Source organism: Ptychodera flava, chromosome 13 (genome assembly GCF_041260155.1).
Source record: "Ptychodera flava strain L36383 chromosome 13, AS_Pfla_20210202, whole genome shotgun sequence".
NCBI classification, from domain to species: domain Eukaryota; kingdom Metazoa; phylum Hemichordata; class Enteropneusta; family Ptychoderidae; genus Ptychodera; species Ptychodera flava.
In genome coordinates, this window is record NC_091940.1 from 13692561 (window position 1) to 13915942 (window position 223382).

The 223382-nt window shown below is 37.5% G+C and overlaps 5 protein-coding genes across 8 annotated transcripts in view; 3 read left to right on the top strand and 2 right to left on the bottom strand.

Annotated features, from left to right (window-relative positions):
- LOC139147521 (homocysteine-responsive endoplasmic reticulum-resident ubiquitin-like domain member 2 protein) overlaps positions 1-9611 on the bottom strand; it is an 11475-nt gene extending 1864 nt beyond the window's left edge. The window contains exons 1-5 of the mRNA XM_070718639.1: positions 8970-9611; positions 7077-7154; positions 4331-4596; positions 1736-1882; positions 343-663 (exon numbers count right to left, since the gene is read on the bottom strand). Of these exons, the coding sequence (XP_070574740.1) occupies positions 343-663; positions 1736-1882; positions 4331-4596; positions 7077-7154; positions 8970-9107 (950 nt within the window). The 5' untranslated portion in view covers positions 9108-9611. The remainder of the gene's footprint in view (positions 1-342; positions 664-1735; positions 1883-4330; positions 4597-7076; positions 7155-8969) is intronic.
- A 4124-nt stretch (positions 9612-13735) lies between these two features.
- Positions 13736-72148, top strand: LOC139147508 (lysophosphatidylcholine acyltransferase 2-like). 3 transcript variants are annotated; one of them, XM_070718623.1, is made up of 11 exons: positions 13736-14071; positions 20953-21092; positions 26026-26249; positions 37227-37400; positions 38720-38813; positions 41280-41417; positions 42130-42255; positions 60068-60221; positions 61145-61243; positions 63343-63484; positions 66471-72148. In XM_070718623.1, exons 1-11 carry the CDS (start codon positions 13967-13969, stop codon positions 66599-66601), a joined length of 1527 nt encoding a protein of 508 aa, XP_070574724.1. In that variant the 5' UTR covers positions 13736-13966; the 3' UTR covers positions 66602-72148. The 3 variants fall into 3 exon arrangements, with proteins under 3 accessions (XP_070574724.1, XP_070574726.1, XP_070574725.1); XM_070718625.1 differs by lacking the exon at positions 26026-26249 and adding an exon at positions 25392-25609 and having other exon boundaries at positions 13787-14071; XM_070718624.1 differs by lacking the exon at positions 26026-26249 and adding an exon at positions 31807-32024 and having other exon boundaries at positions 13787-14071.
- A 17669-nt stretch (positions 72149-89817) lies between these two features.
- Positions 89818-175553, top strand: LOC139147509 (cubilin-like). The gene is made up of 17 exons (XM_070718626.1): positions 89818-90805; positions 136366-136606; positions 139395-139474; positions 141558-141691; positions 142158-142395; positions 142820-143741; positions 144125-144222; positions 147067-147267; positions 149502-149882; positions 153206-153499; positions 156753-156941; positions 157280-157999; positions 158794-159177; positions 159926-160021; positions 160607-160798; positions 161566-161845; positions 170246-175553. Exons 1-17 carry the CDS (start codon positions 90544-90546, stop codon positions 171816-171818), a joined length of 6285 nt encoding a protein of 2094 aa, XP_070574727.1. The 5' UTR covers positions 89818-90543; the 3' UTR covers positions 171819-175553.
- Positions 175554-176629: 1076 nt separating this feature from the next.
- Positions 176630-202838, bottom strand: LOC139147510 (uncharacterized). Of its 2 annotated transcripts, XM_070718627.1 has the most exons (10): positions 202699-202838; positions 196580-196754; positions 193700-193749; positions 190654-190724; positions 189155-189232; positions 187138-187362; positions 185689-185883; positions 185036-185086; positions 184732-184846; positions 176630-181335 (listed from the first exon to the last, which is right to left on the bottom strand). In XM_070718627.1, exons 2-10 carry the CDS (start codon positions 196726-196728, stop codon positions 181028-181030), a joined length of 1242 nt encoding a protein of 413 aa, XP_070574728.1. In that variant the 5' UTR covers positions 196729-196754; positions 202699-202838; the 3' UTR covers positions 176630-181027. The 2 variants fall into 2 exon arrangements, with proteins under 2 accessions (XP_070574728.1, XP_070574729.1); XM_070718628.1 differs by lacking the exon at positions 189155-189232 and having other exon boundaries at positions 202699-202837.
- A 17-nt stretch (positions 202839-202855) lies between these two features.
- On the top strand, positions 202856-220830 carry LOC139147511 (programmed cell death protein 6-like). The gene is made up of 5 exons (XM_070718629.1): positions 202856-203207; positions 213366-213427; positions 214577-214780; positions 216911-217020; positions 218648-220830. Exons 1-5 carry the CDS (start codon positions 203104-203106, stop codon positions 218747-218749), a joined length of 582 nt encoding a protein of 193 aa, XP_070574730.1. The 5' UTR covers positions 202856-203103; the 3' UTR covers positions 218750-220830.
- Positions 220831-223382: the final 2552 nt, after the last annotated feature.

Below are 223382 nucleotides of genomic sequence, written 5' to 3' on the forward strand. Positions count from 1 at the left end.
CTGAAAGTGGAAAAGGCAGAGTAAATAGTATATATGATGGATTGTGTCGTACTCATTTACTATTGTAGTATTATCCAGGTATTCATGGAAGTCCATGGCACTGGTATGTCTGATAGAAAATCGGGGGAAATCGATGAGTAACAGCCTCTGGTCATAATATGCCCTGGAAAACCTGGATTGTCTCTAATCTTTTTCTATAGTGGATTATTATCTTTCACAACTGTAGTTTGGCCTTTGGTTTTCACGGAGAAAAGGCGGCTTTGCTCAAAACTGAGTAAAAGAAAATGTCTGTGTCAAAAACACATTGAATTTTGGAGTACGTGTACAAAGGTCGGTACTTACAGATACATCAACGCAACAAACCCCATGACCAATAGGAAGCGATCGATGGATGAGTAGAAATAGACAATGCTCAACAGTAAGCCAAATCTGCAAAACAAATAGACATAGTCCAACCAGTCCCTATTCATCTCCTCCTCATCATCATCCATTGGTGGACCCCCAACACCTGCGTTCATTCTCACGTTCTGATTGGCCGGCTGGTTGTTGGCTCTGTTTTCGTTGGCGGCTTGTGGTTGTGGTTGTGGCGCGGCAACATTCTGGTTTGTCGGAGATTCGCCGGCCGTATTTTCTTGAGTCTGCCCGGTTCCACTTTGAGACATGCTGAGGGCGACAAACAAAACAGCATATCAGTGTTCTGGTACATGGATCTGTACATGAAACCTGACAGCAGTACATGTAATACAATGACTTTTAATATCTTTGCCGTACTGAAATGGTTTATGACATTCAAAGTGCCTAGTTAAAAGAACAAGACTCACATGATGACAGTCGATGATCTACTCCACAAGGGGGTGAGTGATTGAGCTGAGACAGCACAATTTTCTGTTGAAAAACATTTTCAGCCTTGTCCAGAAGTCAAATGTTTAGTATCATGCAGAGGTAAAATAAAACTTGACTGTCATCTTATCAAATGAACTTTCCACATACACCCATGCCTTGCCTTAAATTTAGACGTTTAGACATTAACTAAGGGAAGCTTACTGTTGGGAAAAAGGTTCAACAGGACATGTACATCATGCCATGTACAAAGGTACATGTAACTGGGAGAAAGAGAGAAATTATTTTACTTGCAATCAAGCTAGACACACATCACAGTAGTTTGGTAAAACCTATGTGCGGATTTGCTGTGCAATGTGAAATGGCATGTTCAGCCATCCACGACCCTCAGTGATGGAAATGTACTGTACCTTTCATGGCAAAACGTGCAATTTCCATTGTTAACCCTTTGGGCGCCAAAGTCAATTTTTGTTGCCTCTATAAAATATATCTCAGTCAATTTTTGTCAAATTTTTGCCAAAATTTCAATAAAAAAACTGTGGCCAATGATATGTTGTGTCCATTTGGTCCAAAGATCAAAAAAGTTACAAAAAAGTTCATAAAAATTGGTAAAATGTTGCACTTAAGTTTTGGTGGGAAAAAATACAGCACTCAAAGGGTTATTACTATAACAGATTTTACAGATGCTTTCCTAACAATCCTGACAGGCAATATCAGTACAAACTGACCTTGCAAAATTTATATCGAATACACATTTAAAAATACCGGTATACTTTCCATAAAAATAGCTGTCACTAGAAAAATTATTCATATAAGTATCAGCCTAACAACGCCAGCACATGTTGTGTTTCGTTGAGAGTTCTGTTTTTATAAAAATATCTAGATGCATACTCACTATTGCATATACTGGGCCATATGTTGCGCGTACATTTGCTGCATCAGCATGGCCTGCTGTTGCTGGTATTGCATCATGTAGTTTGGCATCCCAGTTGGCTGCTGCTGCTGTTGCTGTAGCAGTCGATACTGCATCATCATATTATAACTAGACAGGAGAAAAAAAATTTCAATGTTCAAAACAAATTTAAACTCACCAATATTTTATAAATACATCAAGCTATTTGTACTGAGTATTTCAATGACTGTGAGTTCCAAAGAGCATACAGGTTTTTGTACTTCGTCATGCTGAATGTGACAATTTTGCCAGGTTTTATCATGGTTATTAATGACCTCTTTCCATAATTTCATGGAAAGTTCCCAAATCACAAAGGAATATACTCACTACATGTAAAAATATCTGTCATAACACATGGGCATGAAGAGTGACATTGTCAACGAAACATTGAATTTTGAAATGCGACAATAAAACACCAGGCTGTCTAATTCACAAGTTACTTTCCTGAAAATATTGTACAGGGAAAAAAGGCATTCAGAGTTTAGGATGATGTGTAAGTTGATGATTGGTCAGCCAATATCACTTGACGGACGACAATCGTGTGTATCAGCTTATCAGTCTTTTTACCTGAAACACATCTGCCATATTGAATTCATATTTATTTCACATTAACACCGGATAATAGCGTAGCACGAGTTTAGAATCATGACATTTTTGTAGTTTATAAACCAATATTCAGCCTTCATTCACTTTGCCATGTTCCACATAAGGGAACTGGCTGAAAATATTTGGACTTTTGTTTGTTTGGAAAGTATTAAGGTTCGCCACAGGCGAGATTAGAAACCTGAGTGTCTGTCAAAGACCACACAAAAACACAATTGTAAAGCCTGAAGCACCTCAAATAATTCTGAACAGAGTCAGAGAATCCTTTTTTTTTAACCGCAGGCAAGTCGCCTCTTATGGTTCAAGGTGGTGGCCTCAGTTAATTCTGTACAGTACAGTAAATGGCGGTCATTTCTAAATGATACTAAGACGGCAGCTGGATTACACTGACAGAATTTCCCCCCAAAATGTCAAAAATATATAATTGGTATATTATAGCTTTTTTTTGTCAAAATGATACATGTACATAAATAGTAGGCAACTGTAGTAATTTTCACAACATTTATATGAAAAATTTATCGCCGATTATTCAGCAATTATTTAATACCTACAAGTACGTTTTAAGGGGTATGTTGCTACCATAACATTGAGCACACAGCAGATTGTGCCAGTGCAAATTTTGAATCAGATACACATGGGTCTATAGCAGAACAAAGGGCATACCAAGTCAAAATCATATCCTATTAATATTCCGTATCTATTGACAAACAAAATCTACAAGGACACAATCTATTGTATCCGACATACATGTACCTTTATACCTAGCAGTCATTTAGGTTGCATTAAAGACACACTTTATGGAACACTCTACCAGTAAATTTCTGTTACATCTCATAAATATGCATGCTGAAGGCGTAAATGAATCGTAATGGCTTAGATACGCATGCTATAATTTATGCTACTACATCAGCATCATCAGAACAAATATAGGTTTATTAAACTTCCATGCTGAAGACCTTGTATTTCAGTAAAACAGTCCAAAAGACTGTACTTAAAAGACTTTGAGTGCAAAAACCTAGGGAAGTGGATCTAATAATGTAAATGTATTTATTCAAGTTAACAGGGGTGTATTTATAGAAACAGGACAACAAAGCTACATCCATAAATCAACATCCGCAGGTAAATCTACTGAATACTAACACTGTGACAGTATCTTGGCACCTGATCTGACGCTGTGACAGTAAATAAATAGTAACAAGAATGATGAACACACAAGCTTTTAATCCAGAAATGGCCAAAGACAGGTCTTGGCATGGTTATTCTATGAGATTGGTTGCTCATCACAGCCTGATAATTTCAGTGTCGGATTACCTTCCGTATTCCGCATCTTTTGAAGTTTTCAATAATCTCTGATAACTTTTGAAGGGATTTGCACCGAGTGAGCGAGTCGGATAATACAGAAAATGGAATGTACATGTAATTTGCCATTCTCATTGTAAGGAGTGCAGCCCGGAACTATTGAAATGGGGGGTTTCCAATAATGATTATTCTGAAAGCACGCTGGGCCACATAATTACAACTTTCATGGGAAAGTACATATACTACGATAAACCCTGAACACAGGATAGCATGCTAGGGGCAAAGATGTTACAGAAATTTAGCACTGCTCACGTAACATTGTCTGGCTGTTGGTCATAACGTGACCCCTGACACAATACCTGTATTATGCTGATGTCTCTCTTAAAATACATGCATATTTTTTTATTGATTTTATTTGATTAATATCATATGATTTATTGTTTTTTCAATTTAGATGATTCAACAATAAATTGTGCACCACACATGTATTTGTTATGGTCTCACAGTAATATTTGGTGTAAATTAATGTGAGTGTCAAAAACAAACAAACATAAAAAATAGAGACATTTCTAAACCATCAATTATTAAACACATTCTACTTCTGACAAATAAAAATAAAACACACTGGTTACTCACAGGTATGGATTAAATGGCTGTTGTGGGAAGGACTGCTGTGGTTGTTGTTGCGTTGTATTACTCTGTGCGTTTCCGACATTCCTGTGCCTAAGCTGGGTGTCGCTTTCACTGGTCGGCACGTTTGACATGCTGTGACTCGAAAAACTACTACTGCTGCTGCTGCTGCTACCACTGCCGCTGCTACTGCTATCTGTGACCAAGGTGTTGCTGCCGTTCACGCTTGGGGAACACACCAGGTGGACCGTGTGGGCCATGTTTTCTTCATACTGTTATAGAGAAATGAAAGGGAAAAATGTACAGTTATTGCATGATAGACATTGTGTGAACATACATGTAAATAATAAAGCAGAATTGCATGAAATACAATCTCTAGTCTTAACCTTTCCCTGAACATCAAGAAAAGGCATTTTCTATGAAAGAAGAAACTTTGATAAAATTTTACCAACATCACATTTAGAGAAACTGTCCTATTGACAATACATATATGTCTCCCGAAAAGCTGTCAACCTTACTGGTTTCACTGCAACACCATTGCACTGCAAATGTTTGGTTTCGTCGGTAGCCAGGATGTCTTAGGCTACATCTGGGCAAGGGACCGTCTCAGATTGTCGCAGAAGTTCAAGAAACGAAATTTCTTCGTTTAGATCAAAACCCCCTCCCCCCTCCCCCTAAACGAAACTTCAAAAGTGCGAAATGTTCATGTCTGCCTGAGAGTACAATGTTGCATTTTGCTATAGCTACTATAGACGTATTCCCCTTGCCACATTACAATTAAAGTAATCGATCAGATTTGAGTGCTATCAGGGCATACCGCATAACAGTTCATTTTATTTTACTTTCCCTTTTTGCATCTCTTGTGCTGTTCTTTGTCTTTGCGAAAACACGCAATTTGTACTTGGTAAGGGCGGTAAATAAGCAAGAAACTTTGACAAGGGGGCCCAGGCATGTTCAATCATATTGAAACGACTATGACCAGGTGCATAACAAGTGAGAATAAAGACATCTAGTGGTTAGAGCAGACGCTTATAAATAGCACATTTTTAAAAAGATTATACTTTTTGTCTATGTATATAATTTGATGAATGAAATGTTTAGAGTACAATGTTCCTATCGGTAGATGGGTTTGGGCACAAACGAGATGGAAACAGTTACAAATTTGTTGGCACGAGTGTGCAGTTTTTCTTTAATTTAAAATAAACACACGAAAACTTGTGATCACAAAATAAAAGTGCGAAAGTGAAGTTCACTAATTGAATGGAGGTCAAACCCCCTCCCCCCCTAAACGAATAAATTTCGCTTTTTGAACTTCTGCGACAATCTGAGACGGTCCCTAAGCATTGCAACTTGTGGCGTTGCATATGTCATGATAGTAAACAATACTACTAGTAACTACTACACCATAAGCATATATCTAAAACTAGCACGCCATGAATGTGGTAAAGTACCTTCAGCTCTGGTACCTGGTTGGGAAGTATACGCATGGAGCAAAGAAGCATAAGAAACCCAATATGGTAACTCTGTGACAGTATACAGTACACACTGCATGATGACTCTAAACTAAATGATAGCCTAAGATGGCCCTTTACATGATACAGCACACCAACCAGTCCATAGTACCATACATATCTCAAGGAACTGTACATATGCATGCAGATATACTTTGATATTTGTACCCTAGTTAGTTTTGAAGATGTACTGACGGTGACGTCAGGTGCTCACACCTTTTCAAAGGTAAACTGCGCTGTGCAACTCTTGAATATTTTTGCCTGAGCTTCCACCATATTATTACCATAGAATACCACTACAAGATTCAACATTCTACCACTGTATTTAGTTATCAAAAATATACTTGTTCCTGAAAGCCCTTGAAAAAATGTTGGCAACATCTGCGTCGTAGTCAGAGAATGGCGGCCATTTTGTTTGTTTATTTTGTTTACGTTCAAGTTGCAGTGCATTTTGGGAACACTCCAAAACTGATGATGATTACATGTATAGCGCGTATCTCGAAATTTACGTCAATGTACCCAGTTTCAGCACCTGGATAGTCAAAACTGTGAACAAGTCTACCTTACAGGAGTAAGTGTTTAATTTCAAATTTGACAAACATTAAAGTCCATGTTCAAAATTAACTGGAAACAATGAGGATGATGTGACATTACACATAAAATACAAATGTTGGGCTCTGATAGTATACCCTCACATCAGACCTGAGACTATAATGAACAAGATTTTGCAGCCCTGGACTGTGATGTGGCAGGGGATGTTAGAGAAAGGGATTCCATGTTTTATATTGTGGTGCATTATCTGTGATGTTTGTATTTATCAGTGTTTCATCAAGGATGGCATCAACAGGGCGGCTCCCTGTAGCAGAAAATTTAGGGGGATTTCGCCAGTTCATGTCTTCTACTTGTATTTCTAAGGTGTGACTGGCACCATTTCATGGGGGGATGGTCCCCCTTGACAAATTACGTGGGGTTGGGGGTGCCAACATGTCAACAGAGGGGGAATCCCCCGTCCCCCTCTCTTGATGAAACACTGATTTATTAGTCATGGAAGTACCCATGACTACGTATCAACCATGCTAGCTGACAGTGACACCAGTGAAGATCTATGGACATGAACATTTGGACACTAAGTAAAAGGGTTTCTGAATAATGTGCCCATACATAGTGGTTATCATTGATAGTGAAATGCTGCATGCTGTGTGTGTCCACTGATGTTCATTCCTGCAGGGTAGTTGTCTTACCTGACGCAAAATATCCTTCAAAGTCAGGTGATCGTGCAAAAGTTTACCAGAATAAATAATCTTCTGATCTTTCTCTGCCTGCAATGAAACAAGACACACAAGTATTGTTACTTCTGTAAGAATATGAAATGTGGTACATGCGAGGGAAATATTTGACCTTGAACCATCAAGTGCTGTGGGCCCTTCATGTCTTTGCTGGACTTTGAACAGTATCTGCTTTTTGTTGGCCCTTTGAAAGTTACACTAATTTCGTAGTCAGAAGGTATTTTCTTTGAACATGATCTCATTGGGCTGCTCAACGATCATATACGGACATGCATCACGGCATGGCAAACGTTCAGCTTGAAGCCCCCAGGTTGTTGTTTTTTGTTAATAGAGCATGCGTATTACAGGAAACCCCAAGTTCTACAGAAAAGACTGCCCAGCTCATTTCAGATACTGATTCCTACCGTGCGCATTTTTACGCAAATAAAAACTCAGTTGCGTAAAATCGTACGCAAGTTTTGAAATTGTAACGGAAACGCTGCCCAGGCCCATTCGTGTTCAGGCAGTGTTCAAATCGGGTTCTGTTACTGGTTGCTATTGGTTTTCATGAGTGGAAGTATTTTGACTCTCTTTAGTAGATAATAAAGTTCAGAAAAAATAATATTGTGAATTTCAAGTTCAATGGAGCAAATAGTGGGATTTTTGTCATCATAATTGTTAACAGCCGATACCTGGCGGAATAATGTTGAACATAAGAGTATGTGAACTGACAACTCAAAATCATCTTTATAAGATAGCGTGATAGGTTAGTGTGAGTATTTTCCTTCAAAATTCCGAAAAACTATCCTTTCCATGCCATTTCTTCCTAAGGACATGGCCTTTGAAGGTGGTCAGTTTTCAGTATAGTATCATCAGATATGCCGAAAAAATTATTCGCTCTTGAAAATTATGCCAACAAAGGAATGCAAACAAACTTCTTGTGTTTTTCCATTTTCTTTTCTTTCCATTTTAGCACGATACTCTTGGTCTAAATAGTGTAAGTCGACAAGGGACGACAAGTAGTCTACCAAATTTTCACAGGTGAAAGTCGTACAGATGGTCTCCAAACTGTGTCTCAGATTTTTCCAAATACATTTAAAGATTTTAATTTTCGTAGTTTAAATAAACTAAGTAATGAACAAAACATGATTCAAAACCATGACTGGTGATTGTCAAAAAACCTTAAGTCGTCTTCAAAAATTTTAAGACACAGTTATGCTGACAGTATATTAAACTTTTAGATTGCTTTGTTCAAATAACAATCGGCTATGTGAGGTGATGGTTATAATTTTCATGGTGAAATATCCCAAATTCGGCCTTTTCAGATCCCAAAAAAAACCAAAATGTAATGGTACAGCATTTAAATTCATAGAAAGAGCTCTCTGGTGATATGCAAGTTTTACGTATATAACATAGTTTGGGCGAGAAGTTGTCGTTTGAATGTATGTCGTCACAAACCTATCACGCCATCTTAAACAATTGTTATATTACGGACCACTACATTTTTAATTTGGACCACCAAAATATTTGTTAGGTGGTCCACATGGACCACCACATTTGAAATTTAATTTCGAGCCCTGGGTGTCCAGATCTCCAAGCATATCCAAAAGGATATCTGTGGTCAGGGAAGCCCTACAGCTACAGTATCTCGTGGAGACAGGGAGGTTGTGATCTATATGCATCAGTAACGTGATGAAGAAGGAGTAGCAGATGGGCACTGGCACACGTCCACTGGTTACTTATTTCGGATTTGATGCATAAAACCGAAAATAAAGATTTAGAAGTTTTACACACCCCACTTCCCTGTTTCGACGTGTTACTAATGAGCTGGTCGGTCTCAGAACTACAACCATTTCGGATTTTACTTACCGGTTTATTTGGATACACTTCAGATAAATGATTTTTGAGTTTTCTAACGGTCCAGCCGGCCACACATTCTATCGTCTGGTCATCAATTTTCTGGTTGGGGGCTTTAACCACTAATGTTATGGTTTGGAAAGGGTCCATATTGCATGAAGTTCGCGGAAGCCGGAAATACTCCTAGACTCTAGCGGCGAACAAAAACAATCGTGTAGATTCCCGCGACGGACAGAATATCACCCGATTCCGATTGTAACTGGAGTGCTTATTGTATAAATAGCGTTAATCTGGGATTTAACTCAGAAAATTTGCTAAATAGGATGTCCTTTGTCGATCTTCTTTAGTATACGTAAGCGTACTCCAAATCTCGGAAATAGCCTCCCGCAGCCGCATACGTAACGAACGCGAGAACTGCTTCCGGTTCTAGAAGACGTTACAGTGTGATGGAACTTGTGCCTGTACAGCAAGTTAAAAGAGTGCTGGGGAAACAAAAACTCCGGAGTTTGAGAATTCTGGAGTTACACCACTTTCCCTCGCCAGAAGGAACGAGTTTTAAGCCGAAAGATACACGTTGCAGTCGCTGTTGTGGACCGCCGTCACCGGTTGTGATGTCAGGGCAGCTGCAGCGCTGATGATCGTGCAGCATCACGTGATATACATTGTCCGTATTATCATTACGGTGATATGGCGATCCCTTATTGGTGGAATGTGATCGGTTATTGTCGGAAAATTCCGAATGAAATCCGAATGTGTGATGTTATAATGGGCGTGTCAGGCATCCAGATACTGTTTATTTTTGTACATTGAAGACCTAAAAGTACATATGTCTCTTACTATAAATTATAAAACATTTATATAATTCTGAAGGACTAAAGCAATCTGTGACAAATTGTATCATTTCAATTTTGATATCAGTTCTCGTAGTGTGTGATATGGTCAGATAGATCCAAAATTCCTCCTCTCTTCAGCTGCCAATCCACATCACATTACCTCATTAATATTTTTTCTGTTTTCCTCGTCATGGATGTCCAAATCATGATCAACTTACAAACGCCTTACATGTTGGCATTCTAGTATGACGAACAACACATCCAAGACAATTTTAAAAATTTTAAGTCGCAGAATATGCAGTGTCAGTCCTGTGGAATTACATGTATTAAAGGGACCGTATGTGGCAAGTCTTTCAGTATTCTGCTTCTGTATATCAACTACCGTGTCTGACCTTAATCCGTTTGTCATGCTCAAATTTCGAGTATTCTTTTTGTCAACACAGCATGTATGTGGGTAGTGATCATTGTTCTTGTTACAAATGAATTGCCCCAATTCTAGTCCGTACTTGAATACAATTTTCAACAATAACAATGTAGATTATATCATATAGATTGTGTTGATATGCTAAATACTTGGTATTGAATTACAGTTTAGGGATTCAATGCTTTCCCTCGGAATGAAGACCTAGTACCTGACGCCGTCCCTGTGTAGTCGTTTTGATGCTCAGACGATAATACACTGTACTGAGATTTTCGCAAGGGTATAAGGATCTCAAGGACGCTTTCTGTAGTGATGACTGAACGTCGGATGCAAATGCTTATTGTGCAGTTGTAAAGTTTAGCGAACCCCTACTCCACGGACCTGTGGGTATATTCAAAACCTATTAACTCTGCAGATCCTACGTTAAATTCAATTTTGCAACGACAACTTTGGTCAAAACCAATATATGCTCTCACTTTGCGTGTTGAATATAGCTGCATCAGCAGAAAAGCTTTCGTCAAAGACCCTGCTAAGTCTCGGTCCAACCATCTATGTACAAGTGATCTATATCTCAGAAAGCTATAAAAGGTTCTTTATCGTGATTATGTATCACCATCTTCATCTTCATCAGGAGCATAACCAACTCTCTGAAGCTGAAATTACGTCACCAGATCTTACGGTTCAAAGCAGATCACCACGAAAGAAATTTAACGTTTGCCCGGGCTTGTCCACGAAACAACGAAACAAATTGCAGACGAACTAAAACCGCGTTATGTTATGTCCCATTTAGAAATCACAGCGGAGGAATATACATTCATGTTAGAAGCTGGCGTTTTTTACACTTTTTTTGCGATCGAAAAAGGCCAGCAAAAGTAGTATTTTAGACATCTTGTATCTACACCTTAAACCCTGTGACGTATATACATGATATGGGTATGAATGCTACTCGCAAACTATTGCAAATTTTGGAATTTCATAGGAAAACTTACAAGCCATATTATCCTTGTTTCTGACAGCCCCGCCCGAAAAGAAAAAAGACAATTCCCTTGGCTTAAGGTATCACGGGATATGGTCTAACGCTATCAAAATACACTGAAGACACCGAAAGACATGATACAGTACTGTTCCTTTTATTGAGATGGTGATACGGATATTTTGAAAAAAAACGACACATGATATGCTTGTATATGGAGAGTGTGTCAAACCAAATTAACCAGACTTTGCGACATGTTTTTAAGAACTATCTGAAGACCGGAACAAAAATTAAACAAAAATTTAAAAATTCTCAATTACCACATCCACTTTCTACGACTATAGGTCTATTGTGCGTGCTTACTTTAAATCGGAAACATGACATTCATGATGTTCTTTCGAATTCTCAACTTGGCCCATCAGGGAGCACTGGATATGATATTGCCAAAAGTTTGCGACAAGGAATGAAAATACGACAAAATTTAATGATATATAAATACTAGTACTGACTCTATCAAAAAACAGCTGCTCTCCAATGCGCGAATTTCACATTCTGGTTCAAAATTTCCACAACCTATCTCCTTAGATCGTTCAAAACTCTCTTCCTCTTTTTCTTTCACTCCATACAATCGAACGTTATTTCTCTTCGAAAATGATTCCAGTCTATCAGTATCATCTTCCAGATCATCTAGGCGACTGTCAATTTCATCCAGTTTTTGAGATATGGCTGCCATATCATAATTTGCCACACGATTTTCTTCTTTCAGCTTGTTTACTTCTTCCTGCGCACTGAGTCAACTGATCTCTTTATATCTCCAAATTCATTTTTCAAATCAGTGCATGAGGATTTCAGTTTTGCTTGGATAGTTTTAAGATTTAAAATTTCTTCTCTCTTCTCATTTCTAGTAGCTTTCATCTCCTTATAATAGAAAAGCATTTCTCGTTATCCAAAAACAAGACGCCACCATCTACCAAAATCTTCTAGCCATTTTCACCAAAAAGCTGTTGCAGACATGAACAAGTTCCAACCAGCAAAAGTATACAAACATACCATTAGACAGGCCATAAGTCGATACACTAGCTCATTACAATATCCCACCTTGTTGTTGGGTTGTAGAACTCAACGGGGATATTTTTCCAGTTTTTGGGAAGCACAAAACAACAATGCGACATCTCCAGCAGGATATATCTATACCCATTTTTTTGGTGCAAAATGAATTTGAACACCTCTCAGATTGCACCATTTTACACCAATTTCTCAAAAATTTCGATTCGAGAAGGGGACACCCCCTCTCGCGCTCTCAACCCTTGGGTTTTCTAACAGTTTTACTTAGTAAAAATACAAATTGAAAACACCTCTCCTATTCCACCAGGCTGCACCATTGCACACATCAGTTTCTCAAATCACACAAGAAGAGGGTACAACCTCCTCTGACACTTTCTCCCCAGCCTCCCGCGTGTACTCCCCCGTTCTTTCAAATTCTGCCCTGTCAGATCGAAACCCTTACTGTCATGATACCCATCCAAAGCAAATAATGCTATGTGGTTGGATACTGGTTATATAGCGTGAGCTTTTATGTCTACATTTTATTGCATTGTGACTTTGAATTTCATTTTGTTTGTTTTACCTCATTGAACCGATCGACATTAGATGATAATCTAGCAGGGTAAACCAGGATATGAAAGGTCTTTCCTATTGCTACATTTTTTGTAAATTTTACGGAATATATGTGTTGATATTAAGTTTTCTAAGGGGGGGCCTTCAGTCAAAAATGTGTTCGAGAGGGGGGTACTCAAATTCATCAGGGTTGGCAGGGGGTTACTCAAAATTTCAGAGTTTCCGATGAAATTTCTTCATCCCTCCCGGTCCTCTCGAAGTGTTTTTTTTTAATTCACAGTTACCAGTTGTCTCAGTATATAAACTTTAAATATCAGAAGCATATATAGTATACTGCTGCTTACAGTTTCTTGCAAAGAATGCCACAAGTTATTCATAGTTACAGATTTGCACCAGTGATATGAGCCACATGATAAAAACTTTATAGGCGCTCGGCCAAATAAGCAATAGGCCTATATGTGTGTTTCCAGTTAAATGCGTCCGAAAATTAGGGTACTACTGGGTATGTTAGAGGAATTTTTTACAATTTTTTTTGTTGGCTGAGACCGATTAAATATAATGAAATTTAGAGAATTTACGTCGACGTCATACTCTAATTTTTTGAATATGCGAAAAATTATCTCGGGTCGGAAACATATGTTCCTATAGGCCTATTCGGCATTTAGAACTAAGCTTAGTTGCATTGCTTCTGCACACAGAAAAAAAAGAAAGAACAGACCACGAAAAAAATGTTGTCAAAGTGATGGGGGAAAGATGCTGACATCCCCATTTCCTCCACTCTCCCGCCCACAAGAAGTCAAATGGCTCTCCTCTGAACAGAGAGTAGGCTCAGTAGAGACGAGGTCGATCGAGGAGACCACAGGCGGCGCCTGTGCTTGTAGGATGCATGCGAAATTTTTGTACCCGGAAGTATTATTTTTACAGGGTACTTAGGGAGTCTTCTTCGTGACCGAAACAGATAATGATGATGGTGTGATTCTGGTGTATTGTTGATGTCGCTATCGAGTGTCGCTGTGCTGTGTTCGGTTGCTGCTACAGTCTGTATTACCCCTTCATCGATCCAAAGTGCATTGCAGGGTACAACGTTAATATTGCAGGTCGATAGTTCACAAAATAGCGCGCGCGATTGCTCTCCGAGATAAGAGAGGGTTTATCCTCGGCCAAGATGAGTGACCGGCCCAAGATTCCCAGGCAGGAGTCGTTGATGATGCCGCTTGTCCGAAACCCCTTCGTGCATAAATTGGACCTGACTGTTGGCGACAAAATACGGGTGAGTATGAGTTACACTAACAAAGCAAACTGAAGTTTCAGCGCATTTGTTTAACGTTTGTTAAGTTATCACACCCTGATATGTTGCCAGTTCAAGGGTTAGCGCTGTCGATTTCCAAAAATAAACATACCACACGTATGCGGTACTGTCATGACACACAATAATGGTGACAATGTCGCAACCTCTAATACTCCTTTGTAGTCCCTAGAGTGCCACCGCCTTCAGGCACCTCGTACCGGTAGTACCAGCAGTGTTCACACAAAGAGGTTTTTATCTGTTTCTAGCTCCATGTACAGCATAAACATAGTCCGAAGACTTATCATTATGTGCCCCCCACTCTCTGAGAACGTAGAATACAGTTCATCTGTTACATCATGGAGTCTTGGAGATAATTGGTTGTTGAGTAAGCAGTGAGGGACTGGGCAGTGTAAAGGATGGGGACATCGCAATGCCTTGTTTAATCAGTATATCGCATCTGTCTGGACCAATATTTGCGCGGGACAGTTAGCATGTATCACATCATGCCAGTCAAACTAGCAGTCTAAAGTCACCTAAGGTCACACAGTGGATATTGTCATTGGTTGTTCCCCCACAGAATTCAGGTTGAATGTATTTTTGTACCACGTTTCAGTCACGAAGAATGTTTGCGTTGAGGTGCAGACAAAATTGCCCTCACAAATTCCATTCAATTTTGTAGTGTTGTGAGTATAACTGTTCGCCGTTACTAAATCATAGTATGAAAATCACACTGAACGTGGTTCACTACTTTGAACTTGAATTCTTGTTGACAGCATGGCAGCAGATGAACAGTTAACAGAATTCGAACTGTTGAAACGGAATCAAAATTTCAGAAGCTGCTATCATTGTCGTATGTCTGTTACAACCATTGGAGCATCAAATACATTTTGACAAAACTTTTTATTTTTATTACATTTTATTTTATTCTTGTCACCAGCACCTGTAAACAGATGCCATTGACAAACCAGTTGATTGATAAAAATACAAACCTATAGAAATTTCAAAAAGATGACAAACGTAAAACAGAAACTTAAAATTAACAGGGAAAGAGCAAGCGATGCTTACAAACATGATTCATGAGTTGTTTTAAAGTATTGTGCCAGTCACTTACAGGTGTCATCATGACTATGATCTGACCCATAAACTGACATTTCTCTCATGCCTAAAGGACACATCTCATCCCAAAAAGGACCATGCCTGGATCACCTAAAGATAGCCCATATTCTCACAATTGGGTGTAGTTGTGTATTCATACAAGTGTATATGTACTTGTCCTACAGCAGTTATTACACATATGATGTTTGTTTAAATAAAAGATTTTGTTTTGCAAACTAGTGAACTATTTAAAAAATGCCATTCATTGTGTCAGAGACTTACATGTGTTAACCCTTTGCACCCTGACCCCCTGGTACTCTATGACGTCATCGGACATTTCTGTCCGAGCCGGGTTCAAAGGGTTAATGATATTAGGGGCATTTTTTGCTGTTCCTAAGGATGTCCTTAGTATAAATTTGTTGGGAGTCTCAAAGAAGTATTAAAAATAAACCAAACATAAAAGGGCGTTGCAACAACTGACCACAACTACATATGTCATATTAATTCAATAATTCCTGCTGTTTTTTTACATTTCAAAAACTTATCGACTGAGCCTTTGAGTAGTTTAGATAAGTGTTGAGGCAATGGAGCTATCTAACTTATATTTTTGCAGACTTCAGTATTTCATGAGTTCACGTAGGAGAAGGGAGTGCCTTTAAAATGTACTGCGTGCAGTACAGGTCTAGTACGTTGGTACCGGTCTGTGTTGGTACCAGCTGCACCTTGGTTGTGGTGGAGGGACTGTTGTTGGAGTCGTAGCATGGAACTGTACTCAGACCTGCACGTAGAGCTACCACTTAATCTGTGTGTGTAAGGGCCTGACCAGTGGGTGGCAAGCCTGTGAAATCTTCAGGACTTCCTTAATCGATGTTACCATGGTTCTCCTCTGCATGTCAGAGCAGCCATATTTGGGTGCAGCAGAATTCTTACACATAGCTCCCAAACCAATTATTTTTCCCAACCTTGGCAAAAGAAATCTCTGTGACAGCTTTGTAGCACCTCAACCAATTTAATCTATACACTGAACTATTTTTATTCTTCAGTCCTACCGTATAAAATTTCTCTAATTTTTCTTTAAAAGACACTTATTCAATCATTCAACTAAGCTGAAAGAAAATGGAGAATTTTACTGTAAAATGCTATAATTTCATGTGTTTACAGCGGGGGCAGAGTTATCGGAACACCAAATTAGGTAATTACCCAGCAACTTAGCTGAGCACTTTGCAATTTGACCTGGCATTTACCTAAACAAGAATCTGTTTTATTGTCTGAAGACTGATAAGATATCCACCAAACTCAGCAGGCAGCTCCCACTTAGTAAACTGATATGCCTACACTGGAACAACCCATTTTCAACTGGGATCTAGTTCATGGGAAAATTGTGAAAAGGGGGAAAAAATATTATGATGTAACACAATCTATAGTACTCATTTTGTGTCCTGGGCCTGAACCTGACATATTTTGCCTCTGTATGTTATGTGGAATTGAAACATCGCAGCATCCCTTGTAAATCTAGAGTTACAAAACTCCTCAAATTTACCACCTTCCATGAGCCACCACCGACGTTGATGGAACAGTCTTTTTTAGCTATTATAGACTATAGTCTATAGAAGCTATTGGGATGGGTATCCGTCCGGCGTCCGTCGTCAGTCTGTATGTATGTATGTATGTATGTATGTCCGTTTGTGAGGCGTCCGTCCACTCAAATATCTTGAGAACCGCAGTACTTACTGATTTGATATTTGTTGTGTAGATGAAAAATATGATTTTGAGAAACGATTTTTTTTAATTTTTTGATATTGTTGAAAATAGGAAAATAATGCCAAAAAGGTGTTTTTGGTAAAAAATCTTCTTCTTCATAACCGCTGGTCAGACAGCTTTATTATTCGGTATACAGGTCCCTAGGGATAACCCAACTTAGATTTGTTCAAATTGTGATGAAATATGCAAATGTGTATTTTAAGGAATTTTTTTGTCATTTTTGGTCAAAATTTGACTTACATTGTATGTAATTGTTGTACTGTATAAACCCTATCAATTCACCCAGAAAAAAATAATTAATATGATTTTAAATAATTGAATTAATTAGGAAATCATCAAAGCCAAAATAATTTTAGTGTGGAATTATCAGAAAGTTCAACTTTTTTTGACAGTTCATAGTGAAATGCTTACCATCTTGGAGGATTAAAACATGTAAAGGCAACTTTCCTGAATCCCAACTTTGATATATTCTGAACCACCATTTATGTTATCTAAAAGAAATTGCTCATAATAGTTTGTCATGATAGGGTGGTCAAATAAATAGAGATAGAGAAAGTTCTAATTTCCATTTATGGTTGACTTGGTAAGGATAAAATAAGATTACTTTTTTGGGGAAAAAAATAGAGTGGTCAATTAAAAGAGTGGTCAAAGTGATAGGGTTTTTATGGTAGAGCTGGGCTGTAAGATTCCTCATGTGCTATTTATAGCAATTATGCAATCTGTGTAAACAGTGGAATGAAAGTGTAACATGATTCCTTATAATGCTTTTGATGACCTTGAACTTCTTAAGTTTCAAACATTTGTCTCTTCAGTGTGCTTTCTCTGAGTACGTACAGTCTCAACTTATTCAACAGAACTTACTTACAATGTTAATTTGAAAGTTAAAATGTGCTTGGTTAATAGGATGAAAATACTGATATTAAAAGATAACCAGCTCAAAATTCTTTATAACCTGACAGATATGCTGTTTTTTTATGACGTAAATCTTGATTTAAGCAAGTCTTGTTTACTTTAATTAGAATGTAATTAACTCTCGTTTATTTGCTATTATTGACTAATATAGTCTGATGAAATAAGCAAATCTGTATTTTTACGGAATTTTTTCCATTTTTGGTCAGGCCATCCTGAAATGAGCAAAGCAAAGATATCCACCTTCTTCATCAATACATGTGTCACAAAAGGTTATTCTCTACATAACACAGCAGAGCTCTGTCAACTGTTGAGTCGCTTGTTTTTTCAAAACCGCTGGTCAGACAGCTTTAATATTTGGTTTACATGTCCCTAGGATGACCTTAGTGAGATAATTTCATACAGACAGGAAATACTTAATTTTGTATTCATGTCTATTGTAGCTTCAGGGACTTTAGCCCTATGTTTTAATCATATGATTGGATGGTTGCTCTGACAGTCAGTGTTTCTTCAATGTATGTAATTGTGATTAAAAAACTGGTAATAACATGCATATATACAAAAACAGGACACAAAGTGACAGCGGCAATCATGTTTTACACTTTACAACATTTTATTCCGGCCCTTCAAAACTCTCCCATCAACTACATGCAGCTGCCAGTCAAAAATGTTTTTTGCAGTGTAGGCATATCAGTTTACTCAGTGGAGGAGCTGCCTGCTGAGTGTGGTGGATATCTTATCAGTCTTCAGACCATAAAACAGACTCTTGTTTAGGTAAACGCCAGGTCAAATAGCAAAGTACTCAGCCAAGTTGCTGGGTAATTACCTAATTTAGTGTTCCAATAACTCGTGCGCCAAGTGTAATTGTCTTAAATTAGGCATCTATTATTGATGGAAAGATGTTTGATGATGAATTTTGTATTTTAAAAAGCTTGGAGTTTATTTTACATGCCTATGTACTCATGTTTCTTTATTTAAAAAGAGACATTTATGCTATCAAATCCATGTGGCAGATTGTAAAACAGTTGTGAAACTGGAAATGATCTCCATAGCTATAGATAAGGGCAGGAATAGATTCACAGGAAGTCAGTTAATTAATGAGCATCGAGATAAGCAACATAAATATGTGTTATGGCCAAAAAATGTTCCCATGTGTACTAAAGCCTCCTTTCCTAAACCATGTAGATATGAAAATATCACAGACCAATGACCTCGTCACGTTAATGATTATTTTTCATAATGTTACCATAGTGATGTGCTAAGAATCATAGTTGATCATTGATTTTATCCTAAAAGAATATAAAACTGATGTTCGTACCAGAGGGGAAACAAAATCTTTTACTAGAAATATTAAATTGGTAATCTCCTCCTCAAGTGTCTTTGTGAATTTCTGAAATTCTTGCACATGTCAGTGATTGGTGATGTCTTGAACACACTGACTGGCACACACGACTGCAGGCTTCGATGAACATTAAATATTCAACATTCATTCGCTGTAATGTGCAGATGTAACTGGATTAAACTGACATGAGAGAAAATTATTTTTGAGGTGGATGATAAAACTAATTTCATCAGGGAAGAGGAAGTCCTTTAATTGAATGGAAAAGGTCTGTTCACAGCAGAAGGAGTTTAGAATGATTGTAGTGTACATTGTTGTATTATCAAAAACTGTCTCCTACATTCATCCATCATCACAATATATTCATATTTCATTTCTTCCATTTTTTGTGTGACGTCGGTGAAGATATAAACAGGATCTGACGAGTCAACGTAAATTTAAAAACAGTTGATAATGGATGATAATAATAAAGAAACAACTTTGGCAGGAAAAGTTTTGCAAAAATGTTGATATCAAGCCTTGAAATGGTACAGGAAAAGATGACATCATTCAGTCGTGTGGTAGCAACTTCCCTAGTAAAAGTTTTGTAATGATTTCTTCACAAGCTATGTCTAAGATGTAATCAATCAATGATTTTTTTTTTGTGAGTTATGGCTTTACAGTATCACATACAGTCATAATACTTCATAATTGCAAGTGCATGTCTGATGTCTGAGGTCACGCATGCTTGAGAAATCTTTTTCTTAAAAATAATGTAATAGCTTTATCTGGAAATGAAACTTGTTTGACGGATGGTTATTTTTCCCTACTCATTCCTATGGCCACAGGATTATTTTTTCACACTTTGGCCAAAAACCAAGATTATATTTGACTGCAAAGTGTAGGGATGTGAGCAGGTTCTGAGTCCATATATATACATAACTGGATCGACACCTGAAGCAGCCTTCAACTGCTTTATTAATAAGAACTCAACTAAAAACTAAAGTAGTGAACAGTAACACCCAGAAAACATGAGAAAAGAATCCATTTTTGTTGGGAAACCAAAACATCACAAACTGGATGTGATCAGCTATGCATACTGAAAGCTGATTGGCTGTTCAGTCCAAAGTCTGAATCCGCACAACAAGTCCACAACAATAAATTTCCATCTCTAGTATCAACATCGCTTAATACCTTAGCCTTGCAATTGCCTGTCTGTGCCCACCTGCTGTGACTCTTTGTATTATTTCAATGGTAGCACTTGCAAACCAAACGGCATTCCTGGCGATGAAGGATGAGTACACAAGTATTGTTTGCATGACTACCAATGTGAAAGTGCATTATGCAATTTTGAATAAAATAAATAATGAACAGGTGCTCCGCTCACATATGGCCGCGATCAAGCAAATTCACAAAAGGCAGTGGACTTGGGGCATATATAGGTTATTGGAATATTAATCAAAAAATGTATTGTCATTCATTACAACTCAGGGCACTAAATATTTTCCACTTTGATGTGGGATAGAACTCTGTTGGCATAGTTAAATGGCAAGGTTTAGAAATGGAAAGATATTAAAAGCACAGTATTTAACTTCTGTAAAGCCAACTTGCTCATTCTGCCATAAATGAATATTCATGTTGTATTGAATGGCTGGTATTCAAATAGGATCTTAGAAAGCCGGAAGATATTTTTATTTAAAATGAAAAAAGGGATGCATCTCATAGCCCTTTCACTACCCCACATACCTAGTAATTTGGAAATTTTTTTTATATCTTTCAGATTGCAATCTGCACTGTAACACTTTTCCCAATACGGCTCATCTTAATCTTAATGTTCCTGCTTATAGCCTGGCTTCTAGCTCTGGTAGCTCTGCTTGGAATCAAAGATGAACTTAAGGAACCCCTCTCAGGATGGAGAAGGTAGGAGTTCAATTATTCCAGCCCCCCACCCACATACAATTTCAAATTTTTTTTTAGATTGTATGGTGGAGTTTCTTTCAGTTCCAGTGCCAAACAATCATGTCTGGTGCTACAGTAAAGCCCTATGGGCTGTAACTTCTTGATGTGTTTCCCAGTCATTTTCAGGTTGTTGGTGTACTCCCCCATAAACATTGTGATGACCTCCGGTCAGCTCGTAAACACAGCCTGCATTTGTGCAGTGTCCACCTTCATTGTTCTGTGCTGAATTTAAGTGTGTCACCAATAACTTCAGCGTATAAACAAAACGTAGTCATGCCATTCCTCTGTTTGCACCCCCCCCTGTAGTGAACTTTGAACACTGACTCTTTATTTTAATGGCAACTGATATTAAAAAAAACAACAACAAAAAAATCATAGCAAGTTGAGTTTTATTCCGGACTTTCAACAAAATATTATGATTACAGATGCAGAATATAGCACCTGGAGTACCAGTGGGTAGCTGCATAAAAATAGCACCTCTGTTTGACCACATGACTAAAATATGTCTATAAAGATATCATTTATACTGTGGCAGGACTCTGGCATAAATATTTAAAGCGCTCATAGAAAATAGCAAATATGCCACACCCACGCCAAAGGGGAAAACAGACATGTCAGCTGTAGAGGATATCTGTCCTGACCATGACCTGTGACCTTGAACAATGACAATATGGAACAGTTTAGTTTTTCGCTCTCCTTTTGTAGCAGTCATGGTCAGCAAATGTATTTTGGTTTTAAGTGCAAATTTCATAATGAAGTAAAAAACAACATCTGCCAAGCATAACCTGTGATGAGCGCCACCCTATTTACAAATTACTGTGATGTCACTAGAATTCCACCATCGCCTTTCAAAACAGGACACGCCCCCAGTGTTTCTTTGTTTGATGTTTTGTTTGCATTCTTTTTTTCCAGCGTTGGTGAATCTTCGTTTTGATTTTTGATTTGCAATGAGGGGCAGTTTTCCTCCACTGTGATATTTGCCGTTGGATTTTTTGCTATTCTAAATTTACATTCCTGCGGAGGGGAGGGGGGGGGAGTTTGAGGACAATATGCAATTGAATTTTTTATTAATTTGTAAATGAATTTGCTTTGTGCATGTATTTACTTTCCAAGGTCCCTCCAGAGGATTAGTAAGTGAAAAACTAATGTTGTGCGGTCAACAATCTCAGTCTTGAAACAATCTCAGTCTTACGAAATTCATATACCGACAAAATCAGAGGTAGCATTTTAATATATCCTTTTGATGCACTTCTAATGCGTATTTCTTCTGCGCCTTCTTCTTGATGTAAAAATTGTGTTTGAATGATTAGTTTTCTCTCTTCAAAAACCCTGTCCAAGAACTGAATGACAAGAATGCAACAAAAACTGTCACTCCTTGCAAATCAAAATAGCAAACTATCCTCTGCTTATTCCCATAAATGTGCTTCGACTTTCCTTCAGGTTTTCAGGTGAAACTGAAAGGCCTGACATATGTTTTTTCCCAACTTTTTTTCCGGAGAAGAATTGGAAATCAGACGGATTTTCTGTTATTTTTATGTGAGGGCAATCTCTTACAGAAAAAGCGTGACGTTATTTTGTACGACATGGACAGTTTCAACCAGCGGTTGGATGGCCCAGCATCACATTACACTCGCATACAATCCACACCATATCTTTCCATGCCCTGTATTGCCATCATTCACTCAATCCAAAAACCCTTGTTCATGACCTTTTCTCCCATATTGACATTCCACATATATCATATCAAGACAGAAATGCAAATAAATTGCGTGGCAAACATTTATTGAGAGGATAAATGCAAATTGCCAAAATATTGAACAGATGGTTGTTTGTTTATCTTGATTTATGAATTGCATTACAATTCACTACGGCCCAAAGGCGCCCCATTTTGTACGGTATTAGCGTCCCGAATTTTCGCCACACATACAAGGAGTGCGCGTTCACAGAGTAAATTTCACCTCCCGCGTCATGTTAAAATTTCGCCGTATTTCCTTGCTGCACAGCTAAATATTAATGAAAGAGTTACAGGTCCTATTTCCCGTATATGCTGCCCTTACAATTATAATATTTTGGGAAGAATTTCACATGGGAATTCCAAAATACGTAAGCGATAACAGCATATGCAAAATTACGTAAAAACACAGTCAACAGCAAAGCGATCTTCAACTCGTCATTTCATAAAAATAAGAGAGAAACACAAAAAAATAAAACCATAGAGTTTTAGTTACCCTTCATGATATCTGTCATACCAAATATTATAAAAAATAACAGCGAAATGAAAAAGTTAAACCAACGGTTTTTTTCAGATGTATTTTTCATTTTACGATGTGTCTAATCAGCTCGATTTCCCATAGAAAACAATGGCGTTTAATGTACTGAACAGACCGTACAACTCTCGCTCGTTCAAATTTCTCAATTCTGAACCAATGATAGTGAAAAATGGCACAGTGTTTCTTTGATTTATATACAAAATTCCTGTCGTTTTAGTTTTTTGAATTTCTCGACGAAACATGTTTTAGTTGCATTTTATTTTTTCGATCACTGAATTTTTGCTCTTGCCCTCAATAAAATGGCGATCTTACGGCGTTTGCATATGCAGAATCAGGGTCTTATATTGACGCATTTTAATCGGTTAGCGTCTCTTAAATTGTACAGACCAAATACCTGTCAGGTTGTTGTAATTTACACCAAATTTTGGCGAATATCAACTATGAAAATTCCAGTAAACTGCAAAAATAACACAGAACAGAGGCGAACGGGCGTAGAGTCTCCACTGTAATCGTGCAGTGAACGTTATCGATCGATATTCTTTTGTTCGAAATTGTTACATTGTTGTCTCACTCACTCGCGTGTAGTTCCCCGTTCACAATGGCGCCAAACTACGCCGAAGTGCGCCAAAATGTGCTGAAACGTACCTAAAACTATCACCAAAACTGAAAAAAGTGTCGTCGATATACTTCTAGTACAGGAAACCAACGGATACCTTGATGTTAAAGTGTATAAGTCAATATACGGGTAATTGTGGAACTGTTTATGACGTGACCTCAACACCCGAGCGCCCGGCACGAGCGGCACCCGAACAGATTTTCGATCGATAATCTATTGAAAATAAATTGATACAATGTTCGCCGTTGTCAATAGCGACCGGCTGAAAGCGCTGTTCCATAGAAATAATGCTTCGCGGAATACCGTACACTGAGGCATACTTCTGGGCCGTAGTGATTATTTTGCAAAAAAAAAAAAAAAATTTGAAGTTTGTTATCAAATCCTGTTGTGCAATTTTGCCTGGAAGATGCAGAGCACTTTGTAATTAGTTTCACCCATACACAAATTGTCAACCTTTGTTTGTTTATTATTTTACTGTGTCACTTGTCTCACTATTGAGGTATTCCCTGTTTGGTGGTCACCAAGGCACAAAAATAAGAACTCTGATGTGATATGTTCAACAGCGCCCTCTCTGTTGGAAAGTCTGCTTTCTCTACATTGAGGGCAACACACATTATCCTATGCTTCGTCATGAAAGGCCAATTTCAGTAACATTGACTATTCCATCCAGCATAGCATAAGAATATATACCACAACTTTTTGTGTGAAATCACCTTTCTTATCATGACAGTCGTTGGAATGACATTACCATCGTAGATGTATATATTACGCTTCTGTGAATGATTTCTCTTATGTTGGCATTTTTGTTTGCAATGTTATTATAATACATCTTTTGTGTTTTTTATCATTTTCAGCCTCTGTCTCTTCTTCCTCTCACCCTCCCAATCTCACCCACCTTTCACCCTGAACAGCACCTGCACACACGAATGTTTCACTCATTTAATCTTTTTATTCACCACACGATAAGTTTATTCCCAATGTTGAAAAGCTTGTGTATACACATGTATAGTTCTTGAGAACAAAAAATAATTGGTTTCTCTTTACAGATATAGTTCATGATGCATTCACATAGCCCGTATGGTTAACCATAAATTGGTCCATTTTTTAGTACCACAAGCCACAGAGAAGTGTTCCTCATGGTTTGTAGTAAGCTCAGCGTGGCACTGTTAATGTATGTCAGTCTAACTCTAGATGGCGCCCTTCACTACTATTATTATTGCTAAATTTTTATGTATCTTGCCCATAACATTTCTTAATCCAAGCAATTCATTAAGCTGCTTTCTTTAATTTTAAGAAACTTTTATTCAGATACTAACACCCATCTGCGTCTTTATGTTTCTCCATTCTTTGTATGTTTTTTTTGCTGTTTTGTAGGAAACTGCTTATCCCAATAACTCACTTAACAGCGTTAGGATTCAAAAGCTGTGGCTATGCGGTAGTGGTCAAAGGCCAAAGGTCAACCGTGGCTAGAGCACCATTGCTGGCAATTGCACCCCATTCCAGTTTTTTTGACGCGATCCCTTTCCCCATTACCCTGGGGATGCCTTCTCCCGTGGCTAAAACTGAAATTGGAGATATTCCTCTTTTCAGAAGTACGTCATACTGGAGAGAAATTTTCATTTCTTTTTTTTTTTGTTTATCATGAAAGGCCAGATAAGCACTCATGGCATTGATAAATTTTCTTTGTAAAAGTCCATGATTGGTGTAAAAATTCTTTGCCCTTGTAAACTCCTATATTCTTTCATTTCTGTCTGTTTTAGAGGATGTTCACTGTGCCATTTTGGATCATATGAAAAATAAATTCTCGCTAGTTATCGGTATCACCAGTTCTGTGGTTTCATTGAAGGTATTTTGGGAAATTTTGTCTCGGACTTTGTACCAATTTTAACGTATCTTAATTGCCCGAAATATCTGACTATATCACAACTGTTGTCATGTAACTGTGCACGACCTCTGTATTTCACCCAATTTGTGTCTTTTTTTTTCTCTCCCCAACTTTTATCGACAGATTCTTGAGGGACTACCCTTATTACTTCGCTCTAAGGGCAATGTTCTTTGCATCTGGATTTCATTGGCTGAGATACAAGGGCCAAAAGGCGCCCTCTCATGAGGCTCCTATTGCAGCCGTGGCACCTCATTCTACTTACACTGATCCACTCGCTGTGTTCTTTGCTCTCTCCATCCCAACTGGTGTCGGACGCATTGAAACTGATTCCACCCCATTCGTTGGAAGTACGTTCTCACTACAAATCCAAATAACGCACGAACTCACTTGCAAATGCTGTGTGTATAACCTTGCCATTCGATTTTTTTTAACCCTTTCACCACTATGGTTTGGCCCAAAGCCATTGTTATGGTTTGCCAAGCGTGGATCTATTTACAGGGAATGGGGGTGAACAGGTTAAGCTGTTCACCCCCATTCTGTTTTAACAGGTCCACAATCACCATTTAAACTAATGGGTTTGGGCCAAACCATTTCGGTGAAAGGGTTAACCCTTTAGGACATTCCCATCATTTTCAGTTAGGATGGTTGGACCTATATTCAAGAAAATTGGGTTGCAATGTCTATGCAGATTTGCCTGTTAGGAAGATATTATACAAAGATACATGCCAAAATTTCAACATACATGTTGGCAGTGTTTTAAGTCTCTGTAGAAATTCAGTCAATTTTTCAAGGGATAGCCATGAGCCACCGGATGACGACTTGTGATTTTATAATGTTGCTAAATACATTGTTTTGAGGTGGAGTGGGGTAGCCAAATTGGTAAAATTACAGGTATTTGCAAGTGTGTTCATATTGCCCATCTCAATCTCTAACAGACCATGTGTCCAGCGAAAAAGTGTCAGCCAAAAAAACCATCTGAAATTGAATAGCTGCATCTAAATCATCCAAAAGCAATTGCTGATTTGTAATAAAGGCACCAAAAACATTTTTGTGCACATCATGTGATATGAGCAAAGCAGTAACATTGTCACAAGACAAAACACAAGAAAAAATTAATTTGTACTATTCATTGTCAACACACTGGGTAAAGGTACTAAATGTGTTTCAGGTGCATTGTACACATGGTCGAGTGCAAGATGAGAGATTCAGCCATGTGGGGGCGCTCTGCGACCTCCGACCCCACACCTGAGCACTCTCACACGGCCGAATCTTTCAGTCTAATGGTCGGTGTTAAAGATGAAGTATTTTAAGTCTTAATGGTGTGCGTTTGTGTGCGTTTGTTTACATGGTGTGGTTTTATTTGCAAACCATCAGAATAAGGATTAGATATAATATTGTGTTAGTTTTGATAATATCATCATAATCAGTTACGGAAGGGCAGCAGTCACTCCATGAGGTGAAGGACATAGCATCAGATTAATCACTTTGAGACATTAACTGCAAGTGATTCTTTAGCTTACACTTAATCCAGAATAGATTTCTTAAACTCCGTTCAACGGGGTCTATCTTATTCAGAGACAGAATTTCATCTCATTGACACTTGAGGGCGCCATCTACTGCGTGATGCACGTGTGTGTAACACATCACAGCAACAACTCAATACCACGTGTTATAACAATTGCATTGGTGCCATTTGATCCTATGATTTCTCAGTCTCTTCATGTGCATCATATTTTTCCCCCAAAGATTGACGTCTTATAAGTTATAGCCGTTTTTTATTCACTATACCTGCAAAGTGAAAGTTGTCATAAATTGCAAAAAGAAAAGGTATAAAATTGCAGCCTACATGTAGCTTATTTGCATCCCTGCTGGTTTCATAGTTTTGTTTCGTTTAGTGGGTATCAGCGCAACATGACAAGACGACACCAGACTTAATTCCATATATGCCTGATTTAGGCTATGAAAGCAAAAACGCTTTGCCCAGAAAATGCAGCATTTTAATCTTATAAGTTTTCTGCAAATTTCGACTTTTCTTTTTATCCTCCTGATGATTGCAAAGAAGTGAAAAAAACCCAGGAAACAAGGGAGAAAAACACTTTCGTCCGCCCTGCAGGCACACTGCAGGATTTTATGAAATCCAGAATCTTAGCCGGAGGCGTACATTTAGCTCAAACAAATGAGTGAATGAAACAGATGTGACAGATAGATTGATAAAGTAATGACTTGGCAGATTTACAAACTATGATAAAATGATGGGCTGCAAATCAGGCATGTGGCAGCTAATTGAAAAAAGGGAAATTATGCAACAGACTTCACACAGAGGTCATTGACTTCTCTTCATGTTCATCTCTGTAGGTAATCGCCCCTTGGTTTCAACATTTTGAAAATCGAAAATCCTTCCATTGTATGGATGTTTTTTTTCAAATTATAATGAGATACTCCTGATAAGAACCACGAACAAGAGCTTTGAAAATGTTGAAACACAGACATCTTGGCATCAATTTTTTTTTTATTTTTGAAGAAAACAGAAGAATCCAAATTAAAAACAAGGTTGTAATGATTCTCTTTGTGAGTCTGATATCAAAAAAAGCAAATCAAAAATGGCAAAAAACTACAAATTATTGCAGTGGTAGAGATGTGTTTAAGTTTGTTTGGAAATTGCAAGGAGACAAAATAATCGTCTTCAGCAATCAGATGTAAGAAAATTTAGATAAGAAGCATGCAAACAGACGCCAAAGTTGATTATATCAAAATGGTTCACAAGGGAAAATATGTAAGACACCCACCAGGTTCCACAATAGACTCAGTCTTTTCACAAGATTCAGTAATATTGCCCGTGATTTATCCCGCAGGAAACAAGACAGCTTCATTTCCGTGCGTGAGCTAGTTACATGATATTGCACAATCTTGGAAAATCGCATTTTCTGTACTCGCAATAAATTCTGAACAGCTGAGATTTGTCGCAAGGACAAAATGTAAATTGAAAATAGCTTCATTTCCTCTTGATTGAGTCACGTGATGTCACACGTTTTTGGAAAAAAAAATGTTTTGTACAACTGATATATTGTGCCGGAATAATTTAACAGCCCTTCAGATTGCCCAGTTCTTTGTGGTTTGGTCCAATTAGCCTATTGTATATGCCAAGCTACAAGTAGTTCTTTCCAATGTGACTGTGGATTCTCAATGAAGCGCCTATGTTGTCAGCCATCCACACGGTATATCATGAAGGGCAGATGTCCCTCAGAGAACGATATTTTTGCACACTGAAGGTTTTTTGCACACTGACCCCATAAAAGTTTTCCCCTGTTGACAATGAGCAAGGGTAGCAACTCATGTCACTGTGGGCAGTTCTCTTACAAATTTGGAATTCTTTTTTGCAATTGGCTGAGAGGTATTTTCCTACAAATGTTTCAAAACAAATTGCAGTGTCACATTTACAGAATGTGTGTCCCTTTGAAACTACAGCTACGAGTTTTAATTGCGCAGGTACCCTTGTCCCCCCAAAAAATAGGAGGCAGTTTTTCTTCTTTTCAAAAGCCTTTTCATCTGTCCATTTTATTTTATCATTTTGATAAAATAAAATGGACAGATGAAAAGGCTTTTCTGAACAGGTTTTCATTTTATTCAGCTATAGATTGCTCGCAATTGCAGCAAAGCATTCGGCAAAGCTCAGCAGCATCCCTAATGTAATAGCTAGCATTGCTTTCGCGGTGACTTGGTGCCAAGACCATAGCCCACACTTTGGTCCAGTAGAAGGGATGCAGCAAGGATAACTGTGTGGTGTTATTGTGCGCTATTTCATAGCTACAGCCAAATCTTCTCCCTTTATGCTTTACCCTTCACAGGCAACGCATTGTACTCATCAAGCCTATCTCATTCATTGTCTCTAAAGCTTCTCTCCACAGCCTGATGAAGTTTTGAGCGGCACTTAACCCCTGGATCCCACTACTGTAACATAAAGCATGTGCATGTGTCAGGGATCCAACTCATCATCTGAATCCAATGCCGATCTCAGCAGTAGAGTTCATGACCTTCATGCATGCTAACAGCCATTCCCATTCACTTCATTTATTTCTTCAGCTTCCAGGGTTTCTGCTGCAGTATGCAAAAAAAAATTTGTATGCTTCATGCCTATCTTTGTTAGCTCCGCTGTCAGCGACGCGGAGCTTATCAAATAGGTTGATTTCCGTCGTCGTCCGTCGTCGTCCGTCGTCGTCGTCGTCCGTCGTCCGTCGTCCGTCGTCGTCCGTCAACAATTGCCTTCTCCTCTGAAACCGCAAGTCCAATTGCTGTGAAATTTTATATGCAGTTCACTTGAGGTGACCTCACTTCAGTTTGTTCAAATTGTGGTGAAATTTGCATATTTGTATTTTTGGGGCATTTTTTGGTGTTTTTGGTAAAAAAATCTTCTTCTCTGAAATCGCTTGTCCGATTGCTTTGAAATTTGATATGCAGTTTGCTTAGGGTGACTTCAGTCAGATTTGTTCAAATTGTGGTGAAATTTGCATATTTGTATTTTTAAGGCAATTTTGGTCATTTTTGGTAAAAAAATCTTTAAAAATCTTCTTCTTCAAAACTACCGGTCAGATAGCTTTGATATTTGGTACATAGGTCCCTAGGGATGATCTATTTCAGATTTGTTCAAATTGTGCAGAAATATGCAAATTTGCATTTTTAAGGCAATTTTTGCCATTTTTGGTCAAAAAATGTATTTCTCAAAAAGTACTGGTCTGATAGTTTTGAAATGTGGTATACAGGTTTCTATCGATGAACTAAGTAATATGTATTGAATTTCTGATGAAATCTGTAATTTTGTATGTTTGGGGCAATTTTTGCCATTTTTGGTCCAAAAATGTGTATTTCCAAAACTACTCATCTGATAGCTTTGAAATTTGGTATACAGGTTCCTACAGATTAACTAAATGATATTTATTGAAATTGTGCAGAAATATGCAAATTTGCATTTTTATGGCAATTTTTGCCATTTTTGGTCAAAAAATGTATTTCTCAAAAAGTACTGGTCTGATGGTTTTAAAATTTGGTATACAGGTTTCTATCAATGAACTAAGTAATATATTGAATTTCTGATGAAATCTGTAATTTTGTATTTTTGGGGCAATTTTTGCCATTTTTGGTCAAAAAATGTGTATTTCCAAAACTACTCATCTGATAGCTTTGAAATTTGGTGTACAGGTTTCTACAGATGAACTAAATGATAGTTATTGAAATTATGATGAAATCTGCAATTTTGTAATTTTTGGGCAATTTTTGCCATTTTTGGTCAAAACATGTGTTTCTCAAAAAGTACTGGTCTGATAGCTTTGAAATTTGGTATACAGGTTTCTACAGATGAGCTTAGTAATATATATTGAATTTCTGATGAACTAAATGATATTTATTGAAATAATGATGAAATCTGCAATTTTGAATTTTTGGGCAATTTTTCCCATTTTTGGTCAAAAAATGCGTTTCTCAAAAAGTACTTGTCTAACAGCTTTGAAATTGTGTATACAGGTTTCTATAGATGAACTAAATTGATCTTTTGAAATTATGATGAAATCTGCAATTTTTATTTTTGGGGGCAATGGTTGCCATTTTTGGTCAAAAAATTTATTCTCAAAAATTACTCATCAGATAGCTTTGGTTGACATGTTCTTAGGGATGATCCTATGTGATACATTCAAAGTATGATGAAATCTTCAATTGTGTATTTTTGCAGCTTATTTTAGCCATTTTTTTTCTGGCCACTTCATTGAGCTATCAAAGATTTCCACCTTCTTCATCAACATGTGTCAAAAATAGTTATTCTCTACATAAACACAGCGGAGCTATATCGGCCGCTAGGTCGCTTGTTTTTTTTCTCATCCTTCTTTTTCTAAATATTTCATATATATCTAACAACAGGGTCATCAAGAGAGTGTTAGTACAAATTGGTCGATTTCAATTCTTCCTGATGGGGTTCCATTTTGTGAAATTCAAGGGCAAACACGCACCGGCTTCAAAGGCTCCAATCTTGTGCGTATCACCACATAGTACCTATATAGATAGCTTAATGATGTTTTGCGTGGGGCTGCCCAGTGTCGTATCAAAGGAAGGCAACATAGGGATCCCAGTCTTTGGAAGTAAGATCATACAACTATCTCTTTGAATTGTTGCCTTTAAGTTTGTAAAACTTAGATAGCAGTTAATACTTGTAGGTGGCTTAGCTTCTGAAGATTCTTGAGCAGGTTCTCGTAGATTAGGTTCTTGTGAATCTGACTGTCTGTCTAAAGCTTGGAAGCAGTTAATCAAGTTTACATCAAATTGTGGATGCCTGTTATTGATGTGAGACAAGAGAAAAAACACAATGCAGCCTAAACGTGCAGTTTGCTTCACGGTACTTTTACATTTCAATATAGCCTCCAGCAGCTTTCTTGGCCGGATTAGTTATGTCCAAAGATTTCAAACAGATTTCGCACACTTGCATCTGCTGAAGCAAAAACAAAGGCAGTTTTTTATTAGAATATTTTGTATTAATCCTTATCTTCCAAGTTCATGTTTCACCATCAGGTCAAGTTGGTTAAAACTAGTGAAGTACAACATGTCCCATACAGTGCATTGTAACAAAATATTGAATACTTCAAGGCCCCCTTAAAATAGAGCTATTATAAACATGTGTTTAACTTTTACAGTCTAAAGCTGCTACAACAGACCAAGCCAAGTGAGTGAAAATACATAATGGTTTTGGCTTAATACCGCACATTTTTACTGACTTAGCAGATGGGAAGTGAAACTTTATGGCAGGAAAATTGTCAGTGTATTTCCTCTTGATCCAAAATTCCACATACCGCTTAACGGAGATGAATATGTTGTTTGGAAATTTCTCATCTCTGGAATTATCATATAGAAAAATGATATATTTGGTCAATGCCATTGCAACACGGAGTACACGTACTTATTACTCAATATGTCAGCCAGTGATATGAACTAGTATCCTACAAAGTAATTATTTTCTGGCTGATAATTTCACATGCCAGTTTACAAACCTCTATCAGAAACATTGTCAACCCAGTGCTCTCAAAATTACCACAAAGTACTCAATAGCATACACAGCATTTATTTTCATGATGGAACTCTCTATTTGTTCATCCATTTTAGTTTTTACTCTCATTTCCTTCAACACAGGGAGCCCATGGGTCTGTTTCAGATCCTGCCATGTGGCTCCCATTCAGCAGCCTGCAGACTGCAGGGAATGGGAAGCTTTGAGGGTGATGAGCTTTTACCAAAGGTCAAGAGAAAGAATCCTAACTCAAGAAAAAAAATTGTGCCATTACCATCCGAACTATTACAGCAGATTCCACATCATCGTTTACCATTGCACGTACATTATACACATTTACTTATAAAGTGCAGGCCAGATGTTGAGACTCTCAAATTTTCCCAATACTTTTCCGGTCTTCTGCTTGTGGAGGCTCATTTGAAGGCTCTTGAAGTAGGAGAAAATTTTTACCATCTTAGATTTTTTTAAAAACGGCAATGACTAAATGAGTTGGCAGCTTTTATGTATGGGTTATACATTTTGTGTGATGTACATGCATTAGTACACTCTGATGTGAGATTGACTGTAATTACAATATTTGTGTCTGTAACCTTGAAGACTTGTCGTAAATAAATAAACAAGTAAATCATTAAATAAATATAAATAAATAATAAATAAGTAATGATAATAATAATAAAAATGTAATAACTGAAGTTGAAACTGAAACTTTCAATATTTGCACAGATTTGCGAAAATAAAAGATGACTAGTGTTTTTTCATGGGTATGCAGTCTGCAGAAAGCTGCCATGTTTTTACGTGTCATGGTTTCAACGTGCGCAAGAAATCATAACACAAATATGCTGTTGAAGTATCTCTTCTCCAAAGAAGAGAGTATCAAGGTATCAAGCCGTGCAACGAAAATTACATTTACTTGGGTTGTCTGTTTTTACTTCTAAGAATAGCAACAAATATGTATTATACTTAAGGGGTCCTGCTGATGTGTAACCAAATCTGTCTCGTTACTTGCCCCGGCTCCACTTCTCTACAAGCCCCCTACTTGTAAATTGAGAAGGGTATCGGTAGTTTGCTTGCTCGCATCTCAGCATCTGTCAATCCGATTTCCATAATTTCTCCATGCAGTGCATTTTCTCTCGATTTGATACCCAGAGAAAATATGCCGCACTTTGCTTTAATCATGATATTTTCAGCCTAATCCGGTATTACTAATAGTCCCCCCTGGAATTATATCGAATTGTCAGACAGTTTAGCGTAATCTAAGAAAAGTCTTAACTTTAACCCTGCCACCACTACATTATGATATGGCCCAAACCTATCGTTATTATTGGTGATTATGGACCTGTTCACTTGGAATTTAGGGGTGAGCAGGGTAAAAGTCTGTACATGTGCACTGCAGCATACAAATTGTACATACAGGACGAAAATGTACGTATGAAACTTCACCCGTGACTCAAAATTTGCATAGTCCAAGGTAACAGCCAATTAGAAACAAGGTGTCGCTGATATTAGACTCAATCGCTCCCGCAAATTACATTGTGTATTGTACGAACATGCAATATCCAAGCAATCAGTCGTGAAAAAACAGATCAATTGGACATACCAGTAATATGCTTATTGGTTAGATGTAATTGTCTGATTTTCAGTCAAATTTGAAATAGATGAAATTAGGCCAATTTCTTCGTTAATTTGATGAGTGGGCTATATAGTATGATTAACTTTTTCGATCAAACGCTGGAATGAGTTTCATGGTCCACCTGCAGGTCACAAGGTCAATTCAGCTCATGAATATTCAGTAAAGTTTGAATTACCACTGCACTCGTTAATTCTGGGTGCCTTTAATCCTATTTTGTCACCCAAAGTGAGTCGTAAAAGTCAGGCGGTCAACCGTATTTTCAATATGGCCGATTTCTACAGACTGATAGAACTCATAAGATTACAGAAGCTAAAGTGAAGTTTCAGGTGATACCCCAATTTCATACCGGAAATGCCAAAAAAGATGAAAAGATACATGTACATGAGTTTAGATAGTTTCATGAACAAGCAGAAGTTTTGCCGTGAAAACAATGGCAATTGCATTTGAACTTGGTTAAATCACCATGGCATCTCAAAGTCATGGTGAGAAGTTGACTTCTCAATGTTCCATGGTTTGCCCACTTTAGCACAAGACATAAACTATTTATAATAGCAAGGATTTTACTAAAATGCACTTCAAATTTTAATTTTTCAAAATTTTCAAATTTTGTCATCTCATCCAATTAAAAAAATAAGAGGGTCAATTTCTTGAACATTGCAACTATTTGCTCTTTGAATCTTTTAAAGAATGAAACAACCGAAATGGACCACTGAAAATGCTAGTGAAAATACATTCAAAGTGCTTTAAATTTGTACCACATTGTCTGATATCTTCATTCTAAAGTCTTATATATTAGATGAAGGTTGGATCAGGGTTACAAATTGAATTCTAGTGTGCATGTTTTTATTTCTCAATCAACAATTCTGGACCCAATAATGTGAATTTTCAATAATTTTGACGTTTTAATATGTATTTATGTCATATTTTGTCATGAAATTAAATATGGCTTTTCAGCTGTTTTGATGCAGTTCTTCCCATCTATGTGAGGACTGACCACTTTCATATCTTACGAACCAATAAATATTTTTTCAAAGGCACTCCGAAATTTTGAATAGGGAAGCAGCCTCTGTTTGAAATGGAAAAAAGTAACAGTGACTTCACCCATTTCTTCCAAATTTAAGTGTTTAACTTTATTTTCGGCTTGATCCAATATGGCTTACCTGTTGGCTGTATTCTTCAGCCATTACCTAATGACCCTAGACTTTGTGGATGTGTAGACCTTCACATGGACATCATTGTGTGATTCAAATATGTCACTTTGATAATGACAGGTTTTCATGAAATTTTATGCATTTTGAACTATTTAAAAAACTGATAAAATAAAGCCTTAAAAAATTCCAACTGGCATTTAAGTGATCTCACAGGATACTTTAAAAGTGGCGGGGACTTGTATCTCAAATTCTTAACAGGAAATGCTTCAAATATGTTTGAGTTCACTTCAGCCTTTCTAACCACACCTGTTTTTAGTTTAGCGGCATTGTTCTCCGTTGATGTGATCAGACTGTTTAGCATTTAAATAGATATTTAATAGGTCAGCTATATTGTAAAGGGATACATCTCAAAATTTATTTCGGACAAATTAGTATCATGTTTACAGTAGTTCATTTGTTCTGGTGAGCTGTCTATACAGTTATCTGATACTGTTTGCCCTGTAGTGCGCTTCTAGCTCGTGTGTACAGTAGGCTGAGATACGTTAATTTTGAGAATTCTTACAATTGTTTGACCTGTATCCATGGAAACAGGGACAGTACACACACACGGAAATTAGGCTAATTAAAAAAAAACCCCAGCATTTCCATGGTAACAAAGATGAAGAAGTCTTTGAACACCCAAAGTTCTAGTGCAACAGTCAAATTAAAAATGAAAAATAATTAACATAGCCATAAACCTCCATTATCACTAGAAAATATTTCAAGCTCGAAAGCTGTAGTGTGCAGTAAACTTTAATCAAATATGCGATCAATTGATAGATGAATTTCAAAAATAAAACGCAGTATAATATGAATGCTCTGGGAGTCAGTTTGTCTCAGGTTGACATTCTGACCATAAATGTAATGTCAATTCTGAGGTGTTTTGACTAACAGTTTTGTTGTCAAAAAGATAGGCAATAAAGTGTTTTTCTGAAAAAAAGGGCAGGTCACACTTCAGTGCAGACTCACAAGAACCTGAGAATTTTTTAGTGTTTTTTGACACACTTTGAAAATGTTAGAGTGAATTTTTGAAAAATAAGAGTTATAAGGACATACGTTTTATGTAAATAAAAGAAGATAGGTGATGAAGAGTGTTTCTATAGAGAACAGGATTCATGAGTGTACGTTCACAAGGACACTAAAATTTTACAATTCTTGTCACATTTTGAAATTCTAACAATAAATTTTAGTAAAAATGTAAAGACAATTGGAGATGCTTTTGCTATAGTAAAGGCAGGCAAAGAAGAATCTCTAATCGTAGGTAAACAGTCAGTTATTCCTAATAGAAGATTTTACAAATACTGTTGAAATTACAATATATAATGATGTAATACATTCTAGCGTAGGCAAGGGATGGTTGTATAATTGTGATTGTGACTGTGTGATTGGTAATATTGAAATTGCAGATACTAAACCTTTCCATTTATATTTAATGCTTTTTTCCCCCCACACACTTCCCTACCAGCTCTAGTGCGTATTCTTCAGCCGGTGTTTGTATCCCGGAACGACCCCAACTCCAGGCAGAACACAATCAAGGAAATTAAACGCCGGGCGCAATCCGGTGGCAAGTGGCCACAAGTGATAATTTTCCCGGAGGGCACCTGCACCAACAGATCCTGCCTTATCAGCTTTAAAGGAGGTAAGGTTCACTGACCAAGAAAGGTCATGCATGTAGCTTTCAAGAGGCAAAGGTCACCATCCCTTTACATTTTCCGTTCTACATCAGTGAAGTTATTTATTTCATCCTCCCGATGGAGCTGTCATAAATCACCTTGCCTGCAAGATGGGACATACCATGTTTTATTTATCGATAGACACCGCAAGATTGTATTATCTGCGTGTCTATTCAATAACGTCATGCAAGTTGGATGAGCGTGACCAACTGACTGTTTTACTAGATCTTTGTTATGAAACTACGAAATCATAATTTACTCTTTGCCAGAAACAAAAATCCACAAAGGACACAGCTTTTGCCCCGCTTATATTTGGAATCGGAATGTAAAGCTCATTTTAGCCTAACCAAATTGGTCACCTCATAGTACTTGGCTGCATGACACCCCCCACCCCCCACCCAAGTAAATCTATGTGATGCAGATGGGATATTTATAGAAGCATGAAAAGCTGCTCCAGTGAGACGTTTTAACTGCCTACACCATTACAAGCAACTTTTACATCTTCAGTGCCTGAGGCAGAACACAAACACGGTCGCTTTACACACTATTTACTCTCTTCTTTTGAGACCTTCATGTATTGTTCAACTTGTGTCGGGTTTTTTTGCAGTGTGCAGTTACGCAGTGAACTAAAAAAAGGGAAAAAAAACTGAGAAAGTAAAATTTTATTTCTCGTTTGAAATTGAGAATGGCTGGTAGAACCGTGGTACGGATGATCGCACACATGATCCTGCTAGTGTAATCTGCATTATTCTGCACAATGATGCATGACAGTTCATTTTCCCACTGACAGAATTACAGTTTCCCTCACACAGGCAGTCATTATGGCTTGTTTTTCAGCAGCTGGAATCCTATGCCTGACGTGAAACGAAAATTGATACGATGCTGTTCAGCTCTGTTGGCACAAAAAAAGGCAATATTCTTGACAGTCAGATGTGACCTTCGTGTTCTGTATCCGTGTGTCGTCTGTCAGCTTCTTATAGAGTGAAACTTTCTAAAACTAACCAGTCGTATCACGGTGCTAATTCGAGCATTGATTCTTAGGGATGACTTCATTCAGATTTGTTCACATTTTTCATAAAATGTTTAAATTTGTAAAATTTGTGGCAACAATTTCTCATGATTTTACCCCTGGCTTTGATATGTGCGTTTGACTTTACCCAAAAGATTGTCAAGTAGAAGTAAAAATCATCTGTGGAAATTGGATAGCTGAGCTGAAATGTATTTTCATAAAAAGCTTGTATATTGATGGTGGGTTATTTTAGTTTGTTCTCTATCTCTCTGTCAGGGGCATTTTATCCTGGGGTTGCAGTCCAGCCAGTGGTGCTACGCTATCTGACAGTACCGGATACTGTGACTTGGACATGGGAAGGGCCTGGAGCGTAAGTTCTATCTCCTTACTGTTGCTATTCTAATCAAGCTGAAATCTTGACAAAGTGAAACGTCCAGCAGATTAATATTAAGTGGTACTACATGTACATGTATCTGTTCAACTTTGAACATGCAGTACATGTTGTTACAGACATCGGCTTCATACATATCATATGACGCGTAATTTCACCGATGAGCAAAATGGCTCAGACATGTGTTTGTAGAGGCGTGTGCTTTATGTTTCATGTAACACTGTCTTTTTTCACGAATTCAGGACTAACTTCAACTTTTTTAACTTTATGAGGCCATGTTGCATAAATTTTGATGATTACCGAAATCTGTCAGAAATCTAAAACACTGAGAGAGAGTCCTATTGTAGGTACTGAACACCCCCTATTTTGCTGTGGTGAAGACCAACTTCACCATTAAAAAGTACCATAACTATTATTAAACGAGGTTCACACAATATTATCCTATAGTATTATACCACCAGATATACACAGCTCTGTGTTTGTCTCCCTCTGGAGGAAATTGAATGTCTGGTCAGCAATATAATCAGATTTTGAAAAAAGACAAGCAAAATACCAATATTGAGTGCAAATACTACAACAAAAATTATCCCTCCTACAAAAAAAAACAAAACAAAACAATACAAAACTTGAAGTTTCAGAATAAATGCTCAATAGATAGTGTCTAGAGAGGGGACTAGGTCACCAATTCAAGTGTACAAATTTGAACAATGCAAATATCAAAAATGGCGGGTTATGCTGTAGGTAAAGCATAATATAAAACTTCTGTGAAAAAGGTTGCCCTATTTAGTTGTGTTTTAAAAATCCCAATAATCAGATTATATGGCATCTGTGAAGATTAATACCATGGTTTATAGGTATCATACATAAAGGTATGGACTTTTGAGGTTATAAATTTATCAAGGATTATCTGCTAAAAAAGAGCAAAATTCATGAAAAGGGTAAGCGCATAGTGTTTGCAGTTTCCATGGCTGTGTATGACTGGGTATAGCTGCTGAAAAGCTTTGACACACCCAAAAAATACCCATCTTCCTATGGTAATAATAAACACTTGTCTGAGGGTACCTGTCATGATAAGTGAACACAAACATACTCCCTAGGATAACATTAATTTGTGCTCTAAATTATATAGCTCAGTGCTCTTCAAACTATGCTACTACAGAGACTATATTGGTGAGAGTGCATTTTGTCTTCGTTAATCCAAGCAAACAAACTGCTAGCATATGCAGACAGTTAAAGGCTGAAGAGATTGCCGGAAAAATCATTATTTGTGTGCATGATCTATCGAGTTCATAACTACTTTGTTAAAAAAAAATTGTAGAAATTTTCTTCTTTACTTCCCAGCTCCATTGTCAGATATTTGTTATATCAGCATTCAAAGTTTTGAACATCCCTTGATAAGCTTGTACATGTACACGTCTGCAAATACCTATGGAAAAGTTTTCACAGATGTTATAATACACTAGTTTCCCCAAGTTTGTGTCACATTCCTCAAATTGGCTTTCCTAATACTGCAAAATAAGCCATGCTTTCCCCAGAGTTGATGACACACTAATTATAATCGAGTCTCTGTAATTGAAATGTCATCATATGGACTCAAACAGGAACAGAGAGAGCTGAACAATTTTATGTGCGATTGAAACGTGAAATCACAACCTGTGTTTACTCAAAGGCAAATTATGCTAGGTAGTCTGTGTATGAAGGAAAATGAAGGGAAAGTCTTTCTCGGCAAAATGACTGGTTTGAAAGCTGGCTTTGTTGTATCCCAGCACACCTTTCATCATTTATGTCTACATGATCATGAGTATTGTGATGTCAAAAGAATTTCACTTGTATGACTTGCGCTGATATTTTTGTATATTGTGTCTTTTGTGTTGAAGCGATTGTTACGTGTATGCATAGACAAGTGCAACCCACACTGGAAAAAAAAGATCAAACTGGACAAATACAACAGAAAGGTGGTTTGTCTGAAGGTTATGCCTATTACCACAATTTGCATAATACACTTGATATATTTCCGACTTTTCACATTGGAAAGCATTTTGTAAACTTGTATTTCTTACTAGGCTTCCTGCTGCAGTCCTTTTAGAGTTTCAATCTTCATGTTGATTTTAAAGCCCTGGTAATGGTAACTATAACTTTTGTTCATATTCAAAAGTCGTTCTTTCTGGATTATTAATTCCTGAAGCTTTGGGATAACCTGGTCTACCTTTCTGTGAAAATTCAAAACAAATATCTCCTGGTGAGGTACAAATCAGTCAGTGTCTTGTTGCCATTGCCTCAAGTCTGTATAATGGCATGTCTATGAAATTACATTTGTCCATCATGATTTCAGTGACAGCGTTGCGTCTGCCAGAAAAGGCTGCATCTGGTTTCACATCAGGGAGAAGATTGTGTATGCATTGATCTCAGCTACAAGGTTGTGCCTCTTTTTTTATGTGATTTCAGATACAAAGTTCTGTGGCTGACGCTGTGCAACTTGAACAACAAACTGGAAGTGGAGTTCCTTCCAGTGTACAAACCCAGCGAAGAGGAAATCAAGGACCCCAAGCTCTTTGCCAGGAATGTCAGAGCCGTCATGGCAGAGTAAGTTACAACCCGGTACATCACACGGCTCTATCAAATGATGCCACCCCTATTTCAGTGCATTTTGGTTTCACCCATCCTATTGGAAAACAAAAATCACAATATGGCCAGACCAATGTTAGTGGAATGAGCATTTCAAATATTTCTGGTATATTTCTGTCAGACTCATGCCAGGCGACTTCCCTATGTTTGGCAAGGCTATTGGGAATGGGGAAAAGTGTTAAGCATGTTCGCCAATCATTCAAACCTGGCAGGTTTTTCTTTCATTGTCATTCACTGGTACCCTTTCACAGCATCTTACTGAAGTCTGGGAGCAGCAAGTATTGTTATAATCGGTTTAGGAAACACAGAGACATTGCCATGATGCCACCTGATATCATTGCAGCAGCGATTATTTACCAAGGATAGTATCGGTAAAATTATCCCAGAGATGTCTGGAAACAATTTCCATAGTACAACCTGTAAGCCCCATCAGCTGTTATTTTGACAGTTTTGGCGCCTGGATGTGATGTATAATGAAGTAAACTCAAAAAAAGAATCGCAATTTAAAATAGCAGTAGGTTTTGTGTTTGTGTTTGTTATTATGTCTTGCTTTCAAAATTGTATTGTGAATAATTGTTATACATCAGCTTGATAAAATGACGGGTTCTTTTATTGACTCGAAAAATTATTTGAAAATGCACTGTATTTTGCATGTTACTTATTTTGTCAGGGCATTAAATGTTCCTGTAACAGACCACACATACGAAGATACGCGACTTATGCTGCAGGCGACAAAGACAGGGCTGCCACTCAGTGCTGGGCTGGTTGAATTCCAGAAAATCAGAACGAAACTTGGGTAAGACTTCTTTCTCAAAATTTTATTACTTTCCTCCCTCTCTACCTCCCCTCCCTCAGCTCCCCTCCCCAGAAACTACCAGGAAAGTATTCCAAGCATGGAATAACATACATGTACCTCAATGATATTAGATTGGATTGATATGAATGTGTTTTGACATTTTAGAAAGTACACGGTACCTTTTGTGTGCAGTTGAACTCACAAACTTTCTGAGTCTCACCAGGAATATCTGGAAATGCCCTTTTGTCTGTCCTACACCAAAACATGCAGTATGTAAAACATTCTGGCATCAGAGAGGATTTTCTGTAGTCAGTGGGTCAGTGGGTTTGGGCAAAACCATGGTGGGAGAGGGGTTATTAAAAATCCATTGGAACCAACTTTTCTATGGCATGATTTTGAAGTCGATGAATATGTCCTGCATTACATTTGAACATGAGTTGTAAAACTAAAGATGCTTGTTCAATAGCGTGCAGATATTGTGTTAGGAAATCAATTTTCCACTCTTTGGAACTACAGTAAAGGACGATTACTAATTCATAGCTCAAGTGGATATTTTGTTAAGTGGAAGCACAATTTTTTTTTCAATTTTCATAAAAGTCTCCGATTGATTTTCATAAGAGAGTGTTATCTAAAAGAAACCCTGTATGGTTTCATTCAGAATAGGAATTTTACCTGAGGGAAAATGTGTTCGGCTGCCACTATAAATAACTCATGCTGGTAAAGAGTGGAATGCCCAAGATTAAATCTTTTTTTTATTTTACACAGTTGATAAAAGTGAAATTCCCAGATAACCCAGCATTAAATATTAAAAGGAAAGAAGAGATTAAAATGTGTTTGTAGTTGTTCGCTGTGTAAAAAAAACTCAGTGAAATTCTAGATGTGTGCGGTTTTGGAATATTGACAGAGGTCAAAGGTCAATCGCCGCGTATTACAGATGAATACACTTCTCACACTGTATGAAATATGAAATAAGGTGTGAAGCATTCTTCATTATGGGAATACCAGGTTCTTGTCACATGCAAATAAACAATTTCAGATCATAACTATTATGCAAATCAAGAATTAACTCATCTTTGCCTGATCTAAATGCAGCGAAGCTGGTTATTAATTGTGAAAGCGAAAATAGGTTCAAATTGAAAGGCGAACGTTTATATCTGAGTTGCAATAATTTTAGCCATTCCTATTCTATTCCTTGATAGCTGGTGCTAAATGTAGTGATGTCAAAATAATGTTTGTGTTCTCCTAAAAACAATAAGTAAAAGCAAGCAAAGGTTAACTAGTAAGCTTATGAAGAAGAAAAATTGAAAATTTCACCTGCTACCTTAAAGGGATACAGTCGTCAGAACTGCGCTCAAAGGTCACATGGGACCCATAGGACCAATGTAAACACTGTATCCAAGGTACGATGGTGACTGATGAAAGTTAAAACATGTCTGTCATAATCTACATCGTATAATTAAAATGTTGCAGCTATGATGATGAGGTGCATCTAGATATCGTGCACGAAATACATTGTTTTTAAACGAATTTGCACAGGTGCAGTTCAAACAACGGTTTCCCTTTAATCATCGCCATCCGAATATCAAGCTTTGTTGAGTTACAATGGTATTTTGTAAACTGATGAGTGCAGCTAGCAGGTGTGTCTCTCGTGGCTGCTTCCATACTCCTAAATGCTTCCACTTCTGAACTATGTATTTATGTAGACTATTGCACCAACCAATTCACAAAGATGTCATATTTTGTGAAAATAGCAGCCATGGCTGTCTCCGTCTTGTACAGTAAGTCTTCCCAAATTCAGTGTAACATGTGCCGATCATTGATCTGAACCAATGCACAAGACATGGAAAATTCAGAAAAGATGAACTCATTTCGTCATCTACATCCGATGAGGTTCAAAGTGATGAGTTGGACGATAGCTTAGCCATAAATCTGGCATCATTATCAATATATTGACAGCTTTTGAAAAAAAATGCGTCAGTGCCATCCCAAGTAGTATAAAATTACACCTTTTTTCAATGAGGGAAATTCACACCTTTGTGCATAAGGGGCATCTTATTGCCTATCAAATAATGTGTGAACGGTATTGTGTTAATGGTGCATGCATCTGCATTGAGAGTGATAATTTAGAGGTGAACAAATTGAAACACACAGAGCAATCCTGAGATTTCATCAGCAAATGTCAAAAAAAAAATGTTGCTTTCACACTGTCGCTACGATTGTATACTCTCACGCCTGATGTGACAAGTGTCGCAATCAGGCTCTTGAGGGAGAGAGAGACACGACATGTGTCTCTGTTGTGCGTGATTAGCACTCTAGCTGAAGAATCTCATCGGGAAATGAAAGTCTCAAGTGCTGAGGCCCCAACATCTTCACGTGGAGTGGATTGTTTTGAAAGACGAGTCGGCACTCATCCAGTGAATTGTGAAATTGTACCGCAATATGTCCAGCAGGGTGCCTGGTCTGCTAAAGCAGCACCCGACTGAGGCAAGGAAGTTCTCTCTGATATAAGAATATTTTGCATATTACACATACTGGTAAAGGACTGTCGCAAAAACATAAAGAAATTCCTAAGTTCACTCAAATAGTTCAGGAGCTAGGGAGCACACTGCCCTGTAATGTTTTTAACCCTTTCACCCCCAGTTCCCTGTATACAGGTCCAACTTTACCATAGAAAACAATGGATTTGGGACAAACCATGGTGGTGAAAGGATTAAAGTGGACAACAGGATTGTAAATGTTTTAAAAACATCAGTAACAAATATTTAAGCAAATATGCTAATTTTTTTGTCACATTATTTGTAAAATCATATGTTATCATTTAGCTGGCAATAACCAACTAAATATTTTTGTACTCTCATGTTCTGTCTTCTATTTAGTCAGTCAAGGTTTAATTTTCATTCTACCAATTTTACCATTCTCAGCAGTTCCAAATATTAAAGTTATGGTTGTAGCAAGTTTATGTGTTGATTGGATGTTGAAATGTGTCGAAAATCTGAGTACTGTGTGCATCTCATGAAGTGAACAACACAATTTTTCCCAAAATTTTTAACAAAAATTGTAGCTAATAAAAAGATTGTTCTAATATGTTTAAAATCATTAAAACAAATACAAAAAAATTCATAAAACTTGGCAAAATGCTTCACTAAAATTGTGTTCGAAAAATTACATTTTTCCGAGGGTTAAGGATTTATCAAGGTTATATAACCACAGTCCCATAATACACATATACATATAGGTACATTTATACCTGATATACCAAGATTAATCCCCTCAAAATGCTGACCGAGCTTAAGGCAATTTCACTGATTGGCTCGTCATCATTAACAAAACACAGATGCAACTGTTTTTGTGTAATTCATCGAGAACATGTAGTATGACATTCAGTAAAAGAGAAAACAACCTTAGAGGCAGAGGGAAAAAATCACAAATGATATAAAAGGTCAACCCTCATCTGTAAAATTGCTGAAATTAGCTTGGTTCAGGGCAATGATAATATCACATTACAAATGTAGAGCTGACAGATGCTGATGTACGCCCAATGTGCTGAAATTATCAAGACCTCAATAAGGCCACAAATCATAGTTCTTGATCACAAAACATTCACCCATCCCATATATACATAGTTTATCTATCAAGTTGAATTTCTTTAGAGTGATGTAAGCCAAGAGTCCAGTATCCTTGAAAATGAGTTATAATTTAAACCCCATTGTCATAAATTCCCAGTAGGGTTGTTTCATAGTCAGGATGATATCAATGTCAAAATGAATACAAAAGATAATTCTCACTTGTGAGAGTATTATCTGTTTTTGCGGAGCTTCTGTGAATATGAAAAAGTGTTTGAACATTTGTCCTAGAAATAGAAAGAGAGCTTAGAGGACATGTAAGTTTCTGGTATCATCCTTAAGAGTGATATTTAGTGATCTTTGATAATCTTTTTTTTTATTCAAAATTTTTTTTTAAATGTTATGGAGTTTTGAATTAAATTTCAGCATTTCTCAAAATGCAACAGCAATTTTATGAGACAATTTATCTCTACCAAGCCTCCTATAGCAGATATGAGATACAGACAGACAGAGGAGAGTCAGAGACAGAGAGACAGAGACAGAGACAAAGAGACAGACAGTGACAGATGATGTTGATAGAAATCTGATGATTAGATTTATTATTCCAGAGCTAGGTTTGTGATACACCCATGGCCACTTTAGTGTTGATCAAGGCTACTTGATACAGACAGAAATTCTGCTTGTATAAAGACAAAAAAGACCCTGTTGGGTATTTTGCGCTCCCTGTTATCACACTACAGGCTTTATCATAATTGATTTTAAAGTTTATTTTGAGGACAATTTCATAGAAAAAATAAAACATGTGAGAGAAAACAGCTTAAAAACAGTCAATTCACCAATCTAAAAAATTGCAAGATAAATAATTACAACAAATAGGTAGAGAATCCTAAAAAAATTCCGAGTGAGTTATGTTACGTATACAGTGCAAAAGGGAATACAGCCCTGATCAAAGTATTTTCTATTTCATTTATTGTGATAAAGGATCTAGACCGATTGGTAGGTCATTCGCTGGCAGTTGTCATATGACTTCCTCACAAAAGTCTCCAAGATACTAATGTGATATTTAATACCACAAAGTACTTTGAAAGCGTTAGTTCATGTGACCCATGCGTCCTTTTCATGTTTCTGGCTGGCATAATAGTTTGTAGAATATCTTGACGAATCTTTTGAGTCAGTCGCTTAATTTCTTCATGTGAGTTTTCTACTCAACGCCTGATGTATCCTTATGACAATACATTTATAAAACGCTTGACCCAAATATCCCTGATTTCAAGAAATTGTTTCACCGCCAAAATCAGGCGCGAAAGATGGAACAGAAGTCGTTTTGCTAGAGGCAAACATTTTTTCACGCAGTTGACTTTGGTTCACTGAGCTATTCTTGGACACACTAATGGTATTTTGTTGTATTCGAGTCTCCCTGGCTATTTTTTGATGCACCCACATCAGCGAGTGATTGATGGCAGTAGATTAGACAAATGACATGCGGGAAAGGTCATATTCCTGAATAGAGCCTCATTTTTACGCTGCCTTAGCTGGGTCCGCCAAATAGACTTGGAAGGATTATAAAATCAGTAAATGATAAATTCCAGTCTTATGAATAGATCTTCCTCAGTACATGTACGCTTAAAGCTAAATTAGCTCAAACTTTTGATGTTAGTGTCAGATATTTTTCGTTCCTTCTGTGGAATACAGCTTTCATTCTACTTCAAAGACCACATGTTCAGCTTGCCAACACAACCTGTATGTGTACAATGTTCATCGTTCTTGTTGATAACATCATTTTTGCTTGCATGTGAATTCAGCCGTCAATGCCAACATTGCACAGCGCACTCACTACATTGCACTTGATATGACAGTTCGTGTCGCAATATATGATTGGTACATGAGTATAAGACGTGAACTTATTTGATTGGACAGAGATGGTGAAAATGTCATGGAATGTTATAGAAAATGTCTCTTTATCATTACATTCAGCCCTCTCCATTGAAATTTTAGTACACAGTGCGTATCTTACCGGTAGCAAAATGGACATTTCAATCTGCGAAGAAAACACTCTAACACAACATGTAAGTTGACTGATCCAAAATACACAGATACCAACAAAACCTGTAGAGAATGGAACATGGGTGACTCTGCTTCAACCTGCTACCCCTGTCTCACTAGTGAAAGGTCCGACTTCGCTGTAGAATTCAACAATAGGATTATACCAAACTGGTCCTGAAAGGGGTGAACATTCAATTTCTCTTGACCACCACCAGTTGCCCATCAACAGGCATCTTGCATACACTACCTAACATTTACAATTTAGTAATTTGATCTCCCTCTCCTTGAAATTTAACTTGTCAATTTTGCTGTAAATCGTTCACAGATGGTATGCATAAATTATCATAATTTAACCTCACTTTCAGGCCATCTGCATCACAAGTGACCATATCAACAGTGGCAAATCTGATCACTGTTATCCCGAACACTCCTGGATAATCCCCAGTAGTTAGCAGTTAGCAAGCCACAGTAATATTGTGTCAGCCAGGTCTTAATTTCTATGATAAGGTGAAATTTTGAGTTTTAAAAAAGTTTGAATGAGTCATGCAGCTTGACAGGGAAACAACATGCAGTTCCATGCTAATGCATAAAACTTCACGAGTGTCTGTGGTTGTACACAACCATGACTCAACACAGAATACATGTACACGGTTTGTATTTCTGATGTGTATATTATGCACAAACCCATTCAAGAAGGCGAAGAAAATCTGTTTAACCCATTCACCATCATGGTTTGGCCCAAACCCATTGTGTTCAATGGTGATTGTGGACCTGTTTACAGGATAGTGGGGTTGAACAGGTTAAACTTGCAAGAAATTGTTTTGTATATTCTTGCTTTGTCATCCGTTTCACCAATTAACCTACCGTACACTGTCGAATTCAGTGATCCCAATAAAACACAAAGAAGAAGCCATCAAATTTATGAGGCGGGGCAAAAAATTTCCTGAATCAGCGTTCAAATGATTCGTGGTATACATGCAAAGTATATGCTATAAAACCCTGCCCCCAAAGTCAATGTCAGCTGTATTACAATGGTTCCATAAAGATGCACAGGAAATCACTCAACCTTTGACCACCACCCGAGTTTGGTGCAATATCTCTGAGTTCACTAGAATGGGAGAGACCACATACAGACATATGGGGGTGAAAGGGTTAAGTACCGTAATAAGTGCTGAAATAACCAGGTCTCACAGCCAGCAGAAAAATCCCAATATCATGGTGATCGATGGCTTTTCATAGCGATGCTTTGCTGTGAGAATAACAAAGAAGATTAAGATTTACTTTCCGAATGCAAAGAAAGGGACAAGCGGAAATTAATTCCTAGTCCCATAAGAACATAGGGATATTATGTGACATGGCAGATGAAACATACAATGCCGTATCATTTCACACTCATCTTAATTGCACTCATCCCAGGCAAATTAAAATAAACGGCAGACGCGAAAACACATCTCAGTGAAAACTCCTGTTTGATTTCACAACGCCACGGAAACATACATTTATTGCTTGAACAAAATGTTGATATGAAAGACACACAATAAGACTCCTGCCCACTGTTTCATAGTCAATCAGAAATCTTCTGCTGTAATACCCCCGTCTTTTCTAATGACTGACTTTAAACCATCTCACATCCCTATGGAAACTGTCACTTTCAGCTGATGTACGCTTACCATGGCAACCTGCCGAATACCCTACATTTAATTTTGACATAAACTAATTAGGGAATTGTAAGCGATTGAATAAAAACTGCGGTTAATTTTTTTTACCCCAGTCGTTCATAGACTCTTTATTAAAAGGGAATAAAGCTTTTGCATTAAATAGGTCTATTTTTTATTGCTACTAATTGTGTTCAGACGGGAACAAATGAATTGGTTTTGAAACATAATTGACAGTGCAGTTAATAATTTTTTTCTTAACAGTCTCAATAACATCTTTTTTTCACTTGTCACTGTGACAGCAGCTGATATTCTGTGAAAAATGGGACACAGTGAACAAAATGAAATGAAGTGAAATTTTCTTTTGATAAGATGTTTCAGTTATCTTCTATTTTGCTGGAACTCTCTCTCTCTCTCTCTCTCTCTCTCTCTCTCTCTCTCTCTCTCTCTCTCTCATCTCTCTCTCTCTCTCTCTCTCTCTCTCTCTCTTCCTCCCCCCCCCCCCCGAACACACGCCATAATCTCTCTCTAGCTTCCCCATCGTCTGAGCTGCAAACAGCATATTTGAACATCTAAGTCTTCAATAATATCACAGTTCAGTCAATGAATTATGAAGTTCAATCAATGAAGTATGAAGGATTTAATCATTATCTGCCCATTCATGTTCTAAAATTTTGACCTTGAATCAAAAGCTCCTCCGCCAACTTCAAGCTAACTAACCAGACAATCTTTGACTCCTTTGTACACATGACAGAGCTGAATTTTACTGCCACGGGGAAATATTCACTTTGCGAGGCTGTATTTGAATGTGCAGTGAAGTTAGCACTGTCAGATACAAGTACCGCGCATACCTTCATGTTGAAATTTTTATCATCATGCCAAACTGTCAAATGTCTGGTTTTGGTTCTGAGTCACTATGTCTTTCTTATGATTTTGCAGTATATTTTTTGCCCCATTGATATATCAGAGTAATTTCAAACATCTGGAATGCATTGGTAACAATGGAAAGATTTTAGGATCTAACCCCTCACCCCCTCCCACCCTCACCCCCCCTTTCCAAAAAGAAGGAACTGACAATGTAATATACATTGGGAAAAGTTTGTTGAAAATACAGACACATGAAGCTGCTTTGACAAACTAGCCTTTTACATGTCATAGTGATAATAATTCCAATTTTTTGTGTCAAAGGGAAACTGTGTTAGGTGAGAAACATAAAGATGATTTTCATTTTGTCTTTACACAGTAATTTTAAAGTTTCAGTCAAGGGGAATTTTATACATCAACATCGTCATTTGGAGAATCGGGTTGTGAAAAATGTACAATTACATTGTATAACTCATGTACCGGTACTCAAAAGTGTAGCCAAAAAGTAAATGAGTTAATATTCTCTGTTTGTCCCATAGTTGTCTGATGCAGTACACTTCTGTGGTGTCATTGTCAGTCAATGAACTTGTTAAGTGTAAACCGTGTTGTCCAGAAAGATAGCTTTGGAGCAGTCTTGTGCGGTGGTGCTGAAGGGATAGTTCAGATATGGTTGCCATTGTAACAATTTATGTAATATCACGTAAGGCCAAGAAAAGGGGATTTATTTTTCATCCTTGCGTGAGAGGAAGTTGACTGTACGTGTCGTGGGAATTCCCTTGAAATACATAAAAGACAAGAAATTGAGAGTGTGTTATAGATGGCAGTCTAATGTGAATGTCTGTAGGGTTTTATAATATTCTGTACAGATTTGAACAGTCAACTTTAACCCTTCCACCCCCATTTTCCTCTCTAGGGGTCCACTTTTCCCATAGAAAACAATGGGATTGGTTCAAACCACGGTGGTGAAAGGGTTACTGCAATCATCTTGCTGTGTTCCAGAACTAGTGCATCATTCAAATATTTCTATTCTATCATTTTCATGTTGGCAGCTGAATCTTGTACACTCAGACAAATTTTTTGTAAACAAACATGTAATTTGCCTGGCCTTGCAGAAAACGTAGACACCACGTCACATGTACGTGTGCATGTCTGTATTCTGAGGTCAAAGTAGATGTTTCAAATGAGAATAACACAACAGACATCCTTGGTATTAAACTTGAAATGTTCTGACAGGATGCATCAATTTCTGTTAGCACACCAACAACATTTTATCGTAAATTTAAAATATCCTAGCAATCTGGCAAGAAAAGCCGACAATCTTCCGGCCAATCTGGAACCTCCATTCACCAATCCCGTGATTAATTGTAATGACGTGGTAAAAAATGACAACAACTAAATATTTGTACATATGTACGGTAGTCATTAATTTACTCCCACGCTCAAATATTAATCTATTTCTGCTATGGGGAGGGATTAAAATTACGTCAACAGAGAATTTTCTCTGGGTGAACCAAGAAATGCTGAGCTTGTATGTAGCCACCAGCATACAATCAACAAGTTTTACGTATTTTGGTAATCACCCTTTTTACATGGTACTTTGGTATTTACCCTTTTTTATGCGGTATTTAAAATATATATCCTTTGCATACCGTATTCAATATATTTTTACTTTTTACAGCATGGTTATACTAAAAGTGCGCCAAGTTTTAACAAAGCTGCAGCAGCCTGCTGGATTGTAATGGTGGATATCAGTATGCCGCACTGTATTGTGAAAGTTTTCACTGCCAATATGGTAGAACTAGTCTACTTGCCAAATATTTTTCATTGAATATTGCGATTTGGTGATCTGTCAGCTGAAACACTGCATCAAAGTACCATTTTTTCATTATTTAAAATTTCATCAATTATTCATCGGCAAATAGTAAGTTGCTGCTTTCGTGTGCTAAAACGTTTCATACTATCTCCTTCAGTGAAAGCATCACTTTCCGTACATTCAGGCATACTGGCTAAAATATGGAAAGTCAAAACCAAAGAAAAAAGCTATCCATACAAGAACAAACTGGAGCCGCTAGTTTTAATGAATGTACCTCAGTGCTGTATGTGCTAACAGCAGTGTAAGAGAGAGAATAATTTGATACTTAAAGATAGTGCATGCCTTGAAATCGACAGACTTAAGCTTTTGCTCAAACTTTCCACAAGGAAACTTTACACTCTTCGCTTTCAAAATAAGGATATAAATGGATCACTGTGCATAATTTGGTAGTAAAGATAATTTGGTACCAAGATTACCAATTCTTGAAATTCATAATGGCCGCCATCCCTATGTTAACTCTATTAGGAAAATTCAATTTTCGATTTTCACAAAAATAAGCAGGTGAAAACTTTCACCACTCTATGAGCTTCAAAATGAACCCACACAAGTGGTAGGACAAATCAGTGTAGTAAAAATTTTTGAGTCAGAATATCTGTATCCAAGGTGCTTTCCATCTAATTAAGATAGTATGTACCTCGAAACTTAAACTTTTGCTCAAACTTTCCTGAATGAATCTTTCAACTAATCTCTTACCAAATCAACGATAAAAATCGAGGGTCACTGTGCAAAGTTTGGAACTAGTGAAACAAAGTACCCAACATTTTGCGATATTTGAAATTCAAAATGGCCGCCATCCCTGTGTTAACTCTATGGATGAAGAATATTTTCAAAAAACTAAGAGGGGAGAGTTTTTCTTTATCCAAGAGCTTTAACATAAGCTCCCACAAGTGGTAGATCTGAAAAGAATTGTAGAAATTTGAGAGTCCAACTATCTGTCCGTAGGCACGTTCTGCCTTAAAATACAGGTTCACTAATATGAAGATAGGGCTTACATAGCACCATTTAAAGAGCAGGTTACAGATTTGCCATGATCAATTACATCCATCATGACTGACAGTGTCACCATTAAGATTACACATTGTTTCCATGGTCTGATTCCACACAGAAACTTCTTTGCAACATTTTTAAAAAACATTGACTTCAATCAACAATGTCAGTGGAAAACTGCAACAGTCGCAAAGCCATGTTCCTTGCTAGTCTGCACACGTATGCTTCATCATGTATTGCATTACTGTAATTGCATTATCCTCATAAATGAAAACATTAACAGAAATCATTAGATTACGTTAGCCGTATGCAGTACTCAGAAGTGTGCTTTCTGTCATGTTTATATAGCGTGAGACGGCCGCTGTTTCTGATATAACTGATAGCTAAGTAGCTCAAATTTTGATTTAGTTGTTCATCAATTAGAAGATCGGTGGATAAAGCAGGAAAGATAAAGCTTGATAAATGAGAGGAAAAGTGCACCATTATAATGGTTTCACTGTATTTAGGTCAGAAGTTGAAAACTCCCGTCCACATCATGGCAGCCCCTGAGGGTATAGATATTACAGAGCTGGGGAAAGTTATTCAATAAACCAGAGAAATATGATTCAAAATTGAAATGAAGTAACTGATTGACACTAATGGTAAATGCTCGCTCCACATACTCGAAAAGTACAATTACAACTGTTGTTCCTTATAAAAGTCATATAGTCATTCCATGGCTGAACGGAGTGAGACATATTCCCAGTGTAGTGTTTCATGTGAGGTATAAAATTTCCCCCGGCATAGAAATGTTAAAAGGGATTATGCCATTCTTGACTCAATCTGGAATCATTGCTCTCAAGTCATGAGTAAAATCTTATGGCAAAGCAGCTTATCTTTGACACTTGCTGCTTTTGAAAAGGTGTCTTGGGTGCTGATGCTGTTTTGAGGCTCTGTCTGTTTAGTGTATGTGTATCTGTTTAGTGTATGTGTTTACATGTGTGTGTGTACGTGGCGTGTGCACTGTTACCAGGTATATGCCGTACACAATTTCTCAAAGTGTTGACAACCTAAAAAAGTTAATTTTGGTATCAATTATTAAAACATTAATGAAGTTTAGAGGGAATAGGGATGTACACTTGAAGTATGCTTTGTTTGTACCTCAAAAGTGAACGTTTTAAAATTTTGCTCAAACTTTCCTCAATAGAACTTTCAACCATTCTCTTACCGAATCAAGAATAAAAATCAGGGGTCGCCATGCAAATATTGGTACTGACAAACAAATTGCTTAAAATTTACCAATATTTACAATTCAAAATGGCCACCATCCCTGTCTAACATTAAGGAGGAAAAATAAAATTTGCTATTTCCAAAAAACTATAACGCTAAATTTTTTTTCTCTAATACTCCAAGAGCTTTGAAATCAGCCCTTACAAGTGGTAGGTTAGTAAAGAATTGTGAAAATTTTAAAGTCCTAATACATATTTGTGAGGCACACTCTACCAGAAAGTCGTTGAAAAGGGTATACCTCTTTTGAGATTCAAAGAGAGTAAAGAGATAACCATGTATTTTTGAAGTTGGCATTTTTAATATTTTGAGAAAACAAAAAATTTATATGAAAAAAGTTGATGGAAAATATATGACTACATTAATGTGCATTGTGCATTAGCCTGTGGCATCTTCAGATGAAGAATAAGGCAGTTGCTTTATAGGAAAACCAAATGCAGAGCTTCCGTTAGGATTTTCAAACCTGCGTAAGTCTGTACAAATGTTTTTTTCATTTGCGTAAAAATGTATCGAAAATGTGTACAACTACGTCTGTATATGCAATATCGAAAAACTAGTTGAAAAGTCAATGAATAAAGTGATCAATAAACGTTAATATCAGCAGTGAAAATGTTTTTTGTTTGATGAGTTTTACAATCTTTAATAACACTGCTCTGTTCTAATCTCTGCGGAATCGTTACTTTTTCTGTCTACTACTTCTGACGATGTCTTTGCTGAGCTCTATCATTGCTGCTCTGCAGTCAAATTCGCCAAATCTCAGGGCCTTCCATGGTTATAAGTCTCAGATCATTAATGACATCTTCACTCAGAAAACTATGTTTCAATGTTTTACTGTAATCATGTTTTGGGTACTGAACCCATGCTCACACAGGACAGATGAGACTGAAATCACGGTTGCAATTATAGTAAACTTTGCAATATTCGGAAAGAGCTCACTATACTCGTTATAAAGAAGCGTGCAGACCGCCATAAAACTATTACCGTATTTATAAGTCTGCGTGGCAGTAGCTTAAATTTGTTGTTACTACCATAAAACTATTATTTATAAGTCCGCGTGGCATTAGCTTAAATTTGTTGATATTCGACACGAAGACCCCCAGGGTTTACAGATATGCATCAACGGAAAAAGAACTTTTTTTGAAATAACGACAAACTCTTTTGAACATGTTACATTTTTATTGGTACAGCCTTGAAGGAAACAATCGATGCTTCATAATTGATAGAATGTTGGACAAAATATTGCAAAATCATAAACATTTTTTTATCAGCAAAAATTTTAGTTTTGGTCCTGGATAAATTACGCATTGGAAGGAAACAACAGGTGCCCATGTCTTTGTTAGGGAGACTGCGTTTTTTCAATGCGTATCCGATTACACACACGTCAATTTACCTTGTATACTGCAGAGTAATTATGCGTGAAATACGCAGAATTTGGCGTTAACGGAAGGTCTGAAATGATTCTTTTACTTTCCTCCTAGTGATCAGGGAAAAGACCTTTTTGTTTGGCTATTGTACTCTTCTTATCTATGCTAGAGATTGTGCGGTATAAGTTTTCACTTTCATGAAGAAATATGATGACAGTTTTGGTGGCCGTTTTGAATTTCAAATATCGATAACCATGCTTGCAGCAATCTACATGTACATTTAATGATCCATGATTTGGAAAATAAATAAATCAGTGAGATACATTTTCAGGAGCCAAATAACATCCAATATCTCAGGTATTTCAAGAAATACACATATGTAGATGTGTACACTCATGCCACTGGAAGAGTTTTGTTCATTCAGTGCAATAATTGACAAATCATAAATGTTAAAACTCTTACAATATAAATAGTTCCAATTGTGTGTTGTTCCCATAAGAAAGATTCCGGCAAATTATCTGCGTGAGTCAATGAAGCATGGTCCTTTGACCCTGTTGGTTCGAATGGACCACTCAAAGAAGGGGTGTTGCTTCTGTGATAGTAAAAGTGATAAACCCAAAGTCGTCAAAACTGATGGAATACAATGTGGGAAAGTCAGGGTTTGGCTTCTATTGAAAATGCAGTTTCAATTATAAAACATGTATATAGCATTTACTCTCTGGCACAAAAAGAGCAGAGAATTACTTAGTTTTGTGTGAGATTAGACAGCCTTTGGCTGAAAAACTGCTCATCTCAGTTTAGATTTCCATACTTTGAATCGTGTGTATTATTTCTGAAACAGGATCAAATTTACTTGAACTGTACAATTGTTGAAAATGTCACATCCCGAGAACCAGTTCAAAAATTTGTAATAAAGATTTTCAAAAGATTTATTTCCAACGTGTATCCGCGCATCAGATAATGAACCTAGAAGAATTCAACATGTGATTTGTGTATCAGAACATGAACGTTGCCCTTACTTTTTGCTAGGAGTAATTGCATATTTATATTGCATCAGTTGGCACTGTGAGATTCACAATGAATATTTGATGGACAGGATGAGTCGTGGCACTGTATATGGGGAAGATTAATTGTGAAGCGGTAATGATTGCAGTAAGTTTCCAGCAATAAAAGGGCATATCAACATGGACACCTACGTTGGTATTGTGATATTATTAAAAGAAACCGGCCAGAAAGCAATTAATTTTTGCGAAGAAATGAACGTTTTCTTCATTACCTACAGGCTTTTATGACTCATAAATAAAAACCTTCATTATTAAAATTTGCGCATTACCCATTAGGGTTTCCATTTTGTTCATCTCCTTTCTCGAATGCATTTAAGCTGGCAAGATCTATCATATTAACATTTTAAGTTTTCTGTCCTGAATAATGTATACTGTACCATCTTTCCTTTCTGGTTTTCCTGGAATCAGTGTTTTTGTTAAAGGGCAATATCCTGGCAGACTTCCTGGGAGTTTCCCCGGATATGTCACGTGGGCTCCCCTTGTTGCGTCAGTGAAATCCCATCACTGGACAACAGAAATGGTACAGGGGTTGCCAAACCATTTACCTACCATGTACACAAAGATTAACAAAAAATGCTTGGAGCAGTGAGGTCAAAGATTCATGAAACATCTAAGAAACAGATTAAGGTAGTATGTGAGTCGAATTTGAAAAACTTAAACCTTTGCTTAAACTTTCTTTCATTGAAAATTTCAACCATTTTCTTACCAAATTAAGAGTAAAAATCAGGATCAGCATGCAAATTTCGGTACCAGGAAGAAAAATTACATAATATTTACTGATGTTTCAAATTCAAAATGGCCGCCATCCCTGTGTTTAAACTCTATGAGGAAAAATTAAAATGTTTGATTTTTCACAAAAGTACAACCAGTGAAAACTTTACTTGCTCCAAGAGCTGAAAAGAGCTCTCACAAGAGTAGATCAGAAAAGAATTGTATAAAAATTGAGAGTCCAAATATCTGTCCCACAAGGAGCATTGTATCTCAAGCTATATATTAAAACAGTCACATTTAGCATCTGCTTGCCATACCTAACATTTGGCAATAGGAAAACATTCATATTTGTGTTAATGTAGCGTCTGTTCAGTGCGAAACTTGAGAAATGGTATTTAGTTTTTAGAAGCATAATGAGATGAGAAGGAGATTATGAGAAGGATAATGAGAAGGAGATTTGCTTAAACGGAAGTGAAATGTCAGAAATGCACAATTAATTGTGACAGTAATTGTCAAGTCTCTAAAACCTGGCAGATATTGCGGTCAATGGCTTTGATATTTGGTTTGTAGCTTAGTAGAATAAGTAGACTTTATTCTCTTTCATTGTTATCAACAACTTTCTAATTGTAGTGAATTCGTTGTGTTGTTGCGTCTTTGTCTCGCTTGGTCAAAAATCTTAGAACCATGCACTTACATGGTTGTGCTGAAATTTTAGAAGCACCAGGTGCTTTGTCCTCATTCAGATGCGTCCATATTATGTTACAATAAACAATATTTTGTTTAGCTTTGTTTTTAGTTGCTTTTGTCATCGTACAACGGTTGCTTTAAAATTTGGCACATAGTGTGAAGAGCTTGTACACATTGTCCAGTATATTCCAAGGCTTTTACATCTTAAAACTGGTAATTTGCTTTCCAGTGTATTGGCAATCCGTTCAACAGGTACACCATGTTGCACCCCTTTTTTGACTAACGAATCTGCATTTAAAAGTTCAAAAAAATTTTAGCAGCATCACGTATTGTTGCTAGTCATGGCTTTTGATTAATGCATAAACACGGAGATATTTCTGATAACAGCATAGACAAAATGCCAAAAGGCACTCAGATAGACTGATTATGTTGTTATGGCGATGGAGACTCCTTGTACATGATGTTCTGTGTCTTATCAAAACAACATTGATAGTACTGGTAATGCTGATAATAATGTTAGCAATCATGAGTACACAGACATATAAATTTTATTGGCTGGAACAAGCACTTGGTATAATCACTTTTTGTTGGTCTTATTCCACTATTTATATTCTGTACGCAACTGTGGACCTAGTAGAATTTAGTTAGACTACATTGTATACTTTGGGCACTACCCTGCCATCCAACAACTTCTTACTTATCAGGTTCACAGATGGTAATGAAAGACATTGATTTGTCAGATTTCACAGCAGTGTCTAAAATTTGGACTGAACTCATGGACTGGAGTTAGTCACCCAGTTTTTTTATCACAATGTTACAATGTATCAAAAAAGCATATAAATGCTGATAGAGTTTTCCATTCATTTAAAAAGAATCTTTGTTTTCCATATTAAACCTTTGAGTGCCAAAGTAAATTTTTGTTGCCTTTATAAAATGTAACCCCAGTCAAATTTTTTCAGATTTTTTGCCAAAATTTTGATGAAAAACTGTAGCCAATGAAATGGGATGTCTATTTGGTCCAAAATTATTAAAACAAATACAGAAAAATTAATAAAAACTGGTAAAATGTTGCACTCAAATTTTGGTGGGAAATATTACAGGGCTCAAAGGGAAGGGCAGACAGCGTAGAACGGTAGAACTTGTCCGCTTAGCAGACACTTGGCTTTCAAGTACTGACCCATTAACATCTGTCTCAAGTACTGGCAAGTCAACATCTGTCACTAAGTTGTGTACGGTAGTAAACAGTTTGGTGAGTCAGCGTAAGATTTACCAGGTCTCCCCATTGTTTGCCTGAATTCAATTTTCACAGCACGAAGGCAATGTTTGCCTGACATAATAGCCTTGGTGGAATGAAAAATAGGTACCAATGAAATATCTTTGAGGAATTGAATTCAATTTTATGAGTAAAAACCAATGAAAACACACAGGACTTCCATTCCCCATTGAAATGCATATATTCTTTGTGATCTTTACTGGAGCCAAGATATCGTATACATGAAAAGAAAACTACAGATTACCCATGGTGCATTGCACGTGGGGCTAGAAGTACAAGCCAATTTTACCTATATGTGTTTTTATACAAAATATTATTTAGTCAGTTGTATTTATTTATCAGGTATCCAACTACTTCACACAACGATAGCTTTGATTACAGCATTAACTCTCAGCAATATTGCTGATCAGACCCAGATCATAGAGTTTATACCTTCTCTGCCACTTTTTTTCCATTCCACAGTGTGACATTTGACAGTGTGGGAAATCTTCTGGACAAGTATGCAGAGATAGCAAAGTCCGACAGTGATGAAGGCATCGATCTCGAAGACTTTGCCAGGTATCTGGATCTTCCAGTGAGCCCAGCCCTGAAAGAGATGTTTCAACTTTACGACAGGGTGAGTTGATACCAATGGAGGAATACTCTCAATGTAGAAATTCTGCCAAATTGTGGGAAATTAAAAAGGAAATAAACTCCCTACCAGTAGCATAAGACAGTACGATTAGTATTGCAAATTCTGCTACAGAAGACTACTAGACAAGAATCTTTGAACTTCACTGTACAGTGTATGAATGTGTGAGTTTGTGTCTTTCTCAATGTGTATCTTTATGTTACAACCGCGGCAAAGCCAGTGCATAGGTAACTGATTGTAATACAAACACTAATAGTAATTAATATGTAGTCTAACTGCGCCTTGTTTATCTATACTTTGTCGCTGTCAGTAAGAAATCTCAGCAGGGTGGCGTTAAATGGTACTGTCTTCAGGAAGTCCATGCCAAGTTGATTTCTTATATTTATGTTTGGCAAGGAGACTTCTCATATCTAAACCAAGCACCCCGTGGTTTATTAGCTCTTTATCAGTAAAATAAAGGTGCCGCTTCTATACTTAAAGGTTTTCCAGTACTTGTTGCTATTGTAGTTTCTGTTTGTATTACAATCAGTTATCTATGCACTGGCTTTGCCGCGGTTGTAATTAATTTATAAGTACATGTCAATGTCGGAGTTTGCGTATATTAACATCACACACACTCATATATATATATATATATATATATATATATATATATATATATATATATATATATATATATATATATATATATATATATATATATATATATATATATATATATATATATATATATTATTTATCTATTTATTTATTTATTTTTTATTTATTATGTATACATGTGTGTATGTGCATATACATGTGTATGTATGTGTGTGCTTGTGTGTGTACACACTGTGTGTCTCTGTGTGTGCATATATATGCATATAATTTTGAAATTGTTTTTCACTGTGATCCTCCCATTATTTCAGGACGGTACAGGGAAGATTGACTTCCGAGAATACATCATTGGGTGTTCGTTGCTGACACAGCCAGCTAACAGTGAAGAGACTATACAGCTGGCATTCCAGGTAAACATGGCCTGATAGAAAACACCTTCGCGGAATGAATGAATGGAATGATCCCTGCTTCTGTTGCATTCCTTCTTAACCAGGAGAGGGTAGCTATAAAACTGTCCAGGCATCTCGGACCTGTCAAACCACATACATGTACTGTGTATTTCTTTCATGTACAATGAACTTAACACACTGCAGAAATTATCCCAAAATTTCAAACTTTTGCGATACATAGAATCAGTAAAAAAGACCCACTGTTACATTTTGTCATTTTGATCTAATGAAGATAATTCAAGTGTTACACTGAGCTGTTGTAAATTTGCAACTTGTTGGCTCATGTTTATTGTTTATTGTGGTAATTCACAACTTTTTTGCTCATGTTTATTAGTCCCCACGGACACCGTCCTGGGGGACTTATAGGTTTGGTCATGTCCATGCGTGCGTGTGTCCGTGCGTCCGTCCATCCTTGCGTCCGTCCGTTCACGCAGATTTCTCAGAGATGCCTGGAGCGATTTCATTCAAACTTCGTACAAGGATTACTTCATATGTCATACATATGCACGTCGATTTGTTTTGTGATACGATCCAATATGGCCGCCAGGCAGCCATTTTATTACGATTTTTTCATGTACAGAGCCATATCTCAGACATGTTTCAACCGATTTTATTCAAAGTTGGTACAAGGACATTGACCAAATGTCATAGATATGCACGTCAATTTTTTTTGTGATACGATCCAATATGGCTGCTGTGCGGCCATTTTGTTACGATTTTTTCATGTACAAAGCCATAACTCAGGCATATCTCAACCGATTTTATTCAAAACTATGTCATACATATGCGTGTTGATTTGTTTTGTGATACGATCCAATATGGTTGCCAGGTGGCCATTTTATTACGATTTTTTCATGTACAGAGCCATAACTCAGACATGTTTCAACCGATTTTATTCAAAGTTGGTACAAGGACATTGACTAATGTCATAGATATGCACGTCAATTTTTTTTGTGATACGATCCAATATGGCTGCTGTTCGGCCATTTTGTTACGATTTTTTCATGTACAAAGCCATAACTCGGGCATATCTCAACCGATTTTGTACAAAGTTGGTACAAGGACATTGACCTATGTCATACATATGCACGTTGATTTGTTTTGTGATACGATCCAATATGGCTGCCAGGCGCCCAATTTATTACGATTTTTTCATGTACAGAGACCTAACTCAGACATGTTTCAACCGATTTTATTCAAAGTTGGTACAAGGACATTGACAGATGTCATAGATATGCACGTCAATTTTTTTTGTGATACGATCCAATATGGCTGCTGTGTGGCCATTTTGTTACGATTTTTTCATGTACAGAGCCATAACTCGGGCATATCTCAACCGATTTTATTCAAAGTTGGTACAAGGACATTGACCTATGTCATACATATGCACGTCGATTTGTTTTGTGATACGATCCAATGAATTAAATTAATTGCTAATTTGCATTTACATGATGAACTTTTGTTTTTAGGGTGAATGTCCAGAAGCACTGCATCAAACTTTATAAAATATGGTACCAGTGATAATCTATCAGTGTTATGATAGGATGCAAAATGTTTTGCAACATCCTGTTGATTAATTCCTAGTTGACTCATTTAATGACCTTTAGGATGGTGGCCTACATTGGTTTTATGTTTTCATCACCATGGAACTCATTCTTGGCCATTGAGCGCCATCTGTATCAAAGTATTTTTATCACAGACCTAATTAATGAAGAGGACTCTATCCTCTCTGAGAACTTGTAATCAAAGTATCCATTAACAAGTGGGGACTGTGTCATCAACGATGACTTGTTGTTTATTTTTTATGGCCTGCATTACATGTTGTGGCAGTGTTCCAACACATTCTGTGAAAACATCAGAAGACTTGCGAAAAAATTATTTTACAGAAACCATCTACCGGTACACCCTTTCGGGGGGAAACCTGAAAATATGCTAAGAGTTTATACATCCCTAGACAGAGCAATCCACCTGCTCAATGGGAACTATTAATCTTACATGTTTAAAACTATCTTGTATCTTCAATGTGTCTTTAAATTGTCTTCATTTTGATCTCTTTGAAGATGTTCGATGAAGGCGACAAAGGCTACATCAGCCAGCAAGAACTGACACAGATTCTGCACAACGCCTTTGGAATGACAGACACCGATGTTGCCAAGCTCTTTCACAACATTGATCAGGAAGACTCCGGAAAAATCACCTACGGTGAGTCCCGGCCATCTGTCAATGATTTCAGAGATGATCACAGACATGTGTATTACAGACTGACGCAAACATTTTTGCCATTTTTCCCGTCCTGCGTTGAATAATTCATGATCAGAACATATTTTTTTCCAAGACAGAATTTCAAATGTGAAACTTTTCTCCTGCCTTCCAATCTTGAGTGGGGTAAGTAATTAGAAGATAAACCGTAAATGGCATTTTTACGGAAACCTGAAGTCAATCCTTGCGTGAGCATAATTGTCCATTAGTTTCTCAAATATATCTATTTCCTAGAAGGAGTCGTCATGCCCTAAAGGATGCTGAATCTTGCCTTAGGAACGCATTAATGATAAAAAGTACCGTCCCATGATAAAAATAAGATATTTCTCCCCATCAGGAAAGCTTTATCAGATTTTATATTTTTATTGCAACGTTAGAGTGAAAAATTATATTGTGTGGAAAAAAACAGAATTTTCAACTAGTCTGTCTGTTGGATGTTTTCTTGATCAGAGATTTAGCATCAACAGATTTCCTTGATAAACAAGTTGGCAAGATTTCAACTGACTTTTTTATCTCGAAGCCATCTTGGGTTTTTTTTTGTGTGGGAGTCCATGCCAAGACAGCTGTTCAAATGAATGCTCCATGTGTTGTAACTTTTTCTATATTTCCTGTGTTTTGATCTGTTCATGATATCTGGAATTTTCTCTCAGTTCCTCCTCCTCCTCCCCAACCCCCAAATCACGTGAGCATGCCAAGGGCATTCCGTGTTCAACACGGCCTGTTCCAGCGCACTATCCAATATTATTAGTGACAACAAAATTTTAGTATTCACAAGAATTCACTTCTGAACGTTATCATCGCGATTTATACTTTAGGGAGATGATGGAGAGATTGTACTTGTGTTGTAGAACAAAGTCATGAAAATATCATCAAATCTTCCGGTTGTATTGCCCCTCTGAATTCAGATGTTGACATTACTACTTGACATGCTCATTGGGATGTGGTGATTCCATCGTCATAAATACCAAGAAGTTGCTTCAAAATTTACCTGTGCCTTATTTTGCTGTGCGTTAGAACATTTCATGTGTCTCAACTGACACAGTTCCAAAACTTGCCATTATCTTCCTATATTTTTTCCATTCAATAGAATGGTCTGCTGTTGTATAGCTTTGTCACTAAAAATAGCTGCATGTACACGATATCATACTCTGAGGCCAGAAAATCAGACAAACTGTCAGTGTGTTGTGTGTCACTGTTGGTGGAGATATTACTATTGTTTGACATGTCGAGAGATATTGAATGAATGGGTGACCATGCATATATTTGACCTGGTTTTAGACAGGATAAACGAAACTATCTCTAGAATGAATAAATGGTCATGACCATGTATTCATTCTCACATTGGTTTCATTTAATTTGTCTAAAATGGGGTCAAATATATGCATGGTCTCCTGTTTATTCAGTATCTTTCAACATGTCAAACAACATAAGCAAAATCTTGTATCAAACAAAAATGGCCGACCTTATCCCTATAAGTCTGAACCATTAATATGCCTTTTTTGATGTTCATCCTAATATCGGCAGTCACTCATGTACATACTCACATCATTATTGCATGTGTAATTTCCAACAACAAAATCTAAATTTACAGACAAATATTTATTTTTGCATATTAATGAGAGACCAATGATGTCATTTGTGGACAGCCCTATTATATATTTGCACAGGTCTAAAGAGCCCAATCTCAGTATGCAATCAAGATTGTGTTTTGTGAATTTTATTAATAATTGTCCCATTTACGAAGTAGGATTTATTCACAATGTTTTGTTTTCTGTTGCTATTCATCCTTCATCATGTAGATAGCTTTTTGGGACGCCTTGTAAATTGATCGATGTGTGTGTGCAAATAAGACGATCATATTTTCTCAGACTTTGGATTGGCTTGTAATATTGATGGCTTAAAGACAAGGGAAGTTCAAACCATGTGGACCCTCACTCACTATTTCAAAGTTCATATGCAGTTGTTTCAAAAAACCTAATTACTTCGAGGGATGTTCACTTTCTTATTTCAAATAAACTCAGTGAGTTAAATGTTTCACTTTTCCGGGCGACAGACATTTGGACCCTTTGATCACAATGGTTTGTCCCAAAATCATCGTTATGAAAAGTGATAGTGGACCGGTTGACAGGGCATTGGTGGTGAACAGCTTAATTCGATTTAAGTTTAAATTTTTGGATAAATTAATTGAAGCTGAAAGAGAAAGGAATGTGTACACAATCTATGTGGAGTTTACCCAGTTTTGACTCTGAGAGTTAGGATATTCCTTGTCATTTTAATACTGGTTTGTCCAATGTGATGTTAACATGCCCATAGTAAGTGAGACTACCCACAATTCTCCTTGATTTGTGTAGGCAGACATTTGTTTCCTACCAATTCAAGTTTATTAATTTCTGAACAATTTTAAAATTAGAATTTTAATTTCCAGATTATTTGTTTAAAATATGCTCCAAAATTATTGATTGTTTAAAATTCAGGAGTAAATCGAGTATAAGCTGATGTTTGTAGGTATTAAAAATTGTACACTGTTCTAGGTAAAGTTATCGGCAACCGAGATGGTCTCATCATACCACCTGTTAGACATGCAAATTTCCTTTGACATGAACATACCCTTTCTTTTACCAACATAGATACAACTTATTCGCTTAGTTTCCTTGAAAATATTGGCTTTCATCATGGCTATCAAAAGTATCTGTTGACAAAATTACAAAATTGCTATCTCCTCCATGGAAAAGGGGATGATCTTCTCATTATTCAATGGGAAATAAGAACGACATTATCATAAAAACGATGTTGTCAGAAATTTGAAATATGGATGAAGCAGTTTTGTGTACCAACAAAACTTGCTTCAGTTCAATGAGTGATCTCAGTGTGTGAGGATCAAGGAGCATTGTGGGTAAACATCACTTATTGTGATGCCTCTCTCCTGCAGAGCAATTCAAATCCTACGCAGAGAAGAAACCGGAGTACGCCATGCTGTTCAAGACGTACCAGCAAATGAACGCAGTGAAAGAGGCCACCAACGAACAACAACAGCAAGGTGACAAGGTGAAGGCAGAGTGAAACACTCACAATCCCATATTTCAATTGCAATACTCATTTTATTCACTCAGATGGGTGTGCTTCCTCTGTCGAATTTTGATCCACCGAACAAGAAAATAAAAGCACCTTTTTGAAAGACAAACACTTGACCTTTGTAGGGTAAAATCCCCTTCCAAGAAACAATATTAACTTTAAGACCGTATTTTAAACTTACTCCAGAGTATTTATTGTCGAATGAGGTTTTAAAATCATACTGAAAGTTTGGCTGTATTATATATGCAAATGCTATTAAAATAAGCCGTAAATTTTTTTATGCTGCAGACAAGTTGTAAGCAAATCAAACAGTGATGATGTATTTTGACCATGCTTTGTTGTAACAAATTATAAAGGTGTAAGATAATATTGGGCTGCAAAGCAATTTTTTGTAAATTTTCTTCTTTGAAGCAAATGGAGACAGTGCGGGTACTTTTAATTCTTTTTTCATCAAGAGAATGGCGCATTTAATGTTCTGTTTATACACACAATTTGTCCTGTCATGTTTCTTGAGGAGAATGAATTAATGGCCGTGTGTCAAGTTCTGTCATTTTGTTTATGCACAAAGAAGCATCATTGTAGGAGTCCATTATGCCGATACCAAGGAAATACAGTAAAAATTATGTTGATAAAGAATGAAAGACAAATATCAACAGGTATATCTATTATCATCACGTCAGTGCAGTGAGGTCGTTAACTGCCAATTTCGAAATGATACAGGTGCACCAGAAAAAGTCAATCTTTTTATTGTGGAATCCATCATGGAAAACATGATCTTATAAATATTGAACAAATGTCATAGACAAAGATTTTACTTGGTATGAATTTAAGCCAATGGAACAAGTCAAATAGAGATCATTTTCTGAAGAAGAGTGATTTTTACCATAAGTCAGTGACAACCGTCTCGCACTTATGCCATGTAATGTAGGGTTTATTTCTTTCATCATTTTGAGTGAAATTTAAGGTAGTGGTGAGCCTTGAAATTAAAAGATTTCAACTTTTGCTGAAACTGTCTGTGAGGAAATTTTAAACCATTTCCTTTGCATATCAAGAATAAAAAGTCAGGGGTCACTGTGCAAAATTTGTTACTAGCTAAACAAATTACCTGATATTTACCAACTCTTGAAATTCAAAATGGCTGTCATTCTGTGTTATCTCAGTGGGCAAATACACTTTTTTTGGTTTTCACAAAAAATAAGCCAGTGACGACTTTTTAACTCCATAAAATTCAAAATGAGCCCCCACAAGTAGAAGACCACAAATCCTAACGTAAAAGTTTGAGAATCTGACATTTAATTTCAAGCTGCATTCTACCTTAATGTGACATTTTATTTCAAGTTTTTACAACCCATAGGAGAAAGTAAAGGCCGTCATACAAAATTGATCTTAATTTAAGTTAGCCAGTGTTAGCTAATTAACAATGACGAGCAATAGCAGAAACTTTATTGCATGAAATCTTTCGGAAATTGCTGTTAGTATCTCATAATGCCAAACAAGAGTATAATTTTTTGTCTTTTAAATAAATAATAGTGAAAATGTCCTGGCAATGTACAGAGACTTGGAAGATTACAACTGATTGGTAGATCGTCATAATTTGCAGCAAGCTAAAGAGTCCTAAACTGGATTGTCAAAATTTACAGCAACCTAAAGGGTCCAAAATTAGGGCTGTTGAGTATCTGATTGGCTGTTTGGAAACAATTCAATAAACAGTGAGCTTCAGCAACCAATTACCTAAAGTCTTCCGAGACATTGAAGGTTAGCCGTAAGTTTCTCTTTTATGTACTTTTTAGCAGATAAGTTGTTTTTTCTATGTAGAAGGTCAAAACAAGTTCCGTTATCAAGCCTTGGATAAGTTCATTTGTGAAGCAAACAAAGCCAATATGAGAGAAGATGAGTCATGTGAATAAGGCAGAGTGAAGGCCCAGAGCATGATGGTTAAATAGAATTTGCATATTATAAAGAAAAGCAATTATGATCTTTTTACTGTGAGTCTGTTAACCACTTATCCCAGTGAAGTGGAACTTCAGGATTTTTTAGAATTTTTTCATTCTTTATTTGCAAATTTAGCAGAGCAAGGGAAAAAATTGAAAGAATATTACTTGAATGATTTCATTTTATAAATCCAATGTGTATCACCAAACAAACGAAGGTATAGATAAAAATGATAAGTTCGTAAAAAAAAAGATTTTTAATCATTTAAAAGTTACTAGCATTATTACCAACAGATAGGTACTTGGTACAAGCAATAGCGGAGCATCATTGTATTTAAAAGTCCTGGCTGTATTATTGTATCAGAGTTTTCAGTGCAGCTGAAAGGATAAGCAAACTTTGTCTTCTGGGATTACAAGATGTACTGAAATCATAAGGGTAGATCTGAATTCATTTACAGAAGAAAAAATGAGCATTTCACGTACATGAAAATGAAAATGACGTAAAGCTACTAAATAGTTAAGACGTGATTACATATCCTGAAAAGGCAGTTTACCAGTACTTTATCACAAATAGTTGAAATTTACATACTTTGTTTTTTTTTCAAACACACTGCGTCATGTGACTCAAAGTTTTCATTGGGAGATTTTGAAAATGTCAGCTGTGCTTTCATTTATCACTTCGATGTAAGTCTTAACCCTTGACACATTTGATGCACTCACATCCTGTGAACAAGATTTCAATGACTTGTGAACGTTGAATCTTCTTAAACGGAGTTGTCAAGCATCCGTGAAGAGCTGTTCAACCTACAATAGATGCCTTGATTAGAGATATGACATAGCTGGGAGCTGTTGCTTGTTTTATAAGGAGCATTCGTAAGAGTGATAGAACTGATGATCAAGAAATTGCAGTCACAAAAATTCTCAGAATTGCAAGATATTTCCTCTGCATCTGAAACATGAAGGAGTCTTGATTGTTTTAAAGAGAAGGGATGGGCAATATTCTGACATTTTAGCAGCTTCTCGAACGAAGGCCAAAATCTTGACATGCTTTAAATTACCTAAATTTCAGTTGGGTCGTTATATTATGCAAATTCTCAAGAATGTATGGGGGCTTTTCATTTGGCACTCTCAACTTCCAGCCACTGTAATTACGTTTCTCAAGTTCACAATACACCTTCGCTGATTTCATCAGATCCCTACCCAATTCCTTGAAGGCTCATTTTAAACAGATTATCATGTACAGCTTACAGCAACAGAAAATGTAGGATTGTACCATGAAATGGATTTCTGTGTAAATTTATGATGAATAACACTTTACAAGATGTTCGCTCGTCTTCCATCTGAGCAGAATATTCAAGGATTTTAGATAAATTATTTAATATTAATGTGCCTTGGTTAGTCATGAGCTGTCATGGGGACCTGCGATATTTTTACTTTGAAGACACAAAATTGTATTTGTCCAACGGGACAGTAGATATCTGCATTCTCAAGATTGTCTTAAACTAGATGGCATTATTGATAATGATGCTCGCTTTTTAGGTTTTGTAGACGATTTGGGTCTTCCTCACCAAATCAGCCCTGCCCTCTAATTTGAATTTATCGGTGTAATGTATTTGGTTGTTTCACTCACTCAGGACCAGGATATATCAGAGATAGCTCTACTAGTGTCACACCACAAAGTCAAGATTTCTATGATAATGAGGCTCTTTCCTATGGTGTACCGTTTGAAATTCTGAAGCAGTGGTCACCAATAACATCTTGTAGAGTTTTTCATCTAGACAGGGTGCAAAGGGTTAAACGAAATTTTCCATGATGAATCCTTAGTGGAAGCAGACGTTGTTACTCTCTTGGAAATACTGTCCGTAAGTGACAGAGATACCCGATGCAGATGTCATATACTGTGTCCCTTGAAGGAGTTGAAGTGAAAAAATTGAAAGCAGTGAGCTTTGAAGTTTTACTGATCTTTCTCTAGATTTTGCTGTACTTACAAATAGAACTTCTGAGCCCGTTTTCAAGCACTACGCCTAAATCAATAAGGGGAACCTGCATGCACATTTGTGTGTGTGTGTCTGTCTGTGTGAATGGAGGGTTCTAAAAAAACCAGGACAACGCATTATTGCAACTCTGAACTTTGCTGTTCTGGCATATTTAATGCTATGTACTTATTAGCTATATTAAGAGGAATACTTGATTCACCAGAATATTGCATCAAAATTCCTGTATGTGCGTCTGGGAACATTACCAGGTTCATTGGAAAGCAGTGGTGGGGAAGCGATGTTTTTCAATTTTTTACTAGTAAAGATGGGTATTTTGTTAGTTACTAATGTTAAGAAGGAAAAGAACCATATATTGTAAAGAAAGGTACTCTGTGACAAGATTAGAGTATTGCCGTTCCTAAGTCTCGTAAAATGTCTTTTAATTTATATCTGTCTCTGCTTTAGGAAGGGTAGTTCCCATCAATAAATTACATTTAGTTCACAATGGAAATCTTTATAAATCATGAGAAAATCACACAATGAATCAATAAATTTCCTGAAAGGATTGTGTCGCTGGTAGATAAAATGAAGAATGATGAAATTTGGCTCTTCAAAGCTTTTATCCTTGAAAGAATGTCTTTATCAATGTATGTTTTTATCAGTGTACATACAGGGAGAATTTACTAATTATGGTGAAAGGTACCGGAATTTATTTTGTAACAACAGTTTACCCCTCCGTTTCTCAGTCTTATGTTCTTCAAATCAGTCGCACAGGTTGAACTATTTGATTTGACGACATCCTCTGCGCATTTGTAGAACCACAACTAGCAGCTACCGTAGCTTGTGAGACATTTTGCTTCACAAAAAAGAAGCGTATTTTTCCATGTCTTCACGCAGCAAGACAGCAGCTGCAAGTTGTGTCAATACACCAGAGACAGAAAGTAGTGCTCTGTTGCCGTCTGCGAAGTTTTAGCTTTAACATTTGACAAGGCTGCAAGACTCCCGACATTTCACCATTTCATCAATGCAACTAGATACTGGCTTCGTTTTCAATCCGATAGGCAGCTCAAACTGCATTTATCTCCAAAGCAACCTTTAACATAGAATTGGTATTCAAAAGTTTACGATAAGTTACAACAGCTTTATCTAATTTATCACACTAGTCAAGCTGAACCAGTTGATTAAATGTTCTGCTCTTAGAACCCTTTGACCACCATGGTTTGAACCAATTTCATTGTTTTCTATGGTAAAGTTGGACCTCTAAAGCGTGAAATGGGGATGAAAGGATCATTATTAATTAATAGACGTGTATTTTGTGAAAAAAATGGTTGGAAACTTGATCAACACAGAGAAGGAGAAAATACTATTATTTTACCTTGATTTTGTAGATTTTGTTTGTAGTGAATTTGCAAACCCTGTAAAACAGCTGTGTAATTACTTTTAAGTCAAGATGTATTATATACCTCGGTTCTTCCATCAGTAAGTTTGATTTTTCATGAGTGATAGTAGAGTACTCAAAATTGTACAAATTTTGTCCGTGATTTGAGATTTGGCGTGTGAATTTGTTTTTTGTCTTTTAATTTAATTTTTGACCATTAAAGTCATGTTAATGATTTAAATCCACAAAATTTACGTCTTTCACTTTCATTAGTGTCGTTGAGTCTCGCTACTCAAGGATTGGAGTAAATATTTAACACTTGCATATTCCCTTTCTGTACTCCCTAAAAATTCCTACTGTTCTGTTTCACAATTGAGGATATAATCCTTGGTTTAGCTCTCAATTCGATTTTACAAAAGAAGTTAATAACCTCAATTTACGCGTCTTGGAACTTGGAAATGGCTTCCTCCCTTTTTGCACTTTATCGGGAAAAGAATTTTTTTGAGTTTTGGAAAAAAAATGCAAGACATTTAAAACCCGTTTACAGCATTCGATGTAATGTCCATGCAAGCTGTATCAACCCTATTTGTAACACTCAACCCTATTTGTAACACTACCCCACTTTGTAACAAAAGTTAACCCCGTTTGTAACACTAACCCAATTTGTAACAAAACGTCCCAATTTGTAACAAAACCTAATCTTCAAAAATATTGGCCGTATTTGTTTAAATTTTGATGAAATATGCATATTTGTATTTGGGGGGCGATTTTCTTGTTATTTCTTTGTCGAAACTCATTTTTTCGGAAACTGCTCGTCAGATTAAATTTCGTTGTGCAGCTTCCTAGGGATAATAGGCCTACTCGTAAGAGATAATGAAGTTGTGCAGATATATGCAAGAAGTTTATTTTGGGGCAACTTTCACCGATTTCGGTCAAAAATGTGAACAAATCTTGTTTTCTGGCAGAAGTCATACTAACCCAATATGCAACAAAAGCTAACCCTATTTGAAACACTACCCCAATTGGTAACAAAAGTTAACCCTATTTTGCACCAACTCAATTTGTAACAAAACTTAACCCAATTTGTAACAAAACCTAATTTTCAAAAAAAACTTGGCCGTATTTGTTTAAATTTTGATGTAATATGCATATTTGTATTTTGGGGGCGCTTTTCTTGTTTTCTTCCCTGTCGAAACTCATTTTTTCGGAAACAGCTCGTCAGATTAAATTTCATTGTGCAGGTTCCTAGGGATAATAGACCTACTCGTAAGAGATAATGAAGTTGTGCAGATATATGCAAGAAGTTTATTTTGGGGCAACTTTCACCGATTTCGGTCAAAAATGTGAACAAATTTTGTTTTCTGGCAGAAGTCATACTAACCCAATTTGTAACAAAACGTAACCCAATTAGTAACTAAACCTAATTTACCTAATTTTCAAAAAAAAAATTGGCCGTATTTGTTTAAATTTTGATGAAATGTTAATATTTGTATTTGTATTTGGGGGCGATTTTCTTGTTTTTTCCTTGTCGAAACTGATTTTATCGGAAACTACTCGTCAGAATAAATTTCATTGTGCAGGTTCCAAGGGATAGTAGGTCTACTCGTAACAGATAATCAAGTTGTGAAGATATATGCCAAAAGTTTATTTTGGGGCAACTTTCACCAATTTCGGTCAAAAATGTGAAAGAATCTTGTTTTCTGGCAGAAGTCATACTTACCCTATTTGTATCAAAAGTTACCCTATTTGTAAGTTAAACAGGCTCATTGTGCTGTGCGATATCAGGGCTCGAAATTAGCGGTAGTCCCGCGTCCACAGACTACTAACTTTACCCTGGGGCTACCAAAACCCATGAAATGGCAGCCCTCACGGACTACCAAAGCCTGGGACATGAACTTACCTAGTGAGCGACATGATGTTGATCGCTGTGACATAACCGACGCTCAAAAAGTCAACCCAGCTGGACACAGAAAGGCAAGACTATGACTTTGTTATGCAAATTAAAAGGCAACAGTGCAGTCCAATTTGCTGCGACAAACTTTCAACAAAATATCATTATCTGAACTGATGTACTTGGATGACAGGCTCGGGAAATGATGGCTAATAAAAATTCATTTTTATAGTTATTTAATCACAATGTATCAATCACAATTAAACACAAAATTATTCAAACTGCAAAGAAGAAACTGTCAGGCCATCCACAAATTACGCTTTCCAAAGTGTACGAGATCATTCCATGATAGTTTACAATGGTGGAGAAAACTGCCACGAAAGTATTAGGAACATGACTGTACCAAGTTGTCATCCTGAAGTTCATAGTCAATCTATTTTTAGCCATGTTATCTTTACACGTGTCGTTGTGACAGTCATGGAAAATATAAAAATTGACATATAAGCTCTGCGTATGTGTGAATAGGTCGTCAAACTTTGAGGCGTCACCGTTGTCCACTATACACGCTATACCGTTAAGGCTATGATCTGCAGGCATTGATGTCAAATGGCTAGAAAATTCACTTCCTGGATAGAATCATGCAAAATAAATCTTTCATTGTCTAGATATAAATAAAAATATCCTTTACAAAAAAACCCTCTTCATTCATGCATGGGCTACCAGACTTTGTCACTGGGCTACCAACTTCAGAAAATGGTTGCCGAATGGGACTACCAGGGTAAAAAAGTTAATTTCGAGCCCTGTGATATATTATAGATAAACCATCCCTTCTAGAATATTACGACTTGAACAACTACATATCAACATAATCATGCGATCAATTCCAGAAATTTCTCAAGTTCCGGGAACTTCTCAATTGACATGTAAAATTATAGCGAAAAAACTAATCACTTGCAGTGAAACAGTTTTCTAGAAGTTGACCAGTTATCGAGGGACTATGACCTGGACCATCACACTGTTCTCCAGGAATTGCACGTGAAAGAACTTGTAAAAAGCCTCCTGAACCGAACCACATGGATGATGATACATGGTCACCTTGCCTTACCCTGCCAGACACTTCAAATGGCTTTCTGCAGCATTCTTCAACACCGACCCCATGGGGCACCCTATTTATGATCATTTCAAAGCAGACAACAATACATAATTGCATCATTCAGGGTAATAAAAGAAGCATCGTAACACATGATTGCTCATATTTAATATTCTTTGAACTTTTCATTTTTTTAATTATCTTTTTCATCTGCTCTAAATCATATATACAATGGCTATGATGTCCATATAACGAACATCGACAGTCTACTGTCATCTGCATATATTGCCTACGCTGTGCCTTTTCGGCTAACCCTTTGCCCGAAAATACACCATTTGATTGTTGCCAATTTCTTCGAATACAATTGCTTTTCATTATGCTTCGTGGGCAAACACTGGATATTTCTTTGTTGCTGTCTTTGAAAATTGCCAATTAGGTCGTTGTTAAATAAAAAATTGATATATCATAGGTAGCATCAAGCCGTCCACATTTAACAATGTCAATTATGCCTATGATACATTTAAGCAATGAAGCACACCAGTATATTAATGCCACAAATTCAGCGATTTGATTAGTCGAGAAGTGATAATAATAGAGTTATATTCTCAATGTAACATGGCGGAACGCGCGCGAGCTCTCTATCAGAGGAGGAAAAAAGTGTTCAACGATTCATGGAGTAATTTCTACTATTGTGATATGATAGCAGGATACACCACCTCAGCTACACGTACACAACAAATTTTGACCAGTTCTTTCATATGCCCGCACTAGTTTTCGTACCGTGCATGTACGTCTCGTCAAAATTTCGTTGTATACCCATCGCTGGGTGTGCTTTATCTATTCTTATTGCCATCTAATGGGGAATATCGACCGCCGATGTTATGTTGCCGCATTTGTAACTATAACTATTTGACTTCTTCATCTTTACAAATAATTGCCAACGTAAACGCTATATTTGTAAAGTCATGACATGTGACTAGACTACTTTCCTGTCTGTCAATATTGACTATTTGCCTCATACTGGCTTTGCAAATACAGTTCAAAGTAAATGGATATTTGCTATGTGACTGTTTGCGAGTCACGTAACCGCTGCCATCTCGTAAGTAATCTGTGTCTGATATCTTTACAACTGTTGTGACTGTTGTCAAGTCTGCAAATACTGCCAGGTGAACGTTTACATCAATTAGCTTTATTCGACTTTTCCTGTATCAATGTAACCATACATTCCAGTTGACACACTTTTGTCGTATGTTGCCTACCCCATCTCTCTCTCTCTCTCTCTCTCTCTCTCTCTCTCTCTCTCTCTCTCTCTCTCTCTCTCTCTCTCTCTCTCTCTATATATATATATATATATATAACAGACTTACTTCGTACTTCAAGTAATGTGTGTTCATTTATATATTATCAGAGTCATGTGTTTCAACCCTAGTTACTTAATTTAACACTCTTTACAAACAGAGCAGCAAACAAATGCACAATTTATTAGGCTCCTTGCAATTACCAATTGGTATCTAGCAAATCTTTGATTGATAAACGTTGTAGCATCAGGACCGTTACATTTTATCCCTCCTAATTAGAAGACTGGAGAGTTGACACTTTCCAATTAATTTTCTGTGTGTGCTAGCTATGCAGCTGATTATTATCAAGCAATTACAGAACTCTAATAATCAGGAAGATGTTTGTTTTCACTGGATTGCGTCAGATTAAATCTAAATTATATTAATTCATCAATGCTGAATCCAAATAAATGCTTGAGTGAAGCTGTATTAACTTTCAAGCTAGCTAGAATGTTTACATCGTACGTTGCCATCAAACTATTTACTTGTTGAGTCATCAGAACTACCGCCACTGTTTGTAGTAGTAGTAGTAGTAGTAGTTGTTGTTGTTGTTGTTGTTGTTGTTGTTGTTGTTGTTGTTGTAGAAGTAGTAGTAGTAGTAGTTTTCAAAGTGGACATTTATTCATTCATTTATTTAATCATTTATTCATTTATTCATAAGTCCCTGATCACATTAAATATTAAAAAACGTACAAGGAAACTCAATATGAATAACAAAAGTACAACTCATTGTTTAAACGAAACGCTTATATCACTGATCATTCCACATCTAATCATACAGAAAAAATATCATACAGCGATTGAAATTAAGGTACGAAAACTGAGAAACATTGTAAAAAATGAACAAAATAAGGCTTTAATTTGAAATAATCACGTCTGTGACAATTGTGAGCAAAACAGAAATCAGACAGTGGAAATTCAAATAAAACACGTGTCAGTACATTGCAAGAAGTTCAAGAACCACCGACAAGGGAAAGGGCCACTCAGAAACCAAATAATTTGACCGTTGAAACTGAAAGTGTCACATTTGGGATTCGCGTCGCGTCTCTGAAGGGCGCGCGCGTGTTCCAACAGGGAAGAACGCAAATCGCAGGGTCTCTGCCAGACTAGTGTTGTAAGTGAAGGCAATGTCTGCATTCACCATCCAGCCTCGCTGTAAGGCGGTTCGAAATCGAGACTCAGTGTATTCACTGAGAAGTTGCTCGCATTATTTCCCCGTGTGATCCCATAGAAGAAGGTCACTGACTTGTCCATGAATATACCTACTGTAAAATGAAAGGTTGGAAGGTTTAAGATGGCAAGTCATGATGATAAGCCAATGATTAGGATAGGTACCGTAGATGATGCGCCAGGCGGGTGGGGAGTGCTTTCTGTGTTTTTGTAATCGTATGAGTGCAGTATGCGACAAATTTTGTTTTGTTATGTTTTTGTAAGTTTGTTTCCGTTTTTTCTTTCAATTTTTGAGTATGAAAAGTGTAAGGACGTCTCGCCCTCCCAAAGTGTTTCAGACTTTTCTGGCATGAGATGACGGGTGGTAAAGTGGACCATAACCACACAGAGTGGAGCTGCACTCCCTAACTTTTAAAATGGTAACTTAACGAAGGGCCTATACCACGTTTTATGTAGTAGGAAGCAATAAGATTGGCCAGGAGCTTTGTAAGGGTTTCAATTGTGAAAGGCGTCACCAATGACTGTTTTGTTAAGAAAACAACTACAGTGTACATTATGCAAGCTGGAAGTTGTGTTGTTATGCACACGTAAAGTTTTGGCATTTCAGCGCAGCACACAGAATTTTAGAGTTGTAACTCTTGCATGGCTCAATCTGCTCTTAGCACCGTTGACAGATGTATATTTTCATCACTTTGCACTTGAAGAAGAACAACAACCTGAACAACGAAAACGGCCGGGGTACTTTGAACAAGCATTCTTTCGAAATGTCAAACCTCTGAGTTTGTGGGCAAAACCAACGAAGAAACGCGTGGGATTACGCCGGGTCTCATTACCTACTCCGCAATACCATCCCTGCTAAGATCAAAATACCCTTCATACTAAAGTAGAACCCATGGCGCATTGCTGGCGATTTTGAAACCGTAATCAGGTCTCCAAGACTGCAAATCTGAGAATCTGGCTTGCCAAAATGCCTCATAATTTAGACGTGGATCGAGGCAGTTGACAGGATCGTTTTGCTGCAAGTATCGTAACATTATCCTTTGTGTGGTTAACGATCCATTCTGGATCAACACTATTGGTTCTGTAACAGTTGTGTTTTCCTCCAATCTGTTATGTCCACTTTTTTCCTTTTCTATTTCTAAAAGTCCTTCAGATGATTTCTTTCCGAGCAGCATATCAATAGATTTCTTTGTCAAAGCTTTCCGTCTTTTTCGACCCTAAGTTGAAGAAATCCAAATGTCACAACTCCCCTTCTCTTACCTCATCAGCGATTATTGCATGTTATGAGAACTGCGATTGCGAAAACACACAGTGCAATTGCAGATCCATCTTAAACGCCTATGATCGCTGCCATTCTGGCCCAAACAATTTGAAAATTAGCTGTACGACGAATTCGTCGTGTCCACATACTTTTGATGGTTTTCAAATTTTCCCAAAGTATAAATTGTCTGTTAAGATCAGAGCTCACAACTTTCAAACCTCAGACACATTACATGTTGTTACTTCATGTGGCGCCAATTCTTTGCTTACTATGCAAATGTCTGTGTGCGTATATACATCTTTATCTGTGCCTGCCTGCATGTGTGTCCAACCATTATCGCATATCAATCTCCTACAGCAATGTCATCGTTTCTTCCCGTCTCACCATCGACTGCAGAGAATAAATCGGTTTTCTTTGTCGTCAACTCAAGCTAACAGTAAAGGAACCATAGAACTGACATGCAGATAGATCTATCCAAAGCTTCTTCACAAAGAACTTGAAAACAGTAGAGTACGCATCGGTATTTTTCTTCACCGAGATGAAATAAATACATGACCATTAAAATGTAACGTAATATAGTTTATGTAACATTTGTACCTCCAGTCATCAATACCCACTTCAACTTTTTCCGAATATTAGAGACCACTTATCATTGAAGGTAGAATGCGCCTTGGTAACATATATTAGGACTCTAGAACTTCTACAATTCCTTTTTTGGTCTCTGGGACAGACATTTTAACTTTTACAAGACAATTTTAGCAAGACAATTTTAGCCACCATTTAACACTTGTGGGAACTCATTTTAAAGCTCATGTTATGAATAAAGTTTTCATGGGGTTATTGCTATGAAAATCGAACAGTTTATTTTTCCCAGCTAGGAGAACACAGTGATGGCGGCCATTTCGAATTTAAAGTTTCGGTAAGTATTTCTACATTTGTTTCTCTTGTGCCAAATTTCAAACGGTACCCTTGATTTTTATTCCAGATTTTCAAGTACACTGGTTTAGTGTTTTGTTAAGGGAAGTTTGAGCAAAGTTTATGACTTTCAATTTAGAAGCGTGCTACCATACTATGGTAGGAGATACAGCCATGCTGAACATCTTTGTAACATGATGGTACTTTGCCGCAGAGCATAAAGCTAGTGCAAATGATAACTTCAAGTTGCAATGGATCGATCACGCCACACCACCTGCTTCTCACGTTGAAGAATCGCTATAATACTCTCTTTGCAAATGCAATGTTAGTCTACTTGTGAAGAAGAGAAGGACGTGTTGCGGAAACTAAATGTCGCTGTTTGAAATTTACAAAAAACACGTCCAGATGTCGGTGCACTCGCGGACAAAACAGTCCGCCTTGCGTCTTCTTGTTAAGGGCTATTATTCATGTTAAAGTAGTGTCTACCTTTTGTGTATCTTTTTTCCATGTCTTTCCAAGGTTTTCGTTGAGAGGGGGATGAAGGCGCTTTCAGCAAGAATCAGACAGACTCTCCACGACTCGCATGTAACCGTAACAGAACCGGACCTTCAAGACGTCAATCAGGATACTGCAAGGAACGATTCATTTTACGATGGGTCTGTACACTGGCGATGGTTTACATGATGATCAGACTCACAGACAGACTACGATGAATACTTTTGCCCCTTCCAATAATGAATAATTAATGATCAGGGCTCATTACTTCTTGAGAAGTTAACTCTAAAGTGAGATTTCCCACGTGTCTGTTAGTCTAATCAGTACAGTTAATTGGAAAATATTATCCTAAATAACGCATATGTAAAGAACTGTAAGAACTGCATATTTGTCATTAATTGTCCATGGGTTATAATACAGATATCTATTTCATAGATTCAGTTGTCCCGCTCTAAAAGATGGCGTGTCTTGCCCATCCATTGATGAAATAATGAAAAGTATCTGCCTTTAAAATGGTATTTTCCTCCCATACCCAGAAGGCTTTATCAGATTGCGTGTTCTTATCTGATGCTAAACTGGGAGAGTTCTGTTTACAGTATGAAAGAAGATTTTCATTTCAAGGCTCCGAGTGGGATGTTTGTTTCATCACAGATTGCCAAGATTATACGCTGGCAGATTTCTATTGCAGAACTTTTAACGTGCAAATTTTCCATGACATTAAACTATTTTGAGACCACTCGTTTTTTTATGCTTGTTTTTTGTGACTAGATAGGAAATGATTGCTTAAATTTAATTTTCGAAATTACTGCGTACAAGAACCATCATTAGTTTTTATGTTTTACTTCAACCGTGTTTTTTGTTCTTTGAAATAATCTCGCAGTTCCAATTACACATTAACATTGTAAATGATTCTAGCGATACAATTATACACAAGAATTCTCAAGTTCATAGTCAGTTTGCGATCAGTCTGATAACTCTGATCAAAAATAATCTGCTGTAGGAAGAAGAAAATACTGTTTTTATTCTTCTGCGGCTATATGAAGTAGATAAGTTATGGACGTGCATTATAAATGCGTCAACATGTTTACAGACCTGTTGCGTAGCAAATGTTTGGTTTCCAGTTTTTCAGGGGAGAATCATCATCTGGCGTCTGAGAGGGAAAATCAAAAGTTGGCATACGTGAAGATTGAACACCACGCCCATTCTTGACCAAGAAAACAGATAGCCCATTTCATGAAACCACCTTGACCTTTAGGATTTTGCAGGAAAGTAAGTGAAGTTCCACCATTTTCGAGATTAAGGTAAAACTGCCTCTAAGTCTTTGCCCACAATGCAACAGAATGTTTGGTAAAATTCTCTGGACCAACCATCTATTCAACGAGCACTTTCGAGTTTTCGACAAACTTTTGAACGATTGCCCAGACTTATCAGCTCTACGGATATGAGTTCGTAGTTAAGAAGTCGGCTTCATTTACCTGTTTAGGTGTGAAGGAGTTGATAATCATTTTTTCGTCCTTCGCAGTTGTCATATATATATCCTATTAGAAAACCATAGCAAATGCTCTGGTCAACAGAGATTTGACCAACTATTTTGAAAAGATGTTTTAAAGTTATGATTAAGTTCGCGCTTCGAAAAATAAATACTTAAACTTTGCTCAAAGATTGCCTAATTAAACTTTCAATCATTATCTTTCAAAACTAAGGATAAAAATCTGGAGTGACTGTGCAAATTTTGCTCCTTGACAAATCATTTCAAAATTTATGGACACTTGAAATTCTCGACTTTCATGAAAAAAAGACCGATGAAAACTTAAATTACTCCATAATTACCGAAATTATAGTGTGATAGCTTGAGATTCTAAATGTCTAACCCCAAGACGCAATTAAACATTAAAAGCAACATCAAAATAATACTAACGGGATGAGACACTGGATGCAAATGGCACAAACATGGAAACTTCAACATAGAATGTGCATGACCGACGTCTACCGTGTAAATGTTATTCTAAGTTATTCCCAATGTAACAGCCTCAAGCTGCACAATATTCTATATCTTACCAGAAGAAATGGTTGAACCGGGGGTCGTATAACCATCAATATATTTCCAACCAACCGGAAAACGGTCATTTTCTGAAACGAATGCCCGGTAAAGGAAATGCTGATGGTACACTTAAGAGGACCCTTCCCAAGTGTAATCACACAACTCTAACATTGTCCTTAAAAACCCGGCAATTTTCCTAAAAGTTTCATCCTGAGAAGCATAATAAGGGCTTCACCATTCAGTATTCAAAAAAATATAGGTAACCATACTAAACGAGCGGTTGAGATCAACAGCAACTTATCGGCTTTCTAATCTTGTTCACTTAAGAAAATACCCACTTGATTTCATGGATAAATTAGTATAAATGCACACATAATACCTCTCTAGAGCCCCCTCTACACAAAGTATAATTTGTGCGAGGGTAATGAACGCTTAGAAGTATGCAGTAAGTATACTTAAAGCCCTCCATGTAATCCTGGCATAAAATTTTGAGTTCCTGGCCTTTTGTTAGTTATAATTTAAGTATACCGCGTTAGTACTTAATTTGAAATCAGATCCTGTCCAATTTTGTGTAAATAGGTAAGCTTTGCACACTTCTTTGCATTTGAAAAAGGAACATCATCCGATCATCTTCTTCCCCATACTTTGCTCAAGGAATCTTGAACTGTTACGTTCCATTATCGAGAACAAAGATCAAATGTAACCAAGCCTCTGTAAATTTGGAATACAGATGCGATTTATCTAAAATGTATACTGGCTAGTTTCATCTATGTTTACTCTATGGTAAAATAGAGGGTTCAATTTTCACAAAACCAAGAGTAAAAATGGATTTCCATATAAAGTTCAAAACAAGCCCAGAAAGGCGCAGTACAGTCAAGAATAACAAGGTCCTGATATTATCAATAATGTTCAGGGCCACATTCTATCTGAAGAAGGGATCTGTTTCAGATTGACACGGAGAGGTTAGTATATGCAATGGTCAAGAAGAACCTGTCATGCGAGCAGAAATAAATGGCCTACTCGATTGGATAAAATAGTTCTATAAATCAACGTTATTCATTTCCCCACAAGAATTAGATTATTTTTGCTATGTGACCCCTTGACACTTTGATGGGCTGATACAATGATTTGGTGATAGTAAAATGCGAGGAATGATAGCAGATAGAGATATATGAAAGTCAGTTCAGATGATCACATTCACGACCATTCATTGATAGGTAAGGGAAGAAAACAAACAGGCTTGTCAGTCTGATCTGATATATATTGACATCAGTTTCAGGTTGGCCATCGTGTACGACACTCTATTCGGAAAGTTGATCTGGGCAATGGGTGATTTGCATGACGACAGTTTTAGAGATCTGCACCAAAATGGCGCACGACAGATTTGCACCAGTGTTTTTAAATGCCCTTTCGCAATGGAGATCTCTCATTGGCACTCATAGCACAATGGCAAAATGTTGCAAAGAGTTAGCAATTTCAAAACATGATTTACACCTATCAGGTTGAGGATTACATTGCAAACACATGACATTATGCTGTATATGCTAGTTTAAACATCGAATAGACCAACTGAAATATAGTCATGGTAATTACAGATTAATGGGACAATACCTCCAATGGAACTACTGACTTGTAGTTTTGGAGCAGAACTTACTGATTAACTGTGAGTCACCTATGCCAAATACCGTGGTGCTAGCAATAGCACAGTATGTGTATATCATCGATGGAAATTGGGAAAATCCACACCAGAAACTTCATAATACGGTATACAGAAACACTGCATATTGTAGTTTTGAAAGACACAGTAAATATGCCATGGCCATTTTAGCACTGTTTTGACAACGCAGATCACTTATAACAAATTAAATATCCGCACAGTAAGTCCTTGTGATCGCAGGTTATTGCACTTTGGATGTCCATGCCAAGCGTGGCCCGCCTGTAGATTTTGGCCGGCCTGACAAATCAAACTTGAAGTGTAGCAGGCCTTAAGTACACTAAGTAGCCTGTTTATATAAAACATTCAGAGCGATAGCAAAATGAACAACTTTAAACTCCCCAAAGGGAAATATTATTTGAAATAACATTTTGAAAATAGTTGAATTATTTTGAAATTTGAATTATTCGATCAAAATCAACAATTTGAAGAAAGTTCGAAAAAAATATGGAGGATGGATCAACTTCACTGATGTTTTGCTTTGTTTTCCCGTTCGCATCAAAATGTGATATAGGTTAATGTAGTCACGGAGAGACAAAATGTTCAGGTGAATGGTAGTTCAGGGCCTGTCTAGGAACAAAGTTCTCATTTTGAGTCTATTTATAGCCATGCCGACATTTGCTTCAATTATGTGCCCTCCCAAACGTCTCGTCGGGACTAGGAATAACGATTACAAGTCTGTATGAGAATCTTAAGTGTAGTCAGACAACTATAAAAGGAGCCGTTATTTATGTTAGGAGAGAAAGAGAGAGAGATTTTCTACTCTAACCCTAGACTATTCATGATAGGGTGGTCTCGAATCGACTTAGGTACCTGTCCATAACTGTGTCATCAATTGAGACTTTTTATGGTTAATATACATAATGTGTGTCATTCAGAAAAGGACAATGACACCGCCGCGACCTCCACGCTTTTATTACAATGCACGTTTCGAGAAATAATTGGCGACAGGGAATGTGTGTTTGCAGCGACCTTATGCAGGTGTCACATACTCAAAGTGTCATACGACAGGAATACAATGAGGAAAAGTCATGAAATTACGGGATAGACTGACGTATGGTCGACAGCGGAAAGTTGAAAATTACATTATGTCTGAAATTCCAGAACTGCTGTACTCCTTTCTCGTTACAATATATCACATCACGAAAAGTGAACAAACAGTGGAATTCTGAAAATTAATATGCTTAACCAACCTCTTCAAAAATCTAGTGACCTGTCCCTAGATACACCGCCATACTACGTGACGTTGTGTACATATTGACTTGTCTAGTTTCTTCTCACAGACGGCAAATTTTATCGTCAGAGCAAGAATCTCGACACGCAAATATGGTAGATCCCGTATAGCATGTTGGCATTTATGATAATACATATAAAGATATACGCACAATCATGATATCAGTTTCTCCACACAAATGTTTTTCACAAATGTTTTTCATAAATAACTCATATAATAAAAATTACTCAGAATATTAATGTTGATGTAGCAACACTGTTTGACGCTCAAAACACCATCTAAGCTGTACAGTTTTATTCGGTTTGGGTATTTTACTCACCTAGAGGGCTTGATTTGGATTTAACTTAGCTCATATTTTTCACACAAGTGAGGTATCATGGTACCCATCACTGCCTGTATGTCTGTTTGCACGACATCCCAAGAAAAGTTGATCACATTCGGGAATCAAATAGAGTCACATATAGATTCCGTTGGGAATGGTAAGAGCTGATCACTTTTTTGTGCACGGGCATAAGTTGCTCGTATAATGAATACTGGTTGGCATAATTATTTGTTCAAAACTATTCTCAGAACGACAGCATTAGATCTCATAATCCTGTATGTTACAGATATCGAAGATGAAAACGTACGATAGCTCTTCCGGCTTACTAGACGTTCCATAACAAAGACATTACTCATTTGAAACGTTCATGAACTTTCACGATCAGGTATATATCACTGAAAAGACACTACCAAAGTCAATGGGATTTGCCATATAAATTATATAACAGTAGAAGACAGTACATTTTAGCATTTTCATGCCAGCTACTTTGTAATTTGTGCATTCAATCAGCTCTCACGGTTCTTGATATAACTTGAAGGGTTTCATCAAAGTTGACGAAACCTGCCACGTGAATTAATGATACGGTGGTGTAAGAGTAGTGAAAGACATTTAGTGGCTTCATGTCATCTAATTGGCAAAATTTCATGTTATTTTTATTAAAACAATATATGTATATATATATATATATATATATATTTTTATTAAAACAATATGTGTATATATATATATATATATATATATATATATATATATATATATATATATATATTTCTTAGATTGTTGGGCAGCCTCTTGCGTAATATTAGGGGCGTTCACTGTTGGCACTATGCTTCGCTCATGGTAAATGTTGCCGTTCGAGCACTCTGGTGAGTCCATATTTCAATCTTCGACAATGTGTAACCGTACTCTCTGTGCCCAAGTTCAGAGGTTGCCATAAAGCCATTATGATGATAACCGAGAGGGCACATTGTATACATTTTGTGTGTGTGTGTGTGTGTGTGTGTGTGTATATATATATATATATATATATATATATATATATATATATATATATATATATATATATATATATATATATATATATATATATATATATATATATGACTACTATGACTACTACATCAAATTCGACGGAACTTTGAAGATAGTTGTCATAACAACATAATATCGATGACATGAAAGGCATTAATTTTTACAGTTTCGTGTCAAGTATAGTTGGAAATTATCCCACGTAATGGATTCTTTTTAAATTTGGGTTTTATGGTTTTTTGTTTTTTCAGCTCAAGAATTACTCTAGAATTGCTGAATTTTGCTAATTATGTCAATCATAACGAGTCTTGTATATCGATAGATACATTGCAGTTTCATACCAGTTATAGTCACTGATTGCAAATTCAATGAGATTGTGAAAACTTGTAGAAATAAAGCTAGCGAAAACAAAGGCGTCAATGTACAGACAACTGCGACATTCACTGCAATGAGAGAAAATGTCGTTAGTTCACACCTGTTTATTCTGAAACGCGTCTTGTGTTTCGCAATGTAGTCTTCGAGTAGGATGAAACGACAGAATTTATTTTGCAAGTACTAAAGAACTATTCATTACTGTAATCATACATGTATCTATACTGTATTCCAATTTATTTAAGCCTAGATCAGAAATTCTCTTTCAGTATCGTTTTGCAATCAGCGAAAAACATCCATGATACACAAAATCATCATGCATAAATGTTCACTATGGGCTTTGTAAAATTGACAAACTGCATTTAAAGTGAAATGTTGTTTTTTTGTGTTTTGTTGTTGTGCACTTGGTATTTTGTTCCGTGCCTTTTACAGTAGGCCCTCAAACGTTAACATTTTTGCCAAGTTCCTCCACCATTTATCATCTAGTAGAATATATCTCATTCTAATAGGTTGTCAGGTACTGCGAAATTTGAGCCAAGCAAACATATAGAATTAGATGAGATATCCGGACATTAAAGGGGAGTAGAGAGCTAACGGCCGTAGAATCGGGGAGGGCAGATATGGGAACACGAAAACGATAGGGTTCCATCAGAGCTTTAAAATACTTCATAAATAAGAGGGTCTCACATTTTTCAATTCGAGCTAGTCAGACAAGTGCACAGGCAAAGTTTGATATTAGTTATCTTATGTGGCAGTGTTTGAAACGGCGCGTACTGACGTGTGCCCTTAGTGTAAGTTTATCACTGATTCGGTCATTTGAAAATGGCGCAGATTACTCAAAACAGTGCAGCCGTTAACATTATCCCTAGTTCTCGCGTTAATTCTCGTTGACATAAACCGCTCACGTGATGTCAGTCCTTTGTTCCCCTTTTGAAAGTTGAAGCTAATCAAGCTGTTCAGAAACGAGACTTGTAAACAACCTACCACTTTATAATCCATGTCGTTTCCTTATATCGACACAATATCAACCCACTTGCACACTTAACATTAGTGTAGGAGAGTGACCGAAACGTGTTATCAGAGTTCCGAGAGCTTGAATCCCATCCTGACAATCACACAATCTGAATGGCTTTATGTAGCAGTATACCTCCTGGATTTACTTGACCCGTGTGCATCTAATGGGTTTCATCTTCCCGTCACCGCCATTAATTTCGTGATAGCCTCTATCGTCAGCAGTAATTGACTTGGATGCCTCAATACCTTATATATATTTAGATCTGAGAAGTCAACAACTGCAGTTAAACCTTGATAATGGCACCTGGGCCTTCATCAAACACACACGCGCATCTCTCTCTCTCTCTCTCTCTCTCTCTCTCTCTCTCTCTCTCTCTCTCATCACACTGAGGATCTGCACACTGTCGCCAATCGAGATATTTCTCATATTTTTTTCGAAGAAAGGCAGAGCATGCATATATTTAAAAAATCTTTCAACTTTCCAGTTATGTGAACATTTGTCTGCAAACGGCTGAAATGCATTTTCTCTTCAGAGATCCCCCTTTATTTTGACAACCCTCGCATTTTCTAACAGACCAACCCTCAGCATTGCGCCATTATTCGGTCCATGGAAACAAACACACCATTAAATGTCACATTTTGGGAACTGCATGATTCAACGTAGTCAGCAATCATTATTGAAGTGTATACATCGGTAAATATCGTTGAGAACACGAAAGCAAACGATGTATCGATATCTGGCGCGTTCTGACACCCCTACCGACAATACAGTCGCGAAAGCGGGGCTGGGCAGCCTATTTTTTGTGTTTACAAATATTGTACAGGAAATGCTGACTCAGGGATATCAGCGACGACGGTAGTGATCACAGCGACGGCGACGACGACGACGACGTACACAGATCGACTGATGATCCGGAATCGGAGTGTCACGTCACTCTTAAAGCTATAGAGCCTGAGCAGTGACGTAGAGGAAAATTATTCTATATACACACAATTGAGAAAATTAAAGGAAAGTGCACGCAAGTACAATACAAAGTGCCACTAAATCAGTGTCAGACAGATAATGCCCGGGTCTCACGCGTATTACCGAGAAGTGATGTACGAAATCGGCAGATGTCGTCCTGTTTTATTTGTAGCGCCCGGACTCTAGGACCAGTAAGCGATGGAAAATGGCCATTATCAACCGATGCCATCTGTTAGTTTTGTAACGGACAGAGATTTTGATTTTGTTCGCAAATTACCGGTGGAGCGTCTATGACTGTTGTCAAAACGATTAGATCTGTAATATAAGCGTTAATTTGACTTCAAAATGGCCGTATTTCAATTAAAGACCCAAAACCGGAGAGGTGTTACCGAATTAATATCGCACCATTCCACGACAACTTGGCCAGGTAAATCGCTACATCTCCGCTTGTGTCATTTTCGACGACAAAACTGCCGAAGCCGAGAGAAAAAAACCAACATAAATGTGGATTTTCAAAGAAAAGATTCTATAATCACTTTAAAGGCAGTTTTTAAACAAACGTGTCATTAGTGTAATGAAAAGTGTCCCTCCATTGATCAATTTGGACTAATTTATAGTTGTTATTCATCGGACGAATATTAATACTGTGTGTCAATATCATTGGCGCACGCGTTGAGTTTGCGACAATATTCTTGTAAGCGTGTTCAAAGAACGTCTGGAAATCGATCACAATGTCATAACGATATAGATTCTTCTTGTTGCTAGTATTCATTGTTTATCCTCGACGAAACAAAAAAATGCAACGAAACATAGAGGGGAGAATGAAATTTTCATCATGCATAGAAGAATTGTGTTATCACTTTTTCTTGTCAAAAAAACCCCAACAACAACAAAAAAACCGGGACAGTCTTATTTCTTGACGGTGGACCATGGAGTGAGCACATGCACAACTAATAGCCGTCACAACGAGGGGCGCATCATGAACGAGTCTCGGCCGCCCCTACTGATGAAATGGTCGATACCTGAAACCGCGGACGTGAAATTATTATAACCAGCCTCTGTTAACATTCATAGCTGGCAAAATCGAGCCTACGCACATACAGAGAGGGCATCGCTACGTCGCACTTGTTTATTACGCGTCGTTTGGTCGACCAGACATTCGGACAGTACGGTATAAAATATTGAAACAGCGCATCTCCGGGATAAACCTGGTGCGAAAATGTAAAATCGTTGCTCACCGCCGAGACGAAAGGTGTTCATTATGTGTGTCACCTTGCGACCGTAGCAGAAAGAGAGAGAGGAGTTGTGTTAGCAACAAGACAGGAGACGCTAGTAAAATACAGCAAGCGACTTCACTCGCGAGTACGAGAGTACACCTGCCGGTAGGCTACCTGTGTTATATATACCAGGGTTAAGAAATATCGCCGTGGCTACGGAAGACATGTGACCGCGGTATAGTACACTGTTTGATCGGTATTTGTCATATACACTGAATTCCACAACACGTATTATCATACGATATCGGATACGTGAATGGAGACGAGGGATACGACTGAGTGAAAATTGACAGTATTTCAGACAGATCTAACACACTACACTACTACTACTACTAGTCAGCGATTTCCACCGTTATGCGCTCACAGTTGTCGGCGACAAGAAACAGCGGTCAACCATTCTCAGAACGTCGTGAGGCAAGAATACAATGAGAGACTGACGTTGAAGGTCTCGGTGATATCCCCCCACGCGATTCTACGGTTGAATTCCAAGAAGCCGTCAGCGTTGATAATGTTGGAAACATGCACCGCCGAGCGCCAACCATACAAGGGAGGTATTTTAATCGACTTTCCGCTTGCGTGCAATTCGTCGTGCTCTTGGTGACAGGAGGCAGTGTCTCGTTCGTTTCGTCGACTCCATCTACGGCCTTGACATCTCTCTGCGATGGACTGGCGCCGTACGGAGATCTCCAGTTCCGAAACGATCGCGAGGTATTCGCCATCTCGTTGAACCACTCGGTGTTGGACGTAAGCCAGGGATACATAAGCGATGTGAAGTATGCAGGTAGGAGACGCCACACACACATACGTTTTTTGCAGACGGTATGCAAACAAGAAACTGAAATACGTACACACATTCAGTATTTGCCCCGGTTTGTCCCTGCATTGTCAAAGCTATACAAATAAAGCTATGCCGCATACACGCCGACTTGAAGACTCATTCGACGTGCTAGTGACGCAAATGATCAGATTTGCGGCTAAATTAGTCCCAAAATGGTGTTTACATTCGACCAGAACTAGGTAGACCACTTGCCGAATTACAGCTTGCCCCGAGACGTACTCTAGGCCCTTCTCGTTCCTGAAAAGCCATTTTCTGAGCGAAACCGCACGTTCATAATACAATTTTCCATTGCACTGACAAATACTAAAAGCACTGAATCGAAGCCTGTGCTGACTTCATGAAAGCGATGTGGACATTTGTGCACAGCGACAGCGAATTCATTCGCATGCGCTGTCGGATGTAGTCGCCCAAATCAGAAAAACAGACCCAACCGACATGCACGTGCTGGCCGTGGAAAAATAAGCTTTATATATATATATATATATAGCCTATATATATATATATATATATATATATATATATATATATATATATATATATAATATATATATATATATATATATATATATATATAAATATATATATATGTATGTATGTATGTCCTTGTGGTAAATTATAGTTCGATGCGAAAAGTAGAGCGTTATAAATAATAACAGAAATTACTTCAAGAAAAAATAATATATACAAATAATATATATCTTTTCTTATAATCATTTACGTAATATTAAGTTAAACTAATAATTGCACTCTCTCATGCGCTTTTTTGATATTGCCTTTACATCATTTTCATGAACGTAAATTGTACACTAATAACCGAAGAACTTGCTATTCTCATTTTGCTTCCAACTTTACCCATTTTCACATCTTTTTGACGAAGACTAAAATCAGCGGCATAAGGTGTTTTAAGATACTCACCGCTCGATTTTACGAAGTCGCAAACATTAAAATATTTCGCCATTTCGATGTTTCCAATGAGGTGATGTTCACCGCGACACAGATCCGGGAGTCGTTGTTTATTTTTACTCAACGTGACATTTATCAGTCGGTGCGAGGTTTAAACTTTTAAATTAACGACGACAACTCTACGTTAGCAGACAGCCTCTCCCTCGGGTACAAAAAATATTTACACAGCCGAACCGTTGACACGAGTAAGTTTGACGGCCTAGATGAAACATTCTGAGTTAAATATACATGCACTCTCGTGACCGGCGCTAAAACCATTGAATGTAAAAAAAACAGGCTGCTATAAGGTAAATCGTTTTCTGTACTTTAGGGAAGAAAAAATGTATTTTTAGACAAAATATCATACAGAAGTAAATATAAGAAACATACTTAGCTACAAGGTTCAGAATATGAAAAACTAGCATTTTAAAATTTTTGATAATTTTGTAGGTCATGCTTCGCCGGTCTTTGTGTTTATGGCTTTCATTGTCAACCTTGAGTTCCTGGGCAACGGGCCTGCTCTTGGGACGTCATTTTAATTTGCCTGATGTACTGACGACGACAGTGACCTTATACCCTAATCACACAATACAGCCCTTGTTGTTTTTCACCTTACTCTGCCAGAGAGAGAGAGAGAGAGAGAGAGAGAGAGAGAGAGAGAGAGAGAGTTAGTTTACACACGGCTTACAGTGTCAGCCAAACAATTAAACTCTCATGGCTTCGAAGTGAAAGAATGACCAAACATAAGTCATATAATGTTCAATCTCCGTATTGCCGGTGAAGTGTGACCAGGTGCCTGAAGGGAGTTTTGTTAGAAGCAAAATGAATTCTTGGTATAAATGAATGAATGAATAGCCTCAGAATAAAATGTAAAATATCCAAAAAACATCTCCGCATTTTCGATTACGCTTCATTAAAAACGAACAGCAGTGTATGTATGTACGTATGTACGTATGTATGTATGTATGTATGTACGTATGTATGTATGTATGTATGTATGTATGTATGTATGTATGTATGTATGTATGTATGTATGTATGTAAGATGAATGTATCTGTATGTATATATATACATATGTGTATGTATGTATGTATGTATGTATGTATGTCTGTCTGTCTGTCTGTCTGTCTGTCTGTCTGTCTGTCTGTATGTATGTATGTATGTATGTATGTATGTATGTATGTATGTATGTATGTATGTATGTACATTGTGTTTATATATATGTGTGTGTGTCTATGTGTGTGTCATATATTATGTCATATATAAATATGCGAATATAGACATTTTGTGCGTATCAAAAACAAACCACATACATACTTTAATATAAACAGAGCACAGATACATAGTACATGTATACCAGAACACACGTAGAAAAGCGCTTACATGAAAAAAGTACATCTTAAGCTAACACATTCTATATTTGGAGATCATAGTGTCATGACGTACAGGCGGGGTGAAAGGTTATTGATAATAACACGATTGGAACTAATTTGGGAAAATTAGATTTTTATATTTTTCAAATTTCTCGAAAGTGTTAGGTGCCTTACAGCTGAATGTTGCAATATTCAAATAACTCATAAAAACAAGTGTATAACTTAAAAAGAAAAAAACAGATGAGCTTACATTTATTTATTTATTTATTTATTTACACTTTTATTGAGCGGCCGAGTTACTTGTACAGTAATTTTCATCGGGGCTCAAGCAAAATTACAATAATTACATCTACAAAGGAACATTCATTTTCACATAATCTTTCAAGTCAGATTTAAAGGTGTACAGAACAGTAGTTTGTTTGATTTCAATTGGTAAAGCATTCCACAGTTTGGCAGCACGGTATTGAAAGCTACGTTGACCATATTTAGAGAAGCATCTAGGTACATAAGAATCCTGGCGAGAAGTAGACCGTGTATGATGACTATGTACATCACTCTGAGCGGTAAACAAATCAGATAAATACTGTGGACCATACCCTTTCAAACATTTAAATGTTTCAATTGCGGTGAAGTAAAATATTCTTTGTCTGACAGACATGACATTAAGTAATGAAAATAAATCCACTGAAGGGAAATCAAACGGAAGTTCAAAAAGCGTGCGTAGAGCTCGTTTCTGAAGTATAAACACTTTATCAATATTCTTAACTGTTGTGTTCCCCCAAACTACACAGCAATAATCAAGAATACTCTGGAATAGACCATAGTACAGTACTAACCGCTGATCAAAAGGAACATTTGCAGATTAAACTGACATTACTTCACCATCCAATTATCCCAAATTAGTTCCAATCGTGTTTAATTACTAACACAATATTAGTAAAACAACTGGTACAGATCGGGATTGTTGTTTTTCTTTTGAATTTTTAAAAGTCAGTTCTGCGAGGCACGCCACGATCGCCATGCCTGACCGAGTCACCGGTCACTGAACTCGGTGCTGAAGTAGACTCTGATCATGAAATGAGTTTTGGCATACATTCGCCTCCCCACCCACAACAATTAAAGACTAGCAAGTCTGAATTACATATACTCGTGCCAAAGCAGACTGTGATAATGAAATGAGTTTTGGCAAACATACCACGCCGCCCCATCCTCGACAATTAAAGACGGGCAAGTTTTAATTACACACCTTTTATAAAGAGAATAGTTGCAGTGTTTTTTTCAGAATAAAGATTGCAGAGGTAAAAGTCGCTGGGTGTTTTAGCCGAACGCGTAGAATAAATAGCGTATAAAGAATGTCGCCATTTTCCTCACAATGTCACATGTTATAGGTAGATGTGTGCAATCGAAAAAAAAATGGTGAGAAACGATATGCTCAGCCTGTTGTCATAGTTACGTCAGGTGACAAAACCGGGCAACAAAAACGATAGTGTGACAAATTTCAGGTACAAGGAGCTGGGACTGATAATTTCAGCTCGGGGGCAACTCTAAACATTCTCGTACGAGTGAACAGTGTATGAAGTCATAAGTGCGTTACAGACAATTAATGAACAAAAACATTATGTTCATCAAAAATTACATTTAGGCTTTCACGAGAAAGAACAATTCGGGACATTAAAGTACATCATGGCGACATCACTTTTTTACCCAAAATTTACATTTTTTAATACAAACGCTTTGCATTTTTGTAATATCCCATAAATGGCAGTGGTAACAGCGCTTAATTTCCTTCCTTTGTGCAAGGCAGTGAACTGAGCTAACACAACACTACCATAGTATAGTCTGCCATGGAACCGATAATAAACAGAGTCAGAGTTTGCATGATGGTCGTATCACAAGGTCTTACTCGCTGCTCGAAGTTTTAATGAAAGGGAAGCCAAAATAAGACCATGATCCTTACGCTGATACAAAACTATGGAGCACCATAAAAGTCTTCTTCTAACACTTGGAAAACATTCCGCCCCCCTAAATATCTGAATATCATCAAATGCTTGGAAATACACCTGTTCGCCGTTGCAGATTTGTTACTATATATAACTGGACTCGCGCGACACCCGACACTACTGCTTGAAATACGAACAAATCTTGTCAGTGTTGAATGAGTGACTGTTGTTGCAGCTTGTAGTCTGAATATGTCTTCCCTAGTGTTGATCGTCACATCAGCAGTTGCCTATAAAGTTGTGTTTTCGTCATCTTTGCGTGATGAATTCCCGAAAATGTAATCTAAATGCCTGGACAGATATTTATTTTTGCATAATAATGAAAGAACAATTACACCATTTGTAAACAGCCCTATTGACTTTAGTCCTAGTGAAAAGTCAAGAGTGAATGTTGAAGGTTGACTAAACAAAATATAATAATGTCATTCGCCATTTGATCTCTGCTTGATAATATTGCAATATAACAAAAGCGGCTATTTTAATTTGTCAATGAATTTTGCTCATGTAAGGATAAGAAATACATACCAAAACCACCACATTCAAATATTGAAGTACAGATCACAAAAGTACGCACAATAAAACCCAACATATCAAGGCGGCGAAAATGAAAAAAAAAGTTGACCTGTGTGAATTCTCCATGTTAAAATTTCAAACGCCTATACTCGCTATTTCTTGTTGGTGTTCAACATTCTTGTTGGTATGGCAACCAAATTCTGTAGTACTATTATCACTACAGTACACCGTGTTGCGTTCCCAGCGTTGGATGCACAGTGCAGTCACGTGTAACCGGTACAAGTACACAGTCCCGATAACACTTTCTAAAATGCATTTTAATTAGTAAAATACTTTTATTGACGATTTAACTACCAAGATGTACACTGCAAATGCATAGAGAGTGTGCTTACAAAAAAACAAGACACATTTGTATTGATGTAGCCTATACAATAAATTATAAAACAAAAAAAATCTTGGTATCTCCATTTCATAGCGTCGTATAAAAATAATTGAACGAGAAAAAGTAACCAGACAAGATAAGTCATAAAAATGCCCAATGCCAATCTACTTTTCCAATAAAGATGACGAAACATAATTTTCTCTCTCGACTTTAAGCTCCCCACTTTCCCAGCCAACTCCATAAGTCGAGCAGATTAAAAAGCCTTGCTGCGCTCTAATACGCTGAGTAAAATTGGGTTACATTGTGTGGCGATCTATTTTAAGACGATCATCTTTCAACTCGCTTAATACTTAATGAAAATCCCTGCTCACTGCTAAAATCATTATTTCACCATATTTCTCCACATGAATATTCCTTACGTGTGTCGAGCGAGATGCATGGCTTTCTTGGGGTTGAAATTTTGCTTATATCATTTGTTTACCCGTCGAGGCATCCAGGACGGCATAGGCCAGATGATGGATGGCGGTCGGAAGTAATCTTTCAACGTTGACAAGTACGCTGCTTGATTACAGATTAAACGTTAGTGATTGATATCATATTAAATTCTCCATCGCAAGATATTTTTCTCTTTTAATTATAAGGTTTGCGATATCATAGAGCGAGAACAGGACGGCGTGCGCACACATTTCCATCTATACCCTTCTCCGTCTCAGATGGAATTAAAAGAACAACTTAGAAACGGTCGGTGGACCCGGACGAAATCGGAATATGGAAATTTCTATTATTTTCATCCTTAGGAACGCCTCATAACAACTGCGGCGCTGCGGGTAGATGTGAACCATTTGTGACATGGTCCTGACTGCAATCAATGGAAATCAAATCTATCAGGCCCAGATGAAAATATGTTCATGATTTGAATGCGAAACTTTTGCAAAAAGTGCTTCACATAGGAGTCACATATCCCCGGGGCAAACACGCGCAACTTCGCCATGTACATGCATCGATCGCACCAAAATTTCAATCGCCACACTCTTGTCGCAGAGACAGTCTTCTAGACGCATTTGTCGACGTCACGTCTTTTTTATGTGGTGTGATAGAATAAAAAGCGGAGTGATACAGTTTTCCTTTCTGCTTGTGTAGTGTTTGCTATATGTCTACCCACAGCTCCCATGAATGGCTTTGGTTACCCAATATGTCGCTCCATATATATGCGTATAATGATGCGCCAAACATTTCTCAATTGGCTCCGCGGGTGATTTTCACCGCAGAAGTGACAACGAAAAAAACCTCCACGGTTCCATTCTGTTAGCGTTTAATATTTGACGGAGATGCTCGCCGATTGACCGGCATGATTCTCACTAACACTCCGTGTTCTAGGCTCTTTAAAAGCCCGGTGGACGTGCGCGCGTTGACATTGTCTGCAAGGACAATATTGTCGCTCGCTGAAAGCCAGTGAAAAACACGCTCGATAATTCGAGGCTTACGGTCCGTCGCCAATTAACGAAACAAAAAAAACCCCGACCCTGGTGGAAGTGAACGGCGCCTTGGATCGCTACCCACCCTTATGAATTCGAAACGCGATTTCTAAATTGGCGAACCATTATCCGATTTCCGTTTTGATTAGGGCACTGGGAATCCACTGCAGCACACAGACAGCTGTATTCAGCCAGATCTTTTTAAATTTCATACTAGAGAATCATTAGCGGTTCACTGACTATTGCCGCGCTTTGAAGAGTTCATATATACATTGCAGAGTTCCTTTATGTAATGTTGTACTGTAACAAGTCCATTAGAGTGAAATGGCGTTCCCATTTCTTCTAGGCTTTTAAGAACGGACGTCCTCGTTCTAGATATTTTTTGCCTTCCTTCAATGGCGCGTATGTCGTCATGCTTCAGAATAAGAAAAGTCATTAACATTTTATCAGGTGTAGAGTTGAAAAGATATTAACAGGAAAAATCCCTCCGTGTGATGAGGGACCGTATAATTTTAATTATGACAGCAAACTGGATTGCGTTCCCTTTCGCTATCATAGCTCATATTGCGCCATGCAGCATAACATTGCGTCGAATGGAAGAAAACGCGTCGAATATTAATGTTTTCATCTAATCGCACGAAAACTTAATCCGTGAAAACATGAAGGTCGCTTTACAGTCTCTACTGTTAGACCTAGGTGCATACTCATTAAGCCGAGTGGTTTTCTGTCACAACTCCGTCAATGCACAGCTGGGTTTCAATTCCGACAACTGCACCAGGTGTTCATCGTTTTAACGCAGTATTCATTACCGAGATGATTTAAATTCCCTTAAACATGTAGGACGCATGATAAATGACCAAGTTTTTCACATCAAATGAATCTTAAAGAATGACAAGATTCGTTTGGATCCTGGTTTATTTCATCCAGTTATTCTTGATACTGTATTGCATATATCGTATTTCATGATGGTTTCTTGTCTAATTAACTAAACAGACCCTTTCGCACCATAACGACGAATTACAGAAGAGCATCTCTGAAGCGGAACACGTCGGACTTAGCATTGAGTCAGTTAAACATAGAAAGCTTCCGTCGCATCTTAGTTTGTTGTCTGATAAATTTAAAAGAAAGAACTCGTATGTGTGAGTATTGATTGTAATGTGACCCTGTTGAATAATTGTCGACAATGCTGATGATGTTAGCTCAAGCATTGACATCACACGAAAAACTGAAGAAATAAAACAAAAATTCTAAATAAATATGCCACTCTGCATTACAAGCAATAAATAGTAAAAAAACCAAAAAAAATAATAAAAGTTTTAAAAAAACATAATAATGGCACTAATATTAACTAAAATATTTTCCCTGGTTTTGAACTTAAGACATTTATGAGAACATCGTCGCTAGAGACATGAAACATTATTTTATTGAAAAGCACAATTAGAATATTTCCAGGGCTACTGTCACTTCTGCTTTGGTAAAAAATGCATATTTATGACTTCTTGAAAGTCAACTAATTCTCGAAGGAACGCGAATTTAGATGTGACTGATTTCTGTTTGTTTCTATAATATTTCGCGATCGGTTTCGGAAACCCTGGGTGAAACGCAATACGAGATTAGAATAATCCATTAAAAGAATTGAAACAACATTAACACCTTCTACTACAACAATATATTTTGTACGCCATTTGAACTCTGGCATTAAACGCACTGTTGCAGTATGACAAAGCAAATATTTCTAGTCATCAAAGCCGTGGCACTGTAGAACCGCCCATGTTGTGTTTAATTTACGACGCGCAGTTCTGACGCAGGTCTGGCTGCGGTTACTCATGCGTGGCTGGTCGGTACAGCTACCACGCCGAACAGAAAGAAATTATTACTGTGTAGAGGAAAAAATAACAAACAAATTGAACATTTATAACCATTTATATTGGTTTGGAAAGTCCCTAAAGGGGCTACAAATTTGTAGTTTGGTACTCAAATTGTAAACATAACAATGTAACGCAATAATTTGTTTTGAACGTTGTTGTACAAGTGAACAACAACACCAAGAGCGAGAGACACTTGTATAAAACTTGAAACAACCTGTCAAAATTAATCCTTTTTTTTCTTTGTTTTGGTGAACTGAAAGTTGTAGGCGGTTGGCTGTCACGACGCGCTTGGAAACGATGATTGTCTTCCAGTACGTGTATGTCACGCTTTCTTTACAAAGAAATCCTTCAATTAGAATTACTGTGTTTTGCCATAGACACCATTCCTTTGAAACCACCGTGACTATTTTTAATTAGACCAGGTGGAATAGAAAATGTGATCAAAGAATTCACAGGCTAATTTGACAAGGGTTTCGGCGTTCTGTTTACCCACGAACCATCGGTTTTGTCGATATCATGTCAGGGCCGAATTCAAATGATATAAAATGGGTGTCTAGCGTATTGCAAGGTACACATTTCGTTTCACTAATAATCGCTTGTGTTTCGCCTGTTCAGCCGTAAGGTTGTGTCAACAAGGGGTCATATCGAGGCGAAAACATCCTAAATTGGAGAAGTGTGGCGCGAAGATGCACATGGACTTGCGTCCTATTCAGTGCCTTCATCATGTCTGTTACACATAGTTCCTTGTGCCGCTCCCAAATCTTGTCGAAATATCAAACATTCTACCTGTCAATACGTCCTTTATGTACAGTTGATGTCCAAAGTTGACAACCGGGTTTCATTCCGGACCTGAATTCATTTGTAAACAATTACATTGTATACTGCACGCTAAAATGTTGTATTTCAACATAGTTTAGGAAAGAGCAGACGAAGATATGGGTCTGTTTATTTTTCAAAACTATTGAAAATATTATGAAAAGTCACATTTGTTGCCTCTTTTCGATAAAAGCAGACCTGCATAAACATTAATCACAACTGTCAGGCAACATAATATCATTCTGTTTACACGCACAAGCTTATGCCTAAAGCTAAGACATGCTTGTGATGCAAATGAGATATAATCACGAGAAACGGATGATTGTTTATGATATTATAATAACAAGTGATATCACGTTTCATGCGGTACTAAAGACACCATTTTCCAGCCTTGTCTATGGTTACAGATACCGATTAGATGTATATGTGGAAACCAAAATGACAACTTGAATTTTCAAAGCTTAGAGACAGTATAGAGGCATTATTCGTGTTCAACATGTTCGAATAGGACAGTAAAGTTTAACTGTCTGGTTGTCTCGAAGGCAGAGGTTTCAACTCTGATGCTGCGAGCTTGAACGATAATAATTCATTTTTATATCTTATAAACTAACAAGGACATCGTACAGTGTCCTTTATCTGTACGTTGTCGTCATTCGACATTAGATACCAGTTTGAACTACTTCCTGGCTATCGTCCACCATACATGCAGCATTTCTGATCATTATCTGTAGTCAGAGTTCACGGAAAATGTCATAATTCCTTGGGGGAAGTAAACAAAAATGCAAAGCTCTTGCTGCCAAGCACGGTAGAGTGTCCGAGTCGAGATCAGTCCGCTTCTTGCGTGTCTTTTCTTCTTTTCTTTCGAAAATTAAAACGACAGCAACTGTAAAGTTCACGATTTTCGTTTCGTATGTCAACAGCAATTCAAAATGGCTGCCGTCCCTTTGTTAACTCTATGGATAAAATATTTTTTTTCTATTTTCACGAAAAAAGAAGTTAGTACAACGTTTATTTACTCTAAATATAAGCCCCAACAAGTAATAGACAAGTAGACCGAAATGTATCGTAAATGTTTGAGAATCTGAATATCTCAGTCCCTGAGGCGCATCTACCTTAAAGGGACTATGGATGACTTTTGATATGTTTCGAATTTTTTTTTCTGGACAACAATTACTTATATTTTACTCTTCATCTCCATTGGGTCAGTGGACGTATAATGTACTAGCTTTGGAAATATAACAGGTTGTGTAAAACGTTCAGATTGTTTGGTGTTGGCAAATGAATTTTAGTCTGGACTAGAATTCAATTGCGAGGGTTAACATAGGTCAGTAGGCACATACAGGCTGTGTTGACAAAGTGAACATCATGGTATTTCCACATGTGGGAGAAGAACAAATTAATTGTAAAATTGTAAATGTAAAATATCAAAAAATAAATTTGAAAAAATACGTTTATTACTAACTTGAAAAAAAAGTTATGGCTATTGGAACTTTTAGGCCATGGTTCCTGACAAAGAAAAACCATAATCTACCAAATCCAATTGGTCAGTGCGGCAACCTGCTGACGGTGAGTTATTGCATGGTGTGTGTATGTGTATGTGTGTGTGTGTGTGTGTGTGTGTGTGTGTGTGTGTGTGTGTGTTAGAGAGAGAGAGAGAGAGAGAGAGAGAGAGAGAGAGAGAGAGAGAGAGAGAGAGAGAGAGAATAATGTTGACGATGACAGAGAACGACTCAAATTCAGAATTTATGTCAAAGATGCACACACGGATATACACAAGCACAGCGATCTATTTTTACGTCTGCTTTAATTTTACTTAGGACAGTCGATGTTCAGTATATCAAATGGCGCAAAATTGAGCACAATGTAGCCATAGTATCGATATAAAACACTCATTTGATTCCGCGGGTGTTCCGCACGTGCCGAAATACCTTCGTTTGTGAAGAGAATCGTGCTGTTTTCCCCCGGAAGACTTACAACTTCCTTCACAACCGGAAAAGATTGTGTTGCATTGCGTTACTCGTTGAGTTGTTCGAGCGCACGATAAACATACCCCATGCAGTGGAAATAGACGATGTAATTTTCTTGGACAAGAGAACTGTCAATCTATAGGTTCAAAATTGTGAGTAGTGATTTAATCCCGAACTCACCGCGAACGATCACATCGTCTCACCATGTTTTCATACAAAACTTTTACCGTGATAGTTGCAAACACGTTGCCTATTCCCATCGGGCATAATACTTCAACATTGCCCGTCTACTATAAAAACTTTTTTTTCCTTCGTCTATAGCAATATAAAAGCGGAGAGAGAGATCGAGAGAGAGAGTTCGTGGGGGCGCCTGTTTCCCTAAAATGTCAGCATTTGCCGATAAACACGCGTTATTGCTTTATTTTGTGGTGTTGACATCGTGCCTCTTTGACATGTCCAAGACGACATGCCAAACAACATTTTTACCACATTCTTTGACAGATAAGCAGCTTTAACGTCATCACACGACACCCAAACTTCCCCTCGACAAAGTGTTTTTCTTGTTTATAACGAGAATTGGCAACACACGTCGGCCCAATCAATTCTAAGGTTCACGATGTGTTCCAGGTTAGGCACCCACATACCTTTCAAAGAGTTTTAACATTTCGCGTCATACCTTGATTACATCGGGTTTTGGAGAGCCGACTAATAAAAGCAGCCATCGTGACATCATGTCTTTAAAGTAATATATTGTAAGCGATCTCACATCTGAAACCGATAAATAATACAGTCAGCTGAAGAGAGAAAAATTACCCAATCTTTGGTTCAGAATTCGAAGCGTGCAATCAGCAAAACATTGTCAGAAGATATTTTATTTAGGGGAACGATTACGTTTTGGGTATTTCGCAATCTCACTCCGAGTCGTCAATTTGACAGAAAATCTACAGAGAGATTTGGAAACGTGTCGTTTAATAACATAAGACTGAATACATGCGAATGAATATTGATCTGCCGAAGGTAGTTAAGAATAGTTTAGATGTATCTATACATCTGTATGATGTTTGTGTATGTATGTATGTATGTATGTATGTATGTATGTATGTATGTATGTATGTATGTATGTATGTATGTTTGCATGAGTACGCGGGAACTGACAACGACGACAATGACGATCATGACGGAGACAATGATAATTAGGAATTTGCGATTGGGAGGTAAAAATGTCATATTGCGCTTGCAAAAAACGGTAGTTTCTGCGAACACTGCAAACACTTTCATGATTGCGCTCAGCGCGGTACACGCGACTTCATCACGTTTAAATCTCGTTTCGTTTCGCGTGTACACACACAAACTGAAAACGCAATTAAGGACTGTATGTATGTCAACACGAAAGCGATACTGAGTCACTAATGAGGAAAAGACTACAGGATAATTTAATTTGCCCCCAGGTTGACCTCATAACCGACTTTCTTCATCGGCCACACGAAAAAATCGACAGAGTTTGCCAAGCGAGGCTGTATCACGTGACCAACGCGGCACACCTCCTCACGTCGCGACTTCCACTTCTCAATAGGTGGTCACGCGCGCCACTGTTGATCCATCTAGAAATAAGTTCAATTTCCTGCAAGTCTTCAATATTAATCTTTTCTTTGCCTCCCTCTCCGTTTGCTTTGTATCCGGCGGTGTGCAGCGCTGTGAATGAAGGCACTCTCAATGGCGCCTATAAACTGTTAGAGGGATGTTTCATAACGGTGCACGTTTGCCTGTGAGCTGGAATTTACTCGGCATCTTAACAAGAATGCTTTTTGTTGGGAAGACGGCCTTACTAGTACAGTGAACGCCGAGGGAATGATAAAAAACTCCAAAGCAATCTCAAAAACGGCGTCGAGACATCGCCGATAGTGTCTTGCATGTGAATTGTCTATGATGTAAGAACGCAATTCCGAAACAGATTTTCGTTTTGAACTGGCTATCAGATACCGACTCCAGAATATCACGACTCTGGATTTAGAGATTTTTTTTTCAATCCTCTCGAAATAATTTTTTTTACTGATATTTTGGACTGAATGATATTTCCATGGAGATCTGCGCATTCCATACGAAGGCAACGTTTCTTTTCCTCAATTTGTAAATCGAACTTTTCTGACCGTAAGATTTCCAATCGCCATTTCGCTGTCACATTTGACGTATATTCCACTGCTGTTTTACAGCTATAGTTCGTACCTCGAAAATGAAAAAAAATGAAGCATTTGCTCAACCTTTCCTCAAGCAAACTTTCAACCATTCTCTTTCAAAATCAAGCTTTAAGAATAAGAATCGGGAGTCACGGGGCAAAGTTTGATACCCAGAGAAGCAAATTACCGAATATTTTACCCATATTTGAAATTCATCACCAACGGCCGTCATCGCTGTGTTATCTCTGTGGGAAAAACTTACCCAGTGAAAACTTTGTTTAATCAGTAGGTATCAAAATGAGCTCCCACGAGTGGTACGCCAAAATTATATTGTAAAGTTTGAGAGTCCGAATATCTGTCCCCGAGGCACATTCTACCCTTTACTTAATTTTCCAACGATGGTGATTCCATCCTGAAATATATAGACACACAGCCGCAGGCGCCTCGGAAACAGGTTTACGAGCTCCAGCTTTTTTAAATACTTTTCCGAACTACTCATTTTAAAGCTCTCGGAGTCTCAGTTTTTTCGAAAATAGAAACTTTATTTTCCCCCACAAAGTTAACATAGAGATGGCAGCCATTTTTAATTTCAAATATCTGTAAATGTTTGGCAATTTTTTCTCTAATACCAAAGTTCGCACGGTGACCCCTGGTTTTATTCTTGATTTGGCAAGACAACACTTGGAAGTTTCACTTAAGGACTTAGGGAAAGTTTTGGCAAAAGTTTAAGTCTTTCACTTTCGAGGTACATACTACCTTAACCCTTTGAGCGCCAAAGTCAATTTTTGTCGCCTTTAAAAATATACCTCAGCCAATTTTTTTTAATTTTTGCAAACATTTTGATAAAAAGCTGTAGCTGATGAAAAGTGATGTCCATTTGGTTCAAAATTATCAAAGAAATCACAGAAAAAATCATAAAAATTGGTAAAATGTTGCACCAAAATTTTGGTGGAAAAAATTATGGCACTCAAAGGGTTAAGATTGTTCCGATCTGAAAAGGAAATGCTTGTTCTACTCCAAAAGTGGTGGCGAAATATCTGGTGTTCCACTTGCTAACGCAGCGCTGTTATTTTTGCCAACCGGATTTTAGACCGGACTAGAATTCATATGTAAACAAAACCTTGCGCACTGGACAAAGTTGAGAGTGTTGGTAAGGAGTATATCAGTATACTCTTGCGAGAGGCGTAGGAAGATTTACATGTTGTGCTGAACAAAAATAATGACAATACCATCAAAGGTTACAGCTTTATTCCTTTAAAGTATATAATTCACGCCTCGAAATGGAAAGATTTAAACTTTTGCTCAAACTTTCTGTAACGAAACTTCAAACCATCCTTTTCGAAATAAAGCAAATCTTTCTTACCACAGCTACACATTACCCAATGTTTCTAGACATTTGAAATTCAAAACGGCAGCCATCCCTGTCTTCACTCTATGGAGAAAGATAAAATTTTCTGTTTTCACAAAAATAAGCCGATGAAAACTTACATTAAATGAGCCCCCCCCACACACACACACACCAAGTAGTACACCGAAAATGTATTGTAAAAGTTTGAGAGTTCGAATATGTCCTTGAGGCGCATCCAACATTTACTGCGTGTCCCAATGATGGTGATTTCCATCCTCAAATATAAGGATCTAGACACACAGCCCTCGTAGCTTCTGCTTACCCTCGTGTGGAAGATTTGAAATATTGAAGCCAAGTAGACGATACCCGAACTCGCGATTGTAACTCTTTTGTGTCATAATTTTCGATGACTGAATATCCCATGGGCAAACTGTATGATCTTCACTCCATTTTAACTCCGACAAAGAACGTCGGGACGCTCTGTGGGAAGGATGAGACGCTTCGTAATTTTTAGCGCGGTGCATATTTCATTTTTCATCTCACTAAATCCATCATCTAACGGGCAGAATCCCATCTACAGCCCCTTCTGATCGATGGGAAGCGCCTTGCTCAAGGGCATAGCACAATGCCGGAGTCTGGAACTCACCATCCTCCGATTTTGAATCTGGTACCCCATTGATTGGTACTGTAATGAGTCCGACACGACTGGATTGCAAAGTGAGATAAACTCACTGAGAAGTACTAGCCAAGTAGTGTTACATGTAATACCAGAACATGCGAAAGCTTCTACATCAAAGCCAACCCTTCAAAACTGTTATATTATGATTTTGAACGTATAATTTCCCCAATTTGTGACACGGTGGTTGGGCTATAGGGGCGAGGGACCTTTTCACCCCACCCTACACACCTGACTATCTCAAAGCCTACCGGTGGGTGTATCATACCCGACCATTCCGTTGGCTGATTTTGTTTCCGCAAAAAATTACCCATGCACATTCAATCATAAAGCACTGCCACAGATGCAATTTAGCGTAGTTGTGAGATAATTTGGCGACGCACATAATTTAGAGAAACTTGATTGGTGTCCAATAATCTACTGCCGCTGCCGAAAAGAAAAGAAAAGATTTGGAGAAGCCTACGCAGTATTTTGTGTCTTTAATCTTAACCAATCAAGACTAATCATAACCAATTTACCAAAAGAGAATCACGATAATCGATCAGGGGAAATTCGTAGATTTGTATTGATATCAGCTTTCCCAAAGGCGGCATTGTTGATGTGCCCGTAAAGTTGAAATATCGCGTTTATTTCCACAGTCTAGTACCTAGGGCTTGTATAGGACCTCTGAAATAACTGCACAAGGACCCTAGAATGAATTGTAGCGATTACGTATTTCATTTTGCTTGGGTATGTGGGAAGAGGACTGTAATGAAAGGAAGCCTCTGTAATTTACCCCCTGTAAATGATAGCAAATTGGCGAAACACAGTCAATCCGATATCAGCAGGATTTCCATTTCGACTGTCGCGAAGAGAAGGATTTTAAAGATCATATAGATGAACGCGTCTGTATCACCCCAATATGTAATAACACTTAACCCAATATGTAATACTAACCCAATATTTAATAACACTTAACCAAATATGTAATACTAACCCAATATTTAATAACATTTAACCCAATATGTAATATATACTAACCCAATATGTAATAACACTTAACCCAACATGTAATACTAACCCAATATGTAATAACACTATAAACTTAGGATATAATACTAAGCAAAATACGACAAAATACGCCTAGCAACCACGAACACGCCCCTCCGTAGCCAACAACACTTCAAAAGTTTTGATGAAGCTGAAGAAGGCGATAATTATTTAGGTCAAGTAAACTTGCAAAATTCTAGGTATACCCAGCAACCATAAGCAACCCTCAACAAGAATGTAAATTTCAATTTTACCAAAGATAATCGGAGAACTGTTGAAATTGGGGTGCCAACTCTTGAAATTTACCATACTAGATTTCGTTTCATTTGATGATCACGCCGATTAGATGAGTAGATCAAGTTCAAGATCAATTATCTTAGCGCAATCGAGTCGAGGACTTTACACAGACACGGTGTCTTTTGTGCTGGCATGGCATCTTTTTACCAAACAGGGCCTGTCCGCGCTCTCGTTTTGCAAAACCAAGACAGGCGAGGACGCGACGTCGACGTAACCTTAAACTGAACTCCTTCACGGGCTAATTAGAACATTCGTGCAAACGTACCATTCAAGGAGTTTGTTTTGTATGTTGACATCAAAACAGTACCTGACGGATAGAAGAGCAGCTTGTGTGTACTTATCAAATCATGTTAATAAAAAGTATCTGACAAATGTTTTGTCATGTAATCCATGAAAGTGCTTCGGAAGCTGATGACTGATCGCTTTGTCCATATTGACAGAGATCCCATCGGAAAGATGTAAGGGCAGTCAGCGTTATTTTTAGGTATATGCGCATACAAAATACCTGCTAACATAACGACACACCCAAACAATGACAAACATACCGACGGACATATAGCACTGATACAAGAACATTGTTCAAGTTCATGTTCATATTTTCTGCGAATTTGAAGAGAAATTCTAAGAAAAATACGATCGTCTGTTTCACGGTTGTATATCTTGTATATTTGGCATTTTCTCTGCGAATGAAAGAAGCGCAGCGGTGAGTCTGCAGCCCTTTAGTCTATACCCTGTAGAAACTTTTTGACGATCTTCGCTTACAAAGTAACTAGCGTTTTGAAAGGTGATTTGCCGTTCGAAAACATTACAGACCGGAAGTGTCAGTTTCAAGGAAGGTTATGTACTTGTTGCGAAAATGTAAAAGATATTCGAGCTGTCAAAAATGAATTCCGTTTTTATATTTATCTGTCCACTTTACGATGATATTAGAGAAGGGCTTACATACCCAGGTCGCTGAGATTAAATCCATCTAATGGTAAGTTGAAGAGAATTTTATCATCTCAAAACCAATACATAATTGATTTGTCAACTAAGTATTTATGGTCAGCTGTTAAACGTCGAGATGATACTGTTCCGGACCTGAGTGGAATGTGATTTCATTATATTAGAATATTTTGTAGTACCACTGCAATACTCTCTTCTTAAACGGAATGTTCTGTATTGTTCATTTGTCGCTGTACTTTTCCTGTGCTTGTGTTCAGCTTATAAGTTCACCGACCATCGCTTACATTGTATATTCTCTGTAAATGATCTGTACGGTGGGCCGAGGACCTGTATCGAAATAAACTCAATGTCAGAACGGACGTGTGGAGGTGACATTCAAGTGAATTACCCAAGGGGCCACGAATATTTGTCTCCAGCGTTCTCGCAAGACAGGAACTGCGAGAGAGCATTCAGATACGTGATCCTATCGCTGAGTTTACAGGCTCTCAATGGATACGGTGCCCCCCCACTAGCATGAGAAAACGTGCCAGCGCTCTTTCGAAATGAAACTGGTGTAAACACGCCCAGCTTTTAAGTTATTTCCAATACATGATAGATGGCATTTTCCGTCATCACTCATTTTGATTCATTGTCTACAGTAAGTAGAGAAGCAATGGTTACTACAACTGATGTTCATCAAGATATAAGAGAATATTCTAAAATATAATCCTACGCGCTGGATATCTTGATGAGAATTCTGATTAAAAAGAGCAATTTTCTGTAATCCATTATAATAATTTCTTACTCTTTTCGCAGGTTAACACACAAAGACACACACACATACATACATACATACATACATACATACATACATACATACATACATACATACATACATACATACATACATACATACTGATGTTCATCAAGATATAAGAGAATATTCTAAAATATAATCCTACGCGCTGGATATCTTGATGAGAAATTCTGATTAAAAAGAGCATTTTTCTGTAATCCATTATAATAATTTCTTACTCTTTTCGCAGGTTAACACACAAAGACACACATACATACATACATACATACATACATACATACATACATACATACATACATACATACATACATACATACATACATACATACATACATACATACCTACCTACCTACCTACCTACATACATACATACATACATACATACATACATACATACATACATACATTCACACATAGTTTACATACATGCATACATACATACATACATACATACATACATACATACATACATACATACATACATACATACATACATACATACATACATACATACATACATACATACTGATGTTCATCAAGATATAAGAGAATATTCTAAAATATAATCCTACGCGCTGGATATCTTGATGAGAATTCTGATTAAAAAGAGCAATTTTCTGTAATCCATTATAATAATAATTTCTTACTCTTTCCGCAGGTTAACACACAAAGACACACATACATACATACATACATACATACATACATACATACATACATACATACATACATACATACATACATACATACATACATACCTACCTACCTACCTACCTACATACCTACATACATACATACATACATACATACATACATACATACATACATACATACATACATACATACATACATACATACATACATACATACATACATACATACATATTTACATACATACATACATACATACATACATACATACATACATACATACATACATACATACATACATACATACATACATACATACATACATACATACATACACATAGATAGATAGATAGATAGATAGATAGATAGATAGATAGATAGATAGATAGATAGATAGATAGATAGATAGATAGATAGATAGATATCGAACGTCACGTTCTTCATATGATTCAATCGTAACTCATTGATGACCAACGGACCGCACAGTCGTTATTGAAAAGTTAAAATTAAAATGTTTTAGGTAGGAAATCTGGTTTTCAATAAATTATGCATAAAAATTGATAAACCGCGAAACAGCGATTTAAATATATTCGATGTATTCGGTGATGAAAATCGTTCCATTTTTTACTGATTTTCATCTAAAAAAAATTACGCATATGATTGTTATTTTCAAATAAATGTAAACAATTCGAGTGAAAACTACGTAAGAGAGGCATGTAATACAAAACATTAAAGCCCCCAAAAGGGACTATGTACCCCGAAGCAGGAAACCCTGTGCCCTCCTGACGTCGGGCAAATAGTCACCTAACCTCGGGCATATAGTCCCTTGTTTGGCCTATATATATATATATATATATAATATATAATAATATATATATATATATATATATATATATATATATATATATATATATATAATTATGCAGGATGCATGAAACTTAAGTAACAGATTTTATTACTTTGTACTTGAAGTAATTTGTGTTATTATTTATAACGCTCTGCTTTCCGCATCGAGCACTGTAATTTCCCACGAGGACATCTGTGTAATATATATATATATATATATATATATATATATATATATATATATATATAAATATATACATCATGCATGCATGCATGTATGTATGTATGTATGTATGTATGTATGTATGTACGTATGTATGTATGTATGTATGTGTATGTATGTATGTATGTATGTATGTATGTATGTATGTATGTATGTATGTATGTACACAGACACAGACACACACTATGGGCCCAAACGATCACCTGTGCCGCTCACATCAGATATTCTGCAACATACGTGATCGTAAAATCAAGTGTCTGTCAGCAGAGAGTTGCCTTGATGATTTATATGCAGATAGCTAACCAAGCATTAAGAAATATGACTTCCCTGTGTGGAGAGACGTCCGGCTTTTCGGAGCGACGTTCCGGCAGGTGTTGTGTTACAGAATCGCCTCACAAGTCAATGCACATAGTATTCCTTTACTCTGGACGATTTCTGGCACTTAATGTCTGCCTTGAGAACTTGCTCTGACCGTTTCAACTTGCAGATTCGTACAACATGTTTGCTCAATAAGACAATATTTTTCACGTAAAAATGTGAAACGATCTGTTAGTGATCAGAAAAGTTTTATTCAAAACCATAAACTCAAGAATATGTTATGACTATGTATGTATGTATGTATGTATGTATGTATGTATGTATGTATGTATGTATGTATGTATGTATGTATGTATAATCCACGGTATGTATGTATGTATGTATGTATGTATGTATGTATGTATGTATCTATGTATCTATGTATGTATGTATGTATATATCTATGTATGTGTTATGTATGTATATGACTATGTATGTATGTATGTATGTATGTATGTATGTATGTATGTATGTATGTATGTATGTATGTATGTATGTATAATCCACGATATTCACCATTTTGTGCCAGGCCTCTTCACTTTTATCAGTCATGTCGACCATGTACCAAGAGAGATGTATGTCTACATGTCCCTGTATATAGTTTGAAGACATGGTAAAAATTCAAAAGTCCAAGCCGAAAACAAGGTTATGCTACTGTGTAACACCTTTTGCATTTATAGCGACCACTTAGGGTGCATTATTTTTGCTAGCTATACCGCATTGGTCGAGTGGTGTGATGTGTTTAGATTGTCAAATGCCGACTCCACCTTGAACTTAACTCACAAATTGCCAATTCTAAATTGTAAAGTCACCTTAGACATGTCTGACTGGAAAAAAGGGGGTGATTTAGTTCCAGAAGCTATTAGCATGTTCGTTGTCTGGCTCACTTTAACAGCATGGAGAAATTCAGGCCGGGGTTTGTTCGATAGTGACTGACACTATGTTTGTATAAACTATAAGCGACTGGCATGCCGGCTTTTTGGTGCTTCAAATGCGCACACACATCACGCGGAGTACTGCCGCCTCATTTTATCCCCTGAACCCATTGTCTTCTTAAATTGAACTAAGTGTACGTGTGCCGCCACCGCTGGGTAACCTTTCGGTATAACGCGATACAATCTGAACAACGTCGATGTGACATCCGCCTGCCCGACGAAAGATGGACAAAATAAAACTCCTGCTTTCCGTCGAAGGAGTTTTAATCACGGTAATGATGGAGGCTTGCTTTGTAAAATTGTGGGGCTGCTTAAGTTGCTCCGATAAGATCGTGTCTTCCGAAAATTCACGTTTCCATGGCGACGGGACTTTTTTCTGCGACTATTCTTGCCAGCTCCTTTCCGCACACACAAAGAAACGTACAAAACTTGCACAAAGAGAAAAATAGAATGTGGGCATTTCTGATTATCGACGGATCACTAACACTGAGGGAAACCCGTTGCCAAGTCAACGGCGATTTTTCGTGATTGATATCAATGGAAATGGCTGTTTTTTCAGCGCAGGCAGACGATATAGTCAAAAGTCATTTACTGTACTTTGACTTAAAATTCGTGAGACGTTTACTTAAGGCTCAGCTAGCTTTAAACGGATTGTGTGTGTGTGTGTGTACATCAAATACACGAATATATAATAATATTATATTGAGAGAGAGAGAGAAGAGAGAGAGAGAGAGAGAGAGAGAGAGAGAGAGAGATTGTCGTTGTAGTAATGTATTAACGTGGTTGTGGGGTTGCAGTTATATGGTTGCAGTGTTTTCGCAAGGAGAAATGCATTGAAGTCATTCATTGCAATTAATGATGATGATGATGATGATGATGATGATGATGATGATGATGATTAAGAAGAGAAGGCTATGATTAGGAGGAATTCATTGCAGTCGGAGTACTGAAGAGGATTAATTCATTGTAGCAGAGTTAGCAAATTCAAACATTTATGCTGCGTGCAAGGGAATGTCTTTAGCGGCTTTCGGTATAAGAGAGCATGACAACTTAAGACGTCTAGCTGTCCGTCATCTTTACTCCGACCTTTTTATTTCAAGATTTACCCAAGATAATTGCGAAGTCGTGTGTACGAATGATTCCTTGAACTATTGCGCATTCTTTAACCCAGGGTTTAAAAGGGGCCTCTCCACTCACAGTGTTGCATTGGATGTAACTGACGCCGTAGCTCATATCGAGGTTCGGTCGAAAACGAAGACTGCATTATTACGTCTGGACTGGGATATCTACAAATAACCGTGCAATTCCTGTGGAAAGATTCATTTAAACGACTTGGCGCCAGCGGACGTTGAGTATCTGTGGGCTTGATAATCCGTGCCTTGTTATTTCTACTCGTGCATGTTGTCAAGGCTATCTTGTGTAACGTTGCTTTCATATTGGCCGGATAGAATAGAGCCTTTACTCGATGGGGTAGATCGGCGTTTTGAGCGGAAATCACACGAACTTACTCAGAGCAATGGTTCGGTGGCATTACTTTGCTGTCACTTATGTGCAAAAGTAATATCGTGAAGCTCGCCGAAGTTCTGTCGGCAGAAGGCGATATTGCGCACGCATGCAACCAACACTGTTAGGGAGCGTTCAGTTATTACGGCCGGGGGTGGGCCGGTAAAATCCAGGGGGGTCACCTTAAATTTGAAAACTGCAAAGGGGGGTCATGTATTTTTCAAACAGCTCAGAAGGGGGGTCACTTAATTTTCATAAGTATCTGTCCCGTCAAAAAGCAGGTTTAGTGTTCAGAAATATTCTGGGAGATAAAAATGATTCGCTGCATGATTTCATTCTCGGAAGTCAGTTAACTAAATTTGAACTAAAGTATAATTATCTGTCACATGAATATCTTGACTTGGCAATTCTGAGGCTTGTCATGTTGTAAATCAAGCTCACTGAGGGCAATGAACAATTCCTATTACTTACATATTAGAGATATAGGAAGTTTTGTCAGGAAAATTATTTAACAGTTACCTATAGACAAATAGTACCATGAAAAGAGAAATAATACTTTTAGGTGAAATTCCAATATCATACTTGTTGTCAGCATCTGAACTTTCAAATACCCTATTTGAATCAAGAACATTTGTATCAATTATCAAACACCTATAAAAGCACAATTTAGTTTAGCATTGTGAAAAAATTGTTCATAGTTTTCTCATAGACTTCAATGAATAGTCAATCAACAGTTCGGTGAAATTCCAAAATCCAATTTCTTGCACACATATCAACCTTTAACCATCTTAGTCTAAGTACTTTAAAATGATTATCAAACGTCTATAAATACACAGATTTAGATAGTTTTATATTGGAAAACGGTCATTCATAGTCTCCTCCATAGACTACCATGTATAGTGAATCAACATTTCGGTGAAATTCTAAAATCCAATTTCTTGCACACATATCCATTTGCTACCACCTTAGTCTAATCAAGTACATTAATATTAATAATCGAGAGTACATAAATACACAGGTTTACCTATTTTTGTATTGGAAAAAATTGCTCATAGTTTCCTCATAGATTCCCTTATGTGGTGGATGAACATTTTCAGTGAAATTCCAAAATCAGATTTCTTGTACATATAATTTGCACCAACATATTCTAATCAAGTAAAATTATGCTTATTATTGAACATCTGTATATGCACAAGTAAAGCAAGTTTTTAATTGGAAAAAAAATTATTATATACAATTTTATCATAGACTCCCACTATGATGTATAGTGGATGAACATTGTTGGTGAAATTCTAAAGTAAAATTTTTGTCCAATACTAGTTGTAACAACCCTATTCCAATTAAAGGCCCATGAGCTGCAACTCTGCGAAATTTGTCCAACCTCAAGGTACCTTCAATTTCCTGAGGTATTCATAGCAATCATTCTGCAAATTGTGCCTCAAATACGTTTGCTTATGGAAGAATAGGCAAGCAATTGAACAGATTTTTGTTCATTTTAAAATTCCCGCCATTTTCAAAATCTTGCCATGTTATGTGAAAAACTGTGAATTTTTTGTCAAAGTTGAGTGAATCTCTTTCCCGTCCTTTCACTTGGTTGCACCATGTTGTATTTGTAAAGATTCAAATGTGTAAATGCAACATTTACGCTGTTTATCATGTAGTTGTATAGAGGCAGCCATATTTGGGTGCGGCACCCGTTTATTATTTGTCTTACTGAACCTCCCCATGCAGTCCCACTTAGTGGATAACTATATTTGAATAAACATCTCTTAGTAAGAACATTTCTATAAACAAATTTTAATCTAAAAATAAAATCATGGTAGGTAGGTAGCTAGCTAGCTAGCTAGGTAGGAAGGTAGGTAGGTAGGAAGGTAGGAAGGTAGGTAGGTAGGTATGAAGGTAGGTAGGTAGGTAGGTAGGTAGGTAGGTAGGTAGGTAGGTATGGCTGAAAGGATGGATAGATGGATGCTTGGTTGGCTGTATGAATGCATGCATGTTTACATGCATGCATGTACACAATAAAATATACACTTAGATCAAACATAAACATGCAACAAATTTTAAAATCTGATGATTGCCGCGTAGTAGCGTTCCACCCGAAATCACTTAGTTTGAGTTAAATGACGGGGATGCTGTTTACGTTCCACAAATTACGCAGTGATAGACATTTTTAAAACACTGGCTTCATTGAACTCGTTTGGTTTCAAAGATAACCAAGTTTAGATTGATCGTTCCTGGTATTGTACCGCATGAAGCCATGGAAAGTTGAAAGGGTGAAAATGCAAATATTGTAAAAACGGTTTATGGAGGAAGAAGCCCTTGGCGCAAGTGGCAGCGTACATCGTTTAAATTGCGAAACAAAATCTCAGTGCAAACGTATCGGTTGAGGATCGGGAGCCGTGAACTTGTGTCACAGTGCCGTCAGCCTGCGGTATCGGGGAAAAAAGATCGTGTTCTGTGCAATGCATTGCATTTAGGTGAAATACAAGTCGTTCTGACAGTTTTCCTAGGTACGTCATTTGATTGGCGACCAAATAAAGGTTTTGCTTAATAGTTCAGGGCTTGGACATTTATCTGCGTCGGATCGTACATGCAATTGGTGTCGCAGTTCGTCAGATAAGACATCGGATAGAAGTACGCCCATCTGATATAATTGTGATTGGCAGTGTGGAGTTATCCCTGCTCGTGCTGACGGTAAGGTCCTTGGGAAAAGAAGATGTGAAAGCTTCTACTCAGTCGCTAAGTTTTCACCGGGGTTTAAAGGCGAGCGTTGCGGACGTGAGAGATTTAACCCTTTGAGCGCCAAAGTCAAATTTTGTTGCCTTTATAGTAATCATACCCCTGTCAAATTTTGTCAGATTTATGCCAAAATCTTTCTAAAAATCTGTAGCCTATGAAATGTGATGTCCATTTGGTCCAAAGTTATCAAAATATTTGCAGAAAAATTCATATAAACTGGTAAAATGTTGCATTAAAATTTTGTTGGGAAAAATTGCAGCACCCAAAGGGTTAACAAAGTCACTGAAATAGATAATGGAAAACATACACTCAGCTCAAACTTAGAGCAACAATACTGTGGAGTAAAATGATGACACTAGGTTCCAAGGGAAAGAACCCAGATTCTTCACAGTTCAATAAGTCGTGATTTCACCCATACTGCGCTTGTGCACGCGTGACCTGATATCAACAACAGAAGCCTGTCGGAACCTATACTTTCGACGGAGGAATACTTGAATCGATAATTCATACAGCTTGGAATTCGCCAAGCATTCATAAAAGCGCCAACGCTGTTTAATGTGGCACGTCAAACCCAAACTGTAACTATTTACCGAACGAAAACACAAGGTCGGTCTTAACAAACAGACAAAGCAACGCGAAAATGCTTGTATATTTTGATCGAAGTTGTCGAAATTTAAATTTAAACAAATCAGTACAGGCAAGATATCTATCTATCTATCTATCTATCTATCTATCTATCTATCTATCTATCTATCTATCTATCTATCTATCTATCCACACACACACACATTCTAAAACTACATATATGTTCAAATAACTGATCATATATGCCATGTATGAATTGTGTCAGTGTGAGGTTACAGGCAACAGGGTGGAATGATGCCTAATGAAAGAGCCAGTTCGCTTGAGCGTTACAACACAACAATAAGAACAGTATGGCACGTGTGTTACAAGAAGAACGTAAAACTTGAATAGCAAGGGCTTCATCAGTTGTTTACCACAATGACGATTTCAGGGATTTAAAATAAATGTTGTCAGATTTTCCCGGCCCTCTTGCAGTGCTGATCTTGCAGACGCCACCAACTTACTTCAAGCCAGCGATGATTTCTATGATTTCCTGGGTTGAATGTTGAAAAGTCGTAAAAGGTAAAGGATATATTTCGCGACAGCGTTCTGAACTGTCTAACAAACAGCCTGTTACAACTAACGTCTGTAACATATATTAAATTATATATATATATATATATCTATATCTATATCTATATATATCTATATATATATACTTAATATATATATATATATATATATATATATATATATATATATATATATATATATATATACCTAACAGACAAAGAAGGCAGACAGATAGGTCGATAAAAAGACGGATAGATAGATAAATGAATAGATCCATAGAATGATATAGATAAATGGGCACTAGATAGATACAGACAGACGAACAGCGAAAGACACAGATAGATAGATACATAGATAAATAGACAGATGGCCAGATTAGCTATTTTCATCCTATTTTACGAAATCAGGATCGCAAGTGATTTGTCAAACTTGTTTTTGCAACGCTTTCTACGATCCACTAATGACTTAATGGATTTATTGAGAAAATACGTTTCAGATTAATGTGTGTCTTCGCCTCCAGGTTTATTTTGTTATCTTGCACAGGACAGCGCTCTGTCTTAAATCGAACACATTTAACAAGTAACAGGCGCCGCCGATCGAAAGAAATGAGAGGTGCGCCGAATTGTTGCTGTTATACGGGATTGCATCATTTTAATAGCAGTTATTAGTCGCAAGAAGTCCACAAAACGTTCGGAAACGTGGCTGTGATATTGCAATTTTATTGAAACAGTGATTTAATATCGTCATCAAGATGACATTAATGTTTCAGCTGACAAATTTTCTATGACTCACCTATTGTCTTCATATTTTTCAGTTTAATCAATCAACGGTTGCACAAACTCGTGGCAAATCATATCTTTAGATTCGCTGCAGATCACCCTTTCTTTTGCGGTTATAATTTGCATAACATGTCAGCTCTCTTGTGGTATGCTCTCTCAAATACCATACGAGGCACAGGTGGTATAAAATTTGTTGTCTCTGCGGACACGAACTCAAAGACAACACTCTTCAGTCAGTGCATTCAGGCGTGTGTCTCGAGTCATCACCAAAACATTCATACACCAAGTCCATTAAACTCTGGCACATGGACAATATCCTATGGAGTATATTTGCAGGTCGAGTTGTTTCTCGACATGATCCAATACGGCTAACGGAAAGCTGGAGTGTCATTTTTCTTGTTTTGAACCATGATACAGACTTGCTTGATCGACGTGTCCCAGTATAGCATGATATCCTGAATATGAATACGCAAAATGCGTTATATGTGCATGTATTATCTAGCGTCTTCGGCCATGTGTGAGATGACGTCACGTTATTCGTAAAATTATGTTCATCTGGGCAAAACGTCATTGAAGATGACTTGTGGCTGCACGTACATTGTCCTGTGTAATAAAATGCTACACGAAAGAAATGTTTTGAGGAAACAAAATTATGTTTTGCCATTCTGATGGACTAAGTATTGCACAAAATTCTTGGTATTACACTGTTTTATGAGAGGTGCCGTTTGCACAAAAATACCCTTTCACGGATCCCTGTGTTGCATATGATGAAAGAAAGTTTGCGAAGGTTCTTTTCTAAACCAATTATTCGATAGAAAAACTTTGAAAAGAGTTCCCGAGAAGCAAACCTAAATACGTCAGTTATTTTATTTAAACTGTGAACTATCCTATATAAAACATTCTGCCTGATGTCTTATAGAATGAGGTCAAAGGGCATTAACATGAGACATGATGAAGTCCATGGCCGATTTTAATGATTGTATAGTATGCCTTTGGTGTTTAGCGATTGATTTTAGAAATATTGCATCTTGCTACACATTCTGTGGTAGTCCCAGGTCAAAAATGTTCAGCGCGACTCTAGCTAAGAATGCATGTTGACTACACGAAGTAAATGTTCATCATGGGTGAAAGTTGAAAGAAATTTGGAAAAAGTAATTACGAAACAGTACTTAATGCTAAAACTTTCTGAGACAACCATGATGAGAAGATGAAACGAACATCAGGGAGGGATGTACTGCTAGATAGTTACCATGGTTACCTTATCTACAATTCCCCTGATTGGCTAAAGCATCCAGTCGATCAATTCACTTGGCACTTTGCCAACAGAAAGGGAAAAGCCAATTTGTTCACAAATGGCGTATGTGTGGACAGATGGTCTCGGAAATGTTCAGGCTTCAGATTGTTATTTCAAATTTCGAGTGTTTTTCTTTTTAGTTTTGCGGGTTTGTCTGTTTGTTTGTTTGTTTGTTTTGGAAAAGCTAAAAGTAAATTTAACTTTATCAAGCTAATTAAGATAAATATCATCCAATTAAGATAAATATCATCTTTAAGATTTACATCCATGTTTTCTACAACAGATTTTCATGAAAGCGTAACATGCCACGCGTGGCTGATCAGTTCTTACCGGCCTGATACATACATCTTTTCGTGGTGAAGGTTCATTAGCATGTCATTATGCGGGCCTATTAACACCTTGATTAGGATATTCCCAAAGCAACCATCTTTCCTTCTAAGATAATCCCTGCACAACAAATACCTGTCATTGTGACGTCATTTCCTGTTACCTCCAGCATATTCTACCGCCAGTGTTTTTCATTAAATCAAACAAATGATTGTGAGGAAGCGTAGGCAGATAAATACGCTAATTATGATTGATGGGTATTTTGACAATATACAGACCAGAATGAAGTGTACCTTGATCAGAGAGTACAATTTCATTATCTTTGCACTATAAAATCTGAAAATTCACAAAAATTATTAAACCAGTTTTTTATGGCAGTACTATTCTCTTTCATATTGAAACTATATGCCAAGTCTTGATCTTGTCTTGCCTAATGTAACTACTACCGCTAAAAGTCTACAATTATTTAAGCGGGTCAACGCCTGCCGTTTCAGCATTGACCTTCAGATGCTACTGTATACCTACTAGCTCTGACACATATCTCGCAAATTCCCTTTGTACACGTATATGCTGCTCAACGTGAATCTAAGAAATAACATGCTGATGGAAAGGACAATTTTTACATAATAATTTATTCGATGAGTGTGCGAAATAGAGTTCAGTGCAACGATCTTTCATCAACGAATCATGAATGGGAAATACTTCCATTTTCATTGAGCAAATGTTCATAATCCATGTTACTTTGTGACAAGCTTAATTCCAAAAGCCCTGTACGGAGTATACAATAGACCTTAAACGTTCTTTTTGTACGGTTGCTTTTAACTCTTATAATGATATCATCGGACATCACCCGTCAGCTCTCAATGGTTACACATTAGCAGTGTCTTGATACCGCAACAATCAATAGCAAATTGCCAGGTTTCGTGTGAGTATCACTTCTTAAAGAAATGAATTCAAAAAGGACTTTCTCGTGTATCAAACGAAGTACCAAGTTACTAAACCCTTTCAGATTCGCCCATGAATTAAAATTACTGTAGATAACTCTTATACAGCGTACACGAGTGGTAGATATTCTAAATATTAGGAAAGGCTCTGCAAATGACTTCAGAATGGTGCATTCATTCTCAATCCGGAATAATGACACCAACTGTACAATAAGATGTCCGTATATTAAATGTGCACTGGAGCGAGGTAACCTTTTACTTTAATACTACAGTAGTAAATGCATCTTCTACGGTAATTGGGGCATTAAAACAAAATGAATGAATACCTTGCGACTTTGTGTGCTATTTGTTTGTCTGGATTCGGCGGTATCCATGTCATCACCGTTTGAGCTTCTGCGAAAGACAGTGTCGAGTTGTCAAACAGTCCGAGGTAATTGGAACGTCTATCAGATGGTCCCCTAATGTTATTTACTGATAACAATATCGCTGACACATGCCATCAATCTTGTGTGCCACGACACGGCTTTGTAAAGACGACATTTACTTAAAATAAGATGACGAGGTAAGCAAACATTTTTTATGATAATTGGCAAAAAGCCAATCCAATGACAATGATATTGACGTCACTCAGACGTGACAAATGTAACTCTAAAAAAGATACCAAATAAAATTAGCGTCCAGTTCTGGGAACTGCTCAATATTGTAACAATGTGTCCTGCTAAAATTTGATTAACCGTAACTTGTCATGTATATCCAGTGTTTGTGCTCTGTTTGATAAAACTCAATTTTGTGTCTACTTCCAACATCATGTCTTTACGCCAGGTGTCCATCTTGCCGAGACCACCTAGGTACGTTTAATGTCATGTGTTTTTATTGACCACTGATATTTCGCCTGGACTAGAATCTACTTATCACCAACAACACTGCATACTGTCCAAAACACTCAATGTTGGCAGGCTAAGCCGTTCCAGGTAGAATGCGCCCCGGGGACAGATATTCGGACTCTCAAACTGTTCCAATTCTTTTCTGATCGACCACTTGTGGGAGATCATTTTAAAGCTTAAGTAAACATTTAACCGTCATAGTTTTTCGAAAAAAACGAAAATTGTATTTTTCCTCATAGAGTTAACACAGGGATGGCGGCCATTTTGAACTTCAAATATCGGTAAATCTAGCGTAATTTGTTTCTCTTGTAACAAAATTTGCACGGTGACCTCCGATTTTTATTCTTTACTTAATGAAAGAGAATAGTTGGAATATTCCTTCTGGAAAGTTTGAACGAAAGTTTAAGTCTTTCACTTTCGAGGCGCATACTACCATACAGTTGATGGAATGCTCTAACCTGACACAATTTGGTGTCTGGTGCATGTGTACTAACACGAGATATTCTTCGATAATTCATCATGTGGCAAAGAGTTACAAAACCATGCTTTCTACAACCTCATTGTCGTACATCCATGCAATTAGGCTTTGGCTATACGTTTGGAATATACGGCTAGTTCTCAATCGGGTTCGAACCCACAACATACGGCATCAGTCGCCTAGCGGAGAGGCCACAGAGAGAACCGCTCGGCTAAATCTCCACTCCCAAAAAAGAGTGGTTCAATAGCCGGCTAAGTTGTTACATTTTTCTGACTGAGACCGCTCCGCACGTTGTAGAGTTCGTGAAGCACTCACGCACGCATGCTCACTATCACACATCGCACATACAAACTTTATCGAAGCGAAGAAACGAATTTCATCGCTTTAACTGGGCGAACGATAACCTCGGGGACAATTCTGTCCACCAGCAGAGTTACCAACCCAGGGTAGAAAATACGGCTAGTTTTCAATCGGGTTCGAACCCACAACATACGGCATCAGTCGCCTAGCGGAGAGGCCACAGAGAGAACCGCTCGGCTAAATCTCCACTCCCAAAAAGAGTGGTTCAATAGCCGGCTAAGTTGTTACATTTTCCTAACTGAGACCGCTCCGCACGTTGTAGAGTTCGTGAAGCACTCAGAAATCAGATGTGCTCCTCACGGACTCTTGAGACACTAACCCTGAGCATTGTATTGCAGTTCGAAGGCCGATGGACATTTCTTCTAAATTTGGCCATTTAAGAAATCCGTAAGGAAATCCGGCAGGCGAGGTCATTATCTGTTTAATAACCCCTTTCATCATTAGTAAGGTAAAGATAAAATAGCATGCGTTCGACCTCGTACGTGCTACGATTCTTTTTAGCATAGTCAGTTAAGACATTGTTGAAACCGCGTTAGTCGTGGGCTGAGGTTCTTTGAAATTACAGTCATCAGCACCAGCTTCTACTTTCCGGATTTTGTTTGCTTATTAGATATATATGTAGTCGTGAGAGCAAGGAGTTACAATTTTCTTAAGACTGTAGAACAATTCAACACCATCTCATTAAGGGATGTGCTTGTATTCGTTCGCCAATAAAGGCACCTCAGACAAGCACAGGATTCAACCATGAGGAGGACGCGGCTCGTGTTCTTCAGAGTTGCGCCATCATATCCAACATGACATAAACTGAGTTGCTGTTTACAGATAAATGTTGTAGGCTGTAAAGTAAGAAAGGCCGAAAAATGAATATTCGTCAGTTTTGCTTAGGAAGGAATGTATATCTTTGTTCACAAAGCGCTTCATATCAGTCGAACCATCTTTCCTAAGATTATCTAACTGTATGTTAGATTGTGGTATGTAGCGAGAATAACGTGCTGAAAATTCAAGAGAGTCGAATAGGTGTGCTGATAATCCATGAGAATCGAATAAGTGCGCCGAATATCCCAGAAACTCGACAAAGCTTACTGCTACCGTCCCTTTATATGTAACGACAATAATCAAAGGGAAAAATACATAACCTGTGTCAAGGTCTCTTTGAGAGACTTCACTAAATATTTCTGCGGCTAATTGCCCTTGGTAAACTTTGTATAGGCCTAAACAGCTTCAGAGGACGGAATACAGAAAATTGTCATTTCCGGAATAAGAACACTGAATCCAATTGAGAAAGAAGTATATGTTATAGATTTAGATTTTGTGAATTGATTTTTACAAAAACTCGTCGGTGCAATCACTTCACATCCTTTTACCAAATTAGCAGCATACAAAGCATTCAAAAAGTAATCAAAGTGAACTTTCCTGGTTCAAATAATAAGTTGCAAAAAGAAGTCTACACAATGTCTATGCATTTCACACACACACATACACACACTTCTGTTGCATTGTCACATTGACGTAACAAATACTTAGTTTTACTCCCGTATGCCATTGAATGAAAAAAAAAGAAACGCAAATGCCGTCTCTTATCATTTCAGTAGTTATACTGTAGTCTAGAAGGGTACCATTGATGGAAGACCTGGTTGTAATGACGTGAACACACAGCAAACGAGAGCCCACGGCTACGCAATTGTTGAAGCCGGCAGTAGATGATTTTAATCAAAGTGGATTGTTAGCCCAAAGAATTCCAGAGAATAAAGATTTCAAAAGCAATAGTCTAGCTCGAAGGAAGATGATGATTTCTGTTTAATATAATCTTCTTCTGGGCAATTATCCCTTAATTGACGTATTGTCCTGTTTAGCTTGTTTAGATTCTGAATACAGCCCCGATAAGTGTACTCCATATCCTTCCATATTTAGAAATGCATTGACTTTATTCGGAGCCATTCACCGACGAGGCGGCAAAAGCGACACTCTCCCGAGACAAAGCTGGGACTTACGAGACACTACCTGCAGGCGATAGCGCCAAATGAACATTTGCTCTGGGGCTTTTTGTGAGTAGGCCGGTTCTGAAATCATATGGCAATTAACAGTGGCTATAACCTATATTGAATCCAGTGATGTGGCTCGGTTTAATGAGACCATATTGAGATTATAATGCTATTTGACTGGCGTGCTGCAGAGTAACTCCAGATATTGTTTGAATCATCAACATTACACTTCAATGTCCATATTTGTATTGGACTGGAATTCAGACTGCCTTTTATTTGCACGCGGTAAGCTTTGAAGTCAAAGGTCAGAGGTCAACATCAAAACACCTCGCACGTCAACATACGTTGGTATTAGTCGTCCCTGGGAATTCCCTGCTAGCGTCATTGGTTACCATGTCATCAGATAAAAGATATATCGGTCATTGGACAGCCGATAAGATCTTAACACAATTCCCTTGGCTCTCGGTATCGTCTTTTATCGTTTATTTCTCACCACTGCGTAAGCACAACGTCGTCGTTCAGTAATCTTGTATGCAAGCATTCGCCTTTGATCAAACGTCCGCTAGTTTTGAAGCCACGAACTTTTGAAGAACAGTCAACTCATTTATATTGGGGGGGGGGGGCAGATAGTTATGCTTAAGAAGTTTTCCCATGTAAAATTACGTTCCACGGTGATGTGGCGTAGATAAACCGTGAATCGTGTGGTTAATTGCAAAAAGAAAAAGAATGTGACTGAAATAGGATTCCAATTTCAACAAGAATATGTGAATCGTTGTATATATGCGCACCGACCTGTGGAGTTACAGCAAACCAAGTCATTGGTACGGCCAGTACCTTTACAAAAGTATTAAACAGTATGACATGTATGGCAACATCAAGTGACATACCCTTAATTATTCTGCTTTGGGTACCAACCCTTTCAAAGGACACAAAATCTTTTCAATGATTTCTAAATCCGCGACGCTTTAGTTTCATATATTTAGTTGGTGTCATTTATTCGAATGAATATTTTTCTTTGTGTCCAGATTGGCTTAATATGTAAACATTGTTTAATATTAGTTCAGAAAAGTATAATTAATATCAATGATTGTGAAAAAAATAAATCATTTTAGAAATATTTTTGAGTTGTATCTATCGGTTTTAGAGATATGCGTCATGGCAAAACACTTATTCAAATATGATCAATTGTTGTATCAACTTCATTAAACGCCACTCACTTTCTCTGCAGATTTTGAACAAACAATGTTATAAAATGACAGTTTGCTTATTATGTTGTCTGATATTGAATTTCAGAAGTTCCCCATGACAAAGATAATAATGTGTATGTCAGAGCAATGAGAGATGTTTATCCTTTTGTTACAGTATTGCTGTCAAGTTTGAGAATGAAGGCAATTTTTTATAGACAGCTTCCTCCGGCATCCACTAGGCTGTCGCTCGATTGAGCAACATTTGCTTTGCTGTGTAAGTGCGACTAATGACAGCATGTCTCATGGCGGTCAATAACACCAAGAGCGACGGTCGATAAATAATATTGATGAGTGGTGCCAGACTCGGTCGATTGTATACTGATTAGAAGTGTTGAATTGGGTCAATAACATAACTTTATGCCGTCATTTCGATCTATAATGCACCGTGTGACGTCGTTCCCGGTCAACAACGCACGCTGATTGCTACAGATTCCGGTCAATAATACCTTGAGCCATGTACTGCCATGTCAACAAATGAAAAATAAGACCAAAAATAATTTACAAATTTGTTTCCCATCTTAAGTCTTTTACAAATAATGATGCGACAACACGTTTTTTTCGTATATTTATTTCGGGTCTCTTTATGATCACACGATCCAGCCAGATTGCTAAAAACAAAGCGTAAATAGTTACATGCAACAGTAATTCTGACACACAGCGATTGACTATTCAGAACTGTAGATCATTCTTGTGTGTGACCCCACATCACATGTCTACCTTGCCTAGCACACTGTCATTTTTTTGCGATATTTTGTTTCAAACGAACGAGAAAAAAGCTGAGGTGGGAAGATTGACGAGATTGACGAGATTGACGAGAAAGACGAGATTGACGCGTGCGAGGGTGAGAAACAAAGCCTTTCTGTTTCAACATTATTCTAACAGTCAGAAAATTAATCAAGCTTATCGTTCGATGAAATGCCTTGTCAACGGCAACAAAGGCAAAATATGAATATGTTTTATTGTTTATACAACTTCCTGTGCAATAAACGAGCGAAAGAGTAGGGATAACAGGAACTAGCTTCAGAAACTCCTATATGCGTGAGGTGTGCGTGTTTTATTTTGTTGAAGTCAAATTCCCTATGGATTGTTCACCGTGCCGTGTTTTACAATGTTTTATGGCTGTCTGTTATTTGAGGGAAATAATAGAAATTTTGTTCAGCGAACTCTCAAAATTCGACTGACATTAGTTTTTCGTTATTTGAGAACTTATAATGTCCTGTCAGCACTTTCGTGAAAGCTTGTAAACATTTTCAGGATTCGGCAACTATATGCTGTCTCCAAATATCCCATCTCTGATGCACCAATCCCGTTACATGTAACATTTTCCGGCTGCCAGACTTTAACAATCGCGCTGGTTTATCTGATGTGTTCTAGAGCCAGCTCTCCACTGTTCAAGCACATGCCGCTTAATGGTGAAAAAAAGTAATCTGATTCAGCGTATCGCACAATCAAGAACATCTGCCCACGGGGTTTCTGCAGCTTTTTTCTGTTTGGCAAAGCAGGGATTGAATAGAGCGATGCGACATCAAAGAAGACGCGTCATTCGGGCCCTCCCCCACGGTAAGAAGAAACGACGACGATGTGTGATTGCAATCAACGAAAGCTCGCTTTTACCGTCTGTGGCCATATCGCCGATACAAACAGAAACACGTGCGTGAAATAATCAAGACGCCTTTGTGTACACGATCGCCGACCCGTCTCCTTGGGGCGAGCGACGGTGCTAAAGTAATATCGAAACCACCCAATATTTGAATAAGTCAAAAGTTGGGCAGTAACAGTTCGCAGTCTGAAGGGTAACAAGGAACAAGTTGGCTTGTATAAACGGAGTTGTGCTATTCAAATTGGCGACCGTGTTATTTGTACCGTGAAACAAATTGATTAATGTATTTTCTACTTTTGTACATCATGCTCGTGCAAAGACTGAACTTAATCGGGTTGAGCATGTTTATGGGTTCGTGTCATGGGAAAAATCAATTGAAAGCTGCTCAGCTGTGATATTGCCCATAGTAGGGCTTCTACTACGGTTACCTTTTTTACCCAATGACAAATCAACTGTACGTAAGTATGGCATGGTGTAGTCATGTATTATTTCGAATAAAGTCCATTGAGGAATATCTAGACACTTGTCGTTTGCGTGAAACAATTAATAAAAAGTAGCCGCTTTGCGGCCACACTAATAGACCTATGGTGAAGTTAAATAACGTCCATGTATGTCCTTGCGACGTGTTTTTACGCGTCATTTAAATAATGTATTATTAATAGCTCCAGACACGACATTATTGATAACAAGAGACCAACTTGCGATCATAGTGAATCGTATCGCAAATCAAATTAATGGCTCTGTATTAAACGGAAGTGTGTGTGACAAAAAAGATGCTAAGACCAATGTTTGGACTGAGGCGTTACTTGAATCAATAAAGCTATGTAGATTGGCAGTACATATGAGACAAATCACTTCTGTCTGTCCAGCATCCCCATGGTCTTTCTGTGTTGGTCTGGAATAGTCGCCCATCTATGTCAACCCAGACTGCTGGGAATGAGGAATCGTCACATGTAAACACTGTGCAAGCGCACTTTTGGTAACATACATTAAATTATTAGTATTTTCTGCTACTTAGCTGCCCGTAGGGAAGGTGGGATCTTTAGATGTCAGGAGGGGCGGTGAAAATAATATAACAGTAAATTGCAGTAATCCAATTGAAAACAATTCTTGGAAAAATGGCTCTTCGTACTCCGCATTTCAAAGAATTAATCGCATATTGTCATTTGTATACGTCTGGACATGATTTAACGGTGAGTTCAATAATTAAACATGTCTGCCTGAGTGTTTCTAAGTTTTGTGTTTAAAATCTCGTAAGGTTTGAAAGATACGGGTGCTCTTCAACATTTGTCCATATTCTGGCATTTTGATGCATTCTGGCTAAGGAGATAATGTATATTCCAAATTGTTACTGGAAGCATGCATCTTACAGAATCCATTTTGCACATAAGCTGCATTATTGTTTACGCGTGGACAGCGCACCCTGTTGAGTAGCAGCCTGTCATATGTTTATTTTTTAAAATATCGGAGAGGACAATATAAAGCAATTCTGGAACGATAAGTTAATGACGTCAATAAAAAACAATTTCCATGAAGTTTGGTAGGCATGGTAACACTTTTTATCACCCTTCCTCATTTATTTTATCAGCATATCTTTGCATCGAAAATTGCCTCGCCTTTGGGATTTCTTCCGTTCTCTACACTCAGTATCGCCACAAATGAAATTTTCCCGCCCCCCTGCGACACCGTCGTTTTGTTAAAGCTGACGTGTGAACATTTTTAAACACTTTCTTTGGGAAGCAGAAGGTGAACAAACCCCTGCAGAATGCACATTTAACTCCTACACCTCGGCTTGTTTCGTTGTGTGCAGATGTGAATTTAGAGTGTTATACCTTACAAGGGATGGTTGTTAAAAAGAGCGCTCTGAGCAAGGAAACACATAGTACCTGCAATTCTCTGTAACACTTGTTATGTTTATGTGCATCACATCCACTATCGTAAATAGTTACAAGCTACAACGTAGCCAATTTTAGAAAAGCGGAAGACGCATTTGTTGGCGTCTGCCAATCCTTGTCAGGCTATGGCGAGAGACCTGAAAATAGAAATACAGAAATCTGCCTGTTTAAAAGCTGACTTGTGTTTCAGTGCGAAAACTACGAATATTTATGACTGCATGATATTGTATTGCAAAAAAGGAAATGACGTCACGGATCGGTTGGTAGGCTGAGAGCCCTGCTCTCCAAAAGCCAGATAATCGGCGTTTTTGGGTGAAAAAGAGAACTCATAGCTCTGTGCAGTGATAACTAAAAATAATTATCTGGTCGTGTATATTCTTTCAGTTTTTACTGCTTGCTTATTACCCGTCCTTTTCAAGTAAATACTGTTATCCCGGTATTAAGACAAGTATTAACCATTTTGCAGACCGTGACCATACGCACATGTTACGGCACCAGATGCTGTTCACGGAGTAGAGAACAAACAGATTGTCTGATATGTTGCGTATCAAAAGCTCACGAGAAAAAAGTTTCTCTCTGGGAAATATACGAAGCGCGATTGTATCAAAGAGTGAATAATTACTTTCTCTAAAACAATGAGAAATTTCTCTTGTCTATGCTTCGTAAGGCGCAAATTTTGACTGAAATGATCATATATCTTCTCCACGTTCTGTTACAAGGGATCTAGTGTTCACTATGGCTTCACTGTTAGTTTTCAAGTTTCCAATGAGAAAAATGAACGGAATGGCTGCATACACATGGAAATCAAATACAAACGCACCTGAAAAGGTTGTTCCTTCAATTAACAAACACATTGTAAAATAGAATATTTAACAAACATTTATAACAGAACCCTTTCCAGTTTGATTGGAGGTATCACAAAGGACTCGGACCATGGACAAAATTGATCAAAATATTATAATAATTTCATCCAGAGGAATGTAAAAATTTACATATGCAAAGTTTATACTATTTTCACAAAACGTAATAAGTGCATCACTTACAAGATACATATCAAAGTTCAAAGCGGTATCACTATAATGTACAGTAGAAGTAACACTTGGTGGAGAATCCGGGTACATTCGATATATCAAACCACAGTCCCTCCATGCTGTGATCGAATATTATATTTTCGCGCCAACATAGTAATGTGAGAACAATGATAAACAACAAACCAACAGAGTAGCATCACAGTTGCTAATTAGTTGTAAATAAGGTGCGATAGCAAAGGTATGAAGCCAATTCATAAACATATTCTTGATGCCTGTCTTCAGATCTAGACTAAAAGGCTGCCAGAAAAAAAGTACTTTAAAACTTGCCCGCATTCCATTAGCAATGCATACATTAGATTATCCACGCAGAATGTTGCTTCGCGAGGACAAAAAAACATTGAATACGCGGAATTCGGTCACTTATATGTATAGTAGCCAATCACTTAGGTTATCTGGACCATGATAAAAGTGTGTCACCAAAACATTGTTTTGCAACTGACTTTCCATATTTGAACGTTAGGAACACGCTTTTTGGCCATATATATCTATAGATATATAAACATTTACGGTGACTGTGTAAAGTAAAGACGTATCTATTTTTCGTAAAGTAGGTGCCTAGTGCACTCTTACGTGAATAGTAGTATTGATTAATGTTTGCAAGTTTCGTTAGCCAATCAATGTAGCTACATAGAGTTTGTAGACATGATATCGAACAGCTTTCTGTGTTTTCCACCCAACGCTTTTAGGTTGTGTAAAAGATTTTTGTGAAATTTGTGTACATTCTGGAGCACATTTATGGACCATTGCTGTTTTTGCTTTTGTGTGTTGATTGCTTTCGTTTTTTTTAGTTCGAAACTATCGTGACGTATACGAATCTGGACAAGTGCCTGAAGTTAAATTTCGTTACCGTTGAGATTTGTCCTAAGAAGGCTTAAATCCATATAACAGAAAGTGCAGTCAAAGCAGTATTTGTATAAAGGCGTAGGAGAATGAAAGAAACATTCCGCCGATAATATTGTTAAACGCCGAATTCTTTAAATTCACCTAAACATGTCGATGAACAATCATATTGAAAAAGTCGTTTCGTAAGCAACTATACACAACAAGCACGAAAGAATTATTATTCGCAATGACAAAGAACTTGTTTTCTGCTTTGATATATTTCCCCGGGGGTTATGAACATTGAAAGGCATTTGACTGATGAGGTCCGTGAACAAAGACTAGGTAACAATGAATATCATAAGTTTTTCTGTTTTTCGCTGATGTATTCTCACAATCGATTTACTGTGCAAATGTCTGACTATTATTGTGAATATAGCAGTACAACATTCTTTCAAACTAAGAAGAAGTTATTCCCAGGGTAGGAGTTACTTTTTATCGGTTGCTAGTTGTATAATTGCTGAGTTTGGCATACTCAAGTCGTACTTGAAACGATGCACAAGTTGAATATGCACGGAAAGAAATATTCCAAAAATTCATAGGGCTATTGGAAAAATTAACTTCCGGGCGTGCATATTACCCATGAAGTCTCCTACGTCATTTCCCCTTTCTGTATGATATATTTTGTGTTGCAATAATAAAACGCTGTCACATGTCAAACAATTCAGGAAATTCAGCCTTCAGATGGAAACAGAATGGCCTATGGCTATTATAGTCACATGTTGTTGAACGTGAAATCTCTACGATCTCGTGAATCAGCTGCATCAGATATCATGTACCTAAAGTTACGCCCATGTGTATAGATTTCTTTTCCTTTGTGCGCATATTGGACAGCACTTGCATGTTGATTATTTGTTTGCATACTAAATAATACATTGTATAATTTACAACTTCAAAAGACTTTGGGACATATCGTGGTTACAGAAATATACCGCAGATTTCGAACGATAATCGCTCTGCCGGCGAGTAAGTTTCTGTTTAAGACTACATTGCAACATTACTCAGGTATGCAACTGAATAATTTAAGAATAGTCCGCAGCAATATGGCACATTGAATGATACGTGTGACTACTGGAAAGCTCAACAACTACACAGAAAAAAATAACTCAAAAAAGAAATTAGTTAATTGATTTTTCAGTACGGGCTATCTGTTCCTCGATAAGATATAATAAAGCCGTTCTATAAATAGTATAAAAGAGAGTAAATGTTAGTTTATGCTTGTAATATTTTTATTCGGGTTCAGAATTTTTTATCACTCTTCGCACTGCTTTTTGATCTGTTTGCGTATGCTTCCCAGGGTAGTCCAAAGAAAACAAGTGCAAGCAAATTACACAGTACATACACCATGGTCAGCCATATTGATTGATGTACCCATAGGCTCAGTGGATGCCTAATGGCGCCCATTTATTTCACAACTTAACGTCTTCTTTCCATTTATAGAGCAGTCCAGCAGACAAATGGTGCTGCGTGCGCTTTTTGAACCAGGTTGAAAAGAATAGCGCCAACTGTATTTTATGAGTGCCATGAAGTTTACAAGTGAATCCGATGGAATCTTCAGATTAAATATATATATATATATATATATATATATATATATATATATATATATATATATATATATATATATATAATATATATATATATATATATATATATATAAAAGAGGAAGAAGAAGAAGGTAGCATAAATTTTTGCATTGGCTGACGCTGCTACAATAAAAAAATTCACTTCAGTAATCCGACTGCAATGAATTCCTCTTATTCATAGCCTTCTAATCATCATCATCATCATCATCGTTAATTGCAACGAATGACTGCAATGGATTTCTCCCTACAGCAACACTGCAACCAAGTTAACTACAACCCCACAAACACGTTACTACAACGACAATCGCACACACACATACATATACACACGTACACACTCTATCTCTTTCTCTCTCTCAATATATTATATATTCGTGTATTTGATGTTATGGATTTCACTTAAAATTGAAAAAAATCGTCAAGCCTGTGATGCAGAGACCTGAAAACCAAATGTAAGGCTTCAAAACATTGTTCCGGTGTAAATTGTATAATATTTGTCCACGAGTATTCTGTTTATTCTCGCTCCATGAAGTCTCTCGGGTGCGTTCGGGCTATGTCCGTCAGAAGCCAGACCTTGAACCGATTTGTATAATTTCAGAACTGAATGATACAGTATGTGCGCGATGATGGATATTGCTGTACACAATACGTCGTAATGACAGGGCTAGTAATTTTTATTTCAAAGTAAGTTATAGAGGTGGAGAAGAAAATGTATTTGAATTGTGGAAAAATATGCTGAAAATACTATGAAAGGTTACATTTACTGTCCGTTGAATTTACTGTCTGATGGTACCTGCCATTGGGCCTTGAAAAAAACGTGTTCGCAGCTGAATACGACTTCACACAGTGAATAAGTCGAGTTGAGGAGAGAAGCTATTTTTCACATTACGATTGAACACAATGCTAGCATAATCATACGTGCGTAAGGCAGCTTGCTGGTACTGCCTCGTGGCAAGCCTGAGCGGTCTTAAAGCCCAGCCCTCCGAAAACGATTATATGGCGCGAAACACTAAGTCACGAAGCAACAGAGTCTTCAGACATTCAATCAAACAGGCTGAGCACGTTCACGTTTCACTATCTCGTGATCGAGTTTTCGATCTCGGCACCTTTACACTCACCGACAGTTCTTCTCAGTGAGCTTCCGTCATACTATTCCAGGTAAGCCCGGGCGACCGCCACCTCTAATGGAATTTCTTCAATTCCATGCTTTGTCCTCACCGAATTTGCGTGAAGATTTACGACAGCTAAATTTTGTATGTTTTTAATTGAATTTTTTGTTCACTAATATACCAAAAGACACCTAATGTGAGTACAACACAGTCATATTCACTGCATTTCGTCACGTACCTGACTGTGTTTCCTAATATTAATAGTCATATTTCTGTTAAATTTCACGCGCTAAAAGTTACCGCATCTTAAATCAGTCTCTGGTTTTACCATTCTGTGGAGTGAGCACGTACAAGGGTAAAGACGTTTCTGCCGCTGTGGTGATCTAAGCTGATATGGTGGAATCAAGCGAAGCAAACGAATAAAATGATACAAAGCAACGAATCCCACCGACAAAACATCATGAAGGCGTAATGATGCGATATTATGGCGAACGCCGCAAAAAAACATCCCGCCAAGAAGGACGATTATGATAATGTCGGTCACGGCCGAATATGCTTGTAAACAGTACATTGTTTGTTCACATATTAACCAATATCTGCATCATGTCGAATCTTCAGGGGCGATGTTAGGTTCCTTACCCCCCCCCTCCCCAGGTGAACTTCTGCACGTTCAATAATTTTCTCCAAGATTCTCTCTTCACGCTTTAACTATGAAACTATTTAATTCACCAATGGGAATGAATTTGTTTTTGCCACACGTTTAGTAAAAATTGTCACTAAATTAACAAGGAATATACCTTTGCTATGTCCTTTCGGTGTGTTAAATTTCTGTTAGCAGTAAATTTTTATTTTTCTGAATATATTACCATATCATGTCCGGTGTTATTGTTGACGACTTAATTTTGATCAGACTAGTATTCATTTTCAACGAAAGCATCGCTATTTTAAACAATGCATTGTATTTGCACGGCACATACTTTGGATTTCAACTTACTAAAGGGGAGAAAATCTGTACATGTTTTCTAGAACACAATAATGATCATACTGAAAAAAACTCTTATGGCGCTGTCCCGTAGGACGTGTAATTATAATATTTCAAATACTCAAGCGCGTGTATTTGCTATGTTTTTGCACTGTTGATCAAGTCGATCGGTCCTACACCTGCCCTTGGCTGCGCGAGGTCCGTTGTCGCTCGCGAGTGGCGTGGTTCAGCGCAGAGTAGTAATGCCGCACACTAACAGATCGACGCAAGATCTTACATGTTTCTTCATTCATCTGCAGGTTTATATTTCTTGAATATGTTTACTCGTAATTTTCCAATTGTATCGTTAGTTAAACATTTGATTATCCGGATGATCTTATAAGTATTCAGTTTTTATTGTACTAATGGGGTCCCGATAATGGTACATTATTCTCTTCACAGTACACAAAACAATAAACAAAACACGAACGCTATTAGAACACGTCCTCGGCTGCTAAAACGCAAAGGAAATTCCAGGATCATAGAAACCGAAATACGAAATTGCAAACACTCACTTTCTTTTAAGCTATATTATGCACTATACATTAAAATAACTCATGGAGAATTTCTATCTCGACAACTAAAGGACAAATTTATGAAAGGTCAAATTTAAGAGGCTCATCGTAATTTTAGAGATAATTAATGACTTGTGTCACTTATTGCAACATGGAAACGGAAAAGTCCTTGAAAAGGGATGGTAATGTCGATACGTCACACTGTCTTGGCTTCATGTTCAAAGGACGTCATAGTATTAGAGGGTCACCAAAGCGTGAATGCTTTATTTAGCAATTTATATAATTGACGAACAAGGTGGCAATAGGTCAATATGCGCGAGGTTGACTTTTTTACGTTCTGAAGTTACTGAGGATTGATCTGTGACGATATACTGAGTTAAACATTGAACCTAAGATAGGATTACAATGTGAACAATTAAACCTAATCCATTTTTGCTGTGGTTGCATATTGGAAGGAAAGGGACGTATTTTTTCCTTAATTTTTTTTATCTAAACACGATCTTGTTTTCTTCTACTTTGACAGTTCGTCTATACAGCAAAGGAAGCGAGGTCTCGATTCGTCAATTCGTCATTACATCCCTTTGGGTCGAGACAAACCAATTCGCAGGCAACTTTACCCCTCCGCTGCCCTCCCACGTGCATGAAATTGAAGACTGCGGGGAATCCAACGTGTTATCGTATGCCGGTGGATCTGGTACGGATGCAACTACTGTACACTGGAGCTTGGGCGGGGAAGAGCGTGGACTGGGATGTGTAGAATTCAGGTAAGATGTGTGACAGGCAGTGACTTACAGGGGCAGAGAGGAGGGAGCTAGAAGGAGAGATGTTGGTGGTGATTGGTGATGATGATGATGATGATGATGATGATGATGATGATGATGATGATGGTGACGGCAGCGACGACGACGACGATGAATATGATAATGACGGTGGTGCTTGGGGTAGTGTTGATGATGAAGATGGGACAGAAAGAAAAAGATGGAGGGATAATAATAGGAGACACATAAACGAATGTCAGAAAAATCATGATAAATAGAAGTAGACAACATAATTGTATAGATTTGTTAGAGAAAGATCCCCGTTATTTGAAGCAAAAGGGTTATATATATATATATATATATATATATATATATATATATATATATATATATATATATATATATATATATTTTTTTTTTTTTTTTTTTTTTTTATTTATAAACATTGACACAATCGTAATTTAATATGACATTACTGTCAATCATAACCTTTGAAAATTTCAACACCTTCGTCTTTTGCCCCATGGCAACGAGTCTCTCAACTTTTTGAGATGTGCTTAGCTAGATGTGCAGTGCTCACACGCGACCCCAGGGTAAAGACCTGAAGGCGATCTCAAGAGTCACATTAGAACACAGATAAATTGGATTATCGATAACGAAGTTAAAAGAAAAAAAAAGCTCTATTTGGGAATCGTTATCTCTCATAACTCAACCTCCGTCGGAGACACGCCGCCTGTTCAGGTCAATAGAAAAGCGCAAGATGCTCCCGAAACGCCACAGTCTATTTTCATAGCCAACTCTTGAGTTCTTTAAAACCCGCTGCACGAAAACGTGATCATCTTCCAGTAAAGTTCGTTTATTAAATCGCACATCAGTGCTTTTTTCTCAACCCAATCTCCCTCTTCTGCCAAATCGGATTCAACGGATTTAAGCATTTCACCAGCTTAAAGGGTTAAACTGTTGACCGGCCACTAACTTTCTTGACAGGTTCTCTGAAATAGAAAAGTTCATTCACACTTCATCGAAACCATCGCATACTATGCGAAAAAACAGAATTTCTTTCGGCCACAATTATATGACTGTTTATTCGTTCATATAAAGTCTTTCACACTCTCTAGGTAGCCTTGTCGTTTATTGTACGTCACATGCGTGTTGTTAGCCCTGTACAAGAAAATGGCAAGCAATTTTTTCAACATTTGTAGTAACCTTGCCGGTCGAATACACTCTTCCTAGTTAATTGCTCGCGAGCAGTTGGTCGGCCTTGTGTTGCACAAGAGACTCCCTAAGCTATTGAAACCTTTGGGGCGAACAGGCAAATTGAATATACGCAATTTAACAATCCGAGATCTTACATGTGCCGTCTTCATACCACAGATGTTTCTGTCATGCAGTTATAACTTTCGTTAAAGAACAACACGGCATAATGATGTTTGGTGCGCGTCAACCACCAGTTTACGTGAATAGAGACTTTGCTTGAACAAAGTAAGCGCGTCTGAAATGTAAAATCCGAAGTTTCTGCTTTCTCTGGGTGACACGAATATTTGCTCAGTATCAGATTCAGATACACGTAAAGTGCACAGTCAACCTATAAATGGTTATCGAGGTAAAGATATAAATGATATGAGGGGTAAATTGATGGGATGAGAAAGAATTTTTGGCCTATCAAAATGCAATGCATGCATCCATTGATTCCTCCATCCATCAATCCATCCATCCATCTATCCAACCAACCAAACACTGCACCAACAGTCCCCCTCACTTCCCCCGTCTCAACAAACCGACAGGGATAACGTTTTCATGTTTACGTATGTTCGCAACCATTAACGTTAAGCATGTTTCTCTTCCGTCAAGGCTGTTCTAAATATGCGCTTTTACGTTATGTCACGGCAGGAGAGAGATTTAACCTTGTTTTCATGAATCCGATAGATTTACTGTTAAATAGATTGATATGATTACAGAAAAAGTATTACGCCAGCGCTTAGAAACAATTTTCTCCGTGCCCTATTGCTACCAGATGTGTCACCATAGGTACCCTGCTGTTGGGATCAAAACACTGCTCGACTCTAAAGTTGACGTTAAATTATTACCTTTGAATGTGACATCAAATTTCCTGCCACTGAAGTTTACTCTTTCCGCTCTAAAATGGAGGCCAGCTAAAGGAGCAAATGTTTGACATGAAATGTTTCTAACTATACCTCTGCTGAAAGCGATACCTTGCAAGCGTTGAGTTTTCGTGACCTTTTCCCCGCCAAATTTAACACGATATAAATTGCCGTCGGTCACTTTTTTCCTGTGAAAGGTCACCTTGTTTTGCACCCACTGGGGTCAGTGAAGGTTAGTAAGCCTGCAAAATTGCTTTACAACTGATGACGCGAGTGTTTATTTTGATCTTGTTATTATGGCAGAATTTCGCTTGTTCAATTAGCGGTTGATATTCATATGACAGGATATTTCATGAAATTCGATACTCTTGCTGTGTGTCTCTCATAATACCGGGTTGTCATCTTTCTCGAGAAACCACGATGAGACTTTTTATACACTCATAGCAAAGGAAACCTCACTGAAGCTAACGTCATCTTCTAGTACAAATTGATAGACCCCAAATTAGTGAGGAATAATCGATTTACGTTGCATCAAAACTTTCAGCGTGCCTTTGAAAGCTAAGTGAGTAGGAAGGCGGTCGTATTTCGATACTCGATGCATAAGCACAGCGATAATATACCGCCGCCCTTATATTCCCCCACACTGTAATATGTAACATGAAACAAGAGTTTGGGAATGATTTCCGTTGCAGAGCAATTATCCAAGGAGGGGACTATACGTGGTACGATGTTTCGGCATTAGTCTGTGAAAGGCCAGGAAACGAAATACCAGGTGAGTGTAATCTGTTACTTTCAATTTATGAGAGCCACGAAGCAATCTGATATTGAATTTCCTGTGTCGCTCTCCCCTTGAACGCGCTGGCCTTCACATCCGAAAAACTCGACTGCGCTTTGCGCAACGTATTAAAATCCCATCCCTGTTAACGTATTATGAGAGATGGAGGATCATTTGAGAGTCGGGAGAGGGAATAAACTCGGAGAGGTATATTGTGAAGTTCGAGTGTTGAGGCAGGTTGGTTTAGTAGGGTTTTATGTCGTAGTCAGAGACGTATGCAAGAAAAAAGGGAAGAGCCGAATGAAGGCGAACCAGCTGATGGCAGACAAAAAACATACAGAAGAAGTATTCTGCGAATATTCAGCGGATGAAATAAGACGGCGGGTGGTGAGATATACAGGGGTGTGGGATGGATCGAGGCGGCCACTAACCTGGCAGCGCAGACAAAGAAAGCCAGAGAGTCATAAAAAGCATGGCCACGAAGAACTTGATTAAAACGACCGCTAGAAGCAGAATATATTGCTTTGCGTGACTCCAGAGTCGACACTTTCACGTGTTATTACACTTTTAGCCCGAGTCAATGACGCATCGCGGCCACGTCTCCTTTGATATATTGAAATACCGGCGTGAAGATATATATGCTGTGATTTGTTAACCTTTTCGGAAAATCTAACTCGATCGGTATGGCCCCTTAGTTTTCTATGAAACATCCCACATTTCAAATATCGAACAAAGGAATCATTGCACTGTTTCGCAAAGGATTAACATCAAAATTCACTTTATTCGGAATTTCCTGGTGAGTCGTGAATCTACAGACGCGAACGTCAAGGCTCGTTTTCTGAAAAGGGGGACTGGGAAGAGAAGGGAGACCCGCAGGGACGATTAAACTGCCGGCGTAAATTCAAGAAAAACTAAACAATTTTATTTCGAAATTATGCGTGCCAACGACGACAACATTTTTCTAACGTGCAGGATAAATATGACGTGATACAAAAAAGCTGAAGAGCATTGAAAAGTATATTGTACCTACAACTTTTTGACTGAACTTCTTTACTATCCTAGAAAAAGACTTTTCTGCCTTTAATAGCATTTACTAATAGTCTCCAAGCACTAAGTTTACGACCGTAAAGTTTCTTAGATTTTTGATATGAAGATTACTGCTTGATGTTAAATTTAAGACAGAAAAAATCAATCAAACCGACCAGACATTATATGATCAGATTAACTTAACGCATAGAGGCATTTTGAATGGTGATAATCTACCAACCATTGGCTCCACGTAAGTTTAAACGAGCATAGACCTATTATAAGTTTAGTTCGCATAACTTTAAAGGTTGTTTTATCTATGTTCATGCCTAGTAGCACAATAATTTAAGATTTACCAAGTGTGATGGAAATTCGCCATGAAAATTTAAATAATAGGATCCCCGTTGCTTATACAATAATTGTGAGAAACGTTAACTTGTACTGACCCTTTAAATCAACATTGTATCATAGTATTTTGTTCTTCTCTATTTGATTGTCCATTTTTGTGTATTAGGATCGGACATTAACATTTATCTGAGGGCACCAAATGAAATATGAAGTCACCGCCAACCTATTTACGAAGGGACATTCTTCTACAGTAACTCCTTTTTCCGAAATTGCATATATCCGATCAGGGGAACATGACATTTTCTGTCCAACATTTCGCCTGCGTCCGGAAAAGATCAAAATTATACCGATATTCCGATGTTTGACATTTGATGCTCATAGATAATACATGCTTGTTGAATTTTCATCCCTATCCCCCGATTCTTGTTTCTGAAATGGATCTGCTAATACACAGTATAAACGCTGGTTGCTATAAATTTCCAAGTTTCAACGTTACAGCAAGTGCAGTCAAAGGCATCATCTCGCGCGTCTGAGGTCTGCAAGAGTGGTGACATAGAACAATTCATTCGGTGATTACACATTTACAAGCCGAAAACGTTTCAGCAACACTAGGGCGTAGACCTAAAGTGCTACTGATACAGTAAACACAAAACACCGAACGTCGGACAGCTACAAGTACATCACCAACCATTCTGTTTCTCGACAGGATGTATGCAATTCATCGACAAAACCGCCAATGGAGGCGTTTTAGCCTCTCCAAACTACCCTAATCTGTATCCGGACGATTCCGACTGCCTTGCGTTTCTGCATGCCGAGAAGTCATCGAGGATTTTTCTACAGGTGAGAGAGGGCCTACGCTATTCTTGTCTTCCTGTGTTTGTTCAGATTGCAGCTCAAGACCTCAAAAAGGGGGTAGTGTATGGTCTGTCGTCTACAGAAGTATGGTTTTCCAGAAAACAATAATAGCGAACAAAGATTTAATATGTCACACTCAGCTGTCAACAGCATGCATACGCTATGTCTGTCTGTCGGTATGTATGTATGTATGTATGTATGTATGTATGTATGTATGTATGTATGTATGTATTACGACATATGTATGCAGGCTTGCATGTACAATTTCCAATGATCTTGGATATTGATTTTAATTGTCCAATGGCACAAGAACCTTGAAGTTAATGTTGACAAAATGTTCAAAGTCAGGAGGGTCGAAAACTTCCACACTTGACCGACCACTCTAATCGAAGCATGTTTTGAAGTGTCAAGGTTAAAAGCAAATATATGTATGTTTAATCTTTTCTTCTAGTTTTTGCATTTTGATATAGAATACGAACAACAATGCACCTATGACTTCGTTAACATTTACGTTGATGGAGTGGACATGAAGAGGCCGCGCACAATCTGCGGACAATATGACGGATCCGACCTGCGGCAATTGTGGTTTCAGTCCATCGAGAATAGCATTGTAGTACGGCTATCGTCGGACTTCAAATTCGGTGGTCAGGGGTATCTTGCCAAGTTTTATAGCTTAGACAATTACGAAGGTCAGTAAGGCTCACATCGTAGTGTCTTTACATACTTGCATTAATGGTTTACAACATACAACAGGGGTTTTGGCATACTGAGTCTGCAAATATGCGCATGTCACAAATATCTTTGGGCGCTGTTGGTCGCATTGATATAGAAAGTCGTCATTACATATTCAAATTGTACACTAGGTGAAAACAAGTGTATTATAGTAATGGTCATTGATAGCATCATACCTCTTTTAAGGAAGTCAAGGTATCGACGTGATTGTCAGAAAATTATCTCTACTTATATAAAAAAAGAAACAAAAACACTTAAAACAGTATCATCAAAATGTAAGTTTCGCCCCAACTTATTAGGCTCACGCTACGACACGCTGTAATTGTTTACAAAGTTTGTGAGAAATACTAACGTTAATAATTTTTCATTTCGTCTACACAGGATGCAATATAACATTTACTAATGACTCACTCACAAGTGGGACAATCCAAAGCTGGAATTATCCGAATAGCTACTTTCCCAACTTAATGTGCAATACCTTGATAAAATTAGACTCTGGAAAACGCATACGATTCAGACTCGACGAGTTAGAACTCCAAGGAAGTACATCTCAGCGGGAACGCTGCGATGCAGACTACCTGCGAATTACCGGAGCAACACCGCCCGGTAGTTCAGTGACACTCTGTGGAAGTGCGGAGGATTACGAAGCCAATGAGCTTGTGTTTGATTCAGTAGAAAACGAGCTGGAAGTGATGTTTGCTTCTGACTACCTCATAGAGAAGGCGGGCTTTTATGGAAAGTTCTATGCACTCGACTCGTGTGAGAATGAAACTGTTAGCGGCATGAATGGCCGCATTTCGAGCCCGAATTACCCAGACAATTACCCCAACTCACAGGATTGCTATATTACCATTACTGTGCCCCATGACACAGTGCTGCTTACGTTTGAAACATTTGACCTGAGGAGTGATGCGGCGGGCGGCGACTCGTGCCAGGACTACGTAGAAATCATGACGGCGGAGGATGAGTACAAAGTGTGTGGCAACTGGCAAGGGAAACAGAATCAGTTGGTCTACCATTCTGTATCAAACGTCATTCTCGTCCACTTCTTCGCCGATGGACAGGGTACAGCGAATGGTTTCCAAGCGTCATACAAGGCCATGGGCGCCGAAATAACGGACGGGGTAGCTCGTCCAATCTGTCCCAGAGGATGGATTCAGTTTAAGGAGAACTGTTATGAAATTGTGCACGATGAAAAAACATGGTCCGAGGCCGTGGAGGCATGTGAGCTGGAGAGAACTCACCTTGCAAGTATACATACTTTACAAGAACAGCTATTTTTGAATTCTCAAATACTGAGTAGGTAAGTCCATCAGCACGGTGAGAATGTACTTTGCAACATCAATCTTTGGTATTAAAAACGCTACTTTTTGAAATGGTCGAGAGTGATTTGGAGGTGATTTGTCATTCAGATATTTCTAAGGGAGATATATGGGTATAAATTCTCATAAATTATGTACATAGTCATTTCATTGACGGCTCCATTATCCTGAAGATATATCTACCGAGTCAAATTCTTGATAACCATGAGTTATATTTCATTCACTATTTATGGTCATTACCCTAATGGAATATAGCCAGGGCTTTTCTGATAAACATTTTATCAGTTGTGCTAAAGAAGACTAAGTAAGTTTCGTTTTGTTCAGTTTTATTAATGCTTTTCTTACTTTTGTAACTTTTTGGCAGTGCTGGACACATCAATGGTGCTTACTGGATTGGTGGTCATGACAAACTTTATGAAGCCGAGTACATGTGGCAGGACAGAAGCATTTTTAATTTCACAGGTTTGTTTTGATACCCTTTATACGGTTACGGTCATTTTTCCTTTCTCAGTTAAGCTAATAGTTTATGGGTTATATAACGTCGATAAAGTTATAGTATCCTCGTACTTCGAGTATATGTGAACATATGTATTCACATAGATAAAGAGCTATTTACCTGTAGCTTTAATATCATATGTCTCTGCAACCTTCTGAAACATGGACACTAATATCTAATCTTAAATATGTTCACATGTACAATGTACGGTATCTCTAAACACTGTGTATAATGAGATATAAAATATCATGTATCTGGTGTTTATATATATATATATATATATATATATATATATATATATATATATATATATATATATATATATTATATATATATTTATATATATATACATTAATGATACATTACGTATTTACACGATCATCCCACTCTCAGAAACAGGCCACGCGGTGCTATGCTTTTTAATCATCTGCTGGAAGCCTAGCGTCACACGTTAATGTAACAACGGTGTTTTCTTTGGCACATGTCGTTCTTAGCAGTTCTCATTTTGTCATGATTAATGGATCTGTCCACCGATGGACGATTATGAGAACACTTCAAGTATATTAGTGTCAACAGGCATGAACACTTAATAATATATGAGTACCAGTACACCATTGTGATGACATCACAGCTTCATTCACATGAAAAGGGAGAATAACAAACACGACAACAAAAGTGATGAAGATATACTAGATCATCGCATGACTGGATTTTGTCAATACCCTACGAGCAATTGTACGGAAATTACTTTTTTGTGAGACCTCTCTTTACGACAATGTTTGTTTGCCTCGCAATTATCATTGGATGGGATCAAGTATCGGGAACATAATTTTCTACAATCATTCTGCTTGACAGTTTTCCAACAATTGATACGTATAAAGTATGTATTTCTTCTGCATGCCACTTGGATATAAATGCATTGCCCCACCCCCCTCGCTCTCTCGCTCTCTCTCTCTCTCTCTCTCTCTCTCTCTCTCTCTCTCTCTCTCTCGCTTGCTCGCTCTCTCCATCAACTTGGACCAAAACAAAATATATAGAAATAATGATTGAAAACGTGGCCTTTAAAATTACGAAGGATATCTGATACTGTCGCAGTAAAGTTGAATATTTATAAGATATTTCGTGTGGGAGATTATTGGCCCAGTAATTGCTAATTAGACTGAGTGCTGGCGATCTCTTGGGAAAAGTCATAAACACTAGAAAGCGTGCTTCTTCAATCCTTACCCTGGCTACATCTCCGCAACTTCATTTTTTCTAATGGCAAACATCGGCCACTGAACAACTCGATTTCTTGATTACACATTTTTCAAAGTGGCTAGTGACTGGTGAGTTTTTAATTGTTTCCCTATTGAACCGACCACGATGAATACCATATAAAATGGATAATTTGGTACGGTACGCTGAACTCAAAATTGAAGAGACTGGTAGAAACCATTACTCGTCGTCACTAATCGTTTCACGCTTACAGTGTACCCTAACGTCGCGATAATCAGCTGTGTATTGAGTCCGATGATTGAACTAAAGGAGAGAATTTGTATGCACACAGTCACGCTCATATAAATATATATATATATATATATATATATATATATATATATATATATATATATATATATATATATATATAATATATATATATATATATATATATATATACACAAAATGTATACAATGTGCCCTCCCGGTTATCACCATAATGGCTTTATGGCAACCTCTGAACTTGGGCACAGAGAGTACGGTTACACATTGTCGAGAATTGAAAATATGGACTCACCAGAGTGCTCCAACGGCAATACATACCATGAGCGAAGCATAGTGCCAACAGTGAACGCCCCTTATATTACGCAAGAGGCTGCCCAAACAATCTCAGAGTGCTCCAACTACTATTAAAGCAGTGAGCGAAATACACAAAATGTATACAATGTGCCCTCCCGGTTATCACCATAATGGCTTTATGGCAACCTCTGAACTTGGGCACAGAGAGTACGGTTACACATTGTTGAGAATTGAAAATATGGACTCACCAGAGTGCTCCAACGGCATACATACCATGAGCGAAGCATAGTGCCAACAGTGAACGCCCCTTATATTACGCAAGAGGCTGCCCAAACAATCTCAGAGTGCTCCAACTACTATTAAAGCAGTGAGCGAAATACACAAAATGTATACAATGTGCCCTCCCGGTTATCACCATAATGGCTTTATGGCAACCTCTGAACTTGGGCACAGAGAGTACGGTTACACATTGTTGAGAATTGAAAATATGGACTCACCATATATATATATATATATATATATATATATATATATATATATATATATATATATATATATATATATATATATATATATATATATATATATATGAAACACGTTAGACATGCATATGGTGATACATATAGACACACACATAGACACAAACGTGTATATGTGTATATATATATATATATATATATATATATATATATATATATCTGTATGATAGATAAATAAACATATACGAAGACATCAACACGTCACTGCAAGTAAAGTTGTGCATAATGCGGACATCATTGTGATGTACCTGAGTTACTTTATGTAGACTTTTTCACAAAATAATTTGCAATGTAGCATCGATTATATTGCCGTCGTCATAAAGAAATCTCCATTTTTCAGTAAATTGTCTAACTACAGAGCTGTGGCATCATTGTCCATGTACAACGGTTTCTGGGATGGAAAATTTTGTCTTACAAAAAACTTAACGTTATAAAAACTTTCAGCTTCTTTGATATTTTTAACATTTTCTTTCACGTCTCGTGCCTTTCCTCCAGATTGGTTCCCTGGTTGGAGATCGTACGACACATTTGGCAAGCAGCCAAGTGATGACGGCTTCAGCGAAGAAGACTGCGTAGAACTGAGACAGGTATTCCATTATCCGTCAAAAGGTCAAGGGTCAGCCGACAGACTCTACTGGAATGACCGACATTGTCAGGCTAGGAATGGATACATCTGCAAACAGCTGGCGTTTGGAGGTACGCATAAGTTATTGCTCGTATGCAACCAGGTCTTGTTGTGGGTTCGAACCCCGAATGAAGACACTGTGTTCTGTGAGAGACGTAAAATGACTTAATTAGGATAATTCCAACCTTAATTTGTAGGTAGCTATATCGTTGAATTATTGCGATAAAAAGCAAGCCTCCTGACTTTTGAACAAACACAAAACCAAATAGAAAAGGAAACAATCATCAAACAAGCGTGTTTGTCGATTCATGTTCTGATCGTCGGCTTACTTTCGCCCTTCTTGATACAGTGCCAAGCAAACTCAATGCAGAATTATAGTGATATCTCGTACGCCCACATACGAGCATTACGGGAACATTATACTCCCAGGGGCATGGGATGTCGGGCCATAAATATTAAAAGCAAATGTCAAATGCGTCCTTCAGATAGATGGATCATGTTTTAATTTGCACTATAGGATCAGGCGCGCGGGGCTGTTTCATTTACCGTCTTCTTCCAAGCAAAATCTCTTGGGACACGTACGCACAACAATGATATAGTCCTGGCTTATTGTCTGTGCCTAGATGTGAACAGAACGCTATACAAGATAAAGAAATGAACATCCCGAATGTATCAAACACCGTCCTTTTGGATGATAAACAACTCTGTACTTGCCTTTTGGGGTTGCTGATCTGGGATTAGCTGTACTTCTGGTACTTTGGATTCGTTATACATATGATGGAGTTGTGCCAGGAGAGGGCAGCGCAAAGTGCATGTCCAGAAAGCCCAAGGACCGAGCATAATTAAATCGTGCCTATGCTTCTATGCAAAGACAGAAGCTACTCGATCAGACAATGGATGCGCGACCTTCGAAGGAGATCAAAGATTTACCCCTATCTGCAGAAAAGCGATGATATAAGAAAATCATTGGAACACACTGCTTTTTTGGTACAAATGAAATAGTCTGTTACATTGAAGGAAATGGTTTAAAGTGAAGGAAACGGTCCTTGTATTTATCTAGTGAACTTCAGGATCATTCTGTACTTGTTGTCTTACAAGCAAGCCATTCAGTTGCCTCTAAATGACTTTCCCCCCACCCTTTTCGGAATGAGTCCACAAGATTGATCAAAACTCAGTGGCTGACGATTATAAAACACAGGATCCAGGAATAAATTGCCGGCTTCACCCTTTTTCAAGCAAAAAAAACCACCAATTGCTGGAAACGAAATGTTGGATTGTGAATATTAGTGCAATAGACCATAAAATACAGTGATGCAAGTATATGAAGAACATCATGAAACTGACACCTTATACCATCCACTGAATTCAAACTAAAGACATTAGACGCAAGAGCAAGGTGACGACGTAGTTAAAATTGAAATTGATAATTAAATGGAGGGAACCAATGGACCGTATCCATCACTTGTATAATATGCCATAAACCCCAGAAAAATTAACACTGAATGCAAATCGTATACACATCGTACATAGTCCGATATCTGTGCTTAAAAGTAACATAATATTTATATAACATAATATTTATTCCTATTCAGATGTTTGAAATAAACGCTATTAATAAACTTAAAGAGAAAGACGATATTAAATAACAAGGAAAAGAACATTGAAAATGTCTATGAGGGAATGTTTCCCTTGGGAGTTATCGTTTCTTCTTGGAAAACAATAAATTTAACATGAACGTGTAGACCTAATTACTATCTATAGCGTGAAAACACACTGCTGTCCACATTAGAAAATAATTAATTTATAAACTTGTAATTTGCCAGAGAGGAATTGACTCTAGGAAGCCTTGAAAATAACACTTGCTTGAATCAACGGCATCATAAATTGTCATCGTTTTCAATGTTTCGTGCTGTGTTCATTGTCCGGGACTTAAATAGCAATACTTGTTTACTCAAGACATCAAGAGCGAGTTTCAATATCATCTTTTCGGATTCCACCCACTCTAGCGTGGCGATATATTCAGCGCAAACTGCCATCATTTCCCAGCGTCGTTGAAAATGTAAATGCGCCATTCATTATCCTTGACTCAATCAGGCAGCTCTTGGCATTTAGAGATATCGTACCAAGAAATCGATGTAAATTACAGTATCTAGTGTGAGCATCGGTTTCAATTGAAAAAGCTATCGCGAAATCAGTCATGTACGATACACGCTGGGTCATTGAGATTCATTACGTGGTATTTTCCGCTGGAAGTTCGATGTTTATCTGTTGGAGTTAAATTAAATCTGCAATCTATTTCTTTCAGCCGAGGTTCCAACCCCACCAACAACACCTGACTGTGATGTATACGCCAATGCAACTGAAGGCATTATCACCAGCCTCGCCTACCCACAATCCTATGCCAACAGTCTGGATTGCACAGTTACCATAGAAGTCCCTCAGGGAAATAGGATATTCTTAGAATTTACGGACTTTGTCATAGAAGATCATAGGGACTGCAAGTACGACTTTGTGAAAGTATTCACGCCGGGTCGAGAGGGAACGCCTGCCACTTACTGTGGCGATCAGAGCTTAAACATAAAGTTGTTGCGACAAGTAACGCCCGGTAATGTACTGGTAATCCGATTTCACTCGGATCACTCCCGGACTTTTAAAGGATTTCGTGCAAATTATTGGACCGAATCAGGTGAGTTCAGCAGGAAGAAATCCTCCGAAAGTGGACAGTAAATGGAAACTTACAAGAGTTCTTCTCCTCAAATACTCTCTTAATTCCACCTTGAAGTATACGCTTCTTTGATCACATTTTCCAATTACGACTTTCTTTACGTGGAAAATATACTTTTATCTTCATTGATGGTTTTCCTACGAAATTCTATAAAGCTATAAACGTGTCTGAATTACACGGTTTGAATGGCAGGTGTATCTGCAATTTGTCGAGTGATTTGATCGTCATATTTTCTTGCATGGGCTGTTGAAATTAGACGCCAACACGATAAGAAATTTCGCCCACTCCTATTTTCCATCAGAAAGCATTTTCTCGCCTTCAACAGATAATATTTTCCATCATTAGCACCAAGAAAAATAGATGACTACGATATATCGACATCCCTCCTCGGGAAGGTAATTTTCTCCTGGCCTGAACTTTTCATCGCAGACATTTGTCATGTGCGATCGAAATAATTGGATCACAATTTCAACAAAAATTGACGAGCAGTTCGGTTAGCTGAAAATAGTAGCAGTAACAGAGAACACTAATCACGTCAATTTTAGATAGAAAGTTTATATTGGGCATACTAAACCTAGACGTGTTACTATTTAAATAAATTGAAAGTACTATACAGACACACGCTATTGAGAGAATCCCCATCAGCACACATTTCACCTGGCACTCTTTTATTCCATTACAATATTTCTGTCAACACAGTACGAGCTATGCGAGAGAGAAAGACTGCAGAAATAAGCCAGATAAGCTTTAGATTTGAGTGCCTTGCAATTGTCTGAACATCTAAAGACGGGTCCATTAACGCGAGCGCCTTGGACCCATTTAGTAGTACGTTCGAAGGGATTGAAATAGAGTACACATCCCATTATCGTAGGACATATTATTGCTCTACCTCTGAGATGTACAGCCAACACGAGATAATTTGGCAATGCTCTCGCCTCCGTGAATGCGGTTGTCAGATTTTCTCTCTAGCGAGGGAATGAATTGCAACTACAAAACAGGAAAGCTGATGTGCTTCGAAAGGATAAAGCTTGTGGTTGCATTCCCTTGGGATGAATAACGGTTGGATATGTTCGTCGAACACGATTGGAACTAATTTGGGAGAATTGGATCTTTATCTTATTAAAATTTCTCAAAAGTGTTAGGTGCCCTACAGCTTAAAGTTGCAATATTATAAATTATTATAAACAAGTGTATTGCAAGAAAAGAAAAGCAGATGAGCTTAAATTTGCAGATTAAACAAACATTGCTTCACCATCCAATTATCCCAAATTAGTTCCAATCGTGTTGTCGGAGCAATAACTGTCGTATGCCATTATTCACCTCCCTTTTTACATCATTGGTTGGGCGTAGACATTTTACTGGCAGTAGTTCCAAAGTCTAACAAATTCCTTTGTATGCGTTATCGCCACTTTAAAAACTTTAAATCGATCTATTGTTCCATTACATTGAGAAAAGAAAGAGGCAATCATTTTGGCGCTTTGTATGACAAGGTGAAATCTATGATCAGCTGGCCTTCAACTTGCACCCAAACAGGTGTCAAAATAAGGCAAGCAGTGAGATCACACGTAACTTAGACTCGGTAGTTTTGCCTATCACGTGTGCTATGCGTCTGGATGAAAGACAATAGTTCAAGTTGGTTTATTTGAAGTAAAATGAGTCGAGTTACTGGACAAATGTTACATCCCCAAAAGGCACAAGAAAGATCGGGAAATGATGCATGCTAGATAAATTGCGGGGAACTACATAAACTCTCACAATTTTTTTTATAAATCTCTGTTACATCATCCATATATACATTGTTTTGTATAATCATAATCCTTTAACTTCGTCGTGTAAATGTCGCCGATAAAGATCAGCACTGTCCAAAACAACAAGTAAAGATGTGAAGAGTGGAGATATAGTTAAGTTTCGGTGAATCCTTCCCTGAAGTTATATTGAAACATCTGCTTTCGTCCATCTGAGCGTTTTCCTAACCATTTTCACAACTGACGCTATCGATGACGTGTAAAATAAAACGGGGAGCAAGAACAAATAATAAATGGTGTTTTTCCATAGGGTCTACTTATTCCTCAGCCAGGTTGGCGAAACGATAATTCGACCAGTTTTGATACAAGATAAGCAACATGGAAGCTCAAAGGAACGAGTCGCGGCCTTCTGAAATTTATCGTGAGAACTCATTATGTACTGGTGATGTCTTCTCTAAAATTTAATGAAAGTCCGTTGGTACAGAAATGTCAATATATTAAGGTAGTATGCGCCTCGCAAGTGAAAGACTTAAACTTTTGCTCAAACTTCCTTGAGGAATCTTTCAACCATTCTCTTTCAAAATCAAGGATGAAAATCGGGAGTCACCCAGCAAATTTTGGTACCAGAGAAACAAAACAACTCAAGATTTACCCATATTTAAAATTCAAAATGGCCGCCATCCCTGTGTTAACTCTACGGAGAAAAAGAAAATTTTCGGATTTCGAAAAATTAAGACAGTAAAAAGTTTTCTTACACCAAGACCTTTAAAATTGACTCCTACATGTGATATATCAGACAAGAATTGTAAAAGTTTGAGAGTGCGAATATATATCCCCGAGGAGCATTCTACCTCATATCCAAGTTCCGCGTCTTAAAACATCTCATGAAATAATTCATAATTTATCACGAGAGAGAGAGAGAGAGAGAGAGAGAGAGAGAGAGAGAGAGAGAGAGAGAGAGAGGGGAGAATTTTATTAAGAAGTCGAGAATGTGTGCAGGTACATCGCTCGTTTACGAGGGCAACGGGTCAAATGTGTGCAAAATATGTATGTCTTTGCTGTTCAATATTTGCCAGCCCTTTATTCAATAGATATACATGCATATTTCCATGCGTTATTGTTGACATTCATGGTGTGTGAGGCATAACATTGTTTGCTCCCATTGCTCACGTTGCCATGTTAAAATCTGAAGTAGTGAAAGTCTTTGAAGTGTAAATTCTGAACAAATGTGGCTATGTTGCGGATGAATGCACCCTGCCTACAGGCGTTCTTCTCACAATGCCTTGTTATTTCTACAGATGGCTCTTTACACCAGTGTACTAATCGAATAAAATAGCATTTTAACGACGGAATGTTTGCAATCCTGGACACTATTTTTATCTTCAAAACTTCCCCATATTATGTAAATGAACAAATACAAATACGCACAACTCCAAACTTCAAGAGCTATTTACTGTTGTTGGTGTTACTATTATTGTCAGTCATAATTATTATTATTATTATTATTATTATTATTATTATTATTATTATTATTTACAGTGCCTTTGTATTGTGACAACATCAATTGGATTTACAATGACGGCCTTTGTTATCTTGTAAACCGGGGACCTGACCAGAGGTCGTCATGGACGGTGGCGGGCGCGATATGCCAGGACCACAATGCAACGCTAGCGAAGATAACTTCTGCTGAACAGTACTACTTCGTGGAGGAGTCTGTCCGATGGAACGGACATTACTCGGCTGGGGACGTTTTTTGGCTTGGTGGAAGCGATATCGAGGCGGATAGGCAGTGGGTCTGGCAAGACGGCACGCCCATTAATGAAACATACACCGGTGAGAGAAAGTTTAAGATTCTCAGCTTTTGAGAAATGTGATGGTAAGCTGCGCATGCGTAACTGCTATTTGCTGCGATCTGTATTGTAACGCATAGCCCACCGTCCTCTCGGCAGTCTTGTGGAGTTCAGTGGAGAACAAAACAAAACCGACAAATTAATGGGGGAAATGGATCGATAAATCCTGCTGTCAGTAGGAGTTCACTTTTTCCAGATTTTGATAGAACAAAATGGTCGACACAAGTGTTTGGTCCAACACATAAGAATCACTACTTTCGAAATACACCAAGACATACGAAACGTATTCGCGGAAGTAAACATTGAAGTTCCTTCGGTGTGACTGTGAATCGTACTAGAATCGTGACATTGGAGTCTTTTAGTGGTGTAGGACAGTCTATATTGGTCCATTGGCTTGTGCTTAGGCGTTCAGCAAAACTGTACGTGGCTAAATCATAAAGTATTCAGAGATACTGACTTCAGAACGTGAATCACATTTTGATGAACTTGTTCTGTGCTTGCTGTATAACATACTTTGTAACAACATCTTACCTACTTCACGGATGGTCTGAACACTGGAAAAGAACGGACACAAAATGCTGTGCATGTGTCTGGTTTTGGAGTTTACCCGTTCGCGCTGACAACATCATATTATATTAGTGCTGCTAACTTGAAAATACACACTACATGGCTCATAACAAGCAATAATGTATAGCAAAATATTAACCAATTGTTAGCCAGTAGTTAGCAAAAGCTAACCAGTAGTGAAAGCATAGACGTTGGGGTCCATCTTTAACTACTGTCTTATCTTTCCCATCAGCCACTGGCTCTCCATTGCCTTTCGTTTTTTGACACTTCTCAATAGCACCTTTGTTTCGTTTTCACACATTCTGTTTGGCATATTTTCAATTGAGTATTCTTGGCCTTTTCGCATTTTATTTATTCCATATTTGCATCTTACGAAGGCAACTGTTGTCTTCAAAAGCTCATGCCAAATCACTACAGTTGATCTCAGTCAAGTGCTACCTAAACCCTAGTAAATTGTCTTATCTTTGTATCTTCAATAAATGTGACAATTTACACCAAGTCATTCATTATACATTCCTTCACTGTGATAGTTCATTCAATACACAAGTAGGCAATATCATTGACTTGAAGTTACTAAATGAACTTAAAACTTTCATGTTTGCATGATCAATATCTACAGCAACATTTATGTTGCAGTTATTCTGAAAATATCTGACATCTCGATAAGTAATTATGTAAATTATCATTGATTCTTGGTACCATTCCTACCAAAAACAGATCACTTCTTGCAATTGACAAACACAATATATAATTTGATTAGCTGTTCTTAAGATATTGATGACACAGACACAAAGATATACAGAAAGTGGTCCGATATAAACTCTCACTTTCACACAAATGGGCAACAATGCACTGGTGACCACTGCGAAAATGCCATATACACACGTGCCCTACATTTACACAGGTGGAAGAGGGGGAAAGAAGGAACACTGAAACACAGTAACGCAAAATGAGGTCAAAGTACTCCAGAAGAAAAATGCTATCACCAAGAATTCATCATACATTTGTCCTCATTGAAAGGCAGGAAGAAACATCTGCACGTGATCGCATCAACTACAGTATTTATGCAAATAATACATACGAAAATCAATATAGAAATGCAAATACATGTATGCACCCTAACTAGAAACGCTAGCTCTGGTGCAACATGCTGATGGGATCCTGTTTTCTTAATGCTTCTTATACAACAGCCATTTCACGAGCAAACATTTTGATAAAAACCTAACCACTTAAGGTATTCTTGCTGTACATTAATCCCTGCTATTGATTTTGTGCTTTACATTCTTAAAGAATGGATAATGATACAGTTCACAGCCTTTGTGAAACCACAACTCTACATATGGCATGTGAGTTTGCGCCAATACAGAATTGAAAAGACTGTTTTACTATGAGGCTTTTAACATTTGTCAACCAATGGGTGACTGGTACAATTATTTGCTAAAAGTTCGTGTAAACAGGAATGTCCCCAGGAAGTAATCAATGGCACCCATTTTGGCAAAGTGCCATATACCGCTGGAAATTGTATGATGGATTGAAATGGATGGAAGTGATCAATAAAGTAGATATAACTTAAATTTTCCTAAGAGGCTCAAATGTTTTCAAACGTAACTGCCCGAATCAGTTGTAAGAGATGTAGGTTATGGCATGTTTAACTTCTAATGCAAAATAGAACATTGGCAGCCAATAGCCAGTGTCAAATAAATACGGTGGTTTCAATCGGGTTAGAACTCACAACGTACGGTACCCAGTCACCTAGCGGAGAAGCCACAGACAAAACCGCTCGGCGACAACCAAAATCTCTCAAGTGTAAAACCACTTTCATGCGGACTATAGTTCAATGTGTGCCTGCCATAAACCATACCTACGTCTAGAAAACCAGGAATTTGCCTTTTCATTAACTTCAAGCACGTTGCACTATTTTTCCTTCAACAGTGTTGCAAAATATACTAGTACACGTAGGTCACGGTCCCTAAATATATAAAGCAATAAGACAATAACAATGTTACTTACCTTAGGCCCAGCAGCCCTGTTACAGGAAATAAAAGTATGTGCGTTACATGTACACAACTTGCAGCAATATATTTGAAATGCAGGTAAAGTGCTCTTCCGAATGAGCTGATGGATCATATGAAGTTGATGTTGATATATATATATATATATATATATATATATATATATATATATATATATATATATATATATATATATATATATAAATATATATTTATATATATATGTCCTTTACTTACCCTTCCCCATTGTAAGAGTGAATCAACAGTTATACACCTTTTGTTTAGGAAAGGAAATAGAAGGGGACTATGCACGTCAACAACAATACTTCAGTAGCATCTGAATTGTTTAAGATGATGCAGGTTTAAATCACGCAAGGGACACTGCCCCTCTACCACATAAGTTTCAGTGCAGAGACAACCTGAAGTATTTGAGTAATATTCATGTCTATTCATTTCCCTTCCACTCTACACTACATAAATAAACCTGTCATACCACCTTAAGTACTGATATTGACATAGTGACAGCAGAGTTCCGATGGCTTTTCTGATTGAATCTATTTCAGGCAACAACCTGTCAATTCTGAGTTATGCTCTGTAAATTACAGCTGTGTCTCATACAATTATCTGAATTCATCCATTGTCATTGGTTATCTATAGCATGGTTTGGTGGTTGGCAGGATGACAGAACAGCTCAGCAGCCTAGCAATGTGAATAACAAAGATTGCCTGGCCATGGCCCAGGTATTTCCCACCTCAGATGGTGCTACTAAACTAGCTGATAAGATGTACTGGATGGACGAACTATGCAATGTGAAAGCATATTTCATTTGTCAAAAGAGATCAAATTGTAAGTGTTAATTGATTCTTTACTTGAACGTCCATGTATTGCATAGCTTCGTGTCATTTATAACTGAAGATATTCGTACTTAAACGTGGATAACATTCTTTACTCAAGGTACGCATATATTTGCATTAATTTCTGAAATTGGCATGATACATAAAGAAATACCGGTGTTATGACAATACTATATACTGGCATATATGCTATTCACAGGAGTTTAATATGTTTGCTCGTGTATTAAACGCAAGATCCAAAATCAAGATACTTTGCTGCCATTTGTTACTGAATGGTAGCTCTTGTGTGAACAGTATGATTGTTCCTTAATGTGTCCTGTTTACTTGCAGCATCACCAATTCAACACCAACATATACCCTTGATGCTAAGAAGCTTTAGTGGCAATGTTTCAAGTCCTAACTTTCCGAACAATTATGAAAACAATTTAGACAATGTGACCGTTATAGAAGTGCCTTCAGGATATAGGATTAAAGTTGAATTTTTAGCCTTTCATTTAGAGTACCACAAAGAGTGCCTGTATGATCATCTAAGCTTGAACGATAGTATACAGTACGAGGTACTCTGTGGAAACCTCTCAACGCAACTTGAACAATTGACATTCTGGTCCCTCACAAACCAGACAACCATCACATTCCACTCTGATCATGCAATCACCGATGTTGGCTACCTGGCAAGCTATGAGGCAGTCAACATACAGTCATGTGCCAATGACGTTGTAGGCGGGAAGGCAGGTCTTATCACAAGTTTCAACTTCCCAGAGCACTATTTGAACAGTCTCTCCTGCAGAACTACCATCAGAGTTGTACCTGGTTATCGGGTATTCCTGGAATTTGAAACCTTTCAGTTACAGTACTCTTCAGACTGTGAAGAGGATTACACTCAGCTCATATTGGACAGCTCAGAGGAGAAACGGACTACCCGCTATTGCGGAGACAGAACTGCACAAATATCCACGATGAAATTTGTGTCTTATGAATCAGTATTAATCATTGAATTTCATAGCAATGAAAAGAATGTATCAAAAGGATTTTCAGCCTCATTCACTGCTGGTAAGATGAGCCATTTCCTGTAATTATGAATTCGTTTAATCTTCTTATAGAGAGTCTTCGATAGTTACTTAATCCTGTAATTTAGCACATAATAATGTGTCCATCAGTATTCGAAAATGATGAGATAGTATTAAGGCATTCGCCTCAAAGGGAACTCGCCAATCACTCATGCGAGCACACAGCCACTATGCAGCTTGGAGTTTAAAATATTATGGTTGAAATCTTCAAAAATGGTGTTAATTATCATGTTTACACCTAAGACGGGATTGTGGGGACAAGCTAGATCTCTTATAATCTGTTTGATGTACAGTTCAGTCCATTTTGCTGTACGTGCATCCAAGCAGTTTGTAATTACTGGGTTTTAGGAAATTCTCATACATTCTGCAACACACTAACTCTGGTAAACTCAATCGGAGGGTGTATACATGAATAGCATGGTACTGCATGTAAATCTATTAGCACACAGATTATGGAATTCTTTACATTCCCCGTCATGTCACTCTCAAGACTTTTTACTGTCTGACATCACATAATTGGGAGATATGAAAGAAAAGAACCGATTTGAAAAAGGCCAAACATGAATATTAAAAAAAGTAAAACTATTTTGCATGAAAATGATCGAATCTTAAGGAAAACAGAGTGATAACTTTAACCAAATCAAAAAACAAAACAAGAAAACAAACAAATTTAATGCTGCTAATTCTGTGAATTCAAAATGATTTCATCGTGTTTTAATATCTATAATAGATTGTAAAATAGATTTTCACTAACTCTGCTATTTTCTCTTTTTTCAGTGAAAGAGGTGACTACAATTATCACTTTGGAGAGCAAGTTCAGCACCAACTCTGTGTCCAGCTTAAATTATCCCCTTCCTTATCCTGACAATACCAACCTAACCTTGCTAATTCGAGCACCACCGAACGGCCATGTTGTCATAACCTTCTCCGGCTGTTTGAGCAGACGTCCTTATAATTGTACTTCCAGTGAACTGAAAACCTACAACTACCTTTTGTACGGAGAGAAGGAGGAAGTCAAGACTCCTATCTGTGGCGATACATGTAACAACACAAAGAATCTCGTGTTCCGGTCAACCTTGAACACGCTTGAAATCCAGTTTCTGTCCCAAACAAATTTGGCTCAGATCCAAGGGTTTAATGCCACATATTACAGCATAAATGGTAAGTCACATTTGCTAAGTTATTTATCACAGTAACTGCTTGAACATTGGATAGAGGGACTGTGATTACGTAGTTGCAAAAATTCAAGGATGAATTACAGGAAGGGGACATGACATGAAGAAAGCTGTAGATAAGATTTTTGTCCATTCTGTCAATCTGAACTCATATAACTGATTTTACCATTGTAAAAGCTTCACCTGTTTTCCAAACGTTTCTTTCTGTATGTTACATACATTTCTCATTATATTCGCAGGCGAGTAAAGAAAATTTGAAAGAACACAAGCTAATTGCTTGATTGGGTCATAAGTGGCCAGCTTTATGGAGGTTATGATCATGGTTTAGCAGATGCCCAATGAGGTTGAGGAGTCTTAATCGCTCATACTCGTAGGAAATAATGAGAAAAGTATGAAACACGCACTGTGCTTATGTGGAACATTTAAATTTCGAAAACACGCTATTTATATCATGAAAATAGGATGTTTTGCGGGGTATATTGGTAAATGGATATATGATATGAGATATACTACACTGATACACTTCCACATCCCACGACTTGATTATATTGATAAATCATAGGGAACTCTGTAATAGTTAAATATTTAGGGCCGCAGTGACTTTACTTTCTATCCGCCACTATAATATCCATCACAATGGACGCCTGCAACTTGCTGTGATACTCAGAATGATAAATCTTTAGGAAAGTAGAGACAAGATGTCATGCATGTATACCTTATTGCCTATTTCCCAGGTAATAATACATGTGGAACTGTTTACTGCAGTGATCATGGCAACTGCAGATACAAAGAGAATCAGTATTACTGCTCCTGTGACGCTGGATATCGAGGTAACGTCTTCAGAATTTGTCAGTGTCTTGAAAATATTTACTCAGTTTTATACAGATACAATTAATTAAAAGAAAGTTTCCGTTTGATTATGTCTTTGCTACGTGGCCAGCTGCCGAACGATCGAGGATTTACTAAGTTTTCTACCCTGGATGGATAGTTCTGCTGATGGACAAAATTATCCGAGATGACTGAAGCAACGTTTAGCGATTTCTTCGTCGCTTTGATATAGTTTGATAGCAATGTATGATAGTATGAATGTGCCAGTGTTTCGTGAACTCCACAGTGTGTGGAGAGGTCACGGTCAGAAAAATTGTAACAACTTAGCTAGGTCATTGAACTACTCTTTTAGGGAGGGAGATTAAGCCGAGCAGATTTATTTGCCATGTTTCTGCTCGCTGACTGGGTACCATGGATTCATATCAGAAATTGTTGATTAAAAGGCTAAATCTTTCCTAGTAGTACATATAAAATGATATGAAACTTCATAATAGTTTAAACCAACCTAATATTTTGCAATTTATTTATTTAGGTAAATGTTCAAATAAAAGAGTTACTTTTTATCTCTGTCTATTACACACTATTAGGGCCTTTCTGTACACTGAAGCAAGGTGAAACAGAAAAAACACTGTTACAGCGGTTGATGGATGACCCGTTCTGGATTGGTATCATTGCAATTATTGTCTTTCTCCTTCTGGGTTTATTCATTGTCTTTCTCCGCAAGAAAATCAACAAATATTTACAAGTTAGGAGAGAAGAGTCTCTAAGAAAGAGTCTTGGTAAGACATTTTTAATAACTTTTTCTGAGCCACTATAACCTGTTGATTATTCCAAGAAGCTAATTTTAACCAAATGTCAACTGAGTGACTCACCTCGTAGAAATCAAGTAGTGCTACACTTTGTAGAAATGGCATTGCCTATTCGTAACATTTATACACACTATTTTGATGTCAATAGTGCACATTTGACTTTAGAGTTATGGGTGGATCATGCAAAATTGTGATTTAAGGATTATTACTGGACTTGACCCCCCAGAATTTGATGTCCCATGATTTCAGATTTTGACAAACTGTAAAAAACCAATTGTGCTTTGTCCAACTGATTGACAGTACTGTGCTTGGCAGACCACAAGAATCAAGGCGTGTGCAAACTTCATATATGCTCTCGGCATTTTGAAGTGTTCAGAACACTGCTATACTCCTAAGCTGAGAATAATAGAGTGCCATTGATGAATGTTTGATCTTCGAAACTTGCAATACCGCGTGCAAACTTCTTTGAAATATTCATTGTGTCGTTTATAGATTTTGTGAGATCTGTATGCATAAATGCTAAGCCAAAAACAGACAACTAGTGTTAAAATAAAATGTTTAAAAGGTGTGTCGAAAAGACGATGCCACTTTTAACGTTAGTTTCCAGCTTCTTGTATTTAGTTACTCTCTTCTCTTGAAAATTAGCTTTGTAACCATTTATTACCATGAAAGAGCATGTGCCCACTTTATCAGCTGATATGGTGTTAAAGATAAATCCCTCTCTCCCAAATCACCAGGCAAACACGTACGTTACAATGCCGGGTCAACACAGTCCTTCGTGGACAGCAGCTCGCCCAGCCCACACCTAAACGGTGACTCCCACCAGCTGCACAATGGCAACAGTCTCAACTATGACCCAAGCAGAGTGAACGAAATTGCTCTGCATGAGATTGAGATCCAGGAAAATGGGCACGCTGTTGGAGTGGCACGAGATGGCGAATATTATGATGATGAATGGGATGAAGAGATGGATGGTGAAAACAATGATGGGAAGAGAGAATCTGGACCACGATACTTGTAAGTGAATAATAATTGAAGTTAGTTGGATGGAGTCAGCTTTAAATTTATCTTTAAAATTCGTAACTTGATCATATGAGACTAACAAAACGATTTGGAAATGCTGATAGACTCCATCTAGATATAGAAACTTAAGTTTAAATGAATTTTCACTTTTATATTTATGTATGACATGGTTAAGAGACACAGCACTTGAGATTTTCGTGGACTAACAGGTTTGTGAAGCACTTTTTACAAGTAATGTATGGACTAACTCATGAAATGGACTAACTGAACTGACAAAGTCGGCAGTGAATTAGCCAATTAGAAGTCTTAGTCTTAGGCTTCACTAAACCTCAGCAGTGATAGCCATTTTTTATGTCCACTTATGTTCCACAGATCTGGGCACAATCAACATTGTTTTGTTCAAAGCAATTGTAGGGAAATCAAAACGTTGAAAAATACAAATTGCAACCAATAGTTATTAAGAGTACAACACACGTATGGTGCACAATCACTGACCAGGAAAAATATGTAAACACAGAAATATTTTATGATCTAAACTTCTTACAGAATATAAGAATTAACGTGAGATACTGGAAAGTTTCGTGAGAATTCGGAACTTCGTGTAAAGTAATATAGTCATCCCTTCACTACCATTGCTTTCTGTAGTTTGCCCAAACTGTCTGTCTTGTTGCAAGCTGAATTTCTGCAGAAGATTAAATATTGTTCGCCATGCTGATTCAGACTTTCGTCAAAGATAGAAACAGTCAATGTTTACTCACAAAAACCTAGAAGCTGTAGCTTGGCTTCATTGGAGTTGACTTAAAAATCATGAACTTATGGAAGCCTAGTGCAACGATATTGTATAAATCTTCCATCTTTTCCTGGAAATAAAGTCTTTCATGCAATTATATTGTGCAATGAATCCTTGACCGTAGGAAATGTGTCATTCTTAGGCAAGTGAATCCCAGATATATATCATTTCTACCTCAATGAGATTACAAGTTTTGGAGTATCATTGAAACCAGTGAGTTGTCAAATGTTGTGCAAACCACTCAAATTAAGCAAAATGTAGATATAATTGTTTCGACGCAATTAGTTTCATTCCTAGGCTTTGCTTTCTGTTAGCCAATACAGCTAGTAGAAATTAGCTTAAGTTGCTTCATTTCTTTATGATCAAACTACATTCACTGCTGCTTTTGTCATTAGAATGACTATTTGCATGTTACCTTGGTTTTTTAAGTACGCACTCTTCATCCTTTTGCAGCAATTACATCTGAGATGGTAACATAACATTGTGTATTTGTGTTTTGTTTTGTTTTTATTCACAATACCAGCTACACAGGAATAATGGTCTAACCAGCTTTGTTAATGTTACCCATTCCTGAACAATATTCATGAATGATAGATACATGTAGAATCAGTAAGCAAAATCACATTATAGAGTTTTTCCTCCTGATTTTAAATACTTTTCTCTTGTCTTCTGGATTAAATTTCTGTAACCTTCCTGATAATCATCTGCACATGTTCCTTACATAAATCGCTTGGGGGTTATGACCCAATATCATCTGTTCCTGCATGTGTTGTATTAGCATGGGTGTCATTTGTGCCGCATCAGGTATGAGACAAAGCTGATTGACACAAATGCTGGTACGATGCAAGGAGATGGTGATATTGGGAATTATATCATACCAGTATATTGATGGTGCAAATTCAGCGATCTGATTGGTCGAGACGCGAAAAGAGCCGTGGTATATTGGCGATATACCACGGCTGGCATGGGCACTAGCTCTCAGCTTGAGGAAGAGTCCTTTTTATGACGTTCCACACCAGAATTTCAATATACCATTATGATATAATAGTAATAAATCACACCCAGCGACGTTATACCACTCGATTTTGACCATTTCACTTCATATATGCACTCACTATCGCTCGTGCATATGTATGTCGTGAACTGGTCAAAATCTCGTGGTATACCATCGCTGGGTGTGCTTTATTGCTTAAATAATCAATTTATCATATACCTATGTCTGGAATATAACAAATGTAGGGAAAACTGTAAATTTTAGGATTTTCCTTTTATTCTGCCTTGCGTATAAATATTGACATATTCATGTAAACAGGTTTCATTCATAAATTATATGACCTTGATTTTGCAGAAGTCAACACCATACAAATCCTCTTTATCTCAATGAACACTATAAGAAAAGTTATCGGACTCAAATAGTTATTCCCGTATTCAGCTATCCGAAATATCTTTCAATTTTTTATGTCAGCAACATAGCATTGTAGGCCGAGAGAGGCAGCCATTGTATTTGTCTATTTTGTTTACTCTAAAATTGCAAACGTAGTTCCGAAACACGCCAAAACTGATGATGTTTGTGATGCATATCTTGCCGTTTATCATGAAATATCATGGCCGATATTTTAAGCTAAACGCCACCAGGATTGAGCGATATGGACACGGGTATATGATAATAGAATTTGTATGTCTTTACAAATCTTTTAAGACAAGATGAAAATCAAATTTTTCAGAACACTCAACAATTATGACCATTAGCCAACTTTGTAAGTGGTTTCACTTCTGCATCCTGTAAAATTCACCGGAAAACATGTAAGCATTATCAAATGAGTGACGCTCTGATTTGTCACGGCAATGGAAGATATCAGGACACTGATGCTAAAAGGAAATAAAAGAAGTAAAGATAAATCAAGAATGAGTGCATCTCAGGGGATATCTGTTCTGGATAATAAAAATTCAACATTCGGGTATGCTTTTCTGAAATGATGAAAGTGACTTGTTGGCAAAATCCCAGGGAATGTTAGCAATGTATCACAGAATGAATCAATTAGCTTTGTACTTCAGGGAACAAAAGGATGTCAGTGATTCAGTATTTTTTAGTGGGAGGGAAATAGCTTTATTTTCTATCACATTAGAAATGCAAGGACATCGTTATCTAGAGGCGAATCTGAGAAATCACAGAATTTCATCTGGGTAACAGGTGTTGATTTGAAATTTATTCATTAAAGAGGGGATGCTGGAAAAAACCTTCAGCACAAATTACGTCTTGTCTTGAATAATTACTCACCTTGCTCTGAAATTGAAAGATTGTAGCTGCAGCTGGTGACCAGTTGTGTCTTCAGAAACTAATCATTCATCCTTTTGTCACAATATCACTCTTGTAATGAAGTCCATGTTTCAGACGATCGATAGTTGACACTGAAAATGACACAAATTTCAGATTACATTCTTCAAAATGCATAGTTAGACCTACTTGAAACATTCATGGTGGATATGCATCCATCAAAATTCAACTCCTGTCACAAATGGCTCTCGAAAGGTGATATGTCAATTAAAAACACTGTGCTGAAAGTAAATTTTGAGCTGAAAGTTTAAAAGTGAAGACGGGAATAAGGGGGATCAGGTATTGTTCTTTGAATTTTCATTTGATTATTTTTCTTCGGTGGGAGACATTGAACATGATAATCTGCAGACTGAAACACTGCGGATTGATGAACTTCCCTATTCGTGTAAATATGAAAGTCTTTCTATACTTTTTTCTAAAATAATCAATAGTAATATATAGTCTGTTCTAATACAGAAGGCTGAAGTGACACACAATAGCCTATGCTTAATTGATCTAGAATCATTTTAATCACAAGACAAGTTAAAAGCCGATGTACAAGATATGAAATATATGTACATCGAGTAAAACAATGTTCTGAAAAATTTGATTTTTTTACTAAACTTTGAGTGAGTATCCATAGGTGAACTCCCTTACTGACTTGAAATGATAACCCTTTACCACTTGCTACATTTGGTAATTTTTTAAATCTTTTGAATATCTGCAACAGAAGAGTAGCATAGAAATGAAAATGGGTAATTGTGGTTTAAGTCCAGAGTTCTTGGAATGGGATAATTTTGTCTGGAGGCAAGAGCAGATAACATCCTGGACTGACAGCCATATCTGGTTGATTATCAAGTTCCTAGTTTCAAGGATTCCCTGAGATATAGTATTTTGCAGACACCTTACCTTGCAACTTTGATATTGCATTGTTGACGATTGGATGTTTTCCAAAGCAGGGTAGATACAAATGTTTAACTGCCAGCCTGAAAATACTTATTTTCTCTAAACTGTATGGTACAGTTGAGTAGCCAGACATGCACCCATTCAGTAACATATTATTAAAGAGTGTACATTTACATGTTGCCTAATCAAATGTCACCATGAGTTCCAGGCAAACACATGGTTGTGTGTACAAACTGTTCTCTACCTATGTACCTCCAAGTTGTAGGTAAAGAAGCATGTAACTGTGATATACAGCATGTGTCACTTGGTTCAACCACGCTCATACTTGGAAAATTGGTCTTTTGAACTTGACCACTTTCCTGTCTTGCTTACTCAGTGCTGACGTCCTCTCCTTAGGATTCAAAAACAGAGTTGCCATGTTTCTGTCCACGTGCTTTCTTGGGCATCTGGTCTAGTTTGTATATGAACAATGTTAATGTAGTTCTTGGAGGTTACTAGGCCCTGAACATGAATCAGCTTGCACAACTTGCGTACGTGTTGTGTTTACTTTGTTGTTAATGCAAGCTGATACATGCATACGCTCAAGCTTAATGTCTGCGCATTGGTGCCTGGCTTATACACTAAGTCATATATATTGGGAATCCTCAATTTTGAAGAGGCTTATAAGTAACTCTTGGCTTATAAGTAACTGCTGTTGGGATTCCTGGAAATCTGAGCCATATTATGGTAGGAAAGCGTAGAGGATGGGTTGCCCATAACAGTCCATTCCAATTCCAAGAACTCAGGAACAAAACCTAACGTTTCCCTGACGACTCAAATTTGTTGTCAATTTTCTATCTGCATTCTTTTGGAAGTTTCCTTTGTTATTATAAAAATTTATCTTCTTCGAATAAAAAATACAAGTGTGGTGTATTGTGCTTTTTATCTAATTTGTTGAATTCTTGCATTTGTCTTTTTATAGTCTTCCCCGTAAGGCTATTGATTGATAAAAGGTAACCGACTGTATTGCTATCTAAGAAGTTAAGAGTTTTACCAAGGAGTCACAAACTTTTGCTTTTTTGTAGTTATCACTGCAGTCTCCTCTTAATTACCCTTCTAGCGACCTTGTTATTTATTTCTGCCATATGCCATAAGTTTGCACATTTTAAAGTTTTGCATCATTTCTGTTATTTGTTGTGTGTTCATTACTAATCAGCATAATTTATAAAAGACAAATAAGGGTAGAATTCTTTGTCCTGGGCGAGTGTTAATTTTTGTTTGTTCGTCCCTAAACCCACAAACTTTTCACTAGTCTAATAAATATCATAACAAGGACAATTAAACATCCATTTTATTGTGTGGTGTGGTAAGCCTGTGAATGGGAAAACTTTGGATAACATGGTTGATAATATATCTATATACTTTTCATTCACAGCATAACCATCAAGAATTTTGAGAACAACTTAACAGGCTAAGTGTGCAAATGTTTCCATGAAAAAATATCAGAACAGTCATTATGAGTTCTGGCAATACTGTTACTAATATGATTGGTGATTGTGCAAAAATAGAGATTGCAAAGATTTTGATGGGATAGCATTGCAAACTATAAATATCCCTAAGTATTCAAAAAAGCTGAAGGTTTGGATTAAATTTTCTTCTGATGTCTACCATAGTGACTTTTATTTTACTATGAATATTAAAGCAGCCATACTTGAATATATTGAAGCTATGCTACGTGTTAAAGACCTCTCTATGAAAATATCCATGTTAAAAAAGTAAATGATGTTCAAAATCTGGCAAATTAGGTCTGTCTTTCTTAGAGTTTCGGTATAGTGCTTCAGATATTATTTGGTACGTGTTTGAAAAGTACAAGTCACCACCCAATTCTTGGTTCTTTCACAAGAATTCCTAATTACAAATGCCAAGTAAAAAGGATATTTGAGCGTCCAATAAAAGCCTTAAATGTGGGCCGACCTGCAGCGATTTCGAAGCTGTTATCCAATTGCTTGGCAGAATCGTACCGTTATAATGAAATAATACAAATAAACTCCCTAAGTTGCTGTGAATAGTGACAATCGACCAATCAGATATAACCTTGCAAACACGCTGCGAGTCAGCCTTAAATGTGCTCAATTCAAACCAGACAATAGTGGTAATGTTGCAAGACATGGAAGAGTACTTTATGGGTGGTATGCACGCATTTGCAAGCTGGATATCAGCATATATTAAAACAAATTTTCCCAGTCAACTATTCAACTGTTGAATCATCTATCTTACTATTTACTTTAAAGAAATTATCTTAAATTTGAATTGTCAGACACTGCCAGTGTTTGGATTCAGATTCAAGCTGCTATGCATACAAAGTGATTTGCATACATGTAACTTTGCTTTCAGGATCAATAATATTATTCTCATTTTCCTTATTTGAAGACATCTTATGTCTAGAATAGGATGATCTTGCAAAAATGTATGTTAATCTCTTTCAGCTGTGCCCCTGTGGCTCCTCTTCAAATTCTCTACACGGTCCCATCTTAAGTGCAGTAATTAAGCAAAATTCACATTTCGTACCTTTGCACTGCCCACCAAACTGCTTTCAGCCAACCGCATAATAATCGCAGATCTCAATATTGGTGACAAGTAAACAGGAATTTTATAGATATTACTCTTACGTGTATTTCAAGCAGAAACATGTGCATACCTTTGTCAAATGACAAAGGAAGCAAGATGACAGGTTCCAACCTTTCCAGACTCTTACTGTTCCCCAACTTGCTTCTGACATCGCTCTCGCATTGTTGTGTCAAAGCCATAACTGCTGATTAATTTTGACTGAAAAGTGTCTCCAGCTCAGAAGCATTAAATAACTCCTGTCTGAAGTTGACTAATTCAGGTAGGGCCTGGTACCACAATTGGGCATACTGTAATGAATATTAATGAAGTAAAACCGATGACATTCCTAGCAAATTGCTAGAATTCGGACAAAGTAAGTGACTGACTTCAGGGGACATGAGTGATGTTTTAAACTGGAGTCCTTTCACAGTCAAACGAGGTGTATTGTGGCTTTACCAAACAAGCAACCTACCGGTAGCTCCCAAAGGAGCTCAGCTGTGTTATGTAAAGAACAACTATTTGTGACACGTGTTGACGAAGGTGGAAATGTTTGATAGCTCACTTCAGGACAGCCTGACCAAAAATGGCAAAAATAGCTGCAAAAATATACCACTGAAGACTTTATCATAATTTGAACATATAATGTTAAGACCAACCCTAACAACATGTACACCAAATATCAAAGCTATCAGACGAGTAGTTTTTGAGAAACAAAATTTTGAGCAAAAATGGCAAAAATTGCCCCCAAAATACAAAATTGCAGATTTCATCATGATTTGAATGTATCATGTTTTGATCATCCCTATTGATCTGTATACCAAATATCAAAGCTATCAGACAAGTGGTTTTGCCTTAAAAATACAAATTTGCATATTTCTGCGCAATTTGAACAAATATGAAATAGGTTATCCCTAGGGACCTCTATCGCAAATATCAAAGCTGTCTGATTAATAGTTTTGACGAAGATTTTTAAAGATTTTTGACAAAAATGACACAAATTGCCTTAAAAATACAAATTTGCATATTCCATCACAATCGGAACACATCTGATCCAGGCCATCCCCGGTGACCTGTACTCCAAATATAAAAGGAACCCGAACGGCAGTTTTGAAGAAGCTCTGAATGCAAGTTTACAGATGCTGAATGATGCCACACATCCACCTATTAGATAAGCTTTACATCACTGACAGTGGTGCTAAAAACTCAGAGTACGACCTAGGCCCAAGGTTTGCAGTACCAAAACTACAGAGAGGTTCTGAACTATTGGGATGCATACTGATGTGCCTATATGGTACTGATATTCATTAATACTGTCAAGTATTCGGAATGGACTGACACCGGTTGAACAGAACCATATGATAACTATGACAGCGTTCTAGAATCAACTTCTGAATGATGATCTCTTGACGTTTACAAAAAGAAATCTTTGGAAAATTCACTTTATATTTACTTCTCATAGCTCTTCTGATTAAAAAATTGAATGGGTAAATATCCAATCTAAGATATTAGAAACTTCCACCTTGTCACTTCTAATTTTGTTTTATTCTTTTGTCAGAAAACCATAGAACCGTTACATTTGTTCATAACATAACATTTTCCTGTCATTCTTCTCAAACATTTAATCAAAATACTGTAAATGTCATCCATTGTATCATAAATTGTTCATTCAAAATAGGTCTGTCTCTCATAAAATGTAAAATAAGTTATATGTTTAAAAACATAACATTCAAATTGCATGTTTTACATCAAGTGAAATATTCATAACCTGTAACAAATGAAGTTTTGCATCTTTCCACAGAGAACGTCATGCTACCTTGGCAACTGCCCTAGGGAGAGTAGTCCCTGCGGTGGCACTGTCGTCTGTGAAGGCCAAGAGATATCACAAACGCAGCAGTGCCCGCCCAGTTATGGAGATTTCTTTCCTCCGAGGACCAAGACGTCTCATTCCTAATATCTGGAAGCAAAGGGGGAATGATCGGCAAGATGGTTCAAAGCGGGAAACATACCTGAGGACGAGAAAGCAAGTGACAACGTCTCCACGCAAGATGGTAGTGATACAAAACGAGCCAATTAAAGCAAGTGCAGCTGATGATAGCTTCCTCATCCATGAAGGACATCACCAAGCTAAACACAGCAATGTTACAGACGGTGACTACCTGAATGAAGTCTTTGTAACAGTCCGTGATGAGAAGGGACGCAGGAAGCGTAGCCTTGTCACGCAAGATTTTGACACCTCAGACCATGATGCCATTGAAGACGCTGAGGGCAGACAAGAAGAAGGAATGCAAGGCATGGTCCATGAATATGCTGTCGCTGAACTGTATGAGGAAAATAACTGGCAAGGACAAGTTGAGGCTGAATATGACATCGACAGTGAAGCTAGCGGAGTTTCTGAATATGAAGAGCATGCAATAGTGCAACAAGGCGATGGACAAGGTTGGCGAGATCATGTTGAGGTACAGGTAGACTACAACAACATAGATTCAGCAGCATTACATGATCTACATGAAGAATTTTTGGAAGAGCAAGAAGAAATGGGTGGCTGGGAAGAACCAGAACTGGCTGATGAAGAATATGGTCAAGAATCAGACATTGAGGATTTGGCTACTGATGGGAATGTATATGACTATGAATATGATAACCCCATGATGCCTGATGGTTTACAAGACGAAATCCAAGATACCCGAGACTCAAATGTATACACTCAGTATTCATTTTCATCACAAGGCTCTTCGGTGGACTTGTCTGACATTCAGCCAAAGAGAGGACGTTCCAGACCACCGAGTCTGAGGTCACTGCACCGACAACCAGTGATATTTGAAAGTGTATGTGAAGATGACCCACCAATACTTAATTATTCATACACCAACGGGACTGGAGAAAACTCTCCTGAAGAAATGGAACTGACTGGATTACAGCTGGCAAGCCAAAATCAAACCAATGATAATGACATATCCCAATATCAAAATGCAATGGAGATGAGGTCAATGAGCCATGATTCTGGTGAGGGCCGATTTTCTGACTCTGATAGAGAAACAGTCATCTTAAATCGCACTTTGTCTCAGAACTCAGGGGACAATGAATTCGAGCAAAACAACAATCGCGTCGCCAATAGCTCATTTGAGCGTAACCCTTCATCTGAATCTGATGTGTCAAATCCACTGGAAGATGGAGATTCTCAGTGTGATGCTGATTCAGGAGTAGATCAGACGCGACTTAGAAGGCGGCGCCTCGTCAATCAAAAGACAAGCAGCAACTTCTCAGATTTAGAACCTATAGAAGAAGACAGCATTCTCAGGACTGAGGACCTTTGGGAAAACCAGAGACTCAGCATAGACAACTGCACAGAAAATAGTGAAGAAATTGTCTAAACTTGGTTATCAACATTTCAAAAATTTTGATAAAACCTTTGTCAAACCATTTACATTTTGTACTTCAGGATTTACCACTTTTTAACATTGTTTTGTATATTTATATCTGTCTGTACATAACAGATACTGATGGTTTTGCTTGAGTTACTTAATCTTTTCCTACAGAATACAAATGCACCTTCTACAATGCTATTTTAGCATCCTGCTATTTATGAAAAAAGTACAAAAATGTCAAACCTCATATTGAGTGTAGGCAATATGTGATGACATTAAAATACAATGATAAATTGGGGCTACATTAGGTATTCACAATATTCCCTTGGGGACAAATTTTACAGAAGATTATTTGGCATATACAGTAGGCATATTTGCTGATATATAGTGGTATTACTGACTACACTGTACAGATCGAACAATTATTCATGGATTTCTGCCCTGCTTTCCCAACATTTTCTCTATTACAGTTTCAACATTGATCAATAAAATGAAACAGTCAAGCCTATACACTATTTCTATGATACAAATTCAAGGCAAAGTCTGATGACATGGTTGAGTAATTAGGAAAAACATTAGAGCCTTCTCTGCTCAGTCAGGATGGGCAGTCAGTCATGTGTTTGTACCATCTTCACTGTTGGTTTGAAATGAAACCACTTCAGCTATGGGCCTCCTAATCCAAGTAGACACAAACAAATATGGCTTAAAGATCACTGTTGAACAAATCAAATCGCTAATTTACCTTTGGCTAGAGGACGTTGTGAACAAAATAGCCTTGACTATGTGTAGGGCTCAGAGTGATTAGATCCCATCTGTACGGCCATCATTGACAGTGTTGAATAATTGACAACATTTAGACAGTCTGTTTTTGAGGCAACTGCTATCGAATTAAGACATTCATGGTAAAGAAAACCCTTGAAGACAGAATGAAGGGGATATATGTTGATGAGTCAGCTTTTTGGGACTGACTTGCAAGAACAGATATATGTAGATGAGCAACTTATAGTAATGACCCATGTACTGATTAACTATGAAATACTTTTAAGCCTTAGCTAGATAAATCCACACTTAGTTCGAAACTGAACTTTTAGACATCAATGTAGTCATTCAGGTATGCTTACACTAATCCTACATTTTTGCTTAATCCTAACATCTCAGAGACTATATCTTAGCCAAAATCAATTTGTTATGTCAAAGCATTGACTGGTGTACAAATACATTATACATATGATAATTATTTAATATATTCACCCAAAATTCACTGTAAATAATATTGGGTTTTGGACAAACCATGGTGGTGAAATGGTTAATATTGACAATCTCATTTTTTTCATTTTATATTTTGAGCAAAACTACATTCCAGGCCAATTTCCTGTACTTGCTTAGCAGTTTTTGAAATGTTATCCTTTGGGCAGTTGACAAATTCAACATCACTACAATTTTTGTAAATATCTTGGTTACTTCTGTCTTAGTAAGCTAAAACTTGCATCTGTGAGTTCAGTAATCTAGAGTTGGAGATATGCATTTGTACTATGAACCAAAGACTAGCTGGAAGGAATGATGAATGCTAAAAAGAGCATCTGCTTATGCATTTTTTTTTACACAAATGATTTAAAACTCTTTATCATGTACATAATCTAGACCATAAAATGTCTACTTGGGAATCACAAAAAACATGCATAGTACCTTTCCAAATCATGAGTTTTCTGCATTTTGTCTGGCACTGTACAAGATTTGTTCAGTTACTAATTTATTTGGTAATTACAGCTGTTCTGGTTGCTCACTGTTAGTTTAGATTTCACCACAAACAATGAATATCACAGCAAACCACACACTCGAGATGAGTGGTCTTGGAAAAAACCTTCATGGAAAGTTTTCAAAATATTGGCATGCCATGAAATGAGTAAAGACTATTATTATATGTAAGAAAATATTTTTTGATGTTTGCCTTGTATATTTTCAATTTTGTTCAAACCTTTTGAAAATCACTACATGAAATTTAATGGTGGTTTTGCTCTTCAAAAAGTAAAACAATATTGGTGGATCTTTTGTAGTATCTTTGTAAAATTTTCATTAATTGCTGTCTTTTTTAGATTTTTTCCTATTGTTCAATCATGATCTGTAAAAATTAGCAACTAAGATTACAAGATTTTGATAAGAAGCACTGTCAGTGTCAAAAGACCACTACAAATTACGTTTTACATTATCATGGGAAATGACTCAAAAATTTCTTAATTACAGATGCAGGTGTACAACAAATCATTTGAATATTGGAAAATTGTATCATATTAACCTCAGTTTGAAACAAAGCAATCTGAACAAATAGCAAATTTACTGAAAACAGTTGGATAACTAGTAGGATGTGTGACAATGTTGATTTGTGGAAGTCATGATGAATGTCTTCTATTGTTCTTTGAGACATTCAGTAAATTGAAGGCTACGAAATTTTCTTGGCACACAATTACAGCAACATTCTTGAATCAAACAATGTACTGAAAGTCACAAGGGGCTAGCAAGTGGAATTGGGAGGGATGGGTTAACAGCAATACATTGATACACAAATAGGCGTTATCACATATGTAGTACTGTAAGCAAAAAAATAGAGAGAGACAAATAGACATAAAGATTGATGGACGAAGGGAGTACAAAACTTGAAATGTACAGATAGACAAATAGAATAAAAAGACATGGTATTCTGCCACTTTCAATCAATTTTATAACATTGCGCACCTTGATAAAAAATGTGGTATTTTTTATTGATAAACTTATGGCAAAACAAATTTACATATATTTGAAGGGGTTTTCTTTGTTGTTCATGCTGTTTAACGTTGATGTCTAAGCTGGCTGAGGGATGCCTTGTAAATATTTTGCCATATATTATGACAATATCATTGATATGATTTCAATGTAATTATTGTGACAGTCTTTCATTAAGTTATTGAACAATTGTACCTCAAATTTAAAATATACGAGTTTTGCAGTAAGGTAAATCTGAGAACTATGTTTTCGTACATAATTATGTCTTGAATACATTTATATATTGGTAGCATTTGAGGTGTGCTTGTTTGCCTTTTTGAAAAGTTCTGTATAAAGATTTTCTTCTCTTTGGTGCAATCTTGTTGTTGTAATGCTGATCTGATCCATAGCTTAAATTTGTAAATAGAATTTACATGCGTGCCCGTATGAGTTTTGTATAAGTGAAATTTGTAGTTTCGCTGACCGTTGAACAGAAACATCTTTGTTAATGCCAGTTTATATACCTGTTCGCCAAATATATTTTGTTCTTTGCCAAATATATTTTGTATTACCAACAGTTGAAAATTTATTCTGTAACACATGCATCAGATATGAATATGAAATTACTGTTGACCTGCCTCTTACAGTACAGTGTATGTAAAGTACAATACTTAATGCTTACCCTGCAGATGTGCGTGACAACTAAGCACGCAGACAGTATTGATAGCAAGTCTGCAATTGATCTCACTTCTGAAATTCATAATGCCTTATGAAAATGATTTGCATATTAAAAGCCTTTACAAACTTTTCCCTTCTTCTAGTAATTGTATAGAAAATTATTGACTTGATTGACTTGCTACTTGAATTCTGCGGTGCTTCAAATAGTGCATTACATAAAAAAGTATCACTTGTCAAAAAAAATTAAAACAGGGTTTGCATTTCTTCTGACAAAATGTGCAATTTTTCTGACTCTCTGAGAAATAAATAAAAATGTGTATTTTTACCCCGTTGACAGAGTTGTGTGTTAACTTGTATTAGTCATCTGCGTGCAAGTATGTGTGGCTCTGGAACTAAAAGCAGGTGGACATGTTCAACAGATTTGTGCATTGACATTGACAAGACCAGTCAAGATGCTCATGAAACTTCATTGTGCACGTATCTCAATATTGTGCGGTAACACTGTCACCTGCATTTGATGGAGCCACTCTGAAATTGGTCACAAGTCTGCGTCCATCAAGTCCCATACAAGTCACAACAGACATTCTACCTCATTCATGTAACAAAATTAAAAACTTGTATTATATTCACATTTTTTTATATGGAAACAAGGTCAATTTTCATTTCACTGAAGATTATTGGTAAAGAGCTATTGAATGGAATTTAAAATGTTTACTAATAAACAAATCTAATTATAAAGACATATACTGTATTTGTAAAGAAACAGCACATCTGTACCAAAGATAACTATGAAAGCATGCATCTGATAGGATGAACATTTGAACAGACTCTGTTAACACTGCAGGATAACGATGTAAAGGTCACAGCTGGGAAAAGAAACTTGGTTTCTCTCATATCCAATGGCCCGGAAAAACTGTGTTTCACTCCTCAATCCTACAAACCATGCATGTGTTAGCGAGTAGGTTGACAGCTTATGTTAAAGTTGTGCAAGTCAGAAACTTTGGCTTACCTGAAACATCTAACTTAGAAACCAACACGCATTTTTCTCACACTCTTATTTTTCACAGTACATATAGGTCCCGTTTCCTGTACATAAAGCTATGGGCTTGTCATAAACAGAGCTTACGATATAAAATAGTATGCGAGTGAATGTATGCTTCACACATAAAAAGCTTATTCTTACCTTTGTGGCTTACAGGAAATGGAATGCATTATGACATCCTGCCCACTAAAAGCCGCTGTCAGAAACAGAAAACCTAATTCGTGTCTAGCTGCTTCATAAGAAATCAGGTACAGCTTGATAAAATGTTGAGATTGAGAAGGAAAGACGTATACAAAAATGATTCAAGTATGCTAAAGCCAACTATGCCTTGATCTAGGTTAGAAAATACAAAGACAGGAAAAATTTACATGAACCTTTAATTTCAACATTCTCTGAACTTTTATTTCATGGAATTTTTTTGACAATAATAAAACATTATTTACAACCTTATAGTAACCATGATATTACAATAAACCTTATAGGTAACTTAAGTACGAACAAACTATTCTATCAAAATTTGATTCATGCAAATGTTGTTTTAATGTGTACAAAATATACAATCTAGTACTATAATGTACTCTATCAATGAACTTTTCTGGCTGGCAATTGCATCGACTGCCAACAAAGCAAGGGCGGACAGGAAAAAGCTCAACTCAACAGTTGATGCACTGGAAACCAATGGTGAAAAGAAAGGAGCTGTAAGAAAAGGGGAAGGTAAAAACATTGAAATGCACATGCAAAGTTTGAAAATACACTTACGAGTAATCTTTGCAAAAGTTTAACATGTAAAACATCCACATCAATTTCAAAAGAGCTGAAACATGCAAATCAAATCTGGAAATTCTTTCTTGTCACAGATTTTCAATAGTATCATTTTTCAGCAACAAACTAAATAGTCAGATAAAGCTCTGGAAGCAACCACCTCAAAATTAGGTCTCCGTATTAGTAGATAAAATCTATGAAATATTTCCCGGTGCTTATTAATTTGTTTTGCATTTTTCAAAATAAGTAGAAAACAGCAAACACCAACATTGCAACATGATTATGTTATATTGTACAATAGACTAACATGGACACCCCCTCCTATTATAATATTACAAAACATGGCAGTCATTCCATGCTGTTTGTTCTCAAAACTTCGGTTTTGCACATTAGACAGTGAACAATTTGAATACATCACAATCACTCACAAAGATGATAGCCACACAACCTACATATTTTTGGAACACATATCATTCCATAGCATATATAAATGAAGACTAAGAAACACAAAAACCTTGCCACCATTTGATCAATTCTACAATACAGAGGAAGGCTTAAGGTACAGTTACTATGACATTTGACTGGACATGGAGAATACCAGAAATAGCACATCAAGTGTAATCAAATGGTGACAACCTGGTACCCATCTTCCTTACAAAGCTCTCAAAGTTTCAAATATTCAAATTCTGCGGTGGTGTTTCCTTTGCAAGAAGAAGTCTACACCAAAATGTCGGAGAAATCATATCAATAATCAATCATTACGAATGGAACAAAATATGATATTGCATAGGCAGAGATGTACATGCAGAAAATTCCGACTGCAGCGTTTGGGTTTGGCACAAATTTACCAATACAAGGAATGAATGAATATACATGAGGGAATGGAAAGACATAATAATATCATTACACCACACAAATATAAATTAAACAAATTGATGATGTTGAGAGTGAAATAGAAACAGGAACAACTCTTAAAATCGAGGTCATACTAAAGTTTTGGAAGGTTTGCAGTTTCTATGACAACACAAAGCTGACATAGAGAAAATTGAACTATCTTGCTAAATAATTCCTTTTACATTACATACTTTACAGCTACTTAAAAGATTCCATGCACTCAAAGGCACACTCTGTAAAGATTTGCGAACAGATTTTATCTCCAGCTGGACACAACAACACTACAGAATTTAGGCAATTGAAATTTTTCTGTCTTGCGACACAAGGCTGTTGAAAAACAATCATGGTTACACGACCAACCTATTTTTATGCCGCCCATAAATGAGACCTTTACACCAGTTGCAATAAGATTGAAGGGAATTTTAAGGTGAATCTGACCTCTATAGGTGTGATTCTACTGCTTTCATTTTATGCACAGAAGCTGCATTAAGTCCTTAGTGTTACAGCTTTTCACTAAGGAACATGCCCCCAAGGCCATGCATCGTTTAGGCTTTTGCAAGCTGTGCATCTAATGGGCTCGCCAGTATTAAACAGAATAGAAACTGATGTAAATTGAATCAGCAGGGTCTTTTTGTCAACATTCTACCTCTGGAATACAAATTTGCAGACTCTCTTTGAAAGGAATACACTCAGCCTTGCATGAATGCTATCAGCCCTAATTAACAGAACGTGTAGTCACACAGTCAGTTTGAATATGTTCAGCATGAACAAATGATAAACAAATATTTAATGATCAGGCAAAAACACAAAAGCGGTTTTTGTTCGATACATTTTGATTTGCTGAGACATTCACTGGCTTTCATCCCTGGCGATTGTCAGCACATTGTGATGTATTATTCAAACCAAAATATTGCAATTCAATAATAATGACTGGGACAACTTGCTTTCTATAATTTACAGAAAGATACCGGCTTGCCCATGATAAGTATATGAACGTGAACAGCCTGCAGTAAATTACATTTTTGTGTAAGTGTGGAAATACCCAATTTTTTTTCTTCATGGATTCTACTGGGATATTCAAATATTTTTGTGAATAATGAGAAGACTGGTTGGCATGGACATCATATGTCTAAAAATAATATTTTCCTCGGCTATGTAAATTGAAATCGTTTTTATTAACAGGTGGTAACAGAACATGTGGAAGACAAGGACACTGCGATCTGACTAGAGGGACACTTTTTACCATGAATTTTGAATTCATGTGTGTTATTGCTGGTTTTAATCACCTATTGAACCTTACTGTACTGAAAGGGCATTATAACAAGAAATAACAGACTTAATCATTTTGTACAATAGTTAAACCAAAAGTTGAACTGAAAATGGTACAAACAGAACCATGTGCACAACAAACGTGCACAGAAATAGGTCTATTTCCACACCCATTTGTACATATGGGTTTGTTGTACCACCATCATGTGATCTCTTGACCGTACTGAGTCTGTGGAACAACGCGCGTCCTTTCAATTCTACTGGAGAAGAACCATTGTGATTGTCACAGACCAATGTTTGCTGTCAGGACAAGTAAATTGCAAAATGTGGCCACTAGAGGGCTCACATCTTGAATGCAATATGACAAAAAGCAAAATTTCAGTAATTACATTGCTGTGTATTTACAAGATTCTGTGATACAAAATAAAAAGTAGATATACTGATTGGAATGTTTTGAAATTCTATTGCCCAATTTTAAGATATATCGCATGTAACATTATACAATTTACTACACCAAATTCAGACTTACAAATAAACATTCTGTAAATTGTATAAAAATACAAGAACTGCCGAAGAACATTTTATAATGATGATTTTCAAAATAACTTAACCACTAACAAAATTTCATGAATCATGAGACTTTACATTTTGATTTGCATTTTTGTAAATTATCGTCATGCATGGTGAGGAAAAATCGAGAAAAGGAAAAGTTCAAAGTTAGTAAGAGTCATTATGGTATATGGCTACCAAAACTGAAATAACACAGCAGACTCAAAAATATTTAGTCGCAAAAAAAAAAAATCATCCTGTTTGTCTGCTGTCTCATCGTTAAATGTTTTAGAAAATGATAGTAACGCATGTTTGCCTGCTGGTACTCCATTTTCCCTTGTCAGACAGCGCCCTCTATGGCAAGATAGAGTACGCATGCAGGATCACACAGCAAGAAGCGGCAGCACTATAAGGCGGCTTACATCACTAGCTGACACAAGTCGCCAAAATGTGATTTACCACATCTTTGTGCAACAATGATGACTGTGAGGGACCAATAATCTAATGCATCAGATGACAGTGCTTCCATCCAAAATAAAAGAATATTTAGCTTGGTATACATCATACGTTTTAACACGTGGCTATAATAGAGTTTCATGAGTGACATCTCATGTACAATAATACCAAAATTCTCATACACCATTGTTACCTCAGGCAGTGGTGAAAACCTTTCTTAGACAGCCATCACTGCTTCAAGTGTAACCTGTGACCATTCCAACATGTCATTCTAGCTGCCACTGAATATACAATGGCAGAAGTTTATTGAAGAATAAGTGATTTAAAGGGACGGGGTCAACGGGACTATGCGTGTGCGACTTTCTTGTTTACAAACAATTTATTTCATGCATCATGTCTAGATGCATCAGGTCTACATAGCTGCAGCATTTAATTTTATGATACACATTGTTAACAAACATGTTTTAACTTTCATCAGTCGCTAATGTTCCCTAGATACAATAATTACACTGGTCGTAGGGTGCCTGGTAACCTTTGAGAAAACTTGTGACGACCCCCTCTCTTTGAAAGTGGTCACAAATGTACACCATTCTTGTTTCTGTTCCCAGAGCATACTGCAGAATTCTTTTAACACCTTTATTTCATTAGAAAATGGAGACATCGAAAGCATTTTACCCTTCTGTTATCCTTTTATCTGACCCAACCTGACATGCTACAGCGTCCACGCACGACCTTGAATTGAAATGAAAATGAAACAGCAGCATACAAAATATCATTCTGACAAATGTTTGAGCAAGAAAAAGTTATTTTAAGTACATTTACAAAATGTTTATATTGCACCATCCTCTGCGATGCCTAATCTTTGCTGCAGTAGTCTGGTTGTCTGTTTGAATTCCTCTTCCATCTGTCGGACTCGTTTCAAATCTTCTGACACCGTATCTTTATGCGCGAGACTTGGAGAGCTATCCACTGGGAAGTACACATGTGCCTTCTTCTTTTCCTGTGCGACCTCTCTCGGCTCGATGTTTGGTCTGGGGCCTTTCGCCGACTTGGCTCGGGTGGTCGTTGTGCTTGAAACCTTGGCGGAAACTGGACGGGTGGTTTCGTACTTGAGTGGACGTTCATTTTTCGGGAGTACTAAACGGTGGGCAAAGGAATGGCATTAGAACTTTAACGGTAACTTCATCATGAAACAAGAAACACTGACGGGTTGTCGAACTCAGTATCTATTATGACTAAAAATGAGCACATCACCAATGAAACTCATTGCACTGTGGTGAGGACTTAAACTTTTTTTCAATTATTGTGCGTAAATTTCAGATCCTTTGAAAAGTTTGTTGTTCAAAAAGCTGCCTGTATTTTCAACTTACAGTATTCCGGACATTTGTTATTCGGAAGTTCAAATTGTATTTTCGTTGTAGGATTTTAGCATATTAAAACTAATATTATGGTCAAGGTAGAGGTGGTTTTATTTAGGCCAAAAAAATAATAGGTTTGTTTTTGGACATTGACATGTGGCAAAAATCATGCGTGGCGTGATTTTTTTCAATTTTTTTATATTTTGGTGGAATTTGATACATTTCCCCCTTTTTTCCATAGGGGCAAATGAAAAACAGGGAAAAAAAAGAGTTGACACGCACACTTTGAAGTGATGCGAGCGGTTACCAGAAACAAATCAATTTTTTTGGCCTTATTATGCTCATGTTGTAATTATCCACTGTCTGTAAGTGTGTGTGATCTCTTTCAATCATCAATAGTAACACTCAATGGTTCTGATATCTGACAGTGGTAACAATGCTACTACTCCACTGGTTTGCACCAGTACAGAAGTGGTATTACCACAAACTGATGACATCATACATGTATCTGCCATAGACAAAGCACAGCAGTCCATGATGGCAGCACTAACTACAATGTATTGCGAGTACCACTTCTGTAATGGTGACTATTGGTTGAATTTTCATGGTTCATGAGGGTGATTTCTCAAAACTCATTCTCACGGTTTTTACTATAGTGATGCACCTAAACTCTGAAACCTACAAAATCAACTTATGAAGGGATGAAAATAATTTAAAATGTAATGCAATATTAATTCAAGGAAGAGTAAAATCAATGATACTGATACTCTGCTGTTCTCACTGTACATAATGTTTGAATACTACATCTACCATACAGATTCAGTGGGCAATACCTAATTCTTTCCCACCTCTCAAGCTCATCAACACAACTATACATGTACAGTATTGCTACACAGGTGTACACCTCTGCATTACTTGGAAGATGCCCTAATTGTGATGTTTACAGCGTAAGAAAGATAAAGTATGAAGTTGTAAAAACGAAGCTAACACAAATGACAACTGGTGATGAGTTTTAGATACTTAATAGTCACACACTGGTACACTATGATGCGTCTGACTTCATAGACGAGGTACGTTACTGAGGAACTAAACAAAGCTCTGCATAAAAATGATTTTGTTCACAGTCACATAGTACAGTTCTCAGTTGGGTTCGATATCAGTAATAATTTATGCAGTCATAGTGTAATGAGCATATCTGACGTGGCATTTAACTTGGCATACAATGCAACATGGTCATGGCATTAAAAAGAATAGACATGACAAGACATGAAACAGTACTGATATAATGGTTGCACATTGGCGATAACATAAAAGTCACAAAACCACAATAACACAGCTGAGCCACAAACTGCTAAAGGAATAAAAGACACTGCATTATGTTGCAAAAGGTCTTGACAGAACATGGCAATCAGTTCACATGTACGTTTCGCAGCCATGACATTAAAAACGGCCGTAACACAGCACAGAAATGCCATGACCAAGCGTACTGTTACAGTAGCATTATTATGACACAACATGGCAGTCATGGCACAACACACATGATAGGGAAACATCACACACACTGTAGCAATTTTTGACTAACTATTCATGACACAGCATGGTTACCATGACGGAAATCCATGTACACAACATAGAAATAATGACAGAACATAGAAATAACATAGTAATCATAAAAGCAACATTGCAAATCCAAGGCATGTCAACATCGCATTGAAAACTACACAACATAATCAACTATGGCAGGAGAGTGTCTCTACTTTTCATGCACTACACTGTCCTGCAATGGCAGCCCCATGAACATAAATGTACAGCCCAATCTCAGTCATCCACTATAATCTACGCACAGTGCAAGTTCTAAATGCTACAATCAGAGAGTATACAGTCTGAATGAAGAACAGCAAACACTTGATTTCTACTCAAGGACCATGCATTATTACCTAGTAACAGCTGTGCTCTGATAGCTGGAAAAAGGGCACATGAAAAAGAAAGGTTTGGAGAAATTCTCTTTTCAAGATATCTTATTCTTAATGGCATAAAGTACAAACTACACAAAGTACTGTTGATGTGACATGGTTAAAAGATTATGACAAAGTCAAGAGATCATAGAAGAAGAAGGAAAAGTGTTGTCTAGTGGCTGATGTATAAGAAATTGCATCCTATATTAACACAGCAGCAATTTGTTGGGAGCATTTTTGTAACGATAGTATGTGCCTCTGCAACAGATAAATTGGACTTTTAATCTTTTAAAATACTTTTTTGATTTACCACTTGTTGGGGCTCAAGTTATCATTTGCTTATTTTTGTGAAATCAAAAATGGAATTTTTCCTAATAGTGTTAATACAGGGATGGGGCCATTTTGAATTTCAAATGTCAGTAAATATTTGATCATGTTTCTCTACCAAATTTTACACAGTGACCCCTGATTTTTATTCTTGATTTGGCTAGGCAATTGTTTACCATACCAAAACTTTGATCGAAAATTTAAGTCTTTCAATTTCAAGGCACAGACCACTCTAATAACCTAAAATCTGATCAATGTACCCATGCAAGCTGCAACGGTGAAAGCCTCTGTACGCACACACACAGAGTAACACACACAACTTTATCCCCTTAATGTCATGCAATAGTAGTCAATGTTAAATACATGTATGTGATGAATTCCAAATTTTGTAAACATATTTTAATTTGTAATTCTTCAAGAAAGTCCATGATTATGAGTGAACAAAGTTTGAGTAGACATATTATTACATCATTGGAGAATTTGCAAACACTAAATAAAGTTAGCAGAGATGGAAAACTGCAGCCAGCTTTGAAATACTACCGGCATATGACTATTTTATTTGGAAGTGAGAATTTTCCTACGTGTGCACAGTACTATTCAAAACTGGGCAATCCCGAGAGATAACAATGAAAATCAAACCAAGCCATACTAACAGACAGATAACAGATGTACACCAAAGGTCATGTTGTTTTAAAGTCCAAGTGGGATGAAAACAACGCACTTGAAACCACAACATTATTGTTTTTCTGTTGTGATAGTGCCCATCAAATCCCAGGGTCATGCTACTTTGAGAGTCAAGAGTGCATAACAGAAGTGATATTGATGCCATCAAAGATATTGAAATTAATATTCTCTTTACTAAGAGCTGGCCACAATAGATCTGCAATACTCACCAGCGCTCTTCGGCCGTGCCCTGGCCATGTCTGCCTGCTGTTGTACTTTTGCACTGGACGGTCTCTTGGCTTTTTCTCTGTCGGGTATCAGATCTCCTGCTTCAAAAAGACCAGGCTGCAAACAAAAGAGGATTTAATAAGTCAATACCCACACTTATTTTCCTTTTCAGTGAACAACAAACCATACAAGTCTAGTATTTTATTTGCTGTAAGGGCTGCGCATGTTTAATGGTGACTCCTTTTGCTTTCGTTCAAGTAGTGTCTTTGCTGATCAAAAACACACAAAATCATTGCACCATCTTACCTGAACAAATCTATCAACATTTCTTGTCCTTTCAAATGTCCCATTTGTTACCTGAAAGGGAATATTTCAAATTGAAGTAATAACCTCATCAAAAGACAAACATTTCAAGGTAATCTATGTACTTGAATTCATAAAGCTACAAACACAAATGAACATACTGTTTTCATCAGACCCATCAACAATCCTGACTACCGATTTATATTTTTCAAAGATCAAAATTACATCTGATGTTCAGACCTGTTGTTAACTTGGACTGATGTTGTATGTTCAAGGGATCTTTGGTGGAAAATTGGTGTGTGAGAAAGGTGTGATGAAGCCTGGCAGGGTTTGTTCATAAATACTACCGGTATATGATATTACAGTAGGACGAGCTTGCTTTCATGTACATAGCAGGAGTGCAAGCGAAATAGCATTACATATACCTGGTTATTGTAGGGCTAATGGCCTATGCAGTCATCAGATTCAGAGTCAAATATTCATAATGTAAAAAATGAATCTCTTATTTAATTCAAAGGATTTCATCTGCATTCTGATCCTGATACAAACTTCAGCCTACCTGAACAACTAACATGTTTTCTACTTAAATCAACTAGGATTACAATAAACAGTCAAAAAATTCCTTTTTGTTACATAGCGAGAGGAGACATCCCTACCCTGGTTCTGTTGGTATCTTTGATGCCTGATGACGGCTGAAGGAAAAGTGAAATGAGTTCGTCATCTACTTCATAATTGTCATTGCTGTTGTCTGTGGTTTTTGCCGAGACTGGTCGGTACAAATGATGATGCACAGGAGTGCGTCTCTTCAGCTGCTTCTCCCTTTCTTCAGCTTCTCTTTGTTTCTGTTCTCTCTATTGCCATGGAAATAACAAAGAGACAGTTTAGTAGAAAGTCAGACATTGACAATTTGTTGTATCTCTCATAATGAGTCAATGTGTTAAAGAATACAGCACAACTTTTATCAAATAGACAGATAATTCTGGTAGGATCCAATGAAGTTAGTCAAAGTTCTTTTACACTGGTTGAAAGACATCTAGCAATTTCCTTCAGCATTTCTTGTTATACATGTATGTGATCAATTGACACGAATGTTCTGCCGACTGAAAAATAATGAACCTAGCAGTTGTGGAAGTTCTGGTTGATAAAGGCAGAACGTGCCTCTCATTTCAACTGTCTATGTTCAAAGCTAAAAGTTTTGTTCAAATTTTCTGCAAGGAAACCTTAATATCATTCCCTTTCAAAATCAAGAATAAAACTCACGGGTCATCAAGCAAATTTTGTGACAAAAGAAACGAGGATATAAAATTTACAGATATTTGAAATTCAAGATGGCTGCTATCAGTATCAATTTGAACCCTATGGCGAAAATGAAATTTTGTTTTTCACAAAACACAAGCCAGAGTAAAATTCATTCAAAATGAGTCCACAGTAGCACCATACCAGGAAAGAATTGTAAAAATTTGAGTCTGAATATCTGTCCCTGAAGTACATTCTATCTGCACTAGCGGTCCACCTAATGGCAAATTTGATGTGTCACTGACTCAAGAGAGCGTTTTGTTCTCTCAGGGAGAATGCGCCTCAGGAACAGATATTTGGACTCTCACATTTCCACAATTTTTTTTCTAATCTTCCACTTTTGGGGGCAGTTTTAAAGCTCTTTGAAAACGAAAAATTTTCATCCTCTTAATTTTTCAAAAACCAAAAATTTGATTTTTCCCTATGGAGTTAACAAAGTGATGACAGCCATTTTGAATTTCAAATGTAGGTAAATGTCAGGTAATTTGTCAATTTTTTTTGGTAATTTGGTATCAAATTTTGCAAAGTGACCCCTGATTTTTGTCCTTGATTTGGTAAGAGAATGGTTGAAAGTTTTATTGAGGAAAGTTTGAGCAAACGTTTAAGTCTTTCAATTTCGAGCTGTGTACCTGTACTACCTTAACTCATGAAAATTTTATATCCATCATGTGCGTAGGACTGAATCATACAAAGTTCAAGAAAGTCCTTAATAGACTCAAAGAAGTTAAGAAGTCTGTACGCAAAAAGTTGCACTGCTTAACTAGAATTGAAAAACTAAAGAGAAGCTTTATTTTATGTATACCACTCACCAGTCTCTGCTGAATAAAATGTCTATCAACATCCCCGACTGTCTTGACAGAGCGTCTGGGAAGATCATTCATCATGTTCCTATGATGAAGCAGTAACTCTTCCAAGTAGTCTATCCTTCTGGTGAGGTGTTTCTTGGCCTGCTCCTCCGCCTCTATTTCCTTCTCTTTGTAGTACCTGTTCAGCAGTCCTATGGCCAGCATTGCCCAGTTGTTAATCACTCTAGGCTGTGAAAAGTCAGATTTTGGTCGTTAGGGTGATACAAACTGGTCCGTGTAACTTAACTCCAAATTTCCAGTTTTCAAATATTACACCATGTATATTGTTATGCATCCATGTAATATGAGACAGATATTTCAAATAATTTTTTAATAATTAATTTCAAATAATTTAACGTGTTTGCTAAGTTCCTGATCCTCCTGCTGATAATCTTTGAATTCCTTTTTTGTCCACAGTAATGAAGGCAGTAATTCTCAGTATGACACTGTAGATATCCATTCAAAAGACATCATCATCTCCTCAATGAAGCTGATCTACATGAAAGTGTGAGAGTCTGAATCTGAATTTTTAATCATTGGGTTTTAATCACTGATTTTGACAACTCGTTGGCTAGAATAGTTGTCACTTTGTGTCTGATGCTCTTTTAGAGATGAATAATTTTACGCTGTTCTTTGAATAATTTTGAGCTGTTCTACCTAAACCAGTGTGCAACAAACTTCATGCATCCTTAGCAACCATCATGTGATTCAAAGTTGTGAACCATTCCTGTCCTTTTTACACAGTGGGTATAAAAGTTGATTAATGGACAATTAAAGTGATATGATGTTGTGACAAAATTACCCTTAGCAGCTTAGTATTATGAATGCGTATAAACAAACTGCAATGGCAATTTTAACTCATTGGCTATAAATTTAAAATTATTTGGATTTAATAATGAAAGATTAATTTTAAAAATACACACAATTAAAGTTACTCAGAGAATACAAGTAACTAATTAATTGCAACTTATACTGGAATATTAATTAACCTTTTCACCCAATGTCTCTGTGTAAAGGCTAAAATTAACCACTGAAGACATTGACTATTGTGGACGGTGAAAAAGTTAAAGAATATCCCATAAGTTAAACAAATATATATTAGATACATTAGCTGAATTACTGTTATGGCATGCACTATGTTCATAAATGTGAAATTTTAACGTAAGCATTTACAGCAAATGAAAAGTTACCTACTTGCAACGATACAGCTGTTAGTCATTTTAAGAAAATGAGAGTTCAGATATTTCAGTTTCCTTGTCAAGATTTATTTGAATATGAAGACAACATATTCCTCATGAGTTATCAAATTCCAAATAAAGTAATTACTGCAAGTACAACCACAGAAGTATCAGTAATCTAATGAATATTCATCAGGTGGGCAAATTTGGAGTGGTACTGACCAGTCAGAGTGCTCATAATACTATAGTAGTCAACTAACAGCAGAAATTTTCTCAATGAGCTGATTGGTTGGTTATGCTGGCAGTACAGTGGGTAAGAAATGTAAACATGTACCAGCCTAACAGCATACATACATGACAAAAGAGTCGTAAATTTACTATTTCGTACAAAGATTGATAAGGGCTCCAACTTGTGACACTGTTCACTGATCTGAAATCAGGTTACCATGATAATGCGCTGTATGTATTGCAAGCAATAACTGCCTTTAATGTCAGCATCATGTCAGAAAAACTTACTTGGTTTTACTTTGATATTCTTACAATTTTATTCTTATTAGCTAAAGTGATGGTGGACTAAAATATGCCAAAACACCTCACAGCAAAGTATTACACTAGATACATTAACAAGGAACCAAATATCGGTTAACAGTTCCTAAAACCAATTCTATATTTAACTTCACACACCTTAATCATTAATGAAAACCTTGTTATCTTATTAATATTAGTCAAATCTTAATGTTAAGTGACCATGTTATTTAACTCTTTTTTATTATTTTTCTGTCACCAACACTGTGAGACCATACCTTTGTAACATGTGTTGTGACAGATATGGGACCTTCTGTGATGAAAGACACTGACGATGAATACTTGCCACGTGGATGCTACGGGTAGAAATCAGCATTTTCATGAGCCCTTGATAAGCCCTTATACCTTTGTGGACTAAAATTACAAGTGAACTGATCCAATTCTTTGAATTCCATATGTTGCAGTCACACACTTACAGTTTAAATACCAAGTGAAAGTAACAACATTATAGCTCTCAAATCGCATTATGCCTGTACAGTGTTCATATCTTATGACCAGAGTTTGGAATATGAGCAAAATTTTATGTGTTCATATGCCTCTCTTTGACCCAAACTGCAGTGATTGATGTTCAATTCATACACAAGGCAGGATTCTCCTCAAGGGGATTATGGGTGGGGCACCTCTGTAATTTTGGAAAAATCTATTCGAATGTTAATGACTACGAAAAGGAATTTATTTGCGTAAAACAGGAATATACAACTGATGCATTGTTATGTAAATTAGCTGCCCCTCTTTTTTTTTCCAAGTTGTGGAGAACACTACAGGGGACACTAAGTATACTCTTATTACTCATCCACTATGTATCAAATGCATGTAGATACATTTATACTGTACAATATGTAACTATGCGCTACTCCTAAAGGTATGGATTGAAGCAGTTTTGGTATAAATTTGGATACATGCTTCTTCAATCCATGGAATGCTACATCTATCAAATGGAGTGCATGATCAATAAGATTTTTTAATACGGGTCAGTTCACTTTAATATCAGCCATTCATTTGTCACATTGGATTAAAAATAACGCAATTTGAGCTCATTATGGGTTGGTTACCTTTATTTTGTTTTCATATTCAAAGTTCAGTCCTCTACATGTATGACGAAGAGCTTCTGGACATTTCGTCTTAGAAACTCATCGACATCGATGGTATTAAGATGGAATATGCCTTAGGGACAGATGTTCAGAATCAAAACTTTACCAATACTTTTTCAGTGTATCACTGGTGGGGGCTCATTTTAGAGCTCATGGAGCAAATGAAGTTTTCACCAGTTAGTTTTGTGAAAATTGAAAACTGTATTTTCCCCCGTAGAGCTAACACAGAAATTGAGGCCATTTTGTATTTGAAAAGTCAATGAATATTAGGTTATCTGTGTTACTCTTGCACAAAGTTTTGCCTGGTGACCAATTTTACTGCTTGATTTCAAAAAGGAATGGTTTAAAACTCCCTTGTGGAAGTTTTAGCAAAAGATTAAGTCTTTCAAGTTTGAGGCGTTTACTACCTTAACCAAACAAAGCAATAGGTGTTTAGTCTAAAACAGAGTCTATTAACCTTTGCCTCACAAGGGTCTGAAATGGGTTGCGCATAATGGTCAGTATCCCTTGACCTGCACTAACTTTTATGGCAGGAGCCCCCCTTCTCCTCTCATTTATTGCATTCTTAGCCTCTATACCTGACACTTAATACCGTTGATGGTGGATTGAACACTTGAAATACATACCTTGGGTTCTGCATGCACAGCAACCATATCATTTTCAACTTCCTGGGTTGTCATGTTCGGTGGGGCAACACCTGAAACACACACACATTTTATTAGGACATGTATATATATACTACTTATCGCTTGGGAAAACCATAATCATTATAATTAATCTCATTTTTCTGATGTTATCAGTAAGATTTTTTCTACATTTACCAAGGGGCGAGTCTCCTGAAACTCTCAACTTGGCACATACCAGGTATTTTCTGTAATGTTTGTTTTTTTATTTTTCTCCTGATCAAAATGTTCTTCAGGCGAAGTTGAATCCTGTTGAACATATTTACATGTATATACTGGAGGCTGAAGAAAGCATCAGTTGCATGTACATGTAACATAGACTTCAAAGTTAATATTTGCTAATACATGTAGCGATGGAAACTTCTTGTCAAGAAATGATACTGTACTTGTCCTGGGTACAGAATACATGGTACACACTTGTAGCGTTCAGTGTTAAAAGTGGAATGATGTTAAAATGGAATTTCTTATTTTTTGTTTTTAAGTGTATTGTCATACACAGTGTATCGGTCATTGTAATGCAACAAAATACAATTATCATACGCAGAATTTCACAGTTATCTATACCATCACATTGCCATGCAACGTTGTTTTGTCGGACATTTTTAGTGTTTTGTGTACGGTTCTCAAATTTCATGACCAAGTCTCATATTTCTTCTGCTCAATAATGTAATCACACAGGTGACCGCGAATATTTTACAAACAAATGTCAAAAAGGGATTCTTCCTCCAGTACAAATACATGCATACATGTACAATTTCCCACATACTGTTCCCATTAATGATATTTTCCCTGGTACAGCCAACAGAACACAAATCCATATTTCATGCTATATCATGGACGTTCAAGGGACACAAAACATTTTCACACATGGTCTCAGGTGTAACACCATGTAGACTGACACCGAAAAAGTGTCATTTGCACACCTGCATAACATGGGGACCGATCTTCCAAAAACCAATATGGTTTTTCTTTGTGGGGCCTTTTACAGGTTTGTGCAACAGCTGGACCACTTAGAATTGTGTTGATTTGTAAAATTTGTTCAGTGGAGGCTTTCTGTAAATGCCAGTTCATCTACATGTATGTGCATGCATTTAAAGGTCTGGTGAAATGGTCCCGTTCGTATGACTGAATATCTTCCAGGGGGTCAATACTATTACACTCGCAACAGAATTGCAACTTAAAAGTACGCGCAAGTGTTAATTTTTTTGATATTTCTATGCGCGGCTTTCATGGGGTCATTTTGCGACACTCAGGTCACGCCCATAGCGGGGATAATAGTTGGCCGTCTGTGACGTCACAGGTGTGTTCATTTACATCGAATAGCGGTCCAACGCCGCCTTATCTCTGCCCGGTATCCGCTAACAAAACAGGCTCCAGTGTTCGCGCTGCCAATTTGCCACGTTCGCCAATGCGAATCGAAATCCGAAGTGGCGAAAAAAAAAACGATCCTAATTCGCCACAGCGGCGAACTGATTTTGTTTAAAAAATATGGTAAAATAAAGAAAAAACGTTGGTTTTTTAGTATTTTGTTTAATCTGCGCTTCTCTCTCGGCGATTCGCAAAAACTGTGTCTACTTCCGTATTATTGCGTTCTTTCCGTCGTACGTATTTGCAATCGAGCCAAGTCTCGCGAGAGATTTGACGTCATCTAGTCTAGTGTAGAGCATGCATAAATGGCTCTCGCGAGAATTGAAACTTTAGACACACGCAATCGAGCCCTCGCGATAAATTTGACGTCATTTTGTCTGCATGTACAGCGGGCATAGGAACGCTCGCTCGCGAGAATTGAAACTTTTGCTATACATAGCAGACATACGCATTTTAATCGAGGCAACAAGGATCGGTGTTGCAGTTGATTTACATTGCGGTCTCGATGTTCTGTGTTGTGCATTTTAATCACAGTCTTCAACATTCCATGTTGCGGCCGATTTGCATCGCGGTCCTCGTGGCCCGGTATTCCCCGTTGTTCTTCAATTGCCGTCCCAACGACGCGTTCCGTGTTGCTGTCGATTTGTATCATGAAGGACTCTACCTCCATGATTTGTATCACGATCTCTACGTTCCGTATTGTTGTTCGTTTTAATGGTAGTCTATTCAGTGTTGCTGTTCATGCAGCTGATTTGTAGTTATAGTGCATTTTAATCACGGTCCCATTTACGTTTTAAGTTACTGTCGATTTGCATTGCGTTCCCGACGTTAGCGAGTAGCGAGGCAGGCTCAGCCGAGGGACCGTGGCCGATCGTACGAACCAGCAGAGACAAGCACATTATGGTTCAAACACTCAACACTTGACGGGAACTTGAAAAAGTTTACAGTTGAGCCGTTCATGTTCTTGCCGCTGTCACAGCCACCAAAAGAACAACGTTCTCCCATAGTGAAGGAGGACACTGTCCTGATCATGTAAGCGGAAACCCTAGAAGTTACCCCCCGTAGGGAGCTTACGGAGGTGTGAAATACTTTACTTCCCGTTATGAGATACGGCGTCGGGCAAACTTCGGAAAGCCGAAAAAAGTCGACTGGAGAGGCTCGGGGGACACGCCCACATTGCATTTTTCTTTTGCCATATTTCATAATCACGCGCGCTAAACGAAAAAAAAGAAATGAATGTAACTGTTTTATAGACCATCAACTGTATTTCTGTGATTTTGCAACATGGGCATTTCACCAGCCTTTTAAAATTAAAATCAACTAAATATAAGAAAGTGACAGAAACAACTTTCAGTATGTTTTCATCAAATGATGATAATGTGCTTTTGAGTTTAATTTCTCCAACATGATGCCAAAATGGATTTTAAAATAATGGAAAATCATATTATCCTTGTTATTACCGGTATGAGGCAATGAGTGTTTGACTGTACAGTTGAGTGTCAACAGAAATTCTATCCTCAAGGAGGAAATTACCACACCATTCATCATGTGAAATGAACACCATCCGTAGCTCAGATCAATTCGCAGGAAATGTTTGCAAGGCCTGGAAAGGCAAACCTACCGACAATATTGGCAACATGTATAGAAGCTGCTGCGTCTCCCAGCCATGCCCTGCAGAAACAAAATACATGAAAGAAGAGGGTGTTATGTAACATACATGTACATGTAGTGAGTCATTTCACACAAACTTATAATCCCTAGAAGTACATGTTTAATTTTGAGTCAGTGATAATAAAAAACAGCATTTTTGCTAAGGTTAAATGATTTGGTATGATTTGGAAACACCAGTGACATTGCTGTTGTGCCCTAATCTACTTGAATTGGTATACCAAAGGGAACCATGGCCAGTAAAATGACTGGGGAACCCTGGTAAAATTTACCTGCAAAACACTGAATAATGTGTGGAAATGCAATAGCAAAAGCCTCAAGGCAATAAGGAAGTCTTGGAAAGGATTTGCATTTTATCATCATGAATTATAACAAAGACGATTTTCTGTGTTAATGTTGAATTATATCTGATGGAAATGCCGCCATGGAGTGTTCTGTTATTGACTGGCTACAGAGAATCCATTCTGATATTTTTCCTACTTAAAAGTCTCTGGCACCGATATCAAGCTTTCTACAATATCTTGCTTTATTGCAGAAGAAGAAAAATTTAGCATCAGTTGTTACGAGGGATAAACTATTGGTGAAATCATTATCTGCTATAAATTGGTATCCTGCCAGGCTTATCACTTCCCAGTCGGCAAAAGTTGTATTGCGCCACAACCTATTGGCATTGACTGTTACAGCATGTTTACTCAGTAAAAAATCATGTTTACAGTAAATGTATCTCTGTTTTTAGGGGCCTTCACGCGTTCAAGTCTTTGTTAAAATGCAACATATGGTACATGTCGTGCCACCTATATGTACTGGTTTTAACTATAAACTTGACCTGAACTTGACAGAATGAAGATTTTCAGGATTGACACAATCATAAAGCATTTTTTCTTACTGAGCCTCAACTTATTAAAAGGTAAAATTGGCCATTTTCATGACCTAAAATCTGGGGCTACATAAAATGTTTCTTTTCTGCCAGTATACTCTGTATCATGGACTACATCCAGATAGGCATAGCACAAAAATATGCAGTGGCTTCACATTTATAAAATTGGTAAAAATTGGTTTTCGGAATCTTTCTTCAGGGCTAATTCAGTATTCATCCTGAAAACCATTAACCACAAGTAGTAAATCAACCATTTACAATATCACCTGGTCTAAAACACTGTATAATTCACGATACATGAGTGATCATGGTATTGGTCATTTTGACAAAGATAAATATAACTCATACTCAAATCATATAAATATTGCATTTGACTGAAGGTTATTGCAGGGAAATTTAAGACTCAGGCTGGATATGCATGAGTGCTTACACTCAATGAAGCATTATTCTGGCATCAGTAATGTAATATCGGGCATGATTATTGGCGGGGAAAAAAATGAAAGCTACACTTATGAACGTTTTCCTGCTCATTTCTTATCATGAAATATACATGTACCATACATATATATGTGTAATGTGCATGTGTAGTACTAGCTTGTAACACATTTAGCAACTGACTGAAACAAACCGCTGTATTGCATGGTGGTGTACTCCATTTGGTTTTGAAATGAAATTAGGTCATGTTCTTGATAAGATAGAGTGTTGAACAGAAACAAAACAATATTACATTTGCGTGTACTGTAGAGGCATTATTTCACAGGGATTCAATTTCACTATTTTTACTGATAAATGAAATCAGCTAAATGAGTCCATGTGAAAATGCCGAATATCAATAGACTCAAACATGTCAATTTAAAGTGGCACTCCCACTTGGTAACATTTTTAAAACACATTTTTTTAGTGCCAACGGTCGATATTTGACGTGGCGAGTGCGCGCAGATCGCGAGATATCAATAAAAACATGTCTTCAAAAAAGTAAAAGTTTGAATTCCGGAGGCCCACCTGAATTCAGCTTCCGAACATCGAACGTTCAGCACTGGGGCCATTGTCAACTAAGCTATGGAGTACGAGTCTACACTGACGCTGCTGTACGCCACAGTACCACTCGCGTCGGTGATCGGTCATGCCCCGTGGGAGAAAGCTGAGTCTTACTGACTTGGTGAAAAAATGAAAAACAATTTTTGCTGATTCCACCAGAATTCGCATAGGTGACTAGCCCATTACGTGCGGTTGATACATAGCGGCCACCGCGTGGTATGCATAGACGCATACCACGCGCGCGGCGAACCACACGTACTGTGTGGCAGACGACAAAATGTAGTCATCGGAGGCGGCTAATATTTTACACGTAAAAACTGATGTTTATGTGGTAGTGGTTAAAAATATAATACAACTGATTTAGAATAATGAAAACAACAAAAGGTAAGAAGAAGTTTTCAAAAACTGACCTGTGGTAAAGCCTAATGCTGTATATAAAGTCTTCGCAGTGGAAGGTAAAATTGCGTCGTTCGAACTTATTATGGACTCCCTAGAATATCGTCAATCAGAACAACAACAAACCTTCGGTGGATTTCGCGTCATAATCAGAAACGATCGTAAAACTTCGGGATGTGAAAAATACGCTCGGGAAATGACATGTTTTATTGATATCTCGCGTTCCGCGCGCAGTCGCCACGTCAAATATCGACCGTTGGCATTAAAAAAATATGTTTTAAAAATGTTACCAAGTGAGAGTGCCACTTTAAATCCCAGTGAAAGTTTCTCAAACATCAAAATACTGAAATGAAATCCTAGTGAAAATTTATGCTCTTACATGTACATTTCTCATTTTTCTGCTGGAGGTCAGCTCCTCTAAGTAATGCTACAAGTACTGTACATCTATGTCATACTGCTACATAACTGTTAGACCTTTACAAATGCTGTGTGACTTGACAAAACTGTAGGAATGTTTCTCACCTTTTCACAAGATGAATCAGGCAGTTCAACTGGTCCTGCACTCTCTGTGTCTCGGCTTTGCTCTCCAGAACTTCCTGCCTCATCCGAGCGATGGTCTCCCGGAATACCTTGCTGTCGATTCCCGCACTTCCTGCCCTCTGGCGATTCATGTTGAAACTATTTCAATTATTACACTCTGTAATAAATAAATAAATAAATAAATAAAAAATTAAAACAATTAATCATTTACAAATATATAAACCCCAAACAGTACATAATAACATTTTGAAAATATGTTAACAGGACAAGGATTCAATAGACCATGTTCCGAACCGCGCGAGACATTCCGAGATATCGCGAGAATATATGGTTCGCAGTGGACGCGTTCTCGCAACACAGGACAAACTGCGTAAAACAGGACAAGTCGCTAATTACGTTAAACACTGCATAAAATATATGAAGTTGCAATCTTTGCTCAGTTCTGCACGTTTTCTTGTTCCATACAAAGTTTGACTTGTTTACTAAGCTGGAAACCTGTTTCTACGGGCATGTATTAAAGTCTCGCGAGATCTCGCAATCAGCGGAACATCGTCTATTACAACTCAGGGGTTATCATATCAGACTGGCTGTACAGTGTACTGAGATAAAACATTAACAGTCGAGGGGCAAGGCTCTCTATGGATAAAATAGATGTAGGCAATGACCTGTTAATTTGTTGTTAACTGTGATGGAAGAGTCAATGTGATAACAAGACGGGACAATGAAATACGATAACTGCAACTTGGTCATGGGATGTGAGAAAAATAATTCAATTGGGCTGAGATGAATTGTCTCAGGTTTGTTGGTGAATTATTTCTGTCCCAGAATTGCTGCCATGCTGGTGAATTTCCGTCTCACAGTCACCTCTGGCTTGTGTGAAACAGGGCTCAGAGGACTCGTGTGAGACACTCCAATCTCAGCCCATTGAGGTTTGAGACTCTACCAGTATTTCCTCCACTATCTCTATCCAAATAATACACTGAGCTCCTGTATTTGCACGTATTTTCAATTGGGTGTAATTCGAGGATACTGCCCCACTGGCAAATTTCCACTTACACTGGACAGCTCTATTTCAATCAGCTGGTATATTTTTAGTAGCACTTACAGCCTTTTGTGTGTGAAGAGTGTGTGATGAAACATGAGCCTACATCAGAACACAAACATCAGAGTACTGTTCTAGATCAAATACCAAATTGATCTTGACGACTTTTTTATGTATCAGCACAGATGGGTACAGAAAGGTCCTTTTTCTGCCAACTACAATAATGGTAATTATAGATGCAGTAGCAATATTTACGTATTAAATGTAAATGCATGTCCGTGTGTTAGTTCTGGATCTTAAACAATAAGAACACAAATACACGCACAACCCCTATCCAAACATCAATTGACTAGATGACACTGCTGATACATGTGTGCATTCAATGTTTCATTCAATATCCTGTGAACAATAACAGAGTGGCACGACAAATATTTTGTTAATGCCTGAATCGTCAATGCTAAGCATATATATTCTGTACATGTACAGCTAATTACATAGGACTGGTATATTAACATCTTACAAGACAAGTTACAGTACATCTTATGGACATCAATGTCATCAAATAAACAACGTAAAAGTGTCACAAAACATATCTAGATTCCATACAAATGACTGGCAAAGTCATTTTTAATTATTAATGTATTTGACTTTGGTCCAACCACCTGCCATTGTTTTAATAGGACTGGCATAAGGTTGAAAGTCATAACATTCTATTTATACTATTGTTGATAATATCTGAATGTACATGTATGTATACAAACAATAGCAAAAACTTGGTGGTGATTCAGTGTTCTGGGATGGTCAAAAGGTGGGCTTAATAAGCTGTACCATGGACAGTCTATGTCAGGAGCATCTTACCGGTACTTCAATGCATGCACTGCAGAGTTTTTATGTAATTGTAACGTTATTATGACCCTTGTGTGAGTCTCTCGGTCATCTGTGTTACGCTTAACTACGGTCTCTCTTAGGCGGGACATGGCTCGACTTGCTTTTCGCAGCAAATGTCTACAGGCTTTCCAAGAATTGCAAAAATCTCAGGTCATAAAAGCACTATTGTAAAATAAAAGCCTTGCTTCAGTGAAACTGTAGAAATGTTGTCTGGACAAAGTTTTGACTGTGATGTTACAGTGCACAGTCAACTCATCCTTATCACTTGCAAATAAAAAGTTCACCTACAGGTATCTGTGGATACAGGTATTTGTGGATAACATGATACTGTCACATCTGTATAGCTGCTTTTCAACTTAGTAGAGAGGAAACATGTTTTTAACATTCCAGTACCAACTGAGATGGCACATTTGAAGGGATAGTAATGACAATCTTCTTGTGATACAGTTGTTCATATTGTAGAATAAATAAACTGAGAAATGTATGGTACACTTCCTTGATTAAATATTGACTTATATTATGGCTTATCATAACATAAAATGGGCACCCTAAGAGTCTATACATTATCCATTGGGGCAAGCGCCATAGTTGTTTTAGCTAGCAGATAATGCTCAAGAAGTTTTTATTAGGTGTGGCGTGGTGACGTTGCAAAACGAGACCCTCACTGTGAAAACAAAATTTTATCTGAAATTTTTGGTCACCACATGTAAATGATGATAAAAAGTTTGATGAGCCCTGGAATCTTAATTGATGTTTTGTTGCAGTCATGACTTGGACAAAACAGGAGGTCAAAGGTCATTTAAGGTCAGCAGAACCTATTGATTGTTCTTTCTAGGGCTGACGTCTGACCATTCCATTCACAGCTTGTCAACCAGGTAACTTTCATGAAATGTGAGCATTTCATCCTCTGGTGATACCATTGTCTCTTGAAACGTTGATGGTCCGTGAACAGATTTGACAGAAAACGTTCATTCATGCATTACAAGAGCCTTTAGAAATAGACCCTGCTGTTATTGAGTCTATCATGACGTTGAAAAATGTCCTCTGCCACTTCAGTTGAAACTGTCAGAATATAATGTGTGTTTATTGAACTGATTATGAACTTTGTCAAGCCAACAATCACAACATACATTTTGCAATCTATGAAAAAGCAATGAATCAGACTGGAGTGAACAATGAAAGTGGGCTTTAACTTTTCATGTGTTGTTTGAAATAAATTCACTTTTGCCATTTTAACGTGGCACTCAGTTTAAAACCAAAATCAGCAAGCACATTCTCATTCACCATGCAGCTCCTTGAACATTTTCACATAACACTGACATGTTGACAGCTGAAATGACAGGCTTATCACTGAAGAAATAACAGCACTCAGAGGTTCCTGTGTTTAATGAGAATAACATTTATAATACATACAAAGCGACCAGTTGACCATCAAACCGATGGACTGCCTTGTGGTTGGTCTATAAAGCTTTGCTTTGCCTTCCCTATACTTTCTAATAACAAATGCACTGATTCAAGAATAAAAATTTACCATACAAGAGAAACTAACAATTGGTATTGCAAATTTTCAGCTCGACAGAGATTGTCAAGAACCTCAGTAGTTTTTGCTACCGTACAATATACCTTGAAACTTTCTGTCCTACATTGTGCTCTGATTTTCTGTCACGGCTATAAAACCACTCATTTGACTGATAAATCTGTCCAGCCTATAAATATTACATCACTTGTGTCCCATGAGGTCAATAACTAAATTTTTCCCTCTAGTAACTGGCTATGAAAGCCATGGGAATTACTTCATTCTTATGGACTATGTCAAATTTTTGCACGCGACTCTGTTTCCTGGATACTAATATGCCGAGCATGTAGCTCTGTCTGAATGAGTCACATGGGGATACAAATTACGTAATTTTCTTGGGTAATTTTTCTTGGCTGGAGTCCTTGCACATCAAAACTACAGAGAAGTTCTAGACAAGGCAGAGATGAAACACACACTTTAGTTTTAAAACATGAAATTTATGCCAGCCCAAGTCATTTGAAAGTATATCTGTACATGTGAATGTGTTTAACCCTTTGAGTGCTGTTATTTTTTGGCACCAAAATTTTAGTGCAACATTTTACCAATATTTATGAACATTTCTGCAACTTTTTTGATAATTTTGGACCAAATGGACGCAACATTTCATTTGCCACAGTTTTTTTATCAAAATTTTGGCAAAAATCTGACAAAAATTGACTGAGGCGCGCTACAGAAAACTTATCCTCAATACTTCTAAAATTTACCATAAAGATGCTATATTCTTATAAATTTGGTATTTTACCATCAGACTGTACCAAGCTTCTGTACAGATGGGATTGCACTGCACCTACGAGTTCAGTTGGTCTCAGGCCAAATTGACAGAATGGATCATCTGTGTGCGCTAGCTGCAAAATTGTAGCTCTACGGTGAGGTGGTCGGTGAGTTTGGTTTTTGCGACCTCACTCACCAGTAGCGCTACAATGCTGAAGGCCCTGTAGCGTTCAAAATAAGAGTGCTGCACATGGCGCGGCATTTTGATGTGAAATCCCCACACATTACTGCATTTGGTCGTACCAATTTATCACTACTGAAGAGTAAACACTTTACCACACAAACCTTGTCATTTATGGGCTTTGGTATTTGTTCAACACGTTCCAAAAACATTTCTGGGAGCCACAATTACCAACTTCTGGTAATGGTGGCTCCCAGGAACACGGATGCCCCACGCTCAGTCAATGTTTATGGAACGCGGTTGACATGTTTGAACAAATACCAAAGCCTATAAACGACAAGGTTTGTGTAGTAAAGTGTTTACTCTTCAGTAGTGATAAATCGGCACAACCAAATGCAGTAATATGTGGGATTTCACATCAAAATGCCACGCCATGTGCGACCGGTCCTACTAATTACTGCCCGTGACTGCCCGTAGCTGCCTGAGGACTGCCCGAGAACTGCCCGGGGAAAAAGTGGGCCAAATTTCGCCAATTTTAACACTAGGCCAATAGGTTCAGTTTAAATCATGCCTAGCCAACCAAAAATATCATTGATTTGGCGTTAACCTGATGTTTTCTCCGGCAGTTTTGGTACACGGAAGACGCTAGGCTCGAAGGACGTCGCCAGCTTGCAATAGTGAGATCATACCATTCAGTCCGAGAGGTGGCAAATTAACCTCGCTGAGCGCGTACAGCCTGACAGCGTACCACCCCTTGCACTGAATGGTATGATCTGTCAATCAAGATATGGGCGTCTTTCGACTCTAAAACCTCTACAGAAAACACCAAATCAATGATATTTTTGGTTGACTGGGCATGAAATAAGTTCAACCTATTGGCTTAGTGTTAAAATTGGGCGAAATTTGGCTTACTTGCTCCTCGGGCAGTTCTCGGGCAGTCCTCGGGCAGCTACGGGCAGTCACGGGCAGTAATTAGTAGGACCCTGTGCGACACGCTTATTATGAACACTACAGGGCCTTCGGCATTGCAGCGCTACTGGTGAGAGAGGTCGCAAAAACTAAGACTCACGAACCGCCTCACCATGGAGAGCTACAATTTTCCAGCTAACCTGTGTGTTAGATGGGCAGACTAGACACCAGGTCTTGGCTGCTATTATACATACTATGATGATGACATACTGAAAACTGAACCAATAGGTACACTGTATGGCAAACATTGCCACGGAATAATATTGAACCTTGTCAACTTCATACGCGCTACGGTGTGTGTTTAATTTACTCATGGCACGCACCATTGCTGAGTTACATGGTTGACCAACTTGTAAAACTGCGACCAGTACACTGCATTACAGAAGCATGGCAAAATGTATAGAAATCTGAAAAGTTCACAGCCACCCAGCTGCAACACTGTAGCTCGAGGTTTTGCCTGGGTATATGGGTCGGACGGCAAGTTTGCCGTCCGACCCATAGACCTGGTGTCTAGTGTACCCATCTACCACCAAGGTGATTAACTCTGTCAGTTTTCCCATCCGACCTATGTACGTAACCTGGTAAAACCTCGAGCTATTAACTGCAGCTAACGGCCACCATGTCAATCAAAAATGCAAAAGTACGGGAAAATCGATACCGTAAAATGTTACAGATTCATAACAAGTCAAGAAAGCAGTTGAGTTAACCGGCATGTGTACTCAGCATGAACTTACCTGGTCTTTCTATGTCATTCACTCACGGAATGTCGTGTAAGGATACGGTGTGCTATATCATTTTCTCGAAAACAGCAACGTACATCTTGAATGACAACAAAAACGTACATCGCTTAACATCACGGGCCCCCTAGCACAGTAATTTTTTCTGTTTCGTGTAACCTTGTGTATTGAGATCCGCATGCAGGATGTATAAATTGATACTCTGACATCTTTGATGAATAGAAGCATAAACATACAGTGTGAATTACACAACGGTTCTGTAATATTGATATCTAGTTAGTATGTAATGCAATTTCAAGAATTTCCCGCAGCAATAATTACTCCCATATTTTATTGTTGCTTGAACGAGCCTATCCAAACAGTGGCGGCGCTCTCACACTCAGGCTCCCATTTTACAGCAAAATGGCGTATCAGCAGCAGCAGCACCAAGGCTACGCTCAACAGGGTTACGGAGCGCCTCCACCCCAAGTGCCCGATCAGAATTTTCTCTGGGGCGTCTTTCAGAGGTCAGTGCAAGCTTTCGGTTTTCATAGTAATAGAGGTGACAGTAGTCTAGCCTGTCACTTTGAAGTAAGGGCACTCGAGATTGGTTCACCCAGGGGTCACACCCGCGTACCCGAGTGGTCAACACACCTTCGAACAAAACATCGGACTGGTGATACGCCACACAACTTGTGACCCCATGCGACCTTTTATCACATAAAGAAATTCTGCCAATATTGCGTAGCAACGGATTAGGCGAATTATAGTAATCGTCAATAAGGTTTCCTAACATTCATACATGTACATAGCTGCAAATTGTAGCGCTACGGTGAGGCGGTCGGTGATTTTTGGTTTTTGCGACTTCGCTCACCAGTAGCGCTACAAGGCCGATGGCCCTGGGGAGTATCATATAAGCGCGTCGTACTCGACCAGGCGTTTTGATGTGGAATGCAACATATTTACTGCATTTGGTCGTACCGATTTATCACTACTGAAGACTTAACAGTATACTGCACTAACTTTGTCATTTATGGGGTTTGGAATTTGTTCAAACACGACGATCGCGTTCTGAAAACATTGAGCGTGGGGCGTCGGTGTTTGTGGGAGCCGCCATTACCGGAAGTTGGTAATGACGGCTCCCAGAAATGTTTCGGAACGCGATCGTCGTGTTTGAACAAATTCCAAACCCCATAAATGACAAAGTTAGTGCAGTATACTGTTTAGTCTTCAGTAGTGATAAATCGGTACGACCAAATGCAGTAAATATGTTGCATTCCACATCAAAACGCCTGGTCGAGTACGACGCGCTTATATGATACTCCCCAGGGCCATCGGCCTTGTAGCGCTACTGGTGAGCGAAGTCGCAAAAACCAAAAATCACCGACCGCCTCACCGTAGCGCTACAATTTTGCAGCTAACATGTACACAGTACAGCAAAGCTTCCTCAAAAACTATGCGAGGCAGTAGGAGGGCGCTGCGCTTTGTGGTGGCAAGGCCTCCAAGGTGGATTTTGTGCTTGAGCATATTTACCAGCAAAGTACGCTGGAGACATTCTCCTCATCGGAAAAACGCTCTTCATTTATTGGTAGGACATCCTACAAATTGCTGTGCTAGGCAGTCATCTCCAGATCCCAAATCGGGAGACAGTCTTTGACTCTTCTTTGCGGGATGTCTCCCAATCGGTCCTACTAATTACTGCCCGTAGCTGCCTGAGGACTGCCCGAGAACTGCCTGAGGAATAAGTGGACCGAATTTCGCCCAATTGAACACTAGGCCAATAGGTTCAATTTATATCATGCCCAACCAACCCAAAATATCATTGATTTGGCGTTAACCTGATGTTTTCTCCGGCGGTTTTGGAACTCAGAAGACGCCCGGCTTGAAGGATGTCGCCAGCTTGACAGTGAGATCATACCATTCAGTCCGAGAGGTAGTACAATAACCTCGCCGAGCGTGTACAGCTTGACAGCCTACCACCCCTTGCACTGAATGGTATGATCTCACAATCAAGATGGGGACGTCTTTCTAGTCGAAAGCCCGGCGTCTTTCTGGTTCTAAAACCGCTACAGAAAACACCAAATCAATGATATTTTTGGTTAGCCAGGCATGATATAAGTTCAAGCTATTGGCTTAGTGTTAAAATTGGCGAAATTTGGCCTACTTGCTCCTCGGGCAGTCCTCGGGCATGTTCTCGGGTAGTCCTCAGGCAGCTACGGGCAGTCACGGGCAGTAATTAGTAAGACCCCTCCCAATTTTGACACATTATGCTCATAACACTTGGGACATTCAGACCTAAAGATGTATGACTTTTGCTGTTCAGGCCTTCTAAGGTTACAGTTTACACTTCCTTTGAGAAAGGCTGTGAGATATTACACAAATGTCTAGAAAACAACAGAAATTAACAGTGAATTTTTTAATACCAAAGTAACACCATGTTTGATTTTGGCATGTAACGCGCTAGTACACTTCTCATTATGCACATTGCTATGTTGTGTGTGCAGGATTGTTGTGTCAAACACAGTCCCTCTATCCACCGGTCTGGAAACGTGGCTGGTTTCTTTGTGAGACTCCGTGATATGAACCAATACACGATTCACACCTTGAACAAAGGACACTGACAATGTTCAGCTGGCCGCTATATCGATGTCGCTACCCCACGATCCTATGACAGCCGCAATGTGATCGTTCAAAAACATGACGTTTGTGGGTTGTTATTTTCAGAATATCACAAAACATTACAACTTGTTCACTTTAGAAACACTAAACAATTTATTTTTTCATTAAATGGGTAACGTTGCCCCTCTAGATAAAGCTTGAAAGGGACCACACATTATGGTTGCATTATGATCACGATCGAAAAACAAAATGGCCATGCACTGTTCGCAAGTGTCATGGACTATTGCCCGAAATCAAGAAGACAGGCAAAATCAGCTGAATATTAACATCGACAGCTGAGTAGTTCATTACCAAACTTGTTATTGTGTTGACATGATAGCATTTTGTAAAAGGTACTTACTGTGCCTGAGCGCGAGCGTACGTATCAAGAGTTCGCCATGCCATATTGACGCTACATGGGAAAATATATATGGGAAAAAAATCTACGTGCATTTTTGCAGTTGTCGTTCCTATTCTGCTCAGTTAACAGACATAATTTCACAGAATATTACACAGAAAACATATTTAGATCATATTTAGAGGCACTGACTACTAGCATTGCAAGAGAAATGGACGACAAATTTTCCGGTGTGTTTCCAGCTGTGCCTGAGCGAGCGTCCATATCGAGAGTTCGCCATAATGACGCTGCATGGGAAAATGTGCGACCACACAACTAAAATCTACATGCATTTCTGCAGTTGTCTTTCCTATTCTGTTCAGTTAACAGACATGATTTCACAGAATATTACACAGAAAACATATTTAGATCATATTTGGAGACACTGACTACTAGCATTGCAAGAGAAAGGGACCACAAATTTTCCGGTGTGATTCCAGCCGTTGCTTGTGCTACGTACGTCAACACACTCGCAGCGGTCAACCCCAGAAATTATCGCACACTATCATCATTTACGATGGGATAAGGATCACGAAAAACACACACCGGTTTCAGGATATGATAATTTCTGTCTTCGTGTCGTAGATAGACGCAGAGAACACTTAATAGAGCCAAAAACAGCGAAAATTCGAGAAAAGCGTACACACAATAGGGGACTGTGGCATTCAGGACAAACCCAAGCTACGCATTATCACGTGACTGGCCCTCGTATCGCGGTTAGGCTGTGCGGTCTAGGTGATTGACACCTTTTACAATAGGCGTTTCCAGACCGGTGGATAGAAGGACTGTGTGTCAAAGAGTTTCTGTATATGGGGAGTAGGGCACCTGATTGGGAGCTAATTTCTCTCCCGATTGTGAGAACCCATCTGATAGTGAACTTTGTGCCTTGCTGTTTACCGCTATTCTGTACTTTATTTCTGTTGAAAACTTCTCTGAAAAGTCCAGTGATAAACGTTTGGTGATTCCTTTGATGCTAATTTTCACTGCTGAGCATTTTCTTTGGACTGTAGTTTTAAGGCTAATTTTTTTTTCACATTCTCACTATCAGCTTACAGTTTCAGTAAGTGATCTATGTCAATTCATACATGTAATCATGTGCAAATATTCCATTTGAGCATGATAGACAGACTCAGTGAAATAATGGTTTGATCACCAGATATTGACGACAGTGGCATCCATAAGTCACAGATGCATGTCCAGGTGTAGTCCAGAGTAGATGCTGTGTTAAAATAACCCTTTGCACCCTCTGCATGTATTCAGCCCTGGTTTTAGACAAATTTAATGAAATGATCGCGAAATTGAATTATTGGTCATGAACATTAATTTGTTTTCGCCATGGTTTCATGTATCGTGTCTAAAACCGGGGTCGAATATATGCATGGTCATCCATTCATTCAGTATCTTTCAACATGTCAAACAATATCAGTAGTATCTCTTATCAAACAAAATTCATGAAAAAGGCCGACTTTGTCCCTTAAAGTCAAACAGATAATATATCCCAATTCATAGATTATTTTGTTAAACGGCATTTTCACAATGGAGTGTACAAAGTGGGGTCAAAAATGGCCAAATTTCAACCTCATTGTTTTAATGTGAAAACCTTACCAAGACTTAGGTACATATGCCACATATATAGTGCAGAAATGGTTTCGCACAAACTGTCTTAGTTCCATAATAAACAGGCCTTCTTTATCGTACCCTTACATGGGGTACGGACACTACACAATTTAGAAAATTAAGAAAATATTTTGCACCATTGCAAAATTTAGGGGAGAATATACAATACTTTTACCAAATGCAAATCAATACAGTTAGCCTTACATCATAAAATGACTTTTGTAGAGAATCTTTGAATTTCACCGGGTGTATACAATGTTGTTCTTCAAAGCAAAACAAACGAAACACTTTATTTTTGAAAGAACAACGAACATTTCAATTATTGCTTAATAATCTTCCAAAGTGAATCACAAAACTTAAAATGATAATTGGCAGCATGCATAGCTATGATAATATAGCATTCTCTCATATGTTAGTCCATGTTGGAAAGACTCATCAAATATTTCATAAAGTATGTACAAGGGGTACGGACACTACAACACCAGCCCAAAGCAAACCTGTACTGAAGCTGATCATTTACATTAAGTGTAGAAATAATAGCTGATTAATTGATGAAGAAACATGGTTTTCTTTCAATTTGCCTTATCATGTAAACTTTTCACCATAGAGTAACTAATTGAAGATATTATTATCTGTATTTATGGCTCATGGTTTAATGTTATTCTGGAGAACCATACTCAAATATAAATTTTGCATCAACAATAAGAACAAATTTTGAAAACTTTTAAGTTTTTTGATAAAACAGTAAAATCATCAAGCTATAATATTTCTAATATTAACCCTACTCACTGATTAATAATTGTATTTAACTAGTTTGTGGGGTGGGGTACGGACACTACACAACATGCATTAAAATTGTTTTCTACTAAAGTTAAGTCTGAACTAAAATTCATTGAACAAAAAATGGCAATGCTTGTAAATGTGTGTTGACAAGCCAAATACTGGTCAATATGACATGATACTGGAAGAAAAGACAACTGTTTTTAAAGACAGATCAATAATTTTGAAAAAGGTCAAGTTGCAACATAACAGTTGTATCAGTGGACCTGCAGTCAAGATAACATTTTATCAACAAATTGCTTGATGTAGAAATATGTCATTTTAGTACTTGAAATAATGAAATTTACCCTTCATGAGATGAAGTGTCTCTTGTCAATGTCATGTGTAGAGAAACAAAATTGTTTTATCTTATAAGTCAACTGAAGGAAATCAACCCAACACACAACTGATTCACTGGATTCACTAAACAATCAATTCATATATTCTCATCTATCGCATAAGATTTGATATTTGGTATACAGATGACTTAGGATATACTTAGATATTTTCATATGGCTTCAGGAAAAATAATAAATTTGTGTTTTGGAGGCAATTTTTGCAAATTTTCGTTAAAAAATCTTCTAAAAAATGCTTGTCTCATAGCTTTGTAATTTGGTATATAAGTCCCACGACACAAACAAAGCCAACTTATTTCTTCAAACTTGGGGGGGGGGGACCATGGCAGGAATTTTGTATTTTGGAGCTAGTCTGCGACCTTAAATAACCTATACCAACCCCAGATATCTTTTAAGACAGTTTTGTAAACTGTGAAAACAATGTAGTCATATTTGGTATCAGTTTGTAGTGAAAGTTGACCAAGAAAACAAATCTGAGGTTATTTATGATATAATATAGTGGATCAGCTTTAGCTAATATTTCGTTGAGGGATACCCAAACACTTATAAGAGATTTGTATCCACAAGAATGCCATGTGGCAAGATGCACTCTACTGTGAATACAGACTCCAGTACATGTCATTTTTACATTGAGTAGTTTATGTCAGCACTGGGCCAGCCCAGGTTTTGAGTCAACTCAATATTGTCAATATGGACACTCTAGGTCAGGCCAGAAGCGGTCTAGTTTTGGCTTGGCAATAGGGGAATCCAGTACTGCCTCAAAATTTGGGTCATGTCTGGACCCAGATGATGCCCAACTGAACGTAAAAGTTTTCTCTCCAGTTTGTATCATTCCATGTTCTCAACACAATATCTTCCCACCAGGTTTGCTCGCAAGTGGGACCACATCATCTGATTAACATTACTTGAAAGAAAGGCATTAGTTAACAAAGACATCAGAAACACTGTGCACTTGTTACATGCATTTCTGTGCAATCTGCAAGTCCAATTCTGTCTCATAAAGTTCATGAAACCAATACTGGAGATGCCTCTGCAGTTCAAATGTCATATAGCAGTTTGATTAATTCTTTTTGGCAAAATTAGGCAGGTCCTGTAAAATGTGAAGGTGAACCAAATTTTTTCCCCACAGAGGATTATTGTAACCTTGCCCAGGTCCGACCTAAATTTTGTGAATGTGAACATACGGTAGTATCTGTCTTAGTCCAATCATTGTCTTTTAAATATAAACATACAGACTATTGTCAGGTCATTGGTTGATTAAGTAAATCATCACAGTATTGAGGGTAGCGCAGTGCAACTCATAAACATGAGCAATTTAGGATGATGTCAGGTCACTCCATCACACAAACAGAATTAGCAACAAATTTGACTACCTAACTCCCTGACACTATATAAATTTGTTCCTTCCAAGGTGCGAATTTATCATGGATCATTGAACAAATGACCGGTGTTTTTCTGCTATTGATCACAACTTTCAGCTTTTTGTGGACAATCATGTTGACTTCCAATACATTTGCTTACAATAATTGTCAAATTATAGTTATAAATTTTATCTGAAACTAATAAATATTCACATTTTGAGTCACACATACTACTCACACAACTGGGAAATAATTGAATTTTTTTTTGACTGACGTCCAACATTTGATATCATTGAAGCTGTTGGTAGTTTCATTCTTATCAGTTTAGTTGGTGTGTATATTGCACCTTATTATTCCGACTCTGTCTGTGTATTACTTTAATTTGATATCCAAACATTTCAAGTTTGGGCCACCAAATTTTGACTGTTGATCTTCAAAATTGAAAATTGGTCATTAAAACGGACTACTGTCTAAACATTGAAAATTAAAACCTTTTGCAAATACAAATAGCACTTTTTGTTCGCAAGTGAAAACAGGCAACAGGAACATGTACTTCGTTTTTTAGATGCGAGCAACACTATTTTTTATATTTATGCAAGAATCATTTTTATCACTAATGCTATTGTATTCATTATGGTTTTGCCAAAAGCTGATTCAAACATATCCTCTGATTTCTCTTAAATATCACAGCACAGTTATTTCAGATGCTAAACCAGTTGTTGAAATGTCTATTACGAGGGGTTTTAGCTAACTGACTGCTATGCAAGGTGGATTACCGCAGAGTTGTAGATAATGTAAGCTCAAGCCTCAAAAAGTAATGCATCACATTTAATGACACTTACGGTTCTGTCTGTTGCCTCTCAGCTAGGCGACTGATGCCGTATGTTGTGGGTTCGAATCCGATTGAAAACTATAGCCGTATTTACTATACTGGCACATACTGTTGATATAGAGATGTACTTGCACTGAAAGGCATTGAGCAGCATCAAGTTATTGCTATTTGGCATATTTAATGAATGATCATCTCAGGAACCCCTTGTCTAATAAACATTGACGTTTCAAGACTTTTTATCCAATCGCCTGATTGTATAAGAGTCCACCTTATGTCAGAGACAGACAGCAAAGAAACTAAAGTATAGGCCCTGATGGCAGTTTTCTATGTTGGCTATTGATTAATATCTGTGTACCGGTATATAGGGGTGGGGTTTGGGGTGTCGGTAAGTATGAGCCGAAATTAAACATTTCTTCTGCCATTAGAATAGGACCTGTGCACTCACTATACCCGGTATCTGGTAGTGTAACTACGTACATGTTCCATACCATCCATGTATATTGTAGCTACAAGGTCATTGGCACTATTTTTTATCCAGGGCAAAATTCCTGTACAAAAACGTACTGTATGTTGTGTTGACCCCAAAATTACCTTATTGAATCCATCTGTCAATTGAAATTACATTTTAGTGTTTGACTTTACACTGATTATACATGGTTACATTATAATTAAACCACTAAGCAGTATACTAGGGGTATATCAAACCTTTTACTTCAGTAAAATCCAATCAGTGTAATCCACTGGAAAAGGGGTACGGACACTACATGGGGGTACGGACACTACATTTGGCCTATAATTCATCTATATTTTTAAAATGGTGATTGTCTATGATGAATGCATATATCATTCATCTATACCAAGTAGTACAATATGTATTTTATCTTTGTTTGCTGAAAGCCTAATATAGGTGTGGAATTAAATGGTGGGGTACGGACACTACATAAATTTCCGGAAAATTTAGGCTAAGTCTTTGGCAAATTCTTGAAAATAAACGAATGGATGCTTATGACAGTAGAGTTTATTACAGTACTTAACAGATACCTGCAATGGATTTTAACAACATTTTACAAATAACTGTAGATTAGAACCAAGTTATACACTGGGTTAATTGTCCATAATGAAAAACGCAAAAATCCGTAACGATGGGCTATTTTTGGATTTATTAATGGTGTTAATCAACTAGTGAGTAGCATACCATGGCGCTACTTACTACTTGTATTAGACATCCTTAAGACCACACAGAAAGAAAAAACATGTACCTTACTAGAATTTAAATTATGAAAACAGCATTTTCTTAAAGTTGAAAAATGCAGTGTACCTTCGTAACAGTCAAATTTGACCATTTTCACACCACAAAAAATGTCATATCTTTGCCAAACATGGTCCGATTTTTGTAATTTTTGCTTTGATTTGCTCATAAAATCTTACTCAAAAAGCTATTACAAGAGTAAATATATACTGTACAATAGTTTTTTAGAATTTTTCCGTAACACTCAAGAACAAAAGTTGGTACACTCAATTGTGAAAATGCCGTAAAGCAATGTCAAGAAACAGGAAACATACTACAAGATGCTACAGACTTTGTGCAGAAATCTGAAGACAATGCAAGTTAAAAAAATGGGACAATGGTTGTAATGTCATCTAAATGAACACAATGCACAAGCAAATAAACAAACGAACAACAAAGGAAACAACGTTCAACACAAACCCTAACCATGGAGTGACCGTGCCCTAACAGATCTAAACAAAGACATTCCAACATTGGTGTTTAATGAAACCATATATAAACTACAAGCAGCTGATGAAGGAACTGCTCATAGTTAAGAAACTATAGCATAAATGGGTCACAGTTCAAACCAGTGTTTTTGCAAAGGTGTGGGAAGACATATTGAGCCCTGGTACAATTTCTGTTTTCCTGTACAATTGTGTTGATATTCTCAGGTGAACCTAATTAAACATGACTGGGGAACCCAGGTAAAATTTACTTGATACCGGCCTTTTGTAAAGACACTAAAGGTCCCGTATTGTTTCGCCATGGCTAATTTATATCACCAAAAGACAAAAGATTGAATAAACACAAAAATATCTATTACAAAAATAATGACTGGATTTATCTGCAATTTGACCACACTACTGAACATTAGATACAAACACTGGAGAAAACTTCATAGCTGAAGTGTGGAGGCACCCTCTATTTGAAGTTGAACTATACACAGGAGAGGTACTGTGGCATCGTAATAGCCTTGGTGAAAGAACATGAAACAAACAACTTATTCGTCTCACATAGCAATTTATTGCTGTTTAAATGACACTTCAAAGATCTCCAGGGTTGTGGTTGCCATCAAGGGCCTCTCCTCCTTGAAAGTTGAAGTATCTGCCTTTGCCAAAGTTGTCTTGATTGCACTCAGGAAAAGAGAAGAAGTGTTGACAACAACTGGTGGCATTGGCATCGACCATTGCAATACGCGTCATACTGAAAAGATAATTTTGATCAGTTCGTTGAACTTGAATGCATCTCACCTGCTGCAAGCAGCATATACTGAAGCATGTTTTACAAACATTATACATTGAAATTCATGTTGCTTTTAATTTCGATTAAACAAGAGCCAACTGTTTTTAGGGTTTTTTGTTTGCTTTTTTTACAGAGTGGATAAAGATCGCAGTGGACACATCTCAGCTGATGAGCTGCAGCAGGCTCTGTCAAATGGTATGTGTGATCACAGTCACTGCGAGTGACAGCTGTGTTTATGCCTCACCTGATACAGATTTAGAGGGAGAGGGAGGAGGGAGGACAGAAGGGGGAGGTGAATGTAGGATGAAACAAAGGGCTGCTAATACTTGATTTCATAAAAGATAAAACCAGTTGAAAGTGTTCCACACAAACTCAGTCATGGAAATTTCTGTTTGCCCATTTTTCATTGTAGTTTATGAAATCCATATAAGGCCATTTAAAGGAAATTCTTTGTTTGCCATCCTTGGATTTTTGAAAAACCTACCAGCCAGCCAGGGAAAAAACAAACACAGACAAAAAACAAAAGTGCATTATCATATGGTCAATTTTTATGTGGTTTCTTTTGAAAAATAATATTTTAATTTGTAATAGTGTTAACATTGTTTTTGTTTTCTTAATTTTCTCTGAAATTTGAAAAGCTACCATTACGCGGACTGCAAACAAAGAATTTTATTTAAAGCACCTAAAGGGATATACTGTGAAGCACTGTATTCATTGAAAGTCACAGGAAAATTTGGTGAGACAGTCTGAGAACACTTCCCTTAATGCAGACTAGCAATTATTGTACTTCCACCATTGGCAGGATTCATTATTTGAATGTCATTGACCTTGCCAAAATATTCGTCGTAATCGCCAACACACATCAACATCTTCCATGTAGCTGTAACTTCACAGTTTTTGTTTTGTATGTCAATTTCAAATTCTTTCTCTACTCCCCAAAACGTGTTTACATACCCACTGTTTAGCTTGCAAACACACACAGCATCTACATATACATGTAAAATGCACTGTTACTGTTTACATTTGAATTCTAGTCCGTACCAGAATTCGCTTGTCAACAGTAAAATGAAGTCTATACAGGTCATGTGCAGGCCAAGTTGACAAGCTGCATGCTGTGTATCTCAACATGCTTTGCGGAGCACAGCAAAAAAAAATATATCAACATTAAAAACCAAAATTGAAAGAAAATTTGTCGACATACATGTATCTGCAAAGATGTCGTTTCCAAATTTACTTTTATAGTTACAAAACAATTTTTTTAAAATAACAAAGCAATAAGAGTTATTGTACCAACTTCTATATTTCCATGATCTATATCAATTTTACCTGAATATGAAATACTAGGAACATGGAGCCCCTTCAATCCGGAAACTGTGAGGCTGATGATTGGAATGTTTGATAGACAGCACAACGGAACGATAAATTTCCAGGAATTCGGTTCCCTCTGGAAGTACATCACGGATTGGCAGAACACATTCAGAAGTTATGATAGAGACAACTCGGGTTTCATCGACAAAAACGAACTGAAGACAGCGTTGAACAGTTTTGGTAAGTTGATACCACTGCTCCATGATAATGTGACAAGGAAATTATTACTGGTACAGAATCTGAAATTTTGTAAGTGTTTTCATCCATTTTCATGATGACTTACACTGAAGCGTACCTTCACACACAGACTTACCTACCAAAAATGCATTATTGCTGAAAACTGTCTTCAAAACTTTCCATGGCCTGGAGATTTTGCCCATCTGAGTTGCAGAACGGTAAACAGCGCCCTCTTGGGGCCAAAATATGACAGCTGCTCATCTTTCGTTTACTGTGACTGTGTCATCTGATGCAGCAGATAATTTGACAAAAGAAAGATCATTTCAGTTGTTACAAAATAATTCAGAGTTCTTTTAGAGATAGATGACAAAGACACTTAACTGTTGTCACTTTTTAGCTCTCATTCACAAGTCTCTATGTATGTCACTTTTGAATTGTTCCGATTTTGACAACATCAGTCATATTTCACTTTTATGATACTTATGTCATTTCTGATGAAAATACTGTGTGCTTGTCAAGTGCTGCCAACTAGTAAACTTCATCAATTTTGAAAATCACCACAAAACATGTCTTGAAGGCTGATATACCAATTTTACTTATGTTTGACCTCGACACAAAATTTGGAGGGGAAAGTAGAGCTGTTTCTAACCACCCTCCCACTGGCATATATGGAAAACATGGCCTCCCTCTGAATTTAGATGCCCACTGCCCTCCAGTATCTACTGTATTGCCTGCCTGCTCTCCACTCCCCACAACATTTCAAGCTCCCCACTGCCCTCTCCCCACTCTGAAATTCCACTTTACCCACCAGGCAACTCATTCCAGATCAACGCAACACCATGTGAGCAGTTAGCAGTATACCTTGGAACATTGCTCCCCTCTAAGTTAGGCGCTTAATCTCCCCTCAAAGTCTATCAACCATGGCTCTCCCTTCCCTCTATGTATTTTCCAGTATCCACTCTCAAAATTTCCCCCCCACCCACTGAAAAAAGTGAAAGTTCATCCCTGCGCACAGTAAATATCATATTTTTTTATTCCCTGCCCACTGATTGGTTCTGAATTTGCCTGGACACCTTTTTACACAAACAGCTTCGTTGGCTGCGCCTGGCTTGTGCTTTTTACACTTTTTTTTTTGAGTGACTCTGTGATTGGTGCATCATAGGACTTAAGACTCCTAGAAGCAAGAGACACCTGCTAAACATCCTCACGTGAATAAGTGCTGTGTGCATACTCTTCAAATGAGTTTGACCTTAAAGCGGTTTATCAGATAACGCTGTTGTCTAACTTCTCCGCAAATCAATTGAATGTCGTGAACTTTGTACTCGGTCTGATCTTTGTGGGCATCTGTGAACACGTGTGGTCGTGTGACTATTAGCCGCAATCTAATCTCTAGTCAAAGTCTTCCATTGTACAATCTTGTAGTTTGTCAACAGTTACATCAAAAACAAGCTGGTTTGGAATGAAGTATGCTAACCTCTTTAACATCAAGATTTGGTGTGATCGTACGACTGTCAATTGTGTAATTGGATGGTGTATTAAGAAAGGAGGGTTACACTGTGTAGTTGTGGGTTCTCATATTTACTGTTGTGTTGTGTTTTCTTCAATAACCAGTCTCATCTTCAGTCAAACATGGTCAAATCAAAGTATCCATATTCTTATTAGCTCCAGGTGATATTAAGCATTGTGATGCAGATATTTAGCATTTTGACTGAAAAATTCTGATCGAATATTGTCTTTCAGTCTGCCATGTAGCCAGTTACCGTGAACATGCAAAATGCATACAGATTCAGTATGACAGGGTGTTTCAAACAGGTGGCATATAAGTTACTTAACCTGCTCACCCCCCACTTCCGTGTGAGCAGGTCGGGACGCACCATTGATAGCAATGGGTTTTGGACAAACCATTGCAGTGAAAGGGTTAGTGGCATCCATGGTCAGGGAGGAGCTCACAGATGGATTACAAGTATCCCACATGCATGGATGGATGAAAGAAGAGGTTAATGGGGGAAAAAGGCAACCAAAATCAGTGAAGAAAGAGTCAAATTTGTCCTTTGTCTGCCTACCAACAAATTCCCTGAAATGAATGAAGTGAGCGTCTGAATGCAGCTGACCCCTCTTTTGTATCGTTCCCAGGTTACAGATTTTCGGATTTCTTCTACGACATGCTGGTGAGAAAGTTTGACAGGAGAGGCAGGGGTGACATCGCCTTCGACGACTTCATCCAGTGCTGTGTTGTAATTCAGGTATGGTCAGGATTGAAGTGGGTCAAGAATCTTTCCTGATAAATGAACGAAGAAAGATTACGATTTCGATTTCGTGCATGTCTGCACATTGCCCAACCTTTCATACAAAACGTGATCTGATGTGAATCAAACTGATAGTTAACCCTTTGGCCGATATTTCCCTCAAGAAGTAGGTCAGATTTTGCAACCGAATAAAATGTTGTGATAAAAAGGTTGGTAGAAGTTTAGCAAAACCAGAATATTAGTAATGCATTATGCAAGAATTAGAAAGCAACAGTTATTGGTTTTGCATGGAGACGTGGGACTTTTATTCTTGATTGTAAAAAGAGAAACGATTAAGAAAGATCAAGCAAAAGTTTAAGACTCCCTGTTTCTCAGTGTTTATTGCCTTGAACCAGTACTCACTTCAAAAAATCAAAATTGAAAATGTTTTCTCATATTTGTTCATATCATTGAGACTGTAAATATGGAATTCTTACACATTTGTTTAAGTTCATAAAGAACAATCTGGTGTCACCATTATGCCAATTTTCAAAAATTGACCAAATTTGAAGTGGCCAAAGAGCTACAAATGCCTCAGATGGTATACTTTTATAACAGCATAATTTGAGATATCCAGGTACATTTTAATTTTAAAATTAAATCTCCGGAAGTTTGATGTTCATAATAATTGAAAGATGAACAGAACTGTCTTATTTTGTGAAAAATTTCCTGGCAGTGCATTTGATCATGCACCGTAATTTATAATTGAACTGTTCTACTAGTGCAAAGATCATCAGAGATTGTTGTCTGTGAGTGTGACAAAATGACTCAAACCTGTAATCACCAGAGGCTGTCCTTTCTTCCTTATGTACACGACCAACTCCCAAAGTGCAAACAGTGTGGCCCAGACCAAAGTCTAGTCTGATATATGATAAGTTCTTTTGGCATAATTTCATGATACACTTGCTGAGGGTAATGACCTCGATGCTTGGTGTACAACACGGCTTTGCAATTGTACTTTATTATCAAACACACCCAAGCCGTTTAACTAGGTTGATACAGATAAACAGAATCAGGCTGTGGTACTGGCACAGTTTATTCAATGAGGTTGTTTAAACTGAAGGACAGGCTGAAAATGGAGAGAGTCAATAGAATTGTTCTACTCATTCTGCCTTCCGGGCCAATTTAACGTACCACGGATTAAAGATTTCAAGTGCCAAAATCAATTTTTGTCATATTTAAAAAATATGACCCAGTCACATGTTTTTCAGATTTTCCCAAAAATTAGATCAAAAATTTAAGCCAATGAAAAATGATGTCCATTTTGTCCAAAATTTTCAAAAATTACTGAAAAAAGTCATAAAAATTTAAAATCATGGTGCACAAGAATTTTATGCAGGAAGAAAAATTACAGCTTTGAAACGGTTAAAGACTTTCTCTTTGACTCAGAACATTAAGCTTATTGCATGTTTTATATGCAGCGGACAAAAGGAAATTTCACTAGTTTCCATGTCAACTGAAAGACAAATGAAATTACAATTGTATTGAATACCTTTACCTGACTCAAAAGCTTCAAATAATTCTGTTCTGTTTAATTTGCATTTTTTGAGGGTAAAATTCTGCTACTTTGTTGTCTTTCTTACAGACGCTGACCTCTGCTTTTCGTCAGTACGATACGAGGATGGCAGGCCAGATCACTATCAGCTATGAGCAGTTCCTGACGATGGTGTTCAGCGTCAAGTCGTGAAGAGCAATACCAGGAAGCAGCAAAACTTTTGATTTTGAGAGCTGTGCCTCTTCTTTGGGAATGACAGGGGTTATAATTTTATGGGCTAGATCACTCTTTGATCGTCAACTAAGCAGGATATTTTGAAACGCAATGACTTGTTTTCTACGATTGGGATGTCGCCCATCCCATAGTCATTAATTATTAGGTCGTATTATGAAAACATTTCCAGCGCTGAACAACTTGCAAGTGACATGTTAAATTGTTGAATGAGATTAATTACATGTTACTATCATCAGCAACCAGCTGATTGTTTTCTCCAAGGAAATCTTGCAATTTATCACCTACTTGAAAAATTAATCAAGAGGCTTTCATGTTAACTTCTATGAGAGGCTTTCATATATTCTCGGCTGCTACATCTCATATTTAACTTTAGGTATAGGAGAAAAGAGATATTTAACCAACCTCACATATTCTTTTTTATCAAAATCAAAAACTAGTTATTTTATGACATCTTGCAGTTTCTTGATCACTGCTCTCATCTTAAAGCTGTAATGTCTCCCGGTATTCAAAGAGTATCGTAAAGAATTTATTAACAATCCCAGGGAACAATCTGAATGTTTGCACTTTTTAAGCCTGCTAGGGAGTCAGGTTATCCTCTGACTATAGACGCTTGCACAGTGGTATGCCACTATGAATGACTCAACTCCCCATCAGACTGAACAAGTGCAAACATGTCAGTTTTTCGGATGGATTACTAAGAGGCTTGGCTGTACCCTTTGGATATGAGATCCCCAATGAGTATAGACATTACAGCTTTAATTCTATGAAGACTATAACAATTTCTAATCTTAACTGCAAGCTAAATTATCTTATTTTCCCCTTGAAATGTAGATTGAGAAAGTTTAATCAATAAACAAAATGACCATCGTGAGAAATCTGACAAGGTCATCACAGAATGACCAAAGTGTTTCAAAGTTCTCAACCGTTTTGATACCACGTTTATGGGTGAAAATTCCTTGTCCGTGAACATTTTCCCATTTTACTTCAAAATGAAGAAAGTGACGTTGAAACACATCAATAACAGGTCAGATGACAATCTTTTTTGCAACCTGTATCCCTTATCCTGCCAAGTTCATAGGTCACCATCCGGTCAAATTGGCTAAAACCAGTGAGGGCATAACATGTCCGATATCTTGCATTTTAACAAAGGCTTGAACCTTTGAAGGCCTCTCTCAACAGAGATACTGTCAATACAAATTTTACTGACTAAAACTTGCTATAACCTACCGTGTCGAGTGGGTGAAGACACATAGATTCGGCTCGATACCACTTTTTACTGACTTGTGAAAGTGATACTGTCTGGCAGGAAAAGGGTTAAGGTTGAAGACCGGTCTCTGTTTTAAGAAATTTTTATACATTTTGTATAGTGTGAGTTCATGAGTCAGTTCCTTAGCTTGACCATGACCGTGGAACCAGTGAATCATATTTTCTTCCAAGATTGATGATCAATTGATATTAATACGTGTAGGTATTTCAAGAGATCGATGTATTAATATAAAGTTTGATGGAAGACAAAAGTGCCTGCCAAATTCAAATTTGTGGTTCAAGAGGCAACCTCATGTCCAATACCAGTAATTCCAATGATTGATTTTACACTTTTTTCCCACTTTACAATGAATGTTTTTTTAACTCGCTGATGCCAGCATCATGCACATGAACAGTGTAGGAAATTCTCATCAAAATTACATCTAGACGTACAGGCTGGGAATAATCTTCCTAGCTTGCTATAGTGTTCAGTTTATGACACACGGTAACAAGAATTAAAAGGTCAGTAGTAAATAGATCGTGTCACAAAATTTTGAATGAAACCACTGAAAATGACAGGCACTGGGACTTCAAATATGGATTCATTTTAGGGATAGCTTTGTTGAGAACCTTCCATGACAACGATGTTTTCAACTAGACTCATTTACATATCCAAGATGGAGAGATACAAATTTGCCTATGATGTGGCAGTGAACTTTTCCAGTGGAGGCTATCATATCAATGTATATTCTGTGAGTGTATAATTATCAATAAAAAAGAGATTTTACATGTTATTTACATTGTGACAGTGTCCAAATTATTGCTTTTTGAAATTCTGAGTCTTTATATCTTACCATTGGGTCACATAGAAGGATAATACTGCCATGATAAGGTCATGACTATAAATCAGAGATCTTGAATTAATCTTGCAGACATAAAGACATTACCATAAATGAGGAGTTTAATATTATGTGATGAAGACAAAACTGGTGTTGTACAATGTTATTTCTGTTTTAGGAGACAAAACAGTCTCGTTCAAAATCCTGGCAAAATAGGTTGATCTGTATTCCACCATTGTAGAATCACCTCGGGACAGATATTTATACTCAAATTTTTAGAATACTTTGCTCGTCTGCAACTGGTATATGGTGTAGACTCATTTTGAAACCTGTAAGCTTAGAGTGCACCAATTTTCACCGTCTTGGTTTTAGAAATTTGAAATGTTTAATTTTCCCCTGTAGAGTTAACCAATTTCAATGTCAAATATAGAAAGCCAAGTTTCACGTAATTTGTTTCTTCAGTACCAAATTTGCATGATGGCTCCCAATTCTTGTTCTTGATTGTAGTAGAGAAGAGTGTGAAGTTTCCAAGAAAAAACAGAGAAAATTTAGAATTTTCTGTTTCGCTGGTTACTTTGGGGCATAGTTACCTTTAACAGATCTCCATGAAGAGAACGTTTTCTACTCATAGCAAGATTACTGACTGATATTCATTGTATGAGTCGGGTACCAACATTATGCGGTACATATTAAACTTAAGCACCTATCCTATGTTTTCCACAGGGGAGAGGGGCTGTGAGGGCCAAAGAGGAGAATTTGACATTTTTTCCCAAGCCATGTCAAATTCAATGTCAAATACCCAAGGATGAGGAAAATAGAGGCTAAATGTAGATAATTTAGGACTATATCAGTCAGTATTAAAACTACGATTTTGCAACATGGTCAAATTGCCCCTGCTGGGATATTGTGGCTATCAAATTCCCCAGTACCGGAATACAATTTGCGATCAATATTCCCCACACCCTGCACTCCCCGCCCTGGTGGAAAGTCCTCGTCTCTGTATGTAGTTGATGTTCCACAAGGAGACAATACCATGTCACATTTAAGACGTGAGGCACACATGATGTTGTAAGGTGTCACGCAGATCAGTTAAAAAAAGTCTTTTGCTTTATACCGGTGATACCCTGTACTCAAAACATTTTCCACTGTGGCTAGAATCCACATCTGAAATTCCAGAGAAGGAAGGCAAACTTGTTTTTAAACTTTCTATGGCAAACAGGGATGGAAGCTTAGTACAATAATGGCAAATTTAACAGCGGTGAACACAATAGAGAAATAGGGAACAGTGCCTTGTTTGTCAATCATTCAAGGACAACTTCATCCAATAGCCTTGAACCTGACCGCTTTCCATTTCAATTTTCTTGTGTCAACTGTACGGAACTGTGCACACAAAGTGACGTTAAAGCGAAAAGGTTTGTGACGTCATGATGCTTGTCCTGTCAGCACGGAACTGTTTGCTCAGTCATGTACAGTATTTCACGCCCAAAAAGTGTTCTTAGTCCCAGATGTCGTGTTCGACCTTGACTTCCGTAAGTACAACTACGAAGACAAAGATTTTACGAATCGCTTCGTGCGTGAGCGTCATGGCCGGCTCTTCCAATCAGCCCAATGCAAGCCCTTGTACTTTCGCGGAATTTCCGACAAAATTGCTAAGGCTAAGAAAACAATTCGTCTCTTTGTCAACGAGCTTAGCCACCCAGTATATTTGCATTTCATATACTTTTTTGACAACATCATTCTCTTCGTTATTTCAAAATAGGCGTCTTCTTCAAAGATTCTCACGGAAACAGTTACAGTGCGGGGACAACTATCAGAAACAATATACTGCCCTCTATGCACAAAGTCAAACCTACAAGCAAGGCGTATGTGCTCAGGTGTTACCCTGACTCTCTGGCCATCACGTGTATTTCATGAAATACTGCATGATTCAGAATATCTGAAATCTTTGTAAACAGTCTAAGCCCAAGAGACTGCACAGTCTTCTAATTTGACTGATGCGTAATCTGTTGCGTGGTATTCTTGCTTATATATCAATAAATTACGCAAATCTCACCGACCATCTGTCACATCGAACGAGCTAGCTTCGGAATGACAACCTGTTGCGCGCGCTTTTTCATCAGTCTAGATATTTTGATTTATACAAAACGCAAATTCCTCCAGCAAAAAAGTTATCTGTGTTCCTAATACCATAATGACTGCTTTCAAAAATTACTTCAAGGAGAATACGGCACAGTCTGACATGGTGCCAAAATGGCAAAATGTCAGCAAACATAACGCTCACGTGTAAATGAACCATAGTGGCCAACAAGACATTTCATTAGTTTACACAGGTGTGCTATCGTTAAGCTCGGGTGAGCTCTGAACAAGCTGTAACAGAGCATCTGATAGATCCGTCGACACAAAGGTAAACTTCATTAAAATTATATTTGCGTGACTGAAATTTACTTGTCCTCGAGCCAAGTGTCCACTCGCGGTCTCATCAACTCTGGGCCCGTCGCAGGGTGTGT

Bases quoted from the DNA above. Each gene is read 5' to 3' on its own strand.
- LOC139147508 (XM_070718623.1), top strand. From the start codon at position 13,967: ATGAGTGACCGGCCCAAGATTCCCAGGCAGGAGTCGTTGATGATGCCG. The intron at 14,072-20,952 runs GTGAGTATGAGT...TATATCTTTCAG, and splicing joins CTGTTGGCGACAAAATACGG to ATTGCAATCTGCACTGTAAC. The intron at 38,814-41,279 runs GTAAGTTCTATC...ATGTGATTTCAG, and splicing joins ACATGGGAAGGGCCTGGAGC to ATACAAAGTTCTGTGGCTGA.
- LOC139147509 (XM_070718626.1), top strand. From the start codon at position 90,544: ATGCACCGCCGAGCGCCAACCATACAAGGGAGGTATTTTAATCGACTT. The intron at 144,223-147,066 runs GTTTGTTTTGAT...CCTTTCCTCCAG, and splicing joins AAGCATTTTTAATTTCACAG to ATTGGTTCCCTGGTTGGAGA. The intron at 156,942-157,279 runs GTAAGTGTTAAT...GTTTACTTGCAG, and splicing joins TTGTCAAAAGAGATCAAATT to CATCACCAATTCAACACCAA.
- LOC139147510 (XM_070718627.1), bottom strand. From the start codon at position 196,728: ATGAATCGCCAGAGGGCAGGAAGTGCGGGAATCGACAGCAAGGTATTC. The intron at 193,750-196,579 runs GTGAGAAACATT...TTGTTTCTGCAG, and splicing joins CTGATTCATCTTGTGAAAAG to GGCATGGCTGGGAGACGCAG. The intron at 189,233-190,653 runs GTATGTATTTCA...TTCTACCCGTAG, and splicing joins CTGTGCATGCAGAACCCAAG to CATCCACGTGGCAAGTATTC.
- LOC139147511 (XM_070718629.1), top strand. From the start codon at position 203,104: ATGGCGTATCAGCAGCAGCAGCACCAAGGCTACGCTCAACAGGGTTAC. The intron at 203,208-213,365 runs GTCAGTGCAAGC...CTTTTTTTACAG, and splicing joins CTCTGGGGCGTCTTTCAGAG to AGTGGATAAAGATCGCAGTG. The intron at 214,781-216,910 runs GTAAGTTGATAC...TATCGTTCCCAG, and splicing joins GACAGCGTTGAACAGTTTTG to GTTACAGATTTTCGGATTTC.